Raw genomic sequence first — 256873 nt, 5'->3', positions numbered from 1 at the left:
CTCTACCACTGAGCTATGACCCTTCCCCATATAACAGAAATGCAACATACCTCCTTAACTGGACTAGGGAGTGAAACTGTTTCTGAGCATCTCACTCTACTCAATAAACCCACTCAGCTTGAAAGCATCTGGGATGGGATTGAAGGGGGAGGAAAGGCTTCCAATTACGGATCTCATTCATAACTTTTTAATTAAAGTCTGATACATTTTCCTGTATTAAACATGCAAATGATAATCAGGAAATGAATGGGTCCTTCAGTTCTGTGTTCTAGTGCAGGGAACCTGGTTTGTTTAGGCATTCATGCTCCATTCACAATTCATGGGGCATATGCATATGCTTCGCCATTGACAGTGGGGAAATGAGGCTGTTGTGTGATGTGCAGCAAAACCTGCATTCACCATAAAGCAGCTGCACCTAATCCCTGATCCTTGGAAATTGTACCTGTGCAATAGGTGTACTGGCCACATTCCCATGGTACACTTGCAGGTGTTCACTTGAACCGTTTTAGCCATAACCTCTGGGTTGCCTTGAAATCCCAATCCCCAGCAGCTTGATTTCACAAGGCAGACCCTTGATCCAAGTGTGCACATTCTTCTGTGGACAACTTTTGTATTCTGTGGTGCCGCAAAGATGGATTTCAAGATAACTATCATTATGAGCCAGAAATGGTCAGAAAGAATATCCTCCCAGCACATCCTTGGCCTCTTTCTTCCCCACCTCCATTCTCTGCTTCATTTTATTCAGATCCTCTGCAGGGACTTAACTGCCTATTAGAATGAATTTAGGTTATTTTCAGAATCTAATCTGAGAAAACAAATTAAAACAGCCAAGCCCTTCATTAGTTCTCAGAGAAATCATTTCTCAAGTCAAGAAGGAGGGCAACAACATGGCGGGTACAGGCCCAATGAGGGGCATTTATTAATTACCCCCTTGCATACATAGACATGGCAGAAAGCCCTCCCGGAGGTGCAAAATAATAGTCGCTCACAGCGGGCACACGTATTTACTCATTTTGATGTTTAACCCTCCTTATCGCCTTTAACGTATCTTGCAGTAGCTGCTCTGTGTGTGCATGTGTATGTTTAATCCACCAGTGGCTTCCTTAATGACTTCAGATAATTTGTCTGCATTAACACACTCTCTCTTGAGTCACCGTGTTCTCTCTCCTTATATTTGTCTATATAATATTTATTACATTTATTGGTAACAATTACAAAACAGAATGGATTCATGTGTACTGTTTAGGAGGATTCACAGGAAGATATTTGTTTACTTCATTTATGCCCCACTTTAAGCCCTTATTCAGGTGCCTAAGTCCAGGAATAATTGGAACCCCCTATATTATTTCAAGAAAGTAAAAGGGCATCCCTGAAGAACAATCTGGTATGTCTGGATTGTTCCTAGATGAGAATCAGTGAGATATACGGGAGATTTACTAAGACTCCCTTTAACAAGAGGGTATGTCCATGTGGAACTGGCCAGCCAGACGCCCTACATCACATTATCCTAGTTTGTCGTTTACATGAAGAACCCCATAAAAAAATTATGTTACTCTTAATTAGCAAACGGATGGCCCCTTATAGAACACCCACACTTGCTAATTCTTGCTGAGCGACATTACAACTGATGTTACAGTGAAGGTGGCAGATTTTTGGCAGAAGTTGTTAAGGTGAAGAGTCAAACTTAATTTTAATCTAGATATGTATTATCTGTTTATCTCTGACTTTATGATCATCAATGTTATGCCAATAAAGGTTATCTGATTCTGATTCAGTGAGATATACCCTCCTATGTTCACCTCAGCTCAGCCATAAGAATACAAGATGAGCCCTGCTGAATCAGACCCCAAGACCTCCTCGTCCAGCATCCTTTGCCCCACACAGGTCAACCAGATGACCCCAGAGGCCTGCTTGTTCCCTACCCCAAGTAACTAGAAGTTCAGAGGTATATGGTACAATCCTAAACAGTTACTCCAGTCTAAATCAATTGAAATCAATGGACTTAGCCTGGAGTAACTCTGCATAACGTTGCATGGATAGTATCTCTGTACATGTGGCTAATCACCATCAATGGAACTGCCCTTCACTAATGTACTGAATATTCTTTTGAAGCGTCCCAAGAACTTTCGAATTGCCATTGGAGGCCAATTATCATCAGATATCCTGTGGGATCCCACAGGGCGCAATCCTATCCCCCATGCTCTTCAATCTTTATGTAAAGCCCTTAGGCCAAATCATTTGTAGTTTTGGGGTTGGCTGTTATCAATATGCAGATGATACACAGCTATATATATCCTTATCCAAATCTAGTGATATGGTAGAGGTCCTAAATCACTGCCTGGCTGCTGTGGTTAAATGTCTCAGAGTGAACAAATTGAAACTAAATCTTGGAAAGGCAGAAGTAATGCTGGTTGGGAAGGCAGAGGTCTTGAAGGACTTTATGATCTCCATTTTTAATGGGGTTGATCTGACCAGTGCCAACACAGTTAAGAGCCTCAGGACTATACTGGACCCAACATTATTGCTGGAGAAACAAGTTAACGTTGTTACAAAAAAGGCTTTCTTCCAACTCAGCCTAATTTGAAAAATGGCCCTTTACTTTAATATAGCAAACCAAAATCAACACCTCTGCACTAATATCAAGGATAAGGAAAGTAGTGCAGGAATCTTAGGCTATAATTACTACAACACAAATGAGTGAAACATCAAAGTGTAATCAATGCATACAAACATTGGAATCTTCTTGGATCTATGTACCCTTATGGACTATCGAAAAAAACACATTTATACATACCTTTGTGGACTATTGAAATACCATTGTATATAGTTGTATGTTTGTCCCTTTCCACTATTGTATGCATTGATTACACTTTGATGTTTCACTCATTTGTGTTGTAGTAATTATAGCCTAAGATTCCTGCACTACTTTCCTTATCCTTTACCTTAATATGGCTGATCTGGCCTCCTGGATCCATGACATGGTGACATCAAGACTAGACTACCATAATGCACTATACATTGGTCTCCCCTCAAAATCAATTTAGAAACTCCAGCTGGTGCAGAATGCCACAGCTCGGCTATTATCGGGAGCTAAATGGAGCATGCATATTATTCCCATGCTGCAGTCACTATACTGGCTACCCATCAGTTACCGGGCACAATTTAAGGTATTGGCTATCACATACAAAGCCCTTCAAGGCCTTGGACCTTTACATCTGTGAGACCGCCTCTCCCCCTGTACACCACCACAACCGCTTTGCTCATCTTAACAGGGCCTTCTGTAGTACCAACCTGCAGATGGGCAAAGTCATCAACTGCTCGTACATATGCCTTCTCTGTTATGGCCCCCACCTAGTGGAACGGCCTGTCTGAAGAGGTCAGGAAGGCTGTCGGGCCCTGTCTTTTGCCTTAGCAAAGCCTTAGCCTGACTTCGCTCCTGCTGGCTTCTCCTTGACCAGGCCTGAGGTTGGCTGGGTGTCAGGCCCTGTTCACATGCCTCTGGTTCTCATACATTTGTACAGTCTGTATTTTGCCTTCCTGTCTACCACAGCTGCATAGCCTGTTATGGCTGGCTATCCTGAGAACGCTTATCATGATTTCTCCTGGCTTGTTTTGCTTTGCTACCCATCGTTACAGTCTGAAATGCTTTTTAACCCTGTATTCCAGCCCTGATTCCCCATTAGCAGCCTCTCATGCCTAGAGGCAGCCAGCTTCAGAATCTGTCCAATATTGCGCCTAATAAAGTCTACACCTGTCTCAGAACCTTGTCTGGACGGGTTTTGCTTGAGGGACGCTAAGGGCAAACCCTGAGCCTGACAAAGGCTCTCTCTCTCCTGGCTTTCCGCAAACTTGGATAAATTATTGGGGACTGTGGTGTAGTGGTTAAGAGCGATGGACTTTAATCTGGAGAACCGGGTTTGATTCCCCACTCCTCCTCATTAAGCCAGCTGGGTGACCTTGGGCTAGTCACAGTTCTCTCCGAACTCTCTCAGCCCCACCTACCTAGGTGTCTATTGTGGGGAGAGGAAGGGAATGTGATTGTAAGCTGCTTTGAGACTCCTTAAGGTAGAGAAAAGCGGGTATAAAAACCAACTCTTCTTCCACTACTACTACTACTATTACTACTGTGTATAGCTTGATGTGGATTGGATCCTATTGTGTAATTTTGCATCATTTAATGTGTCATGTTAACACTTATGCTTTGCTTCAGTTCTACAATGCAAATCCTATTTCATTGTGTTTTGCTTGTCCCATCCTGTTGATTTTATTGACTCACTGTATGTAATCTGCTTTGAGAAAGGCGAACTATACATAATGTAAACAAATAAATAATTGGTTGCTTCTGGATTTTAGTATGGGGGGGGGGGAGAAAGAAATTTCCCTACACTTTCTCCATACATCTACCATTGCCCCCACCTCAGATCATCTTTTTTTCTAACCTGAAAAGCACCTTGAACATTTGGGTTGCTGTTTATGGTACCCTTTCCAGAGATGTGCCATCCTTGTCTGAGACGGGCAGCCACATTGGGCCATGGGCTCTGAACCTCCCATCTGGACTACGAAAGTGATAATGCTGGCAAAATGCATTGAATGCTCCAGAAAACTGCACATAAATGCAAATCACCTTCTTATGATCATCAGATCCACCCTGGCCTTCATGTAAAGCCATTATTCAAAACCCCTGGTTACTCCCATTTACATGTCCTACTTGGCAGCATCAATACATGTAAAAACCTATTGGTTTGAATATCGGTGTATTCAAATGCTGAGATACTTCCATTGCAGCACAATAGAATCCTGTATGTCAGATGAGTCTTGGGGTGAAAAGACAACCCCAGTCAAACAAACAAACAAACAAACAAACAGCAGTCTATAATGTTAGAATGGAAACATGGTTGGGGTATTCAAAGGTTAAGGAATCAGAATAATTCCTCTGTAGTCACTTTTTGGGAAGTTTCTCCTAGGACTTGGGATTCTGATGGCGGTGAAGGACATGGGCAACATGCCAAAATCATTCAAATTCTAAGTTCCATCAATGGATTTTGGTTGAAAACCTGCCTGGCATTGTTTGATTCTGCTCATGCCATTTGTCCAGCCATTCTTGCAATAACTGGGCCAGTAGCTCTTCCTATGTTCATATGAAATTTATTTCACTCGTATCAGGCTCCAGATATGTATTGCACAGTCCAAATGGTTTCTGAAAAAAGAAGCCCTTGACGAGACACCACAAAGCCTGCAGGTCTTCCCTAAGCATGGAGATCGACAAGGAAAATGCCCCATGCGTCTCTTCTTCACATTTTGTGTGCCGGTTGGAAGTAACACAAGATGGTCAAATGAAGCATAGCACCTTACTCCGACCATACGACAACAGACTTTCTTCAATGCAATTTGTTCCCTTTCCAAAATAGGGTGTGTTTGGAACACAGCAGGTTGTGATTATGCAGCCTTTTCAACAGAGCAAGTTGGCACAATCTCTGCAGGGAGACACACAATGATGCAAGAGGCCAGACAGGCATCGTTATGCTTGGGATGGTATTCCATGGCTTGTTGAACGACAGATTTATCACTCTGCACAAGGCCATCTTCAAAACAAGGGAAAGCAGACTGGGTGTTCCGGTGGCCTCAGTGGTGAGTCTGCTCTCTTCTCCCAGCGGATCTCGCTGACTGAGAAAGCGGCAACAGGAGTCAAGAGACATAAACCTTGCATATTCTGGTTCTCTGGGATGCCCTGAAAGGGGGGGGGGGGAAGAGATAAACTCCTTACCGTGTTCCTCATGTAGGTGCAAACAATTAGAAGAAGAAGAGTTGGTTTTTATATGCCAATTTTCTCTACCTTTTAAGGAGAATCAAACCTATTTACAATCTCCTTCCCTTCCTCTCCCCACAACAGACACCTCGTGAGGTAGGTGAGGCTGAGTTCGAAATGAACTGTGACTAGCCCAAGGTCACCCAGCTGGCTTCATGTGGAGAAGTGGGGAATCAAAGCCAGTTCACCAGATTAGAGTCCGCCGCTCATGTGGAGAAGTGGGGAATCAAAGCCGGTTCTCCAGATTAGAGTCCACCGCTCTCAACCACTACACCACACTGTGGAATCCAAGCGCACAAGTACTTTTGGGCCCTTGCTGGGGTCAGATTCAACCAGGGTTCTCTCTGTTAAGGGGGAATCCAAGGCTCATTCTGTTCAAGGCTGGCCATATACTGCAGCCGATGTGTTCAACTTCGGTCTTGATTCTACCACTCTGGACTGCAGGTTCACAGCCCGTATGATGGAATGTCCCTCCCCAAGATTCATACATGCAGAAAACTAGCTTGTCAGAGGGCAGATAGGCTTGAACCCTCCTCCCCAGCTTGCTAGCTTTCTGTCTACAGAGGCTTTATTTTGACGTAGAGGAGCATTCACTCAGGAGAACCGCCACCTGAAGCAGAACAAGCCAGAAAACAGGTTCTCCACCTCCTGCTGCTGCTTGTGAGAATAAGGATTTCAGTGAAACCTGAAAGGAAGTCCTGGCTGGGATAGATCACCGCACAGAGCAGAATGCAAATTTACATCCCAGGAGGGGAGAGAGTCTTGGGGAAAGCTAGTCAGGTTTATTGCAGGGATGATGTAATGCCCAGGAGGCAGCGTTGCCTCTTACTGGAAGCTTTCCAGCCAATGGCCCCACCTGCCGTGCAGTGCAGATGATGTTCCCTTGATGTGGGGAACTATCCAACAGGGTAGGCTCAAGGCAGAGATGCTAATCTCAACCATGCGCTGCAAAGCCAGCACACCTGGAGATCTTACATGGAGAAGCAGGGTTTGAGATGTATCGTGCCCTTCAGTGCTGGGTGAAAAGAGTCACAATCTTCCAATGCAGAGGTGTAGGTGTGCTAGGTGTGCAGAGCTCGGGGCAAGATGGGAGCTGCCCCACTTACTTCAGAGCCAGAGGAAAAAGTGGACATGTTGGCATTAGCAATGTCAAGAAATTAGAAGACGACCCTGAAGGGAGCGGAAAGTGGCCAGCTAGGTAGGGATATAAGGTTAAGGACCCTCCATCCTTTACGTGTCACCTTTTGTCTATCCTTAGACTGATATTCTCAGGCAATTTCCTCCTTCTCGGAAGTCACTCCCCCCCCCTCTCCTTTTAGCTAGCAAGGTAGCTAGAGGCTATCCCTGTCTCTTAGCTTTCCTATCTATAATGTAGTTCCCTAATAAAGACATACCTTTATCTCTAATCAGTGAGTCTGCCGCTTCTCTGTGTAACTAGCGCTCTGCCAACGAGACAAGCAATCCACTGGGGGACTGGAACACACCTTAAATGTGTGAGGCAGTATCTGCTTGCCAAGAGCTTCATACTAGATACTGTCACCTGTCGCCCAACTGAATGACACTGTTGTCAGCTCCAATACTCCCAATAGTCTTGTAGATGGGGGGTGGGATTGCTCAGTGGCGCAGTATCTACTTAGTATACAGAAAGTCTCAGGTTCAATCCATGCCATCTTCAATTGAAAGGATCAGATAGTAGGGAATGTGAAAGGCCTCAACCTGAGACCTGGAGAACTGCCATCAGTCAGAACAGACGTTGATGGGCCAATATTCTGATTCAGGGTAAGGCCACTTCCTGTGTAAACTGGGTGGAGTTGGTGGTAACTATGGAGACAAAAACAACTCGTGTTTGCTTCCTCCTCCCTGGGAGTGCTGATCCAGCATTTGATTTGCATGTGTGAGCTTTAGGAGAGTGAGTTCTAGTGTGTACTGAATGTAGTGTTTCTCCTGTTTCTCCTCATTGGCATCCCCTTTTGCATAGCTCCACTCCAGAAATCTAGACCTGCTCCCAAATTGCCTAAAATCAAGGCCATTAGGCAAGAGTGCAATCAGGAAGCATTCATAGAACTGACCTTATCTGCATGTGCAAGGTTCTAAAGTAAACTTGCATAACTCCCCCCCTCCAGACACACCTTCCACACACAGGGTTTCTTGAATGACACAGCCATTGTGATAAGCAAAGGGGTTTTTTTTTTTAATCAGGCATGCAGAAGAGCTGTGCACCTGATCATGACGCAAAGCCACACAAGGCAGTGTTTGGGTCAAGGAGATTTGGCCCGTAACATGACTAGCAATCCAATTCTCCTCCAGCAGGGTTCTTAGTTAACACGGGGAGCCCATTTGCAAGCAGCGGCTAACCATTTGAATGCTCCTTCCCTAGTTCTCTAGTCACAGCAACCCCCGAGAACTGTTTTCCCACATTAAACTCCTCACGGGAAAACACTGAAGGCAAATGGAGAAGCTCAGTGCCCGTGCTGAGCGAGTGAGCACAGAATTGCTTATCCGTGTGCAGTTTTTGCATTTGCAGTGCTTGCAACATTGGAAGCAGCTGGGTTTTTAATGCATCTTCAGACAATTGCGAGTGGACAAGAATCGTAAGTGGTGGGGGAGAGGGAGGGGAAAAAAACACAGCAGAAACCTAGCACATGGATACAGGCTCCCTCTGATATTCAGTTGGGCATGCCTGCCACCTGCAGGCTGCTACCAGCAATTGCAAAGGACTCTTGTGTTCCCACTGTAGGAAAATCAGAGTAGGGAGGGAGGATGGTCCTCTCTTAGTTTGGCCAAAACTCCCGGTGAACCAGCCAGGCCTCCCTTTGGAAACTGTGTGTGTGTGTTAAGTGCCATCAAGTCGCTTCTGACTCACGGCGACCCTATGAATCAATGTCCTCCAAAATGTCCTATCTTTGACAGCCTTGCTCAGGTCTTGCAAACTGAGGGCTGTAGCTTCCTTTATTGAGTCAATCCATCTCTTGTTGGGTCTTCCTCTTTTTCTGCTGCCCTCAACTTTTCCTAGCATGACCATCTTTCCCAGTGACTCTTGTCTTCTCATAATGTGACCAAAGTACGATAGCCTCAGTTTAGTCATTTTAGCTCCTAGGGTCAGTTCAGTCTTGATTTGATCTATAATCCACTGATTTGGTGTTTTATGGCAGTCCATGGTATCCATAACACTCTTCTCCTACACCACATTTCAAAGGAATCTACTTTCTTCATTGTCCAACTTTCACACCCATGCATAGTAATAGGGAATACAATGGCATGAATTAACTTGATCTTGGTTGCCAGTGATACATCCTTACACTTAAGAATCTTTTCTAGCTCCTTAATGGCTGCCCTTCCCAGTCTCAATCTCCTGATTTCTTGGCTGAACTCTCCCTTTAAGTTGATGATGGAGCCAAGGAATAGAAAGTCTTCAACAATTTCAATTTCCTCATTGTCAACCTTAAAGTTGAGTAATTCTCCTGTAGTCATTACTTTGGAAACAAGATAGCCTTAAAATGTTCTAACGACAGAAATTTATGCCTTGGTTACTTTTGCAGGCCCGATTAGAAGATGGAAATGAATTCCTCCTCCCTGGTTTTGTTCATAGCATAGAGCAGGCTACTACTGAGGCTGCTGTTAGCGAACTCATGAACCAGTTCTAGGGCAGGTAGCCAAGTTAGTCTATTGCAGCCAAAGCAAAAAAGAGGCTTGTGGCACCAGCTGATTGTGGCATAAGTTTCCGTGCGTCAGCATCCCCTTTGTCTGATGAAACGGCCTCTGGCTCACAAAAGCTCATGCCACAGCACATGTGTTTGTCTTGAAGGCATTCTTAAACCAGAGGCTCTGGTAAGATCCCATCCTAGTATTTTCCAAACTGAGCAATGTTATGCAGAGTCTGGGGCTGCACACTGCTTTCTGAGCAAAAGCAATGCTTCTGGGGCCCCCTCAGGCCTGTCGGCTGTAACACAAGGTACATCAAGGAATCCCGGTGCAACGTTATATGCAAACTTGGGTTGATGTTACTCCCCACACACTGGCAGAGAGGACTGAGAAATCAATGCTGCACAAGATCTACACCACTCCGAATGGCCACAGAGTCATGGATGTGGTAATTTTGGAAAGCCCCTATTATAGCTTTTGGAATCCCTGTCCTAGCCCTTATTTGTGAGTGGAACAATAGAAGTTTAGAAGCCTAGTTCCCCCTAGTGACAACATGTGGACTCGACACTCATTTAGAGACTTGGTTTGATGCCTGGCTTCCCCTTTCAAAGCGGACTGACATCTTCAGTCCACACTTCACTGACTGATTGTTAAAAGCTGCTTATTGAAGTTTAAGTGTTCACCAAAAATATGTTATTCCTAGCGGGGCAACTGTGTAAAGTTTGTTGCAGCAAATATAAATACGAATGTTGTAGGGATTTCCTTGCTCTTTGTTTTTAACACAGTCTATTTATTTCTTTAGCTATCTATATCGCACTTTTCTTCCCAAGCCCCCCCCCCCAAAGTGACTTACACATCACCTCCTTCATTTTTCTTTACAACAACCTGGTGGAGTAGGTTAGACTGAGAGAGAATGGCTCAAGGTCTTCCAGCGAGTTTCCACAGCAGAGTGAGGATTCATTCCTGGGTTCCCCCAGATCCTAATTCAACATTCTAGCCAGTGCCCCAGATGTGGAATGGTATGGTTTAGCCCGATTTCATCAAATCTCAGAAGCTAAGCAGGGTTGGTACTTGGATGCGAGATCTTCAAAGAAAAACCTGTGGAGGAAGGCAATAGCAAACCACCTCTTCTTCCCGCTTGCCTTGAAAACTCCTTGCTGGGGTTGCCATTAGTCAGTTACAGCTTGCAAGCACTGACATAACCAGTATACCACACTGGCTCTGACATATAATCTCACACGTGTCTGCCCAATGAGAACCAACTACATGATAACAAAAAATAAATCAACGTTGCATCAAAACAGAATCTGGAAGGCCGATGTTTGCTGTGACACCTGGCAATGGATGGTATGAAATGGTTGGGAAATGAAGGGTGCTCTTTCCTCCAACTTCTGCTTGGCAGCTGCCACTCTCTCTGTTAGCCTGTGGAAAGGCAAACATTCCAGGACAGGCCAAAGCTCCCCATCAATATGACAGTTTCCCGACACAAAATGCAGGCAATGGCCCTTAATAGAAGAGAGGAGCTTTGTTACAAAAGCATCAGCTAAACAGAGCTCCTGTGTTCAAAGGCAGTATATCAGAGGATTAGATGATCGGGTCAACCAATAGCGATCTCCTCTCTCCATTGTGCTCTGCCTGTAAATGCTCCAGATACATCTGTCTGCCTGCTGCTGGAGACAGAAAGCAAACAGCAACGGAGGCAGCAGTTTTATAGGCAAAACAAGTCCAAGGAATTAAAGAGAATTTTCAGCACCCTCACTCAACCAAAGTTCCCAGGACCCTTTCAGGAAAGCCATGACAGTTAAACTGGCATAAAACTAACCTAAGCTGAAAGAAATAGGCACTTAGTACTACGTAGTAATTGGGAAAAAAATAGTATTAATCAATTGTTGATGCAAACACAATATTTAAGTGCAAGTGCAGTAAAGACAAGTGTACCATATAACAAACATAACAAGCAACAAACAAACAATACAGAATTATTTAAACACAGCTCCCGACAGGAGTCGTCATACGACTTCTTGAATGATGTTTTTTTAGGTCCCTCAGGACTTCTTGCGTAAATGTTCTTTGAATAAAGAAATTGACAAGAAAGACAGTGGAGAATGGTCGGGTCGAAACGCAGTCTGGATTGACTTAACGTTTTCGTCAATTTCTGTCTTCAGCTTCTGTCGGGAGCTGTGTTTAAATAATTCTGTATTGTTTGTTTGTTGCTTGTTATGTTTGTTATATGGTACACTTGTCTTTACTGCACTTGCACTTAAATATTGTGTTTGCATCAACAATTGATTAGTACTATTCCCCCCCCCCCAATAAAACTAACCTAAGCTTGTCATTTGAATCAGTTTGCTGATCCCCCCAGATGGCGACGTAATGTATCACTGGCAACAATACATTTACTTGATTTGGTTTTTTTCCTTGGTGGTGGGAAAGACCTTTTCAGAGATCTATTCTTTCCCTCCCTTGGGATCCCTTTAGCATTCATCCATTCCTACTTACTTTTTGGATCAATAATGCTGCACAGCTTTTTCAGTTCCTCCCACCCCCTCGGGATGGGGTGAAGAGACTGAATTACATGGAGGGGAAAAAAGCAGACAAGTTTGTTACTATTAAATAACATCAAAGAGCATTCAATGTATGGTGCACTTTATTAAACAGAGAAATAAATGAGGTATGGAGTTATGTTAAGAGAAATCAAGGAGCAGTTAATCTCCAGAAGTCCTGATTCACCAGTAAGTTGGCCACCAAGATGTAAGCTTTCGTAATCACAAAGCCTTACCTCAGAGGCGGGGGACCTTTTTCCCGCCAAGGGCCATTTGGATATTTATAACATCACTCACGGGCCATATAAAATTATCAACTTAACAATTAGCCGACCAAGCCCAAGCAGGCAGCTGCCATAGATACCCCCCCCAGCACAGGCAAGCAGGCAGGCATCGAACCAGTGGTGCACTTGCCCACCTGGTGGCACAGGATGGTCTGTTGCACCAGCCGGGTGTAGCTGTCCAGCTGCACGTCAGAGTTGCTCCTGCTCTGCATGGACAGGGCCGGATTCTACAGCCGGCTCCTGCTACCTCCGCCTGCAGGGATGAAATGAGGACACGCTGGCTAAGAACTCCCCCCCCCCCGCACGCATTCTGGCCCTGCCTCCTTTAACCCCTCTATTATTGCCATTTCCGCACCCAGCCCTCTTGTAGTAAAGAGGGAATACATTTCTCCATGACCTGGGTGGGAAAGGGTTAACAGTTTCTTGGATGGTCCTAGCAGCTCCATAGCTAAGGACTCTTCTGCAAGGGGGGAAAAAGATTCCTTTTCTCGGCAAAACAAACTCACATCTGCTGTGAATAGAGGCTATTCCTGTCCGCGGGAGGGGGGCGGATCGCCAGTCTTATATCCTTCTGAGCTAGAGATCTGCCAGGACCCATGAAGGGCCAGACCAAATGACTTTGCGGGCCTTAAACGGCCCTCGGGCCTGACGTTCCCCACCCCTGCCTTACCTGCTCCAAGATGGCATTCAAAGGCAGCATGAACAGCACCAGAAAGACCCTGAAGTTTGGCAGAGTGGCATCATACCTGGAGCTCCAAAGCTGAAGTTTTTGAAAACTGGCTTCATTGGGTTGAATCAATGAGCAGCTCAGACTCAAAGGCCTAAATGGACCGACTAGGTTCAAATTCCCTTTCAGTTCTGACACAGGGTTGCCAGCTTCCAGGTGGTGAAGGCAGCACGAGGCTCAATTGCAAAGAAATTTTTTTAATATATATGTATATGTATATAGCAATAATTATAAGAACAAAATTGTATACTTCAATCATCAACAAAGCAGAAAGTAAATTTACTCAGGAGTAGAAAGGAAATTTACTCAAGAGTAATATATTACAGCATACAAAAAGTTGCCCCACAGGGTGTAAATTTACTAAAGAGTAGAAAGAAAATTTGCTCAGGAGTAATGCCACGCAGGGCTTAATTCTCATCAACAAAACATCAACTTTGTATATATTACTCTTGAGTAAATTTCCTTTCTACTCCTGAGTAAATTTACTTTCTGCTTTGTTGATGAATGAAGTATACAATTTTGTTCTTATAATTATTGCTATATATATACATATATATTAAAAAAACATTTCTTTGCATTTGAGCCTCGTGCTGCCTTCTCTTTCAGTCTGTACTATTTCAGCACAGGCTACCTATTTTCCTGAGCTTCCAGGTGGTGCCTGGAGATCTCTAGGGCAACTGGTTGGCTGCTGGCATGATGAGGGACTAGATGGACCACGATTAGGGTTGCCAGCCTCCAAGTGGGGCCCGACAACCTCCCGAAATTACAATGGATCTCTAGACTTCAAAGATCCTTTCCCCTGGAGAAAACGGCCTGCTTTGGACGGTGGACACTGTACCCCACTGAGGTCCCTCTCCTCCCCAAACCCCGCTCTCCCCAAGCTCCACCTCCCAAATCTCCAGGAATTGACCCAACCCAAAGTTGTCAATGACAAAAATGACAAAAAAATGACAAAAAGAGAAGAAACGGAGTTGCTTTAATAGTGAGGCAAGATGTAGCAAAGGCAGTCAGGAGCTATAATGCAAAGTCTGACCGAATAATATCAATCAGACTTCAGGGAAAGCCTATCAACATAAGCATCCTTCAAGTTTATGCCCCAACTACAGATGCTGATGAGGAAGAAATTGAAAGTTTTTATGCCAGTGTTCAGGAAGAAATTGATCACACACCTAAACAAGATATGCTGATAATCATAGGTGATTGGAACGCAAAAGTAGGAAACAAAGCAGAATCAAATGTTGTTGGTAGATTTGGGCTAGGAGCACGGAATGAAGCAGGAGAACGCCTCGTAGAATTCTGTGAAGACAACTATCTGTTCATTGCAAACACATGTTTCAGGCAACCAAATAGACGATTGTATACATGGACATCACCAGACGGCCAGTATAGAAATCAAATAGATTATATAATTGGAAGCAGAAGATGGAGAAGCTCTATTCTCTCGGCCAAAACAAGACCAGGAGCCGACTGCGGTACAGATCATGAATTGGTAATATCGAAAATCAAGATAAAGCTTAAGAAAAACACCAAAACATTCATAGCACCAAAATACAATCTAAGCAATATTCCGGAAGAGTTTAAAGACCATGTAAGGAACAGATTTGCATTACTAAGTTCAAGTGAATGTAAACCTGAAGAACTATGGGTGGAAACTAGAGATATTATCAAGGAAGAATGTGCAAAGACTATTCCTGTAGCCAAAAGAAAAGAAAAACCTCGATGGATGTCTGAGGAAACTCTTAAAATTGCCAGAGATAGACGAGAAGCAAAAGTAGAAGGTGACAGAAATAGAATCAAAAGTCTAAGTGCAACGTTCCAGCGACTAGCACGTAGAGACAAAGAGACCTATTATAATAACCAGTGTAAAGAAATAGAAGAGAACAACAAAAAAGGAAGAACAAGAGATCTGTTCCACAAGATCCAAGAAATCAAAGGGAAATTTAAAGCATGGTTAGGCATGCTGAAAGCACGGTTAGGCATGCTGAAAGATCAGCATGGAAATACATTAACTGAACAGGACAAAATAAAGAAAAGGTGGGAACAATACACTGAAGAACTATACAGAAGAGATGAAAGGATAAAAGATTCTTTCCAAGAAGAATCTTTTGAAGAAGAACCTACAGTTTTAGAAAGTGAAGTGAAAGCTGCATTGAGAGCAATCGGGAGAAACAAATCACCAGGAGCAGATGGGATATCAATAGAGCTATTCCAAGCCACAGAAACGGAGTCCATCAAAATCTTGACAAGAATATGCCAACAGATATGGAAAACAAAACAATGGCCCACAGACTGGAAACAATCCATTTACATTCCAATTCCCAAGAAAGGAGACATCAAAGATTGCAACAACTATCGGACCATTGCATTAATTTCTCATGCAAGTAAAGTGATGCTCAAAATCTTACAGCAAAGGCTGTTACCATATATGGAACGAGAAATGCCTGATGTTCAAGCTGGTTTCAGAAAAGGAAGAGGCACTAGAGATCATATTGCAAATATACGCTGGTTACTGGAGCGTACGAGAGAATTTCAGAAGAAAATCAGCTTGTGTTTCATAGATTACAGCAAAGCTTTTTGACTGTGTGGATCATGAAAAGCTATGGCTGGTTTTAAAGGAAATGGGTGTGCCACTACATCTGATCGTTTTGATGCGCAACCTGTACTCTGGACAAGAGGCCTCAGTTAGAACAGAATATGGAGAAACGGAATGGTTTCCAATTGGCAAAGGTGTCAGACAAGGATGTATTTTATCTCCCTATCTCTTCAATCTATATGCAGAACATATAATTAGGAAAGCTGGATTAGATTTAGATGAAGGTGGAGTGAAAATTGGAGGGAGGAACATTAATAATTTGAGATATGCTGATGACACTACATTATTGGCAGAAAATAGTGAAGATTTGAAACAACTATTGCTGAAAGTTAAAAGAGAAAGTGCCAAAGCAGGACTAAAGCTGAACATCAAGAAAACAAAAGTAATGACTACAGGAGAATTACACAACTTTAAGGTTGACAATGAGGAAATTGAAATTGTTCAAGACTTTCTATTCCTTGGCTCCACCATCAACCAAAAGGGAGACTGCAGCCAAGAAATTAGAAGGAGATTGAGACTGGGAAGGGCAGCCATGAAGGAGCTAGAAAAGATTTTGAAGTGTAAGGATGTGACTCTGGCCACCAAGACTAGATTAATTCATGCCATCATATTCCCTATTACTATGTATGGGTGTGAAAGCTGGACAGTGAAGAAAGCTGATAGGAAGAAAATAGATTCCTTTGAAATGTGGTGTTGGAGGAGAGTGTTACGGATTCCGTGGACTGCCAAAAAAACAAATCAGTGGGTTATAGATCAAATCAAGCCTAAACTGACCCTAGAAGCTAAAATGACTAAACTGAGGCTGTCATATTTTGGTCACGTCATGAGACGACAAGAGTCACTGGAAAAGACCGTCATGATAGGAAAAGTTGAGGGCAGCAGGAAAAGAGGAAGACCCAACAAGAGATGGATTGACTCAATAAAGGAAGCCACAGCCTTCAATTTGCAAGATCTGAGCAAGGCTGTCAAAGATAGGACATTTTGGAGGACTTTCATTCATAGGGTCGCCATGAGTCGGAAGCGACTTGACGGCACTTAACACACACACACAAAGTTGTCAAACCTAGCTCTGAAGTTCAGGGGTTGGCCTTGGACCAGGCTTTTCTCGGTCCATGTGCAAATTTTCAAGGAAAGGTTTGCGAACACTCTAACTACTATGTGGTACTGTCATACCAAAGGCTAAAAACAGAAGAAAGGGTTGGGGTGGGTGGGAGACTCATTACAAAGGGAGGCCAGGCATTCTAAGACATAAATTACATTGTCTGAACATAGATGAAAACAACATGGAGTCAAACAATCTTGTAAAAAGTGGGGCCAGATCACTGGGGGTTTGCGTTTAGCCTAGTAATGCAACACATACCTTTCTCCTGGATTGCTGAGCCCATGAGAATCAAGCTTTGTAATGACTTCCCCCACCCCTCTCTTTGTACTCACATACCGGTATGTATTATTTACAAATCTCTACCGCAGAGGAAAATGCTTTGTCATGCATCCGACAAAGGACTCTGGCTCATGCAAACTGCCACAATAAATGTGTAGACTTTCTGATACCAGAAGGCACTCTGTTCTGTGATGACACAAACCAGTACAAAACACTGCCCTAACAAGACCCCTTGACAGTACAAAAAACTTCTGCCAAATGCTCTGTTAGGGCTGCATTTGGCAATACTGTCCCAGGTAGACCCAGGAGGACCGTTGTACCAGCTGGCAGGCTAGCCAAAGGCTGTTTCCCAGAAGAAAATCTTCTCACAAATGTTAATTGACGAATCACACTCTCAGTCTGGATTAATCAATGTCCTACTTCCACCCTTTACCACAATGGCATAATCTTGGTCTAGGGTTTAAAGGGAACTGCACACATTGTAGTTGAAGTAACCAGCCCAGCAAAGTCCTTAGAAAGTCAGACACCCCCCTCCCAGGGAAATGCTGCAGTTCTGGCTTCAATTAAAGGGAGAATGTGTGGATTCTGAATATATCCAGATGACGCAAACCTGGAGTTCAAAGGGTGAGAAAAGTTAGAGAAATAACCTGAAGTCCTTGGGGAGACTACAACATGAGGAAGAGAATTCTTCCCAACCAGTGTTTAAAGTGGGTAGGGTGCCATGGGCCCCCAAATCACCCTTATTTTCCAGTGGCTGAAAATCATCCCAGAATAAAGCAGGGTCATGCTAGGAGTGCCAGATACTAGGTAACATATTAATATTTTTAACTTCTTGGTAATAACTGACTGTAATGATCTCCAAATGTAAATATCTAATTCAAGCTTGTCAACAACTAGCTAACCCAGCTGTTCTACAATTAAAGATGCTAAATGGACCAGAAGCTAAATTGCATCTGGTCTACTTTGGGGGGGGGAAAAAACCCCACCCGGCTTCCTTGTTTTCCTCCCACTTTGAACACTGTTCCCAGTCCACTATAACTGAGATGATTGAACAGGAAGGCAGGATATAAGCCTAGCTGCTAAGCAACAGCAGTCAATTCTGGTCTGGTTGGGAAGGGATAGTATGAATTCATGACAGCACAGTGTGGTAATGACCACTGGTTTAGTTGCCATTAAATGTGGATTAGACAGGTTTCTGGAGTATGTGTCCATCGATGTCTAGTACCCACAATGAATGGAACCCCTATTAGTCCATGGGCCATACCATATATCAATTTTCAATACCTTTATTGGCAGTCGATCAAATAAAACCAACCCTTTAAACATCATTTAACCTCCGCCTCTTAACAATTTCATCAAAAAATTTAGCCACAGATTCAATAGTCTCAGAATCTTGGGAGGATAACAACAATAACAGCCCATATATCAACATCAGGTAAGGTGGCAAAACTTCTTTATCTTTTTCTGAAGGGTGTATGTCTATGTATTATGTTTTGATGCGATAACCCATTCTGATTGGGAGCTTAAGCTTTTTATGATGTTACCAAGATGGCCAAAGCCAATTTTTCCTCCCTTTTCTAATTCGAGCTATAACCCATGAACCAAATGACCAATTCCAATGTTTAAAGCACTTTCCAATGTCGGAAAGCTAATAAATTCTGCAACAAATAACTAATACCAATAATGCTTCTATCCATTAACGTTTTTGTGATAGAAGGCACAAATTAAAGGAAAAGGTCATATTTTTACCATATTTGTATACGTTTTGTGCTTTAACTGATCTGGATAGTCCCCTAAAGTATATTAGACAATTGTACCAGCATGGTGGTAAGAACAGTGGTTAGCAGCAGTGGACTCTAATCTGGAGAACCAGATTTGATTCTCAACTTCTCCACATGAGAAGCGGACACTAATCTGGTGAATTGGGTTGGTTGCCCCACTCCTACACGTGAAGCCAACTGGGTGACTGATGCAGCTCTCTTAGAGCTCTCTCAGCCCCACCAACCTCACAGGGTATCTGTTGTGGGGAGGGGAAGGGAAGGTGATTGTAAGCCAGTTTGATTCTTCCTTAGGTGGTAGAGAAAGTCGGCATAAAAAACCCAACTCTTCTTCTTCCGCCTTTCCAATGAGCCTACACGTGAAGCCAACTGGGTGACTGATGCAGCTCTCTTAGAGCTCTCTCAGCCCCACCTACCTCACAGGGTATCTGTTGTGGGGAGGGAAAGGGAAGGTGATTGTAAGCCAGTTTGATTCTTCTTTAAGTGGTAGAGAAAGTCGGCATATAAAACCCAACTCTTCTTCTTCCTCTTCTTCCGCCTTTCCAATGAGCCATAGCATGAAGAAATTAATTTTGATATGCCACAGTTAGGTAGAATAATAGAATCACAGGTACATGAGAATGGACCCACGTTTTATGTGATGTTTATCCAATGTAACTGGATAACAGGTAACTTTGTGTTACTACAAAGAAACATTCTTTAATTTAGTGAGTTCAGCAACCATTCAATATGCAAAAAAGTTACAAATTATACATTATAGTTTCCCAACTGCTAACACCTAGTTTTTTTTGCAAACCCTTTTTAATGTTCTTCATCACTTAAATCATCTTTGGAGTCCTCAAATTCAACTGCAAAGTCCACATTTTCTCCTGGTTTGCTACATGTCTGTAATTTACACATAGCAGTGCAAGTAAATATTTCACGCAAGGTGGATTTTCAGTGCAGTTAGGATCTAGCAACCCAATTGGTCGAATTCCTGTAGGCCAGGCAACCGAAGAAACAATGAACAAAGTTACTCAAACACCAGGAGGAACAAAGGGATGTGACTGTCAGTAAGTACTCTCTGATATCAAAATATAGGTGTATGTTTCTAAATAAGTTGAGAGGAGTGATTGGTCGATGCAGCAGTAAGATGACATATCTAGCTTTCCATCTGACTAGAAAAAAAAAAAGATGAGGCAAGCATCTGAGTTTTAGTTCACCTGACGATGAACACTTGGGTGAAAGTTTTGCTACCTTACCTGATACCAATATGTCAATTTTTGGCTCTTGACCCATGAACTATATGCTTAACCCTTTCAATACCAGTGTTGAGGTCAACAGCAGTGGGAACTTTGGCCTCTGTGCTTTGCTTGATGGTTACTGTGTGAAAAGGGATGCTGGAATAGAACACTTGGTCAGATCCAGGGTAGTTGATATCACGGCTTGGATCCTAAGCACGACAAAGAGAGTAGTGTTACAGAAAGATAAGTTCTCCCGCCTCCCAATGCAGCCCTCTTAAGACCACAAAATTGTGCTCTTGTGGGTCACTGGATTCCCAGGAAAGGTATGAGGGCGAAGTGTGGTGGTCCAATACGTAGGGGAATCATCAAAAATTGCCCTCCGCTCAACCAACGAAATTGCTTTGTCAGGCTCTCAATTCCAAAGGATGGAGCCCAGGGCTTCTAGGGTTCAGCACAGCAGGCCACAGACAACGCCTCATTCATTGGGGGAGAAAGGAAATTCTACCTCACCCTAGCCCCTCTGTCCCTTACTCCACTCTTCTCCTCTGAATTCCAGGTAGAGGGCTGGCCTATGCTCCTTGGCCACCCTGCCCCTGCCTTTTAAAGGATTTCGTGCAAACGGGACAGCCCTGTGTTCGTTTCAAGTCCCATAAAAGGGAACATGGTCCTGCTGGGCAACGGAGGTGGCTGGGTTCACAGTTCAGGCCTCCCCTTTCTTCCTTGGCCTGAGCTGACCTAAGAGGCATGGAACACTGATCCTCCATGGGATCGCTGGTGGGTGTGGCTTTGGAGCCCCACCTCCCCTCTGTGCTGTGTAGAGGGAACGGCCAGCATGGGGAGTGCCCCAGCAAAGCCTCCCTGCACTGCAGCCCACCTGCCCCTTCCTCGCCTGCCCTCGGATGGAGCTTCTACTGTGGGCTCGGCGTAGTTGCTCCAGCTGTCAGCAGAGCCTGTACTATTCACCTGGGAGCCACCAGCTCAGGTAACTTTGGGGGTGGGGCCTGTGACCCCAGGTATGCTGTTGTGCCTCTATGTTTAAGACACTGAAGTCAACCTGCTTCAAGGAACCCCTCCCAAGGCAATCCACTTTCTAGTGCCACAGGCATGCCCAAGCCTTGTATCCAACTATTTTTACTGGATTTTATTGCAGGTGACTTGAAATAAATTACCTTTGGATTTTTTGGGCAGTGTTAGCAGTTTAGATTTTTTTAAATTACTTTTTTAAAAATTAAGAGATTTGTGTGGCATGTTTTACAGCTGATGTTTTTAGAGTTTTCTCCTATATGTTATATCTTTAGCTTTGTAGCCTACCCTGGGTGCCACCTGGTAGGATGGCAGAAAGAAGAAGAAGAGTTGGTTTTTATATGCTGACTTTCTCTACCACTTAAGGGAGACTCAAATTGGCTTACAATCACCTTCCCTTCCCCTCCCCACAGCAGACACCCTGTGAGGTAGGTGGGGCTTAGAGAGCTCTAAGAGAGCTGTGACTAGCCCAAGGTCACCCAGCTGGCTTCATGTGGAGGAGTGGGGAAACCAACAGGGTTCACCAGATTAGCCTCCGCCATTCATGTGGAGTGGGGAATCAAACCTGGGTCTCCAGATCAGACTCCACTGCTCCAAACCACCGTTCTTAACCATTACACCACAAGGATTCAGAGGAATATAGGAATTGGCCTGGCAGTGTTCGCTGAGAACCCTGACCGATTTGAGCCTGTGTTCCACCATGCCACTCAGCAAAGGCTGAAGCTTTCCTCTAGTTTAAGTGACTCTTCTGCTAGACTGAGGAAAACCTAGGAACCTTAGGCTACAGCAAGGCTTCACATTTCGCTGAGCAGAGTGGTGGAATACAGGTCACTTCAGCATCTCTCTACTCCCCAGCAAGCTAGCCAAGAGGCTCCAGTAAATCTAACGGGGTCACACTAGGCCTACAATTTGTAATGCCATCTTTGTTTCCCTCCTCCCCAGTCTTACTTTCAACGACTGGGGTGGGGTTCATTGTTAAATGAACACCTTTCCATTAAAAAAAAGTTGCAGAACATTAACTTAGGGGAGGGGCTGTGGCTCAGTTTGCAGAGCATCTGTTTTGCATGCAGAAAGTCCCAGGTTCAATCCCCAGCATCTCCAGTTAAAGGGACTAGGCAAGGACGTAATGTGAAAGACCTCTACCTGAGAGCCTGGAGAGCCATTGCCGGTCTGAGTAGACAATACTGACTTTGATGGACCGAGGGTCTGATTCAGTAGAAGGCAGCTTCATGTGTTCATGTGGAATCTCTCCCACAGGAGTGCCTTCTCACGCTTTCATAATACAAACAGGCATTTAAATATTCTACCCACAATCAAAGACTGCAGTTAAAAGTTTATTTTATCAACGCTATTGTTAAATTACACAATCAAAGTCAGTGGAATCCCCCCTCCTTTTTCATTGTTATAAATCTACACAATTAAGATAGTGGTCTACAATGGAAACCCAAAGAGTTATGGCAACATTGTAGCCTTATGTGCATACATCCCCCTATATACAATGAACAGTATACACAAAGAAAATTAAACTTTTTTTTGTAAACCATGCACACCACAGCATAAAAATCAAATGGCATCTCTCCCATCCTGCAGGGCTCTTTGAACTGGCAGGGGGTGTATCCAGAGCAGGTAGGCACCTTCCAAATTCAAGAGCTGATTGTTTCTCCCTGTAGAAACCCAAATTCCACTGGAGATGCTATACTTGGCTTTAAAAAACAAACACAACTGTATGTAAAATTACTTCTTGTGCTGATAAAAACATTTGAGTTTCATTATTTTTCACCCCTTCCCCTAAATTTCAAGGTTAGCAAACCATCCAGGGGTACAAATTGACTGATGCATCCAGCTTTAGAAAATTTAAGTGGGGAGACATGGTGTGTGTGTTTCCTCCCCCACCAAACCCCCCCTCTCCATCCTTGATTAATATCACAGATGAAAGCCGTGGGTGCAAAAGCTGCCTCCCTCGAGAGTCAATATGGGTGATACAAGGAAATGCGGTTTTCAGATGCCTCAGCATGGATGGGGAGAGGATGTAAAAATACCCCAGTCACATACACAGCTGCCAAACACACAAAGGAAATTAACATCCACTGCCACGTTTGGAAATCTGCCAGGTAGGTAGATAGGCTTTTGAGCTTCCTTGATCACTGTAATCTTCACAAAATTTCTGCATAGAGATCCACACTACTCAAGTGCATTAATTCATCAGATTCTGGGCCAGATTGGGACATTAAAACAGCCCAGAAACAAAGCTGGCGGTTCAGACCCAAGGGCAGTGACAGGCAAGGCTATACCTATTGTCTGTATTCTTGTGCGAGTCTACAAACAATTCATTCATTCACCCATTGTTGTTTTTATGGTCTGAGCGTAGTGGCCCCTGTGAGGCTGCAGGCAATGTTCGCTCTTGGCTCTACTTGCTTTTACCTCTCTAGGATAGCTCTAGGAGCTAGCCCGTTGAGTTAAAGGGCCAATCAACCTGAACGGATCCCTTGCTGCCTGAACTGTTTCCTGATGTCAGCAGCAGGGCCTGTTTCCAAGAGTGATTTGCACCCTGCTTGAGTAAAGAATATGGATTCTTTCAAGTTAAGCAAAGCTATTCAACAGCATTAATTATGTGAAGTCTGCTGTCCAGTTGTCACATTCCCCCCCATGACATTAGCATACATTTTGGAAAAGGAGGGGAGACATATATGAGTGGCAGGGTGCATAATCAGAATCTCAGGGTCCATTCTTGACTTCTCAATTTAAATAAAAACCTTTCTAGGTAGTTGGGCTGAGAAAGTTCCTCTTCCTAAGACACCAGAAGAGCACTGTCAGAGTAGACAGCACCGGGATAGGCCTGGGCAGCTTTGTAGGTTCATCTTTGCTGACTGGCTGTTGTCGGGGCACAAGAAACCAGCACAAGCCTATTAAAAGTTAGGTATTTTAGGCACCCATGGTTGGCAATGACCATCCCTGAAGGCATCATGCAGCTTTTTTCCTTTGGCAACTGCCCTTCAGATGCAATGGGTTTGATCCTACGCAGCACCAGCAGATGGTGCTGATGGATCTCTCCCCCTTCCCTAAGCAGCCATCTACAAGTCTCAGAAAGATGAAGCTGAGAACTGGGGAGTCCGAACAGACAAACAAAACAAAACACACACACAATATAGATGGTCTCACAATGGCAATACATAGGACCCAACTCAATGTCTGCAATATTATCTTTCTTGGGTTATCAGATTCATCTTCTCATCCAACCTTCTCATCCAACCCAATACTTTTTTTCTTTCGGCAGATGAGAGGGTCACTTCCACACCTGTATTCATAAGTAAAGCATAATGTACCTGAAGCAGAAATAGTTGTGGACAACGTGAGCTATAACAAGGGCATACATATCTCCATCCCATTGCAAGATGATGGAAAAGGTGTCCCTCCTGTACATTTTGCATTACAGATGGGAATCCCATTAGAAGCCTTTCACCCACAAAGATAGCTGCACACTCAAATGTGTATGTGATTCTTAATCCAGCAGGGGAATTCCATGCAGAATCCTACCTCTTCACATGGACTTCCCTTGCTAGGTTGGAGGGGACAACATTAAGAGGTAAAATTACAGATCTCAGCTCCAGAAAGTATTGCAATTTTATTCTAGAGGGCACAGGCCTTTCTGCAGATGACAGCATGTGACCACTCTCCATTTCTGGGGGATCATGCAGGTCACAGAATGATTCTGACATGTGCAAATGCATACTGTATCAAATTTTGTCAGGGTTCTTAAAACTGGGGCCAATTCAAGGCTGTGTGTCAGCTTTACGTTATTTCCAAAACTGCTCAGCCTACTAAGGGACTAGACACACAAAGACAGGAAAAATCTGCATTTTGTGTCTCACAGAAAATTGGAGAAAGTAGGTTCAAGCACACCTCATCCAACTAATCCAATTTTTTTTCATAATAAATATTGCCCCATTGGAAAAGTTTTTATGGATGACAATGCACAAATAGTAGACATTTCCAACTTAACTGCTAGCCATCAAGTCCTGTGCATTTTGAATTACAGGTGAAGAAGAATGGGCAAAATTAGAATGCAGAGGCATAATTTGGCCATATTCCTCTCTTTAAAAACATACACACATAAAAAAATCCCCTACATCTCCAGAAGGTATTAAAATTCTATTGCCCTGAAGAAGCCTGCAATAGCTTTTTCTGGTATTGTATTAGGGTGAGATAAATGCTCTCCATATCACTGGGATAATACTTCCCCCCCTTCAACACAAAACAAAACAAGCTTGAAACCCATTTAACAGCAGTAGGCAGATTTTTAAAAAATATTTATAATTACTAGACAAGCTCTTTCTATTCTTTGTTAAAAGCTGATATATGCAAACATCAGTCAACATTTTCTTCTACAGGTATCCCATTTGCTGCCATTTATATTTGGTATGTGCCACAAGCAGATGGGAGTCATTGGAAAATATATGAATGAAATAAAACAAAATATCAAGGGGAGGGGGAGGGATATTCTGCTGAAAGAAATTATGTTGTGTTTACAGTAATAATGCTTCCCTACCAGAAACCATCTAGATTTCCCCTGTGGGGCTAAACCAAGAACTAATAATTTGTTCATGAGTTTCTTTATCTTCCAAATGACGGGGGATAAGAGCTGTAACTGTTCCCAACTTCCTTCTCTTTACAGAGGATCCACATACATTGCTGAATATGGGGATGCCATATGATGTGGGGTGGAGCTTGTTGCCCCAAGTGCACAATGTTAAACGGGACTCGCTATGGCCATACCCTCAACAGCCTCCAAGGGCTGCATAAAGTCTGTACCAGCTGTTTGTAGCCCTTATCAGCAATTCCGGTATTAAACTGAACTGGCCTCAGTTGAATGGCCAATATAAAACACATAAGGATTTAGAGCTTCATCACAGAGACGCATGTGCACCTCGTAAGACAACTTTCAGTTTAGTACAGGAAGTTCTGGCTGTTTGTTACTATTCTTTGATTCTCATCTCTAAAAATATGCTGGGGATTTCCCTGGAGGGCCACAGAAGACAGCCCATCACGGATATCTAAAGAGTTCTTTCCCTCAACATCCTAGGCCTCAACGCGTTTTTGTTTCCAAAAGCCCAAGAAACAGTTTCTGATAGCGATATTGGGTTTTATTTGCTCCACTTAATTATAGACCAATATTATTATTGTTATTTTAAAGGGACAGATCTGAGACACGCTGAGATTAAAGGCTAACCCACACACAGTACAACAACTGACTGCAAAAGCATTCGGCAAAGGCCACGGGAGAACCCTTTGCATTCTTCAACAGCTAAAGAAGCAGAGTTTGTCTCTTCTGCAGTCTGCAATTCTGTTCTGGCTTTCAAATCAGGATGCTGAAAAACAACGCAGCCTCTATTACCGCCACTGCTCCACATTCCCTATATAATCAGTAGTTGAATTTGTGTTGGTCTGTTCTTTGTTGTGAATGTGTTTGGCCTTTTTCCTTTGCTCCTGACGCTTCCTCCTGGCTTCCTGGTGTTCTTTCTGTCTCATGTACTGATACCTTTGCAGAAAGAGGTCTTTTGCATAATCGTACAGCTCCATGTCTAAAAAATTGAGGGCCTCGATGCGCTTCTGGGTCTCTTCATCAATGTCTACGCTGGAGGCCCTTGTGCTATTGTACTGTGTGAACGGCGAGATGAAGTTCATGTTAAATGTTTTCTCAAAGAGATACTGAGTCTTCCTTTGAAATTCTGTCAGGCCAAAGAAGGCCATGCATTTCAGGTTCTCCTTGGCACTGTCTAGGAGAACCTTGTTTCGCTGCTCTTCCGGCATGACGGACAAATTGTAACATCCCACCAGGCTGAGGTCGGCCAGCATGCGAACCTGGCGATTGTTGGCTAAATTGTACGGGCAATCCATGAACTCCTGCAGAGAACAGCCTGACCAGTCGTCTCCTGAGTAACAGCTGGGCAGCTCTTCAGAAGTTGGTGATCTCCCATCGCACACGTGCAACGAAGCCTTCCACGTCGCTCCTCTTTGGACATGCCGCCATTCACTCAAGTAACGGGACACAGGGTCCCGCAGGATTGTAATGTAGTAGAAATTCCTGAGAAAAGCAGAGAGGGAAAAGAACGAGATGTTTAAAAAATCACACCAAGCTGTATTTTTTTAAATTAACAGCTGGCTACCCATTTGGGAAGAACTGGCTAAATGCCTTGGGAAAAAAATATAGCAATGAGTTTCCTCCATTATTTAAATCTATTTTGGAGACCCTCTCTGAATCCAACCAGAGTACCATATTGAACTCAGCAGAGTAATGTCTTGGACAAGAAGACATGGATTCAAACCCCAGTACCGGCATGGTGACTTGTTGGGTAGCCAAGGGCAAGTCACTACACAACCCCCTGCCAAGCTACTGTGTAAAATAAAGGCTGAATTTTGTCCACTGCCCTAAGCCACAGGTAATTGGCATATATATATTCAACCATTCAGAGACTTTTTCCTTGGAGGTTTCCCATCCAAATACTAGCCAGGGCTGACCCTGCTTAGCGTCTGAGATCAGGGGCTATCCAGGCCAGGACTTTACAGAATAAGAATTTCATGTTTCCCTATCCTTCTTCAGCCTACTAAACCTTCCCATCCCAAATTTTGTGGCTGTGTTACAATGGACTATCTTGGGTCCTGAGATTCTAGGGAGAAAGGCGGGCACATAAATATTTTAAATAAACAAATAAATAAACCTCCTAGAAGACAAAGTGTGAAGGGAGAATAAGTAAAAGTCACTGCCTGTTCTTCCACAAACAGAAATGTTCCATCAGAAGAATTGCGTGGTTGGATATATGCCAATATTTCTGTGAAGCAATAGCAACACAACTCATATTTTGTATTTGTACAGGATGCCATTTCAGATTTTAATAGAGGTTGAGGGAGGGGTGGCTAGGCACATTTCCCAGAAAGATCTAAAAGCCTAGGTTTTGGATATTATTATACCTTATAATTACGAATGCTATCAGCTGCTCATCTTTCAGAAAACCCCCAAAGGGATTCATGCCTTTGGCATACATATTTAATATCTTGTCCTATATAAAAATGTTTGTAACAAGGGTCATTCGATACCTAAAGCCAGAGAATATCCCAGAGATGCTCCTGAGGTCCGAAAAAAATGGCAACTGCTCAGCCCACCCCAAAATATCCATAAGTGGTGCTTTCAATTAGCTCTGATGTAGTAATGGCAACTTCATAACTACCCAACTGTGATGGGGGGTGGGGGAGCTCAATACACATGGCTTCCACCCATATTGATGCAAATAAATCAAGTGGTAAAACACACTAGTTCAGACTGCGGCACACTGTCATCTTGATAAACTCGTATCAGTATGGCCAGAGGAAGCCTAGCAATGCATCACACTACTATTTCTATTTATTATTTATTAAAATGATTTGTATCCCCCCCTTTCCAATACAGTTCAAGGTTGCTCCCGGCAATCAATAAAATAACAAGATCAAAACTGTTTTTAAAAAACAAAATTAATAAAGAAATAGGAGGAGAAAAATAAAGCAGGAAAAAAAAATCAGAAAAACAGATTAGGTAAAATAATCTAAGAGCCAAAGCCAACCAATTTAACCAAACATCAACAAGAAACAGAAATATCTTTGTTGTTTAAATGACACCAAAGATGGGCCCCAATTAATCTCTTGGGGAGGCCACTCCTGAGAAGGTCCTGTTCCCAATTGCTACACCTCCTCTTGGGGGGAGAACCCTAAGTAGGGCCTTTACCGATAACTCTAGAATATGAGAACGAGCATAAGAGAGAAAATACCCTGAGCCATGCTTAGGTGGGGAATGAGTAGGGTTGAAACTGATTTTTTTTTATTCCTGTTTTTAGGTCAAAAGCAGCACAACATTTTGCTCTGCAAAGGATTCTGTGGATGCTGCTGACTTCTGTCATGAACAAGGTGACAGGAGCATTATACCACACACACACACACACACACACACACACACACACACACACACACACACACACACACACTTAAACAAGAAAAGTAGTAAGGGTACAAACAGAACTATTTTATGCTCAGCACAGCAACGTAAAGAAGTCCTAGAGGCGGACTTTGCATGATGCTTGATCCAAAGCATATAGTGGGAGTGGTGCAGTGGTCCCCTTGTTTGATCATGATGGATGGGCCCTGAAGCAAGCACCACATTAGTAGACTCTGACAGCTGCTCCAGGGCCCAGCTTGCTATGCAGGCTGTTAAACATACAACCCAAGTGTCAATGGCGACTACAGGAGAAGAGTTATTGGGACTTCCCTGGAGGTTTTAAAGAAGAGGTTAGATGGCCATCTGTCAGCAATGCTGATTCTGTGACCTCAGGCAGATGATGAGAGGGAGGGCATCTTGGCCATCTTCTGGTCACTAGGGGTCTGGAGGGAGGAGGTAGTTGTGAATTTCCTGCATTGTGCAGGGGGTTGGACTTGATGGCCCTGGTGGTCCCTTCCAACTCTATGATTCTATGACTTAGATCGGTGGCAGAGGCAATGAGTGGGACCTGGGTTCCACCAAACCTAGTGGCTATTGCCAGTCTCCCTTCTCATGACAGTGTTCAGGGTGCTTCCTTCAAGGGAGCTGCAGAGAGAGGCTTGAACTGTGGACACGCTAGACTCCACTGTGAGTTACTCTTTCCTTTCATTAAAAGAAAGAAGATGGCTCTTAAAGCTGGCTTTCTTGCTAATGTGAAAACTCACACCAAACCGTGTCACACTACAGAAGCTATACTGCCATGTGGCTAAGCATGACCAGGCCATCCCCAGTTCAAATCTCTTCTATGCCACTAACTCTGTAGAGAAACCACAAGACTCTCAGTCCCAATACACCTTCCATCCCACATAAGAAATATAGCAACACTACTGGTCTATTTTATAGGGTGTTTGTAAGATTGCCAAGATAATGTATATGAAAGCGTTTAGATATATTAATTTCCTGCTTATATCTCTACCACCTTATTCTGTGTTACAAACCCAAGGTGAGGTACTTATACATTCATGAAGTATTACTAAAACACAATTTTACACAACATGCTTATGATAGCATGGTACAGCGAGTGGAGCTTTGGATTAGAATTGGGTTCAAATCCTCTCTCAGCCATGAAGCTCAATGAGTGACCTTGGAAAAGTCACAACTCTAAACTACCCCACAGGGCTATTGTGAGGACAAAAGGAAGATAGGAAAACCATGCACACCACCATCAGCTTCTTGGACAGATGGATCAACAGCCCTCTGCTCCAAATTCCTTATGAAAAATCAGTATCTTGTTTTTATGCTCCTTCAGAAAATAGTCAAAGACCTTTTTAAAATGGTGGCCTGCATGAAGCACCCATGCTACGGCGGGAGAAGCTGGCTCCGCCACCGCTCAGCCCCTGTTGCGCTTCTGTCCATGGATGCACCTACGGCCTGCTGCTGGCTTCTTGCCTTTTTGGCTAAGACCAAGTGAGAGATCAGCCTAAGCAGATGTCTCAAGGGAGGAAGAGTTCCACAACTCAAAAGGCCCTGTCTGATACATCTGGTACTTAGAAATAAACAGGCATACTACAGGTAAACCTAAACCTTTGCTTCCTGTGCCACTAGATGTCACTGTTTCTCTGAAAACTGACAGCAAATGGATTTCCAGCGGAAGCCCGGAACTGGAAAATCTGATGAAGCTTTAAAACATATGTGATGTTTTTACTCTTATAATGTAAAATACAGCGAGAAACTAAAAAGAAAGAGTGGAATTACATTAAAAACATAAGAGAATATGTGGGGACACACCTCGCCAGGTCATCCAGCCAGCACACAAACTTTGAAGAGCAGGTGCCAAAGGTATCTTTTTCTCCCTGCTTTCTTTAACCTTTAGGTAAAGCCATATCGGGGCAGCAGCCGCACAGCTTTGCCTATTTGCCACTAACTGTATCTTGCCCTTAATCCAAGGAGCTCAGGTCAGCGGATGAGGTGGAATCCCCTCCTTTTATCCTCACAAAGCTGTGAGGCTGATACCAGAAAAAGCCACTTAGTTAAGCTACCAATGAACTCCAGGGCCCACTTAATTAGGGGAATGCATGGTTGCCACCGACCTGCACTTCCCTGAGAAAGGCATGATGTTTTGGTTTCCTCAGTCTCCCCATCTCACCTCGCCACAAGTAGTAGGAAAATGTGGGCACGTGCCAAATGCAATGACAGTCATGTTGTACCTTTGAACACACGTGAAGCTGCCTTCCGCTGAATCAGACCGCTGGTCCATCAAAGTCAGTACTGTCTACTCAGACTGCCAACAGCTTTACAAAGCCTCAGGCAGAGGTCTTTCCCACCACCTCCTCCTACCTGATCCTTTTAACTGGAGACGCCGGGGATTGAACCTGAAACCTTCCTGCAGGCTAAGCAGATGAACTACCACTGAGCCACAGCTCCTCCACAAGCAAAGGATCCCAAGTTTGATTTAACACATGCTTGGGGGGGCGGTCACATAACTTGACTTTACTACATGTTTCTGGGGAGACAGACATGGGATGATGAAAGTCAGGCATCTCCCCCCTGCCCGCAGGGGCATGACTCTGGCTCCCTCCCCAATATAAAACCCAACACCACAGCTACTAAAGCACCTTCCAGTCTCAAGAAATTCAGATTCTTGCCACAACACTACATGATACAAGATAAACACCAGAAGAGTCTGGAAGATAAACTCTCTCACAAGTCACTGTCATGAAAACCAAGATTTCCCCAGTGGCTGTTTTGGGGAGTCTTGTGGTTTGTTTCTAAACACAGAGAGGATTCAGGGCTGAAGCTTTTCTGAAGAGTTCTGATTCCTGTTCCTGGGCATGCAAGCACTGCTTAAGAGAATCTGGGTCCTTATATAGATATGTACAAAAAGTTTTTTTAAAAAAACTTTTCATTTTAGCCAAAAATTCATTGGCAGGGATGCAGAAAGCCTGTAGGATTCTGCTTCTTGACAATCTCTGTTCTCATGTTAAGTCAAGCCCCTAGCCCTCATAGTTGGGTGGGGCAATACACTTCAAAGTATGTGTGGTCAACGCCTGCTAAAATCAGATGCCAGAGAGCTAGCTTAATATATTTTCCAGCAATGAAGCAGAGGTTTGAATGTTCCCTAAAGCTGCTTGCGGGAGGGAAAGCAGCACGGGACAGACTGATCTTGTTAGATCTTGGAAGCTAAGCAGGGTCTCTATTGGGTGTGTGTGTGTGTGTGCGTGCCGTCAGGTCACAGCTAACTTATGGTGACCCCATAGGGTTTTCAAAGCAAGAGACATTCGGAGGTGGTTTGCCATTGCCTGCCTCCTTGTGGGCTGAGAGAGTTCTGAGAGAACTGTGACTGGCCCAAGGTCACCGAGCAGGCTTCATGTGGAGGAGTGGGGAATTGTTGGGGAGTCTACCGCTCTTAACCACTACGCTCCTTTTCCTCATTCAGTGGCTTTCTTTGCCCTAATTTTCCTGGCTGCTTGGCCATAAAGTGCCATTTTCTGGGAAACAAAAGGGTCAATATCAAAAAGCAAGGAAATTAGCTTATCAGCTTCAGATAGTAAGTGGAAAGGGTATTTGCCAGGAACTTATTCCGAGGCTCGATGTAGAGAGGGCAGGCCAGGATATAATGGAGTAGATCTTCCACTGAACTACCGCATATACAGATATGTTGAGCCAGTTCTTGTAATGGAGGGAAGTGAGTAGTGGGGTCCCACAAGGATAGGTATTGGGTCAGGTACTATTTAGTTTGTTCATAAATGATCTAGAATTGGGGGGGGGGGTGAGCCATGTAATGGCCAAGCTTGCAGATTAGACCAAAGGATTCAGGATAGTGAAAACAGCAGATTGTGAAGAGCTCCAAGAGGATCTTTCCAAATTGGGTGAGTTGGTAGCATACTGGAAAATGATGTTCAGTGTCAGGAAGGGCCTCAATGGAACAAAAATTCCTAATTTTAAATATACGTTGATGGAATTTAAACTGTCAGAGACTGAGAGGGAAAGTGATCTTGGGATTGTGGTGGACAGCTTGATGAAAATGTCAGTTCAATGACTGGCAGCAGGGAGAAAGGCAAATTCCATCCTAGGGATTATTAGGAAAGGGACTGAAAAGGAAACAGCTAATCTTGTAATGTCCTTGCGTAGAGAGATCTATGGTGCAGTCATGTTCAGAATACTCGGCACAGTTTTGGTTGCAGCATCTAAAAAAAATACTGCGGAATTGAGAAAAGTGCAGAGGAGGCCAAACCAAGAGATTGGTGCACTTCTTCTATGAGGAAAGGGTGAGGAGTTTGTGGCTTTACAGTTTAGAGAACAGACGACTAAACAAGGGACATCATAGAGTTTTATAATATTATGCATGGGGTGGAGAATGTTGATAAAGAGAACCATTTCTCCTTCTCCCATAACACTCGAACTCAAGGGCAGGGCACCCAACGAAGTTGATGGGCAACAGACACAGGAATGGGAAAAGAAGAAGTTATAACTTCACTCAACGAGCAACTAAATTATGGAATTCACTGCCAGTGGGCCGCTAATTTAGATGGCATTAAAAAAAGGAATAAGAATCACGGAGAAGAGGTCCATCAGTGGCTACCAGCCACTGGTGAATAAAGGGAACCTTCACATCCAGAGGAAGTAAATCTCTGAACAGCGGTGCTAGGATGCAATGCCAGAGGAAGGCCTGGGCCTCTATGTCCTGCTTGTTGGCCCTCCATGGCAACTTGCTGGCCAGTGTGTGAGACAGGATGCTGGCCTACATGGACCATTGATCTGATCCAGCAAGACACCACTACACTTTTGTTTTAATACCTTATGCAAACGAAGAGGAACCAAGCATGTTTGCATAATTTAAACAGGTCATGGAATTTAGCTTTTCTTGGCATGGCATTCAGATTTCCCTGGCACAACATTTCCCCCTTTTTCTTTGAACAGAGTGCTAAATAGGTACTAGAGAGGCATAAGTGTTTGGGGTAGGAGTGGGGAAGGGTGCCTGCAGAGAAGATCAAGGCTTTGTTTCAGGGAGGCAGCCAACAAAATCATAAAGACAAAGGTCTTTGCCCCAATCAATAAGACATTAATGTGGAAGGGAAACAACCCTTTTGCCAGAATCAATGCAGTGCGAGTCTCAGCAGAGCTCAGATTCTTTTAACCTATTTAGTTTTGTGCTCTCAGGTTGCAGGTGATGGAACAGGATGATTCTGGTGTTAGTTAAAAGAAAGGGGGGGGGGAGGAAAGAAGACATTGATGGATCTACAAAATGAACTGAGAGCACCAATTGTTTTGCAAAGCAAAGTCTCCCAAGAAAAATTGCTTCTCTCCCAGCTGAAGATTCCCATAGCAACAGCTCAGGAACCTCTCAAGTCCGTTGGAAACCCCTCTGTTAACACAGATGGATTTCCCAAGCTAACTAGTATTGATGCTCCAATTCTGGCAGACAACATAAAAAAACAACTAAGAAACGTTAATTTGGGGACAGGATCCACCTCTCTAAAAGGAACGACTGAATAAGGTGGAACCTTGAGCTCAGTTGTGTGATTTGAAGTCTTTTTGGTTGCGTGTGTCTTAGACACAAACACACACACAGGGGAAAAATCCAGTATCACCAGGGCTGGTCCCCACGCTGTACACCAGGGATCATTTCTGACCCTACTGAGGCTGCAACATCTCATCAGCCACAGATCTAGAAGCTTGCTTTTGTTTAAAAGAGATTATTTCTCAGAGCAGCAAGTTTTATTCCCAGGATCAGATTTGGTTCTTGAATGCAGAGCCAAGAGATAAACCAATTCTTGGTGTGAGCATATGGCTTACTCAGCCCAAAAGAAGATAAACAATGTCCCATGCTTGGTATACATGTTCTGCATTAAGGCCCCACATTTCTCAGCAACTCGGACTGTCACTCCGAGCTATTAACTCCCTCTCCTCCTCCCTTGCAGCTTCAGAGGAGGAGCTGTGTGGTGGCTCTAGTGAAAGGAGTTGGCTAGCCAATGGCAGAAGGAAAAGAAGAGTTTCTTTTCCTCCCTCATCCTTCCCAAACTCCTCAGACACCATTTTGGCCGTGTCTGAAGTGCATCCAGTACACTCTTGGAAATGTAGCATCCAGAGCGTCAGGCATTAATTATCAGAAACTTAGGAGGCCATATTTCGAAGGCTGCAAGAAGAACACCTTGGAGGTACTGGTGGAGGAAGGAGAGGGGAAAGATGCCTCTCTCATCAGTTTGTGGACTGATAGGCTGCCTCCACCACTTTCCTTCACAGTAGCTCCAAGCAAGCTGGCAGGAGAAGGGGATGGAGAAGAGGCTTTGAGAATCCCATTGTGCTTCTCTGGACATTCTTGACTCATCTGAGCCTAATTCTGAGGTAAGTCAGGGATTATACCTGGCTTTTAATTGGCTTTTGTGGTGTTACATTTGGTGGAGGCTCATCAGGTGCCAATGAGGAAAACTGTGCCAGTGCCTGTTAAGAAATCAGAGGTTTTAATATTCAGGAAAAGGTTTACTAAGTGGAATATCACCCCATTGCTAGGCCTTGGCCCAGGACTTTGGAGGGCTTCTGGTGGCCAGAGCTGCCGTTACAATGCTTACTCAGTGGCATGAATGGTCATTTCACCTTCCTCAGAAATGTGGTTCAACCAGCATCCAGAGGCTGATTTTGAGTCTACATGTTCCAATGTCTTTCCAGCAACGAAGAGCTGGCTGCAGGGGGGTATTGAGGCTTGTTGCCAATTTACAGGACAGCTGCTGGTGCTTTTATGGCTCGCTGAGGTAAAGTTAACAGACAAGAGATCATGCAGTGGCAGCTACCATACCATAAAAGCTTATCATCTCTTTCTTGACAGGAAGATGAGCTAAGGATTGGGAGACAAGTTTGGTGAAACTCTCCAAGGTCTTGGGCAGTTGCCATCCCCAGCTCTAACCTCTACCATCCTTTTATCAGGAAAAGCCAGGGATTGAACCTAAGCCCTTCTCCAGGAAAAACAATGGGCTCTGCTATTGAGCCATGCCATGACCTCTTCAATTGGATGACTATGGCAGCACTGGCACTCTAAAGACTGGAAGAGATCCTTCTGTCCATCTCGACACCCCTCTGAGATACTTTATTTAGAGATGTAACCTTCTGGATGCAGCTGTTGCCTCCTGAAGACTCTAAAGTGGCTAAGCTCCAAGAACAAATGGAGCCTGTGGGGACTAGAAACTTTTGAGTCGAACATGCATCTTCCTTCAGGGAATGGCAACGAAAAGGGAAAACAAGCAACAGGAAGGGAGTTTGCGCTGCCTTTCCCAACGAAGCTTTGTGAGAGACAGAGCGCAAAGCCCAAAGCAGGGATTCGAAGTTCCTGAGGCATGAGAATGGAATTAAATCTGCGCTTTGGGAGATCTGCTGCTAGGGAAAGGGGGAGAGTCAGGAGCCCTGGGAAAGCTGCGGCAGAGGAGAGGCAGAGTGTTGGCACGGCGACCCAAACAGAGAATGGTGCAGATCGGCCAAATTGCCCAGTCATCATCATCTGTCTTTTTATGACCATTTTAACAAAAACACAAGGGCATCTGAGACACAGAATGGTTATGCTTCAGTTACTATATTAATTTATCCTTTAAAAACAACTTTGGTTACATTGACCCGATGGGTTTCATCCGCTTAATCAACACTTAATGTGATTTCAGAAGGGGGTTTTTTTTTTTTTTGCAGGAGCATCTACAATGTGGAGAGAGCTAAACTTTTTTTTTCAAATAAAGGGAGGAGCCATATATCTGAATATTTTATTTGTGTTCCTTTAAAGCTGCTAAGCTGAGAATCTGGGGCTCCGGATATTAGCTGTGGCAACAAACGCCAATCCTCACTTTAGCAGTCTTAAAGGGAACTGGAGTACAAGGGAAAGCTGGGGGGGGGGGAGGCTTGAAGAGGCAAGTTGCCCTACCCCGAAGACCCACTGTTAGAAATGAGACTCTTCAGAGGTTCTAAGGTGAGATAATAATCTCCATAGCAAAAGAGCCCAATTCAGATGGGGTGGGAGGATGCCTGGGAAATATGGCCATCCAGAGAAAGAGCTATGTGGGGCTGTGGCTGAAGAACAGAAGCCACCTCAAAAAAATGCAACATTTTGTTGTGAGTCTCCACTATCACAACCATGAAATCAAGTCTGGAGAAGTTATTTCCAATCAGGACAGACATTACTGGGCTGGATGGACCAATGGCCTTAAGCCCCTAGAAGCAGCTAAATATATATAGACTTACAATAAAATTGTGCATTTAAGAACATTTTTCTAATTGAAGCCCATTTTCTGCTGTTCGTATTTCATACACTACAGAATAAAAAACACAACCTTGCCATACTCAGTGGAAATGTACAGGGCTAGAACAATCTTATGCAGGTTGATTGCAGTTTTCAAGGTCAAGCATAAGGACTATTCAAGAGAAAAGATGAGGAAGGAACAGCATGCTCTCTGGTGGGCAAGGCAGGAGGTGTATTCCAGTCTCCATTCCTGACGGCACAGGAGACTCATAAAAGTTCCAGTTTGGAGCCATGGCCCATTAAAGATAAAGACACCATTTTCCCCCAAGCTGTGAATGCATGTTTTCAGCGAGCATAAATGCAAAGTGCCTTTTAGGTACCGATCTTGTTTGCTCTCGTGAGCATCCAGTGAATTAAAGTATCGCGTTACGAACGAAACCTTGCAAACCGCTGTCCTCAAGATGAGCGGGGTGTGCAAGCTGCTCTGTGATTGAGTCTATGAATGTGCTACCGAGCACCTATGACTATGACTGGGGTCCAAAGAAATAAGCAGCAAGTTCCGCATGCTCAAGGGGCCTTTGGCCTGGAGTTTCTCAATCAGCACCCCCCTCCCACTGTCATATAGAAAATCATTTATGCCACTGAGAGGCTTAAAAAAAAACAGCTTGCAATGTAGCACAGGGATTAAAGCAAGGGAGGGGAGAATCAGACGCCACTGAGAATTCTCTCCATAAGTAACTCTTCGGACTCAGCCTGTATTTTACTGAACCACCATCACATCAGAGAAAGGTCATCTGCACCCAGCCATATGCCATTTGGGCATTATGAAAGCCACTGCACAGACTTTCTGGGTTGCTATGATAAAGCAAGAAGACATGGACCATGTTTGGCGGTATCATTTGTTGGTAAACTGGGTTACAATTGGTATGGCAAATAGCAGTGCAAAGGGATTTTTGCCTCCGACCATGGTCCTAAGCTTCTCACGTTACCTAAGAGGCAGAAGTGATGCTCCAGCTGCTACCGATGATCAAGCCAACAAAAGTACCCAGCAGAGCCTTGCTCTACTACATGCATCGAGTGGGGTAATTATCAGAGTGCCTGACCAGGACTGTTGAGATCCAGGTTCAAATCCCCACCCAGTCATGAAGCTCACTGGGTTCTCTCCCTCAACCTAACCTGCCCTCACAGGATTGTTGTCAGGATGAGGTGGAAGAGAGGAAAGCCCACGTATGCCACCCTGAGCTCCTTGGAGGAAAGGAAGAACAAAAATGTAATAGACATTGTTTGCAACTATGTTCACATTAGCTAGAAGCAATGGTAGGAATTGGTTTCAGGCTGTACACTGAGGTTCCCGTGTCACACAACCAGCAAGAAAGGCACCGGGCTAGCTTCCCATCAGCAACAGCTTACAGAGCTCAGAGGGTGGCAGTTTTTCATTTCCCAAAGTCCAGCCACCCTCCCCAGAATCTTAATGCCTCATTGATTAATAATACAGTACATAAAGATTTCATATTTTCCCCCTGCCCTGCACAGAGTGATATATTAGGGAAGCAAATCTATTTTGCTACTGAAAAGTTTGCTTTAGGAGAAAAATTTGGAGCTTTGACATTTGGGAAATTACAATCATCTGTAAAACACGATTGATATGCCATGGCTAACATTTGCATCACTTGTTACGTAGCCAGAATATTGAAGGTAGAGTCTATGTTACAGCTTTACAAAAGGCACATTTCTTTGGTGAAAAAAACATATTTGAAATAAAATCTCCATTGCCATTCTTGATGTAGAAGAGCATGGCTGCACAGCCTACACAAAATGCCGCCTCTGGCATCAGCTGTTGGTAAGATGGAACCCTTCTGATGCTGCCTTCTTTTGGCGTTAACAATAACAATGATTTAAATGTATATTAAACCCAGTCCTGATACATTCTGAGTTTGATATCTCGCTGTATCCAGTGTAGAGAGTCTGTGTGTGTAGTGGTTAACGTCAGATTAGGATTTGGGAGATCTGGGTTCTGGGCTCCGCTGCCATGGATGCTCACTGGATGACCTTGGGACAGCTACTCTCTCTCAGCTTAACCTACCTCACAGAGTTTTTCTGGGGAGGATAAAATAAGAGAAGCAAGTTGTTATCTGCTCTAGGTCTCCACTGAGGAGAAAAATGGGGTATAAATATCTAAATAAATAAACAGATCCATAGTTTGCGCACAGATGGCTGGTTATGTACTCAGTATGTTCCTTGCCTATAGCTTCTCCACCAACAGTACCAAATAACAAGCAAATAAGCATGAACGCTAATAAGCAAAATGCATGAACACTAAGCCTCCAATCCTTGCTTACCGAATTTTTTAAATGAATACGAAAGCCTTTATTGGCATTAAAATCATCGTTACCATGTCTGAACATATGAGTTTTGGAACTGAGAAGCTAGATAACAAAGAAGAGCAAGTGTGTGACATGTACATGCAAACATTATTCTGTTGTTGAATATTTTAAGAATTCTTTAGTAAGGTATGGCATTAGACCTCATGGATGCAACCAGGTAATGTTGGCTTAACTGTGTTTATTCCATCTATCTTTTGGGAAGTGACTAGAATATGTGCCCTGAATACTGAAGTCTCCCATTTAAAATCTCATCTTAAACCATGAATTCACTAGGCAGCATTAGGTACAACTCTGCCTATCACTCAACCCCTCATCTGCAATACGGAGATAATAACACTCATAATTTACATGATTCATACTGATACTCACACAGCACTATATAAATGCTTAATAAGAATGAGAAGTTAAAAATGGGTATATCTATTTCCAAGCATCAAATGTTGGAAAGTGTAGAACAAGGAAGAAAAAATTATCCGGTTAAGTGTAAATGGGCAGAAAATACTTGGCCATTGTAGCGCATACCCTGGTTACATCTAGATTAGACTACTGCAGTATTCTCCTCATGGGGCTGCCCTTGAGAAGGGTTCGGATATATCAATTGGTACAGAATGTGCCAGGATGCTGAATAGAGTGGATCAGAGGGACCATATCACTCTAGTCCTGGCCCATCTACACTGGCTCCCAATTTGTTTCCAGGCACAATTCAAGGTGTTGGTGCTGAACTTAAAAGTCCTATGCAGTTTGAGACCAACATAGCTGAAGGACAGCCTACTCCCTTATGAAGCTTCCTGACCACTGTGGTCATCTTTAGAGGGCCTCCTTTGGATGCCCCCCGACTTCTGAGATTAGGCAGGTGGCAACCCAGGAGAGGGCCTTCTCGATCATGGCACCAAAGTTCTGGAACTTTCTTCCCAGGGAATTTTATCTGTCCCCCTTCAGGTGCCATCTTTTGCCAGCAGATAAAGACTTTTTTGTTTAGTTTGGGATTCCCTTAATGATCCCTCCTTCCTAACTAATGTTTTAATTGCTGTTTTTATGGTTTGTGTATTTTAACTCTGTTTTTCAATTGTTTTAATGATGTGTGTTTTGGTGTGTGTGCACTGATTTTAATGGTTTTAAAATGCGATTTTCATGTATGCATTTTAAATTTTTAGCTGCCTTGGTGGCCCTTGTAGGAGCAGAAAGGTGGGATACAAATTCTAGAAAGAAAGAAAGCAACTTCCAAGATTAGCACAGGCATACAAATAGGTCTGAAAAGAGAAAGGCTATTGGTATACTGATGGCTGACGTCACAAAAGCACTGATAGCTCCTCAAACAGTGGTGCGCAAGGAAAATGGGCACTGGATGCCTCTCTCTTCCAGAAAGACGTCTGCAGTCTATTACTTTCCCTTCCTCCTCAGGTTTTCAGCAGTATCTCTTTTGCTGGCAAACAGGGATCCTCAAACACCTTCCAGTAGGGTTCACAGTCTGTTTCCAGCCATACCCAGCGAGCCATTTCTTTGGGGTTGATCAGTTTGGTAGTCCACAAAAAGTATGAGTCTATTTGTAAGGCTTTTTACATATCCAAACAATATGGTGTAACTGACAGTATTTCACCCATGGGCATTCTCACCCCACCTGCTACTTTCCCCCTCCCTCCCAGACCTGTTGTCCCAGCAATGCTGCTCAGAAGCCAATCATATAAATAAACTGTGAGGAAATCAGTCAACTGGAAGTTATAAATTAAAACTGTAATTGTAAAACAGACTGACTGCACTTTCACATATGCCAAATAATGCACTTTCAGTCTACTTCTAATGCACTTTGCTGCTGGATTTTACTGTGTAAAATGGCAAAATCCACTTGCAAACGATCGTTAAAGTGCATTGAAAGTGGATTGAAAGTGCATTATTTAGCATGTGTGAAAGCGCCCTTACTGTTTGGTGTTGGTTTAAGTCTGTGTTATCGATATTCTTTTGTGCAAGTGTATTTTCACACAGCCTCATGGGAGGCACATCATTTAATTAACCGACCTGACCATCTATGACCCTGGGGAGAATCATCTCACCTACTGAACAGATGCAGAAGACCTTGCAGGGCAAGGAAATGAAACTCCACTACCACAATGAAAGAAAACACACCAACAGAGCTGCTGCACAGCTGCAAAGCTCTTCAGCAGTCATGTGATGGTGGATAGATGGTGGATAGGCAAACAGATCGGAGGTTTGGCTCACAGGTGATTGCAGCTGTCAAAAATGGTATGTTCACCACAAAGTTCATGGCACCCCTACCTGCAAAGTGATTAAGATGGAGAAAGCAGACAGACTCACAGACACAAGGGACACTACTAGAGAAGATGCCCTGGCAAGCATAGTTAATGCACTAAATTCTAATATACTCTCAGCCCGGCAACAAATGATGGACAGAATGCCAGGCAAAATGTTTGCAGCACCAGCCTCCTATAATTTTAATTTAAGCTCCCATTGATTTCATTTAGTACAGGCAGGGTGTGCGCCAAGGGAGTTGGTATCAATTGAAAATACCAAGAGCAGCCCTAACCCACTAAGGCACTTTGGTATTACTGAGTAATGGAAGGGGATTCTCATTTAATTGAATTGGAAAGGCAACACATATTAGCTAAGGAAACTTAATCAGTGCAATAAAATTAAAATGGGGCAGTCAGACAACCCATCCTGATTAAGTCACTTGCAAACAGTTCGGCAATCATCATGGAGGCTTGCAGTGTTAATGATCTAAAGTCACTCAGGCCCCTGGGGGAGGAAGTTGGAATTTTATAGCAGACAATTAGAATATTTAAAACCCTGGTTTTCACAGACAAATCTCACTTCCAGGGCTGATGCAGAAGCTGGGACTCTTTCAATGGGAAAGCCAGACGTTTGCAAGTTTGCCTTTCATAGTACCTCTTGCAGAACGTTGAGAGACAGACTTGTCAGGAGTGTACGAGTGTGTGTGTGTGTGTGGGGGGGGGAAAGCAAGGAATTCATATGAAGTCAGAAAGATGTTCTGCCAGCCTGTGGGGTATGTGCAGAATAATTACCTTTGGCACCCCATGGAACTCTTCTCCGCTCTGATCCTACCTATCTGGTCCTCTCTTCTGTGGGCTGCCTGCAACTCCGGCAGCTGAGGCTGCCAACCTCGAGAGTTCAAAGTGTGTGCCTGTGCATGTAAGAGAGAAGATACCACAGAGTCGCAGCGTATGATCTACGGAGTTCTGGGGAGTGACGACGTTTTGAGATGAGGGCTCTACTGCTCTCATCTGTGGAGCTATGAAATTCTTGCCTAAGAGGTGTCCCTTAAAACATGGGATGTCAGCCAGCCCTACCTACCTTGTAGAAGAATTTCTGGGACTTACAGAATGATTCTAACAGGTACTCATTAACACCGGCCTTCTTATTACATAGCCTGGAAGCTGCAATGATTTCCCTTGCAATGGCTGAAGATCTCATATGGGGCAGAAGGAATCCCTATAAATTAGAGCTTCCCCGCAAAACCATAGAAAGGAATGAGTCATCTAAGTGAACACATGAACCTGCCGTATACTGAATCAGACCCTTGGTCCATCAAAGTCAGAATTGTCTACACAGACCGGCAGCGGCTCTCCAGGGTCTCAAGTAGAGTTATTTCACATGACCTACTTGCCTAGTCCCTTAAACTGGAGATGCGGGGATTGAACCTGGGTCCTTCTGAATCCAAGCAAATGCTCTACCACTGAGCCTCAGCCACACAGCCTGTTCACCTCCTGAGAATCAAAGCACCAGGAAAAAGTTAAAGGCCACCTGCCCACAAATAACGAAGAGCCTAATTATGGCTTGGCACCCCTGTGAGAATCTCTGGGGTTACTCTGTGGTGCTGTAGCCCCAGGAAATATATTCATGCCCAGGTGATGCAACGATAGTCATTAGTATAGATAGCTTTAAGAAGGGATTAGACATTCAGAAGCAGTAAACCTCTGTATACCAGTGCTCGAAGGCAACATAAAGGGAAGGCATTGGCCTCTATGCCCTTTGTTGCCCTTCCAGGACAACTGATTGGCCACTGTGTGAAACCGGATGCTGAACCAAATGGACCACTGGCCTGATTCAGCAGGGCTCCACTTAAAATCATGCCTGAGTGGAGGACTGTAGAATAGTCCACATGCCCTACTTGCTTAACTCTCTGGGAGAACCAATTAGAGAATCAGCGTGGTTGTGTCTTGGTATGGTTTGTAACAGAATCTCAGACAGGGGAGACTTATTCTGGAATCTTCATTCAGTCATGCTAGGATTGGATTCACCTTAAGCTTCCTGGAGAAATAGATGGGATGCACAAGAGAGGTATAATGAGACATTCCAAATGGCGTATGTCTAACAGGTTTCCCCTTCCTTTGAGCCACTTTGCAGGGGAAAGGCCTCCAGGGCACAAAAAGCAGACAACTTTCCTTATTTATTTACGATATTTGTGGCCCACCTTCCCACCTGAAAAACAGAGGCCCAAGGCAACTCACAATATACTCAAAACATACAAAACATATCTTTGTATGTTTTGAGTATATTGTGAACTGCCTTGAGCCTGTTTTGCAGGTGGGAAGGTGGGCCCTGCAAAATTTAAAAACCTCTGGCTACACAGTCTGTCAGCCAACCAACAGAGAAAACTGACAGCCATTCACCATAAAACTCAACATCTAGCCAAAGGCTCTTTGGAATAATGCTGCCTTGTAGCTTGTCCTGAAAAACAGGGGCGAGGGTGCTCTCCTGACTTCTTCTGACAGCTGATTCCATAAGATTGGAGCAACGATTGAAACCCATGGTTGTGTGGCAGATGAGAACACCATCTGACTAAGAGGGTACCACAATAAAAGGATGGAGGGAAGAACAAAGCTTCTCCTCATCTACAAACAAAGCTATAGTAAGGCTACGCTATTGTTACTACTACAAGTTGGGGACGAACAAGAAAGTGAAGGAGAAGGAAATATATCCCCTCTAAATCCCCAAACTCTCTAAACTCTCAGCCTGCAGCAGGCTGTAAGATGCTGCAGCCATTCAGGAATATTGTGAAGGCCATCTCAGGTAAACAGTGTTTGACTTTATGCCAAACTAACAGTGTGAAACAAAGAAAGGAGAGTAAGGACCACCAAACACCTTCAGAGCAGCTTGCCTAAATCCAGCCTGTTAGGGAGCCATAAGACAGGCCTGTCCCAGAATTCATCCAGCTAGTGGTACCCTGGAACTATAGCAACACATGGAGAGGACTTCTGAATATTACACAGCCAAGTTTTCCCTCAGACGTTTCCCTTTTAACTGACTCACAACTGCTACTCAAAATTTCATGTTCCTGAATCTCCCTAGGACAGCTCATTCTCTTAGCCACTAAGAGAATGGTCACTTGCTTCCTCCTTCGCAATGCTATCTTTAAACCGATGCATCTCTTGCCAGTGGCACAAAATCAAGGATGGTAGTAATTACACAGTATGAATGAACAGTGTGGAAAAAAAAACCCTTGGACTCATTTTGCTATCTGTAAAATAGGAACAGAGAGCTGCTTCACAATATATAACAGTTGATCACCCATGAAACAAGTTGCCAAGGAAGGTATGGGAATATTCTTTCCTTGGGGAATTTTCAGAGGAAGGCCTGGCAGGAATCAGGGATGACACTGGTATGAAGCTAGCTGGCTCAGCTTTCAGGCACAAGTTTGGATAAGCTGGCAGCACCTTTCGCTTTTAAATGCAGCTCCTAAAATGGCTCTTAGTATGCAAGGCCCTCTTTCCAAATTAACATTTCAAAAAGATGGCGCCATCCTTTGCATCAAGTTATTTGAGAAAACAAAAATGTTTCCCTGACATTTTAATTACCAAGTACAAATGTTACTGCAAGCAAGGAAAGGAACAGATGGTGCCCTGAATTCTCTGCAAGGGAACCATTGTCCCTCGACAAATTTTACTGCTTACTGATCATCAAGCACTACATCCTGACATGCATCACCCCCCCCAGAAAGAAGTCAAAAGAAACTTGGGGAAGCAGCTTTGAAATTGGGGGGGGGGGGAATCAAACAGGCTATTTGAGCGTATGTACCTGTTCCCTGGGAATAAAACGTTTGCATCTTTATACTCCACTATCAGCAACAGTGTTATTTGCATGCTCAGATCAGAAACACTCATACAAACAGTATTAAGGGACTTTGGGGGGGGGGGGTTACCCTAAGGGCCATTTCAGGTAGTACATGGGAACAGGCCTGGGTCTGCCACAAAGTAAACACTTGACATGAAGCTGCAGCCAAACTTGGCTCCCCAATGGATGGATGATACATGCCTGCAAAGCACATGCTGGTAAGAATTCACATTATATTTTTTAAGTGCACACTGAAATAATATTGTATGTCAGCTTAAAACAATAAGACTTGGCTTAGAGTGGCCAGAGCACAAGTCACCGCAGGAAGTAAAGACAGCAGTTTTTGCTTGGCAGGGCCTACTTCCCATACATCTGGATACTAAGTGTAATTCGTCTTGAGTCCAAATGAGAAAGGCTGACTACGAATAATGTAAGTAAAATAAATAAAAGTAAGTAAATAAATAAGTGCAATCACACGCAGAGATGGGTATTCTTGGTGACTGCTCTCTAGATCCAACAAAAAGTGTTATTTTTCTTTTTCTTTTTACAATAATACACAAGAACTAAAACAATCTTTTAAAAAGCATGTGGTATGCCGTTAAATCACAGTTCCACAGATTAAAACTGTTCCCCCACCTACCTATTAAACCTTGTGGCTCTGAGCAATAGTAGTATTTAGCATTTACACTGGACATTAAAAATGCTAGAGACTTTGCCTTGGTCCCCAGAACAGCTATGCAAGACCAAGATATGGAAGGCTGAGACAGAGGCCTACCTCAGGCATTATAGGTTAGATCCAGCCATCCTCCAAGTAGCCTCCAGCCTAAGGAACCTTCCCCCAACCTAAACGGCTCATCCTCCAGTGGAAGAGCCACTTAAGTTGTAGGAAGTCTCCTTAGGTTCAAAGAAGGCTTCAAAACTGAGCCAAAAGGAAAGGTGGGATATAAATATTTAAATATATAAATAAACATATAAACTTTGCTTAGTGGAGTAGTAGTAGGGAGAAGGATTCACTCCTCATATTACCAATTCCCCAGGTAATTGTTTGGGGGGTGAGGAACATGCTTTGCGCTTTTGTGTGCTCCATCTTTCTCTTCCTCTGCTCTGATCCTTTACCTTCTACAACTAAGCGAGCAACAGTCCAGTGTGATGTTAAAATGGGGCCTCCAAACCAGGGTCTGCAACACACTGGGGTATGTAGGGGGTGGGGGCAAGGAATATATGAACCTATCAGATTTGTGACCCTCCAAAGCATGGGAACATAGATGTCTGAACCAGGTCAGAAAGCGTGATGCGGTCAGAGTATCTACGGAAGAGGCATGCCCGGAACACAAGTCTCCTAAAACCAAGCCTTATTCTCTACCAGATCATGCTTAGCTAGCAATATTAATGTTACCCAACCACCTAACTAAAAGACAACCCAAACCTTCTGCCATAGATAATCATAAGCAAGCAAGAGTTCATTGCTGAGTTCTTCAGCAAAAAGCAGCAGAACATTCCCAGGGAGTAGGTAGCTCAGTTAGCAAACTTGTTTACTTCACTATGGCCCCTGAGGGAACCCCTCTGTTTACTGTGCTGGGACCCACAGGATTGGCGTGCCTCTCTTCACCTACACCTTTGTGCTTCTGCTTTGCCCCTTCTGCCCCAAGGCTTCACATTCTTCTATTCCAGTCGAAAAGATCTAAATGGGTGCCCCCTCTGAGACCTGTCAAGTACTGTTTCTGAACTCTCTCTGTGGCCCAATGCTGGGAGATGCAAACATGGTTCTCTGTCCTCCAAGGTGGCAACAATTTTGTTCCTATGCTGAAAATAGTTACATGCTGCAGCAGACAGCTGACCTTATTGTATTAGTATGTGCTGCTCTCCTTCACAGCATCAAGATAATTTAGAAGGCAAGAGAGACAATATAATTACAGCCACTTTCAGAGAACCACGGCAGAGGCATGCTGGAGGCAGAGAGAAAATGCTGAAAATCTGCTACTATCATTTCTTTTACGAAGAAGCACAAAACACAAAAACAGGGTTTTGTGAGAAAATGCTGGTTACGAAGAAGGGGGTAGAAAGAGGCATACAACATATTCCACAAAAGCATAATATGGGGCAAAATCTGGGACTCTCAGATGAAAGCGGTTCCTAAAACTGGGAGCAATTTGCTGGTATATGTACTGCTTCTGCTGATTCCAGCTGGTTTCAAAGCAGTACTGTACTTTTAACACAATGTAATTCTAAATGGGATACCTTTGCATAACTACATTTTCCTTTCAGTCACACTGCATTTTGGGCTTTGTTGTCTATAGTTACTAAGCAACTAGACTCCAGTACAGGGAACAAAGCCCCTTTCTGCTTTTAACCTTGCAGAAATTGATCAAGATTACTTTGTTTTGGAGAGCATTTGATGGTTTTATCTCCTGGTGTCTTTGTTTTTCACTTGTTGGATGGATTCTGTGAATCAGGCTTGATATACTTGCTGATTTTATGGTTTCTTTCAAAAACAGATTTTTCTATGAATTTTTGTAGTGGCTGTTGTCATTTTCTTATGAATTTTAATTATTAATAATTTTAGCTCCTGCTGATGTTTAATTTTTGCCTGTCTTTATTTTGTCATAATTTATTCTTATTTATTATTCAATTTATACCCCGCCCTCCCTGGCATCACCAGGCTCAGGGCGGCTTCCATCAATAAATACAAAATATACTTTCTGTGCTGTTTTAATAGCAGAAAGGGGGGATATACATTTTTTAAAAATAAAATAAATAAGTATATTTCTAACATGTTACACATACTACATATGCACAAGAATACTTGTGCATGTAGAAATGACAGATTAGAAATTCCACCATGTAATGCATGGAGTAATGCAGCTCCGGCAAACCCTATATGCACAAAAATGCTCAGGCTGCAATAATGTTAAATATAGGAAGTGAAAGGGCACAATGGACCAGCACAAAAAGAACCAGAACAGCTTTGCAGATTAAAAGACATACCTTGCAGTGAGTCATTCAGTATAAGATAGACCCTTCAAGGCACTGGGCAGAAGTGCTATTGCCAGGCAAGCAACATCATCATTTAAAATGACCCCAGACTTAATCAAGCATCCACTACCTTTAGCAGGGAAATCTTCCAAAATTATCTAATCGGCTTGGAGAATACAAAAACATACACCAAGAATGCAAACTGGCATAATGCCTGTGTACATTTCCACTTAATGAAGCCATTTCCCTTTCATGATATGCAATAACCATGGCCCAAATCGAACTAGCTCTCATTGAAATGGTCTACGGGAAAGAAAACTTAATCTTTGTAAGGCTCTCTGTCGAATGCCTTCATCTATCTTCACTGCCGTGAGTGCCAACCGAAAAGGAAGCCACTGTTTGGCTTGTGGTATCGTTGTAGCAATTACTCAGGAAACTTTCTGAGGGAAATCATGCATGGCTCCTCTTCTGTCTCTGAATATTATGAGGATGTCATATGAGCTTATCTTAACTTTGTGCCTGGCCTTCATTAAGAGCATCCTAAATGGACACTTTGCCCTCTCAGCAACCGGCATTCAAAGACAGATTGCTTTTGAACCTGAAGGTTTCATTTAGCTATGATGACTAAATCATCGACAGGCCTGTCTGACAGGAACCTTGCTGGGTTTCCTGAGGCCAGTTGCTCTCTTTCAGCCTCATCTACCTCCCAGGGTTGTTGTGAGTATAAAATGAAGGAGGAGACACCATGTACCCTGCCCTAAACTTTGCGGAGAAAGGAAAGGATAATTATATGATAGACACACAGATAGGAATCTGTCTTATCCAAGCAAATGTCCATAACTACATCCTGTAGCAGTGAATTCCACAGATTCATTATGTATTGTGTAAAGTAGAACTTTTTTCCGTCTGTCGTGAATCTACTGCCCACCAACTTCACTGTGTGCCCCTGAATTCTGAGAAAGGGCAAAAGCTCTCTCTCTCTCTGTTCACACTATGTATAATTTTATAAACCTCTATCACGCCAGATTTTATTTTCTAAACGGAACCATCTCCCCTACACAACTTTTTAGTTTTAGCTCCTTCGTCTTTTCAATTCCCCCCTTCTAGGCCTTCATTTTTCTGGGGTGATGTTATCCAAGAAAGAAATTAAGTGGTAGAGTCCTGACATAGGTAGAACAGAGAGAAATCCTATTTTTGATTTCCCCCCACACACTGGCAGTCTCACAGTTTAAAAGGCCCTACAAGCAGAAACCTAATGAAGCACAACACAGGCTGGGCTTAAGCGATTCTCCCTGACATGCTATTTTTCTACTGGCAGGGAGAAGTGTTTTTTTTTTTTAAACACACCCAGGATCACATTCAAAAAGGTTATCTCCCCTCTCACTGTAACCTGAAGTAGTGCAGCCTACTCTATCCCCCTAAGATTCTAATACCAGAACAGAACAGAAACATTTATTGCGACATTGCGCCAATAAAAATTAAGAACATAACAGCAATATTACAGCGGATACATGGATATTGTTTAAAAGTTGTGTCATGTTAATTTAAAAGAATATATATAAATTAAAATGTTTCACGATTTGGATAAGAAATAAACATTTTGACACAAATTCAAAAGAAGATTTTTAACTTTTTATTTCTTTGACTTTTATTTTACTAAACTTTGACGAAGTTTGTAGATTGCTGAGCAGAATTTGGCGACCTCTCTAATTTGTAAGTGAATTTCATCTGAGAGGAGCTTCCTAACCTGAGGTTTTTCAGAATAACCTGAGATTTTCTCAAGCATGGACCGGGACAGCTTAGAGCGGGCATCCTTATAGAATGAGCATCTGAAAAACACGTGTTCCATTGTTTCTATTTCTCCAGAATTGCATGGACAAAATCTCTCTGATCTTGAGATCTTGTTATACCTCCCTTGTAAAACCACAGAGGGTAGGGCTGAACACCTAGCTAAAGTGAATGCCCTTCTATGAGTGTGGATTTCCAAGGTGGAAAGGTAGGCAGCTGGGGCTGGGATGTATCTGGTTGTAGGGGCAGAAATAAATGCGGGTGCCCTCAGCAAGTCAGACTGCAGTTCAATATCGTTAACTCTCTGGATTATAATTTTCTTTGCTTGATCTCTACCCACCTTCAGCAAAGCCTGGGGGAAGAGACCCAAACTCTCCAACTTACTTCTCACAGCCTTCTGCCATTTGGATTCAAAGTTGTCAATTAAAGTCAGGGGAAGAAGACCATGGGGATTGAATTTTATTTTTAGCCATAGAAAAAAAGATGCTATGCTCAATCTTGCTTCTACTCTTAACATACCTGTTTCTAGACGTGCCAGGGAGTTTGATACACATCTAGGGACCTGGAGGACCAGTCTAAGAAACTTAGACTGGACTCGTTCTAGTGGTGCAAAGCAAGAAGAGGGGGATCCGAGAGGTGTTCCGTAAAGCATTTGTGCCAGTGTTTTGGCCTGATATAATTTTAGAGCTGCTGGGATGAAGTGCACCCCCTTTGTGCAAAGGAATTTGGTTATGTTATAAACTGATCTATCTTCCAGGCTGGCCACGTATTTACTATGGGCCAGCTTAGAGCCTGAGGCCTGTAGGACTACACCCAAGTACTTGAAGCTGTTCACCTGCTCCAGTCTATGCCCTTTTAAGTTCCAGATTCTGAGTTTTGGGCGTTTGCCAAAAGCCATTATCTTTGTTTTCTGAAAATTGATGGTTAGTTTTTCATTATTGCAATAAATGGCAAATCTAGCAAGGGCTCTTTTAAGTCCTATATTCTGGATAATATAACAGTGTCATCTGCATACAATAGAACCGAAATATGCCGATGTGCCAGTTTTGGGGGATGCAGATCAGCTTCTTAATTCTAATACCACATTCTGCTGCATGCATAGACAAGGCAAACAATCAAACGCACAACTGAAAAAGAAATGGGCAGTCAAGTACTGTACAGGCACATGTGAACCAGATACTGATGGCTGAATGTGACACATGACTCCATAACAATGCTGATGTAAACATGGGGATGCTGATGTTCTTTTGCATGCAGAGTCAGACATGCAACAGCCCATTTGTGCAAGCAAGTTACCACTTGAACACACGAACACATGGAGCTGCCTTATACTGAATCAGACCCTTGGTCCATCAAAGTCGGTATTGTCTACTCAGACTGGCAGTGGCTCTCCAGGATCTCAGGCAGGGGTTTTTCACATGACCTACCTGCCTAGTCCTTTTAACTGGAGATGCCGGGTATTGAACCTGGGACCTTCTGCATGCCAAGCAGATGCTCTACCACTGAGCCACAGCCCCTCCCCGGACTTAATACACACAGCACACAAAACTCTTCCAGTGATCCCTGTCACAAAGAAATAAGAGCACAACCAGTCATCATGCATCATATCAAGAAATTCTCAAGGACCTCACTGGGTGGAGAGGGGGCCCATTTACCAAGAAGCAAATGACAACCTCTTGCTGGTGGGTGAGGGCAGGAGACCCATTGAGGGACACTTCACATTAGAAATGCTAAATGTGTTTTTGGTGTGTCCCTGTGAGGATACCACTATGTCTGATCAGGCATACATTTCTGTGACCCCAGCAGATGCTTGCTGGGCAGCCATATCTCTGCTTTGGACATTATGATGGTCTTTTTGGTCTCTCTCTTTAAGGCTTGCCTAGGGGTGGTAAGAGGAGGTCATGGGAAGGGGGACAGGGAGCCAGCTTCTTGTAGTTGGGCAATTCCCATATACTACTCCAGATCAAGAGGGCCAGCGTGGTGTAGTGGTTAAAAAAAGCAGACTCTAATCTTGAGAACTGAGTTCAATTCCCCATTATTGCACATGAAGCCTGCTGGTTGATATTGGGCCAGTCACAGTTCTCTCAAAACTCTCTCAGCCCATGCAGAGGCAGGCAATGGCAAACCATCTCCGAACATCTCTTGCCTTGAAAACCCTATGGGGGTCGCCATAAGTCAGCTGTGACTTGACGACACACTCCAGATCATCCCTCTAATTATCTTCCTTAGTTTTATTTAGTATTAACAGCTATATAATTTCTTTAATTTGTCTTCGGCTTTGATTCCCATGAGCTGCTTTGGGTTCCAGCTTTTGGCTGAAAAGCATGGTAAAAATAACAAAAGATACAGAAGTATCATCTTGCAGGATCAGACCAATGTCTGCCTAGTCCAGCACTCTGATTGACCATTTTAATAATTGCTATCTTGCTTTCTGCCAGATGCTTAAAACCACATTTAAAATTAAAAATACTGAACCAGAAAGCCTGGGTAAACAAGGACATTCTTAGCTGGCACCAGAAAGTTAGCACACTTGGCTCTATAACCTTTGCGGGGAGGATATTCCGTAACTGAGTACCATCTCAGAGAAAACCCTAACTGGGCTAACAGTTCAATCTGAAGCAGAGCTACAACCCTTCTACAGCCACTGAAGTCAACAGACATAGAAGGGTAGAACTCTGTTTAGGACTGCGCTGCTACTTTCGGTTAACCAGTCAGATGCTTCTTACCAGTCCACAAGCAATGACTTTAATGTCAGGCCAGCAGCCCTTGCCCACAGCACTTGGTATTCAAAGGTATATTGCTGTTGCACATGGAAGCTCTATGTAGCCATCCTGGCCAATAGCCACTGTTGATTTATTATTCTATTACAACTTGGTGTTGCTTTCATAAGCCGCCTTGAATCGCCAGAGAAAGGCAGGGGAAACTGTAATGAATAAATAAATTGACCTGTCCTCTATGAATGTCTCTAATATCCACCCACCCCTTTTGAAGCCACCTAAACTAACAGCTGTTAAGCCATTACAGAGCCTGTGAACTATGAGAGAATACAGAGGCACCTTAGACTTCCATCTTTCATTCCTAGGAGTGAAAACAGAGGATGTATTCAAACAGTGGCATTCACAGTCTACATTTTGAATGCATAAAACATTAAGACCATTACAGTTTCACCTTAACACTGGGAGGCTTTGTTGTTGCCGTGACATAACTTATTGCCGGATTAGAGCCCTCGGCGCGGCAAAACCATTCCTCACCTCCTCCATCCCCACAAACGCAACTTGGAGAGGCAGGTCATGCTCTCTATCAGCGCTGTGCTTACCACACGGCAATTGCAACACGTCCTATTATGACTCTGCCTGCCGAGCCTGCATGCTCGGGCACGGCTGCCGGCAGCTCCTAATGGAATTACATAATTGGAGGCATGTCATCTAAATCTGAACAAATTGGATTCCCTTGTCATGTGCTATTGAATCAAAAATGGGAAGGAATATTCAAGGCTCTCATCTGTGGCAAGCCAAAGAAAGCAAAGGCAGCGACCCAAACGTTTCAATAAATGCAAGAGTCATAAAAGAGAATGCTTACGATAAATCGGATGAAGAAATGGGGAAAAACAAAGGTCCCTCCAAATCAATCACTTTATGACAAATTATATATATATATATATTAATGGCAAGTTGTGTACAGGAATTTCACCCACATTTTCAGAAGGAATTTCAACCACCAACGTTTGTACAACTTGGTCACTTTTTATTTGAAGGAGTCATAATTTGGTTCCGAAAAGCGATATGTTAAGATAAGTTGAGGTTGGGGTATGTTTCAATTGCTTCCCTTTACCTCTTCTTCCCCACTCACTGACCCTAAACAGAGCTGCTGACTCCAACCCTGGTGAAATATATCACTTCGAACCTCTCCTGAAAACCCCCACAAGAATTAAATGTGTCTGCCCCTTGTAAAGCTTTGAAAGCAATTTTTTCATACAAGTGAATCAAATGCTTGTTTAGATGTATATACTCATGCATAAAGCAAAAACTGCCTAAGCTGATCATTTGCCTTGCAGGTTTGAGCACGGACATTTCAAAGCAGAAGAAAATGCTGCCGGATATAGACCAAAACAGAAAGAGTGAGAAATCTGCTAAATAAGTATACTGCTTTAACACGGGATTATCTATACATCCGGGCCTTGACAAATTTTCTTCAGTTTTAGGAGCCACCCTGAAAATTTAGAAGCCAGACTTATTTGCCAGTCTTCATGATTTTGTTTTAATGACCACACCTTCTCATTATTTCTACCACAAAACCTAATCCTATGCTCTAAAGTTTACTATCCTTTTTAAAAGCTATAACAAAAGTGTTGCAGTGTATAAATAAATATGGGGTGACCCTAGTGGTCACCACAACCAAAAGCTAACCTCTATTCCTCACCTAAATAATCTTTGTACTTCTATTGAGAATCACCAAGAGACACTGACAATAAATGACTGATGAAAACACTAGACTGATGAAATTTCTAGGCACCATGGCCCCCGGGGTTTGTTGAGACCTGTATATGCCATTTCAAAATATGGTTTATTTTCATTTTATTTACTTAAAATATGTATATTCTGCCTCTCTATATCCCTATACCCGAAAACAGTTATAATATAAAAGAAAACGTAGCTCATTTTTAAAAAATAAGTTTATTTCCTGCCACCATGAAAGCTAGAGACACGCTTCTCTGGAAACCAGGCTCTTTATTGGTGTATTTGAAAGGACCTGCCCAAATGCCGAGGACACCACACCGAAAGCCAAATTCCACCGTACTCTGTGCCAACAAATATAATACTTGCCCTTGGATCAGCAACACTTAGGGAACGTTTTACCGTGAGGAGAAAATGAACGGACCCATTTCTGTCAAATTTTGTTTGGGTATTTGGACGGCAACCAATAGCAAAGAGGAGAGTGGGTTGAGCATTTTAAAAAAATACCCCCACCCTCAATGTCACCCTATAGGAAAATTATAAATCAAAAAAGGTGCGACAAACAATAAATACTCCGAGAAGCCGCACTGTCAGCCATGCGCAAACAAGCGATTCATCAAATAATAAGTGTAGACTCCTTTCAAAGAAAGGAAGCACAATTATTTTATAATTATGGTTTGCTCTCATCTTCAGAGGGCAGGAAAACTTCCTACCTTCATAGAATCCTAATCAGGGCTCATCAAAGATCTGTAAAAACAAATCAATACCTGCTCTTGGCAGGATGAGTTAATTAATACTGGAGTGTTCTTCTGCATCGCCTCCGCAGCTGTCAGTCTTGCCGCGTTAAGTGTCGTTCTTCTTCAGTGCTCAATAAAAACTACCTTTGCAGACCCAACTCCTGAGTTTCAGAGGCCCTTTGGAAAAACCAACCCTCAACTCTAGTCATCATTGAAATGTTAAAAAAAAAACCTGCATCTGCTTCCACTCTTTCAAGATGGCAAGAGGGAGCCTCCTATGATTAAATATTCCATCTTTTAAAAAAAGAAATCTCTGCAAATAGAAAGCTAGGGAGAAGACATTCTAGTTTTCTATTTGTAGGAGCTGTTTGAATAGAGGAGGAGAATTCAGTCATTTAAGTACTCACTTGCAGTCTGAAGTGGTACAAACAGAGGGTTATTACTTCAGTGGGTCCTCTCCTCCTAGAAGAGGTGGGGTGAACAAATAGACCTTTTCTTGGCTGCTGTGTGAAAATGGTGGCCCTGTTGGGATGGGGGTCCCTTTGTAGGGCCGAGCCCCTGAACTTACCAACCTCAGGAGCAATCCTTACTATCTAGCACCACTGCTGTGCCAAAATCATGCATGGAAAAAGTTGCATCATTATTACCAGGTATGTATTTTAGCATCTAGCTCAATACTATCTTCTCTGACTAGCTTGCCGGGTTCTTGTCCAGGTCCGCAACCAGAGTTCCATTTCGAATGGAGGCAACGGGAACTTCTGATCACTGAGCTTGTGTTCTATTGCGGGGCCACAGCTCAGTGGTCAACGACAGCCACTGCTGTTTTTATAAGCAACCAAAGCCCTAATCTTTTCTTTCCAAACAGGCTGGAATTCCTGGACCTCTCATCTTAGAAACTAAGCACCAGGAATAAAGAAGTCTACAGGGGGAGAGAAAACTCAACATCTCCTTCTCATGCCAGTGCAAGAGAGGCCCAGGAATGAAGATTAGGAGCCACTTTCAGGTATACACCTAAGGTGATCTAAGTGTGCACATGTGAATGTCATCAACATATATTTGAAAACAGATGTATCCTTACATCAGGGTGCCAAGAATGACTGCGGCTCTCCATTAAGCACACAGCCGATGCCAGATGTGGACCGGCTACCGTGTCATGTATGATCGGGGTGAGTACAGGGTGGAGTGAGTTAAAAAAGTATGCCTATCAAAGGAAATGCACGCTTATTGATGACATGTAAGTGCCTGAACTCAGGAAAAACCAAGAAGATTACCATTATGAGAATGGAATGAAATGCAGAGAGAAGGAAGATCCTGAAGAGCAGCGTGTGAGAGTGAGGAGGGACAGCCAGCCCCCACCCTCCCAGGTCCTCACTCCACCTGACCACATGGGGATCCAGCACCCCCAGGATTTTTAAGAAATTTAATGAAAAGGAAAATATATTCAGCTGCATCCAGTTTTTTTTAAAAAAACTGTTATTAGAGGCATTAAGAACCAACTGATAGATCAGTTTCTTGGTACTGAGCCATGGCTAAACCAAATTATGCCAAAGAAAGATCCTGTCATGATAGTACGATGTTACGAACATATAGAAATCCTCACAGTAAATTGAGAATTACTGTTCTTCAGGCAACGAGAATAGTCTTTTTATCTGACACTGAGATTACTTCATAAATATCCATTCATTCTACCACATCAACAGGTTGATAAGCTGTTAAATTTGTACTTAGCGGAGCGAATATAATGTGTCCTGGTCTGAGGTCTCCAGGAGCGAAACTTTTACCTTGCTGCTGCAGATATGACTGTGGCAATAATGGCCGATGGAAAGCAACATACGCTGCATGTTGGAGTCATGAAGATGTCAGCAGAAGACATTGATAAAGTCAACAAAGGAAGTGGCATTGAAAATATCCACTATTTAAATGATGGGCTTTGGCGTATGAAGACATACAAGTGAAGCGGCAGAACATGTGCAGCACCCGAGGAATGCACTTCCAGTAAACGTGGACTACTTCGTAATTTTTGTTTTTAATGTGTGACTGAATGTACAAATTTATTTTGTTCTGTGACTGTGCTAAATAAATCAAGTGAATACTGAGTTCCTGTTAAAAAGAGAGCGAGAGAGAATGAAATCCATGGATTCTGTGAAAAGGAATCCTGGGTTGAGTGCTTGTGTTTCGCTCATGCACAGCCCGGCTTCAGCGCTCTGCTTTATCCCTCTTCACTCCTGGATGGAGCTATTAGCTTTCCAAGGAGCTAAAGGGCATCGACTCAATGCTGTGGTAAGTGGTCTGGTGACCGCGCTCCTCAATTGATCCATTCGGGCTCCATTAAGAGGTTTTACTGTAAATGGGAAGCGCCAGAAGCAGTGAGAGAAACAGAGGCCATGGCAGAGAAAGCCGAAGCTGAGAAACTCCAGTTGCAAGGTTAGGGAAGGTCTCCGAGGCAGCTGCCTTGTGGCCTCTGCACTATTTCATAGGCTGGAGAGACCAAAATGGCAAGAGCAATTCAAAACTTGCCTTGCATCCAAACGCACCTGTGAGGATGATGTCAAAATTTAAATTTAGGGCCCAAAAGGGGACGTGCATAGACTCCCCCCCCCCCCAATTACACTCTCCTTACCATAAGTCACAATCTGGACACAAAGGGAAATGCTCTTTCTAAACCCTGCGGCCCTGAGACCAGGTCTTAAAATGGTTGCCTGCTGCAGGCTCCATCTGCCTAGGTTTTCAACCATGAGATGCGAACAGGTGCTAATCTGTTTGGAATAGAAAGCCTCATGCATGCGCCTCCGGCTCTCCTTGCCTGCCTTCATTCTGCACTGTCTCCTCCTGCACACCATTCAGAGAAACAGTTTTGAGCACAGCCTCCCACAAGTTCAACTGGGTTGGCAAAAATCCTCTTTGACAAATCTATGCCGAGCAGAGTTGGCAAGACCCATGAACTACCTTGGGTAGGCAGTATGTATTTCATGCCAGTCGCGGTTGGCTGCACTAATGGGAGTACGTTGCAGCTGTCTTTTGATATGCATTCTTGATAATGTGGGCTTTGTTGGGTGGGACGCTAGGAAGATGTGAGAGCCTCCAAACATCAACTGCCAAGTTTTACAGAAACAAACAACCCCTGCAATGCTGGAATCTACCAAACCCTGCCAATTTATCCCAGCTAGAATTAATGACGTCTAGCCCATATACCCAAGCATTGTGTGCCAGTCCTTTCCTCTCTTTAAATTGTGAAACTGCAGGCATAAAGTGTGCCACGCCTTAATTAAAATTTAATCGCGCAGCTGCAGGCCAGAAACCACTGCTCCGTGTGCCAGGCCTGGCCCACTGGCTGTCGGTTAGCCATCTCTGCCTGATCTAGGCAGAATGTAACCAGTTACTGCAGTTGGATATGCCTTCAAGATCTGATCACTTAAACATTATTTCAAACCCTTATCAGCTTATCAAAACCCTTCATGAACTGCCCACCCATACCCAACTGGGTCCCTGGATATACCTGTGAGTCTTTTCAGGGACCGGGTATCACAGATCACTCTCTCTCATCTCCATCAAATCATTATATAACCATTGGACACAAGCTGAGAGCTTATTAGGCATTTTACTACCATGTCCTGCAAATGAGACAGACCTTGGAGATATGGGTGCTTGTTAGGGAAGATGCAAAGTGTTACCTGGGATTCCCTTCTCAAATCTCTCCCAATTCACTTGTACAAATCCAAGTGAGCAACATAAGAACAGCCATGCTGGATCAGACCAAAGCCCATCAAGTCCAGCAGTTGGTTCACACAGTGGCCAACCAGGTGCCGCTAGGAAGCTCACAAACAAGACAACTCCAGCAGCATCCTGCTGGTGTTCCACAACACCTAATATAATAGGCATGCTCCTCTGATACTGTAGAGAATAGGTAGGCATCATGACTAGTAGCCACGGATAGCCCTATCCTTCATGAACATGTCCACTTCCCTCTTAAAGCCTTCCAAGTTGGCAGCCATCACCACATCCTGGGGCAGGGAATTCCACAAGTTCAAAGAGATAAGGCAATTTATATATAAAATAAATAATCACACACACTCACACACACACAACACTTCCCCACTTCCCAAATGATTCAGAGATTTCTTTGGACCTCCAACCAGGAACTTGGCCAACATGACCTTAGTTCCTTTTGTTCGCACAAATCGCTATTTGTCTACCTTCAATTTTAGCAATGCATAGCATGACTTGAGCTAGCTCTTCTTTCTTGACATACTAAATCCTAAAGTTGGAAGGAGTCTTACCTAGTCCGAACCCGTGCTCAGTGCAGGAATCTCAAAACTACATCCCAACAGATGGCTGCAAAGCCTCTGCCTGAAGTCCTCTAAACAAAGGAGATCCCGCTGTCCATTGTCAAACTGCTCTTATCCTTAGGAAGTTTATCCTAACCTTCAACTGAAATTTATTCTTCTGTAACTTAAACCCATCACATCTACTCTTGCTCTGTGGAGCTACAGAGAGGCTTCTTAGTGTAAAATGTGGGAAGTGCTAACAAAAATCATGTAGGACAATGGAGAAGGAGCAGATTCAGTCCAGTTTACAGTGATGCACCACATTCTCCAGCACTTCAAGCAGAAGCTTCCCTCAGCCCAGCTACAGAAGATCTTTTAACTGAAGATGCCAGGGATGGAACTTGCAGGCTCCTGTGCAAAAAGCATATGCTTCACCAACTTTTCCGCTTGGCCAGAGCAATTGAGAACTTCACTGGAGCTGTGTTCTCCAATTGTCTAACTTTGTCTGATGGCAATTTCTCTCTCTCCCACCTGTAATGCTTGCCAACATGCATCTCCAACTAGCGATGGAACTTCAAGCATTAAGACCCTGCCCATTAATCCTGGGGACCAGCAGCAGCTGAAACACATTTCAAACCAGCCCATGCAGAGAATACCTGTAGACTTAATAAAGACCATTGTGCTTGGTAACATTTTTATATCTGTCTACCTAGTACTGTTGCAAAAAGGAAGATGAGATTTTTCATTATAATTGCTTGATCCCTCAGAAGTTAAATGTTCCTGTCTCTCAGCTGCTTCATTTCCCTTGAACTCCCTGTCTTTCTGTTTCTCCCTCTGCTCTGAGATGCCAAAGACAGGCAGGCAGAAGGGGAAATGCCGCAGACATTCATCTTGCACAGGTCTCATCTTTCCCGAGGATTTGGCAATTACTGCAAACACCACAAGAGCCGAGCTCAAGAGCAGGTGAGTGAAAAATTAGACCTGACAGCACTAATTGAGCCTGAAGTCCCATTTACTGAAAATGATCTGGCTGAATTAAAAATTCACAACTGGAGGCTCGTTGTGGTGAACACTATACATTATGGGCTCTCTGAAATACTCCAGGAAACAAACCCTCTCCAAGCTCTCTAGGCAGACAGCCCAAACACTTCGCGCCGTTATCGATAAGGAAAACAAGCCGAGCGCTGGGGACAAGCCATAACCTCCAAAGGTCCTTAAAAAAACAACAACAATTAAAGACCTGCATGGATCCTTATGCTCTTAGGCAGTAAATCTGAACTGCAGCCAAAGCAAAACTGCAAATGGCTTAATAAAACACAGCAACTATCTGAGTTTCTATCCTGTATTCCTACTTACTATGACATACTATGGCCTGACTTGGATGGCCCAAGCTAGCCTGATCTCATCAACTCTCGGTAGCTAAGCAGGGTCAGCCCTGGTTATGAAATGCCTGTGTTATAATATTAATTTCGAATCAATATAACACAGTGGGAGATTGATAGTTCAAAGCAGTTGTTTATTGAGCCCAATATACATACCGGGTGAAGCTGCCCAAATGCGCAGGACAGTCTTTCACACAGAACAAAGGATTGCAACCCCAATTATAACTTCTGGTTAGGGATGTTCCAATTACGTTGACTCACTAGACATTGGTTGACTACCTTACTTTAATTAACACAGTATATAGAGATTGGTAAAAGCTGTCTCTAAGCAAGCACTTGGTCTTGTGATTCACATTCCTAACAGTGAAGGTAAGACACTGTTTTTCTCCACTGGGGAAAGCCTGTACCAGGCAATGTGTTCTGTTGGCCTCTTATAGTTATGGATGCCAATGTTCCCAAAGTTTCCATGTGTGGGCAGAATACATCTGCCTGATGCTATGCTCTATTCTTGAGCATAGCACCTCATGAACCTATGAATGTTTATACATATGAAAGAATATATGTTTTTCCATAAATGAAGTTTATAGGCACTTCAGTTAGAACTTGGATGGGAGACCACCAAGGAAGTCCAAGGTTGCTATGGAGAGGCAGGCAATGGCAAATCACATCTATTAGTCTCTTGCCTTGAAAACCCTACAAGGCAAGTTGGCTGTGACTGGACGACACTTTCCACCACCACCATGACTTAAACTCTTGCTGTGTTCTATTTATACCTTGGATGGGCCACAGAAGTGTTCAGGTCTCTCTCAAGCACAATTATAATTGAAAGTTGCAATCCTTTAGATCCATTTACAGAAGCAAGTTGGGTACAAAATGGAGTGGTGGAACCTGCTCCCTTCCCTTACACTGCTCATTACTCGAACAGCATGGCTGCTCATTCCTGCCATCTCTTTCCAGTTCTGGTATGAAGCAGAGAAATCACCAGGAGATGCAGATAATGTGCATCCTTCCCATATGTCTCAATTTGGTCCACAAGGCAACCTATCAGGTTGTTCTGCATGCTATCTAGAAGTTGATAAATAAATTAAAACAGGAAGTGAGAGATGCACGAACCCTCTATGCATGCTTCTGAAGTCTTGTGCAAAGGCAGAATTATACCTCCCTTGCTTGCACAGGCACAAATCACTGTTCTAAGCTCTCACATGCAACACTACAAAGAATACAACTGAAATACAACTTGGTAATTGAAACAGATTCCGTGGACTGCCAAAAAACCAAATCAATGGGTTATAGATCAAATCAAGCCTGAACTGACCCTAGAAGCTAAAATGACTAAACTGAGGCTATCGTATTTTGGTCACATCATGAGACAACAAGAGTCACTGGAAAAGACAGTCATGCTAGGAAAAGTGGAGGGCAGCAGGAAAAGAGGAAGACCCAACAAGAGATGGATTGACTCAATAAGGAAGCCACAGCCTTCAAATCGCAAGATCTGAGCAAGGCTGTCAAAGATAGGACATTTTGGAGGACTTTCATTCATAGGGTCGCCATGAGTTGGAAGCAACTTGACGGCACTTAACACACACACACACACACACACACACACACACACAATCGAAACCTTGGTCCAAGTCAAGTTATTTCAGAGGGGAACTTTGCTAGCATTTCCCTGTCTTCATGGTGCTGCTCCCATAGCTAGGAGACAGTTACCATGAATCAAATACTCTTACAAATATTTGCCAGCAATAAAGAAGGCCCAGGGTGGGGTGAAGGAGAGATGTTGTTAAGTGAAGGCTTGTTAACGGGAAAACAAAGTACAATTTGTTCAGTACGCAAACACATCAGTGCAAAATTGCAGGCCTTAGATAATTTATATCTGCACCTAACTTTCCATTTATAAGTGTTTTAATAACAGTACTCATCTTGCCAGAGAGACCGAACTGAGCAGAAGACCGAAGGCAATAATCTAATACTCCATCACTGTTCTTCACCTCTGACAGGTGGGATGCTGAAAGGAGGATAATTATTTCATGATTTGTAGTTCTGAAGGCCAATCAAGCTGCAAAGAAAAGTTCTTCCCCCTGTATCTTGAGTGTTACATCGATCTAAGTCTTAAAAGCCACAATATTAAAATAAAATAAAATGATGATGATGATGAAACAAGCTCCTAGGATAGCTGCCCTGACCCATACATCAGATAGAATTCCTGTAAAGCTACAAACCTTTAAAGAAGATGAGTGCATTAATCAAACAGCTGCAGACACCAGTTAAAAAGCTTCAATGTTAAACAATTGTACCAGAGAAAGGCTGGAAGGCCCCAATACCAGACCATTATGCAAGCTAAACTAATCATAGCTCTCATCTGAGTCCACTTAAGAACATTATGTATGCCCCTCAACGTTTATCATGTGTAAGAAAACATTTGAGCTTGAATTAGAAACCTCATAGCTGGGATCTTGCCTGGGGAACTACCTGGGACTGTGTGCACTCAGGCCAAAGAGCCCTCTTCAGGCACAAAAGGGGACAGGGAAGTGCAAAAGAGGAATGAAGCTAACAAAGCTGCCAGTCCTGGTATAAATATTAAGAGCAGGGCCTTTTGACCATGCATGGTCAACGCTGCAGGACCTACTACTTGCTGCACTTCAGGTTCTGGTGACCGGCTCTAGAAACTCTGTGTGAAAGAAAAAAACACTCATCTCTTGATATGGGAATGACTGGCCATGGCCCCACCACGGCCTTAGCACACTGTAAAAAACGGATATATGTTTTAAAAGCATGCCTGTCATATCCACACATCAGGCTGCATCTCTGCACAAAGCCTCAGCTCCAAGCCCAGTTCACATCACCCGTCCAATATGATCATGCTGAAGCCGCCACGCACTGCCAGCTTTTTCAGCTGTGCTGATGTGCACAAAGACAGGTTTATTGTCTACGTTTTTTGAAAAGAAGAATTTGTAGAATGGAGTCGAACCAGGTGATGACATGGTGACAAGACGTGATGTAAAAACAGTGGGAAAGGAGTGGACTTGCCATATTGTGACAGTATCAAAGCGGTGAAGAACATAGGAGTTGTCATGCTGGGCTGGCACCCACACATTATTGGATGTTACACCCTCGCTGCGCTACCGCACCCATTTGCAATTGGGACGGCCTTGACCACACTGGGAAATCTACTCACAAATGACTGTTGTAGTGCAATGATACCACAATATCCAGCAATGTGTGGATGCAGCCCAGGATTAGTCTATGACCCACCAAGCTCAGAGTCTTGTCTCCAACAATAAACAGCCAGATGCCCTGGGAAACTCATCAGCAGGGTAACAACTATCTCTGACTGTCTCTAACACCTGGGAATAAGGTATGTGGTAGTTCTGAGCTAGCTCCACTAATGACAGATCTACCCTTTGTAAACTCTTGTTGTTGTTGTTTTTTAAAAAATTCATCCAAGTTAGTGGCCATCACCACATTTTGTGGCAGTGAATTGCATAACTTAAATTACACCATTGTCGCGACCACTTCTTGAACCTACCATTAACCAGCTCCACTGCATGAGGCCAAATATAAATGGCATAAACAAGCCCTGGCTAGCATGATCACAACATGCTGGAATCCACAAAATCAGGAGCTGGAATGTACAAACAATGCCAATGCCATTTTGGAAGGTGGGGACTGGGACTTAGCCCCCACTCACACTCTGCTAAATTAGTTGCCAACCATAGTTTAAAGATGTGTCCTTTGCTTTAATGATGTGGCTGCAGTGTTGGGCTTCATTTGGGAAACCATCAATTTCCACCAGCACTCCTGAAATGGATTCTCTGTGCCTTGGTGCCCTTAAACAAATGGATATGTGGATTAGAGGTGGAAAGTATCAATTAATTGATGTGATTAATCTGTTAATTTGTTAATTGCCTGGTAAGAAATGAGTCAGGACAGCAGCCAGAAAAAGCTGTTCCATGCTGATGGCATTTTTGTAAGGCATCCTTCCACAGGTATTTACCGTCCAAATAAATGATCTGTATACATTATTTTGTCAAGAGAAGCAGAGACTGGAATGTGGGGAGGGAAGGGAAAACACCATGTCAGATTCCTAGGTAAGAGCCTCCAATCTTCAGGAGCACAGTATCAACTTTACATGTTGCCCAAAAAGCTCCTGGGTACTAGATTCTCTATTTACCAGATAAGTGCCCTCTCTTCCTGAACAGGGTGGCAAGATGGGGCATTTGCTGGATGGGAGAAGCTGGTCATGAAGCCATGAAGGAGCTAGAAAAGATTTGTAAGTGTAAGGATGTGTCACTGGCAGCCAAGATCAAGTTAATTAGTGCCACAGTGTTCCCTATTACTATGTATGGGTGTGAGAGTTGGGCAATGAAGAAAGCTGACAGGAAGAACGTAGATTCCTTTGAAATGTGGTGTTGGAAGAGAGTGTTACGGATACTGTGGGCCACCAAAAAAATAAGTGGGTTCTAGATCAAATCAAGCCTGAACTGTCCCTAGAAGCTAAAATGACTAAACTGAGGCTATCATAATTTGGTCACATTATGAGAAGACAAGAGTCACTGGAAAAGACAATAATGCTAGGAATAGTTGAAGGCAGCAGGAAAAGAGGAAAACCCAATATGAGATGGATTGACTTTATAAAGGAAGCCATGGCACTCATTTTGCAAGACCTGAGCAAGGCTGGTAATGATTGGATGTTTTGGAGAACACTGATTCATAGGGTCGCCATGAGTCAGAAGCGACCTGATGGTACTTAACACACACACACACACACACACACACACACAGAGAGAGAGAGAGAGAGAGAGAGAGAGAGAGATGGTCATTTGCAGAAGCCACAAACCTTGCAAAGAGCCCACTGACGCCTTACACAACACCATTCTTGATTTGCACGGAGCACCCAAAAACAGTCAGAGGCCATGAACAAGAAAGGGGAGAGTGCATCCTTAGATTGCATCCCTCACATCTTCAAGGTCAAGGGCACCCCACTGATGTTTCATTGTTTTCAGGCAGCACAGATGACGGAGCTGTCCTGGCTCCTTAAATGTCTAAGGAAGCCTGGATTCCTGCTCAAATGGCAGGATCTCCCACATTTTTCTCCTTGTGACTTTCCTGACAAAGATGTTTCTCTGTCAGCTCCAGAAACATCTTGCTTCAGACAAATCCATATTTATAGACACTGGATATATTTGGCCTCCTGGGCTTATTTATGGCAACAAAGACCAATAAAACAAGAAAATATATCATCAGAATGCACATGAGATGCAGTGACTGGAGTAGAATTTGCATAGCCTGCAGGCAGCATCTCTCCCTCTCCCCTCCCTCCACCCCCCCAGGAGCAACTGAGCCAGGTTTGAGTATCTCTCTCACACCAACTGGGGTGGTATCAAAGAATGCAGAGGTTAATGGCCACCTTGGTTCTTGCTTAATTACAAAGCCATGTTGCAAACAAAGGTTCAGCTAGCCACACACTCAGAGGAAATGTCTTTGAATCTAACCTCAGAGAGTTATTCTGCATCGTAAAAAATATGGGATTCTCCCAAGCTCCTACTTCTCTGGGCATTTTATGGCATGGCAACGGGAGTTCAGAGAGCCCTTTTCAACTACCAAATAATCAACTTCCTTTTTCATAAACACTAGAAAACTGCTCTAGCAGTTTTCTGGCAGGCAGCCCTGTCTGAAACAAACAGACAAAGCCTGATTTTTAAGGCCTCCTTCTAGCTTGGAGGAACAAGAGGAAGAACAATACCAGCACGACCCAATAAAAAACAAACAAACCCAGGGGCAGCCAAGTAACAGACCATCAGCGCAATCCTGAGTGGGGAGGTAGTTGGGACAGGTTTGGCGACGGCACTGCGGCGCTGCCTCTTGAGTGGCTTGCTGCCTCGGCGCAGTAAGCCAAAAATGTTATTCTAGTAAAACCCCATTAAACTGCTCCATGGGAATACCCCCTTTGGCACTGGCGCAAGCCTTTGCACCAGGGAAACGCTGCCAGTGAGGCTACACCCGCGCTCATGTCTCACAGTGCCTCGCTGCACCCTGGAGCTGGCATAAGTGGTCCTGCTCCAGCGTGTCAGTGTAGCCAGCGCAAGCCGGTGCATATTTTCAGTATTAGGTCAGCACTTCTTTGAAATATCAGATCCTGGTCCTAAAACTATACTTGGGTTTAATGGAATTAGATTAAAAACATCTCATTTTCAGACTTCACTGGGCATTGGAGCATACTGCACAGTCAGGTTTTAAATCTGTTACAGAAAGTGCCCTAATTTTATTACTCATGTCAGTGATTTGCATATATATATATATATATATATGTAGTGAATTTCCACCCTGCCCTTCTGCTAAAAAAATATTCAGAGCAGCTATAGACATACACATGCAACATATGAGGAGATATAAAAATTATAGATTTATAGGCAATAGTTGAAACTGGGAGGGTGGTTTGTGTCATGCAAATGTGCCTGTCAGCTAAGCTCACCAATGGAAGCCCCTTTAGGAAGTTCCTCAGTGGAACAGGCTTCCTCGGGAGGTGGTGGGCTCTCCTTCCCTGGAGGTTTTTAAGCAGAGGCTAGATGGCCATCTGTCAGCAATGCTAATTCTACGACCTTAGGCAGATCATGAGAGGGAGGGCAGGAAGGTTTGCATCAATGTTTGACTCTCGTGACCCTTTCATGCATCCCAGGATAGTGCTGATTGCCACTTTGGGGTCAGGAAGTAATTTTTCCTCCAAACCAGATTGGCCAGGGACCTTGGAGGGTTTTTTTTGCCATCTTCTGGGCATGGAGTAGGGGTCACTGGGTGTGTGTGTGGTGGGGAGGTTGTTGTGAATTTCCTGCACTGTACAGGGAGTTGAACTAGATGGCCCTGGTGGTCCCTTCCAGCTCAATGATTCTATGCCTTAAACATGATTTAATATAATGGTTAATATGATCATTAATATGCTTCATTAAACACGCATATGCTTTGATAATATGTTTTATTTATTATAATTTTATTCTGTCCATCCATCAAGGAGTTCAGGAGTCCTGCTTCATTTTATCCTCACAACAACCCTGTGAAGCAGGCTAGGCTGAGGGACAGTGATTAATGCCAGAGCAGGGATTTGTACCGAAATCTCTCTAGTCCTAGACTTGACACTCACCACAACAGCTCTCATATTATATATGAACAACCTCGAACGCCAAACCGTGGCAGGAAGACAGCAGGTTTTTGCTTTGTTTCAAAACAAAAGAAGTTGAATTCACACATTGTGGAGCTGCTTCTATAAAGCCCTCAGATACACCTGCATGATCTTTTGGGAGTGCTTGAGATTCCTTCCCAGCTGACGGAACATCAGCAAGTCCTGCCTTTCTGACCCCAATATAACATTTACAATGAAAGATGAAGTGACAGGGCAAAACCAGACGCTGCTTCAACATACAGGAGAGCAGTTACCTCTGGAAAAGGAGGGTGGACTAAACTGTATGTGTGAGGGGGCATCAATGAGCGCAGCTTTATCCCATGGCAGAGGAGCAGAGGAGAGGGCAAGTGAAATATGAAGGGAAAGAGAAAGAAGGGACAGAGGGGAGGTTAAAAAGCCATCCGATTCATGACACTGCCTGGATAGCCCTGAAGACAATTTTGGCAGGCAAGGCTCGAGAGATGTGATTCACTCAAGCAATAAACCAGAGAGCCACTGAAGGGGCCACCTGCTAAGATGTTTTAGTATACATGGGGGAACCCCCAGGTGTTCCGGGAAATACGAGCTTCCCCCACCCCCAAACAAGTTGCAAGTGTGCATACACACACACAGACGAAGGAAGAGGACTGCTCATTCATTGATTACTTCATGTAGCCAGGGAACCCATGAAGGAAGGGTGCAGGCAGAAGTCCTAATTCTGCCCTGTGGCCCTTAAAACGAGGGGAAGAAAGCCACGCAGAAGAATTTCCCTCATTGTGCGGGCATTTGTGGTATCTTCCACACATTCTGGAAATTTACATTTTGAATACTTGCCCAACCTTTTTAGAGATATACTAGAAACAAGATTCAGTCATACTGCTTTTTATGCGGCACTGTGGGTGGAGCTCTGCTCTCTCACTCAACACCACTAAACATGTGTGCCCATGTTCATCTGATCAATGGAACATGTGCTGTATGTATGATGGCAGTCACAATATGAACCCTTCCTCCCCCAACTCTCCAGGCCATTAAGCTTTGGCTCATGGCATTGGGTTCAGCAAGCAAGACTGGCATCCACAAAAGGAGGACCTTTTCAGTGGTGGCTTCTCATGATGAGGAATGCTCTTCCCCTGCTGAAACTTGTACTACTGACTCCCTTCTGATCTTTAAAAGGCAACTGAATACCTTACTGGTATTGTAAGACTTTGGAGAGTTATTTTTTGTCGTTTGATGTGTTATTTGGAGTTGTTGTTGTTTGTTATTTTTGTTTGGAATTTTTTAAAAAATTGCTATGAGCTGCTTTTTGGACCCAGAATTGGTAGAAAGGAGGAATAGAAGCATATTATATACTCATCAGTCTGCTGGAACAATGAAATAACAGACCCTTTGTGCCACAGCACAGTATTTTCTTTCTCACTGTGCTGAACAGCAAATGTGGTCCCCAAAGAGGAGCTCTGCAGAGAATCCTGGTTAGTTAGGCCTGAGCTTCAGTAAGACGCCACATCCTAATGATGGCTCATACTAGTCAATCTTTCGCGGTCAGCGGAGCCAAACAAAATTCACTCTTTGGGAGAATACTCTAAACAGAATTTGGCAAGAGCCCTGATTAAGTCGGATCTGAAGGCATTTGTTTCCATAGTAGTAAGGATAGCAAACCAAAAACACCTAGGTCCTTTGGAGAGGCCAAAGCCAAGGTAAATGTGGTGAGAACATGCACAAAGGAGGGGAGGGGGGAGAGAGAGACTGAATTTCTGCAATCAGAATGTATTATGGGTCATAAGCTATGCTTGCCAAAAACCTGCAAAGCTAAGCGTAATGTGAAAGGTTCTCTTTCTCTGAGTTATTTATGGCCTCAAAGGAAATAAAGCTACTCTTCCTACCATCTTGGAGACAATTGTTGCTCATCCTATGCGACTAGGTATTTAAAAGCCAACTGTAAACTGATCCATCATGGAAAAAAATTAATTTAGAAAAAGATTGCTACACTCTCCTCAGGGAGTTGCAGCCCACCCCAGTTTATTGAAAGATGTGCCTGTGCAATAAGGCATAGATTTAAAAACATTTTACATGTAAAAGGTATCAGTGCAACACATGAAAGAGCTCTCAGCTCCACATTCTCAAAATTATTTAAAATTTACTTAAGATATTTATATCTCACTTGTTTCCCGATCAATGGGACTCAAAATGACTTACATAAATCGTCAGCCCAAATACAATAAAGTCATAGGAGGATACCACAACCTTCTCCTTCTAATTTCTGGAATTCACACCTTCTCCTTCCCAGCTAGTGTTTTTCAATTAAGCTGAAAAGGCACACTCTAAAATTGCAACATGTAATTAGCATCTTCCAAATAACAGCTTCTTGCTGCCAATCAGTCCTTTGATAAGCATCTTGCAAGTACATTGTTAAGGTGCCTGCTGCAATGGTTAACAGGCATCAAGTCACCAAAGCATGAAATTATTATTTTAATGGTACAGGTGTTAATTTCAAAAAAAAAAAAAAAAAACATGAAGAAATGCAGGTGCATTTGTCTAATTGGCTAGAGATTTTTTTCCCAGAGCTCCATCCCTCTCGTTCCACATTTAGAAGGTTCATTTTTAGCTCAAGTACAATTTAATTCCATGTCCAAGAAAGATCCTTCGTATAACAAAGGATTTGTTTTTGCCATTTGCTTCTGAGTTCAAGGTGCTGGCTATGACCTTTAAAGCCCGTTACAGCCTAGGCCCAATGTATCTATAGGTCTGTCTCTTCCTATATATCCTTATACACCATTTGTGGTCTCTGCAGGCTGCCACCTGCTAGTTGATCCCACGCTTAGGGCACCCCACCCGGGATCAGCTACAGCCCATGCCTTTTCTATCATAGCTCCCACCCTTTGGAACATGCTCCTTGAGGTGGTGAGGAGGGGGCACCATCTCTAGAGGTGTTTAGGAGGCGCTGAAAGGCTACTCTACTAGGGTTTTCAATGGGGTTTATGCTGCATGCATCTTTCAAGGAGGGGATACAGACTATATGAGATTGTACTTTTTAAAACTGGATTTGTAAGCTGCCTTGAGCTATGGGAAAGGCAAGGTATGAACACTGTAAGATTCAAGAATTTACTTCCGTGAAGGTGAGAGAACCAGGGACATCCATACAGCAAAAGCCAGAACCGGCTCCTGCACTGCAGCTCTGTAGCCAGCCCCTTTGGAAACATAATGCAGGGCGTCAGAACAGGTTTGTGACGAGGTTTGCTGTTCAAAAATGCTGCTGGGTACAGAGCAAGCCATGAGGTATGGCTACAGTAGCATTTGATCATCAGATGCAGGTATTTCAGAAGCAGCCTTGCACCGTGGAGACCAAAAGCCCATACAGTTAAGAACTGCCAATGAAACCAGCAAGCAGGGCACAAGCCCTTGACATGGGAGCACTGCTGAGGGAAAAAACCTTGTGGCAGGATTACCATGGTGGCATGAAGCTCCACTCCAAGATCCAAGCTACTAACGAATCAGCAAATCAGATCCAAGCTACTAACGAAAATATTCCCCGAACATTTTTAACTGGCGGTGCTGGTATTGGACCAGAGGTCTCCATACTCACAAAGCACTTGTAGCCACTCAGCTACATTTCTTCATCTCCTTGCCTCCTTCCCTCATGGGCATTTTCTGGCCCTTCATCTGCCTCTGGCCATGAGTTAGCTTGCATGATCAGGATGGCAAGGCTTTAAGCTCACCTGCTGCTTCTAGTGCACATGAAGATAACAAAGGAACAGTGGGGTTTCCCCCCCACTTCTTCCCGTAATCTGTGGAGGGCCCCCTGCTGAGAGGAGACACTGGCTCATGGCACATAATGATCATACCGCAGCAGTGACCTTCAGCTTGCAGTAAAGGAAAGGAGGATTAACAGCTCACGTCAATGGCGTAATGAAACAACTCGGGGGAAGGCCAGCCTCCGCTGCAACTTTTATTCCATTAAAGAGCCAACAAAGCAACAACTGAGAGAGAGAGAGGCAGAAACAAAAGAACAAATGGAAAACCTCCTGCTTTTTTTAAAAAAATCCACGACTTCCATATTACTTCAGTCACGACAACACTGAAGCAGACGAACAGCTTGCAAAATATGAAGGCAAAGCCTTTTCAGAGTTGCTTTTTCTATTCCCTCCTTCTGCTACTGGAGAGTTTTAAAAAAAGAATATTAGGAAAAATTCCTCTCAAGGGCTATCCAGAGATGCCTGCAAAGCTGTACATTGATGCACAGCTGGAAGTTGTTTGAAGTTCTCCTTCGTCAGCGCTTAAGTGTTCCCACGCCAGGCTGGCTCAGAGCCTGTTTACATGATGAGCTAACCTAGGATGATAACCCCAGAACTCACTCCCACCTCTGCTTTAAATTGGGAGGTTGAAATGAACTGAAGGAAAGTTAACAAGCTCTACTGAGGCCCACAAGGGTCTCGAGTCATTCCTTTTTCTATATCTGACTACTCAGACTATCAGTGGGGTTGTTAACTCTCACAGGGTAGAGAATGGTCATGCAATCAGACAGCCACGCAGTCAGATGAGACAGGATGCCAGCAGGGTTCCAGACCATCCCAAATACGAACATGGCTGCATGGTTCATTGGGTTTGGCTGGGGCAACGCCAGGTTCAAACCCCCATACACCCACCGGCAAGGAACTGTTTCTCTTAGCCCAACAGATCTCACTGCACTGTCTGTGAACAAATGAAAGCACAGAAAATTCCATTCCATAAAAGCAGTATTACATTAATAACCAACTACCTACCTCACCTGCTTCCTTTAAAAAAAAATTCAAGTTCACCAACAGCTGGCAGAAAAACCCGTGGTGGGGATGAATACGTTACCCATAAAGCACTGTACTTCCCACATTTGCTCCAATCAGTACATTTGTCTTGATGCATTATCCTTGCTTTAGAAGGGTCCCCCAACCAGCTTCCCAAGCGCCTGCCCCCATGGGATAGGCGTGCATGGGTGAAGTCTCCAATGCACACATATAAAACCAAGAAAGATTATTCTTTTAAAGCTTTGCACCATCTATTTAGTACATTTTTATCTTGCCCTTCCCCTAAGAAGTGTGCCACTGTATATGTGGTTCTCCCTTCCTTATTTTATCCTCACAACAACCCTGGGAGGTAGTTAGGCTGAAAAAATGTAGTTGGCTCAAAGTCATCCAGAAAACTTTACGTCAGAGTTCTCCTAGATCCTACTCTGGCATTCTAACCACTATACTGCACTGACCCAAGCTTCAGGGCTAGTCGCCACATTGTATTTCTGAAGATGTGCACATCCTCAAAGCAGGCACTAGTGCAACTTCCCTTCCTCAGTGCATACCTGAGGCATGGGTGCACATGCTCTGCTTTAGAACAAGAGGAACCAAGCTCTTCATCATGCCTGAGAAAGTGCATCTTCCAGAGAGACAGTAAACACAAACAATTTCCTGAGGAGCTTCTCACAGGCTGTATCAGGCCTGAATTAATGCAGTATCGACCCAGACCTTATCCAAGATTACATAAGAAAACAACAAATATTTCAATCATTGGAAAATCACTTTGTTTAATATGGCTTTGCCAACAAAGTTAAGCCGCTGCTACAAGCTATTCCTTTAACGCTCGCTGCAGTGTAGCAGCCCAACAGTACATGCTGTGACTCAGGAAGTCCCCTGGGTTTCACCTCACCACTACTATGACAGCCAGTGTGGTATGGTATAATGGTTAGAATGTTGGAGCTCAAACTTGGGTGGTGACTTTGGATCCATCATTCTTCCTCAGGCTAATCCATCCTACTGGGTTGTTGTGAGGATTCTATTTTTCTAAAAAGGGAAAAACCACTGGCACTGCCCTGAGCTCCCTGGAGGGACATGTAATAGCTTACTAACACTGCCATCATAAGCAGAGTTACACCAGCGTGGTATAGTGGTTGGGAGCGGTGGACTCTGATCGGAAGACCCTGATCAATTCCCCACTCCTCCACATGAGCAGCTAACTCTAATTTAGTGAACTGGGTTGGTTTCCCTGCTCCTACACATGATGCCAGCTGGGTGACCTTGGGCTAGTCACAGTCCTCTCTGAACTCTCTCAGCCCCACCGACCTCACAAGGTGTCTGTTGTGGAGAGAGGAAAGGAAGGAGATGGTAAGCCAGTTTAATTTTCCTTAAAAGGGAGAGAAAGTAGACATATAAAAACCAACTCTTCTTTCTAAATCCATTGAAGTCAGTGGTCTAAGGAGGATGTAACTCTGCTTAGTGGACTAAGGTAAGCCACTTACCTTAGGCTCTATCCCTCCCTCCTATTTACAGTTACTGGATAACAATACTGACATAGCCCATGGGGTTATTGTTAAGGATGATAAGACAATGAACCATTGCAGTTCTGAGGCTGCAGACGGAACTCTCCCATCTGAAGAAGATTTGGTTTTTATATGCCGACTTTATCTACCACTTAAGGAAGAATCAAACTTGGTGAACAATCACTTTCCCTTCCCCTCCCCACAACAGACACCCTGTAAGGTAGGTGGGGCTGAGAGAGTGTGACTAGCCCAAGGTCACCCAGCTGGCTTCATGGGTAGGAGTGGGGAAACAATCCACCAGATTAGCCTCTGCCACTCATGTAGAGGAGTGGGGAATCAAACCTGGTTCCCCAGATCAGAGTCCACCGCTCCAAACCACCGCTCTTAACTACTACACCATGTTGGCTCTCACATTCAATTGCCAGTCATCAAGTATGAAGCAACTGCATGCAGAGAAAGGAGCAATGGACTTCCCAGCCCTTAAAATCAAACCTGACCTATCAGTATCAAACTCCTTTCAGAGCCACAGAAAACAGCAACAGTCCCTGGGGCCCATGCCTTCCAAGATGCATTCAGACAACCAGGACTCACCAAACATAGCCACTCTTACAATTGCTGCCTGTGATCACACACATGCAGGGGGTTCTTGTGGCCTCTAACCAGGTGGTTCAACCCAGAGTTACCCCCAGTTGTGGGACAGCTCACATCAACTTAAGGATCAAATGTTCTGACATGAATCTCCTTGCCACTTTCGAGTTCTGCAGGAGAAGCCCTGCTCTGGGCATCACCACCACAGGCAAGCTGTGTGGCCACTAGGGGCAGGACCTTCTCCAGGGTGGCACCATGGCTCTAGAATGCTCTCCTTAAAGTAGGTTGCCAGGTTCATCTAGGTTTCAAGACAAGGCAAACTTTTTTGGGGGAGGAGGGGGAGGTTGGTTTTCTCTTGGATTAATAATATTTAATTGGATGGTTGAGTTGCAGATCCTATTAATGTCTTGGATATTATTGTGTTTTTTTTAAATTGCTATTTTGGGTTATTCTAGGCTGCTGCTGCTGTTGTATTAGCTTGTCAGTGTGGTTTTATCTCATAAACAGCCTCAGGAGAAACTTGCTGAGAAGGAGCCTAAAAACCTTTTAGACAAATAAACAAAATCCAGTCAGCAGGGAAATCTGCCCTGCAGACTGAACCACGTATACAGATGTCCAAGCCAAAGACATCATGGAAGGGGCCAACATAGTTTAAAACCTCAGGTGCACTTGGAATGAGCAGTGTTAGTTTTCTAGGGACACGTTTAATTTCCAAAATAATATGCCAAGGAGAATCCATGGAGAAAGCAGATTCTCTCTGTCCATCAGATAAGGGTGCACGCAAGTCCTGTCGGGCTGTGTGATTTTTAATCATGCAAATTTCCTTCTGTTCCTGATGCAGATTGATTCTGTCTAACTCAAGTGTTAAATTACTTTCCTATAGATTGCCTTGATATTTACATAACTGGGGGAGTGGGTGTGTGCTTCTTTAAGAAAAAAATATATGATCAGTGAAATCAATTGAGAGCTATGGAAATAACACTTCATGGATTAAAAGTTCTAAATGCATGGATGTTTTAATTATTTCTAAGTAAATCTTATCTAGATTTATGATTTCCCAGGACTCTTATAATAACTTTTCCTTGGTTGTGTTGATTTAAACTTAGCCAAAAAGGAAATTGCTTAAGGAGACAGAATTTTTTTAGAAACTTGGGGGGGGGGGGGAGAGGGAAGGGTAGAAAAGGACATGATGTGAATGCATTACTCAGGTTCAATGAAGCTTGAGGGAGAGAAGCCACTCTTCTTAAAATAAGCATCCAACAAAACCTTTCCGCTAAAGAAAACCACCTTTCCATTCTACCTTACTGACAGCACATCTGCTTGAAAAATGTTCCTTAAGCTCTTCAAAATGTCTTTACTGGTGCCAATAATCTTCTGCCACTTGATAAGCAACAGTTCAGACCTCAGAGGAAACTGGGGGGCAACATATCTGGCGTGGAGTATCTCTCGCACATTATGCTTTATCAGTGTACAAGCTGGGGACCTGTGGGTGAGGGGAAATCCCATTCCATCACCATTCCCCTTCCCTGCCCAGTTCTGCTTCTCCCCTGAGCTGAGTCTCCTTTGCTGTTCTCATTCTGCCCCTTAGATTCTGGCTCCACTTTTTATTCCCCTCTCCACTGATTCCTCCCGCAAGCTCTGCTTTCCTCCCCTTCACCACCTCCTCTTCCTGGCAGTATTTTGGGTTCATACATCAACCCAAAACATTGCCCACACTCTGTTCCCTCCTCCCGCACTGCCCTGCACATGACGACATAATGTATGGAAGGTGATATGATAACTTGTCGTGAGCTATGAAAGCTGATAACTATATTACTATTATTGTTTCTCTACTGTTGTTATTTACTCACAATATTTATACTCTGCCTTTCTGCCCTCATCAGGGTCACCAAGGCAGCTCAAGTTGCTGAAGGTCATATCTTCCTGGTCTGATATAGGATTTTCATCATCTGTGTTATTAATTCTTGGGTTGAAAACTGAACTTCTGAACATTCAGAGGTCAGCAAGGGGTCTTGGGATATGTAGTTTCCAAGCTGCCTGGTATCCCTATTGAGTAACTCAGGCACACTGGAAAGCTACTAGTCCTGGGGTCCCTGAACCACTGCCATTTGGGTTCCATGGCGGTCTCACAGAAGGGCTTCCCAGTTACTCTTTCCACTATATAAGAAGGTGGGGGTTCAGCCATCCCCACAGGGCCCCTCCCAATGACCCAAACTCCTTTCCCTTGGAAGTGTCACAAAGTGAGAGCTTGGGAATTTCGGAGGCACAGAGCAAGACCTACGCAGACGCGTGATCATCTGTGTCACTGTTTGTTCATACGCCAACAGCGATTAAAAAGGTCTCTGCTTAACTACCCAACAGCACCCAAACGAGCTTTACCTTCCACAGTTCACCGCCAATGGAAACATATATAAAGGAGTGGATGGGGGTGAGAGACCTAAAACAGATGATGTGCCTCGTTTAGGCTGCGCAGCACTTGAGGCACCTACTAAAGTGCTATTTATGGCCTCGCACTCCACTTGTAATAAATGTGGATTAAAAAACCCTTAATAGTTCATATTTTATTAGTAGGGTGAAAGCCACGCTGAAAGACACTCGTAAAAAAATAAATTATACGTACGCGCCTGCACGAGTTCAGAAATTCAAATGAGATTCCACGCTCTCTCAATATTAAATCAACCTGCCTCTTAAATGAAGTGGTGTTGCATTATTTCAAGGGGTTTTTAAATCAGCCCTTTCCCTTTTGGTAGTTTTCCTGTATGTGTTTTGAGCTACAAGCAAGAGGATCCGTGTGCCTGATGCAGGGAGAGGAAGGACAAAGCAGGAGCGGCTGCCCAAGAAGGAAGCCTGGCCACAGTGTTCCCAGAATCATGACTGCTGTTAGCTTGTAAACAGCCAGTTGGCTGGTCTCCCTTTGACAAGTGAGAATCAGTCAATAGTTCATTCCCCTTCTTTTTTCCTTTCATACCAGGGATGATTAATGCAGGTAAGTTAAGGCAGGTAAGCAAATTACTTTTCTAAACATATTTGCAAGGCCACTTTCTGTGATACAGAGATCTCCCAGGTGTTCTCCCACACACAAAGAATTCCATACTCACCTGTCTAGAAGGGCAAATTTACAATGGCTCAGAGATGAGCATGTGGAGCTGACCCCTCTTATGATGTGAACTGAGAGGTCTATGTGAGCAAAAACTCCATGTGTGCACTGCAGCACACACTGCAGTTTGGAGCCAGTGTGTTTACATGACAATGGAGCTCTGTGGCTTTGCAAATGGGTCCCAGAGACCCATTATCCCTCCCTCAAGCCAGTAAATATATATATATATACCGTAGACCATCAAATGTTAAAAATAGGCTCCAATGACAGCCTTGGATGCAAATTTTAAAGCTGCGGCAGACCTCTGGAAGCTATCACAGGTAACACAGCACAAACACGACCAACTAATCTGCTTACAACCCAACTGCAGACCTGCCATTGCTGGCTATGGGTGATGAGACTAAGTACCCCAAGACAATCACTTGCAGAATTAATGTTTTCCCAGTCTATAGAAAGGCAAATGAGTTTCTGGTGCTGAACAATCAGTGTGGCTGTTAATTACGCGTGCAGGCTGGAAATAACACCAAGCTTCTGGGACTGCTTCCATTTTCATTGTTTGCTTCCTGCTCTGCGTAACAAAAATATATATCCCAGGCAGCTAAATAAATCCTTCATGGGCACTGATGGCACTTCTTGTTCGCGGTGAGCCGTTATGCAAATTGCTAATTACAAAGGCAGAGATAATCATAATTTTGTGCATTTTAAGGCAGCCACATGTACAACAACAGGGGTAAGCACAACAGCAGTTACCTCATTTAATTTTTTTTTAAAAAAATCATCATATTGCATTTTTAATAATCCCAACAATGCAGCCCATGAACAATGGAGGTGGGGGGAACAGAAACTTGCAGGAAGAGTTTTCAGCTTTCCAAATCATCATTAAATGCCTGCAAAGATGCTGAAAGGAGAATACCATGATAGCAACAGAAAAGAACAATTCTGAATCCCTCTTCTGGGGCTTGAATTACAGTAAAGACTGCTTCAGTCTGCCATCCCTTTGAAAGCAGCTACAGTTTTTCTCCCTCGTATTTCAAATAAACCTGCAACGAATTCTTCCCATTCCCAGGTGCCTTGCACTCTTTTGCATCTGCAACCAAAAAATAAAAAAGGAGGGAGGGAGGGAACAAAACTCACAAAAAATACTATACCAATAAGGCACAGTAGTTTAATATAAAATGTCCAATGCGGTCCGCAGCTCTTCCGCAGGGGAATTTTATTTAGCTATTCAACAGACCTCTGCAGCATCTCCTTCTGGCAAGGCAGAGGAGCTATGGCTCTGATCACGACCGAGAAGAAGCTGCAATGCGAGTCTGCTTAACTACTAAATAAATTTCCCCAAAGACGATCTATACAATGCGCTGAGAGTTTTCATTATACTATTATAAGCACCTTATTGGCTTCCCTCTTAGTCTCTTTTTTTACCCTTTTCCATCTGGTGCTTCCAGCCAGGATCTAAGAGAACTGGGCAACTAGCTGGGTATGCCCAGCAGGGTGCTGAATTTGTGTTTCTAAAACAGCAGCCATCCCAACCCATGATATGAGGCAAACAGCTTTGGAAATATTCAGCCAATCCCACAGTGTCCCTAGAGGGAAAGGCAGGTGTCCCTTCCTCCAGCCTGCCCAAATCTGCTATGCCTCCTTCTGACACTCCCTGCTCCACGCCAGGAAGCCACGTTGAAGACTCTTGATCAAATTTAACCTCTTCTGTTAAGGCAGGATGCTCTACAGCCCTGATGGGTGCTCAAACAATTCCTCCTGCCAGAGACAAAGAGCAGAGCCAGTTCAAATGAAATGCTCCTGACCACAGTTAAGGGTGCCGAAGCAGGCTGAGGGTCTGTGTACTTCCTCCCATAATTCCTACTCTTCTTGCAAAGATTCATGGTTTTGTCCTTAGGGATGTTAACCAGAGTGAACTCTAATTGGAGCTCTCTCTTAACCAAGACTTCATTTCTGGTTACAAAGAAACATGGGTTAACAGCAGTTGGTACCTATGTAACCCTTAAGTTATTGCTATATCTGGCAGATGATGTTGGGATTCCAGCGAGAAAGTGAATGGAGGCTTCTGCATGCGATCCCACTTGGTCCCTTAGCCATGGTTAAAACAGTGGAAATGTTACATGAGTGCTGGCTCTGGGTGATGCAAATCAGGTCAAAATTCCTATCTCTTTAAAAATCTGCAGCAATTTTCAAAACTGCTTGAAAGAAAAAAAAAAGGAGGGGCTGTCATTTGCCACCCAATGTTTAGTTCCTTTGTTCTGCAGTGATAATGCACACGTACATTGCTATTTCTGTCCGGTTTCCAAGATGCAGCTTGAAAGTTTAGTAAATCTACCATTGAATGATCTCTACTGTGGTTCCAAAGGATCTCTCCCAATTTGGCCTGGTAGCTAACCAAACCCAGCCCAACCCCTTACAGAAAACTATATAAATTGCATGCCAAACTCTTCCCCCTAAAGGGGGCGTGGGTGAGAGAGATGAAGGGTGAACAAAACTTGTTGGATTTGGGGTGGATGTGAGGGACTATTGATGGCAAGAGAGACCACAATTCACTTTCCTTGGGCATCAATGGTCATATATGAACTATTTAATGTATCAATCTCTCTGGATCTATATACTGGGTTGTCTTAAAGCAGTAATTTCTGAAACATACATTTCAGCAAACTGCTGAGCGGACTCAAAATCTACCCAACAGGGCCTTCTAAAGGTAAAAGAAACAGTTAACAATTTGCACTGACAGTGACATGTAGGAATTCTAGCAGACATTTCTTGTTATGAAGGATATAAAGAATGGACAGATTCTTTCACACCACCATAGAAAAACAAATGGAATAAACGATGGATTAGGGTGAATTCCCCTGTTCTTCTGAAAGGGCTCACAAGATGTTTCAAATGTTGCCGCGGGTACACAACAGCAGCATTCACACATTACAAAGAACCAGCCAGTAATCCTCAGGGCTAGAGCACTCCATCATCCCCTGTACAGCGCACAGAGATGGGAGGCATCCTGGACCAGAACTGTATTTAGTCATGACATCTGAATCTGGTAAAAGGCCAAACTGTGATTTGCTATTTTGCCAGTCCTGGTTTGCAAGAGAGTAAATCATGGGTTTTTTCACTTGATTCAGACATCATGGCAAACTATCATTTGTTCCAACCCTGGATGTCTGCGCATTGTGTGAATACAAGAGGCAGCAGGCAAGTTGAGAGGATTCTTCATGATATTTGAAGGCACTAACCACTATGAAGTGGCTTCATATATTTCCCCCCCTTATCTTGGAAACTCCCAACTGGGGAACTTCAGGCAAAGCACAGCACCCAACACAATGGTTCTACGTTGTACACATGGGATGTGTGTTTGTGGAAGACAACCAATGGCCAAATCCCGTTAGAGTGGGTAAGCGCTGCATTTTTAATGCCTACTCATTTCTATTGTAATGAATGAAGTGCAATTCTGCACAATCCAGAAAAGATCATCATAAGATGAACACCCCTTCATTCTTGCATGGTTGCTCATTCTTATAGGATGCTACCCCTCCAACACTGTGAAACAAATATACTACTAGAGGCATAGAGGTTTCTCAAAGGCTTATTATTTAGGCTTACCTGGAAATTGGTGGTCCCAAACGAAAAAGGATTAAGTGTGGTGTTGAGAGATCACACATTCCCAATCCAGTCAGAAATTTGGAGGCGATGGGTAGGAGGAACACAAGAAGGGGGGGAGGGGAGACAACAAATTAAGAAGAATATATACATTTGGAAATATTACTTTATTACTCTTAAAAAGGCCATATCTAATAGAGGCAAATGAAAACGGACCATTCAGAGATTTTCGCAAATGAAATCAGTCTAGCAGCTGGGAACCAAAATGAATTGAACAACAATATCTGACTGACTTTTAATCTTGGGTCATTATAGTAATCTTCAATTCTAATATGGCTTATTCAGGTGGCATGTACATTTTAGAAATTACTAACATTTAGCTACATGATTAAACCACTAACGTGTGGAAAACATATATGCCCTAGCAAGTTCTCCATAAGGCCAGGAAAGTGTTACCTTTCTTCTGTACCTAAGGTGGTCCGTGATTGCAGGACACCCTCTTACCAGATATTAAGATGACTCTGAACATGATAAGTTTCTGATGCCAGTTTAAAACATACTCGTTTATCCAGGCTTCCTATTGATTGCAGGTTTTTCATGTGATATGTGATTGCTTATATTATTTGTTATTTATCTGTAAATTACCTTGAGTGCCTTTGGTGGAGAGAATGAGATAGAAATCATTAAAACAAAACAAAGAATAAACCCTATTGTGCTTTTGAGTTGGGTGCCATTGTGTTCATCAGAACAACATCTATAAACTTTCTTAATTTCCATATAATCCCAAGGAACATTCCCCTTTTTAGAAGGGAACCTACCCTTATGATTTAGATTAGGGAACCTGCAGTTCTCCTATGGAGCCCTGGCTTCCTTTTAATGCCGCCCTCCACCCCGTGCCCAGGCCACTGCTAGAAGGTCTATTTTAAATGCATTCTTTTGCTTGTGGAAATCAAAACAAGACCATAAGAATTTCATTTCTTCCCTGGTGGTGTTTGCAGCATGTATAAACTTGGACGATCAAGCCTTGCATTGGTGTAGTAAAAGAAGACTCTGTAACACCCTGGTTTATAAACTCTTGCACTCACATTTAATACAGCAGAGGAGTTTCTCCTTCCCCACTTCCACTACAGCATTTCCAAGACATTTCCAGAGGCCTAGATGGGCTGGTGTGAAGAGTAAACTGCCCACATCTAAATGAGCATCTGCTCCACCACCAGCCCCAGCAGGGCACTTTTGTGAGTCATTCCAGATAATGGGTTTGGGCGTTTTTTCTCCTTTTCTAAAGCTGTGTATAGAATTTGGTGCACCTGTATGCATTTTTAAAACCTGTGTTTCTCTTAAAAAGGTTAAATGGACTGGAATGAATCAAACATTTAAAATCATAAATATTCAGGCAAGGACACACAAACTGATGCTTCAAGAAAAGGCCATTTTCTTGCTTCTCTCCCCCCCCCAATTGTGAGTGGGGGAGGGGAATTCATGCACGGGCAAAAACAGTTAATCACCTTCAAGAGACAGGGGGACTAAGCAACCCTCCTTGTCAGACATAAGTCAGCCCTTCCACTCTTGACCATGATAGTGAAACACTTTAACCAAGGCTGAGGTTACTGCTAGTACACAGAAAGGAGACCAATATTCAACCAAGAGCACCACCACCAGAGTTCCACTCCTGAGACTGAAACCAGGCATTATACACATGTTAAGCAGGGCCAGCATAACTTAATTTACTGTCCCACCTGAAAAGTAATTCTGCACCCCCTTCTGTCGCTGCAGACACTACAGACAACATTTCACACATTGAAATCAATGGGAGGGTACAGGGAGCTGACCCAACCATGCTGGCCACTCATAAGTTTGGACTGTACTAGGCACATGGGCTACCCTCCCAGGGATGGAACCTAGGCATGTATGCATTACAGAAATGTCAATATAGATTCCATGCTCACAACCCAGCACTCCCACATTAGGAGGGGGTGAGGTCAACCTACTCCCCCTCCACAAGTGTTGGCTTCAACATACACCATGTCATTTGCAGAGTGATTCTTGCACCTGGGGGAGAGAAGGTGGTTGCTGCATTCCCTCCTCAATGGTACTCTTAATCGCACCCACCCCCTTGCACCCTAAAGAGGGGAAAGGCCTGGAGTTGCAGGGAGTGGGACCAGAATGCCCCATGGTCAGTGTTGCTTATCACAAGGGCAATTTGGACATGTGTAGGAGGGTGCCACCCTGACCTAGATAACCCAGGATAGCCTGACCTCATCAGATCTCGGACGCTGAGTAGGGTTGGCCTTGGCCAATATTTGGGTGGGAGACCACCAAGGAATACCGGGGTCACAACGCAGAGGCAGGAAATGCCAAACCACTTCTGAATGTCTCTTGCCGTATGGGGTCTCTTGCCCTACAATGTTGCCATAAATCTGCTGTGATGTGATGGGGGAAACAAAAAAGGAGGGCACCACTGTCCCTTTATAGACCTGTATGCTGATACGTCTTGTGTGTGTGTGCGTGTAAAGTGCTGTCAAGTCGCAGCCGACTTATGGCGACCCCTTTTGGGGGTTTTCACGGCAAGAGACTAACAGAGGTGGTTTGCCAGTGCCTTCCTCTGCACAGCAACCCTGGTATTCCTTGGTGGTCTCCCATCCAGTTACGTCTTGTACATAGACCTTATCCCTCTTCCACATATTTACACAGTAGGTCTGGGGCAACCATCCCTTTGGCACATTGAATAAAGCAGCCCTAAAACAAGCGGCTTTAGACTGGGCTGGCCTCAGAGTTAAAAGCTTTTGCTATACCTGTCCAGGTCCACGGAGGAATACAGTGAACATTTCCAGTGTGCTTTACCCTTGGGCTGCCCTTGAAGTATTGCTGATGCTTCTGTTGGTGCAAAATGCGACAGCTTGCCTTTTGGGGGGGGGGGTGTCACGTCACAATCACATAAAGCTATTTTTAAACAGCATCACAGGCTACTGCTTTGTTCCCAAGCTCGATACACGGTGCTGGTTCTTACCTATAAAGCTCTTCATCCTCTAGGATGAAGAGCCAGTTTGGTATAGTGGATAAGAGCGGTGGTTTGGAGCAGCTCCTCCAGATGAGTGGCAGAGGCTAATCTGGTGAACTGGATTTGTTTCCCCACTCCCACACATGAAGCCAGCTGGGTGACCTTGGGCTAGTCACATTCTCTCAGCCCTCCCTACCTCACAGGGTGTCTGTTGTGGGGAGGGGAAGGTGATTGTAAGTTGGTTTGATTCTCTCTTAAGTGGCAGAGAAAGTCAGCATATAAAAACCAACTCTTCTTCTTCTAGGATGTCCACATGCCTTAACAAGGGTCTCTCTCTCTCTGTCTTCTTGCACATTCCCACTTGTGAACTGAAGTCAATTAAGAAAGGTTCTCTGACTTCCAACTGTTCACCAATTCCAACTGTTTTGTATGGAGGGCACGATCGCACACTGTGATGGCCCCACCCACTGGATCAGCCTTCTGCAAGAGGTCCAGAATATCCCTTCCCTGTCCCTTTTTCATCAAGCATGCCAAAACAAGTCATCAGTATGGTTTTGTCAAAGGTTGTCTATTTTGAATACCGCTTGATTAGAATCAGTTGTGAGGTAGTTCTTTAAAAAAATATTAAACATGTATTTTATTTCTCTCTGTTGTACTTCTATTGTTGGTTTATTCTTAGCCACTGGGAGAAGAGGGGAATGATTAGAAGAAGAGGTATTCAAAAATGTAAATAAATGTTAAAAAATAATGAAATTTAAAAGCTCAAAAAGAAGTTGAATTACAGTAAGGGTCCATTTTTATTAAACAGAAAGGAATATCTTCCTAGGTTCTGCAATTTGGCACCAGCAGAATTTCCTTCCACTGCATGTTGGACAAGTACCAAAATTTCTCCCACAGCACACGTCAAAACTGGTTGTAGGTATACCACACAATGGCTGATGTTCACAAATGGGGCTCCCCTTTTGGGTTTTGTTGTAGGGGAATTGCCTTTAGTAAAGAGGCCCTCGCTCCCCCTGCAATCTCTTTTACTGTGCCAGAACAAACTCCAGAAGGACTTTTCAATTCTGCAAATGCCTCTCAATGCCAATTATTTATTTATTTGTTTGTTTTATTTATGTTATTAATAGTCTTCCTTTCTCAGTCGGACTCAAGATTACACAGAGCGAGTAAATACAATCAACAGGATGGGACATTTAAAAAAAACACTATGCAATAGGATTAGGGTTGTAGAACCAACCAGAAATCTAAAAACAGAACTGAAGCAAAACCTAAGTATTAGCCCCAGAGGAGGCAAAGATGTACCAGTAGTCTCTGAAACATCACAAACAACATTATTGTGAATACTTTTTTTCAAATTAAGAATCAAGGCCAAGGAGAACGCAGCAGCTCAAAGACCTCACTAATAACAAATCACCTTCCCCGTTTTACCATTGCATATGTTAAACCTTGCATTTCTCAAACCTGACAGGTTTCTGATGAGCATCCCTGCTTTTACAATCCTCTGAGGGTCATTTTGGCTAGACAACTGGCGAGAGGTGCATGCGCCGAAGGGGGGGGGGAATCAATGACATATTCAAAGTATTTTTGTTTTAATGAGTATGAACCGAGAAAGTCAGGAGCAAAGCCACAGGATCAAAAAGAAAAAGGCTGCGAAAATTCGCTGTGATCACAGGAGAGCTGCAGGAGCCAAGAATGCTCCCCTCCTCCCCAAGGCCCAGGAACACGAGGCCTAGCGGGAAGGTTACTTTCATAAACAACTCAAAGGGAAGAGAACTGCAATTTTAAAAGGATCAAATAAGAACACTGTAAGGAAATGTAATAAGATTGACAGCATCAGGAGAGAAACAGAAGAAAGAAACAGACGAGTGCTAAAAATAACCCAAGGCTGGGTTAGAATGAATTAGGATCCCACTGGCTTGATTCAATCATTGTGAACAAACTAAAGGAAGCTCACCACGGACATGAAACTGGTTAACTGTCATGCCTGTGCATTCATGCCCTCCTCCCGTCCCTCATACGGCACAGCGTGCTGAAACTGAAGGTGTAAGCCTTCAACCCAACTCCAACTTGGAATGCAGTAGCCTAACAGAGCATTTCTAGGGAGAGTTACTCCAGTCTAAACCCATTCATTTTAAAGGGCTTAAACTGGAGTGACTCTCCTTAGGAATGCACTGTACGTAAAAGCAAGGTTAGCTTCTTTCCTAGTCACTGGGATTGCTAAACTCAGCTAAGAAAGGTTATGGGGAAGCGGACTAGTCTCAATCCATTAAGGTACCCACATCCAACATCAGGGCAAACTGATGCCAGCTGAAAACTTCAGCCTCAGAGATGAGGGGAGGAAGGAGAGTGTGTGCAAGTCCTACTATTAACTGGACATCACAGTTTGATGGATGAGCTCCTTTCTTATTTCATTCATATAGAGAACACGGCAAAGTCTTCTCACTGGTTTCTTTAAGCTCATAAGAAAGGCCATGCTGGATCAGACCAAGGCCCATCAAGTCCAGCAGTCTGTTCACACAGTGGCCAACCAGGTGCCTCTAGGAAGTCCACAAACAAGACAACTGCCGTTGCATTGTCCCACCTGTGTTCCAAAGCACCTAATGTAATTGCCATACTCATTTGATCCTGGAGAGAATAGGTTATGCCTCATGACTAGTATTCATTTTTAATAGTAGCCATGAATACCCCTCTCCTCTTTAGCATATTATTGCTGGCTAGGGAGATGTGTTTGGAGCAAAGATTATTGGTGAGTGCTGTAACCTTGATGAAGACACTGGGAAGGAACCACTGGACTGACTGCTACTACCTTAAAACCCTTCTCTGGAGGGATTTCCCCTTCCTTCATGTGGTTAAGTGATACAGATAAACACTAGCCATGATCAAACAGGTTCTCTGCCTAACCAGGACTCTTAGCACAAGTTTGCACTGCTTCCAATTCCTCCTGGAAAATGCAATGGTTCTTCACTGAACCAAGGCTCAAGTGTTGAACAATCACGGTATATACAAGCGTGTGGGGACAGACGTCACATCCCACACCCTTAACCACTGTACTGTTAATATTCTGTTCAAAGGCAGGTTTCAAACACAAAAGGCCATGAGTTCCAGAATTCCATTAACAGATTAAACCAGTTTTTCATCTTCACTTTGCTTACTAATAGCGCTTAAATTAGAATACATATCCGGCTGTATTCATTTTGCCCCTTCAAATGCTATTTCACTCTCTAATTTCAGAGATAAACATCAGAGGCTCTGTTGAATCTTCAATTTACTTCAAGAAAGGATATTTGCCCTGCAATGTATTCCACAAAAAGTATCAATCATCCCCCCTCCCCCCCGTTTTAAGCTAAGTGGATTTGATGATGAAAACCACTGAACAATCTCAGGCAAGTGTCAGCCCTTGGCCCACAGAACCAGAAATCACCACAAAGTCTTATAGAGTCCAAACAGATGGCTTTTACTGATCAAATAGGCATACAGTGCAAACGAATAAAATGACAGCTATGAAAGGCTCACTAGCTGGGAGATATTATAAGGCAGGAAAGGCGGGAGATTACACGCAGGAATACAGTTTCCCAGGAGCTGAGTTCCCAGGCTTAGGCATGCGACCTTGGGGGGCAGACAATACAGCACAGAGACAGAGGCAATAACGAAACCGAGATAGCAGCCTGACATTCTGCTCCCCTCAAGGCCCCCTCCCAGTTCGCAAGGGGGCTGGCCTGTCCGGGTAAGCAATGTGAAAGGCGTCGACGAGGTCGGGGGCGGAGACATCCCGTGCGCGCACCCATTCGTCATAGGCAGGGGGAAAATGTTTCCAACGAACTAGATATTGGAGAGTGCCATGGTGAATACGGGAGTCAAGGATCTTGGAGACTTCGAAGTGTTCTTCCCCCCCCACCATGATGGGCTGTGCAGGCGGTGGGTTCGGATGCCACCGTGGAGAAGCAACATGGGGTTTGAGGAGGCTTATGTGGAAAACAGGATGCACACGCCTCAAGGATTTGGGGAGAGCCAGTTCCACTGTGACAGGGTTTATGACCCGCGTAATGGGGAAAGGGCCAATGAATTTGGCGCTGAGTTTATGGCACGGTTGGGTGGAACGGAGGTTTTTGGTGGAAAGGTAAACCAAAGCACCCACTTGCAGATCACCCCCGGGGGAGCGATGTTTGTCAGCTTGCGCTTTGTATTTACGTTTGGCCCGGTCGAGGTTGCTAACGAGCCAGGGCCAAGTGGTACGGAGGGCGTGTGCCCAGGAAGCAATGTCGGGGTTCCCCTCCCCCTCTACATCATCTGTAGGAACGATGGGACTGAAATCTTGTCCATACACAGCAAAAAACGGGCTAAAACCTGTGGATTGATGCATGGCATTATTGTAGGCATATTCTGCTAAAGGTAACAGTTCCACCCAGTTATCCTGGTGGTAGTTAACATAACAACGCAAATAACATTCAAGTACAGCATTGACACGTTCAGTTTGACCATCAGTTTGAGGATGGTATGCACTAGATAATCCCTGTTCCACCCCCACCAACTTGAGGAAAGCTTTCCAAAACTTAGAAACGAAACCACTTCCGCGGTCACAAATTATTTTACGCGGAAACGAATGTAAACGAAATATATGCGTCACGAAGAGGCGGGCCAGTTTCTGAGCAGAGGGGATCCCTGCACATGGAATCAAATGTATTTGCTTAGAAAACAAATCAGTAACAACCCACAACACAGTTTTACCCCCACTGAGAGGGAGATCAGTCATGAAGTCCATAGCAATCACTTCCCAAGGTCTGCTGGGCGTTTCAAGAGGTTGTAGCAGTCCCGGGGGTTTGCCCTGCGATCGTTTCGCAGCGGCACAAACGGGACAGCTGCGGATGAAGGAGTCAATGTCGGAACGCATTCCCCCCCACCAGAACTGTCTGCGCAATAAGTGAAGGGTCTTCAGAAACCCAAAGTGCCCAGCGGTTTTGGCTCCATGAGCTAAATGTAAAACGTCCTTCCGGAGAGCTTTGGGTACATACAATTTTGAGTCTTTGTACCAGGACCCCCCCTGTTCCAAAACACCAGGAGGTAGGGTATGAGCGGAACGTTCTAAAAGGCACTGGTCCCGAAGGACAGTTAAAAAGGATTCGGAGATGGGGATTTTGGAGGGAGCCCCCCCGTCGGTCCTGGAGATCTGAGGAATAGTTATAGGGTTAGTGCTTACGTGCGGCGGCGCGCAGACTGCAGGCGGCTGAGCGGTCGGAGGGGTAGGAGGGGCGGGAACTCCGGTCTGTTGCGGTGGCGGCTGGGCAGCCGGTTGGGCTGGCGGAGCTTGCGAGTTAGGGAAGGTGTGTTGATGCTGGGATCGGGTTTGCACAGCCAGCATAGGTAGGGCCCCACGTTGCATAGGGGTGAACAGAGAGTTGGTAGGTCTTTCGAGTTTTACCGGATATTGTGGTAAACGGGAGAGGGCATCCGCGAGAACGTTCTGCTTCCCAGGGACGTGCTTCAGGGTGAAACGGAACTGAGCAAAGAACTCCGCCCACCGTTGTTGTTTCGCCGATAGCTTATGGGACCCCGTGAGGGCAGCTAGATTTTTGTGATCGGTCCAAACTTCAAAGGGTACTTTAGACCCTTCCAAGAATTGCCGCCATAAAGTCAGTGCATGATGAACTGCAGAGGCCTCTTTCTCCCAGATGGGCCAGTTTAATTGAGCGTGCGCAAATTTTTTTGAAAAGTAAGCGCAAGGGTGAAGAAGGCCGTCCGGTCCTTGCTGGAGGAGAGCCCCTCCCATGGCTACATCGGAAGCATCGACTTGCACAATGAACATTTGATTTGGGTCTGGGTGCCGTAGCACCGGCTCCGAAGTGAAGAGGCGTTTGAGGGCCAGAAAGGCGGCTTGGCATTGCTCAGTCCATAGGATTTTTGCGGAGGGCAAGGCAGCCGAGCTTACTTTTCCTTTAGTTTTCAGTAGGTCTGTAATGGGTAGAGCCACTTGGGCGAAGTTAGGGATGAATCCCCGATAGAAGTTTGCAAATCCCAGAAATTGCTGTACTTGCTTACGGTTGGTGGGGGGAGTCCAATCGAGGACGGCTTGGACTTTGGCGGGGTCCATGCGAAGACCTTGGTGGGAGATGATGTATCCCAAAAACGTGAGTTTGCTTTGGTGAAATTCACACTTAGCTAGTTTAGCGAACAGTTGATGGTTACGCAGGCGTTGTAGAACTTCCCTGACCAGAGTCACATGCTCGTCCATAGTTTTCGAATAAATGAGAATGTCATCTAAGTAGACCACCACCCCACGATATAGAAGGTCATGTAGGATTTCATTGATGAGTTGCATGAAGACCCCCGGGGCCCCTTTTAATCCGAACGGCATTACAAGGAATTCATACATTCCGAAACAGCTAGAGAAGGCAGTGAGGTGTTCATCTCCTTCGCGGATACGGACTCGGTAGTAGGCTTCCACCAAGTCTAATTTAGAGAACACACGGCCTTCCTGTAATTGTCCCAAAATATCCGATATTAATGGGATAGGATAGGCGTTGGTCTGGGTAACCGCATTGAGCTTTCTGAAGTCAATGCACAGGCGAAGGTCGCCCTCTTTCTTCCGGACGAAAAACGCGGGGGCCGAGTTTGGGGCATTCGAAGGGCGAATGAACCCTCTGGCGAGGTTTTTGTCCAAAACGTCCCGGAGGACAGTGCGCTCGGAAGCGCTCATAGGGTAAATCTTACTTTTGGTTAATGTGCAATCCTTTACTACTTCAATCGCACAGTCTGAGGCCCGGTGGGGGGGTAAGGCATCACATTCCCTAAGGTCGAAGACATCTTCAAAGTCCCGGTATACAGCGGGTAGAGCCGGTGGTACTGGGGCAGTAGAGGTTAACGCTGGAACGGGCGGAAATGGCAGAGCAAAGTTGTGCCGATGCTGGTCGCAGGTGGGACTAGCGAAAGAGATAGTGTTTGTTTCCCAATCAATATTGGGACTATGTCCTTTAATCCAGTTAATTCCCAAGACCACTTCAAATCGGATAGGGGCTATAGTGAAGTCTATTTGTTCCCAGTGGGAACCAATTCCCATTGCCACCCCTATGGTGCGATGATCAACTGGACCCCCCTGGAATTGGCTCCCGTCCATTTGAGCAAATTGGACGGGGGCGGGTAAAGCCTCTGAGTCGGCTCTGAGTGCAGCAAACGTGGCTTCGCTTATGAGAGTGCGACAGCAACCGGAGTCAATTAGTGCTTTGACGGGGATTTGTGGACCTCCGTTAAGTTGTTGTAAAACTGCATCTACGTAGACGGTGGAGTCCACTTCTTTGATTTTGGTAGGAGCATTCGGTTTGATAGGAAGATCCTGAGAGGTCTGTGGAGATGCTCCATTCACCACAGACCGGAGCCGTTTTTTGACAAGTCGAGGGGAGATTCCAGGTTTAAGGCTGGAGAAATCCAAGGGTTTTCCTCATCCGAAGAGGGAAAGCTGTCCCCCAATGGGGCACTTGTAATCCGAGACCCGGCGGGGTCGTTGGAAGCAGGCAGGGAGGCTGGGTCCCCGGCATGGAGTGCAGAGGGTGTGGGCCTTCCCGGAGCTGCGCTGCGGGTGGCCGCGGTGCCTCTGCGTGGTGGACGACCTCGGGCGCGGGTTGTCGTGCTGGGACGAAATAATTCCTGGCGGCGTGGGCAAACGGCTGCAAAGTGGCCCATTTCTCCGCATGTAAGACAGGCACCCCTCTGAAATCGGGCTTCACGTTCCTGGAGCGGACGTGGGGGATTTCGTGGGACGAGCAGTGGTGCCTTGGGTTGAGGCTTTTGGGTACCCTTCTCCTTGTGCTTTTGACGGACGAGAGAAATAAAGCGGCGGCGGCTTTCCACTTCCTCGGCTAATAGGATCCAGCCTTCGAGGGTATCGGGATCGCCCCGCATGTAAGACCAGTTCAGAATGTCAGGATGCAAGGCTTCCCTGAAATGATGGATTAGGGTGGTCTCGGGCCAACCTACAATTTTACTTGCTAGTCGCTGAAATTCATCGGCAAATTCCCGAACTGTAGCAGAGCCTTGTTTTAATTGTAAGAGTTCCGTTTTGGCTCTTTCTCCCAGGAAGGGGTCCTCAAACCTCCTTCTCAGGGCAGTCATGAAGTTGTTGAGGGAACGAATCGCACGAGAGCGGGTGTCAAACTGGAGGACCATCCAGTCAGCCGCTTTGCCTGTCAGGAGGGAAGCTACGTACCGCACCCGGCTATCTTCCGTGGGGAAAAGTTGACCTTGTTCTCGCATATAACTGTCCACTTGATGCAAGAAACAAGGCAAAGTCTCAAGAGATCCGTCATACGTAGTCCTCAATTTGAGTTGCTTCCAAGGACCGGGCGCGGGCTGACCCGGTTGCACGGGTGGTCCGGGCGGAGGAGCAACAGGAGCTCCGGGAGGCACGGGTGGAGCAGGTACATTAGCAGGTGGTTGTACGGGTACCCCCTGACCCGGTATCGGAACGGGCTGTCTCTGAGCTATCAGGGTTTGTTGTAATTGCCTGTTCTCGTGAAGCATAAGTTCCATTACTTCTTGGAGTTGATCAACACGGTCGGAGAGCTCCCGATTCTGGGCTCGTAAAAGATGAACCTCCTCACTTGGGCCACCAGTAAGATGAGGCTTACTGGTTCGGAAGCTCGTGGCCCATTGAGAGCTATCCCCATATAAATCCTCGTCTTCAGACTCATCTGAGTCTCGACGTCGGTCAGCCAAACGGCGTGCGCGTTGGGTCGCACGCGACGGGACAAACGCCGGGGAAAAAGTTAGACCTGATAGTCCCAGTACATAGTCCTTGGGGCGCGTGTCCACGTTCGCCTGATTCCTTGCTGCAGCCGCCCTGGCTGCTTCCGCCGCCTCTCTCTCTCTTGCGACCCTAGCCGCTTCGGCGGCTTGCTGATCCGCAAGGACTTTGGCGTTCTCAAGTCTTAGGGCAGCCTCTGCCGTAATGCGCGGCAAAAGTTCTGTCTCGAGGAGCAAGAGTATGGGGTCAGGTTCCCCGCCCAGCAGAGGTTGTACTCGAACCGCCAGTGCGGATGCCTCGGCTCCAAACGTCGGGGTCAAAACTTGAGCCAAGGTGGCTACCGGGGTGTCCTTTGTACATTCCACAAGGAGAAGAGCGGTGCTAATAGCGACTCGCTTGGCCTCAGCCTGGCAGCTGGCCGCATCCGGGATCAGGGAAAAACCCTCCGGCGGGGCTCCCGCCATGGTAGAAAGAGTTTGTCGAGAAATAAGATTATCCAAAAGTCCAGTTAATATTTGTAAATCCTCAGTCGCCAATCGGGCATCGTCCAGTAATTGATCCAAGTCCTGAAGATCTAAACGAGCATCAGTATCCTCCGATGTTAACATCCAGAGACGTCCTGTAAGAGATTGCCACTGCGCGTGTACCAGTCCCCTCAAGCGGCAAACCTCTCGGTTCGTCCGGAAAAGTTCAGCGATTAAGTCCTGTAACAGAGTAGGGTCCTCTGAGAAGGGCTCCAGGGTAGTAGATCACCTGGAGAGCTGCACAGCTCCCATCCAAGTGGCAGGCGAACCCCCCCTGGGCTCCAGCCTGGCTAGGAGAACGGTGAAGAGATAGCTGTCATAATGTCAGCCCTTGGCCCACAGAACCAGAAATCACCACAAAGTCTTATAGAGTCCAAACAGATGGCTTTTACTGATCAAATAGGCATACAGTGCAAACGAATAAAATGACAGCTATGAAAGGCTCACTAGCTGGGAGATATTATAAGGCAGGAAAGGCGGGAGATTACACGCAGGAATACAGTTTCCCAGGAGCTGAGTTCCCAGGCTTAGGCATGCGACCTTGGGGGGCAGACAATACAGCACAGAGACAGAGGCAATAACGAAACCGAGATAGCAGCCTGACAGCAAGTGGCATTTATTACCTGTGAGAATGTTAGCTTTGCTGTGCTGGTGGATATAACCATTCCTGTCATATTTATAGCTTTAGATTCCGCAGCCCTGATTGTGAATTACTACACTCCTGAAAATATGGTCATTTGGATATTTTGATGATGCCTCTTCCAGCACTTGCAGCTAAATTTCTACCCGTATTTGAAAACTTTCAACTCCTTAACACACACACACACACACTTTTCTTTCCTGCAGCAATACTAAGATTAGAACAAACACAGTTTAGCACTTTTTAGTACAGTGTTTATTGCAACTTGAATTTGCCGAGGGTATTCAGTATGTTGCTAATAATCTGAGGTCATCGGAGAGTCAAATCTGGCCAACACATCCCCCCCCACCTAAAACAGAGATGTTACTGTAGATATTAAGATTTCTTTCTGTTTAATTAGTAGACTAACACAGTGAACATGACAGTAGGTAGGACTTCCTGAAGTCTGTCACTTTACTTGTTCTGAACTTGGGTTCAGAAATCTGCAGTGCAATTCTAAACAGATTTACAGCCTTCTAAACCTATTGATTTCAGTTGACTTAGAAGAGTGTATCTCAGTTTAGGATTCCACTATTAGACAATGAAGAATTTCCCAATCCACATTTAAAGCTATCAAACCTGGTGGGCAATTGTTACAGTCAATGTTACTTGTTGATTGAACTTTCTTTTGTCTTTTCCTAGACACAGAGCACATTAACTTCATTCAGTTTCTGCGATTTCCCATATTATAGAACAGAGAAGAATACTCTCTGTATCCACATTATCACCATCCCACGTATAATTTTATAAACCTCTATCATGTTTGTCCATCAACCACCCTCACTGAATAACATGTTACAAAGTCCATGAGATAGATGTGTGGCTTCTATAAGAACTCTGGATCAGACAAATGTCTGTAGTGCCTTGCCTTTTTTGCAGAGTTATAAGAGGGGAAAGTTACTGCCTGCACATTTCTCCTTATAACTCCACAACCAAAAAGGACAGAAACTCACTTTTACAAAACTAGATGCTGGAAGCTAGTACACTATTGCAATAGTCTGTTATAACATTATAATGCTACAGCAATATAGCTATCATCAGTTTTTAAAAAACCTAAAAGCAACCCTCAGTTGGCAGGGAGAGGGGAAGATGGCCACACAGGGTGAGAAAAGTATTTGGAAAACTTCCAGATGGATTCTTTATTTCCACTGCAAATGCCCCTGCATTTGCAGCAGCAACAAGAGGGACACAGAAAATCATCTCTGTGTGGAAGCAGCCCATTTTAAGAAAGCTAGAAATTGTAGATGTTGGGTTTTACCATCTTACCGTGAAACACATTTCTCCCTCCCTGCTTATCATTTTTGGGGGAACATAAAAGCTTGTGCTCACTATTTTGTGGTATTATGGTTGGTGCTAATCAAAAAAGCATTACACCACTACTGATTCTGGAATTTTTCTCTGGATCAACATGTACTTTCCCCCCTCCCTCCAACTGATAATATTCAGTTAACAAGCCCTAATAATCAGTTCTTTGGCTGGGATGTGATCACAATTATTGGAAAAAAAAACCCACAAGGTATTTCAAATATTAAGGGGAGAGAAGAAGAAAAAAGAACTCCCCCAAAAACTTTTCACCCAGGAATGTTGAAAATTTCATGATCAAATAAACAGGGGCAAAGCACTCTGCCACTAAATCTGGTCTCCTCCCCCAGTAATCCAGGCAAGCCCAGCATGGGGAGTTATGAGCGAGGGTGGGGGCAGGGGGCACCAACATGCCGTGTTGCAAGTGAACATTCACAAACTGCATGTTTACCGCCCTTCTGCTTTGCAGAGACCGGAATGAAAAGAGACAGGCTGGAACGACTGTCAGCTTAATTATTGTCTGTACATGCCACACTGCTCTGCATACCAGAAGGGCGCACAGTTCAAAGAAGGAAAAAAGAGGTGGGGGCCAAGGCAGCTCTGAGACTTTTTCCTGTCCTAAGGCGGGGGGGGGGGGTTCCCTCCCCGAAAGGCCACCCAAGCCTTGAACATCCTTCGTCTGGAATGTGCCCAGAGCAAAAACAAAACCTGTAGGAGATGATATTCCCCCCTACACAGGTCATCATTGGCAAAACTATTTCTCAACCGGGCAATAATCTGGGCAGCACAGACTTCAAGCTAAACATAAATTCTGTACCCAGGCAATCTAGATTCAGTACCAAGAAAAACTGTATTCCATTGCCTGTAAAAGCTATGAAAATTAATGTAATTTTCCCTTTAAAAGGTAAAGGTAGTCCCCTGTGCAAGCACCGGGTTATTCCTGATCCATGGAGTGACGTTACATCCTGACGTTTATTAGGCAGACTATGTTTACGGGGTGGTTTGCCATTGCCTTCCCTGGTCATCTACACTTTACCCCCAGCAAGCTGGGAACTCATTTTACCGACCTCGGAAGGATGGAAGGCCGAGTCAACCTTGAGCCGGCTACCTGAAACCGACTTCCGTCGAGATTGCTCAGGTCGTGAGCAGAGCTTGGACTGAAGTACAGCAGCTTACCACTCTGTGTCACGGGGCTCTCTAATTTCCCCTTACGTGGCACAATATAGTCTAGTTTTGCTGGACGTGATGGAGGGAGACGCTAAGCCCTGCCCTCAACCTCTGAAATGACACTGCTGCGGACAAGTTTTATTTGCAAACCCAAATATTAATAATACCAGAAACATCTGCAAGGCATTCTCTGAGCAGCACCTCCTGCAACTCACGGTGTTCAGAAGAATCCAAAGACCTGGAGCCTGATTAAAATTAATTCCTCCTACAAGGAAGACATTCACTTTTAATCACGCTGTTTCAAGGTTACTAATCGTTTTCTAGCCCTTATACATAATTAAAGGGAGACTTTATCCCAAGCCAAATGTCAATTCGAATTTCAGGCCACAGAAAAGTAATTTATTTGCATGTTCAATGAACAAACCAATTTTCAGGGGTGAGTAGGAGTGGAGAAGCTTCAAAGCGCCAGACTCATGTATCATGGATAAAGGTAAGATATCAGCACTTAAAAGGTCGGAAAGTATGGGACTTCCTCGGAGAAAAAAGTCAAACTTGGATACTCAAGAGCTATTGAACACCTAACTCACAGCTAATAAACCTTAAGACTTAGGAAAAGCACAACATACATCCAAATTAATAATCTTTCTTCATTTTCCCATCAACATAACTATCAACCAGAATCACTACATGGAATATCCATATACAGAGGCAGTGTACCTCTGGGAAACAATATCATCATCATTCACTTCCAAGAGATTATATACAGTCTACTGCTGCATAGGGTCCATTGCCACAATAATCCATATGTAAAATTTTGTAAGGTAGATAAGCATTCTCTCTCTACATTACAGATAAAAACAGAGACAGTAACTTAACTAAAGCTGCTCAGTAAACTCATGGCTAAGCTGAGATCTGGCCTGTAACTCATAATTTTCACCACCACACTACAACAGCACAAACTTAAAGGTCAAGCATTTGAATCACTACATGCTACCAAACACATGTGCACACTCACAAACCGGAACCACGGCCCCAGGAATCTGGACTGGGACAGTGGCAACTCTTGCTAATCCATTGAGTCTGCCAGCATTGGTCCCCTGCTCTCCCAGGGTTCTGGTGCACTAATTTAGAACCTGAAGTTCTTGCAAGCCACGTGGCATGGAGAGGGGTATTCATGGCTGTTAGAATGGATACTAGTCATGCTCCCTAGTATCAGAGGAGCATGCCTATTATTTTGGGTGTGGTGGAACACAGGCAGGATGTTGCTGCTGCACTCGTCTTGTTAGTGGCTTCCTAGAGGCACCTGGTTGGCAACTGTGTGAACAGACTGATGGACTTGATAGGCCTTGGTCTGATCCAGCAGGGCCTTTCTTATGTAGATAAATGGACTCATGGAGAATCATTCAGTCAGACAAATCCTACAATTGGAAGGAACGCAATGCAAAGATTCTCCATTTCAGTGAACAGTAGGCCTTTGTAAAACAAGTTTCCTACAGCTGGCAAGACCCCAACTCTGTCCTCCTCTGTCACTAGGGGTTCAGCTGGCAGTCAGATGTGATAGCCATTCTTGGAGTGGCACTGATCCTTTGAAACTCCATTCCCCGTGACATATGTTTAGCCCCATGCCTTTTAAATTTTCCAAAACGGATGAAGTAAGTTTTCTTTCAGTGGGTTTTTGGTTTGAGCCAGCATGGTGTAGTGGCTAAGGTGTTGGACTAGGACCTGGGAAACCCAGGTTCAAATCCCCACTCATGCCATGGAAGCTTGCTGGGTGACACTGGGCCAGTCACATGCTCTCAGCCCCAACCCTGGGTAGTCTTTGGTTGGTATCTTCAAGGGATACCAGGATTGTGACACGGAGGCGACAACGGCAAACTACCTCCGAAGGTCTCTTGCCTTGAAAACCCTACGACGTTGCCATAAGTCAGCCATGACTTGATGGCAAAAACAAACAAACAAACAAACAAACAAAACGGTGATGGTTGGGAGGAATATTAGATGATTCGTTTTGGTTTTTGTGGATGCTGGATTTTTGCTTAGTAGGGCTCTCTGGTTTGTCCTGATTTTAACTACCAATTGTTCCAGTCATTCTGTCATTCAGAAGAATTGCTCTGATTGTTGTAAGCCACTTTGGAGACTGCACTGAAAAGCAATGTATACATTTTAAATAATGCTATGGGGATTACACTATAGCAAAAAGGGAAATGGGAGGTGGAGAGAAAAGGAAGCAGTTCTAGATGGCACCCACAGTTAATCCAGTCTCTTGCTTGGAAAAAAGAGGTGGGGGGGGGGAAGTGAATGCAATCAAATGCAGTTACTGCTGTGAAATTGGAGCTGGGGAGCATCAGGGTTTTGTAGAGCAAATAACGATCTCATACAGGCTGTTTTATGCCCTATTGAACAGCCAGCAGTTTATGAAAAACAAAGTTTCATAAATAGAGCACCAGGTTTCCTGGCAGAGGTTTCCAACAACTGTAGTGGGTATGAGAAAGAATGAATTACCCAAAGGCTTATAATGTCTGACAGAATTCTCCCCCGCCCCCTGGAAAATAGAGAACAAGCTACAGAAGGTGGGCCTGGCCAGAAACATTTGGGCATCCAAGGTCAAAAATCCTAGGCACCCACCATCAATAAGCCAATTGAACAACTGAGAGTTTGCTGACCTTTAACAGTAGCCAAAAAAGTACCCTGATATGGTGGGCCCCATGAGTCTCACAGTATGGCCAACACTGAATGAAAATCTGTTTACAAAATTTGGCTGTCCTGGGGTTCGGGGTGTGTGTGTGTGCTGTCAAGTCACAGCTGACTTATAGTGACCCTGTAGGGTTTTCAAGGCAAGTGACATCCGGAGGTGCTTTGCCATTGCCTGCCTCTGTGTGGGCTGAGAGAACTGTGACTGGCCCAAGGTCACCCAGTAGGCTTCATGTGGAGGAGAGGGGAATCGAACCTGCTTCTCTAGATTAGAGTCCACTGCTCTTAACCACTATACCAGCTGGCTCTCATGTCTTGGGGTTAAAGTCTCTCAATTCCCTTCAGCCTCAGATTGGAGAGGGGAGAAGAAATAACTGATGGACAAACCCATGGCCTCTGGCAAGGTCCAGACCTGCATCTCCTTAATTTTAGTCACCGGTGGGGGGGGGGAGCAGGGTTGTTCTCGGCAGTGGGTGGAGTTCATAGGAAGACATCTGCACATGAATCTGCCTTACACCATTTAGACCAGTGGTTCCCAAACTTTTTGGGCCACCCCCCCCCCAGTTCCACAAACTCAACTCCAGCGCCCCCTACCCTAAAAAAAGCGTTATTCAAAATAGGGATTTGCATGACTCACTAAAGTAGATAACAATAAAATTTCAAAACAGTAACAATTAATTGCACATCTATTCAAAATCAAATTAAAACTTTATAATTGAAATTTATTCAACGAAACTGATGAACTTGATCCTGTGGTACTAGCTTTTCAAAGCCTGGGAAAAAATTCTGATAGTTTCCACCAAATTTGCCAGCATGGTGCCATAGCTTGATCTATTGTAAATTCATGAACAACACAGTTGAAGAGGCCCACCTCTAGCGCCCCCCTGCTGCCCTCTTGCCTCTTAGTGCCCCCCTAGGTAATCCCACCGCCCCCCCAGGGAGTGGTACTGCCCACTTTGCGAACCACTGATTTAGACCATCAGTAGCCCTGCAATCTTTCCCACCCTGAAGTCATCTCGAATTGGAGATGCTGGGGGTTGAGCCTGGGACCCTCCAGGGCCCTTATGCTGTTTTTATGCCCCAGCTGGGTTTTTTTTTTTTTTTAAATACTGGGGCTTTAATTGTAACAATATTTATTGTCCTGCTTGTGTTTTACTTCTGAGCAGGTACTCTGGGGAGGCAGCACAGATGTTTTCTACATGAATATATCATACAAATAAATACCCCAATGTTTGTGAACCAATGTAGTCAGCTTATGTGGAGTCAGACCATTAGTCCTAGCCTCCCATGCTGATAGAGTATGCCCAGGGTCTTAGGCAGAGGAGGGTCCTTCCAAGTCCTGCGACATGAGACTTAACCATACGTACAAAGTACGTGCTCTACCACTGAGCTACAGCCATGGCCCCTTCCCAGTTATGTAGAAATATACAGCAGCTTTTTGAAGCACCTTGAAACTGGTTTCTGTTGAAAGGGACTGACATCTCAGGACAACGGCCCTGGAACTGTGTTGTAAGCTTAACCCAACCCAGAATCTGCAATAGATGAGCAAACATATCAAGACCAGCGCTGTGCGATTCTGCGGAATGCAAACAGCGATAATACCATACAGCGTTTAACCAGGTGTAAATGAATTTTATCAGAGGCTTTTGCTATCTCTGTCTCTGTTTTAAGGTAGGCATAAGCTGTGGCTACATTTTGATAGCTCCTTCCTTATGCTTATCCTTCACGTACAGAGACCAGTTTTCAGCTCACTCAATGCAAATGTAGCAGACACTTCTCAGCCAGAGCTGTGTAGGCAACAAAAGAAATTTAAGTTTCGCACTGAAGATTTTGCAAGGGGCAGGGAGAAGAACCATGTAACTTATACTAGTTACACTTATCTAGTGCATTTAATTCTGCTACAGCCAGAAACAGAGATGGGGGAGGACTTATATCAAGCACTGGAAAGAATACTGACCCCCCTCCCTCCAACTTCACAGATCTCACCAGGCATTGGCCATGCATTTTTTAACTTGACAGTCATAAGAGCTAGAAACTTATTTTTATTTTAGGGTGGTATGGTGGTTAAACTGTCATCCTGGAAATTAGAAAACCCAGGTTTAAGCCTCCTAGGTGGGTTTGTCCAATTACTCTCTCTCACACACAGGACTGTTGTGAAAATAAAATAGGGGGCACAACTTATGCTTTCCAGAGATCGTTATCTGTTACGTTTTTATCCCACCCTTCTTGCCAAAAGCTTAATGTTATGAACAGTCAGCCATGAAGCTCACTGGGTGACCTTGAGCCAATCACTTTCTCTCTCTCTCAGCCTAACCTTCCTCACAGGGTTGCTGTGAGGATAAACAGGGAAGGTGCATAACCATCTGCACTATCCTGAACACCTGGGAGGAAGGTTGGGACAAAGCTGTGATACACAGATAAAGAGCTGAGGGCAGCATATGTGGTTCCCCCATTGACTTTATTCCCTTCAATCTTATTCTCACAGCAACAACTCTGGGAGGCAGATTAGGGAGAACCTGACCCAAGGTCACCCAAGGCCACACTGAGCAGGAACTTAAACCCAGGCTCCCCCAGCGTCACACGTTAACACTTCACAGTGACTCTTGGAGAAAGGGTGGGGATTCTAGCAAACCAATTTAGCAAACAGCCAATCTCAAATTCTGAACTTGTGCAAGGGAAACACACAGCATTTGGTACACCGCCTGTGGGCACACACGCAAGCGTGGAATAGATATAGCACAGCCGTCTAAAAGAGAATCCCTGACATTTCCAACTAGCTTGGAAAAGTTCAGCTTGCCAGTTCAAGTCTGGATGGATTCTTTCATCTCAGCTGAAGCTTTAATGAGCAAAGGAAAAGCGGCAGCTCTTTGATGTGAAAGTGTCCGGTGCCCCCTCCTAGCCGCCAATCTATCGTTGGACCACCTCTCTCTCCATCGCTGGATAGCCTAAACTTAGCCAAGCTGCGCAGGTTTCTCCCTGCAATGTCCTTTGTGTTGATGCTTCACCCTGCCCGGAGAACAGAGCTGCTTGGGCTGCTTCCCCCCTTCTTTGAAGGTGGAGGGTTCCCTCCCCCTGCAGAACGAATGCTAATTTCCTTATCTTGTTTTGCAGGAATGAGATGGAAGAGAAGGGAAAGTTCCTAAACAAACAATATCAAGGCATAGCCAGCCACAGTTATCAGGAATCTGATCACGCTCTGCTCTCCTAACTGTGTATAGAGAATGCCCGCAAAATGAAAATTGCCGAGGTTCCATAGTAATGGCCCTTCCTTGTTAAATGCGCTTGTGCAATCAGGGACTTCAAATTTTGCTATTTCAAAATGGTAAACAGCTTTTTTTGTGGGGAAAATGAGAACCATTCATCCAGTAGCAGTAAAAGAAAGGGGGAGGGAATAGTTACTTACCTGCGTTAGCTTGGCATTAAAGGTATCATTAAGGCAACCCTCTTGGCTGGCTCCAGAAGGCAGAAAAATCAGGTATTAGTTGGGCCCCAACATGTACAGCAGTGGCCCTGACAAATCTCACTTTGCACACAGTGCTTGGGAAGGCTGCAGGCACCATCAGAATTTTCCTTTCACAGGGCTTGAGTGTTTTGGCCTAAGGAAGCCCACTGAGGGAGTCTGGTCTTTACCCCGCAGATTCTGGAGTTAAAGCCGTTATCATTGTGTGGGAGCTTTTCCTAATTCCTGGCTGGGATCTGAATGCCAAACCAGACGAGTTTGCTACCATAGCAAGAGGTATCACTCACAAGTCCTGGGTGCGTCTCACACTTTTGTCCCCAATAATAGATCAAGCCCCTGCAACCATTCTAGTGCATTGCCTGTTGCGCTTAAAGGGGTAAGTGGGTGAAAATGACCATGAGGTTGTTCAGTAGTTCCCATGGTCTTGGGTGGTCATGCAGTCACTTTAGAGTGCACTGAAAGGTGTGCATGTGGTAGTAGTTAAACCAAAAGTGTTCTGGCCATGGGTATGCACAACATAGGCATTTGGTTAGAACATAAGAAAGGCCCTGCTGGATCAGACCAAGGCCCATCAAGTACAGCAGTCTGTTCACACAGTGGCTAACCAGGAGCCTCTAGGAAGCCACAAACAAGGTTGTATAAACAGATGTGAGGCGCTTAAAATGAAGTGGGTGCACAGTTTCTGTCCCCCAGTACCACAAAGCCCATATTGCAGATAGTCCTTCTTGAATGCCTGCTCCTTTGTCTATTATGCCCCAACTCAAGAACCCGTCCCACCCTCACATTTGGTTGATAATTATACCCGATTATAGAGTGAATTACTGAGCAACAAGATATCATAGAGAGCAGAACCTTCCAAACCCCCCCGCTACTGTACCGCAATGCATTGCAGACGATATAAACTATAAGCATCATGACGATCTAGATGCTCTAAACTCAACACATTTAAAACACACACAGAGATGGATATTTCAGCATATAGTAACATGGCCGCCTATTTGAATCCCTGCTTTATAGTTGTTGAAATTAGGTGCCAGACTTTTTGACAGATTGGACATATTACCATTTGGAAGTCCATGGCTTAATTCTCTTTCACTGCTCTTTCATAAAAAAATCCAAAATGGCCAGTTGCTGTAGTAGCCTCTCTTTGTCATGGGTGCTCCAAACTAAGCAGTTCAAGAATGGCAACTGTATTTAAGGATGAGATTCTTACAGTGCATTCCTGAGCCTGGGGGCCGAATGGGCTTAGAAGGCACCCAGACCCCAATGCCAGCATCCAAGTCACTTGCGCTGTGCAAACTGGCATGGACGCTGGTGTTGTGCCACTTGAACAGGGCTCCCAGGAATGCCGTGGCAGTGTGGCCCTCGGGCGCCAGCTCGGCCTTCCACTGGCACCCTATCAGCACAGTTCCTTGCGCCGACGTGCCAGGAGGTATCCCCAGGGCGTTTTGCGGGGTGGAGCTGCTGGTAGGCAGACTCCTAAAGCTTTCAGGCTGGGAACACCCCCTTATGCTTCAGTGGTGTTGCGCCAGGTTTTTGCTGGTGCAGCACTGCTTTTCTCTATGGGGCTTCCCCCTTTTTAATTTTTAAGTTAAAAAATGCCCCCTTTCCCCCATGCAGCAGCCACGAAACCTCCTTGGAAGTGCTGCAGCCATGCTGTCCCCGGCCTACCTTATAGGGCCTGCTGTAGCAAAATAACATATGTCTTCTGTTTTAAATGCCAAAATGAATTGCACAAAATGTTAAACACTATTAAGCAGCACATTGCATTTCATGTACACAAACTGAAACACTGATTATGAGGTCAGAAGACAATGAAACAATAATAGTAGGGGTGGGGCGAGGGAAATTCAGCTGCTAAAAACTGTGATTCTTCTGTGGCCCATAAATCCAGTCTAAAGAGACTGAGAAAAGGTTTACTCCATTAAACAGTGGTTTACAAATGCCACAAATCCAGCAGTCCCATCAGTATAATTTGTTGTCCCTTCATTATTTCTCATTTCCGCTTTCAGTGAAAGGACCGAACTGCCGAGATCAAGAAGTCATAACAAGAAATTACAGCTCCGGCACATCTGTGTGTCCCGCCAACAACCGAAGGAGCCTGCAACAGAAAGCCGTTATCAAGGCTCTCATCAACTACGCTTTGGTGAGTCAATCCTTGTTGTGTATACTCTCTACGACAGTTTGTGACACCAAGAACGTCAGTCCTCATTCATTTAAAAAGAGAGGCAGAAGGAAGGTTTCAGAGGCAGGTTTATCCAGGTAACACAGTCAAAGGGAAGGTTCGTGCCTCTTCAGTGAGGTGCAACCATCCACATAACAAAACCTGAAGAGGAGAGCGCTAAGCAGAGGGAGTCACTCAAACTATTTGTTCAGGGATGAAGAATTATTATAAGGTTTTCATGCAGTGATATGTAATACTATGAAGGGGAGGTTACAAAAGATTTATCTGGAGTTCTCTATAGTCTTTCATTGACATGGAAATATTAAAGCAGAAACACTCCATATTTGGCAAGTCTCCAGATTCAGAAATACTAAAGTTTTTGGGTTTTTTAAAGGAGATAATTGGTGTAGCCATATCAATAGATACAGCAGTCGTTCTTCGTGGATACTTAAAGCAATTGGCCTTCATTCTGGTTTGTGCCCTTTGTCTGGATTACATCTGCCTTTGGGTCACCTTCTGATTCTAGACCAAGTGGGTCTTGCTGGCACTAAAGAGAGGGCCTTGTCTTTTGGCATGCCTCAGTTATAAGATTCCTTTCCCACAGTAGCTTAGCTTGTCCTGGGCTTGTAATGTATAACTGTTGAGAGTACTGACACTTTCTGTATTTTAAACATGCTCTAAAATGTATTTCAGGTATTCTTCAGAAGCCATGATATGGCATACATGAGGCGTAATAATATTTACTATGGCATAATAAAATAAAACCGCTGTCAAATTAAATTAAAAACCTACACAGTATGTTCAGGGAAGCCGTCAAGCAAAGAACACCGAATGGCAGGCATGTAGTAGTTCTCAGTATTCCAAACAAGTGGAGATGAGAGACACAGCACAAGTGCAAAACATCTTCGGATGACCCTGCACAACTAGAAGATGCTTGTGTTGCAAATCTGGAGACAGGAGAGGCATCTCCTCATTGGCTCGAGCTGGGGTAGGGGGAATGTTGCACAATTTCAGGTTCAGTCTTGTTTCAAATGCACAAGCCCCCTTCACATAGAGCTGGTGCAGGCAAAGAGGAGATATACTGGGGATAAAGACAAAAACCATCATTTTTCTGCCCCAGATTTCCTTATTGCTGGAAGAACAGCAACACTCTAAAGATGACATTTTAAACCCAAGAGCCTGATCCTTTTCTTTGCCAACTGGAAAGCACACAACTAGCTTGTGGCATGTAGATCAGTGCACTCTGCCTAGGCATGCATGCACAAGTGAGCCTATTTCAATTCTAATTGATTTTTCTTTTATGGAAGTCATTTTCCCTTACCCTGTGTAAGCCCTGGAAGATAGGGTGGGCTATAAATCTTAGGAAATGCAGTTAAAAATCCTAATGTTCTAGATGTCCTCCAATCCATTCAGGCAGGGCAGCGGTTAAAAGAGAGACAGAAGAGCAAGCAGAGAACACACACAGGTTGCAGTCAGGATTCCATCATTTCAGGGAACGTTTTTAAAAAGGAGAGGAGAGGGTGGGAATTAAACTAACCCTGAAGTGTCACTGCAAAGTGGAGGGGAAGTCATGCCAGAATTCTCCTGTGGTCCGTGATGATAGCTTGCTAGACAACTTAATGCCACCTGCGGGAAAAAAATGATGACTTGCCAAGTGCCCCTCCGGAAAGGCGATGCCTCTTTGTTAAGAAGAAAACTAACAAGTTTGTCGCTACTTCAACACAAACAGTGCCCTGAGCCCTTGCAGACGTCATATGGTACGTTACTTGGGGAGCCTGGGAAGGAAAGACGGTAAATCGAATCACAGGGCGGGCATAATGAGGGGGCCTGATTCAAGCTGACTGGTGCGCCGCTTCCTCTGCGGGACTGTCTCTCGTTAATAGGACAGAGAGGGAGCAGTCACGTCTTGGCCCGTCATTCTCTCCGGTGCATTTACTGCCTGCCCTTGAGAGATATGATTACCCAGAGACCCACTTTCTGCCAGCAAATCCCTTGTCTCTAGAAGGCAGAAAGCAATAAACTTGATTTGCTCAATCCTGCTCACAGTGAAAGATTCACAGTATTACCTGACCAGTTTGTTAGTCAAGCCTGCTCATTAGATCCAAGCCTGCTCTTAACATTTCAGCCCTATAAAAAACACTTAGCACAGTTAATTCTAAGACCGGATGACCAGACAAATTAAAGACTCCTGTGAACTCTGAGGAGGCTGCCCGCTGTTTTTTTGTATGCGCTGGCCTTCTGGTCTGCTTCTGCTTGTAATGTCTCCACACCTGTACAGGGGTTTGACTGGATCAGTCAATGACTCTCGAGGCAGAAATGCAGTAGAACTAGCTGCCCTCTGAAGCAGGGCACACAGAACAGCAACTCACATAACAGACGGGGCAGAGTCCTCTAGAGGCAGGTAGCTAAGCTGAGACTAAAACTTGACCCAAATTCCAGCTCAGTTCCCAAAAAAATGTATCAGAGATTCCCTGCAGACAGAACTGTGGCAGGTAATGCTTTTTAGCTATTAACCCTCTGTGGATTGGGTGGATGAGAGAGGGGTGGAGGGGGACATAAGATAGCTACTTGCCTTGGAGGAACATGCAAGAAAATTGTGTATTAACAAGTCAACAATTTGATTTTAGCCAGCCTAAGCAGGTGTGCTGCAAGAGTCAAGGCAGTGATACAGTTTTCAACCCAGGTTGCTTGCATAGTCATCAAATAATATCCAGGGCTTCCAGTTCATTAGTACTTATGCTAGTTTTGCTGTTTTGGAAACACTGTGTCTCAGTCGTCATTTTCTCCAGGGGAACTGATCTTTGTTAACTGGAGATCGGTTTTAATTCCGAGTTATCTCTAGCCCTCATCTGGAGGTTGGCAGCTCTAGTTCCCATGGAGGAAATGGCTGCTTTGGAGGGTGGAATCAGTGGCATTATACCCTTTTGAGGCCCCTTCCCTCCTTAAACTCTACTCTCCCCAGGCTTCCCCCCCCCAAAAAAAAACTTCAGATATTTCCTAACCTGGAGCTGGTAACCCTATCTCCTTCCCACCAAATAGCAAACCTACCTTTATCTACCCTCTGTCTTAAATTTTCGGGAGCAGGTATCCCATTTTTCCCACCTTTGCTTCCTCCCCACTCCCGCTACTTCTCTCAGTCTCTCATTCTTTTCCCCTCCTGCCACCCCTTTTCTTATTCTTTCTCTCTATGCCTGTCACTTTCTCTCTCTTTCTGCCCCCCCACCCCATCACTCTCTTTCTGTCCCCCAATCACCCTCCCAGCCTCCCACCTGCTTCTCCTCCCCCTCCCACAGAAGCAGCGGCGGCAGCAGAGCTCCCAGCCACCACCTGCTTCCACCCACACAGCAACAGTGGCGGCAGCCGTTCTCCCGGAATTACAACCGATCTCCCAACTACAGAGGTCAGTTCCCCCTAAGGGCTGCCAGCTCCAGTTGGGAAATTTCTGGAGATTTGGGATTGCAGCCTTGGGAAGGTGAGGTTTGGGGAGGGCCGCAACCTCAGCAAGGTAAAATGCCATACAGTCCACATTCCAAAGCAGCCATTTTCTCCAGGTAACTGATCTCTGTCATCTGGAGATCAGTTGTAATTCCGAGTGATCTCCAGCCCTCATCTCGCTCCCCTGGAGGAAATGGCTTCTTTTGAGGGTGGCACTATGGCATTAGATCTTTCTCAGGTAACAGAAGGGGTTAGGTGAGTCTCTCTGGGGAGAGAATTCCAGATGCCATGACTGAGAAGGCCCTCTCCCAGGTTGCCATCCACCTAATCTCAGGAGGCAGGAGCACCTAAAATAGGTCCTCAGTAGATGACTATAGTGGTTGGGAAGGGTCATAAGGGAGCAGATGGTCCTTCAGGTATGCTGGTCCCAACACCAGTAGCCCAGAAACAGATTGGGAGCCAGTGTAGATGGGCCAAGACTGGAGTGGTATAGTCCCTATGACAAACTCCAGTCAACATCCTGGCTGTAGCATTCTGCACCAACTTAAGCTTCTGAACGCTTTTCAAGGGCAGCCCCACATCAAGCACATTGCAATAATCTAATCTAGATGTAACCCAGGCATGCACCATAGTGGCTAGATCTTTTCTTCCCAAGAAAAGGGGCGGCCGGCTAACAAGTCCCAGCTGGTAAAAGGCACCCCTGGCCACAGCTGATGGGCTCCTCCCTCCCTCTTTCTACAGTGATTTCCTCTCAATTTTATCTTCCCAGAAGTACCTGCTATATTATACTACACATGCAATGGTTCAAGCCATGGTGAAGGCAAACCTATATAAACCAGGAACTGAAACCTTGGTTTTAAGTGGGTTTCCAAAGCATGGTTTCAAGGGAACCTGGTATGCACTAACCATGGCTTGCTCTGGTATACATGTAATGCAAAATCATGGTTCACACTGGGAAGATTAGGAAGTTAGCACAAAGAAGTGGAAGAAGGGCAAGGAATCTCAGGGTCTGTACAGTTAAGAGATCATTAGCATTTCATCTGCACTGGGCCACTGTGGTCTGGGTTATCTTTATGTAGCTGCTGTTGTGTGAATGTTCTTAAAGGAGTACTGTCTCAGAAACATCTGGCCCCCTGCAGATTCTACATGCAGAAGGTCTCCACTGTGAGAACCTATAACACTCTATGGGTGAAAAATCAAAGACTTACACAAGACAAAAAAAAAAGCTCATTGGCGACTGAAAGCAAACTTGGATTGCATCTCTAGAAATGAACCAATACACTGTGCATAAGGAAGATCAATGGACTTATTTTTAACCTAACTACAGGTTATGACCTCATATTTAATTTTTGCAGCTCCACAAAGGGCTTTTCTCCACTCCAACATACGGCTCATAAATATTTCAGATCTTTTTGACAACCCTGTTTTATAACTATTCTTCGATCTAGGTGAGAGAAGGAAAGCATTTAGACTTTTCAGCTATAAAGGTGCTTTCCAAAAGCAAGAAGGATGGGTCAGCTGCTACCTGACACCAACCAGTTGACCAGGACAGGCCCTTAACGTCTAGTGGAGAGATGACAAAAGAGTGAAAAACAGCCAAGGCATGAAATTGATTTAAAAATGATGAAGTGAAGATATAGGAAGGGGTGTGTTTTTTTTAAATTCTTTTTGTTCTCCCTTTCTTCGATGTATCGTGAAATACCAACAAAAGGGACTATTAACTCCTTTGAAATCTTATAGGCTTCATGGGGCTGTTTTTTATTTTAAATAAAGACATTTTGCTTCCTGCCCATTTGCTGTCAATAATGCCAGTATATCCTATTACCCCAGAGTTTGATGCAACTGACCAAAACAAAAGTCCTTCTTGACACACAAGGGATTGGGGAGGGGGGAATTACCATTATGGCTGCAAAATTAAAAAAAGAAGAGCCAAGCCTTTCATGGTGTCTGGGTTTTGGCAAGCTACCACTGGTTGTTCTGTTTCTCAGACTTCCTTAAACGGAGGAGGAGGAGGAGGAGAAGGAGGAGGAGAAGAAGAGTTGGTTTTTATATGCCGACTTTCTCTATCACCTTAAGGAAGAATCAAACTAGCTTACAATCACCTTCTTTTTTCCTCCCCACAACAGACACCCTGTGAGGTAGGGGAGGCTGAGAGAGCTCTAAGAGTTGGACTAATCCAAGGTCACCCAGCTGGCTTCATGTGGAGGGGTGGGGAAACCAGATTAGCCTCCGCTGCTCATGTGGAGGAGTGGGGAATCAAACCCAGTTCTCCAGATCAGAATCCACTACTCCAAACCACTGCTCTTAACCACCACACCGGCTCTCCATGTTTATACCTCCATATTTTAGTCAAAATTATTTTTGAGGTGGCTTACCAACAACTTGTATAAATTCCAAAAAATAACCACCACTTCCAAATTATTCAACAGCCCATAACTTCAGGGTGGTGGCAAAGGCCAAGCATCCTCCATCTCTAGAGCAACTGGCAGTCAAGCAGACCATTCTTTCACACAGGGAGGGAAGAAGTGAACCGCCTGTGGTTGCTCCATCTCTGCCTGATTGCTGGGGCCAGGCAGGTTTCCTCAGACTGAATTCTGAGGAAGCCATAAAGCAGCATCACTCAGATGTTAGATATCCCATTGACATCACACAAACTGGTACTTGGGGGCTGTTTGACAGCTTATGCAGTAATTAGACACACATTACCGAAGTAACCGTAAACCCACATTATTGCAGTCATATTGCAGATACGAGGCACTAGATTCGAGGCAATGTGACTTTCCAACGCTCACCTGGCGAGCTCAGGGCAGCAGTGAAATTTGAACCAGGGGCCTTCCAGCTCTTACCTGGTGTGATTATTACAACGAGCACATTTATCCCAGCCCTCAACCAAACTGATTCTTGGGTTGGCTTACAGAGAAATACATGTAGCGAAAGACTGGGCTGCCTCCACTCTCTTACAATGTGCACATGTTCAGTCTGGTTCATGACATTTTTATCCTCCCTTCACGTACTGGCTGATAACCAAGGGCATCATAAGTTTCAACCACAAAGAAAGCGCTATGTTCCTTGCTGAAATAAAGCAACCGTAGCATTCCTCAGTCTTGGCCTCTAGCACCAGTTCAACACATTAACAATTCAACGCAGAGTGGTATTTACTGCTAAGGGCGGAGGGAGGGGGGGCTGTTACACAAAATGGGACCAAGAAGCCAAGATACAAGATTTCTGGCATGCTGGGCTCTTTTTTGCTTGCAAAGGACACAGTACCCACTCAGGATGAGGGAAGTGGGAGACCCAGTGAACAACCTTCTTTGTCTGACAACGCACAAAAGGGTGGAATGGCTTCCCAGCCAAGGCCACCCAACCACAAATGCTCACACAGTGCCTGCAGAGAGAGAGAGAGAGAGAGAGAGAGAGAGAGAGAGAGAGAGAGAGAGAGAGAGAGAGAGAGAGAGAGAGATCAAGAAGCTTTTGTGGGCTGCTTAGATAAATCTGTTAATTTTTAAGATGCCACAAGAATCCACATTGTTTTGCCTGCGATAGACTAAAACAGTGACCCATATTGGAATGAGGGGCACATGTTGTTATGATTACATTGCAAATTCATGAAAAACGTCTTTCTTGTTGAAAGCAGAAGTTCTAAGCCCATCTTCAAGTGCAAATAAAAAATAACCTACAATCCAGTAAAGCCGTGCATCTTTGACAGCCTGGGCGTGTCATTATTGTCAGGAATGCACATCAACACTCCTTGGCGTTTGACTCTTTGCTTCTTGATGTTGTCATTTCCTTACATATCCATTTAATGTGGCTGTTCATTATAGCATACCTACACGTAGGGCTGACGCAAATCTCATCATCTGAGGCCTCCTATTAGACAATGGCCAACCATTTCAAGAACCCAAGAATGCCACTGGGCAGGTGGCCACTTGGTTCTTTAAAATGACATCATGACATACTTATAAAGGCACAAGAGTCCAGTAGCACCTTAAAGACTAACAAAATTTCTGGCAGGGTATGAGCTTTTGTGAGCCACAGCTCACTTCTTCAGATACAGCTAGCTTTATCTGAGGAAGTGAGCTATGGCTTCCAAAGGCTCATACCCTGCCAGATATTTTGTTAGTCTTTAAGGTGCTACTGGACTCTTACTCTTTTCTACTGCTAGTGACAGACTAACACAGCTACTCATCATGATTTATAAAGGCACAGACTGCTTTTAAACTATGACTTTTTAAAACAGTTGTGGACCTTTTGCTTAATTTCTCATTAATTGTAGGCTGACCCTAGTATTCCAGGATAAAAACCCAAGTCAAGAATTACTCAGTTACTTGATCATATTCATTGAAAACTACTTTGCTGGTGTTAGAGGTTAAAACAGTTTTTCAAGCCCATTTCATCGTTTCACAACCGTGGTTAACTAATGTGTTTTTGTAATTAGCATAAATATCAAATGTGCTGTTTAAAAATGTTGTTCTCACAATGTCAATGCTTTATTGTTATTAGACAAACATTTGACCGGTCAGTTAATTAAGGCTGCATTCAAGTGTCATGCCAAGCTGCAATTAAACTGTCACTGTTTGTTGCTGTACTCATCCATGCTCCTTGCTCCTCCCATCCCCGTTTGTGTTCTTCCTGTTTTGATCAAGCACTATGATATCAAAATGAGAGCGCTATGACATCAAAATTAGAACAATCTGAAGAACTGGTGCTTCTTTATTCCACAGAGAACAGGGTTCTAAACTTCCATTTAATCAAGTTTAGAATCTTAGCTCATATCAAGCAACCAAACTCCTATTATATTGGGTGCTTTGGAACACAGGCAGGATTCTGCTGCAGTCGTCTTTTGGGGGCTTCCTAGAGGCACCTGGTTGGCCACTTGTGTGGACAGACTGCTGGACTTGAGGGGCCTGGGTCTAATCCAGCATGGCCCGTTGACGCACTAGCAACTTACCTCGCAAATTACTCGCATCCAGTACACAAGAATCCAGACCGCTTTTAAATTCCTGTTCCCACTCGCCTCCTTTCCCCGCTGCACTTGAAAATCCCCAGACCGGCAAGCTTCCAGGCATGCCCAGTCGGCGCTCCAAGCAAGGGTTGCGATTGGTTCAGCTTTAGTAAGGGAGGCGGGGCGAGTGCAAGGATTGGGGCTGGCAGCAGGATTGAGGACGCATTGCATGTTCCCACTTCAAGGCACCGAGTGTGGAGGACGCTTTATTTTTTTAACTCGCCTTATCAGCGGATCCTCTTACTGCGGAGAAACTGTGCTCTGGAGACGTCCTGGGAATCCTTCGGGTGAGTTGCAGTGGGAACATGCAAGGAAAGCCCGCGGAAGCCGGCGCCGCAAATGGTAAGTGCGGACACGGCCCAGTCTTTCTTATGTTCTTGTTCTTATTCTGCATGGTGCCCATGGCCATCTATATCACAACAAATTGATGCTTGAGCAAACCAACAAGTTTTGCACCACGCTCTGCACAAGAAGGGAAGTGGGAGAAGCAAAGGGCATATATGAGCACAGCAACCAGCTTTGTGTGTGCAAAGGGTTTAATTGCAGCTTATCATTATGTGAAGCAACACAGCACCTGCTCTGCATGTAGAAGGAACTGAGCTTAATCCCCAGTATCTCCAAGTAAAAGGATCAGGTAATAGACAATGTGAAACACCTCAATCTGAGACCCTGGAGAATGGCTGTCAATCCCAGTAGATAATCTAACAAAGGGAGCTTTGACTTTCAAAAGCTTATACCCTGAACCTTTTGTTGGTCTCTGCAGTGCTACTGGACTCAAATCTGCTTTACTGTAGACCAGCATGGATACCCTCTGAAACTATCTTGATAAACCAAGGGTCTGACTCTGTCTAAGGCAGCTTTATGCTATTAGTGCAATGTGTGAATGCAACTCAACTCTTTTTGGACTGGTCAAACACCCAAGCCTACCTGCACATGGCAAAATTGGATACTTACTAAGACAGTGTGAAAAGTATTAATTTATAATAGCTTTCCCTCCTGTGGTAAAAGGACAGACCTCACCACATGAGGATGCATTAAAAAGAAAACATTAGTTGCCAGATGAAACAGCTATATTAAAATTTGATCATCATAGGGGAGCAGAAGAACATAATGTTTAAAAAAATTAAGCCTGAGAGGAGGAGGAGCGGAGGCAGCACAGCATGCACTCGCTTTGTCTGCAAGAATATTGCCAGAGATGGACTTGCTATATCATTTCCCCAGGTGCTCCCATCCAACACAGATATAAATCAATTTATATGCCCCTACTCATAATACACTGCCGCAAACATGTTTGTTACAAGCTACGTGCGCAACAGGCATAGTGGACAATCTTACGCTGTAATACTCACTGTAGCTGCCTCAATGATTGTACTTTATGTAGCAAGTTGCAAGACTTATGTTATTAGAAAAATGGTGCCATTTATAGACAACACAAAAACAATTATAGAAAACTCTATCGATATTAGCAAAGAGAGAAAGAGAAAGAGAAACCACAACCTATCCAATACTGCCACCATCAAGACAATTTTTTTTAAAAAAAACCTTGAGATGAGAAAACAGCATTGACAAAAAACACTCAATAGGATTTACCCACTGGAAGTCATTAGAACCACCAGAAGCCATTAAAAGCCCAGTAGAATATCTTCTCACCCATGTGCTAAGAGACATAAGTGAGGTAGTTATCAGGGCTTCCCAAAAGGAGGGAGTTGTGAGACACTTAGGCAACTTCTGAGACCTCTCTTGCTTGCAATAAACACCGTCCTGTCTGGATGGAGTGTGGGGCAGGCCTTCTATGGCAGAGCTCAGTTAATAGGAGGGTATATTTAGGGGGGGCAAGGGGGAAATAAAGCACATCTGTGGAGCACAATTCCTCCTGTACATGCTCTACTGAGATGGAGCTACACAAGAGTAGAGTAGGAACAATGTCGTGAAGGACTTGATTTTTCCAGGGCAGGCATCATTTTTACCGCACATACACACATTTGTACTTGTATGCTTCAAATCACACGTACATGCAAAATCAAACCATTACTGTGTCAAGCTATTTCAACTTGCTTGCAAGGTACCAAAGCAGAAGAGAACTGCAGGTATCCTCAGTAAACTCCAGTTAAAACGGGTTGCCTTGGGAGAGGGGTGGGTGAGGAGTAGCATTTGCTTCTGAATATTTCCCCCACTGAAAGAATTAGCCATGCAGAACTCAAAACTCTGGGACAATTGCTTGCACAAGCCCAGTCAAAATGAATGTGATTTGGGCAAGACCAATCACATTTGAGATCCCTTTGTTATGAGAAAACAGCTACTAAATACTCCATTCTGCACCCAGGTTAAAAACCCTGGTTAGGTGCATTCATGCTGATTTGTTTTGTTTTATCTGCAGTTTCTTCCAGTCAGTCAATGGGCACTCATCCCTGGCCGCCTCACGCAATAAATAAACAAATTAATAAAAAGCTTTCATTCCACTGAGCTCTATAGAGCCCAGGCATTCTCTAACAATTTGTATTTATGTTTTGTTCACCAAGTGCAGTCTTTAGAAAGCTAAACCAAAAAAATGCCAGATCTGTTGCAATTTGATCCTGGACCGTAAATGGATCTCCCCGCACCCTGTTCATGATAATGACTAGAAGCCGTGCAGTCTTCTGCTTTCATCATACAGCATTTACGAAAACATAATGTTTTACCAACCACAGAGCTGCATTCTTTGGGTCCAGCCATGAAGTTGCACCAGGCTAACGGCAGCTTATTTGGCACTGTTCCAAGAGTAAAGTGATTGGGGGACAAGCATCCTTAACAGAAAAGCTCCGAAATTTCTTTCTGAGATGGAGGCATGCAAAGACCAAGATCCACTGTGAGCAAATGAGGTTCCATAAAGCAACAATTCATATAGAATCTCTCACACACACACATGAATTGGAGTCCTGCTGCAAATAAGATTTCCAAAGCACTTGCTCGGAGCCACTTAAAAAAACGAGCTGCCATAACGGCATTTCACGGATGAGCTGATCCATAAAAGGTATCATCGTCAAACAGCAATTCTCCATGACATGGATGGGCACGGCTCTTGGGGTATATAGTAGCAGGATAAGGTTTCAGGCTGATGGGTCCCAAGAAAGAACAAAGGTGTTTTCTGTATTCTCTTTCGTCTTTTCAAGGCTTACATTACGACTTTCTCCTAATACATTTGAGCACTATTGCTTAAAAAAGGAGCAGACGACCATACGGGAGAAACCACCCAGAACCCAATACAGCAAGTTCTCCTGCATCCATCCCAATGAAAAAAAGGGGAGCTGGGCAAAATGTAAAGGGGAGCACTTCCCAGCAGATCAGCTCCCAAGATGTCAGAATGCTTTGAGGAAGCTGACACGTTGTCCTTAACACACTTACACAGGTGCACACATCGTTGTAATAAGTACAATTTACCTTATAGTAAAAGAGGTTTAAATTGGATCATTGACCCAGGAAGCTTAATGGTAGCATTTATGGAGTCTAATAATAATAATGAAAAAGAAATATCTTCATTTTTCACTGCTAGTTTCTTCCCCCATTTAAAACTTTTTCTGGGCTCACCAAAAATGTACTTATTGAGGCTAAGAGAATCACACTGTGTTCAAGATTAGGGATGCACAAACCTGCCTCTTCTCATTGCTATCCGTTTCTGTCCATTGCTGTTGAGTCTTTTCAGTTCATCACGTTTATACCCAATGGTTGCAAACATCAAAGTAAAAAATTAGGGGGAAACTTGGCGCAGGGTAACAGAAGTGGCACAAAACCAAGGATTCACAGGTTTGAGTTGCATAAAAAAGACATAGGTCAAAAACACATGGTTGCTTAGCCCTCTTTATTCCCTGTTTCAGCCAGGATCAAAGTAATCTGGGCTGGAGGAGAAACTGTTCACATTACCTGGAATGAGCAGGGACGAAACTGTGGCAAATGGATCCATGTAAACAGAAAAAGTGGTTCTGTGGAGTTCCTGCTGAGTAAGCCCTCCCCCACCAGCTCCTGGTGGTTGGTCTTTTTGAATTGACTAATGAAGGCTTTTCCCACTCCACTTGTAATTTTAAAAGCATTTTAAGAATAATTTTTTTTAAAAAGCGGAGCAATCTGAAAGAAGGGGGGGTTAGAAACCCAAGCCTCGTTTTAAAAAAGCCTTTCTTTTTCTCAGAAAGAGCTCCAAGGTAGCAAAAAGCAGGGAGCATTTGAATCCCTGCCTCTTCTCACACTGCTTCATGATTGGCTGTGAGAAAAGCCAATCATCTGTGCTTCCCCTGTTTGGCTGCCAGGAAAAGGCGGGTTTGTTCTGCTTCCAAACAGGGCTGAGCCAATAGTAAATAAGGTACCGTCCACGAAGATTTGATCCTGGGTGAAGCAGGGAAGAAACAGGCAAGAAACTGAGTTAAGGGACTATGCGTTTTCAGCCCTTGAAATAAAAGGGAGATTTTCAAGAGGAAACAGTGGGACTGAGGATTTCAGCAGCTCTGGCGTTGGATACAGATAGCAGGGGATAATGATGAAAAAAAGACGGTTCAAAAGAGATCTGGTCTGTATGTCTTGCCTGTTTGCATACAGTTGCTCTGTATACTTTTTCGAAGGGTACTGTCATTATCAACAAGAACCTTTTCAACAGAATTTTGGTAGGGTGCTTAACAGCAGTTTCCACAAAGAGTCTGTAAAAAAATTAAGGGATGAAAGGCCAATGTGTAGCAGCATTATGCCACCCCGGAATTTTTGTTTTGTTTGTTTGATGATAGGGAAAGGGGGAAAAAACCCCAAGAGAGACAAAGATGTATAACAACCCAGCTGATCAAAGGGCAAAATTCTCCCAAATGTTCAGGACTGTAGGGCAAACACAGAAAACACATTTGAAGTGCCAAGTGACATTGTAAATGGGTTGTATGTTCCCACTAAGGGGGGGAGTGTTCTTCAAAATGAAACGTCAAACGAAGAAAAACAGTGGCAGCTCTCATGCTCCTGGAATGATCAGAGGGAATCTTCCTACCTACATCCATTCCTCTTAAGGATGTAATTGCGCCTTGCAGAAAGGGGCGTTCCAGAAGTCTCTTTCAAGCACATTCGGCAGCAGTGTCACTTAAATGGACCTGATTCGTTTACGAGGGAGCAAGTGGGCCATCCATACTGTCAAGAGGATTAAGGTGGCTTGCCTCAGAAACAGATTGGAGGCATTTATTTATTTATTTCATTTATACTCCACTTTCCCCAACAGGGGACTCAAAGCGGCTTACAATATTCTTCCCTTCTCCATTTTATTCTCACAACAATCCCGTAAGGTAGGTTCAGCTGAAAATCTGTGACTGGCCCAGCAAGCTTATGTGGCAAAGTGGGGATTCAAAATTGGGTCTTCCAGATCCTCGTCTGACACTGTAACCACTGTACCACACTGGCTCACTATTAAAAGTGAGCATTGTTCAGAATATATGGGCACCTTTACTGCTCACGACCTGAGTTCGATCCCAACGGAAGTTAGTTTCAGGTAGCTGGCTGAAGGTTGACTCAGCCTTCCATCCTTCCGAGGTCGGTCAAATGAGGACCCAGCTTGCTGGGGGTAAAGGGAAGATGACTGGGGAAGGCACTGGCAAACCACCCCGTAAACACAGTCTGCCTAGTAAACGTTGGGATGTGATGTCACCCCATGGGTCAGGAATGACCTGGTGCTTGCACAGGGGACCTTTACCTTTTTACTGACCCAAGGGTTGTTACCAACATATCTTAAGCTCAGCTAGGCATCAAGACGACAATCCCCACTGAAAAGATGCCATAGTTCCATTGTACACGGCACTGGTCAGGCCACACCTGGAGTACTGTGTGAAGTTCTGGAGGCCTAACTTGAAAAAGGATGTGGACAGAATGGAGCGGATGCAGAGGAGAGCGATGAGAATGATCAGGGGCCTGGAAACAAAGCCCTGAGAGGAAAGGCTGAGGGAGTTGGGAATGTTCAGTCTGGAGAAGAGGAGGTTTAGGGGGGACACTGATTGCTCCCTTTAAGTATTTGATGGGCTGACACTTAGAGGAGGGCAGGGAGCTGTTGGCAGCAGAGGAAAGGACTTGCAATAATGGGTTTAAATTGCGGAAAGAAAGGTACTGGCTGGACATTAGGGGGAAATTATTTATTTCCATTTTTGCCCCGCCCTCCCCGGCCCAAAGGCCAGGTGGCTTACAATGTCCGACAATAAAATCACTAAAACCTAAGATATAATTTAAATACATTTAAAAATAACCCAAATTATTTCAATAAATAGGGGATTTTTACAGTAGGAATTGTTTGACAGTGGACTCAGCTACCTAGGGAGGTGGTGAGCTCCCCCTCACTGGCAGTCTTTAAGCAGAAGCTGGACAAGCATTTCTCAGGGATGCTCTAGGCTGATCCTGCATTAAGCAGGGGGTTAGGCTAGATGGCCTTTATGGCCCCTTCCAACTCTATGATTCTAGGGCTTTGGGTGGCACTGAGCAGTTGCACTTAGCTTAGTCGTGCTGTCTGGCTCCCCTCCCCACTTGGTAGGGCTGGTCCCACATACTAGATGGCCAAATCGAAGCCATTCACCTAATCCTTCACTCTGAGGGAGCCAAAAGGCAGCTGGATGTAGTTCTAGCACTTCTTATGATCAACAACCACACTTACCCTTGATAATGGCAGCAGGCTTGGGTAATGCAATCCCCTCTGACATGCTAAAGAGCATGACGGCTCAGTTCCTGGCAGAAATCATATCAGCACCCAAGCAGATGCCAAGAGACTTCCTCACACTGGCAGAACAGGGCAATGGAGGCAGGGGGAGAATCAGAAACGGAGGAGGAGGAGGAAGAAGAAGAGGAAGAGGAAGAAGAAGAGTTGGTTTTTATATGCCATCTTTCTCTACCACTTAAGGAAGAAACAAACCAGCTTACAATCACCTTCCCTTCCCCTCCCCACGACAACCTGTGAGGGAGGTGGGGCCGAGAGAGTGTGACTAGCCCAAGGTCACCCAGCTGGCTTCAAGTGTAGGAGTGGGGAAACAAATCCAGTTCACCAGATTAGCCTCCAACGCTCATGTGGAGGAGTGGGGAATCAAACCCGGATCTCCAGATCAGAGCCCACCGCTCCAAACCACTGCTCTTAACCACTACATCACGCTGGCTCTCAGCGCTGCATAAAGCACTGACAGAGACTCAGCTAAGGAGGACCCACTGTTGGACTTTTCCTTGAGCTTGCAGACATGGCTGAGAGGAAGAGGAGTAGGGCTTTATATAACTCCCTGTCCTCTGATATCTGAAGAGAGACCATCATGAGTTCCCGCCCTATCCCCACCACCATATGGTATGAACATGTGTGGATGTTTGGGGGGGGGGCAGCTCCTGCTCACCTCACGCTCTATGTGACCCAAGCCTATAAATAAGGGGTGGCTGGGAAAAGCAGCAATGGACACAGTCCCATTTTGCATCCACATACTTAGTCTGGAAGGTTTCTGACTGCATGAAGTGGGATTGTTACCTCACTGGAAGCCAGGGAAACTGATCTGGTTCCAATCATACCCGCCCAAAAGGACTGAAAACAAATATGGAGTCAAATCCAACACCACTGGAAATAGGGATTTTGGTCCTAAGATAACAGCTGGCCATGCAAACCCAGGGCAGAGCTAGGAATTCTTACTCCTCGTGAGTAAACCTAAGCCTGGTGCTAATAGGTTGTGAAGACTGATCAGCCTCCAGAAAAAAATAAGCAGATAAGTATTCAAAAGCAGGGCTAGGTCTAAAAACCTCAGGTTAAATACTACTTGGAGTTTGTAAGATACAAATTAGATTCTGTGGCTACGGGGGTTTTCCCCCACCAGCTTTTTTGTTTAAACACACCCTTAAAATAGTCCCAAATGAATATGAATAATAGATAAGGAGTATAGCAGAAAGCACCAAAGTTCAAAAAAAGATAACCTTGGATTTAGCATCCTGTACCAAGTAATGAAACTCCAGAGTATTAGAAATTCATGCTGCTATGGAAGAGGAGAAAATTAAATTGATCAGATACAGCAAGCCCGGTCCCTCTCTACAAATGAATATAAACAAGAAGCAGGAATGCAACAGTAGTGTGTATGGCGGGCCATAATTTCAAGTGATTAGAGACTAAAAGGATATGCAGAGCAGGATCCCAAGGTGTTAAATTAGTGGGAGGAAAAAACCATAAGCCATATTAAATGTGTGCATGTAAGAAAGTGGGAGGGAGAAATCTCAGATTTTTCAGTGAAGGACAAGGAAGAACATTAATTCTGTTACTTCAGTGAAATTGTTTTTCTTCAAAACCAGATACTAACAGCAAATTATGCCAGAAGAGAATGCTGATCTTTGCTCAACTTCTGCAAAGTGGGCCCATTAGCTCAAGCTGATACTTTTGATTTTCAGTAAGAACGCAAGAACACAAAACTGTTCTGCTGGATCACACCAAGGCCAGTGCTCTAATTCCTGACACCAAAAAGCTGGATTGCTGCTTTTCACCAACATCTGGCAATCAGGAGTATACTACCTCTATACATGCAGGTTCATTTTGAGTCAGTAGCCATTGATACTCATCTTCCTCGACATCAGACTCGTCAGCTTTTTTTTGCCCACAATTAAGAATATTGAATTGTGTTGGTGCTTGCCTAAGCAGTGTCATTGGCAAACAAGAAGTTGGACAACCTCACTGATTATCTTTAAGGTGAGCAAAGAATAATACAGGTAACCCCCAGAACACTAAGGGATAAGTTATTCACCTGCTCAAGTGCAAAGTGATGTTGATGCTGTGACTATCAAGCCAAATTAAAGGGAGTAGCATACTGTGCCACGGGTGATACTTTATGTAGATAAAAATGCAAAGCCACACCACGCCAAGGGAAGCCAACACTCACAGTTTGGTATCAGAGCATACTTATGCTTCTCATGCATATAAAAAGGTCTAAAGCACAGACTTCAAGAGAGTTTAGGCTGATGGCAGAGAGATAAATCCGAGCCTTGGATGAGAGGCCCAGATAAAGAGGGGTATTTGAAGGTTGAAAGAAACAGGGCAGTATCTCTTAAATCCAAAGGATTAGTCCTTGCGGCTGCTAAGGGTTTCTGACAAGTCTATTTTATCTTTCTTATTCTTTGCTCAATAGTGAATTTACATCCTGCTCACAATTTACAAGCAAAGGGAGATTAAAAAACAAAACAAAAAACTTTGCCTAGTACTACATTTCCCATTTTCATGAACAGATTGTATTTGTTTTCCTCATGCAACAAAGCTATTAATTAGTTGAGCATTTCTCCGTCAGAGGTGGAAAAAAAAGACAAATCTGTGGGTTCCAAGTAATGGTGAACAGATTTCAGTACCAAAACATGTAACCTTAAAATCTGCAACCAGAATAAATGACACAATTAAAAGCATTTGCGTAATTCGACAAACCTCCAAAGTACAGGGTTGTTGTTGTTTTAAAAAATGGATTCCCTTCCCTTGGAAGGCTCCTTAGGTAGGTACATTCAAGACCATGAATAAAGTCAGTTGAGGCTTCTTGGATGGATGTCATTAGCCATTCTGAGTTTCCTTCTGTGAAGGCAGATTTTGAAAGTCAAGCCCAGACTCAGAGAACAGCAAGCTCCCTTTGGCTGTTTTAAAAGAGAGTAGAAGAGTTTCAGGAGCCCTGTGGCGCGGAGTGTTAAGCTGCAGTAATGCAGTCAAAAGCTCTGCTCACAACCTGAGTTCGATCCCGACGGAAGTTGGTTTCAGGTAGCTGGATCAAGGTTGACTCAGCCTTCCAGCCTTCCGAGGTCGGTCAAATGAGTACCCAGCTTGCTGGGGGTAAAGGGAAGATGACTGGGGAAGGCACTGGCAAACCACCCCGCAAACAAAGCCTGCCTTGGAAACGTCAGGATGTGACGTTCACCCATGGGTCAGTAATGACCTGGTGCTTGCACAGGGGACTTTACCTTTAGAAGAGTTTCAGGTGCAGGGCCCTTTTAAAATTTAAGTGCCAATACATTAAAAAAAGTACTGCTGCAAGCGTTAATCAATAATTAGCAGATTTATCTTTTTCTGATCAATAATCAGGTTTATTTTGGAAATTCACCGGTAAATATGGGTATTCAGCTTATTTCCGGGTTTACTGAAAAAATTCAGGCCCATTATAATCTATGGAGATTTTTTTCGAAGCTCCTGTGGAGGCATTTTTGGAGGTAGAGTCACCAAATTTGCAGCCTGGCTGCAAGGGACTCTCCTTAGACGGTCACTGAAGTTTGGTGAACTTTGGGACAGGGGATCCAATTTTATGGGCCAGCAAAGGGGTGGCCCCCATCCTCCAGTCATTTGAGAGCTGAGCTGTCCATCGGTTTTCAGGTTCAGAAGTTCAGCGTTGCTGAGGACTGGCAGAAAGAGCTGATTGACAGACTGGCGCCTCAAGGTCTGGGGGCTCTGTTCGTATCTGAGGCGCATAGCATGATGTCCATGCAAATTAGCTTCCAAACTGAGGGAAAAGGCTTAAATGCAAGAAAAATAAGGCACAGAAAACATTTCTTTTGGTGGCAAATGACATCCTGTTAACAGTCCTTTGTTACAGTCCTCAAAAGTGTGATTTCAAGATATGGTCATGGTGCAGGGAAACAAAGCCTCTACTTGGGACGACCTTCAGTTTGACAGCAGGTTTTCAGGGGGAGGTGATATTGGAACCAGCTGAAATCTCTACCATGGGGGCTGTTCTGAAGGATACTGCTTATCCATGCAGGTGAGGAAGTCTCCTTCGGAAGCCTGGTGATCAGCAGCTGTAGAAGCTGGCATTTTTTAGTTGGAGGGTATATCCCTTCGGACGGGACTGGGTGAGTCCAGTCTTTTTAAATGACCTTTCCAGACTTGTTGGGTCTGACCAAGTTGGCTCCAATTACATGACCCCTACCGCAAAAGGACCCCAACTATGGAACTACCTCAAAAGGACCCCAACTAACAAAACCAGTCAAAGATAGAAAAATGGGAGGAAGCACAGAACCGTGCATCTGAGAAAAAAAGGCGAATAGACGAACCCGAAAAAGCCGAATGATTATTCGGCTTTTTCAGCAATCACCTGTTTGGCTTCGGGCAGGTTCCCAGGTTGTGGTATTTGGTCAACCTGAAACCCAAATATATATAACAAAGGAGAAATTGTGAAAAGATGGACTTTTCTTCTAACCATGAGGGAGTTGTTTGCCTATTAAATCTTAAATTATTCTCTAGTTCCTTCAGTATCACATAAAATTATTTATATCCCAGTTTTGGTGAAAAGCTCATCAATGTAAATGTAAACATTCTAGATAGTTAAAAGACAGACAACCATAAAACAAAGTTACCTTCCATTTACAGATTAATTCATTAAAAATTCTTACCAATTCATACCTGTAATCCAAACCCCAAAAAGTCTTCATACAAACAGCCCAACATATGATTGAGCATGCAAGTGGCAAGCAGCCATTCCCATTAACACAGTGGCTGAAAGAAAGTGTGCTGGTATTACAGAAATCATTACATGCCACTAATTGTTTGGTATTTTATGCTCATATTCAGATTATATTAGTCTTTGTAGTCGTCACTTCTCTGGCTTCCCCTTCACTTTTAGCTTCCTGTATCCAATTTCAAATGATTCTCTTGTCCTGCCCCTCACTGTCTCCTTCTCCCAAAAGCCCACTTTTACAGGTACCAATTTTCTAGTTAAACCTAAAATGAACCTCTCTGTTCCATACCTGTATCCACCAACTCTCTTCTTGCATGTCCTTAAAGTCACTCTGGCTTTCCTGATTAACCGCTATGATTTTCCTTGGCCCTAATGTGTCTTGCTTCCACCTTCAGATTGTAAACCTGCAGGCAGGGCTTGTTTTATTTTTAATTTTTGTACAGTAGCTAGCAATATTTGGAATTGAGAAAAGTAATAAAAACAATATTAATTGTTTTGTTCATATTTTGTTCAGCTTTTCTGGCCAAGGATTTGCTTAGTTTTCCTTGTAGGCAAAGGAATGTGATTGTGTGAACCACCTCAAAGTTCTAATGCCAGTTTAAGAAGACACACCAAATACCCATCAAAAGAGTGGGGGAAATCCACTTTCTTAGCACGCTGATAGCAGCTAGAAGTATGTTAAGGGGTAACTAATCTGCTTTAAACCAATTTAACATCCTAAAATTCTAAATTATCGTATTATTCATAATCTATGCTAATTTTTATCACTTTAAGAAGTGTGCCCAACTCATTTACTGTGGAGGATCAAGTAAACTTTGGAAAATTATTGTGTGTCATGCCTCTACAATTATTGATTTTCCATAATATTCTGGTGAGCACAATTCTATGTGATGCACAAGAGCAGAGCTCTTGTGGCCCAGTCAAATCCTGCAGATGCTATGCCATTCTACAAACACTTTCCTACTATAAGTCTAGCATACCCAAAGCAAGCAGAACTAGGGGGTTACAAGACAGTAACCATGAAGTCAGTGGAGAGCCAGTGGGCAGAGGTTAGAGGGTCAGACTAGGATCCAGGTTCATATCCCCACTGTGCCAAGGAAGCTTCAGTGACCCTGGACTGGTCACCCATTCTTTGCCTATCCTACCTCACAGGGTTGTTCTGAGGATAAAATGGAAAAGAACAATGTAAGTAACTCTGGGTTGCCAACGGAGAGAGCCGTGGGTATACATGAAGTAACTAACTAAATAAATAACTGACTGGGGAAGGGCCGTAGCTCAGTGGTAGAGCATCTACTTGGCATGCAGAAGGCCCCAAGTTCAATCCCCAGCATCTCCAGTTAAAGGGACTAGGCAAGTAGGTAATGTGAAAGACCTCTGCCTGAGACCCTGGAGAGTCGCTGCCAGTCTAAGTAGACAATACTGACTTCGATGGACCAAGGGTCTGATTCAGTTTAAGGCAGATTCATGAGTTCATGAGACTCACCCAAGACAAAGCAACCTCCAAATGAATGATGAAGAAAAGTCTGGGGATTTCAATCACCAACGTCAAGACCACACCCATTAGACAATCAATACATTAACTGAATTGCTATTCTGTTCTGTGTGCCCAACACCAGTTATAACCACTAAAATCCAGAGCTCTATTGGACTTGGGACCAGAGAGGAAGCTGGAATTTGCACAGACCATGATGGCTCCTCCACCCCCCACCAACCAACCAACCTTTGTTGGGGCTGTACTAAGAACTTGGGGGACATAATTGTCTTGACAAACCAGATCCCATCAGTGCAGGCCAGCTCTGCCCCATCATCCAGCATGGTTATTTTCCAGGGACTGATCAGGTGTTCAGTAACTGCATCCATAAATTCAACAGCAGACTGACACAATGAGCAGTGGATGTCAAATAATATAATGTTCAGAAGTCAGGTTTTCTGTTACCAACAAAAGCTTTTTCTTCTTAACTGGAAACACTACACAAAGAGCCACAGAGATTCTTCAGAGGGCCACAGAGATTCTTCAGACCACTACTGCTGGCTTGATCCCAAGAACATCAAAGCATTTAGAGGCCTTCAGAAAAAGCTTTGGTGCCCTCAAGACATTCGCAAAAAAATGAATGTAGGGTGGAAAAGACATTAATAAAACTATATTGGGTTTGTTTTCACAGGAAAAAAAGGAGCAACCGTTACAGAGTGTAATCAAGTTAATACCGGATTTGACAAATGTCCACTGTTAAAACAACAGAACCTATAGAGTTGCTGGCACAATGGCCTGCCTTTAGCTGTTTATAACTTTATGAAGTTTGGGTTCTGCTACTGCTAATTGTTTCTATTTCTGTAGTCTCACACATGACCAGTATGGGCTTTAAACTTTACTTCTGTTGTTAAATTTTTCATACACTATTTTGACCTTTATTAATATAAAAGGCCAAGGGTATGCACCAAACAAGCAAACAAACAAATGATGAGTGAGGTGTCCATGGTTAGAGAGTATCCACAAAAGGGGATGGTCCATAAAAGACTAGCTGAAATTCCCTGGTTCATCTCTCTTCTGCCACTTACTCTCCATATGCCAATGTGGTGTAGCGGTTAAGAGCGGCAGACTCTAATCTGGAGAACTGGGCCCGATTCCCCACTCCTCCACATGAAGCATGCTTGGGCTGGTCACAGTTCTCTCAGAACTCTCAGCCCAGGAGGCAGGCAATGGCAAACCACCTCTGAACGTCTCTTGCCTTGAATACCCTAAGGGGTCACCATAAGGTGGCTGCGACTTGACGGCATTTTCCACCACAAAGGCTGCAACGGGGGCATTGCCAGGGCTCCCATCATTGCAAAACAGCTATCATTACTTTCATAAATGAAATCTTGTGTGTGGTTGTGCCACTTCTGTGTGTTTTAAGGGACGGCACAGCAAATATTAAGGATAACTCTTACCTCTCCTCCTTCCACAGACTTTGCAGTGAGTCTTACTTGCTTCAGTGGAAAATGTATGCACAGCCACTCTAAGGAAGACACCGCTTCCGGGAAGAGTGCAGTCTCGCTATGATCTGGGTCTCTGCAGCAAAACCTATGGCTGATAGTGCCCAACTTTCCAAAACACTAATTGCCATTTTTGTTAAAGCAACACAAAGGTTCTTTAGGGATGAATCCTTCCTATCCACGTCGCATTTTATCTACATAGATGGACCAAATGTTCCTACAGGTGTTAGGTAAATGCAAGGCTCTACTCTTCCAGATAAAGATGAGACAAATCTACTCTCTCTAGCAAACCCAAAGCCTGATTAGGGCCTAGTTCAAATCTTTCTTTGCTAAAGAGGATTCTGACTGAAGAAGTGGATTTTTCTCCTCCTATGCCCACCCTCCCCCGGCTTCAGAAGAGATAAGATGCCTTATCGAACACAACCTGAAAGATGAATTTAAAAGACCAACGTTTTTCTACTCAGGCTTCAAAGCTTTACCAGGATTTTTTATTATTATTTCTCGATCTCTCTTACTGCAATGCAGGCTTATGAGGAGGGAAAATAGCCACGCTTATATTTTTGCTGCTCAGTTTTGTTTTATACCCATCTCTCACACTACCATATGTTGGACAACCACTGCAGAGGTAGGCCTTACAAGGTGACAGATTTGGGTGCTTGGTGAGGGGCAGCAGAGATGCAACTTATGGGACACCATCTGCGGCTAAGTTTTTCTGCACAAAATCTGTTTCAGTGGGGCTTGAGCAGAAAGATTTCCCAACAGACTGCCTCCTATGTTGTTTAGCATGAGGAGGAGTGTGTACACATATATGCACTCTAAACCAAACCCAAGCCTCTTTCTTTTGGCTCCCCTGCCTAAATGCATAAGGTTTGACTTAAAGGTAACATCATATCATGATGTTTACTAGACAGACTATGCTTACAGGGTGGTTTGCCATTGCCTTCCCCAGTCATCTGCACTTTACTCTTAGCAAGCTGGATACTCATTTTACCAACCTCGGAAGGATGGAATGTTGAGTCAACCTTGAGCAGCCTACCTGAAACCAACTGTTGGGATTGAATGCAGGTTGTGAGCAGAGCTTTGACTGCAGTACTGCAGCTTACTACTCTGTGCCACAGGGCTCCTAATGCATTAATATATGTTTAGCTAAGGTTTGACTTAGGTAGACATATATTAATGATGATGTTCACTTGGGCAGTTGCTAAATGCCAAGTCAGTCCATGAAAAAGTAGCTGTCATTCATGACTTGACCCGAGACGAAGGGGTCAAACTGTGCCCCTACCACCAAACCTGTGGTAGGTTAAGTGAGGTGTGGTGGGACCCACACTCAGTTATGTCTGCTGAGGTTCTTAGTTCATCATCAATGAGACTCAATGGTCAAGAAGGAGTCACTATGATCTACGCAAGTTCCAGCTCCCTCTCTGCGCTGGGGAACAGAAGGGGGACATATGTTTTTATTCCCCTTCTAATTCTGCAAGACCTTAATTTAACCTTGCATTCCCTAGTTTCTGTTGTTTCCTGCAGAAGCAAAGACAGGCATCTGCAGATGTGTAGACATCTGTATGATTGTGCATACTGCAAGAAAAGGAAGGAAATGCCTTTAACTGTATGATCACAAAAGAGTGTACACAATGAAGAGCCTACCTGGTACTACAAAAGGCAGCTGGGCCACCAAAGAAAAGGTATTCCCTACACATGTTACAGTTGGATGATAAACATTTAAGAGCAACAATGGTCCTAGCTGGATTGGCGCCTCTGGTCTGGAAAGCAAGACAAGGCAAGGTGATCCTGATCCACCAAGAGACACAAATATGTGCAAGAAGGGTCTCTGCTTTTCCATGACCCATAAGCCCCATGGAAATTGAGAATTTAGATTTCATCCAGCAGCCGTGGCTCTCATGAGTGTCTTGGCCAGGAGACAGACAGAACAAAACGCTGCCACCCAGACAACTTCATGGTGCATCTCTTTTTGCTCTTATGACTCTGGGGGAAGGAGTGACATAAGCACATCTGTAGCTCCTAAAAGTTCCCTACTGCAGGCATAAGGGGGAGGAAGAGAAAGATGGGGGGGAATACTCAGCAGGTGGTAGCTATGTCTCCAATCGAGTAACTGCTTTTCAGATTCCTCAGTCCTTGAAGATACAGAAAATGCTACCATGTTGAGAGCACACTCAAAGCATAAGAGATGCATTATTTATCAGTAGAAGCTGACGGGAAAATATCGCTCAGAAGCTCCTGCCTTCCCCTCTAAACCACCACCACCCAGCACTGATTCCTTTGTCTGCATCCATATTCTTCTTAAACAATTCAGACAACCACTTCACCAATTCTTAAATAAGCCTGCGTCTTGGATAGCCTTACCAAAGAGTCATGATGGCCTAACTGCTCTCTGTTTCATCCCATATACAGTGATGTCCAGCTTAACAAGTGCTGGTTGGGTAGCCTGATGTCTTGAAGGACAATGTGCTTCTCACTGTCAGTGGAGTTCATCAGACTATTGCAGACAAAGAGCTTAGGGGTTATATTGCACCCAACATTACTGTTGGATAAGCAAGTTAATGCAGGTGCAAAAAATGGTTTATTCCAACCGCATCTACCCTGGAAAATTGCCTTGACTCAGCCAATCTGGTCACTTGAATCCATGTCATGGTAACATTGAGACTAGACTACTGTAATGCACTTTACATGGGTCTGCCCTTGAAGTCAACTCAGAGACTCCAGATGGTAGAAAATGCCGCAGCTCGGTTATTATCAGGAACTAGACAGAGCATGCATATTAAGCATTCTGCAGTCCCTCCACTGGCTGCCTATCAGCTACAAGGTTCAATTCAAGGGGCTGGCTACTACATGCAAAGCTTTTCATGGCCTTGAATACTCATATCTACATGAATACCTTGTCTCCACAACAGCTTCGCTCATCTGAGCAGGGCCATCTGCAGGTGGCACCATGAGAATGAGCCATATCAACAACTATGTTTAACATTTCATGTCTCATACTTCGCTTCATATTTCTGTAATCCAAGTCCTATTACATTGCTTATTAGATGCGGATTCTATTGACTGCATTGACTCACACTGTGTAATCTATGCTGAGTCTTGGTGAGAAAGGCAGACCATCAATCAATCAATCACTACAGTAAATTGCCACCTGACTGTATTCACCCAATGTTATCCATCCTAAAGAGGGTGGTTTGAACACTGTTATACTTACCAAGGCCAGTGGCGTAGCGTGGGTTGTCAGCACCCGGGGCAAGGCAAGTAATTTGCGCCCCCTAACCCGTGGATTTTAGCACTCGAGTCTCTTCCACTAGATTAGTTAAAGAAACCCTTACCCCCTAAGCACATGTATTGTTTGTTATGAAAATACTGATGTAATTAAAGTAAAATGCATCTAAATACAAGTTTATTTTCAAACACTTCTCAGAAGAGCATCCTGGGGTCCGCAGCCTCCGCCAGGGCTGTAATGTGTTTCCAAGGAGAGGGCCTGTGGGGGGGGGGGGGCACTGGTCCCCTGCAGAGCATGTTGTGCTAACTGGGGCCTGGGAAGCCTGGGTTCAAATCTTGGCTTTGCTGGGGGGCGCAGAAGGGAGGGCAGCTTGATTTCTGGGGCTTGGGGAGGGGGTCTTGCTGCAGGTCATGCTCCAGGGGCTGGCTTGGAAGGAAAGGCTGGCGGCAGAAGCCGAAGGGCCAGCCTTGCGCCGAAAGGGTGCGTTCCCGCGGGAGCGGGGCTGCTGTGCCGCGCAGGGGCCGGGCCGGCTCCGCTCCCTGTGCCGCGCAGGTGCTTGGCGAGGGGGCCGGGTCTCGCCTCCCTGCGGCACGTCTGCTGGCCCCGCAGCAAGAGCAAGAGCCGCCTGGACGCCGCGCAGGTGAGCAGGCCGGGGGGCTGGGGGGGTGCGTGTGCCCCCGGGCTGGCGCGGAGGCGCGGGGCCGGCCTGCCTGCCTGCCTCCCTGCCAGCAAGCGGCCAGGCCGGCTGCGGCGCCAGGAAGGGTGGCTTGGCGGATGCTCGGCTCGGCGGGGCAGGGGTCGAATCCCGGCTGCGTCGTGCACGCGTGTTGGGTGGTCTCGGCCGAGCGCGTGCATTCTCCGCCTGGCCCACCTCACCTGGTGGGGGTGAGGATAACATGCCGCAGAGAGGAACGACGTGAGCCGTCTTGGGTCCCCACTGGAGAGGAAAGGGGTGGCGGGTCGGGTGAAGCGCCCTTTTGCCGGAGGGGAGGCTTCCCCTTGAGACCCTGGCAGGCGAGGCGAGGCTGGAGCGGACTCTGGAGAAGAGCGGCTGCTGGGGACCGGGGGGGGGGTCTGCCCCCCCTCCCCCAGCCATGGAGACCCGGCCCCTCGGGGCAGAGAGCTGCGAGTGCGAGCGCGCCCCCCCAGATGTTGCGCCCGGTGCGGCCGGCCCCCCCTGCACCCCCCACGCTACGCCACTGACCAAGGCAAATTTATCTCTTGCATGTTGCCAGGAAAGGAGCTGTGAGTTCAGTAGGACAGTATCTGCTTCACATGCGGAAGACCCCAGGTTCAATTTCCAGGATTGCCAGTGACAGGATCCAAGGTAGCAGTTGCTAGGAAAAAGCTCTTTCTACCTTAAATCTTGAAGAACCACTGAGGTATGAGACAGCTTCATGAATCATAAGTCTATATGCTTTGATTTGGCATAGTGCTAAAACATGGCACTATTATACATCCAAGTTCCCATGATGTGGAAGAATCATACTAGTGCTTCACATACTGATGTATAGATGCCTCATAAAATGAATGAAATGGACATGCGTTCCTGAGGCACAGTACATAACAGCAACATGGACATGCCTTCACACATGAAAAGCATAACGTGTAGATCAGCACATAAGAGAAACGGCACTTGTGATTTTGGGAGACAAACCTGTGTGACGGGTTAGGGTTAGGATTCAAACACTTTAAATATGTGGAAAAGGCAGGAACTGGGAGATGTTAAATTACATACTTCTGTATAACATTAAAAAGAAGATAACTGGCTAGCCACTAACAAACTCTTAACTCAATGTACTAATACTTTAACAAAATAACAAAACTGCTGCATTTACCGTACTCCTTACTGATGCTATTTTCTCATTCTCTTTCCCTTCCAGTTTCCAACTGTCTTTTTCCAAGTGTCTTGCCCAGCATCCGGCTCCGCCCTATTACAGTTCTCCTGTCACCTGCATATTTCATTCTGATATCATAACATCAGTGGGGATTACCCCACCACTCTCAGAAGAGCAAATAGCTGACCCCAGTAAAATCAGTCTTTCAATTTTCTTTTTTTGCAGATTGCACTTCACAAAGAGGCCTGTAACACAGTAAGTGATACCAAGCCAAGCCCTGCCAGCGCTTGGAAAGATTTATGCCTCACTACCAAGAGCCGTATTTCACCTGAGCCATCTCTTAATTATACATGGCCAGGTATTAAGGAGACTGCGAAGTCCATAAAGAGAAGTTCTGCTTTACAAGAGATATTTACCTATGAATCAGCAGTTGGGTTAATTCATTATTCAGCAGGCCTGTTATTTACAGCTTATTACAGCTTCGTAAATTATTTATACACGCCCGTCTCTTGTCTGTGTGCATTTCTCCCTCAAGGAAATAAGACCGTTTCTAAGCTCCCTCACGGGGAGGTTGTTCCAGTCAGAGGCATGATGTTGAAGTATCCGAGAGAGGCTGGCCTCCAGCGTTCTTCCTTATCTCTGCCTTGCTGCTTCTGTTTTTATTCCCTTTGTATACATTCAGTAGAAGAATCCAAAAGCTCATCTGCAAATCCCTGAAGTTCACCATTATAACATGTCAATTCATGGTGTGTGTGAGGAAGGAGGGAGGGTGATTCAACACTGACAAGGATTGTAAAGCGCCTGAGGATGCTTTAATAAAGCAGAAAATGGTTCCTTTCCCCCAAGCCAACAATGCATCATGCATAACCAACAGGTGGAAATTCTACTAAATGTTTATTGAGGCTACTAACTGCTGCAGACTTAAAGCTGGACTACATGTTATGGAGGCTATTGGGGTATCCATGGATAGAATCCCCCACCCCACTCTATGACACATTGTTTCTTCTTTTTTATGATGATGTTGTGATAGATATGTTTCCCAGCCCCAATTGCTAGCTGCCAGGGGGAATACATCATCATGATGTCGTGCGAGATGAGCTACACATTCTGCAGCAACACTAGCCCTTTTCATTTGTTATATTTGACAGTGTAAATGGAATAAAAGGGCTACACATGAACTTCCTGAATCATGCAACCACCATTTCTTCTGAAAGGATCAACATGCGATTTTCAGTCTCAGACTACATGTACCAGGCCCCAGCTTAATCTGGTGTCTGGTATGTGTGTTCCGAGGAGAAAAACCTGGGTGTATCCCGCACAATCAGAAGAACTGGAAACTGTGGGTATTAGAAAGATTGTGTGTTGTACGTTCTTTTCATATACACAGTCACAAAACCAGGAAAATAATGGCTGAAGGGAGCTAATGGGAAGAATGTTATTTTCTATGGCAATCTTACCTCTCTCCAGATGTGTAGTTTTGTTCTTATTTTAAAGGCTACCTACTGGTCAAATGCATGCCAAAAGCAATCTCTTTTCAAAAAAGCACACACCTTTGAATTAATAAATCACATTTCCTGGAATTATAGTATAGTTACAAAGTTATTTTGCTCTGTGTTGTACACAGTTGGCTGGATCCTACCCATAACTTACTACTCCACTGAGCAAAATCTGAAACGCTCCATCCTAAGGAGCCTCCTCCAACTTAAGTCACTCTTTTGGGAGAAGGTAGGGGTCAGAGAAAAAAATAACTGGAATGAAAATGCATTCTTCCAAGCCTGAAGACATCCTAAGGATCAGTCACATCAACAATGTACATGTACAAAGCAAGTCTATAGCACCCTGATCCAACCTAGAGAAACCCCCATTCTCAGAGGACTTCTCTGAGCTCTTCTATTGAAAGTTTTACCATTCTGGAGTTCTCCCAAAGGTGTTATTTTAGGATTAAGTAGCCTCTTTTAGCATTAATTAATGGCTTGAGATGGAAACTTCTGAAGGCTTTTTTCTGTAATTGATGCAGAAGTTTATGATGTAATAAATAGCATGAGATATCAATAATTATTATTGAACGATTTGTCAGCTCCAAGGGCGGCAGTGACAGTTATACTGGTGTAATGCATGAAGGAGCAGAGCAACATAGCAGCCTCTTGAGTCCTAGTCAATTTTTAGAGGTGATATACACATTCCACAAACCTCGACCCACTTTGGAGCAGTGGACTCTGATCTGGAGAACCGGGTTTGATTCCCCTCTCCTCCACATGAGCGGCAGAGGCTAATCTGGTGAACTGGATTTGTTTCCCCACTCCTCCACATGAAGCTAGCTGGGTGATCTTGGGCCAGTCACAGTTCTATTAAGAGCTCTCTCAGTCCCACCTACCTCACAGGGTGTCTGTTGTGGGGAGGGGAGGGGAAGGTGATTGTAAGCTGGTTTGAGTCTCCCGTCAGTGGTAGAGAAAGTCGGCATATAAAAACCAACTCTTCTTCTTCTTTGCAATACCATACATTCAACAAGGTATGCCAGCCTGAAATTCCAGTTAGTGGATGAATGGGGCTTGGAAACTGTACATCAAAGAAGTAGCCACAGCACTAAAATTACACCAAGCCCTTGATCAGAAAGAAGCAGCATACTCTAAGATGCTTTTAGACATCTACTACCCAAATCAAGCCAATCTGAGTCACAGCAAAACATGGAGGATGTGGGGGGCACCGGAAGAGAAGACAAACAACATAGATACTTAATCATTCATGTAATATGCCCCAAAATGGAATGTGTATTCCCTGTCCTGAAGGCTTCCTTGCCATTCAACATAGGAAGGAAGGGTACATCCCCAAAATCTAAATCAGGACCCCCCACCCATCAAAAGAAGAGGAGAATTTTAGCATTAGACTTATTCAAGACCAATACGACTTTGTGTCCAACAAGAAATTCTGCAAGGAGGCTCCAATGTGACTCAGTCCTTTGTGAGCTATAATTTAAAGATGCAAATAACTTGCACAGTCTTGGGAACTGTTTCTCTACCCATGCCCCATCTATAAAGGGTCAGGCTGTTCAACTCTTGCAAATTCTACATCAAATGCATAAACCCAATTAAAAAAATCTTGTAACATTCCATTAAAAGGAAATATAAGTCGTATCACTTGAAGCCATGCCAGGAATCACCAGTTTTCAGGCAACTGCTGTGTTTTCAGAGGCCTTGTGTCTACATGTTTTGGTGTTTGGGTTCCCTGTCCGTTCCAATTTAGCTCAGCCAACACTAAGTCGTTTGGTCGCCCCCTGAGCTAACTGGCACTCCTAGCTATGCTGTGTCAGATCAATATGAACAGCACAGAATTGCCTTCCTGCCAAGTGGGAGGAGGGGGGGACCACATTGACTCTTCCCTCCTACAATCTGTTTGCTATTACATTTTTTAAAAACTGCTTTGAGAAACACCTAGCACAAGCATACAAGAGGGGGTGGGGAGGACACGGTGCACTCACCAATGGCTTCTCTGCACTCCAAATTTTCAATTACTTCAATGTGGGCAATGCTAGGTTGCAAGCTGCCCCTCCATCATGTCTGACTGCTTATTGGTTTAACTGCTGCTAAATCATAAGCAAATCCTGCACTTATACAGAACTAGATTACCTTGTCTCCCTTCCCACACACATAAACAAAAGGCTCTTTCAAGGATAATCCCAACCTCAGCGATATTATACAAACTAGCCCTTTTGCTAGCTTGTGAAGATATGTCTAGAAAAATCTCAAAAAATATATATACGACACTGAATCCATCTTGTCAAGCGTCCCTATCATGCCAGCTTGTGGAATTACCTCAGGAACACCATCAACAATACTACTGCTTCTGTTTAACAGATACAATGAGTGTGTGGCATGGGCTACTGTTATAGGCTGAATGAGTTTACCAACCGGGCTGGCAACTGCAACAAGAGTTTTGCTAAGGTGCGGTGAACTTACACAATTCTGAATTCTACGATATCATATGGCACAGGGTGGGAGACCACAACTGTAAGCACATTCACATCACAACATCCAAAAGCGCAAGCAAGCTTTCTAGCAGATGGTTCACATAGCAGGTTTCTTTGCAGAAGCAAGAAATCTCGACCACTCTGAAACATCTGCACAAGGCAACCACAGAGAAATCAAGTGGGAATTACTATGAGCTCAGTGGCTTGGATAAGCAATTCCAGGAATTCTGTGAAAACTCTGGGATAAGCCTTATCACATGAGCATGCACCATAGGTTGATCTAGTTTTCTACCTGTGGGGCTTTTGTTTGTTTTTGCACAGGAAGAGAACTGAAATCATGTCGGCCCCACACCAAAGAGGTCCAATCCAGAATTGGGTTTACCATTTTCTCCTCTGCTTTTGAAAACAACATCTAAGAGAGAGCTTTCTGAAATCTGGAGATAAATGTGACAGTGTGTATGCGTGTGTTTCTCAACAGGCTGAAAACATTTAGCCACATACTTGTCACGAATGATTTTTACCAGACTCTGAAAACAAGGCTGATTTTGCTGCCTGGGAAAAGGGTGGGGGGGAGGGAGAGAGATTCTCAGCCTGGCTGCACAGAACAATCCATTTGTTCCACTCCGTGATAACTGGCATAGACAGTATGCTGGGCAGTTTGCCACACTCACCCCAATTGACTCGGCATCCATTTGCTTGCCCCCCCCCCCGCTTGCAAAAAACATTCTTAATGCGCTATTCAAAAGGATATATCTTGTATTATTTCCAAAAGAAGAGGGAGCATTCTTGAGGGGCATACCCATAGCAGGAGATGCACAGAAGCACAATGTCAGAATCTAAACACAGCTCTCTCCCACCTTCCTCTGGGGAAATTACAACCTCTCCCAGAGGGTTTCCCTGCACACATCGCATCGACAGACAGACAGCCTTTTTCCATGTATCCCAGTACATTCAGCAGCCAACAAGCATCTTTTATCCTTTTGTTTCGACCAACCTAAAATCTGCAACTTCCTCCTTTATTGTTCTAAAATGCAGTAGACTTGGCCAGACAGCCTCAGTCCCAGAAACACAAAGCAAGTTTTATCTTGTCTGAACACTGCTGACTGGAGAAGGAGTTGTGTTAAACTTTACACTTGTTTTCTTTCTGAATTTTAAAAGGGCCAGATGGCCAATTTTTGAGGGAAGTCTCATCTAATTTTTTTGTTCCTCAGGTCCACAACTGCAATTAGGAAAGAAGAACTTCGCAATGGCAACACTGCAAATACCTGTCTATTACTCTGACATCATCAAAGCCTGGCTGATCCAATCTTGGAAAGTGCAGCGAACAGTAGCACAGCACCTCTGGACTTGAGCTCCAGAATATGTAGTCTAGCACTCCTCATCTTCTAGAGCCTGCCAGAAATCTGAAAGTGAGAACCTGCCAGAAGATCTCTGAGCGCAAGGACCAAAGCATGAGTTAAAGTCCTTTAAGGGGACATTCATGCTGGAGAAAAAGAGATGACTGGGTCTACAGAACCTGCTGCTCTACAAAGGAGCTCAGTCTGGGTCCAACCTTTGATCGACCAAGTTGCTAGCCTTGGTGCTGCCAGAGGCCATGCAGCCAGCTCCCCACTCACAGCTGCCCTGCTCTAGTTGCCCATTCCTAGCTCCCTACTTCATAGATCCGTCTCAGCATCCTGGGCTATCCCTAACCACAAAGCCTCTCGTGTCATTATTCATTCTTCCCTGCAGCCTCCCAACCAAAACAGGAAAGCAAGCATACACATCCCTCTTTCAGAGAGATATTCTTAAGTCTTTCCATCTACAGATCACACTTTAAACCCACCATGCTTCCAAGGTGCTCAACATGGTGTACCACATTCTCCCTTCTCCATTTTATCCCCATGACAACTCTGTAAAGCAGATTAGGGCGTGAGTATGATTAGCCCAAGGTCACCCAGCAAACACCCAGCAAGGCAGTGTGGGGATTTGAACTAAAGTTTCCTAGAACCTATTCAGACACTCCTGCCTCAACACTACAATGAACACTAACATCAAAACTGCTTTGTCTGACAGCATAAGAGAAGTCCTGCTAGATCAGACCAATGGTCCATCTAGTTCAGCATCCTGTTTAACAAGGTGGCCAACAAGCATGTAGGACAAAGCTTCCTATTGTCAACCCTAGTACTTGTATTCTGAACATAGAAGGTTCCAGTTAGTGACCATGGCTAATAGTCACTGATGAACATACCCTTCAGGAATGTGCTTAATCCCCTATAAAGCCAACAAAGCTAGTGGCCATTAGTACATCCTATGGCAGGGAACTCCAAAAGTCTTTCAGCAAATAAGTCTGGTGTTGCAACAGGGGATGGCCAATACAGCCATCTTAATTTCTTCTCAGTCACACATATTTTATTTATTGGCTGCCTTCCAACCATTACTTGTTTCCCAACGTAGTCCACCGTACAATTTAAAAGCAAAACAACAAAATCAAGAACCTTAATGATTCACAGTATCTAAAAGTGAAGCCACAGCCACCCTTTTCAGCTTCACCTTGTTACTGGAAGCATCCGTACAGGTGTATGAAAATATGCCTTTGCTATGGCAGCAGCAGGGTGGAAGCAGGCAAGTACTAGGTCCATACACACCCATTCTCAATCCATGGGCTGCCACTTCCATCTCCACCCCCACTCCTCCATCTTTCCTCCACTATGCGCGAACAAAAAGAGTGTACAGAAAGAGTGACACAGTGACCGTACCGTTCGTACAGCCCAGAATTTGCTCTACCTGCAGCCATCTGAAATTGTAAATTTGAACCAAACCAAAGAGGGCTTATTTTTATCCGGTTTAAAGAGGAAAGCTTTGGGAAGCCCATGAGACATACTCACAGTGAGCACAACTTCATATGGATGTTCCATTCAAATTATTCCATTTGAATGAGGGGCCTCCTGCTTTCTATGCAGAGAACAATTCCCCTATGGAAGCATCCATGGTTACGAGTGTTGATGATTTCTTTTGTTCCTTTCATGCAGTTTACATGCCACCAATGGAAAAAACAGAACTGAAAATGTGCTCGTTTTAAATGGGAAAGATTTGTCATGGAAAAAGAAACTGATGCAAAAACAAAGGTTCGCAGTTTTGCTTCTCACAAGGAAAAAAGAAAATCAAAATGGGAATACACAAATCAGATAGCTTGCAAAATTCAGTCTTGTCCTTAGTTGAGCAACAACATCAAGGCACAGTTCCTTTGGATTTCCGTCAGCATCACGCAACCATTTTCATGGCATTCTCTCAAACAGAGTTAGTGCAACCAGTTGTCAGTTGCTGAGTTCTTCAATGTGCACTCCTTCAGACGCTTACCTAACACCATGAGTGGTGGAGGCTAATCTGGCGAACTGGATTTGTTTCCCCACTCCTATACATGAAGCCAGATGGGTGACCTTGGGCTGCTAGTCACACTCTCTCAGCCCCACCTAACTCACAGGGTATCTGTTGTGGGGAGAGGAAGGGAAGGTGATTGTAAGCCAATTTGATTCTTCCTTCAGTGGTAGAGAAAGTCGGCATATAAAAACTAACTCTCCTTCTCCTCCTCCTCCTGTTCTTGTATGTATCCCAGATACCTCCAGCCAATCAATCACTGGAAGAATGCTGAATTACACAGACCTTGAAATCTGATCCAGCAAGGCATTTTTTACGTTCTCACACAGAATGGGAGCCGTCTGCTAGCCTTAGAAGGCAGATTTGTCACAGAATATAGGATCTACTGATTCAAAGTAGCAGTGGTCCAAGATGGAGGAAAGGAGAAAAAAGTAAGGCACTTTGGGTCCCCCTTGGGGGCAGGGTACAATTGAAGTAAGTAAGATAAGCCTACAGCACAGCTTAGGCAACCAGACAATTAAACACAAAGAAATACACACCACCCCCTGTGCTGAACTACCCACACTTGGTGCACTATAGGTAAAAAAAGGAAGAATGTAAAATAAACTAAATTATGAGTTGGATAAGAAATGGCCTATTCTCCTCCTGGTTACTCCCTGTCATATCATATAATCAAGCACGCAGCAGTAATTATTACAATGAACGGCATCTCTGCAGAAAGAAACCGAGAAGTACAACTTCCCTCCTTTTTTTAACCTGACCTTAACATTTTCGCAAGTATAAACCCTTCCACTTAACGTTCTGATGCTGCTCTTCCAAGCTGTATCCTTGACAATCAGCAGCTAACCTTGTCAAGGAAGGGCAGTGGAAAGAAGTGGGGGGGAGAAGAGAGAGGATCAGCTAGGAAGTGACAAGTTTGACGGCTTGTCGGATGCTTGGTGCTCCGATCTGATCACTATCAGGGGCTTAACCGGTGTTCCTGCACACAGCAATGCAACCCAATATCTCCAAACCTCAGCCAGGAAAGATAGCTCTTGGAAGTGACTGCCAGAAACCTTGCTTTGGCTCTTCCAAGCATGTTCTAGATTTCTTTGCTTACGATCAAATTTCCAAAGCGGCGTTAGGCAGAAGGAAAGAGAAACTCCTATAGGAGATTCAAATGCATCGACACAGCGATATTTCTCTCCCCCCCTTCAAGGAAACGAAGGCCAAAGATGGGTCTGTCAGATACAGAAAAGAGAAAAAAAATGATGGGAGACTTTGCAGTGGATAGTTTAAGGGAGATTTCTTGGTGGATAGGTCAATGAGAATGTCAACCCAGTGTGCAGCAGCAGTAAAAACAGAGGAAAAATTCATGATTGGGGATGAAAATAAGACAGCAGGTATCATAACACCTCTGTGTAAATGTATAATGTACCCACATTTGTGGGGAAGGGGGAACAGTTTTATTTAACTTAACTTTAGCATCTCTTCAATACTGAAGATTTCAAAACCGTTTATAAACCTCTTGAAGCAGCACACTCAACAAAGGCAGCCACTAAAATCAAAATCAAATTCTACCATTAAAAGTCTGGTGAAAAAGGAAAGCCTCAACTCTTCCCTCCTTTAGGGCCAGTGAGGTAACTAAAGGATTCGCCATAGGAGAGTTGGGGCCACTACTGAAAAGGTCTTGCTCCTCGTAGACACCAATCTGGCATTGAACAGATACCACCTGTGGACAGTATCCTGATCAGGGTCTCATTGGCAGATCTTAATAAGCAGAAGGGTCTGTATAGGTCAGTGATGGCGAACCTTTTAGAGACCGAGTGCCCAAACTGCAACCCAAAACCCACTTATTTATCGCCGAGTGCCAATGCGGCAATTTAACCTGAATACTGAGGTTTTAGTTTAGAAAAAACAACTCCTGCACAATGCAGGAGATTCACAACTACCTCCCACACACACACACACAGTGACCCCCCTACTCCACGCCCACAAGATGGCCAAGGGGACCTCCCTCTCATCATCTGCTTACAGTCCTCATAAAAAGGCGCCCAGGGGCTGGCCGTCTTGGCCGCCCTCTTGGGCACTTTCCCCAGCTCTGCAACGTCCGTTCTGGGAAAGGCCAGGCGGGCCAATGACGGGTGTCCCTTGGCAGGGGCTGAGCCCCCCCCCCCCCGGGCTGCAGCTGCCAGCTGCAACGGAGCCCAGGCTGGGCCAGGAGCCTCTGGGAGGAGGAGGAAGAAGGCAGCGCTGCAAGGGCAAAGTGGGGCGCGGCTGCTTGGGCGCAAGTCCCGCCAGCTGCCACTGCAGCATGCCCCCCCCACCACACGGGCCGCTACCACTCCCCGGCGCCACTTTGCAGGCCGCTCAGCTGGGCTGCGCGCTGGACAGAACCGGGGCGGCGGCAGCTCCTCTTGGCTGAGCGGGAGAGGCGCCGCAGGTGACGGCCCGGCCTTTGGGGGCCTTTTGCAGTGGGCGGGCGGGCCTGGCCTCCCTTGCAAGAAGCCATGTCCCTGCAGCCCCCGGACTGCTACGGGTCGACGAGGCCGGGGTGGAGCCTCCTCTGCCGCCACACTGGTAAGTGGCTTGGGACGGGACCAAAAGTCCAGACGGGCGAGGCAACGACGAATGGAAGAGGTGGAGAGAGAGCAAGCCCGCTTCCCGAGGGACGGGGCGAGGAACTGGCAAGCCAGCAGCCAGGAGAAGACGGAGCGCAGAGACGCGGCGGCGCGCCACCGCACCCCAGCTGTAGCCCCGCCGCCCGGTCGCGCCTGCGCCAGTCAGAGGACTTGGCTGGGGGCGTGGGGAGGAGGGCAGGATGTTCCAGCCCTCCCTCTAGTCCCGCCCCCAAGACCTTATTAGGGCTGGAACATCCTGCCCTCCTCCCCACGCCCCCAGCCAAGTCCTCTGACTGGCGCAGGCGCGACCGGGCGGCGGGGCTACAGCTGGGGTGCGGCGGCGCGCCACCGCGTCTCTGCGCTCCGTCTTCTCCTGGCTTGCCGGTTCCTCGCCCCGTCCCTCGGGAAGCAGGCTTGCTCTCTCTCCACCTCTTCCATTTGTCGCTGCCTTGCCCGTCTGGACTTTCGGTCCCGTCCCGAGCCACTTACCCGCGTGCCGGCAGAAAGGGCTACGCGTGCCGGGTCGGGCACGCGTGCCATAGGTTCGCCAACACGGGTATAGGTGCTATAGACTCCCTTCTACCCCTCAGAAGACTGGCAGAGAATTATGGGTTGGAAATTTCAGACAGCCCCACAAAGAGTATGTTGCAATAGTCTAATTTGTAAGATGCCAAGGCACAGAGAACACTAGCTGTATGACTCTGATCCAATAGCATACATATTCAGTGAATCAGCAGAAGCTGACAAAGGTACCTTATAGTCACAAACATCATCTAAGATCCCCAAAAGTATGCCTAAACTCCCAACCCAGTTCTTAAACAAAAGTATAATCCTACCCAGAACCAGCATTTCACCAACTAACTGATCCAACAAGTCATCTGTGACCATCGGTCTTTCTTGTATGGATATTGTATATTCACCCGCATCCAATCCATCCATGGTCCCCATACACTGGAAGAAACTGCACAGAATAAAAGGGACGGGTCTCATTATCACTGCAATGATTTATTTGCACAACATTTTATTTTTTCATTGTGTGTGCACAAAATTCTGCACAAGAGATTGTGCCTCTAACAGAATTAGGATTCCTTTTTTAAAAAAGCTGCTTTTATAGGTTTCTGTTGGTTCAGGAGAAAGGATGAATGTATTTTGTGTGTGTATATATACATGAACTGTCTTGGGTGTCCATACTGGGCAGACAGATAAACAAGCTAAACTGAACTAAAGTTCCTTGAGAATTTGTCCATTCAAAAAAAGGAATCCAGTTTCTGGCGCTCATAGAACAGAGCAGATATACATATGAAACATGCATGTAGTACCTACCCTATGGCTACATGGTTTGAGGCTAAGTTCCTCAGTACTTCAAAGGCTCCTTGCTTGTTCTGTCAAACCATCTAACCCCGTGGTACTTACTCAGTGGCTCGCAGAGGGCCGTATGCGCAATTACCATCAACCAAAACAGCCAGCCTGGCATGAGGCCTGCAACTTAAGGAGGCTCACAGCTTACCTATTCCTTCTGTGGAGGCCATTCCAAGGTGGGAACCACCTGCCAACCACAAGCCCCACTAGGCAAGGACCTTGTCCTCTTTCCTGGTACATGAGGCAGGTGTCATATTAGGGGACAGTGCTCAGAAGAGCTAGAGATGGCATGTTAAAGCATGTTGCTTCCAAGCCACTGAGTGGTAACACTGATCTAATCAGTGACAGGGGACATTGAAACCATCGAACATGCACTGATATGTTGCCCATTCTACCGCAAAGTTAGATCACAGCTTATTTCTCCCTTGCTTGGTAAATTCCCTGAAGTCAGTTGAGCTTTTGGCAAATAAGCTCCTATTAGGAGAAGATCCTCAGCTTACGCTCCAAACTGCCAAGTTCTGCGCTGTTGCAATTAAAATATGCAGAACTTTATTAGAGAATGATTGTTAAAATACTTTACAATGGTTAAATTCTAAGGTGATAATTTTAATCAGGGGCTGTTTTTATTGATCTTACACCTTTATCTGTACGGGCAGTCTGTGATTCTGCGGTGCAAAACTATTGAGTCTGGACATTTTGATGTGTTGGGATGTGATTGGTCAGTTGACCGTATTAATAAATTTGATTTGATTTGAGCTAATCTTATGTACAACCATCATGATACTGCACCCACCTTTATTCATACTACTCTGCTACCTTGGATTCCTGGAAGTATCCAAATATCGAAGGGCCTTTACTCTTGCACGTTTCAATGCCTTACCTTCAGCTCTCCTGGAAGGCAGGTATCTCCGTACTCCCTTTCACCAACGACTATGCCAATGCAAAACAGAGAAAGTGGAAACAATAGAACATGTTCTGCTGCAATGTCCCTTCTACAACGACATAAGATCGCAATACATTCTCCCCATATTGTCATCCTTTCCTGGGAGAACGGAAGAAACTAAAGTTTCCCTTCTCTTAGAAGACTCCTCTCAGGAGATAACCATTCAAGTAGCCAAATTCTGGCTCCGGTCTAGTGGGATTCATAAACGGCTAACTGAAAACGTTTCCCAGTAGAAGATCTTTCCTCTTCTTCTTCAAATCATCCTTCCAGAATCATCAATTTTTATTGTTTTATTTTATCATTTTAACCTAACTTTGATTTTTACCTAGACCTGATATTGTATCGAAATAAAACTTGACTTGACTTGACTCATACTACTCTGGCAGCTGGACCATTCTGTGTAACCCCCCCGCCAAATATCAAATTCTTTTAACTAAAACACAGTGCACAGAATATTTCCTAAACATTTACACACATGTATTTAAAATATTATATCCCTCTTCTCCATATAGTTCAAGGGGGGTAACAAATAATCTGAAAACTACCGACAGCTTTTACAAATTAGCACACGGCATTTGCATTTTCATGATGAAAAAAAACCTTGATTTTCTACAACATCCACATACTTTGACACTTGTTACCATCAAGAAGTAATGTCTTCAGTTACTATTTTTAAAGTAAAGTCACATACATCAGGAGTATTTATTCCCACTTGTTACCCTCTAAACAGAGTTATTTTTAAACACCGTTTAAAAGGCAGGGGGATTTTCTCACCCGTTTTGCAAAATTGTGAGGAAAGATATCCCTTTTAGCATGCACCACGCTTGAAAAGGTTACTGTGGCCTTTTCCAAATACCACATGCTGAACGCCTCTCACAGCGCTAATGACTCCAAGGATGAACAGGTACTTTCTAATACATCTTAACCTTTGAAAAATGGGGCCCTCATTGTCTTACCTCCATAAGCAGTTTGCTCACCCTGTGTCATTTCTCTCTTGACAAAGGCCATCCTGGTTGAATATACATACAGGGGTGTAAAACCTGCTTGTCTTTTGTTAGCAGTTTAAGAGACGATAATTGTGCAGTAATTACAAGGTGCTAATTTCCTTACACATACACACACTGACACACTCTGGCTACTACCTACCAGGGAAGTATCTCTTTTAAGTAGCTCCTTAAAAGAAAGAGTTTAAAAATCCAGGACTTTTTTCTGCTGATAACCAAACCCCAATTCACCACAACCACCTCCCCTTTTCATTTTGAACTCTGCAATTCCAAAGTGCAAATTGCTAAAAGCATTCATAAATCATAACACAGTGTCAGAACACATGGTTTGCATGTAAATTGTCACAGGTTCAATCCCTGCCATCTCCCATTCAAAGGCCTTTCCATAAATTCTTGGGGGTGGGGTGGGGAGAAGACTGCTGCTATTCAGAGGACACAGCACTGAGCAACTATCTGTGGCTTACGATGTTCTGAACTGATTGTGTGAATTGTGTCCAGGGATGGAGGGAACCACACAATGGTTCCCTCCATCCCTGTTTCCATCCTTTTCATGCTTTATGGCTTGTGTTCCTTCTCGCTCTCTTTCAATCCCAAACAAGCCTCCCATGTCTAGGTTACAAAATTCTTCTTGCTCTGGATTGCTTTAAAATCCAGACCAATTGTCTTTAGCAGATATGCTTTCCATCCAACTCACCTTGGGGTAAACCTGATACAACACCAGAGGTACTACTCAAAAGGGCTGAGAATATTATAGAATGACTGCGAACTTCTTAATAACACAGGAGCAGTCAGATCCACTATTGTCGTCTGCATGTGTGACAGCTTCCTTCTGATTCATTTGTTATGTAATATATTACAATCCATATGTATATCTGCCATTTTCTAGTCTGTTTTATATGTTGCTCCGAAGTTCACAGAGCGAGCAAATACATCTGACAAGTTCTTAGGGAAGGGGAAGAGACAGAGAAAAATCAATAAGAAATCAACTATGATTAATGCTGTTTGACAATTTTTTGCATTAATCACATTTCCGTGCTCTGAAGCATGCAAAGCGGGCGGGAAAAAAATCTATGCTCATAAAAGTGTAATTGGGTACATTCTTTCTACTTACATGCAGGCCAGGGTGGGGAGGGAGGGGATTCTGCCCAGAATTACAAATCACTAAAATAATCCATATGATAAAAAGTGCTCTCTATTCAAAGTTGGGGGGGGGGGGAGAATTATAAAAGACACATCAAATCCTGCTTACCATTAGCTTAAACCACTCTCTCTGGAGATTAGAGTCCACTGCTCTTAACCACTACACCACGCTGGCTCTTAATACAAGAGATACACTAAAAACCCACCAGAAACCAGAGGTGGCAAATAATCTCCACCACCCACTCAAGAGCCAGCTCTCCATGAGATCTCAACAATTTAACAGAAACAAGAAATGCCTCAAAAATGCCTGTTACAGATGTTCCCACCTTGAGATATTGATTTATTTCAGGTTGTCTGGAACTAAACTTCACCGACAGGCACACTTTCTAGCATGACTAATCTAATGTAAACACACACACAAATCATGCCAACTTTATAGTTCCAGATGGTATTGCCAAGTCAATATTCTTCATGCTGGAATCCTCCTATAGGTGCATTTGTTATTGTTTCAAGTCTGTCAGGGCTGCCCTGGAGCAAGCACCTTTCAGCATGAAGAGGTAGAATCCATGTTCAACATGGGAGCCGATTAGTAGCTTCCCCATTATGCCCAGCAAGCAAACAAATCATCCAAGTGTGATGTATTGCATAAACAAATTCACACGCTTTTAATCCAGATAAATTACTCTGGAATTATTGATTCTGTACTCACACTAATCAATTGGCATTAAATCTCCACTCCATACACATGCTAGGTGAATACAGCTGATAACTTAACCAAATGGCAAAACGCACAACCAGCCTTGCCTGCAATTTTTTTGTGCCGTTGGCTAGTCATCCCAGTAATTTCAACACAAAGATATCAGCTGGACAGCGGAGGGGAGGGGACCATGGGAAATGGGGGCGGGAGACTTTGACAGCAACCCAACATGCCGACATCACTCCCCATGTGCCCGGAAGTGATATCAGTACTTCACTGGAGAAAGCCAGGGAAGCTCTGGCATTTGGGCAAAATTTTATGGTATAGCCATAGAGTTTTGCCCAAATGCTAGAGTGTCCCTGGCATCCCCCAGCAACACACTGCCTGGCAACCCTACTAGCAATATAGCTCTGCCTGGCAACTCCACTATACAGCAAAATGGTGGACTATCTCATCCTGTTCAGGACCTTCCCTCTGGATGACCTCACATCGATAACCAGGGGACCCTCAACTAGCGGAGCCTGTATCCATTGTCTCATGTGCACTACAACCCTTCCACTTCAAGACACAACTTACAGTGTCTTTATGCTTTCCTTGTTGCCGTGTTACACGCATTCACTGGGCCTGTTGCACAAAAGATTTACCGCTTAATTAATAACTTTACTGTGAGCAATTAAAGGTGTGTTGGAAAGGAGATAATACATTTTTTTCTGCATGAAAGCATCCGTTTTTCCTTCAGCGAACAGCTGAATGCATGCAGTAATTAAACAAATGTTCAGTTTGGTGCACAGCATTGCACTAGCAACTGTGTAGGTTTGCTTACAGCAGAATTTTAGTGCTCTTCATGCAAAAATAAAGAGAAAGAGAGGGAGGGAGGCATTCTTTCTCATAAATCCTTCACAATAGTTAGTTCTCCTTGAGAGCTAGAAGGGCTCCACTACGTGCAGCAGGAGCTGAGCAAGTGATCATTTGCTTCCCTCTCCCTGGCATCTATTCGTTTCTCCCCATTGCAAGGGACATGGATGGAGGAAAAGAGGCACACAAGGCCAAAGACCTGCTCCCAATCTCACTGCGTATAGAGGAGGGGTGTAGAGAGGGAATTAGGCCTAGCCAGGCCACAAGCTCTAGAAGAAAGCATGTCTAAGCACTCATGAAGAGCAGGCTCTTCACAGGCCCATCCGCCAGGTACCTCTGCCTTCTGAAATTAGGCAGGTGACAGCCAGGGTGATGGTCTTTCCATAGGCTGTGCTCCATTTATAGAGCAAAATCCACTTGACAGCTTTTCTGTTATCTTTTGGGCACCAGAAAGAAACTACTGTTCGCCCGGGCTTTTGAAATGTAACCTTTTTAGTATTTTGATTTCCCATCTTTCTTCTCTGCCACATGACAAAAATCAGCCCATGGGGCTCTTTTACAGGAGCCCACATTGTGGAATGCAAGATTTTAAAAAGGAGGTTTTAGATGGCTGCTGTTTTTTTCAAAAACCTACTGTGCCATTTTTAATGGAATGTTTTGATCTGCTTATTATGAGCCATTTATTGCTATATATCAACAGCTATATTTATTTTAAATGGTATCTTTTTCCCCTATAAGTTTTCATATTTTGTTATCTAGTTTTATTATAAGCTGCTTTGTCTGTTCTCTGAGAGCTGAAAGGCAGGGTACAGAGTGCCTAAATAAAGACATCTGGTGGTTTTGCTCCTTTTGGCCTGATCTTAACCTCCTCTTTCACTTTATACTTATGTTTTAAGGTTTTTTTTAATGGCATGGGAAGGTATAGTTATTTAGACATTTTGGTTTATCGGTGACTTAACAAGTCACTTTAGATTCCACAACCACAGAAAAACAATGTTGTTATTTAAATTATACATATTGTCCAGGGCTGGCAAAGCCTTCCCCATACTTGCCTCAAGGTCTAGGGGCTGGCAGGGAGGCGCAATATCAGGGCTGGAGAAGCCCCCACCATGCCTACCATTAGTACCAGGATGAGGTCAGATGGCTGTCTCCCCCTTCCAGGGTCACCTCCAAGCATGGAGCAGCCCTTGCTTTGTTTAGGGAGGCCCTGGTAGCTGCCACCAGCAATCTAACAGTCCTGGCCCCATGCAGGGTGAGCAAGCTATCTCTGTAAGCAAGCAAGTCAGCTGCCCCAGCCCCATGCAGGGCAACAAAGTGCTGGTAGCCCCTGGCCAGACTGGCGAACCACTGCCAGTGAGCCAGGGGCCCAGGCCTGAGCCGAGCAAGCCACCACCACCAGTGTCTAAAGAGAACAAAATCTTCCACCTTGGGGGAATTCAAGCACGCACCTAAAGACAACTCTTACAGTAGCAGATAAGACAACACAGAGGCCTTCCAGCTTGAGATACCATGTCCACAGGGCCTAAGTTAAGCACTGTCGGCAAGACAACCTAGAGACTCCACTGGCTTTAAATCTCTAAAGCTCTTAAACCCCTTTTTATGGTGTCCACATCCCACTGGAATGACTATGGGCTTAAAAGTCACAGCTGAATGACCCTCAGGCACATTTTTTAAAAATTCCGTTATATAATCCCACTGTGCCAAATTGATCCCCCCTCTCTCTTAATTCAACTGCAATATCAATTAGCCCTGCTAGCAGACTTTGGGACAACCCATTAATTTTGGCATTGTATGGCACAGAGTGTTAAGCTGCAGTACTGCAGTCAAAAGCTCTGCTCACGACCTGAGTTCGATCCCGACTGACGTTGGTTTCAGGTAGCCGGCTCAAGGTTGACTCAGCCTTCCATCCTTCCGAGGTCGGTAAAATGAGTACCCAGCTTGCTGGGGGTAAAGGGAAGATGACTGGGGAAGGTACTGGCAAACCACCCCGCAAAGTCTGCCTTGGAAATGTCGGGATGTGACATCACCCCATGGGTCAGGAATGACCTGGTGCTTGCACAGGGGACCTTTACCTTTACCTTTTATGGGAGACTGCAGATTTTGGGGGTGATGCCATTGGCCCTCAGGCCTACAGCTGCCACACTTGTCTACTGTTCTTTCAGCCACCAGGTTTGGAAACACTGGTGAACATGCATGTGAGGGTGTTGTTGTTTTTTAAACGGGCTCCAGCCTGGCTTCATTTATGTTTCTCTAATTTAAAAGAAAAACACAACAAAAGCAGCATCCCCACTCATCCACCCACCCCCATCTCTTTATGGCTTAACTTTTCTAAATGCAAAGAAAGCAAAACCCAGCATTAATAAAAAAGCAACATTGCAAGCTCAGAATTTTATTGTTCAAAACTATAATTAGTGCAAACTGTGCCTAGAGAGGGAAAATTACATCTGAATTGTATTTAGAAAGAGGTCAGAGGTACCCCTGCAAGGGAAAACCTCTGGCTCCTGTGTCTAAAATAACCCTGGAAAACTATTACCTTTTTTATTTCTCATCATGAGCTCTATAGATACCGAGTAGGTGCCAAGAGGTACATCCACTTTATGATCGAGGGTGCTGTAGGGAGGATACAGAGGACCCCATTAACATTCTGTTGCATTCAAAACGTGATAAAAAAATTCTACTTACCAGTAATTATGCAATTTGCTGCCACAAGATCCAACAATGGCCATTACCTTAGATTGCTTTTTTGAAAGGATTACAAAATATACATGGAGGACAGAAATATTAATAGTTTACGCTCGTGATAGCTAAATAGTTTTTGCACAGATACAGCATACCTAGGAATGCCAGATACTGGGGACAAGTAATATGGGTTGGCTGTAACCCTGTCTGCCAAGTTCCCCAGAGAACCAACCGTTTGGATCCAAACTACCTAAAGATCTGCCTGTACTATGAGATTTTTCTGAGGAGGCACTGCCACAGACACCAGGGCAACTCCTTTATGCCATTCCTCTGAGCCATTTAGTCGTGAATGAAGTACTGTTGTGATCTCAAGGGTATTTAATGTTGTGCTGGCATTTACCATCACCACTGGAAGGTGCGATCACCAGATGGGATCCTTGCAGCCTACAGTAGCTACTGTGTAGGGTTTAGGATTAGGGGCCCCCAAGTTGAAATCTGAGCTCGATCCTGAAGTTCACTGGGTGACCTTAGACCAGTAACAAACTCTCAGTTTAACTTACCTCACAGGGTTGTTACGAGGATATAATGGAGGGAAGGAGAACTATGTATGCCTGTCCTGAGAAACCTGGAGGAACAGTAGGATAAAAAAGTTACACCCAGAGACTTACACAGGGAAGTGGGGTTGCCAGCCTAATGGCTTGGTCAGCTAGTTCACTGCATTCAGTTCCCACATGCCCAGGAGGGAGAGTCGGATAAATAATTAAAATATTATCCTTGGTATTCGTCTTATTATTATTACTTGTGTGCTGAATTTCATTATTGAAAGTAATAATTCATTGGTTGATGTTTAGCCACAGTTACATTATGTTTTTAGGAGCCCCATGGTGCAGAGTGGTAAGCTGCAGTACTGCAGTCCAAGCTCTGCTCACGACCTTTCAATCCAGATGGAAGTTGAACTCAGATAGCCGGTTCAAGGTAGACTCAACTTCCAACCTTCCGAGGTTGGTAAAATGAGTACCCAGCTGGCTGGGGGTAAAGGGAAGATGATTTGGGAAGGCACTGGCAAGCCACCCCGTAAACAAAGTCTGCCTAGTAAACGTTGGGATGTGACATCACCCCATGGGTCAGGAATGACCTGGTGCTTGCACAGGGGACTACCTTTACCTTTTTACATTATGTTTTAAGTAAGCCACCGTGTGCACATGGAAGCAAGATCCAATAACCCACAGCAACTCTGGCAAGCACTGGCATATGACAGGAGGGACAAGAGAGAGATGAATTCTGCAGACCACAGTTAAGTTTATTAAACCAACCTTAGCTGCAGTTAGGGGGTGAACAGGAACAACTTGGTCAACCAAATGGGATGCGGAACCCATAAAGATATAAAGCTAATAACACATGTACACATGAACACATGGATCTGCCTTATACTGAATCAGACCCTTGGTCCATCAAAGTTAGTATTGCCTACTCAGGCCGGCAGCGGCTCTTCAGGGCCTCAGATAGAGGTCTTTCACATCTCCTACTTGCCTGGTCCCTTTAACTGGAGATGGCAGGGATTGAACTTGGGACCTTTTGCATGCCAAGCAGATGCTCTACCACTGAGACACAGCCCCTCCCCTAAAAGGGGATCCACCTATCCTAATTTTTTGACACGGCCCAAAGGATCAGCCATAAACTGGTACTTTTGCTCTTCATCCCCTGCTCAATTTGTCATGCATGGGCTTGTAAAGGCATCTTTCAGATTCCATTCATTGCAAAAAGGGGGTGACCAAGGCCTCCAACCAATGGGCATGCTTTACCACAGGTACAAACAAAGGCCGTGCAGAGTCCAGTAAACAAACATGGTACCGCTTGTGCCCTAATCATACTTTAACGAGGAGATGCGGTTGATTTACCCTTTACGCCAGACAATCCTTTTGTGAAAAGCTGGCGTGAGAAACCAGCAAATGTACAGAGGAGCTGAAGTGACAGGTATGCGTCCTTGCAATGCCTGTTGATTGTCAACCGCTCAGCAACAAGTTGTTGGGAGAATACTGGGAAGGAGATTCTGAGGTTGGGCATGCTAGTCCACTTCTACAGCAAACATTCAAAACAACCATCAAATTACAATCTTGCATGAGATCTGGTGCAGCGTAACAGCTAGAAGAATGATCTATGAATCAAGAAGCCTCGTTCAAATCTCATCTGTACCATGAACCCACTCAGTGGCCTTGGGCAAAACACTCAACACCCGCCCTTCTGTAATATAATTATAATTAAGCGCCATCAAGTTGCAACCAACTTATGACAACCCCTCAAGGGGTTTTCAAGGCAAGAGATGAGCAGAAATAATATTGCCTGAAGATTACAGCAAGATTACAGCGAGACAGGGTGTAAAGATGCTTTGAACCACTTCAAGTGGTATACAAATGCTGAACATTCTTTATCTTGAGTAAAGAGCAGCCAAAGCTATGAGACTAGCTGGTGGGTAAACTGAGGAAGATCTTGCTGGCAGCAAGCTACTAGCAGCTAAGTCCCATCTAGGCTAAGTGTGTTGCCTTCTCCTTGTAAAGTGTGGGTGAGGCCAGAGGCATGCCCATTGGGAGAAGGGGAGAAGAGTGAGGCTTGTCTTGCTTGCTTGCTTAAAGCCTGGGTGGAGCCAATCATAAGCCAGGACCAGCCTGGGATCTGCTTCTTTCTGTTGTTTAATTGTTTTACTTGGTAAATTGTATTTTGGTATTTTTCTGTGAGCAGCTTGGGGCCCCTGCTCTGGGAGAAAAGTGCTTGAAATGCTTGAAAGAACAGAAAGAAGGAAAAGAAAGACTAGGAAAGAGGGTTTAACAACAGCTCTGCCTGTCTGATTGCTGACTTTCTCACTCAACAGGACACGCTCATCCAGATAAGGTAAAGTAGCCCATGATACCAGAAGAACTGGGGGGGGGGAGCCAAAAGAGTCCTATTAGAAATATTTCATAACATATTTAAGAGGGAATTTAATGTGCAACATTAGTTTGAATACCCATCATGCCACTCACACAGATTTCCCGGATCTCTTGTTCCTCCTTGCCAACCCCCCTTCAGAACATCTTTGTTACCTAGTTGGATTGGAAGGGTCTTGTTTTTCTTTTCTTTTCTGTCTTTTTTTGCACACTTGCTTGAATTAGTTTTATGCTGCAGGATGTCAATGTAAATCAACCTTCCTGGCAACAAACATGAACTGAAGCAGCACAGCTTCATCAAGCAGAAAGATACAGAAATGGCTGGTATGGATTATAGAAGATACTTCGTTATCTTTGAGTTAAGAGGCAGAGCCCGTGCTAGTCAGCTGCAGTTCAAGTGTGTGCGGAACACAGACAATCGAAGACACACAGAATGACCTTGCTGTCTTCATAGGTTCCTACAGGTCCATTACAGGAGAGGACATGTTGCAGGGCAGAACACATCTCTTCAAGCACAGTGGTGAAGGGCACAACATCCAATAGGGCCCTTTGTATAAACCCATATTCAGTTAGTGCAAAGCAAGAATGGTAATAAATATCAATAACTTAAGTGGCATGTAAAATGGATATAGGACTAGTTTTCTGACAAATGGTAGATAAGATGGACAATCCTGTACTACTTTTTCTTATGTTCTTATCATACTCATGGAGAACAGGGCTATCCATGGCTACTAGCCAAAATGAATACTAATCCTGATGCATTTTCTACAATATCAGAGGAGCATACCCATTATATTAGGTGCTGTGGAACACAGGCAGGATAATGCTGCTGCAGTTGTCTTGTTTGTGGGCTTCCTAGAGGCACCTGGTTGGCCACTGTGTGAACAGACTGTTGGACTTGATGGGCCTTGGTCTGACCCAGCATGGCTTTTCTTACGTTCTTACTTCAGACTGCAGGCCCACATAACAGTGCTCCTGAATGCTACAAAACAGTTCCTTCAATACGGAAAACGAAAAGGCTAGGAGGGGACCACCCCTCCCTCAGGCCATCTAATTCTGCAAAGGAACACATAATTTCTGGTATAGACAAACCATTATCCTTGGCTCAGAGAGTTGTGAGTTAGCAGGGAGAAAATGTCCAGTACAAAGAGTTCAGCATGCTCAGAGACATTTTTATGGCCAAGAGAAGCAGTTATGATTGTGGTGCAATGCTCAAGCCCGCTGGCATAAAGAGGGCCACAGCCCTACCGTGATGTGCAGCTGCCTCCCCCAATCCTGCCTAGAATGTAAGCAAAGAGGGAGCCTGTCTACAAAACACAAAACTCTTGCAATGCCTGAAAAATTAACATTTATCACTGAATGGATTTTCATGGGCTGCAGTCTACAGCACTGGTGGGTTCATCATCTCATCCACAACAGCATCTGCCACAACAGATCTGTTAAGTCTTCCAAGTGCCACAAGCCTTCCTTTTAGTTTCTGCTGTAACAGACTAACTAACACAGCTATCCTTCTGGAATTTGTCATCAGCAGAAAACGGCTGTGCATTTCTCTCTCCACAGGATAAATGTCAGTTTTCTTGAACTGATACAAAAAAGTCCCTCAACAACCCACCATTCCTGGCACAGTTGAAGGTAATGAGGAAAGATTAGTAACTAGATAAGAGTAAAAAAAAAAAAACAACCAAATTGATTATGATATCTCAACTTTTCCTCCCACTTCATTAATGAAGGCTTGCAGATAAAATCTACCAAATCAGCAAGGAATAGTGCAGCAGGGGGGGAACTAGAGCAGAGAGGAGGGTTCTAATTTTTTTGTTGAAGTCTTTCTTTCATGTTTTCTCCGACTCCTGGTTTGCAGTATATTCCTTGCAGCAATTCTTGACTGCCAAAGTGATTTGGGTCTAGTGTCCCACCCCAACAGAGCAATCCTGTCCATTAATTGCACAGCTTTCACTTGAAATGCAAATGCCTTGGAAAGAAGAAAGTCGGAAGAATGTTAAAAGTATAAAATGTACAGCCAAAAAGGGGCAGAGATTAGAAAAAGTTTGTCTATGCTGTAAGCAGTTTCATAAAGCAAATATACAAAGCTGTCTTATTCTGGATCAGACTACTGGCCTATCTAGCCACACACTTTACTTTAAACAGCAGTTGCTCTCCAAGGTCTCAAGTGGCACTCTTTCCCAGCCCTGCTAGCCAAGATCCCTTTAGCTGGAGACACTGAGGACTGAACAAGGCAAACCCTCCATTCTGAGGCCATACTATTCCTGGTTGGTCATTGTGTGGACAGACTGATGGACGTGATGGGCCTTGGTCTGATCCAGCACGGCTTTTCTGATGTTCTTACATTCTTATTCAAGTTCAGAAACCCATGCTTACTATTGGCTGTATGCATTCCATGGGAGTCAGGGAGGGCTGGATGTGAATCAGACAAACTTAACCTGCACCCAACCAAGCTGTCACCTGCTACCAGGTGATGCTTCAATATATCACCCACAAGGCATTTCTCTGCCACCTAGGAAGACAATAAAGCATTGCCCGTCTTGGCCAACAACAAATTCTTCCAAGATTATAGCTTTCGGGAATTGCAACTTGGGCACAAACCTCAGCGAACAGTTCTCCCGCTTTCTCTAGAGTTACTGCCTTTTTCTCTCTGATCCACAGAAATCCTCAGGTTTCCTAAATCCCCTTACTCAACAGCATCTTGACAAGTTCAGAAGAATATTTAATTTACAAAAGACTAGTGTCAGGTATTTGATAACAGAGGAACCTGTGACTGGGCAGCCTAATGCTCTTTTGAAGTCAATGAGATACTGTTGGTTTTAGCAGCCTTTTCAACAAGGCATTTGCAAAATCCACACATCCCATTACCCCATCATGTTCAGCTCATTACCATTTTTTTAAACACACTCGAAATATCCACTTAATTACTCATGGTCCCATCAAAAGTGTAATATTAGCCTGTTAATGTAAATGAGAAAAACACTGGATGCTTCTTCATTATCATTGGCCTTATACATTCCAAAAACAGGCAAATTCCAGATGGCATTGAAGTCTAATTTTTTTAGATTTGGTATTGGGCTTGATGGTGAATAATTAAACCTGATATCCTGCAATGAGTCATCTATTTATTTAAATTTTTGGCATCAGATTTGTGCAAACTTTATTATGTCTGGATTACATTTTTACATTTCCACCCCCACTCTGCAATCCTGCAAAAGTCTTTTGCGGGGGAAGTTCTCACCCTGCAAAAACTATTTTGCTCCTTTCCCAGGATCTTTCACAAGTTTCTCTCCTCCTTCATTCAAATCAACAGGGTAAAATTATTGTTTTGACAGACCCCAACGCTGAGGAAGAGATTAGTAAATCATGAACTCAAGATGCATTCTCCTTCCTCCAACCCCACCCCACCCGTTGTGACAGCTGATCGGTGAATCATGTATTTCCCCCCTTCTGGCTCTCTTCCATTCCATTCTAAAGCTGCAGAAAGGCAGACTCCCCATTTCCTCCACATAATTAAATAAAAATGCCAACTTTAATTCTTCTGCACTTCTGTTTAAAAAAAACCCTGTTTTTTAATCTGCAGGAAATAAGCGAAGTCCCTCTAGCAAAAAGTTCCTCCAGTTTCAGCCAGCAGTTTTCACCATGCCACCCTACTGCAACATTCACATAGAGAATATTACCAAGAGCTGTGCAAGAGAACTAGGAGGTAAGCAAAACACACCACACAAGAAAAAACAACAACAACTCAGAATCAAAGCCATCTTTGAAGGGCTGGGAAGTTGGTACCACATGCTGGATACTGGGCATGACCTCCAAGTGGGTAGGTGGAGAACAACGTAGCCAGGGCCCCTAGAGTTAGCACAGAATACTAGAGGCAGCTGAACTGTCCCCCTCCAACAGTTAAAAGCATACAGCAAGGGCCTTGTCTGCCCAGATCATTTATTTAACAAGGGCTTTGAGAAGAGTGGCTGCTCGGGAGACCTTTAAAGGTGATCATGCGCCTACGGCACATTTCATGAAATACTTAGAAAACTGAAACAAATAAAAGCAATAGCTGAACTCAGCATGAGAGTCCTGGGTGTTTTCAGTAGGACACACACAGTCTACAACATTCACAGGTTTACCCTTTAGGCCTCTGGCAGAACTCCAGTCAACATTCAGGGGCAGTCACAGGACAGAACTGTGTATTAATGGAGTGTGGAGAGCCAAACCATGGTCAGAGCCAAATTAGTCAAATCTTTCAAGGATCCAGCCTATGAACCTATGAAGCCGCCTTCTATCAAGCCAGGCCATTGGTTATTCTGGCAGCAGGTCTCTATGATCTCACACAGAGAAAGGCTTTCCTCACCATCTGGTACATGAGATCTTTTCACTGTAGATGCTGGGGACTGAACCTGGGATCTTCAACAGGCCAACAGTGTGACTCATAGCCATGGCTCCATAGCCCCATACTCTACATCTGAAATTACCAAACACAAACATTGGTCCAGAACTGTCAATCCCAACCAGCAATCTTTCTCCAAAGTCTCAGGCAAATAGGTTCTCTTAATGGAGATGTCTACAATTGAACTCGAGACCAGATGCCCGCAAAGTATGTATTCTACCACAGAGTTATATGTCCCTCTATAAGTTATAGAATACCGGTCATCTATTTTGAGGTGTGGTACAAGATTCTTTAACTTTGGGAACTACATAGTCTCAGGATCCTTCCTCTCCTGTTTGTTTATTTTGTATTTATTTTAATAAATGTATACTTTGCTCCAATTCCAATTTATTACGGTCATTTGACCAGCATTATAAAAATACAGAAATGCATGTCATCAGCCTACTAACAAAGACAAGGCAGATTTACTAAAGCACTTTTAGATACACTTGCATTAGATTTCTGAATCAATCAAAAGGTGATATAAGAAGGCCGGTTTATAGTTCTGTCAGCCTCCCTACACTTGATGACCCACATGTGATTTTGGTCCCAGGCTTGCTTGTCCTTGGGCCTCCCCTGCCTTCTTGCATTCTGGACACAATCCTCTCAAGCTTTGCTTGCCTGAATCATGTAAGCAGCAGTGTTCCTTGTCAGTTCCCGCACCAGCCAACAAAAAGATTGCCACAAACATAGCTTAAGGTTAGCTTTTCCTTTTGAGTGTGTTACAACCCTTCACTCTCCCAGCTAATGGACAGCAAGAGTGTGAAAATGTACTGGATGCAATTATGCTACAGAGAAAACAACTGCACATTTAGCCATTAGAGCCACTCTAAGTCAGCAACCATCTTTTAAAAAAATGACATCAAGTTATCCAAGGCAGGACTTTAGAAAAGTCATTGGTCAGGGCCCTGAATACTAGAAATATTCCTTTTTAATAGAAAGAAGCGCTTCAGCCCTGAAAAGCAGAATCTATTTTAGACACCCTCGCTTCCCCACAAAGCTACATCAAGGATTCCTTTAGAGATTCCACAGCTGGCTCCTGTGCCGGAACAAAGCCAGAAAACCACTAACAATAACACTAAAAGCGAGAGCTGGAAAAGCCAATTTTAAAGATGAAGAATGTAATAAAAGTGCACTTATTTAATAAACCTTACCAAGGGCTGAGACGCAAGCCAACAGTTGCATGCTTTGCAGAGATATTGTTTCAACAGAAAGGGACAGAAAAGTTACTTTTAAAAAAAATTACTTTAAAAAAAATGTGCACACGATAACATGTGATCGTTAAGCTGGCATTCTCTGCAATTAGCACAGTAGTCTCTGACCTCTCCTCCCGGAATGTACCTTTCTTAAGTTTTGTGGTCCCAGGTATGACCACATGGGGAGAAGATGACAGCCAGATGAAAAAACGCTCCCGAAAATTCAAGCTGTTAATCATCCTATCTGGCCAAGAACAGAGACTACAATTAACAATAAACCTGTGCTCTAACAGTATCGACTATCAAAAATATGTTAGCACGTAGGCTCATTCAATAACATTAACCACTTACTGTATATTAAATTTTATATTTTTCTTAAACAGAATCAATCACAACAAATATTCCGATGCCTGACTATTTGACTAAACCTAAATGTATTGTGACATCAAAATTGATACAGCTCAAGATTGATACAAACGTTCTAAAGGATTGATGCAAACATTACAAAATAGTAGAAACGAGTTCTGCATGCAAATGCAGCAAAAATGAAAGTCCATTAAGAAATGAAACTAAGGACATTGTCCCATAAAGTAAACATCTCCCAAGCTGAAGAAAATTACTCAGTGTGAATCAGCAGTTGCCCATATGGTCCAAGATATGGGAAGGGAACCTCTGTTGGGAAGGTGCAAATCTACCCAAAATGCAATATTTATTTACTTCGATGAAAATTCCTATACTGTTCTTTACACAAAAACGCTTGCAATGTTTTTTTTTTAAATTAATAAAATTAGTAAGCATTATAAAACAAGGGACACCTCTAAAAGATAAAGATTTTATGTCCCATAAATCAACAGACAAGACAGGCCATTGCAATTGGACGGAAAACCCCCCAAAAGCATACAACTCAGATAAAGAAAATCTTAGTTACCAAAGGCCCACTGCAATAGGGCTGCCTTGGAAATTCCTGAACCGAGCAAGACAAGTACTCCACATACTTCTGAAGAGTGACCCCCCCCCGCCATTGCTTTTGTCAATCCCAGATGTACCTCCTAAAAGGAGGGAATCACCAGCAGCCAACATTAGGCAAGCCTAAATGGGCTCAGAGGTTTGTAATAAAGGAAATATCCTATCCCCCAGTATGCAGAAAATCCTTCAACTTAATAGGACAGAAGACCAAAACACACACACACACAAAAACAACGGTTTAAAATTCCCAGGTCACAAGATTTCAGAGGCTATTTCAAGTTGCTTAGGAAGCCACAAACATGGACAGTGCTATCTGCAGTTGCCTAGTCATCAAAAATGGCAACCAAGATCTCACAAGAATACCATGAGATTTCAGTTGCCATTTATTCCTTTGTAAAAACTGAAGGTGGTGAATTGATGGTGAAGAAGGAACAAGAGAAGACACAGAGACAGCAAGAGGAGAAGGAGAATGGGCTGACCAGGGTGGAAGTATACAAAATAAGGGGTGAAGGTTGATGGGGGAACAAGAGGAGCAAGGCTGGGTAAGAAAGCAGGAAAGACAAGAAGGAAAATGGGGGGAGTGAATGGGTAAGGGGGAGGAAGCAGAGCCAGAAAGGAGTGTCCTTTTCGGGATTTGCCCCTTCTGGCTCCTTTACATGAAAGTAACTGAATATATGAAAATAGGCTATGACAATAAATAGCCTGTCTTTCCAGACTCTCAGCATTGCAAAACTACTGCAGAGGTGTCATAAAGTACACTGTTGGGAAAAAAATACAGTAACAGGCACAACACCTCTTACCCTAGATAATCAGCCATCAATTCAGTTTGTCTTTGGTAAAAAAAAGACCTAGAAGCAATTTGTGGTCAATTTCGATTTCAAAGGCGCAACCGCACACACATAATTGCAAAATGTCTTCATTCCCACAATGATATAATCAATGCTTCCTTAGAAGTCCAGGCATAGCCTCTTTCATCCAGGGTTACTGTCTTTGAATATGAGACAGTACATTCATTAGGCAGGGTATGACTAGGAACTCTCTAACCCCAAAGAGTGAAGAGGCACCGCATTTAATGGACATCAGCCTCTTGCCACCATAGTGAACACGGACCAAGTCAGGAGTCGGCAGCTTACCAATACTCTGAAAGGCTTCATAGTGAGTCCGCTTCCACAGAACTACTTTATCCAGTTGTGAAGACAGGAAAAGCCATTCAGTGTTAGCTTTTGCTTAGCATCACTATTCGCCATTTTGAATGCCTAGAAACTGTTGTCTGTAACTGTAATTGTAGAGGCCTAGCAGAGACCATGGATAACAAGATGCACCTGCAGCCTGTTACCAGGCAGATAAGACCCGTTCAAGGCCGAGCCAGTATACCAGCCTAATTGGGAGCTAGTTTCATCTGTGGGAAGTTGGGAGGGGGGAATGATCTCACTCTTCACTCCTAGGACCCAGTCCGGCCTGAACCATCTAGACGTTTCTTTGAACCACCGTTTCTGATTGGGAGTCATGGGTCATCTGACTAGGGTTCAGATTGCCATAAATTTAGCCATGCTTATTCTGTGCTAACTATCATCATCATCTGAACTGCTTTAGCACGTTATTCTGCTCAGCTACAGCAATGCCGCAATGCAAGAAACTAAGGCCTGAACCAGCTTAGCTTAAGAATAAGGAACTTCAGCTATGCGGTAGAGTTGTAAGTATAATTAGCAAGACTTTGTTATTTTCTTTGCCAGTGTGCCTTTAAGATTACTGTACTCGCATTTTAATTACTTTGACTTTTTAAAATTTCTTAATAAACCTTTTCATTTAAAAGGTGGTTTGAGTTATTTGACCTGACTCGGTTACGTTACAACACGGCTGGGGCTCTGGAGAGGGCAGCCAGTCATACCAGTATTGGTGGAAGGGGTTTCCTAAGCTGACTTCAATTTGCAAGATGTGATCAAAGTTGAGTAACCCTAGAAAGGCCTGGAGATCTTGTCTGCATCTTGGGTGGGAGAATCACATGTCACCCTTATCTGGTCTGCCACTGGATAGGTATCACATGCATCAATTTGGTATCTCAGGAAATGAGACTGGAAGCTGCAAGCTGACATTTCTCTTCCTTGACTCTGATGCCCAATTGATCAAATCTATGCAGAACTTTTCCAAGTTGCCCTGTTATAGTTCCTCTTCTGATGGACCCATTATTAGTACATCTAAATATGGAATAACCTCTGAGTTTTCCCAGTCTTTCCATAAATTGCTGAAATATTCATAATGTTACAGAAATTGGAGGGTTTAACACAGAAAGCTTCATGATGTGATAGGTCAAATTTGTGGGGGGGAACCCTAGAGCAGACAATAACCGATAAACAGCAAACACTGGGCGCTAGTCCTGATTAAGTGCCTTATTTACTGTATGTCCATTGTCACAAAGGTGAAATTCTTAATTTGAGATAATGATGTTGTAACAGCTAGACAAAGGTATGTTTTTGCCTATGATGAACCCAAGTCAAAGTCCATTTTTCAATTCAGATAGTTGCAGTCATCTCAGAGATCTTATCAGTAGCATGGAGTCTCAAATATGAATGGTTTGGAAATGAGCACCTTTATCACCATCTCTTTGCTTCTTAGAATCAGCTCTTGAGTGCAGTAGGCTCTCTTTATGGCCCTTAGTCTTACAGGCACGACACTCAACAATTCTAAACGTATGCTGCCCACAATAACTTGAGCATATACCGTATATACCAGTGTATAAGCCGACCCGCGTATAAGCCGAGGTGCCTAATTTCTCCCCAAAAATGGGGGAAAATTAGGCACCCGCTTATAAGCCGAGGGTCGGCTTATAACCCCTCCCCCCCCAAGACTTACCTTCTGGGCTCCTGGCGGCGGGAAGCGGCGGATCCGGCGGGGGCGGCGGAGCACCCTCCCCGTGGCCGCAGAGGGCCTCTAGAGGCCTCTCCCGGCCGGGAGAAGGCGGCGGGGGCGGCGGAGCGCCCTCCCCGCGGCCGTAGAGGGCCTCTAGAGGCCTCTCCCGGCCGGGAGAAGGCGGCGGGGGCGGCGGAGCGCCCTCCCCGCGGCCGTAGAGGGCCTCTAGAGGCCTCTCCCGGCCGGGAGAAGGCGGCGGGGGCGGCGGAGCGCCCTCCCCGCGGCCGCAGAGGGCCTCTAGAGGCCTCTCCCGGCCGGGAGAAGGCGGCGGGGGCGGCGGAGCGCCCTCCCCGCGGCCGCAGAGGGCCTCTGGAAGCCTCTCCCGACCGGGAGAAGGCGGCGGGGGCGGCGGAGTGCCCTCCCCGCGGCCGCAGAGGGCCTCTAGAGGCCTCTCCCGGCCGGGAGAAGGCGGCGGGGGCGGCGGAGCGCGGCGGGGGCGGCGGAGGCCTCTCCCGGCCGGGAGAAGGCGGCGGGGGCGGCGGAGCGCCCTCCCCGCGGCCGCAGCGGGCCTCTAGAGGCCTCTCCCGGCCGGGAGAAGGCGGCGGGGGCGGCGGAGTGCCCTCCCCGCAGCCGCAGAGGGCCTCTAGAGGCCTCTCCCGGCCGGGAGAAGGCGGCGGGGGCGGCGGAGCGCCCTCCCTGTGGCCGCAGGGGGCTCTGGAGGCCGCTCCCGGCCTGGAAAAGATGGCGGTGGTAAGTTCCCCCCTCCCTCCTCCCTCCTCCTTCCCCCCTCTACCATATTGACCCGCGTATAAGCCGATGCCGGCTTTTTCAGCCGTTTTTTTTGGGCTGAAAAACTCGGCTTATACGCGAGTATATACGGTATGTGAATTCAATTTAAGTGGCAGCTGATGAGGATGCAATTGGTTGTATTTGAAATGATGATCTGATTCGCAGGACATGTGCTGCGAATTGTTGTTCTTAGTTTTCAAGATAGTCTGTTTCAAGACTGATTGGTTCTGTATTATGTCATGAATTTTCTTGGGCATAAATACATAGGAGGAGGAAGAAGACAAAGAAGAGTTGGTATTTATATGCCAGCTATCTCTACCACTTAAGGGGGACTCAAACTGGCTTACAATCACCTTCCCTTCCCCTCCCCACAACAGGCACCCTGTGAGGTAGGTGGGGCTGAGAGAGCTCTAAGAGAGCTGTGACTAGTCCAAGATCACCCAGTTGGCTTCATGTGTAGGAGTAGGGAAACCAACCTGGTTCACTAGATTAGCATCCGCTGTTCATGTGGAGGAGTGGGGAATCAAACCCAGTTCTCCAGATTAGAGTCCACTGCTCCAAACCACTGCTCTTAACCATTACACCAGGCTGGCATGTTCTAAATAAGTCAATAAAAACAGACATTGGCCTTCTGTGGCATGGCAGTAAGAGTTAAATTTGGCTCCGAGGAGGCGGAACCTCTGGACTGTTTCATCTCAAACTCCACAGAAAATCATCAAGGAGGTCACCACATCCATAACATTCAGCAAGGCAAGACAGCAGTGTTTCTTCAAAAACTTGTTCTCACAATTCTAGGCAGCACACAACCCCAATTTTGCTGACTAAAAATAGTATAAAACCAGCCTTGATCTGAATAGCTCAGGATACTCGGACTTCATCAGCTCTTGGAAGCTAAGCAGGGTCAGCCCTGGTTAGTACTCAAATGGGAGACCACCAAGGAAGTCCAGGGTCACTACACAGAGGCAGGCAATGGCGAACCACTGTCTCTTGCCTTGAAAACTACAGGATTGCCATAAGCTGGCTGAAACTTGATGCCAACAAAAATTAGAACAGAAGAGAAAACAGAAGACAACCCTGGGCTTCATTGGGAACTAATTATTTATAAAACTATCTAGGAAAACTTAGATTGTGAGAACAATTCACAAAGCACACTTACTTATTTCTATTTTGCCCTTTTCAGGCCAAACTCCTCCCATTGTCTTTTATATGAAAACATGATAACTGGCTACAACTGAAAGCAGCCCAACTTTTGGCAACTCATAACGCTGCAAAATTATCATAATGCTGTCATAAAAGACACCGCTGGAAAAAGCTGTAAGACATAAAGGTCCGGGGAACAAATTATTACTTTGTGTAAACCTGAGAGCTGGAAAGGAGTGTTTTTGTTCACACATCTCTTTGTGCTTTGATACCTGCTGGAATTTTTAATCTTGTTTGATGCTAAAAAAAAAAAAAGGCCCATCAGAGCACCTCAGCCAACATATAGAGAACACATGCAATTAGGCAGACTTCCTGTCAATTCAGTCTCCTTGGTGGCACTTGCTCCCTTGTTCTATGAGATTCAGCTCTACTCCCTTGGCCCCCGGAGCTTCTGTTATCCCTTGTTATCCCCATCCCCCATCAGCTGTCTGTCTGCCAGCCCTTTCAGTCACTAATCATTAGCTGAGCTTCTGTGATGTCACAGCAGTGAATGCATAGCAGCTAAAGGTTCCATAGTGAATATGTAATGTTTCATAAATATACCAACTAGGTGATTTCCTGCCTACTCCTTTCAGTTTGTTTCAAAGCAAATTTTGCTCATTTTGAGCAAACCTGCAAATGGCTCACCGTTGTTATTCAGAAAGTGGAATCTGCTGTCAAGGCCCTTGCGAGAACCTCACACAAACATGCAGAAAGACAGAAGCAGCACCAGAGGCCTTGACAGAATCATCAGATGTTGCCCTGCACATTCTAAACCCATCAGCACTAACAGCTGAAAAGGACTCTGAAGTATTCTGTCCACATATCTTCAAAAGTTTATACTACACCAAAACATAAGCTACCTTTCTAATCAAAATGATCCTTAGCATTTTCAAACAGCCACGCTGTATTCCAAAGTAGGGGCAAGGGGTGCCAGAACATGAAAAAGATTTTTTTCTAAAATGGAAGGGAATGCAAGGTTCAGAAAACCTGGAAATCCACCTCATGCAAGTAATGGTTTCCATGACTGGGCTGCTGGCTGAGAAACACACACACACAAAGCCTAGCCTGAATTGTGAAAAGAAATCCCAGAGATTTGGCAAGTCTCTCCTGTAAACTCCAGTATCAATTGGGGCAGGAACACTTTGAAGTGGGTACAACCAACCTAGAATTCCAATATGCCCTTCTGATCTCATTAATGAGAGGAGTCGACAGTCAGCTGCAAAAGGGGGAGGGGGAGAAACACTTCATAGAACAACTCCAGCAAATGCATCGTTCAAAAAGATTACACGTTTGAAACGTGTAGTGCATTACTTTCCCTAACACAGAAACTTCGCAATTCAACAAATCAATACAGTCTATAAGTAACACTAACAGTTGCAAAAAACAAAAAGATTCAGGGGAGCGGAAGCTAGCAGGAATCTCCCCCCACTAGGGCAGGGCAACCTGCCATTGACTTCCCAATGGCAGCTTGAGATACAAATCAAACAAATCCTTTCAGAAACACACAGTGGATTTAGTCAGGTCCCTAGACTGCCTAAGCCCACTATTCTCTGTTCTGACAGGCAGCCCCACTCTGGGCAGGGTCTCAAATGGGCCTAGCCACACGTTACTCAGCTTCTGAGTCCACCTGGGTCCCCTCAAACCAGACAAGCACTGGTTAGTTCTGTATTTAGAACTCTCAGCAATCTCTGAAACTTAATTCTCAGGGGTGTGGGGCCCCAATTTAGAAGAAGAAGAGTTGGTTTTTAGATGCTGACTTACTCTACCACTTAAGGAAGAATCAAACCGGCTTCCCTTCCCCTCCCCACAACAGGCACGCTGTGAGGTAGGTGGGGCTGAGAGAACTCTAAGAGATCTGTGACTAGCCCAACATCACCCAGCTGGCTTCATGCGTAGGAGTGGAGAAACCAACCAGGCCCACCAGATTAGCCTCCACTGCTCATGTGGAGGAGTGGGGAATCAAACCTGTTTCTCCAGATTAGTGTCCACCACCCCAAACCACTACTCTTAACCACTACACCACCCTGGCTGTAGATTGGAACCATGATAGATGAGGGCAGGGTTTATGACCCTGGGCTCTTTTTCCAACCCAAAACGGCCCCAGTGAACTCTTATTTGTCCCTTGGGAAAGTCCTGCACGTATTGATTCGCTACACATAAATTTCCCCAACATAAATTACACATAAATTAATGCCAATTGGGTACCCACACACCTGCAAATTAAGTTTCAAAAATTGGCAGGAGCTCCAAACACAGAACTCTCAGTGCACGTCTGTCATGAGTCAGCCTGCAGAGAGTCAGCCTGCAGAGACCTCCTCTGACGAAGAGAAAGTAGAGGCCAGAATAGAGGATCAGCCAAAGTCAGGAGATGACTCACCATGGCTGCAGCCTGCCAGCTCAAGGACTCCAGTTGGACCTGACACCTTGCAACATGCAGTGTCTTCAGAGGCCTCGCCAAGGCCACTGGAGCAGAAAAGAAAACAGGTTCGTCTGGCAATGCAGCAGAGACGGCAGAGTGCTAGACTGAAAGCTTTACACAGGAACCTCCCCAGTAGCAGTGATGAGGAAGAGCAGGGCTGAAGCACCACCTGTGAACTCAGCCTCATCAGCATCAGCTGGCTCTGCTACAGCAGCAGGGGAAGGGATTTAAGCCATCAGTTAAGCTTGGCTGTTGTGCAAGCAACTTGTCGCCAACCTCTTGATGTACCGGCCTTGTTTCCCTGCTATCCTTTGGATTCCTGGTATCCTGACTTCTTGGACTGACTCTGACTAACACCTTGGACTTCCCTTGCCTGTATTGATATCTCGGACTCTGCCTTCACTGTGAATGACCTTGGACTGTTCCCCAGACTACGCTTACAGCCCTCGCTCCTCGCCTGCAGCACGACAATGTCAGGTTTGAAAGGATCTACAAACAGCATAACAAGTGGTGTAAAGGTAAAGGTTTCCTGTGCAAGCACCGGGTCATTCCTGACCCACGGGGTGATGTCACATCTCGACGTATACTTTGTTTACGGGGTGGTTTGCCAGTGCCTTCCCCAGTCATCTCCCCTTTATCCCCAGCAAGCTGGGTTCTCATTTTACTGACCTCGAAAGGATGGAAGGCTGAGTCAACCTTGAGCCGGCTACCTGAAACCAACTTCCGTCAGGATCGAACTCAGGTCGTGAGCAGAGTTTGGACTGCAGTACTGCAGCTTACCACTCTGCGGCACGGGGCTCCTAACAAGTGGTTAGGCCCTCTTTTTCTGCCTGCTCTCCAGGTTCTATAAAAGGGAGATGGCACCGATGAAACGGAGGCCTTTGTGCATGTCAAACGTTTTGGGAGAGCTATCCACTGCATTCTTCTCTGGACCTTTATGCCCAGCAAACATTCCCTCAAGCTTCAAGTTGGCTACCCTGCTACTGTGCAAACCTTGGAAGGTTGCAAGCCCTCAATCTGCATTCACGGGACCATCATTTCTACTCTTTCACTTGGTGTAGTGGTTAAGAGCGGCAGTTTCTAATCTGGAGAACCGGGTTTCTCCCCCCCCCCACTCCTACACATGAAGTCTCGTGGGTGACCTTGCGCTATTCACAGTTCTCTCCAAACTCTCTCAGCCTGGCCTACCTCACAAGGTGTCTGTTGTGGGGAGAGGAAAGGAAGGTGATTGTAAAGCCAGTTTGGGACCCCTTAAAACAGGGGTGAGGAACCTTTTTCCTGCCAAGGGCCATTTGCGCATTTATAACATCATTTGGGGGCCATACCAGATGTAGATCTTCCGGTGGGGGGGAGAGGCTAGGGTTGCCAGGTCTCCAGCCACCACCTGGAGGTTGGCAACCCCAGGGCATGCCACCCAGAGAAGGCCTGGAGGGCGCCTCCGCTCCCCCCCTCCCAGGCAGGAGGGCAGCCAGCGGTGTGCCTGAGCAAACGAGGCCCCAGGGAGGGCTGCCCTGCACCGCGCCTCCGCGGCAGGGCCCCAGAGCTCCCGAGGGCCACAAAAATGTCCTCGGGGGCCGTATATGGCCCCCGGGCCTGAGGTTCCCCATCCCTGCCTTAAAAGGTAGAGAAAATCAGGGTATAAAAACCAACTCCTCTTCTACTTATTTAGATCTGCCTGAAAATTTTTTTATTTGCACAGACACACTCCTGCTGTCACTGACTGATATTTTATCTTTTAGGATATTGTACTGACTGCTATTTTCTGAAGTGTTTTACTTTACTGTTCATCATGTATTACCCTTTATTTGTTTTTTTATCTCATCACTGTAAGTCACTATATTAATAACTGACATTTTCTAAAATAAAATAAAAATGAATCATCTTCTGCCGTCCTGCCCAAACATAAGCAGCAAACAATTCCTTTAGTTGTGATGGCTCAGAAGGGCGCTTGGTAGCTTTTTTTCCAACTGGAGTCCAAGAAATCGCTCAAAGCTCTGACCTAACCATTGTCAGAGGAAAGCAGGAGAGGACACAGATGCTTCCCCGTCCCCAAGGCAACCACAGAACGGGCAGCAGAAAGCAGCAGGACATTTTCGGTATACCCCACCCCCTATGCTTCCATCCCAACCTTGTTTCCCTTTTCTAACCTGTCCCAGGTCCCTCTTTGCCACCAGCAGGAGGTTTTTGGGGTGGAGCCTGAGGAGGGCGGGGTTTGGGGAGGGACTTCAATGCCATAGAGTTCAATTGCCAAAGCAGCCATTTTCTCCAGGTGAATGGATCTGTATCGGCTGGAGATCAGTTGTAATAGCAGATCTCCAGCCAGTACCTGGAAGTTGGTAACCCTAGCTATCCCCCTTTTCCAGTCTTATCTCTTGTGAAAACGAAACACTATTTAAGGCAGGCTTTAAAATAATAAATTTTAACTCTGCTAGATGTTCCTTGTTTGCAGGCATTACTGTACCAGCAGAACTGGGGCTTCTTTTCAGTACAATCATAGGAACTGCAACTGAGTTTATTTAGCCTCCTTTTCTTAATTCTAAGAACTCCAGATCTCTGGATGGGTATATAGACAAAATGACAAGGCAGGAATGGGGAGGGGGGACTGAAGGGGAAAAAATCAATCTAAAAATATTGGATTACAGTACACTTAATATCCCTCCCATTTTTTAAACAAAAAAAAGTGTGCTGTACTTGACAAAGAAGTGTTACCAAATAAAGACATGTGGGAGAGATTCAAGCAAAAAAAAAATGAGGAACCTTTGAAGACATAAAGACATTACTAACCAGACTGACGCAAGACTACAAGAAATGTTAATTAAGCAAAATGCAAAGCAGAAATTACAAGAGACTCATGACCTCGTCCAGAAAAATGCAACCACAACTATGCTGAGAGCAAACAGAAGTCACTACTTAACAAAATAATTGCATGTGTGGATATAATCCAGCTACCCATTTCTGAAAAGCATTTCAAGAAAGAAGCAGCAGGACAGGCTTTCAGGATGAAGAGACATATCCTTTCTACCATGTAAGAAGCCAATGGCTTCACAAAGCAGCATCTTATAAAATGGATTACTGCAAAAATATCTGCTGTGGGGAAAGGAGTGTGCAAGCTTCAAGGCTATACAGAGCTTGTCACATATTTCCTTTCCTTTCATTTTCTTTTTTAAAAAGCAAGTTTCTAGCCCTCACAACTGGGAAGATAGTATAGTCAATGCCTGAAAACAACCTGCAAAATATTGCAATTTTTTAGAGTAGGAGAAAATATGTGAACAGATTCAATTTGGGTATTGTGTATTAACTCTTTGGTGCAGAGTTAAATTCTTTTCCCCCCTCTTTTTTTTAAGCAGGGAGTATGCACAGAAGACTGATCACAGCCTGGAAATCCACTGAAAGTCAATGCTTATGAAAAGCCAAAACAGAGATGCTGCAGGAGATTGAGGTCGATCAGGAGAACCACTAGCAAGTCTCCCAGGCATTATATACGTTCCCAGAATAAAACAAATGTGGAAAATAAAACAGGGTCAGCATCTATTTCTGCTACCATGTTTACAGCTGTCTGTCAGGAGGCATCCCACATGTGGAAATTTCCTGCATTGTTGTTATTAATGGGCATGTCTCCATTGCAAGAACAGCAAAAAAATAATAATTACCCCCAGTGGAAAAAATGCAAGAGACACTATAGACCCCTCTGAGCAAATCAGCAGCAGCTGTGTACACACGCGCGCGCGCACACACACACACACATGACCTGGATAGCTCAGGCTAGCCTGATCTCATCAGATCTCAGAAGCTAAGCAGGGTCGACCCTGGCAAGTATTTGATGGGAGACCTCCATGGAATACCATGGTCATGAAGTGGAGGCAGGCAATGGCAAACCACCTCTGAAAGTCTCTTGCCTTGAATACCCTACCAGGGATCGCCATAAGTCAGATGTGACTGTGACAGCAAAAAAAAAGAGAGAGGATATTTTAACTTGGTTTTACCTGTTTTAACGATGGGGTTTTCTTTGCTTTAATAGTCTTTAGGCATATTTTTATTACATATGTTTTTACTCTGTTAGCAACCTTGCTGGCCCTGTTGAGGGCAGAAAGGTGGGGTATACATTTTGTAAATGGATACATCATAAAGAGGCCCTACACTGCACACAGATTCAACCAAACAGCTGTTACGTAAAGAGAAAGAGGGGGTAAGAGTCGGGGAGGGCTGCTGGTTTAGATGCAACAGAATTCACAACATGTAACCACAGAAGAAATATTTAATTTAGGAGAAGGGTTGCTCTTTTGTCCTCATTTCCCACCACATCAAGTCTGCTTTTGATAGCACTTTGTTATGGCATTTTCTTCTGAAGGACAACTTCTCCCTTCAGTGTGCACGGCCACACACAGGCTTCTGCCTCTCAGGAGCAGCGGGAGTGGAAAAGAGGTCAGTAGTTTCAAAAACATCTTATGCCCAGGAAACCCTCTCCCTGCAGGATCTGCCTGGCTAAAATTTGACCAGAGAATGCCTGTGCAACGTTGTAGATTCTGGCATGACTTCTGGGTGCACTCAAAGTTCAACTAGAGTTCTTACCAAGTCCTCACATGGGCAGAGAGATTGTGTTAAAACACCTCCAACTGGGCACTGCAAGGGAAGATGGGTAATCCTGGCCAAATTAACTTTTATGGTGGCCCATCCTCCATTACTGACCTTTTCATTCAAGAGCTACAGATAAACCTTGTAAGAACCTCAAGATACTTTGGAACTTCCAGCCAGCATGGTGTAGTGGTTAAGAGCGGTGGACTCTAATCTGGAGAACCGGACTTGACTCCCCACTCCTCCACATGAGTGGCAGACTAATCTGGTGAACTGGGTTTGTCTCCCCACTCCTAATGCCTAGATTATTACACCCATGCCTACATTATTACAAACAGAGAGCCAGCATGGTGTAGTGGTTAAAAGCGGTGGTTTGGAGCGGTGGACTTTAATCTGGAGAACCAGGTTTGATTCCCCACTCCTTCATGTGAGCAGCAATGCTAATCTGGTGAACTGGGTTTGTTTCCCCATTCCTACACTTGAAGCCTGCTTAGTGACCTTGGGCTAGTCACAGTTCTTTCAGAACTCTCTCAGCCCCACCTACCTCACAAGGTATCTATTGTGGGGAAAGGAAGGGAAGGAGATTGTATGCTGCTTTGAGACTCCTTCAAGGTAGATAAAAAGTGGGGTATAAAAACCAAATCATCATCAGAATCTGGTCCAGAATTTATAGAAGCTTGTTGGATTACAAGAGCAGTAATACACATTTTTTACATGTGAGGAACAGCAAGGACAGGGACTAACCCAAGGCCAAATAATACATCCCTCTCAACATGCCCTGTCAATCCAAACCCAGTCTTCTAGCACCAGGAGCACACTGTCCATCCCCTCTCTGACAGCAAGGTTAGTCAATGCAGGAAAAGCATCAGAACACTGGTACACCTGTGACACCAATGGAAATTCATCTCAGAGCATGCACACAACCTCTGAAGGAGCAGAGACCGTTTATTTATCTGACAAGGATAGGAGCCATCTCTCTTTCACACACACTCACATACACAGACTTAAGGCTATTGAGATTGAAATGCCAAAGCCCCATCTGTTTGTCTCTGTTCTTCTGGCATCAGACCCAGCCATTCATGTGAACCGCCAGCACTTCTCAGTAATTGTGCACACTGGACATGCATATAAAAGAGAGGCTTTTCACTTTTGTAAAAAAAGAAGAAAAAGTTGATTTACTATCAATCACTCCTGAAGTATACAGCTCCAAGAAAAGTTCTCTCTTCTCTCACATTGTGGATAAGAAAAGCAGGCAAAGTTTATGGTTTCAGAAGGACAAGCCAGATGTGGTCCATCTTGTCTAGCACTCTCAAGACCACAAGATGAGGCTGAAGAAAAGAATGTGTTCAGAAACAGACATTAAGCAGAAACCAGGGGAGTGATGGCAGTTCCCAGCTTTTTTTTAAAAAAAAAAACTGTCTTAACAAAAGAAAAGGGGACCAGTGAGGAAAGAAACAGCAGTAAGGGTTGCAATATGGTAAACCTCAGAAATATAGTGAATCAGTAATTCTGAAGACTTTCAGGAGCCTGGAAAGAAGTGTCAGGAAAGTTTTGCTTGACTCAGATTGAAGAATTTTTATTTAAAAGAAGAAGAATTGGTTTTTACATGCCAACTTTCTCTACCTAGAGAGCCAGCGTGGTCCAGTGGTTAAGAGTGGTGGTTTGAAGTGGTGGACTCTAATCTGGAGAACCGGGTTTGATTCTCCACTCCTACACATGAAGCCAGCTGGGTGACCTTGGGCTAGTCACAGCCCTCTTAGAACTCTCTCAGCCCCACCTACCTCACAGGGTGTCTGTTGTGGGGAGGGGAAGGGAAGGTGATTGTAAGCCGGTTTGATTCTCCCTTAAGTGGTAGAGAAATTCGGCATATAAAAACCAACTACTCCCCCCTCCTCTTCTTCCTCCTTTTAAGGAGACTCAAATGGGCTTACAATCTCCTTCCCTTTTTCTTCCCACAACAGACACCTTTTGAGGTAGTGGGGCTGAGAGAGTTCAGAGAACTGTGACTAGCCCAAGGTTACCCAGCTGGCTTCATGTGGATGAGTGGGGAAACCAACCTGGTTCACCAGATTAGAGTCTTTCGTTATATTCCATCTTTCTCACGGAGACTACATGATACAAAACAGTGTGATCAAACAGTGTAAGACAACAAATGGTCAATGCAGTAGAACTAGGGTTACAGAATTAGAGGACAGTGCAAACAAAAACTATCTAAGGCAAAGTTTACTATAAACAAGTGGATCACAAGGTATAAAACAAAGCAGTAAAAGCAGGTGATACCTACAACAATTGTTGCCATGGACTACAATCCTATTCTATTAATCTATTAATTAAGGGTAGGGGCCGTAGCTCAGTGGTAGAGCCTCTGCTTGGCATGCAGAAGATCCCAGGTTCAATCCCTGGCATCTCCAGTTAAAGGGACTAGCCAAGTAGGTGATGTGAAAGACCCCTGTCTGAGACCCTGGAGAGCCGCTGCCAGTCTGAGTAGACAATACTGACTTTGATGGACCAAGGGTCTGATTCAGTATAAGGCAGCTTCATGTGTTTTCTTTATGTGTAATCTCTTTTTTAACATGCTCTTCTGAACATTTCTGTTTTGCACATTCTGCGGTATGATAGAAGTCTGGGGGCAGGCTCTTCCACCAGGTGAGAGACAGCACTGAAAATGCCTTCAAATGGGCAGTGGCCAATCTTACCCATTTGCAAAGTGTCACTTTTAAGGGCTTGCTCGCATGAGCATAGCTGTCACAGAAAAGCATAATGGGAGCAGCGATCCTGCCTCAGTTAATGACAGAAACAAGGACAGCATTTACGAGGACCCTCATTTTAACGGTTATTGGTAAATGTCAGAATCCGCTGGCATTTCCCACTGAAAATCTTAAGACTTACCAAAGGACTGTAAATAGTCACTTACATCCTGAAAGAACAATCTCTAGACAACCAGGCAATGTTTCTGAAATAGAACACGCTATTAACTCTGTATGAACAGGAGGACTAGGAAAAAATAACTGGCTAGTAACTTCTTATTTGCAAAAACTGAATTATGTCAACATTCACCCAATTTTCAACATGGTCTGCCATTTCACCCTTGCAACAAAATATGAATTGCCACAAAAGAAGAAAACTCCTTAGCTGATCACACATAAAAAGAGGAAGAAGGGGGGATGCACAGGCTTGTTCATGTAGCGGCAAACCATCATTTACTCTTACATACGAACCAGAATGAAGGAACTGTAACGATAGAGAGTGCTAGCGAACACGTACAGACTGCCTTTTCCTCACCATCAAGGCACACAAACATCCCTGAAGAGCCAAACCATGCAGAACTCAGTGCAAGCAACACTGTTTTCTTTCTCCTTTACCCTTGCACATCCAAGAAGCTGCAGATTGTTGGAGGAGTTTTAGTTCAAAACAATCTCCTACATCAGTGGTTCCCATGTAGGGGTACGAGAAAAAAAATGGAATAATGGTGGGAAAAGGCATTTCAAATAACAGCAACTATATTAATTACAAACATTTTGGTAATATGAGGGGTACAATTTATGGAAATCGGCTGCCAAGGGTTATGCAAGTGAAGAAAGGTTGGCAACCACTGTCCTACATGGTAGTTCAGAAGCTTAGACACACGGATAGCAATACAACCAAGATTTAGAATTACTGAATGCTACAGACATCTGGCAAAGAGCCCTGTGGCACAGAGTGGTAAGCTGCAGTACTGCAGTCCAAGCTCTGCTCACAACCTGAGTTCAATCCCAACATAAGTTGGTTTCAGATAGCCGGCTCAAGGTTGACTCAGCCTTCCATCCTTCCGAGGTCGGGATGTGACGTCACCCCATAGGTCAGGAATGACCCGGTGCTTGCACAGGGGACCTTTACCTTTTTTACAGACATCTGACCTCTGAGCCTCATGGACTAAGAACAGGAAGAGCAGATTACAGATTTTGCACCAAAGTGTGCAGACAGGACTGGACAGACAGCAGCACTGCCAACTAACAAGCTCTCACCGCCCCCATCTGCACAACATAACTGCAGCAAGATGTTCCTCCACATAGGCCTATTCCGCACGTGTTGTTTTTTTCGGTTTTGGCCCCGAAGTACTTTGCCTTTTTTCTTTTCCGCACGTGTTTTGCCCCCTAAATAAATAGCTTCCGTTTTTCCTCAGCGTTTCTCCAGCTTTTTTACGAGCACTTTTATCACGAGATTTTTTTCTCACGCCGAATCTGAGCCTGCTTCACTCAACGTGCAGAAATGCTCCAGGTTTGTTTTTTTTACCGCCCATCCACACCCACATCCAACCTCCCCAATTGATTCAACACTCCCTGCCACCTTCTCTCTCCTCTCCACCTAGGCTTCCTTGTCCCTTTAAAAAAATTTTTAAAACATGACAGATTAGTGATAGAATGCTGAGGAATCTGCCTGCATGCAGCAAGGCTCTTCTGGTCAGCCTTGCTGTTATGAAACTGACCAGAAAGCCTTGCAACCATGAAACTGACCAGAAATAAACAGCACAGGCTTTTCCCCAATATCTCCCCTGCAATCTGGTCAGGTTTTTTTAAAAATGGCAATGAAATATTGCTAGATCACTGGAGCATAAAAGCAACAGTCTCCGCAGGATTGCTGAATTCCCAGTCTTGAGTCCCCTCCCTGGGGACATATAAGGAAAAAGACATATATCCATGAGGGAAGAAGCTAGAGACTTGCTTTTTTCCTAAATTATTCTTTCTGCGTCAACTTTGGGGTCTAATTTTCAACTAATTTCTTCCTTAGCTTAGAAGTTAACATGATATCAAAGGCCACACTTAGCATGATCTTTGAATTAATGTCTGCCATTAAAAATCTAACTCAACCCTCAACTGTGTCTAAAACATCTGGGATATGCTGGGTTAATTTAAAATGAATGGAGTTGTAAAATGGGCAACTAAACAAAATATGTGGGAGATCCTCTATTGAACCTGAGGGGCAGGGACATAGCCTTAGGTTATGAGGAATTTTTTTATATCTACCATGGGTGAATGCTGAAGGCATCGTTTGGAATCGTGCCATAGTAAATGCTCTCCTTAACCCTGGGTCCGAAAGTTCCATTAAATAATTTGAAAAGAACTTATTCGATTTGAATAATGGATACCATGGGGAAAACTTGGACTTTTGTATTAGGCACATATCATTATCAGTTTCTTTGTCAGCAATCCATTTTTTTATACCTTTTGGTTCCCATGTGTTTAGCAAAGGCAAATTATGCAATTGTAGTATGGGTATAAGAAGCTTATCCCAATTGTTTTCCTTTGAATAGAACATATAGCTGTAATAAACCAATTTTGAGTTAGTCAATTTTCTCAGTTTTAGGTAGAAAAGTAAAATTCTTAAATGGGCTCTCATGGCAACTGACGGCAAGCCTGCCTCCACTCTAAGGAATGCTGCAGGCACCCCTTGGGGCAAACCCAAGATCTTCCTAATAAAACTATTTTGGATTTTCTCCAAATTGTGCAATATTTTTGGTTTTTGCCCCCAGATCTCAATTCCATATAACAACTGTGGTATTACTTTCACCACAAAAGCTTTAATTGCTGGGGCAACCATACAGCCTCCTCTGGAATAGTAGAATTTTAAAATGGCACCCATAGTTCGACGTGCTGACAGAATAGCAGATTTACATTGCATTTGCCATGACAATGTGGGTTGGAAAATTATGCCTAAGTATTTAAAAAGCTGGTCCTGTTCTACTTTTTGGTTTGCTATTGTCCAACTGTGACCAATCCTATGATTACAAAAAACATCTATTTTAGTTTTGTTGTAGTTAATCTTTAGGGATTCCCTGTTGTAGTATTCAACCAGTGTTTCCAGCCTTTCCTTTAGCCCAGTTTTCGTGAGGGCCAAAATAGCCATATCATCGGCATATAATAAGGTTGTTATTTTCCTTCCAGCCAAAATGGGGGAGAAATGTGTTAACGCATTCATCTTTTGTACTATATCATTAATATAAAAATTGAAGAGGAGAGGAGCTAGCAGGCAACCCTGTTTCACTCCTTTCGTTAGGGGAATCAGTTCCGTTAAACTTCCAGTTCCTTCCACTCTGACTCTAGCTGTGAGGTCTGTATGTAATTCCCTTATCAATCTAAAAAGCCTCTGGTCAATAGAGGTATCCGCCAACTTCTGCCAAAGCCTATTTCGGTCGATTGAATCGAAAGCTGAGGACAGGTCAACAAAGGCTACAAAACGTTGGCATTTTAATTTGACCGAGTATTTCTCAATCAGGGCTTTAAGAATTAGACAATGATCAATTGCTCTATGTTCCTTATGGAAACCGGGTTGTTCCTGGTTAAGGAGGTTTACCTGGTCTGCCCAATCTACCAACTTATTTAACAAGTGGCGAGTATATAGCTTAGAGGCAACATCTAAGAGGCCGATAGGTTGATAATTGGCAGGGTCTGAGTTTTCCCTCTTCTTAAAGATAGGGATGATGATGCTTTGTTTCCATCTGGCTGGTATCACGCATAGATTGTTAACTGTTGTAAATAGAGCTGATAACACTGAAGCCCACCAATGGATATTTGATTTAAATAATTCTGGAGGGATATAATCTTCTCCCGGGGCTGTTCCCCCAACTAGCCCCTTGATCAGCTGGACACATTTCTCTGGTGACACCGGGTCCCATGTGGGCAATGAATTTTGTTCTTTAAACATAACTTCCATGGGAGAAATATCCCTGGGGGTGCCATAAGAGGAGAAGAAATGATTATGCCACCTATCCTGTGTAATATTTGCCATCATATAGTTACTAGATCTTGTGCCACGAGCAATCAGCTTCCAAATTTTTTTATTATTTTTGTTAGCGATGGACATGGCTAGTTCTTCCCACTGTGCTCTATTATACTGTGATTTCTTTTGCTTCAAAAAGTTTTTATATTTATAGCGAAATTGTGCCAGCCTTTTAATGTAATAGGGGGATTTGTCCATTCTGACTCTACCTTGTAAGTATCTGAGGGATTTCCTCATTTCCCTACATTCGTGTTTTTTGTTATGCCTATCTTCACTGGTCTTTGGGTTCTTAGCCATGGTGTCAGCAGGTCAACAATGTCATTAAAAGTATCAATAGCATATGCGTCTCCTGTCGTTAGTTGGGATTTTAACAGCATTAGATCTTGAATGCAAATCAGATCAGATTTTAATTTCAGCAGTTTATGAAATATCCTCTTTCTTTTAATGGGGGAGTTTAATCCGTTTACGTTCATTGAAACAATGTCAATATTCTCCATTTTGTTAGTATGCACAGGCTTCGTCTGCTTTGGATTCTTCGTCCTGTTCTTCTGAGTCAAGTTCCTCTAGAGCTCAAAGCTTGTCTTGTCTTTCTTCTTCTTGTTCTATCTCCAAAAGAGATTCTGGAGATATGTAGGGTCTTGCCGCATCTACTATATCATAAACTTGTTGACGTTCTCTCAGCATGAAGAACATGAAAAATTTCTGAAGCATAAAAAACTGGGTACGGTAGTATCATCTTCATCGTCTAAAAAGAAAAAAAAGTGGCGATTTATGTCAAAGAGACTAAATTTTCTATCGAAAAATCCAAGGCCGATATGTTCTCATATTGCTCCAAGGGGCCAACGGATGGTAATTTACAATTGCCAATATTTATGCTCCAAATCACACCAAAGAAACGTTTTTTATGACCTTTTGTGAAGACTTGATTGATTTCCATCAAGGTGAAATATTGATAGTAGGTGATATGAATGGGGTCATGGACCCTAAGATGGACAAATCGACTAGAATGAAAGGGAATAAATTACCAAAGGTAGTGCATCAATATCTTCAGGATTGAAATTTGTCGGATGCATGGCGATTTAAACATTCTTATAAGAAAGATTACACTCACTTTTCCAATAGACACAATTCATATTCAAGAATTGATCTTGGATGGATTTCAAACTCCTTACTTAAAAATTTGGAGGAAGCTGAGATACTACCAGCGACATTTGTAGACCACAATCAACTACAAATCAAAATTCATGGCGATCAAAGAGGATTAAGAAGATGGCGAATGAATGATAATTTGTTTTTGAGATGAGATATTGTTACTCAGTGCCAAGAGGAAATAAAAATTTTTTTTTAAACAAATTGTACTCCAGGCATGGAATTGAGAACAATATGGGATGCCAGTAAGGCTTATATGAGAGGAAGATTGATAGCAATTGCTAACAAAGTGAAAAGGAAAGAGATTACAAAATCTTTATTCTCAACTAAGACTCATAGAAGAACATCAAAGATCTGGGAAAAAACAAGACTTGATGAAGATTTCAAGCCTTAAAAACAAGATTGAAAGCATGGAGATTGAAGAGATGCACCAAAAAAAAAAAGAGATTTGTAAAGCACAAACATTTTGAACAGGCAAACAAACCGGGAAGATATCTAGCAAACACCTTGAATAAAGAGTCAGCCAAAATAAGAATTACCGCTGTATACAAGAACGATCAATTGACATGTAAAGAGGAAGATATCCAAGAAATCTTTAAAGAATATTACGCACAGCTATATCAAAACAGTGGCACAGACAGACCTACAATCCTACGTACAATCAGCAAATCTTACAAAATTCGAGGAAGAAGACCAAAAAATATTAAATCAAAAAGTCACTGTACAAGAAATATCTGATGCCTTAAGAAAAATTAAATAAGGCACGAGGTCCTGATGGAATTACAGCGAGTTATTACAAGAAGATGGACAACATCCTAACTCCTCAACTACAAAAGGTCTTTAACGACTTACTACTCAAAGGCAAAGTTCCGGAAACATGGAAAGAAGCACACATTTCCTTAATTCCAAAGGACGAAAAGGAGAGCTACCTCCCAAAAGCATACAAACCAATTTCACTCTTAAACGTTGATTACAAAATTTTTGCTTCAATATTAACCCAAAGGTTGAAGAGATGTATCACGAAGATCATACATCCCGATCAAACTGGCTTTATCCCAAAGAGGCAACTAAAAGATAATGTCAGAGTGGTTCTGGCGGCAATCAACTACATCAAGAATAAAAAAGAAAAAGCAGCAATGATATATTTGGACGCTGAGAAAGCCTTTGATAATGTTTTATGGAACTTACAACAAATAGACTGTGGCACACAATTCCTGAAAGACCATATATACCAAGCAAAGTGCGAGATTATTGATCAAAGAGATTATTGATCAACGGGATGTTAACAGAACAATTGGAAATACAAAAGGGGACAAGACAAGGCTGTCCTTTGTCTCCTTTATTGTTCAATTTGTCAATGGAGATACTTGCAAACAAGATAAGAGCTGACCCTAAAATAGAAGGAATAAAATATGAAGACCAAGAATACAAAATAAGAAGTTACGCAGATGACGTGGTTTTAATATGCTGAAAACCAGTAGCTTCACTGACGGAAATAGAAAACAAATTGATCAATTTAGTTACTATTTTGGATACAAGCTCAATAAAACCACAACTAACATGATTCTCTACAATGTCACAGCTGAAGAAAGACTAGTTATACATAACAAATTCCAATGGTCAACGCCAAAGAAGAGTGTGAAATATCTGGGTGTCAGGATACCAGTGGGATTAGATACACTTTTTGACTTAAACTACAAAGTAGTCTGGGCGGAAATAGAAGAAGATCTTCAAAGATGGACCAGATTACAAATTTCATGGTTGGGTCGTATAGCAGTGCTGAAAATGAACATTATGCCAAGATTTAATTTTCTTTTCCAAACAATTCCAATTTATATAAACTCAATGACATTGTCTAAATGGCAGAGAAGATTGAACAATTTAATATGGAATGGCAAGAAACCTAGAGTAAGATTTGCAGTCTTACAAGATGGGAAAAAGTAGAGGAGGATTGAATCTATCTAATCTTAAACTATACCATCCAGTCCACTGACACTGGATTATACGTTCAGAAGATCGAATGATAAGATTAGAAAAAGCGGATCTTGGACATGGTTTTCACCAATGGCTTTGGACAAAAAGGCCACCACAAGATTTAAGAATGTAAATACAGAGAATCTACCAATGCAGATGATAAAAGTATGGAATTCATTAAAGAGATTTTTTAGTCCATCGCCACCTAGATTGATGTCTCCAATAGAAGCATACGCAGATTATGTAAGTAGGAGTAAAAACGACCTATTTACTTACAATGATTTAATTAAGAAAGACAAACAAGTGAAAACATTACAGGAACTTCAAGGAGAGAACATTACGATTTCCTGGTTTGTATATCATCAAATAATACATGCTTTAAGAAGAGACTATGTACAAGAAGGCAAAGGAAACTGACAGAATTTGAAACTCTGATTACCAAAACACAAGATCATCTTTTGTCAAAAATTTACAAATTATTGTTGACCATAGAAACTACATCTGAGCAAGTTAAAATATGTATGGTGAAGTGAATGCATAACTTTGGGGAGATGATCCCGATGCAAACCTGGGAGAAACTGTGGAAAACATACATTAAGTTTACCAGATCACAAGCGGCAAAAGAAAACTGGTTTAAGATGATCTACAGATGGCATTATGCACCGAAAGATCTGCAGAAGATGTACAAAGCAAATCAGGCAAACTGTTGGAAATGTTCTGATACAGAAGGAACATATTTCCACCAATGGTGGACATGCAAGAAAGTACAAACCTTTTGGAAAATGATACATAAAGTAATACAAGAGCTAACGAAAATCAGCTTTCAGCCAGAAGCCAAATACTTCTTATTGGGTATTATTCCAACTCAAATCTCACCCAATCAAAGAGAGCTGTACCAATACGCAACAACAGCGGCGAGATTGATATTGGCGCAAAAATGGAAAGATAAGGAGATACCAGACGTAAAGATGTGGATTACAAAAATGATGTCAAAACTCTCCACCCTTGCTACATCATGAGATGATTGAAGAGCACAAGCAGAAATGGTAATCTTTTTATGATAAATATGATAGTTCATAAGTATATACTTTAGTTAGTGTTGTCATGAAATTTGTGATTGTTCTTTGCAATAGATTAAAGGGTAACATTAAAAATATCAAAAATGATATTAGAGAAATGATGTACAAATGATATAATAGTAATAATAGAAGAAAAAAGTAAGATTATGATAGAGATAATGATGAAGAAAGCCCGTAAGCCGGTGTAATAGACATGAAAATGAATGTAGTCAGATTATCCCTTTCCTTGTTTCCCTTTTCCCATGTCTTGTAATAAAAACAATAAAAACTTTATATAAAAAATTAACAGCATTACATTGTCTGAAAATAGGCAATGTTTAACATTGAGATCTACTTGTTCACTCCATTTGATCCTTTTCATAATTAGTTTTGGGGTATTATCTTTAGAGAGTGAAGAGCACCCATTTCCAGCCAAGGGAAATATAACATTCAATTCAGTAATCAATATGTATATATGTGGCTGTCTGTAACATTTTTAAATTTTTATTCATGTAACTCTGGGTGTTGTGGGTTATACATTTTGTATGGTTTTAATCCGAACATTGTTCAGGTCTGTAACTGAAACATTGATAAAAATTGAATTGAATTGACTTGCTTTTTTAAAAAAATGAAAGCTGGGAATTCAGAGAACCCACTAAGACTACTGCATTGATGCTCCAGTGATCTAATGATATGTTATTGCCTTTTTTTAAAAAAGGGAAATAAATTACTCCTCTTCGGGGAGGAAGACGCTAATTCGTCACATACTAAGCTGTGCATGCGGAATAGCCCATAGCTCCTGCAGCAAAAAGAATTCTAGTGCACCTTAAAAGACTCATTGTCAACAGGGAGCCAATCTTTAGAATGTTAATAATTCCCATCCAGGAACTTCTGCTAGCACATCTAGAAACCCCCCTGGTACAAGATGGCACTCAAGAGAATTAAAGCTTTCAAGAGAAGCACATGCATTAAAGAGGCAAGGAGGGGTAATTATTCCAGAGATGCTTACTTTTAATTACTTAGCTGGGTAAGAGCTTATTTCAGATTTCTGAAGCATGTGTTTGAAGCCGCTTCTGCTTGCAGACAACACCATTGTTTCTATTAATCTGGGCAGTTCTCAGAAAGACAGAACTGTGGGATTGAAAAGCAACAGGAAAGCCACTAAGCATATTCCTGTGCTCTAACGGGACGTTCTGACCAGCAATTTTTTCCTATGCCCCCATCTACCAACTAGAGGTAACACAGCTTACAAAGAGTTCACAAAAGCTGATGCCACAATAAAATTGGCATCCTTCAAGATCCCACTGAATTTTCTCTTTATTGTTTCCATTCCAATGTGCTTTTTCTTTTACAATGAGCATCTCAAGGGCCCCCTAGGTCACAGACACGATATAAACACAATGCATGAATGAATGAATGAGGAGAAAACAGGGCAAAGCTGTTTCCATCATATTTTGCATGTTATCCTGCAATCCCAAGATCATCTACCTTGTCACAACTGCAGACAGGATACTGGATCTAGTGACCACACCAAAGTGGTAGGTCATCCCACTGTTTATATACGTCTACTGAAAATCAGCCACATTCCAAGTGTATACTCAGTCCCTTTTTGGATTGCAGGAGGCAATAAATCCACAATTACTTTAATACTATTGCCTTCTGGGATTCCCGCAGACTTGGGACCTGCCTCTCTCCCCCTCCCTGATGGTCCCGACCTAAACTCAGAAATAGCTCATGCTTTCTCAGGAGCAGCTAACTCATGTTTGGATGATAATAACCGTCCTCCAATCAAGAATTCAAGAGAAGTGTCAAATCGTGTATTCAAGAGAAGTGTACGTCCACTTACACTGCAGCTGTAACAATGAAAGGGAGTATGTAATGCCCTTCAGTGAAGAAGCAGCAACCACCCCAGCCAACTCTGAAGCTAAAAACAAAAAAAAAAGAGAACCAACAAAGCACTCCAGCAGACTCCAATGCTCACGCCTGACCCTCTTTTTCTGCTCTGCTGGGAACAGTAGAGGGAGCACCACGTCAGAGTGTGCGTGCATGTACCTGAAGAGTTTCAGGTGTGCCAAAATGTGTCCCTGAATCCTTTCAAACCCCTTTGTGATGACATGTCCTTGGCCCGGCAGCTGCCCTTGCTGCCAATCCTGAAGGCATGAGAACGGCTGCTTCAGATCCTGATGAATTCCTTATGGATGCTGGCCAGGAGACAGGCCCATATGCTAGCTCTGCAGTCATCCATCATCGGGACAGATCACCGTTCCCAAAGAAAGCAGCCTTTTCCCTCAGCCGGCATTCAGACTTAAATCTTCTAAGACGCACTGGCATCCATCCTACATAAAACTTGCAAACAGTACAGAGCTGGGAAAATATTTCAAAATCCCGGGGGCCCCACATCCGTTTTTGAAAAGATGGCATCAAATTTTTAGTTCCCTGCCCTCCAAGAGGCAGAGTAAATACTTCAGATGCTTCAGCACCAGCATCAAATTTCTCGTCACCTCAGAGACCAGCTGCCAGAGCCTATTTATATTCATCATCTGTGTGTATAAACACCCTTAAATGCATCAAGGTAGCTTTGTCAGTACAAAGGGGACCCCTACCAGCCTTTTCCAAGAAAAAGACTAACAGCTGGGGCCATTAATTCAGTCACACTTTAACAATTTCAAAAAGTGGGGGGGGAAGGCAGCCTCTGTCATTATAGAATGGTGTAATTTACTAATTTATGTAAAATGCTTGTTGTTGCCTTTGGAAATTTTACCCACAATTACTTTTCAGCTGCACAGTCTCAAGTCTCTCACATGCACACACACACACACACACACACAAGTTGTCCTGCCAACTGTACTCTCCAAGAGGTTTCTTTTAAGCTTTTGACAACAAATCACACAGCTCTGGAGCAAGAGAAACGAAGCAAAAGCTGTGTGTGAATAGGAAGAAGTTTTTCTATTGATCTGTGTATTCAACACTCTGTATTTGAGTGTCCCAGCCAGCAAACCAGTTTAACAAGAGGGCCAGGTTATGGGGAACAACAGGCGATGTCTTAGCCTCAGTCTCCCCAAAGAGTGCCACCACTACCAAAGATTCCACTCCCTCCTAACACATCTCTTGCCTGTGGATTGCGGGGTGTGGGGGTGTGGGGGGAGAGTTGAGGATGGTATTTAGGCTGAGGGTCTCCAGCTGCCAATCTTCCCTCCCCCATTGCATAAGGGCACTTCCTTGAGAATGGGAGAAGGCTCTACTTTTTTTTTTAACCCTACAGGTTTTGTGAACAAAGCAGTGGTTTGTAATCCCATAAATACCCCCCAAGTAAGGCAATCAAATTTAAGTTTTTTTTAAAAAGATATTTAAACTCAGTTTGTGTACCAGTATACACACAGTCCCCTAGGGCCCATGAAGAGTAAGCACTCAGCACCAACTCCAAGATAAATCGCATCACCCCAGTTCTGAAATTGTTGTTTACTTCTTTCAACATTGCTAGGGATAGGTGGGGATGTGGAATGCTATAGTGTAGCCCAATCTCATCAGATATCAGAGGCTAAGCAGGGTCGGTACTTGGATGGGAGACCACCAGGGAAGATTCTGCAGAGGAAGGCAATGGCAAACTATCTCTGCTTAATCACTTGCCTTGAAAACCCTATGAGGTCACCATAAGTGGGCTGTGATTTGATGGCACTTTACACACACACACAGAGGGAGAGAGGGATAGGTGAGAACTGGAATCGGCTTTGGTTACACTGAAAGTAAAAGCCAGATAGGAGTCAGAGGAATTGCTGCTCCTGCCACAAGTTACCCTCTGCCCTCCCCTTTTACCTAAATGTTAAAAAAAAGAGAGAGATAATGCTCGCACACGTTCCCACAAAATGTTATTAAGTCCTAAAGAAACAAACCTAAAAAACACACCAACAAGTGTCAGCACTCTAACATCACCACTGGTTCAACTTTAGAGATCGTTTTCTTCTCACTTAAAACTCCTATCCGTTATTACACCTCTGCCATCGTGATGTAATGACTTTTTACCCTAGGTATCCATGGAAGTTTTCTTTTTTAAACTTTGCTTTGTGAATGTTGGGTTTATACTCTGTGAATGTTCAGGAGTTAAGTTCAAACTGCCCTGACAGGTAGTCTGGTCAAAAGAGACTCGTTCCCAAGCTGAAGAAGTGGACAATAAAGCAATCTATACAGTAATGAAGGCAACCTGAAAAGACAAAGGGAAGAGGACGGTGTGTAAGCAATGGTGCCCAAATGGTTACGCTTTCCTTTTCCTGCCTTGGTGAATTTCGACAAAGAGGTTGGTGGGTAGAAGAGAGGCAGCCGTTCTTAGACAGAAGATTCACTATAATACATGAAGATCTGAAGAGAGGTGGCCCGCCACACAGAGAAAGAGGTAATCTGGCATGAACAACCAACCTGAAACTATTAAAACATTTCTGCCTATCACCTGCTTAAATGTCACAGAGATAAATTTTAGTCCTTATTGGACTTCTTCCTTTGCTCAGATGTTCTAGTCTTTTGTTGTTCAACTGTATAATTGTTGTATCCATAGATTGATTATGTACTCATGAACTTTCCCCCCCTGAAATCAGATTTTTTTGGTCTCTGCAACCACAGGGTGGGGTGGGGGGAGTCTCCTGCTTTGGGATCATGCTTATACAGGAGATGCCGGAAAATCCTGCCTGGTTGAGGTTTCTGGTTTTTTTCCCTTACAGAGTCTGATAGCCAGACTGCAATTCTGTTAATCGTTGGCTAGTGGATCTGCTCATCTTTTGCCTTGAAAATCCCCATGGGTCCTGGGGTCGGCAAGAGTTGGTTGCGACTTGACTGCACAACATTATTAATTATTATTCATGGCAGCGTACAGTAAATGATACTTGGTGAGAAGAAATGGGTGAATAAGCTGGGAGAGGTCATGGTGGTCTAGCAGCTTACGACTAGGTCCAGCTGAATAAACCTCTCATTCCCCAAGGAAAAAACAAGAACCTGAAGGGTTGTTTTATTGCAGGCGTTACTCCAAATAACAAGAGAACCTTTGTAAACACTCAAAAAATCCCATAATGATCCTTGAGAACCACCTGCAAACATTTATGAAACCGATCCCAAAGCACTGGTCAGCAATTTTTTCGACAGGGGTCATTGTTTGAATCTGGAAAAATCTTGGAAAGGGGAGTGACACTAGTTACAGACACTGACTCACTTCCACAAGAGCTCAGACACGCTGAAAAGGGTTCTTTCTACTGAGGAATGGGCTAAAACAGCCACAGGAAGCTTCAGCACAGCCTTCTCCCCAACAAGCCTCACCTGAGTTCGGGGCCATTTGACTGCCTCTTGGCTTCAAGTTATTTGCTTACTTCATTTACAACTAGGGTTGCCAACTTCTGGGTACTAGCTGGAGATCTCCTGCTATTACAACTGATCTCCAGCAGACAGAGATCAATTCACCTGGAGAAAATGGCCGCTTTGACAGTTGGACTCTATGGCATTGAAGTTCCTCCCCTCCCCAAACCCCGCCTTCTTCAGGCTCTGCCCCAAAAACCTCCCACCGGTGGCAAAGAGGGACCTGGCAACCCTATTTAAAACCCTCTCTTTCTCCCTAATGGGGAATCAAAGTAGCTTACATTGTTATCCTCTCCTCCATTTTACCCTTTAATGGTGACATGAATTAAAGGAGAACTCCCCTTAGCACTCATGAGTCTTGTATGTTTCTTGGCTTGTGTGGGAGAAAGCTGCTGGACTGGGGAAGAAATCCTTCGGGTTGGAGAACAGAGGCAGAACACTGTCCTTAGGACGTCCCCAAAAGCCAAGCATAGCTCTTTGGCTCCTAGTTGCTTATTTCAATTCTCCAGCCAAGACCACGCAGGATAAAAGTTTGTTTTTAGTTAAATAGTATACCCTGGTAGGAACCATGGCTCAGAGGCAGAGCATCTGCTTGGCATGCAGAAGGTCCCCGGTTCAATCCCTGGCATCTCCAGTTAAAGGAACTAGGCAAGTTGGTGATGTGAAAGACCTCTGCCTGAGGCCCTGGAGAGCTGCTGCCGGTCTGAGTAGACAATACTGACTTTGATGGACCAAAGATCTGATTCAGTATAAGGCAGCTTCATGTGTGATTCTTCAATTTCCATGTTTTATTTCCACTACCCAATCCCATTGGCACAAAGTCTGCAAAAAAAACAAAACACCTTCTACTTCAAAAAGTTTCATTCAAAGAAGGAGACCTCTCCACAGCACATTAACTTGGCCATTTTCATGTAAAGCTGCAGTAATCTACATGACTTAATTTGTGCAGATGCCATGCCAAAGGACTGTCTTTATTATTACAGTTGCTGGAGAAACTAGGATTAATGCAAAGGATGGCACACCAAGGCCTAATCCATTTGATGTAAATCAATGCCTCACGCATTTAAATTGCTCTGCTTTCTTTCAGGAAAAGTACATTGAAGTGATTCATTAGGCGCTGTGCTGTTCCGCGCAAGAAACTGAGCAATTCTCTTCGGCATGCTGGAGCATCTCTGGTAGTCAAATTTAAAAAGCAATCAAGTCTACTAATACCTCCTCCTCCTTGCAGACATTTACAATGGTGGGGAAAAAACACAATTTGTCTATTCTGATTTAAATAAATGAGAGAAAATTTAACCTCTGTTAATACGTGGCAGGAGTGAAACCTGGATGATGAAACCAACTGTCACCTATCTGTTAAATTTATATATTTCTCCCCATTATTCTCCCAAGTTTGGAGGATATTTGATACTTTAATACAAACACACTGCCAAGTTCAGAACAGATTGCAAGTTATAAATATGACTCTCCCCTGCAGCTTAGATGTATTTCAATATCATTGCAAGCAATCGTTTATAGCACCATTTTAAAATTTATAATATCCCAAAAAGGCAAAAAGAATGCTACTTGATGTACAGAAAAACTGCTTTAAATGAGCACTGGAAAGCATTGCTTATGCGTAGAAAACCATCGACTCCTAAATAAGGAATGGCACGAATGACAGATTGGATGAAATGGCACATAATGAATAATTCGTGCTATCTGGGTGCAGCTGGCAAATTCCAGTGATATATTTCCCCACAAAGCAATGCTGTACCTCTATGTGGATATCAAACCGTTCACAGCTTTCACCACCACTATACAGCTGCTTTTGTATGCATCACTAAATAATTAATTCTGCAATCAGAATCTGGACAAGGAGAAAATGTGGCCACGATCCAGCATCTGCTTCATGCGCACAAGTACCTGTGAGACTTACTCACACTGCTGCAAGTTTGAATGCATGCTATTTTAAGTCTGTGCGTGCATATCCTTTTTAAAATTACTTTTTAAAAGGTTATTAAGACCAAATGTCTTAACCCATTTTGTGTGTGTGTGTGTGTGTGTGTGTGTGAAGTACTGTCAAGCAGTAGCCAATTTACATCGACCCTGTAGGGTTTTCAAGGCAAGAGACTAACAGAGGTAGTTTGCCATTGCCTTCTTCAGCATACCGACCCTGGAACTGCTTGCTGGTCTCCCTTCCAAATACTAACCAGGGCCGACCCTGCTTAGCTTCTGAGATCTGACGAGATGGGTCTAGCCTGGCCTATCCCATTATCAGACCCAGATTAAAGTACAGATGGCTGCTGGGGGGGGGGCAGAGTATTTCCCCAGGGCACAATTACTTCCTGCCCCTGGTGCCTCTTTCTTCCCACATGATTTTTTTCTAATTATAGCCTCTTCCACACCACTCTATTATCTTGTGTAGTAAGGGGCAGCAAATAGGAAAACTGTCCAGGAACAGGATTCCCGTCCCCTGCAGATATAATCACATATATACACCTAAACAGGGGGACAGTTTTTGCCTGTGGCAGCAAAACAGCTTGACCTGGCCCCGGCTATTGTGAAGCCCCACTTTCATTTCCATATATTTAATCAGCATATTCAGAAGAAGAATCCAAAAGCTCTGAGAGCCCAACAAGAACAGCAGAGATACCACATGTTCACCAAATTCAGATGAAGACACTTAAGACAAGCAGCCAACCCAGAAGATACCAAGTAAAGCTGACCTCTTGACGCTGCCCCAGGTTACCTCTCTCTTCAGGACATACAACAACAGCATCCCACACCAGTACCAAAAGCAGCCACGGTTGACTGGCTCTACCTATTTTTGGAACTCTTAAAGGGATGTGTGACCAAGCACAAGTGGGAAGAGAAAGCCAAATTAAGACACTTATCCTTATCCCTCAAAAAAGACTTACAAGTATCTTGCGCTTTCAAAATCTATGGCCCAATATTCACACCCAATTTCTGGATCAGACCCTTTGTGTTCGGCACCCCAAGAGAAGTGCTAGTATCTTTTATGATACTGGAAGATATCCAGAACCACATTACTGAGGTCTTGATCCCCAGTGCAGTACCCACTGATATTTATTTGATTCCTTACACTCACTTGCTACCTGGCTTCCCGAACCCTTCCACACTCCTTCCTTATCCATTTTCAAGTTCCCTTCTTTTTTGTCCTCCTTTGTCCCATTCACACTCCCTCCTTTTCTAATCATTCTTTCACATTTCTTCCTTCCCCTGCCTCTGTTTCTCTCTTGAATCTGTCCTTAATCCCTACCCCACACTACTTCTCCATAACACACTGAGATGTGCTAAAGGCAACAAGGTAACAGAGATGTTCCACCTTTGAAGAGTCTCAAACCAGCTTACAATCACCTTCCCTTCTCTTCCCCACAAAAGATACCTTGTGAGGTAGGTGGGGCTGAGAGAGCTCTAAGAGAGCTGTGACTAGGGTTGCCAGGTCCCTCTTCGCCACCAGCAGGAGGCTTTTGGGGTTGAGCCTGAGGAGGGCAGGGTTTGGGGATGGGAGGGACTTCAATGCCATTTGCCAAAGCGACCATTTTCTCCAGGTGAACTTATTGGCAAGATCACCCAGCTGACTTCATGTGTAGGAGTGGGGAAACCAGCCCAGTTCAGTAGATTAGCATCCGCCACTCATGTGGAGGAGTGGGGAATCAAACCCGGTTCTCCAGATTTGACTCCACCACGCCAAAGCACTGCTCCTAACCACTACCCACACTGGCTCTACTACTTTTTCACAACCAAAGAGCCACCAGCAACAGAAAGGAAGACAGGCAATAACCCTCAGTACAAGAAGTGAAAGTAAATGAGAAAAGCCAGATAAGCAGAGGATGCAGGAAGAGGATTTATGCTCCTAAAGACTCAGCCAGGGAAACCCACCCCACCTTCTTAGCACCCGCCACATCCAGAATAACTGCACATACTAAATATAACCCATGTATACAGACATATGGACACCCAGTAGTGATTTCTGCCACAATCCCACAAAAAATTCTAAATGGTAACTAAGGCTACCTGCCATAGTTTATTTCAATCAAATAAACATTAGTACACTGAGGCAGCTACACTACTGACACTGGGGGTGGGGGCGGGGAGCAGCATGGCAACCATTTTGTGGTACCACCAACTAGCCATGGCAGTTCAGGGTCCCCAAGCCAGCCATGCTGTGGTGACACTTACTACATTTCCTCAAAATGCCAGATGTGCCCACAGGCAACATGGGGGACCCCTGAAATACACTGCTTCACTAGTGCTCCTAATACAGGACACTGTTTGGATTGCCTGGGTGGTCAGGCCAGCCTAGTGTTCGGGCAGCATCTGCAAAATATTTTAAAAGTGACAGCTTGTGATACGTCCCTGCAAAAGGGTCTTTCCTGGCCACAGCTCGTTCGCCTTCTCTATTGTTGTCTCCAATCTTCTGTCTCTTCCACCGCCACCATCCAGCCCCCTGAATCATACGCACACACTTCCACAGGGCTCATGCGTGTTATCGATGAAAGAGGTCTATTAAAATGAAATCTACCGCAGGAATGAGAAAACGCCTGTGACAACTGAAGTAGCTTTTAAAAGCTATTATGCTTCCACATCCCTTCGCTACTGTCAGAGAAAAAGAGTTCAAGAGATCATGAGTGACTGGAATATACTGCAAATGCACCCTTAATTCTACAGGCAGATGAGTTACCACAGCAATGGCACAAAGGGTGCCAAGAGATACAAGCCAAGGCTGACGCTTAAACTTTCAAAACTAACATCCTATTTGGGAACAGCAGTCAAGCACCTGGCTCCCGTGGCAGAAACTCCCAGGGAAACTGCAAGCAGACCCTTGAAAGCTGAATTTTGGAGCTGGGAAAACTAGGATTCATGCTCGCTCATGTGGTCTAAACTACATATTTGTACCAATTTTATTCCAAAACAGTCGTTGCAGCTTTCCCCCAAAGAATCCTGGAAACTGCAGTTGGGCAGGATGCTGAGAACACTCTGGAGGAGTATCCAGAGTTCCAAACATTCCTCTGGAGTGCAAATGGACATCAAATCAGTTTAAAGCTGTAGTGTAGACACAAGAACTCAGGTCCACATTCTACCAGAATCAGAAGCCAGACTGATGCATTGGATGGTGCTATTTACGGGGCGACAGTCAACCAAGCACAGCAGGTCCCCAAACACTTCACCATGTAAGGACTGATTTCAACGATGCATTACTCATATGGACACATTCCTATTGGTCCATCATGCACATTAACAGTGACCTCAGTTGACCTGCTTTATTAATCAAAAACAAAAAAACTCTTCACTTAAGCCGTTGAGATAGGAAACATTGCAAGAGTATATAGTTTCTGGGTAATTTCTGACTTATTATCATAAGGCACTTTGAACCACGAGGAATGGCAGGAGATAAACGTTTTAATAAATAAATACAGAAATACAGCTTGAACCAAACTGCTACTGCGTTTGGTATATGTGTGTAAGTGTGCATTTTTACAACATGGGCACTGAATTTATCACTGTAAGCAAGTTAAGTAGGTACTTTACACAACAACTAACCATGGCTGGCAAGCTCTCAGTTCCTTGATACTCTCTCACCTAGTTTTATTTCAGACATTATTTTCTGCTCTTCCAGCCAGAAGCTTCAAAGCTTCTACAATCAATCAAGTGATCCAAGAAAGTCACATTTTCTCTTTAATCCAGTCTGCCATAATAAACTCCCTTGTTACATTCTTAACATATCCAAGTAAAGGACCATACCACAAAATACCCAAATACCCAAGTTTGCACTGCTGAAAATTTGGCTACAATGCCTTATTTTCCAACTACCTTCCACCTTTGAGGAACTGGGTAATAGATACTAGCCAAACAGGTTTTGAACAAAAAGACTACTAATTTCCTAAAGAAATTGTTAAAGAGAAAAAGATGTGGCAAAGAAGTTAACCACTCCACTATTGGCTAGCCAGCCAGCCATCTTAGAAAAATCTGTTTCCATGGGATTCCTTGAACACAACTCATAACACGTCTTTCATCAATTCTCCTCTCAAAATACAAGTATATAATTTACCAGAAGTGGTGAGGGCACACCTGGAAAGTGAAAAAGGACTGGAAGAGCCACAAGAAAGGCACACATGGGTCTATGTACTCTACAAGCTTCTGAATTTCAAACCTATTTAACTCTAAGGGCTTTCAGCCAAGAAATTCTGGGAGTTGTAGCTCAACAAAGGGACAAAGGTCTCTACTGAGAAACTCTCCATATACAACCGCAGTTCAAATGGTTCTTCCTAGGGAGTCAAAATAGACCTATTTCAACCTGATTTAAATTTATTAAGAAGCCCTATATTTTCTTTCAAATGAAATAGCCCAGGATCCTGCCCATGTTCCAAACACCTCAGGTAAGTAAGGTGTGAAATATCCTCTATCCTTGACCAAAACTGCTTGTTTTTGCAAGCATCCCGGCCAAACACTTGAAAACATTTCACAGACTTGCAAGGTTCAGTTGGATGCTCACAAAATATCAGTGCATTCTCATGCATACTTCCCTACTCCTCACCAGTCCCCCTCCCAAAATAATCTGACGTTTCCAAAGGGAGGAGGGGACAACCTGCCAGAGCAGTGGCTCCTTAAACAGACTATATCCTCCCACTGGGCATATGTATCTTGAAAAATTAATTTTCCCCAGCTGGACTCCCTGTAGCTTTCACAGCCTCCCAAACTTAATCCCAAGAAACTAACTCCAGCAACCCAGTAAATTCTGACCGTGCAGCAACAGTAGCTACTGGTCAGCAGCCTGTGTAGTGACTGCCAACTGCATAGGTGCAGATACACTCGAAATATTGCTCGTTTTATATTGCAAACAAGTCATCAGAATGAGAAAATGGGAGCCAGGGAGCAAAACTCAAGAGAAAACAGGCATTGCAAGTTGGGTATGTTTGATTTTCAAGCTTGTGACGCAGCATTATTAGCTCGGAGTGTTTAGCAGCACCTCAACCTCACAAGGCAGACAATCCTGAAAAGCAATGAGTGATTCTCCCATGGCCACTCAGTGATTTTCAGAGCCAAGCAGGAAATGAGCCGAGTTTCCTGACATCCAGGCACAACACTGGCCAATGGAACTCTCTTTCCCCTCACACACACACATACACACTACGATTCTATAGGAAACACATCAGAAATCCTATCACCATTGTAAGCAGCTTCTTTTCTGGATATCAAAGATTCTCTTCAAAATATTAATGCACTACACACTCTAGGTTGGCATTTAAAAGAAACATGGAAGGGGTTGCACCAAAATAAAGGAAAGGCTCCAAAACTAAAGGAGAAGCAGTCTTCTTAGACTAAGAATTTCCCAAGAATTACAGCAAAAAGAGCTTTTTCAACATATGGCCAGGATGGAGAGGATGTACCTACACATTTATAGCAAAGAACTGTAACTCCATTTAAGCATATTTTGATACCTTATGGAAGAAGCTTTTGAGACAGTTTACACTATAACATACAAATACTAACCTGATTTTTAAGGGTATCATTTAAGCTTTTGTCAAAAGAATTCAAACAAAAGATAACAACAACCCACCAGCAAAGATTTGTCAAAACTTTATGCAACACAGTCATTAAATGCCCAGTGGTTAAAAAAAGAAGATAGGTTTCCCTTTCATTGGGCAAAGAAAGAGGAGGACAAATTAACATCTCAAAGGAAACAGTTCCATAGTATAGGGGAGACCACTAAAAAGGCCCTGATCATGACGAACATCAATCACGCATCCACCAAGGATGGCATCTTGAACAGGGCATCACTAGCACATCTCAAAACAGCAAGAGGATTCATACAGGAAAGGTTCTGCCATTCCAATCTATTGGCCCATAGAGCCCAGTAGTATGGCTAGGGGCAGCTTTTCACAGTCTAAGGCAGAAAACCTCCCACGATTATTATTATTTATTTTACTTTATTTATACCCTGCCTTTCTCCCCAGGGGCGACCCAAAAGCTGCTTATGTCATTATCCTCTCCTCCATTTTATCTTCACAGCAACCCTGTGGTAGGTTAGGCTGAGAGTGTGTCCAGGGTTACCCAGGCAGCTTCCATGACAGAATGAGGATTTGAACCTGTGTCTCCCAGATCCAAGTCTGACACTCTAATCACTACACCACTCTGGCTCTCAGTGGGACTCTCCTACTGAAAAAGGACCAACAGTGGGGCTGGCAATAATCTGTCTGTGTCAGCCCACCGCAAAACTAAGGGAGCAGCAGGAGAACATAAGTCACCCACAGGCCCAGCTGGGCAGTAGGCATGAGGCTCTAGGGAGTATCCACACACAATAAGCTTGCATTGGGACCAGGCAGAGATGCAAAAGGACTTTAGCTAATCCCTTCACTAGCTAGTGATTGTAATATTGACAGCACAAAGAAAAGCAACACAAGTTCATCCAACAGGTGTCAGGAGGAGTGGAAAGAACCATTGCTCACACCCCATCTTTCCTTTTTTAGCACTTGCAAGCTGCAATCTCAATAATTGCTAGTCAAGGCGTGTTTCGGGAATTCTCATCATAGCTATTAGGCATGTGCAATTATTTTATTTTAAAAAGTGCATAAGTAGTAAAACTTGTTGTTTTAAATAGACTTAAAAGGGGGCAGAAGCTTCCTGCCAAGTTCAGCAGACTAGTCCTTGGAACCGGCTTCCACTTGAGCCCCTTGGCTACAACAGACAAACTGAACCAAACAAGCCCTCAACAGTGACTGGCTGACAAATCATTTGGTAGCCCGCCTATAAACATATATCCCAAAGTTACTAACTTGTGGCATGCTGACTGCTAACAAGAATCCACTTAACTTTTAGCCTGCAAAAAAAAAAATGTTCTCTCCCTCACCCGGAGTGAGTTACTCCCCACAAGCTGTATTCCAGCCTCTGTGAAGCAGATGTACTCTGTAGCATAGCCTAGTGGTTGAGGACACAAGCTGTGAGCTGAATGTCCTTGGTACCCCATGTTGTTGGCTATCCTTGTGAACATGTATTTCATTATATTCATATTCTGCATTCCTTTCTTTGTGAAGTTCAAGGCAATACACATGGGGGGTGTCTCATGAGGTTTCCCACCCAGGTATTCAGCAGATGCATTTAATTTCCGAAGTATCATGTACGTTAAAGGCCACACCCTCTGGCAGGATACATGTTAGCTACAATTCTCCCCTTAATTCACAACACACAAATCCTTATTCCTGTGTTTTCTTACCATCACAAAGACTTGACAAAGAGGGGGGAAACAGCCCATATTTGAGTCAAAGTTTTGCCCATCACGCTGTCTCTTTGGTTTACCTGCTTTTCAGACTGGGGGAGAGGAGCAGTTCATAAATACTATTCAATAAACTGGAGGCTACTTCACCATATAGTTGCTGCCTGTGCATTCCAGCGGGGCAAAAGACTGAGATGCCTAAACCAGCTCTGTTATGTTCTTGTTTCTTAAGGGTTTGCAATTGAAAGAAGCCTCTAAGGAAAGAAAGAAATTAAAAAGAGCACATGGGAGGACAAACAAGAAGAAAACACCATCAGGCCATGCTCTTCTTTTGGAAGGCAGAAGATAATGATGCCAAGCCTTTTCCGTAGATGGCAGTGTGGTGTTTACTGAGGGGAAAAGAAATTCTAGAAAGGCACTACAGCATTTGGTTTCAAGTAAATCTGTGCTTAGCCTTCGTGGTTCAGATAATGCAGAAATTAATAAATACTTGGCTATAGATTTTGTAATTGCGCCGCAGAATTTCAGGTTGGCTTATTATGGCACAGAAACCCGCACAGTTCCAGTCAGTTCCCACCTTTCTTATAACAGCCATATATTGCACTTTTTGTGCCCCAAATATAGAACTTATGGACAAATGTGAATCACCTATTTTTTCTAAGGCACTCAAGTCACTGCAGGGAACAGGCACCATTCTCTCCATCTTTTCACCACCGTTATTTTATTTTTTTAACGACAGCACAATCGCTCATATCCTGCAAACTAAACACCAGAAAATGACAGTTTATGCTGAAATCCAACTCTGAAAGGAGAACTTGCAACAAGAGATCACAGAGGAAAGGTTTTGTGCAGGCCAAATCTGTGGCATGTCGTAAAAAAACCATGCACCAAAATTAAACACAGTTTGTAAGTGTGCCTGCCCGGTTTTATCTATTGGCAAATGCTGCAACTTTACCTGATCATCAATCTTAACAATTTGCACAGGAAACAGTGGAAAGAAATCACCATGGGACAGATTTCCACCCTCCAAGTCAGCCACTAAAGCAGGACTCACAAAAATGATTAAGGCCCGTTAGTATGGGAGAAAATAATCAAGAGGCACTCTTCAAGAAGCCACTTGGCCCAATAATTGCTCTTGGATTTACCCGCAAACTACAAGGATTCTGTAACCGGCACAATCAAAACTGTCGGCAAGATGTACGACTTGGGCAAGCCGCCGGCTTTGTTCCAACATCCACTGCTCAAGATGAACCAAACTGCTCGCGAGGTCCTTTGTTCCAAATACCTACTTAAAGATGGGCGTCTGCTTCATCTCTAGCACTGTTACCCTCTCCCTCTCTCCCCCAAGAAAAGAAGCTCCATGTATAGATTGCATAAATTCACACATATCTCATTCTTTGAGCATTCGGGGACCAGGCGCTTTCCTGGTTCACAGGTGATCCGCGCATGCTGCTCTTATTAGCTCGATACATTTAACACATTGGAGTGATCCAAAAGGCAGCCCAGAAATATCGCCTGGTGCATTATGTCACTGTTGCCAAAATGGGTTGCCAGCTATCAACGGAAGATCTTTCATATCAGTGACTAAGCTCTGTAAAGCAGGAGGATACAGGCTCCATCTCCAAGGGCCTTCCAGGACAAAGAAAAAACAAAAGCTAAATGACTGGGGGAGATCCCGGCGGAGGGAAATGACTTGAAAAGATGAGGAGGGAAGAGTGATCCCGACTCTCAGGAATACTGATACCATCAGTCTGTAAAATTGGACAGCTGGGCAGTAACTGTATTTAGCTGTTGAAAAATTGCTCTTTTGTATGCTATGTAGAAGTTGTGTTTTTGCAGTACCATACCAGAGCAAAAACACTGTTACAAATGCTGAGACACAAGAAGGCTGGAAGTATTTCAAATAGCAAGCCCAAACCCACCATGCTCTCCCAGCTGAGTATTTGCAAATGGGCCACCTTAGCAAAAGAAAGAAGACGATGGGGGTGAGGGCAAGTCAAGGCAAAATGGGGAAATCGGTAAGGAAAGAGTCGCGAACACTCTCCACCTCTCTCAGAAATTAAGTTTGCTCCTCGCACATTGGCTTCTCCGCTCTTTCCGGTTCTAAGAATGGGAGCCTCTACACATGCTGTTTCCACATATGTAAACTTCATAGGGAAGGAAAATAATGCAGTTCCAGGAGCACAAAGGAGGAACTTCCAAACCAATGCAGGAGCCTGCCGGGATCATCAGAGTTCGCTCTCCTCAGTTAAGAGCCAGCATCAACAGGGCAGAAGGAAAACAGGCCTTCCAGGAGGAAGAGCGGCTCTAAAAGTTAAACAATTGGCTTGGCCCTGAAGCAGGAGTCTGCTTGGACACACAAATGAGCCTTCCTGATGTCGGACAGCATCAACGATCAAGAGATGGCCAAAGCTTTCTGTCTTCAGGCAAGATTTTAGATTTTTTTTCTCACCGAGCCCAAGTTTGCACTTCGGCAGTTGTCTGCAACAGGATCAAACATTCTGAAGGCTCGTTGAAATTAGGGGGAATCAGGGAGAAATCAGAAGCAGGGAGGGGATGCTTAAAACACAAACCATTTTAAGAATCTCCAAGCTGCCCTGGACTTTGAGTCCTCTGCCTACTTGAAGAACAGGAAGACTCTGTGCATAGAGGGAACAGGCAGAAGCTGACCAGGGTTCTGGGATCTCCATTCCTACTTGTATCTAACAAAGGGAGCATTGACTCTCAAAAGCTTATACTCTTGTTGGTCTTTAAGGTGTGACTGGACTCAAATCTTATGTTTATTTGGTTTTTCATTTTTAGCCCAATCTCAGTGCCAGGCAATGGGCAACTTAATTTTGCACTGGGTGGGGGGGGGGTGTTACCTATGCAATGTAATGCACAAAAATTAATGATTAATCCATGTTCCTATATTAGTCAGGATAACAACTGCCCATCGCTGCGGTTGGAAAAAAAAGGGGGGGAAGGGGGACTTTTAACCATCTCAAGTCTTGACTGGCTGGATTTAGCATGCTGAAAAGCTATGAAATATTTCTTGAGTAGGAGTAGAAAAGCATTGCCAGAGCAAAATTTCCAGAAGGAACGGAGCTTTTGAACTGCAGTGTGTCCAGAAATGGTCTCCCATTATGTTCTTTAGAACAGTGAAGTGGAACCAGCAGGGGAGCGGAATACGCTCACCCACACAGGCGCTTTGGCTTAAGGGAAGATTGTGTGTGTGTAAAGTGCCATCAAGTCGCAGTCGACTTATGGCGACCCCTTTTTGGGGGGTTTTCATGGCAAGAGACTACCAGAGGTGGCTTGCCAGTGCCTTCCTCTGCACAGCAGCCCTGGTCTTCCTTGGTGGTCTCCCATCCAAATACTAACCAGGGCCGACCCTGCTTAGCTTCTGAGATCTGACCAGATCAGGCTAGCCTGGGCCATCCAGGTCAGGGCCAAGGGAGGATTAGCCACCCTTTTAATGAAACTGACTTTTCAGGATTTTCAGGACGTTAAGACAGCAGAACGGTTGGATGTTAGCAGGTTCGGCCAGAACTCCGAATTCTGCTTATGCACCAACCCTAACCCCGCTTACTCCGAAGTAAATCTGACTTGCTGGAAGGGGCTTTCCAAGGAAACGCGGTGCAGGAGAGCAGCCTTTCCTTGAGAGCAGCGGCTTCCTAAGCAGCCGGGGAGGGGGGCTCGCGCGGTCCCCTCGCCCCCTACCCGACGGCCGGGTTTCCCCGCAGAGGCCTGCCGCGCCGAGTCCCCGGGCCGCCCCTTCTGGCGCCTCACCTGGTGGGCCGCAGCCGGGCGTCCTTCTTGCTGTCCACCACGGCGGGCACGCAGTTGGTGAGCTCGGTCCAGTCGGCGTGCAAGCCGCAGCTCCAGCCGGTGGAGAAGCGCGAGAAGAGCCAGGTCTCCTGCTTGCCGGGCCGGCGGCAGGTGCACTTCTTCTGGCCGGCGCGGCACTCGCACGGCTGCTCCAGCTGGATGTTGCGCACCAGGTGGCGGCCGAAGGTGGTGCCGCCCGTCTTCTGGATGTGCAGGAAGACGATCAGGTCGTCGCCCTTGATGTTGAAGTCCACGCGGCGCAGCAGCTCCCCCGCCGAGAAGTTCAGGCGCGGCACGAAGCGCGGCGGGCTCTCGTCCTCGGCCCCGTACGGGTCGGCCTGCCGGCGGGCCGCCGGCCACGCGCCGCCCAGCGCCCGCGCCGCCTGCAGGCGCTGCCGCAGCTGGCACTCGCGGCCCGGGCACACGTACTGCAGCACCAGCCCGCCGAAGAGCAGCAGCATCACCAGCGCCGCCAGCGCCTTGTGCCAGCGCTCCTCCATGGCCGGGGCCGCCGAGGGCGCATGCCGGCCCCCGCCGCCCGCCGCTCACCGCCCGCCCCCGCCTGCCGCCCCCCCCCGGGCCCGGGCCCGGCCCCGCCGCCCCCCGCCCGGCCCCCCGCCGATCCGCCGGGGCGCACGGCCGCAGCGCAGCGCGCAGCCAGCGCGTCCGCAGGCGAGCGCTTCCTCCGGCCCGCCTGGCGCTCGCCGCCGCCCGCCCGCCCAGCCAGCCACCAACCCACCCACCCACCCCACCGTTGCGGCTCCGGCGACCGCCCCCCGGCCCGCCCCTCGACGGCCCCGCCTCTCCCGCGCCAGCCTTTGTCCTTGGCCAGGCGCCTCCTCCGCGCTCCCCGCGCGCCTCTTGCCCGAGCGCCTCGGGAGACTCGGGGCTGCCCTTCTCGGGAAGGCCTTTGCCGGACACCCGGCAGCCCTCCTCGGCGCCAACCTCCAGGGGGCGGCTGGAGACCTCCCGCTATTGACCACGGATCCCCAGCCGGTAGGGCTCAGCTCGCCAGGAGAAAGCGGCCGCTTGGGCGATTGCACTCCGTGGCGTTGAAGTCCCTCCCTTCTCCACCCCACCCGCCCTCCTCAGGATCCGCCCGCCGGGGGGGAAAAAGGGACCTGGCAACCCGCGCGCCTTGCCTTGCCTTTCCCTTTCCTTTTATCCTAGAAACTCTTTGATCCATTGATCTTGAGCAGCATCTATCTAGTGTTGGAGGGATATAAGGACTGAAACGAATCTTGCCACTGACAGTGTAGCCTTGGGGTCCCTGTCGCTTAGTAAAAAAGGCATTGTGTCAGTCACAGAGGCATTGGATTTGTATATTAAAAGGGGGGAAATATAGTGCGGTCGAAGTTCCTCGTAAAAGCGGCATTCCAAAAGGGCATGGGCTAATGAGTCAATAGAGCCAGAAGAGCAAGGGCAGATCCTGTCTGAGTATGGTATATTCAGAATTCTGCCCTGCGCACACCTTTCTACCAGCTCTGTGTGTCCCTATTGCCTCCCCCCTCAATTTTAGAAACTCCCTCCACCCAGCCCATTCTTTTCTCCATGTCCGGTCTTTATGACCCCCCCTTTCAATCCCTACCCCTGTCTCAGTACAGAGACAGGAGCTTCTTTTCCCACGCCCTGAAACCTCAGCTCAGTCTTGGGGGGGGGGCTTCCCTATAGAGTTGCCAACCTCCAGATAATAGCTGGAGATCTCCTGCTATTACAGCTGATCTCCATCCGATATAGATCAGTTCACTGGGAGAAAATGGCCACTTTGGCAATTGGACTCTATGGCACTGGAGTCCCTCCCCAAGCCCCACCCTCCTGAGGTGAAGAGGGACCTAGCAACCCTACTTCCCTACCTGGTCATGGCAACCGGCTTCTTGACCCTGCTGCCCTTGTTCAGGTCGGCAGGGGTTAATTGCACCTGCAATTTTGGAATAGATTTTGGCCCTGCACCTGCAGTTTTGGAATCGGCTTTTGGAACCGATTTTGGCCCTTGCTTTTCCGCATTACACGAAGTCTTTAGATAGCCTTGTTGGTCGTTACAAACCTTCCAAAAAACCCATATGGTATGGATTTTCTTTTTAATTAATATCCATCACAAAGATCCCCCAGAACTGCTCATCAGGTGATATTCGGGGAGGGGGGGAGCTGTTTCAGGGCATGATGGAGAAGTCCCTACTTTGCTGTTTGAATTGCTTTAAAATGGAATAGAAGATCTGTTGTCTACTTACTGGATTAGGTGTTGCTGTGGACAGAAACGGCTTCAAGAGGCCAAAAAGACAGAAGCAAAAGGGGATGCTACTCATCCATTGATAATATAAATGTCAATCAAATGCCCCCCTTCTATAGTAACGTAATTAGCCAACAATAGGTAAAAAGTGATGCATGTTTTATGCACCTCCAGGCTAGCCTATTTCAGTTTAAGACTGAAATAATAAAAATGTTGGGGGTTCACTTTTCTTGCTTTCCTGTATTTCTTTTGACCTCCACTAACATTCTGAAATTGTACTGTGAAACCGAGAGGCAGTCAAGGCGCGGGAAACACTGAGTTAATTTGCTCCCCCTTTTGGTTTTTTCTCTCCCAAATGAACATTGTGCCATGGAACGGAAGTGCCATGTTGCGAAATGTTCAAATCACAAAAGATGGTTTCATTTATCACTCAAGTCATTCGATGAGGGGGAAGTATATTTGCTTTTCGCCTTCCATTTATTTTGCTTTATGAAATAACTGTGATATATATACCGAGAGAGAAGGGGGAGGGAGACATCCGTGACTGCGAAAGCTAATTTGTGAGAATTAAAACGAAGCTGTATTCATTGGCCCCACGTAGCAAGATTAATATATCCCATAAAAGCCATAATGCACACAGGGGACGGTGTCCCAGAAGAGCCATTAGAAGGAACAAGCAAAACAAACAATGATCTCCCTTTTACAGATGAAGGATCATCTCCCATGCATTCTGCACAGATTTGCATCAAGACAGTCCTTACCAAGCTACAAAATGAGTGAATGTGAAAACCAGACTATAATGTGCCCATCAAAGATGGTGGAGGGGCAAGAGTCAAAGGAAGCCCACGTGGCTGTAGCAGGCCAATTCACCCTGGCATTTTGGATGCATCCACTGTTCTATACCCCTCAGAACTGGGAGGTCCCATGATTCCTCCCACCTTTTCTGCCAACATATGGGCAGTGAGATCATCTTGGGCAAGGAGTAAGGATACACTGGGATTTCATGATGTCCCTTTTGTGTTAATGGGCAACAAAGTAATCTGTTGCCCAAAATGCATCATCCTGTCCCAAAGCAACTGGGTTCACCCAGCTGCATGGAGGAGGCCTTTTTGTTCTAGGAACCCAACACAAGCATTCTGTATGAGTCTCGATGTAGGAGGAAAGGTCTCTGGCTCAGTGGTAATCATCTGCTTGGCATGCAGAAGGTCCCAGGTTCGATCCCCAGCATCTACAGTTAAAGGGACTAGGCAAGTAGGTGATGTGAAAGACCTCTGCCTGAGACCCTGGAGAGCTGCTGCTGGTCTGCATAGACAATACTGACTTTGATAGACCAAGGGTCTGATTCAGTAGAAGGCAGCTTCATGCGTTCATGCGTACCCCTGTCAAACAAAAGAAAGTGCCCTAGTTATGCCAAGTTTAAAAAATATCCACTCAACGGTGATGGTGATTTGGCTTAGATGAGGTGGCCCAAAACACCAACTGCAACATTGGCCCTGCAGGTTCTTTCAGCCAGAGCAACAAGGAGTTATTAGAAAGTAAAGACATCAGAACCCAGTGACCTTCCCCCACCCCGGGGACTCATCAGCAGTGCAACAACATGAGCGGAGATGACTAATAATCCCTCGTGATGCGTAGATCTACAGCTGAATGGCTAAGTCAGGCATACTGCAAAAAGAAAAAAAAAACAACGGCGTCAAAAAGAAGGTTTGATTCACTCCAACAATATCTGTTTTATAGGCATGACATGCAAAGGCTGCTGCCAGCTTGTACGCAAAGGACAGCCTGAGCTACCTCCGTTATCTGTCAAGGACAAGCGCAACCCTCCCGGTATAATGAGGTCGCACACTGTGCTAAAAGGTTCGCTTTCTCTCGCTTCTGTTCCTTCTCTCTGCCAGGGCTGTTTCCTCAAACCCATCATCTCTTTCCTTTGTCTCGGAGACACTTGCAGGTTCCATCCATAATTTTCTGCCCAGGCTGCGGGAGTCCCTGAACCTTGGTGCCTTGAATTCTGCACCCCGATTTTTGTGACTGAATTAAATTATGCATAAAAGCTCTGCTGTTGTTATTATACGACATAATTGTATTCTTTTATAGAGTCGTATGAACTGCAGGACGCCACTTTGGATTTCCATAAGAGGAGCAGGACAGAGAGGTTTCTTTTAATCAGTGGGGGTGGACAAGATTCACAGCAAGGGTAAAAAAGAGCACTCTTGGATATATTCCAGATTAAGCTGCCAAAAAAAAAAAAAACATGTATTTGAAAAGCCTTTTTTGTGGTTATTTGTTTTTTAAACCTCTTAATAGCAACATTGGGAACACAGATGGAAGAGTCATCCTTTTTATTTTAACCACAGGGATTTCTGCTTCTGCCATGCATAGCCAGTACACAGAGCCATTATACAAGAATATTCATTCAGGGTCTGGGGCCTGTGAGCTGGCCCAAAATAGGGGTGTTCCTGAAGCATAATCACATTGGCACTCTACCACCCTGCTAAATGGCACCCTAATTTCAGTTGCAGGATTTATTTTGACAGTTTCCTTTCCCCCAGCCCTTGAATTCTGATGGCTACAGATTCCATATTTGAGTTCAATGGCAACCCAAATTCCTAGGCTCTGCAGGTTAAACAAAACTCTAATTTACAGCATGCCCAGACCTGGAATGGCCCAGGTTAGCCTGCTCGCATGATGTCTCAGAAGCTAAGCAGTCTGTCCTGGTTAGTACTTGGATGGGAGACCACCAAGGAATACCAGGGTCCTTATGAAGAGGAACACAATGGCAAACCACCTCTGTTAGTCTCTTGATGCCACTTTACACACACAATTTACAGCAACGGATGTTATGGGCCAAGGAAAACACTGTCCTGGCATTTGTCATAAGAAGAAGAGTTGGTTTTTATATGCCGACTTTCTCTACCACTTAAGGTGGAAATGGCCACATACTAGACAGAGGCCTCAGGCAGAAGCGGTGGTGGTGGTGGTAGTAGTAGTAGAAGAAGTTTGTTTTTATATGCCAGCTTTCTCTACCACTTAAGGAAGAATCAAACCGGCTTACAATCACCTTCCCTTCCCCTCCCCACAACAGACACCCTGTGAGGTAGATGGGGCTGAGAGAGCTCTAAGAGAGCTGTGACTAGCCCGAGGTCACCCAGCTGGCTTCATGTGTAGGAGTGGGGAAACCAACCCAGTTCACCCGATTAGCATTCACTGCTCATGTGGAGGAGTGCCTGACCATTAAAATCAGCTACGGAAACCAAGCAGCACACTCCCCCACATTGTGTGTACCTGCAGGTACACACAAGGTGCAAGGTCTTCTATGCTGTGGCTCCCAGTTTATGAAATTCCGTCCCCAAATGGGTTTGCCTGGTGCTAGGCTGCCTCAGTTTTATTTAATTATTTATTCACTTTTCTTCAGGTAGCACCCAAAGCAGCTGATATCAGCCTCTATTTTACCCTCCCAAGTGTATGACTGGCCAAAGGTCACCCAGCAAGCTTCCTTGGCAGAGCGGGAATTTAAATCTGGATCTCCCTGATCCCAGTCTCCCTGATCTTACTCTAAGCACTATACCACATTGGCCCAAGACTTTTCTCCCAAACCTTCTGTTGAGATGCTCTTTTTGTTGAGTTGCTTCCCTCCCATATTATTTCATTACTGGTTCTTACTGAATTTTTATAATTTTAAAAATTTTTACTAAGACATTTTAGATTTTACAGCCAGTTTACTGGCCCTTTAAATAATTAATTGTTTTATTGCTGCTGCCCTTTTAATTGTTGTCAGAAGCCACCCTGCAAACACCATCCGGACAAGTGGCGATATAATTTTTTTGTAAGTTCCGCTTTGAACATAGATTTTTGCTTTCAGAGAAAGCAAACCGGTAAGGGCCTGATGCGGGGAGGGCATCTGAATGCATACCAAGCACCTGGGGCCCAGTCAAAGTCTGAATAACTGAAACCATCTCATCAGTGGCAATTCTTACGGCGGCATGAAATTGGCTGGCAAAGGGCTGAGACAGCATCTTCTCCTTTCAGATGAGGACAGCCTGGGACAGCTCCAGGAAACAAGATGCAAGGGGGATGAGAGGTGGTTGTTTTTGCCCAGAGAAGGCGTTCATCTGGTGGGGGAGACAGGGTTAAAAACTAGCACTTGTTTGCACTGGTGTTTGCACTGAAAAAAGCCCATGGGGGGATATATCAAGATTAGGTTTCTCAAAGGCCAGAGAGTAACTAGGACTTGTAAAAAAAGGTCATTAGGCCCATCAGAGATGCTTGGAAGCAGTTTAGCAGAGACAGGAATGTCACAAGGCAGGAGCTGGTGGCAAAGAAGGGACCTGGCCAGATGGTATGAAGTGTGGGGTCTTTGACAGCATCAAAGGGAGCTTGCATGCAGCCAAGCGAGGCAGTAGGATCCTGAGCTGGGGGTGGAAGAACTATAATTTTTGTACATTTGCATTAAAAAAAATCCCTCCTTGCAAATAAAAAGCTAACATATCAAGGCTAAAAGTTCCAGCCCCGCCTAGTCTCCCTTGCCATGCTAGTTTCTGCCCACAGGGAACTGCAGCTTTGTTTTGTTTGGTTTTTTTACACTTGGGGGATCATTTAAAAATGTGCTTCCTTTCCTGCAGTCTGAAATGGCAAAGTCCATTAATCCCAGGATTCAACCACCATATTGCCTCTTTATTCTGCTGCATGTATAGACTGGAGTTGATGGGATTAACAATGCTGAACATGCTACAGAGGATCCGAGCCATGTTTTGGGACCCTTTTATAGTGTAATTATGGCCATGATAAATTAGCCTGACCCATTCTCTAAAGCAGTACTTTTAATCATTCCCTGCAACATACTTGCATGTGTGTTTGCACAGATTTGCTGCGCAAGTAAAGAATCTGCTTGGTATGTAGCAAATCCCAGCTGTCTTTTTATTTTTTTTAAAAAAAAACATGTTCTAGTCCTCATAGTTGTAGAGAAAAAGCAATTAGAAATATCTCAGCATCCTCTGTTTCCTTCTGTTAACTCCCTGCCAAAACATTTCCAAAACCTTTCTAAATTCATTCATAACCTGAGTCACCACAGCAAAAGAACACATTCAAAACTAAACAAATATGATCAGCCACAGAGAAATATGCACACAGTTTATTCTGACTTCATAATGTGGCTTCCTTGATTGCAGGGAGGGGAGCAGAAATATACTAGACAGAGGCCTCAGGCAGAAGCAGTGGTAGTGGTAGTAGCACTAGTAGTAGTAGTAGTAGAAGAAGAGTTGGTTTTTATATGCCGACTTTCTCTACCACTTAAGGAAGAATCAAACCAGCTTACAATCACCTCCCCTTCCCCACAACAGACACCCTGTGAGGTAGGTGAGGCTGAGAGAGCTCTAAGAGATCTATGACTAGCCCAAGGTCACCCAGCTGGCTTCAAGTGGAGGAGTGGGGAAACCAACCTGGTTCACCAGATTAGCATCCGCCGCTCATGTGGAGGAGTGGGGGAATCAAACCAGGTTCTCCAGATTAGAGTCTATCTCTCCAAACCACTGCTCTTAACCACTACACCTTGCTGGCTCACCAGTAATAAAAGAGTAGAACATACAGTTACATTGAACAGCTGGGAGGGGAGAGCACAGGACTTCATGTAAGCGGTCATCCTTGCTCTCTCCTAAAATGGTATGGTTATCACTGTCCAATTTATGTAGTCCCCGTAATGTATAAGGCCCATAGATGCTGATCAATAAACCTTTGCCTTAACTTTATTAGGTACTTCCTTCCTATTATTCTTTTTAATGGCCTAATTCTTAAAAATAAATTTGCATTATGCTTAAATCCTGCTCTCAGATGTGGCTGTCAATGGCCTCCCGCTTATGGGGCTGATCGGCCCACACTGTCTTTGCCTCAGCAAGGCTGCGGCATGAGGGGCTCCCAGACCAGTGGGCCTCTGAATGGCCTGTCTTTTTTTTTTTTTTAAGAGCCCATGTCCAATAAGCCCCAGGTGTTCTCAAGGCAACTTTTAATAACAACCCTGCGCTGCCTGACCTACTTTGATATAAAAATGCCGTATTAGCAAAGTTGCTGCAGATAAGAGCCCACCTCGCATAACGGAGGGCTGCATTCAGCAGCAATTTCATCACATCAGAGAAAACAAGCTATTAAAATGCTCATAAAATATGAGTTGACTCCATTTAAAGAGCATTCCACCAGCACCGCAGGGAAAACTTTGCTACGGGGGCCAAAATTAAGTAACAAGGAGACTGTGCATTATTCAGACCTGTCCGGAAGAAAACTAGTATGGTGCCTGGACCACTCAGGCTCTTGTTTCGTGCCTGCCCTACGTGCCGAGGAAGGTTAGAGTAAAGAAGGCACAGTGGTATATTGCTGGTGTACTGAAAACCCAATAAAAATGATCTCTCAGGATCAGATGAGTATGCCTATTATATTAGGTGCTTTGGAACTATAAAACTATACATCATTCACATCAGAGATCCCCAACCTTTTTGAGCCTTAGAATTTTGACACAGGGTAGTGGACGCAGTCACAAAACGGCTGCTGCAGTAGGTGGAGCCAGCCACAATATGGCTGCCATAGGTAGGGTTGCCAGGTCCCTCTTCACCACCGGTTGGAGGTTTTAGGGGTGGGGCTTGAGGAGGGCGGGGTTTGGGGAGGGGAGGGACTTCAATGCCATAGACTTCAATTGCCAAAGTGGCCATTTTCTCCAGAAAAACTGATTTCTATCGTCTGGAGATCAGATGTAATAGCAGGAGATCTCCAGCCACTACCTGGAGGTTGTGAATCCCTAAGGAGATAATCTCAGTACACAGCCATTAATCGTTTCAAAATGTGCAATTTTTAGTTGAAAATGGCCTCTTTGGCAATTGGACTCTATGGCATTGAAGTCCCTCCCCAAACCCCACCCTCCTCAGGCTCCGCCCCAAAACCCTCCCACCAGTGGCAAAGAGAAACCTGGCAACCCTATCCAAAATGGTGACCTTAATGTGGTGCCGATCCTGGGTCCTAGAAAGCCATCCCTTTTGTTCATTGGTTTCCTTGGTTAGTGTTTATTGCAGCACAAGCAAGCAGAGCATGCTCAGAACTCCCCCCCCCTTTAGGAGTTCTCCTTCTGCACAAAAGCTGGATCTGATTGCTATGATTCCCCTAACCTCTGTGTCTTTAAAAAAAAATGCCAGGCCAAGAGTTGTTTCCTCAGCCTTGTTACCAGATTAAAATAGTAGCAGTTGGATTTTTTTTTCTTTTCTTTTCAGGCTCAGGAAGCAAATGGAGTGGCTCAAAAAGAGTCAAAGATCCTGTGTTACTTTGAAGATGCAAATAGATACTGGGTACAGAAAGATCAGCCCTGTTAAAATGCTGCCCCAGGGCATCTGACCTGACCTTTTCAAATTTAGGATCAGAGGAAGCCAGCACATCTCCCCTCTGCGTTCTTTCAGCTGCTGCTCTGAGTTTTAACAATAACATGGTCTTTAAATGCTCCCTGGACAAAAGAAAATTCTGCTGGCCTATGCAGAGTCTTTTCCCCCTCACTTCTAATGTGCTTTATCATTTCCCACCCTCAATGGGATAAAAGTCCAGATTTTTTGTTATTGACGAAATCTGTATTTATAGCACATCACCCCCATGGGTGAGAATGCAATTCAAATGTTCTGCAGATTTATTAAATCCATTTGTAGATTCTGTAACGGATTCAGTTTTCCCAATTCAGAGCAACAGACTTCCTGAAAAACACATCTCCTGTACAGATATTTGGCCCAGTTCCACCAGATATTCCCTTCTTCATTGCATTCTTGACTGCTAACTCTAAATCAGGTTCTGGATGTTTTTCTTTGTGGTCAGAGCACGCTCATAGGTCTGGGAGATCCTCTGCCCTTCTCCAGGCTTGGGGGAGGCAAAAATATAAATTAAAAAATGTAAAAAAATATAGGCAAAAATATAGGCAAAAACTGTAAAAAGTATGTTTATGTGCTGAGAACCCTATGCACAGTCCTTGGTTGGGAGACCTCCCAACGTAGTACCCAAGGGCGCTATGGTTCCCACTGACTCCTTTCCTGACACCCTCCAAGTGTTTTTAGAAAGAGGGTGGGGCTTTCGCTCAGCAGGGCTTCTAATTGACCATTGGCTGTGCCACCAAAACCTCCCGCCGGTGGCGAAGAGGGACCTGGCAACCCTATCTCCAGCTAGTACCTGAAGGTTGGCAACCCTAAGTTTGGAGGTGTCTGAGAATTTGTGATACTGAATGGTTGCTTGCGGATGCAGCTCTCTGGGCAAAATACTTCATGCCCTCAACGTCTGAAAGGAAAATTGGTGCATAGAAAGGGGATGGGAGCAGAAAGAACTGAGAGCTGCAGTCTCAAGCCCTGGATTCAAACATCCAATAATATAATTTTGTACAGCTCCACCCCCAGCACAGGTGACATTCCAGAATGGTGAGGGAGTGGGGGAAATTGCACATTGACTGTTCCCAACACACCAAAAATTCTGGGCTGGTGAAAAGTCAGCATGTTGAAGAAAGAGCTCAGCTGGAAACTTTCTTCCTAGTGTGCTTTCTTTCCACACGCTTTAGATAAAGAGTGATGCCCAGTCAGCATTTGTGTATCGCTTTAGTATCTTTCAGAGTCACATACAGGGACATGGAAAAATCTAAGGGCTGCCAGGGAAATAGCTGATTTCTAACATCCAGCACTAGAAGTCACAAGCGGAGGACCCGCAAGAACCTGCAGGGGGCATCTCATTTAACCCTCCCCCATAATTTTTTCTTTCCCTTCCCTGGAAGCCTCTGTAGCCTCTCTCCTTTTCCTGCTTCTTTCTCTCCTTCCCACCAATCAGCCAACCGACCTTTATCTGCCCCTGTGGCTTTAGCTTTCCCGCCTTCCCTCCCCCTGCAGCCTCTACTTAGAAAAACTATGGCCCAGCTGCACAGTGACTGCAGCTGGACCCAGTTGTGCAGTGGGAAACCCACAAGGGTTTGCATGAGTCCGTTCACTTTTCCTTGCATCCCCCTCTTTGCACTATTTGCTCTTTCTCTCCTCCTGGCAACCCCCATATTCTCACCTTTCCCTGCTTCTTTTTCTCCTTCCCAACCAGCAACCAATGTGTGTTTCATCCCCTTCCCCCATCTTGGTTAGATTAATATTTATTTACTTAAGTGATACCCTAGCCCTGACCTGGATGGCCCAGGCTAGCCTGATCTCGTCAGATCTCAGAAGCTAAGCAGGGCCAGCCTGTCGCGCACAGCTTGTCTGGACTTCAGGAGTTTACCTGGTAGCAACTTCACACCACGCAATTCTGCTATGTACAGTTTATTTACAATATCTACACAGAGTCCTTTGGCTGTTAACATTCACAGCTCTGAGCAACAGCATGCTCCGCCAGCATATATATTTCAGGCAAGAGGTAACTTACATTCACTATACAGACTTATATACACATTCATGACCAATCACAGTTCACCTGAGATGAGTCATTCTGGAAATCCCCATTCCTGGCTGTACAAACTGGATCAGACCAGCATCATCACATGACTTAGCTGTCACTCTGATCAGTATGAGCTGTTTAGCAAACTGCAGACTAGGCATAACTTTGACATATGTTGACCTGGTTAGTATTTGGATGGGAGACCACCAGGGAATGCCAGGGTTGCTGTAAAGAGGAAGGGACTGGCAAATCACCTGTTAGTCTCTTGCCGTGAAAACCCCCCAAAAGGAGTCGCCATAAGTCGGCTGCGACTTGACGGCACTTTACACACACACAAGTGATACCCTGCCTTTCTCCACAATGGGGACCCAAGGCAATGTACATTGTTCTCCTCTTCTTCATTTTATCTTCACAAAAACACTGTGAAGTAGGTTAGGTTGAGAATGTGTGATTGGTACAAAGTCATCCAGTGAGCTTCCATGGCAGAATAAGGATTCAAACCTGGTCCCACAGACCCTGTTCTGAAATTCTGATCACTATAGCATGCTTGCTTTCATGGGGTAGCTTTCCCTCAAAGGCCAAAATAGGCTTGGAAAGGGCCCTGCCTCCTCTCCCAGCCTTTTACTGATAGAAACCAAAGCTTGAAGGCTGGCAGTATTCCTGTGATTGCCTGGCAATGGCCATAGTATGCACTAAGCTACAGGTTCTGCTTCTGTCATTTGGGGAGGAGGTGCATTTTTTAAAAAAAATTCAGATTTTTTCTGTGAACCTGAGCCTTTTTTCAGGTTCGTAGAATGATCTGTCTTGTTTGTTCATGGCTCCAGTCTCTGAAGTATCCCCAGCTTTAGCCACGCTGAGAGTTAGATTTCATAGATTGTGGTTGCTGCTTTTCCTCCATGAAGTTTGATCACATATTATGCAAGGAATTTTCTCCTTCGTGCGAGACTCTGGATGCACACACAAGTCATTTGTGTATATTCTAGTGCTTTTACCATACACTGCACGAACACTCATGCTGGCCAAAGACATTAATTATTCCTGCTGCATTATTAGGAAGGGTTAGATGGCAGTTTCGCTGGGTCAACAGCACCCTTTGGGTTGCCCTTTAAATTAGCATAGAGCACAAATGTTTTGCTAGGTCTTGGAACAGGATAATACCAATTGTTCCACAGCAATCTCATCTTCCTTCTGGGCCTCACTGCATCGCTGCTTGTTCCTATACTGATAGTTTTATCTGGTGGAGCAGATACATTAAGTTGGCAGCTAGCATGCCCTGTGCTCAAGGGCTGTCCCAGGTCCCTTCCCCTGCAGTAAAGCTACTAAATGGTTTAAATGCCTGTGGGCATCTTGGGAGGTGGGACAAGAAAAAGCTTCAATCCCACCTTCCGATTGGCAGATCATGCCACCTTCCCCGTGTGTTGTTGGCTCGTAATTAATTACTCCCGGAATGTTATTAGGCCTCGAAGACTCTGCTGCGAGGGAGGCTGATATTACGCTGGCATACATTTGAAAGAGATTACTGTTAATTAATTTAACTCATCTGCAAACAGAGGAGTCGGCTAAACCTTCCATTGTGCCATCTGGCGCACTCTCAAAAAACACCCGGCTTTCAAAACACTGTATAAACAAAAAACAGATGAAAGCAATCTGCTAAAAAAGAAGACTGTTTTTACAAAAGGAGGTATATAATAAAACTTGAGATCCAGACCACCAGACCTGGGGTCCACAGCACATAAGCAGGGTCTTCCATTCACACACACACACACACACACACACACGCACCCATGTACAACAATAGGTGTAGGCTGTGGTTAATGTTTTCATCCAGGATAGCTGTTGTATAAATGTAATAACTTGACAGTGTTCAGGAAGAGTAAAGTCTGGTTAGGTTACGGTATAAGTACTAGCGTGTTGTTATGGTTTTATGGTTTGCTTTCTTCTTGAGGTTAAAATAATCTCTTCAGTGTTTTAACGAAAGACTGGTCACATTGTCACTGTTAGAGGAGAATGTTTGGTTTAGCCTTTGTAATATCATTTTCCTTTATGCTTACTCTTGGATTGGGCCACATCTGGTAGCCACAAAAGAACACATTGGACCACACTGGAGTCTAGACTGGAGGCAAAATTATTAACTTCTGCTTTATCTTTCCCCTTCTAGAACATTGCATTTAGGGGCTCCCCCATACACACACACACCGTGGTAAACACTATAGAAAACTGCATGTATTTTTGGTCCTGTGGCATTAGCCCAGACAGTGGCCTGAAAACACATGATACTGTCTGATGATGCTGAGTGGGGTCTGGTCCTCTAACAGCACATTCCTAAGGAGAGTTACTCCAGTCTAAGCCTAACTCTCCTTAGGAATGCACTGTAAGACTCCAGGTTGGAGAATGTGCTTCCCAAATCACTGGTGGTTGAACTTTGCAATCAAGAATTGTGGGAAACACACAGCCTTGCCCACTGCAAACTTTACCTGAGAACCATACAACTATTTTGATCTTAAAGCTATTCCCAGATGTGGAATACATGTGGAAGAAAGCAATCTGGATGGTACTCACACCAAAAAATTACAAATTGCTGTAGGTGCAGGCAACTAAGTGTGCCTACATGGCTGGATCTAACTCAACAACCTCATTCAGCAGCCACTTCTGACCCTATGGTTGCAGGATCCATGGGAAGTAATAGCCATACTAGTTGGGAGATTACAGTAGGCAGGGGTAAACTTGCTCTCTGTGGTGGTAGAAAGTGCCATCAAGTTGCAGCCAGCTTACAAAGACCCCATAGGGTTTTCAAGACAAGAGACAAATGGTGGTGATGTGCCATTGCCTGCCTCTGTGTAGCAACCCTGGAATTCCTTGGTGGTCTCCCATCCAAGTGCTAATCAGGACTGACCTTGTTGATCTTCCAAGATCTGACAAGATTGGGCTAACCCCTCCTGTTTAATCAGTGGGTCTATGCTCGCTGAAGCCTTCCCTCTACCCACTGCAGCCTACCAAGTGTGCATATATAGGGTTGCCAGGTCTCTCTTCACCACCGGTCCTTCACCTCATTACACAGCTCCAGGGAGATTGGGACTGATTGTTCCTTTCCATCTCAAGGAGTTCTGGACTTGGACTTTAATTCTCTTCAGTTTTGTATTGAGAATGCAACAGTTCTGTTCATATAATGGTGTAAGAACTGCCCATTATATTATATGATTGTATTTGAATAGTATTCAATTTTTGAATAGTATTCAGTTGACAACAAAGCTACACTGTTCACATTGTAGTTTTCTGCATTTTTCATAGCCAATACTGCTGTTACTTGGGTTGACTTCTCTTTACAGCAGGCTTGTTTGTTGTGTGCAAGTACCTGGAGGTTGGCAACCCTACGCATGTAGCTATTACTCAATAAATTTCCCTGGAGTCAGGAATGGCTCCTGGGAGGAGGGAGCACAGCGAAGAGCAGCAACTATCAGATGGATCACAGTACCCAATAACTAGCTTGTTTTAATATTTTCGGTCCCACTCTCTTTGCCAAAGGGGAATAACATGGTTCAAACCACATCAAAATAATACAGAAGTTAAAATTCCAGCATTAAATATAGTCACATTAAAAAAAAAAGTAAACAGATGCTAAAATTAGCAGCAATAACTATAAATTTCTTAATGGTATTAGTTCCCCCCATATGCTTTCAAAAAGGATTTAAAATAAGACAGCAAAAAAGTAGCAATAAACATCCAAAGTAGCCAGCACTAAAATAATCAGCGGAGAAAATTAGTTAGAGAAATAGAGACTAAATATTAAAAGGCAGAGCAATGCATTTACAGAATATTGTCGAAGGCTTTCACCATCAGAGTTCATTGGTTCTTGTAGGTTATCCGGGCTGTGTAACCGTGGTCTTGGTATTTTCTTTCCTGACGTTTCGCCAGCAGCTGTGGCAGGCATCTTCAGAGGAGTAACACTGAAGGACAGTGTCTCTCATCCTCTGAAGATGCCTGCCACAGCTGCTGGCGAAACTTCAGGAAAGAAAATACCAAGACCACGGTTACACAGCCAGGATAACCTACAAGAACCAATTTACAGAATATTTAAAATGTGGCTAGCTGCCACAGAGGAGCAACTGCCCACATCATACAGAATCATAGAATTGGAAAACTAGAGAATTCTCAACAGATGGCTTCTGCACCTTCTGTATGAAGACCTCCAGATGCATACAGCCAGTTTACTAAGGGGGAAATTCATAAGTTCAGATGAGCTTTCTTATTGGTGAGATGTAATGCCCTAGACTCAGCCGAGACACAAGGGCGGTACAACAAAATAACTGCAGAAGAACAAAAATGCACATTTTGTCTGGATCAAATAGACTCCCTCCCTAGCCCACATTGTCTTAGCATGTCCACAAAATAATATTGCACGAAATAAATATAGCACTCCCTGGGTAAAACAGCTAACGACACTTTCTGAGAAGCGGATACTGTGTTATCTGCTGTCAAACAGATCAGTCAATTGCGTGAGAGATGTGGCAACTTTTCTCTTTATAGTGTCAAGGAAAAAATTAAACTTCATTTCCCCTTTTTAAAGTGTGAAGTGGTTGATGGATAGCCAGTGGTTGTTAAATCTAGGGAAAGGGAATTAAAGCCCTGAATCAACCCCTGAAATTCTTGAGTTCGCAACCCCCCTGAAATTCTTGGGCGCACCCATCACTCTCATTAGATGCAGCTCCCCTTTTATCCCCCATTCTGAATTTCCCAGGATTTACATTTTCCCTTCTCCAGCCCTCCACGGCCAAGGAATACCATCTTGGAAACAAGCATCACCAAAGCCTCTCTCCCTTTCTTACAACTCTCAGAAAATTGTCTTCCTAAGGATTGTCTTCCTACAGCTGCACATCAAGAAAACAAAAGTAATTACTCCTCTAGTAATGACTACAGGAAAATTACACAACATTAAGGTTGACAATGAGGAAATTTAAATTGTTCAGGGCTTTCTATTCCTTGGCTCCACCATCAACCAAAAGGGAGACTGCAGCCAAAAAATCAGAAGGAGATTGAGACTGGGAAGGGCAGCCATGAAGGAGCTAGAAAAGATTTTGAAGTGTAAGGATATGTCACTGGCCATCAAGACTAGATTAATTCATGCCATCGTATTCCCTATTACTATATATGGGTGTGAAAGCTGGACAGTGAAGAAAGCTGATAGGAAGAAAATAGATTCCTTTGAAATGTGGTGTTGGAGGTGTTATGGATTCCGTGGACTGCCAAAAAAACAAATCAGTGGGTTACAGATGAAATCAAGCCTGAACTGACCCTAGAAGCTAAAATGACTAAACTGAGGCTATCGTATTTTGGTCACGTCATGAGACGACAAGAGTCACTGGAAAAGTCATGCTAGGAAAAGTTGAGGGCAGCAGGAAAAGAGGAAGACCCAACAAGAGATGGATTGACTCAATAAAGGAAGCCACAGCCTTCAATTTGCAAGATCTGAGCACGGCTGTCAAAGATAGGACATTTTGGAGGACTTTCATTCATAGGGTCATGATGAGTCAGAAGCAACTTGATGGCACTTAACACACACACAAGGATGTTGGTTGAAGTGAGAGAGAGAACTGATGCCTGGGGACAATTTGATGCCTGAAAGACTCGCCCTATTCTCCTTGCACCTGGGCTGTCCCCATCTGGAATAAAAATAAATATTATAGGGAAGGGAGAGTTTGGGTTTGCAGAAGAGAACGGGCCATTTCCCATCACTGTTACAGATGGAAGAAGCCCACTTAACTAGAGCAGGTTTTGTGAGAGATGCTTCATTTTTAGACAGCCAGGAGCTGTTCTAAGGGCAAACCCCTCGAATCCCCCACTTGGCTTAATACGCACATTCATTTACTCAGTCTTCAGTCCTGCTGTGCCACCTTTAGAATGCTGGAGCTTTCCAGGCTGGCGGCCAAGTGAGAGCTTAACCAGGCATTTGTGCAAACAGAAATTTAAATCTGGTTCTCCTTACCTCCTGCGTGGCAGGACTGGGAAGAAGCTTTGTGCTGTGTGTCTAGGCAAAGACCCCATGTGCCCACCAGCTATCCCTTTAGATTGCTGCATAAGAAGAGCCGTGCTGGATCAGACCAGTGGTCCACCTAGTCCAGCACCATACAGCAGCCAACCAGTTGCTCTGCAAGGCCAACCAACTGAACACCAAGGACGAAGTCTTCCCTTAATGTTGCTTCCTAGCACTGGTGCTCAACGGTTTGCTGCCTCTGACTCTGGAGGTTCCCTTTAGTCGCCATGGCCATTGATGGACCTTTCCTCCACGAATGATGCCCTCACTGGCATATAACATATTTGTGCCCATAGCATATTTGTATCCAATTCAAATTATTTAGCTAGAAGGCCTTTGGGTGCTAGTAAGGGCCAGTTGCTACCACTGAATGATCCCAATGAGCAGAAATGGGGAGGCTTGATTTGGGTCACACAGGGCACAGTCTGCACAGAGGCTCTAGATATTCCCAGGTACCTCTTACAATCTTTTCTTTAAACCCCCCAAAGAAATCTAACTGTTTAGATCTACTTCTGAAATGGCCCTTTCCAGTCACTCACAGCTCAGCCCTGCTAAGATGGCTGCTTCCACCACCCTGCTCACCCTAGTGCAAGCGAAGTATGACATCTCTCCCCTCTCAGCCACAACTCATTGGTGCAATTGCATTTTCCAAAGAACAGCAAATGCAGGTTCAGTGACTGGCATGCCCACAGAGTCCTTTGCACTTGAACAATACCCGTAGCCAATGGTGCGTCAAATGCACCAGTTGCCATGCTACCATGCCATAACTGCACAGCTGCTCACACTTAGCCCAATTCTTTTATATCAACATGCCATAAACAAAGAGTTTGTACAGTGTACACAGGAGCAGAATGGCTCCAGAAGAGTCAAAGAAACCAAGCCACAGCTGGATAGGCAAACCCCCTGCAGAGGAGGAGTCACTATCCACTCCAACCTGGTGGAAATTCCTTTCTGACCCCAAATCAGCCAGCTGCTGAGCATGACCCTGACCTATTCTCTGTATCCTTTTCCCTCCTCCAAGTGTCATTTGTGTACATTTGCACTTACCCAATCATAATAAGCAGAGATAAAAAGGGGAAGACAATAGATTCTGGTTGAGTGTCAATTTAGCCCAGCCATGTTCTTCTCCGAAACCCGCAGCTGACAAAGAAACAAAAGCTGCCATATTATCTATGGCTCAGTAGAGGCCCTCTTTTCGGATGCATCCAGCAATTTTATTTAAGCGTTTGCAGAACTAGCGCTTGTTTTGGGTGCATTCTCCCATTGCCTGACTCTGAAATGAACCAATGCCTTTGAATGAATGTCATCCAAACAGTCCTTCTATTGGACAAGAAGCCTCAACCCGGCAGCCCTCAGCAATCACTTAGATTGATATTAAACTCTCTGACACAAAGAACAAAGAAAGATGAATAGACGTAGATAATGCCAGTCTTGTTCACTCTATTTTTCTTCAAAAAAAATAAAAACAGACTCTTTATTTCCTTCCTTCTTAAAACGGCTCTTTGGCCTAACACTGCCCAAATCAACCTCAGCCAAAAGAGAATGGAAAGTAACCATTTTGTCATGAATAGACAAGTTCTGGTAGGGGCTCACCCACGCATTCTCAGAATGAGCCGTTTCCCCTCCATTATCTCCGTGGATACACTAAAAGCCAGTGATTTATGAAGGGAGGGGAAACTGTATGCCATTATGATTGATTAACCTAGAATACTGGTGGCCTACTTTATAGGTGCCCAGACATGATTATAATTTAATATTCTGCAAGAATTTGCTAGGACCGTTTGCTAAACAAACAATCCACCCTGAGAGAGGGCATATGCTGGGTGCTCGGCTCAGTTAGAAGAAGCCACTGTTAAGAAGGCTGAGGTGAAATCGAATGCAAATTCCCATTCTGATAAAATCTCGGAGTTGGAGTAATGTTTTGAACTTTTCAAATATCAGCTGAACACATGAAGCTGACTTACCCCGAGTCAGATCAACAGTCTATCTAGCTCATTATTATCTACTTCATAGATTCTCCAAGATCTCAGGTACATGTCTTGCTCAGGTCTGCTATTTGAGTTACTTCAGGGTTGACTCAACTTGTGAACTGGGACTTAGCCATATGTTACTTCCATGTTCTGCTTCCTCCCTGCATGTGCTGTTCCTATTCTGGATAAGGACCATGGTGCTGTGCAGAAAATGCTCAGTGTTGAAACTTAGATTGTCAGGCATGCAGGGCCAATGTGAATTGGGACCCTGGCACAAAGGGAAGAGTACATGTACCAATGGATTACATGTAAGTTTCCCCAGCGAGGCGAAAACCAGCTCCTGGGGCCATTTCAGATTGGGAAGCTGACATGGGACAGAAGACCTTAAGTCCCCTTGTTACCCCCAAGCCCCAGTCCCAAACTGATTTGCCCCCATTACCTGTAGATTTAAGCATCAACCAGGCATCACTTGTCTGCATGACAGACCTGGGGAGAGTTGGGGACAACCCCAGAAACCATGTATGATGTACTTAGGCCCTTACAGTACTGGCTGGGTTGGGCTGGAATATTTCTATCACATTCAACTTACTATTTGATTTAATGTGTCATGTGACATCGGACATTGCTGTCATCTTGCCTAAACCTTGGGAAGTCCCACATAGTGGACCTGAAGCAAGAAGCCATAATTTATCACATCCATGTATGTGGAAAGGATAAAGAAATCAAATTCTGACCTATGATTCACTCAAACCCACTTCTTCCGGCTGGGATGCATGTATGGGAAATTATCTGGGAGGGCGGGAAAAAAGAAAGAAAATTGGATATAGTTTCCTGAGAACCACTGCTTGAAAAAAATGCAATTTCTAGTCCAGGGGTCCCCAATCTTTTTGCACCTACAGGCACCTTTGGAATTCTGACACAGTGTGGCAGGCACAGCCACAAATGAGTTGCCACAAAAGGGCTGCAACTTACCTGCAGGCACACAGTGAAGGGCCTTGTGCTGTGGTGGCAGCTGCTCCCAAAGCAATATATTAAAAAATCTGCACAGCCAATCAAATCTCCAATGGCCAATCAGAAGCCTTGCTGTGCAAAAGCTCCACCTGGCTCCACCTACTTTCTAAAAAACACTTGGCAGGCACCAGGGAAGGTGTTGAGGGGTACCATGGTGCCCATGGGCATAATGTTGGGGACCCCTGCTCTATTCCTTATAGCTATGCTTGAAAATGTATGTGAAAACTCTGGAGCCAGAGAGATGACTCAGTAAGGTTTTCTACAGTTGGCAGGTAGATAATGTGGAAGAAGAGTTGGTTTTTATATGCTGACTATCTCTACCACTTAAGGGAGAATCAAACCGGCTTACAATCACCTTCCCTTCCCCTCCCCACAACAGACACCCTGTGAGGTAGGTGGGGCTGAGAGAGCTCTGAGAGAACTGTGACTAGCCCAAGGTCATGTGTAGGAGTGGGGAAACCAACCCAATTCACTAGATTAGCATCGCCGCTCATGTGGAGGAGTGGGGAATCAAACCTGGTTCTCCAGATTAAAGTCCACTGCTCCAAACCACCGCTCTTAACCACTACACCACACTGTCTCTCTATTATCTGTAATAATCTAGGCATGGCTAGTAAATTAAGAATAAACAGTGCACAATCAGACAAATTATGCACATTTTAATATATTCATGTTGCAGAATTAGTTCTTGGTGCAGAACTTGGATGCCCCCAGTAAAAAAGGTGTTTTTTTTAACCCAGTGCATTCACACAGTCCTGTCTCCTGCTGTCTGCCCACCTTCTCCTGAAGCCAGAGCATGGACTGGATTTGCTGTGCCCATCCCCCTTTGTGACAATGCCTGAGCCCCACAATCAATCTAAGCCCCCTCAGATGAACCACAGCACCACATTCAGTTCTACATCTCGCCGCAGAGTATCCATCTCACAGCTGTACTTGATACTTCTTCCTTCCCTGCAGAGCAGCAAACAAACAGCAGGCCCTGGCCAGTGTATTATTTCTGTTCATCATGTCAACGCAAGCTATTTGGTCCACAACAGCTTAAGGAAAATTATGAGCAATCATTTGAACAGCCTTAAAAGAATCATTCCAAGCCACCCACCCCCATCCTTCCACACCTCTAATGATGCTGAGAAGCATCCCCAGAACAATAGGCTTTTCTCCACTACCAATCTCAACTGCTGGGTGGAGGGGGGGACGACTAAAAAGCAATCAGGTTGTGAAGTGATCCAGAGCAAATATTCTATCTCAGGACATTCCACATTTTTTAAAAAAAAAACAGCCTTCACACAATGCTGATGTATACAATGCAATATAAAAGCCAGCAGGAAAACTGGGAAAACTTTTCTACCTGAGAATCACCTAGCAAAGGTTTGTTGCACGTCACAGTGCCAGCTGCCAAGCAAGACACTGGAGGCCTGCTGTGGAAGGCGGAGCCCCAGGCAGCCTCCCAAAGTTTTGCACAGCGATTGCATTCCACTCCGCCTGAAGCACAAAAAATGGTGCCCTGTCAGACGGGCTGAACGAAAGAGGCGCAGCAAACTGCACGTGAACCGATCCCTGGCCGTTCGAATGTCAGCCTGATACGAAAAACTGCACACACATAAGAAAGGCAACATATTCCCCGTGCTTTTGAAATGCTCTAATAAACATAAGGAAATCTTCTGAATTCGCATGACATTTTCTGAGAAAACTCAGGGATGGAGAGAGGGTTAAGTGGGGCAGAGTGTCTTCAGAGCCCCAGCCTAATCCTACAAATGACGATCACGTGAACTGGCACACAGGATTGGCAGCGCAGGGGCCAACTAGTACCCTTGTGTCAGACCTGGGAGGCAGACTCAGACCCAGGACAGCCTCTGTTTTAAACCACGGGCATGGCTCTTTCCTCCACCTGACTTCACGAACTGGAACTTTACAAAGGAAAAGCTGACTCGAAGGGCATCGGTGCCACCTTCCAGCATTTCTCTCTCTACCAATCCTGCTTGAGGGGAAAAAAAAAAAACCTTTGTAGCATGTTTATCTCCTGTGCTTCTAATTATTAATCTTTACAAATTACCCCAAAAGCATCCCCTTCATGAAAAAATAATGCTAGTCGGAGACTCGTTCCCTGGAGCAATTATTCTCCAGCACTATATGCCAAGGTCCTAATTTACATTTATTTTCCATTCTGCGTTCAAGTCCTCTTATGTCATTGAGATAAGCGGTCATAAGATATGTGTTTTCTGAAGTGACACCTCCCCATTCATCATTTCTTCCTCACTGCGCAGCTTGATTGCATTTAATTCGAGAAGAAAAGCGCCTCAGCCGGGCCTGCCGAGCATCTAAGGTTAAGAAAGCCATGCAAATGGAGCGTCTGCTTCCTGGAGAAATGAGCTGCTGGTGTGTTGTGCAAAAATAACAGCCTTCCTTATCAGCATCGGGGAGCTGTGTACTTTCTTCCTAATTTCCAAAGGAAACTCGGAGAGACTCACCAGCCATTCATCATGATCAGCAGGTACAATTCCACTCCAGGCACATGGCGGCCCTAAGCAACCCATCCTCTTATTTAATGGGAAGAAAGCTTGGGGCATTAATCTCATCTGATATTGCCACAAAGCTTAATTAGGGAGAGAGGTAAGGGAAGCTGGGGTGGTTTATCATGCCCTCCCCAGCAATCAGGGTCAGATTAAAAAAGGATCAGGCCGCCAGCTATGTACAGTTATCTGTGCATCTTTTTCTCTTGCTGCTCAGCATTCCCATGCTCGCTCATGATAGATGCCAAAGCCTGTGGGTTTTCCCAAAATGTATTATCCCGACATGCATCTAGGCACACATGGAGGAAGGCGGAGTTATGGCATGGAGAGGTTTTCTGATAACACACTTAGGAGAAACTCACATAATTGGAAATAGAGCCACATACTTGCTTTTCATCGGTGTGGTTATCTACAGATATGTGACCAGAAATGGATAAAAATGACCTTAGATTGCTGGAATTCTGCCATCAACATCCTGGTCTTCTCTACCCCTTCAGTGCTTTTAAAACTCATCCCTCTCTTCTCTCTCCTACAGTTACGGCACCAACTAACTCACTGTCTCTATTTTGTTCCCCTTAGCTTGCTGGGGGTAAAGGGAAGATGACTGGGGAAGGCACTGGCAAACCACCCCACAAACAAAGTCTCCCTTGGAAACGTCGGGATGCGACGTTACCCCATGGTTCAGGAATGACCCGGTGCTTGCACAGGGGACCTTTACCTTTACCTTGCTGCCATTAAGGTATGCCTCATTACGTTTTTTTTTTGTTTTTTTTTGTATAAGTTGCTGGACTAAAATTTTGGATTTACCATTTAGGGACTATGTCACCAGAAGGTCTTCATGAATCAGTGAACTGGATATGATGTTTTTAAATATGCTAATGGATTTATTGCATTGTGTGGTTCTTCTTACAGTTTGATTTTGCTATGTAATTCTTCTTCTCTACTCCCTCCTCCCTCTGTGTATTCTCCTACATGAGGCCATAAGGGGGAGTGATTGCATCATCCTCTCTTGAAATATATTGGCTAGACACACTAACCATTTTGCCATTTGACCTAACACACTGTTTGATGTATACACATCCTTAGAAGCCCGGCATGAAATACAAGGTTAGTTTTAAAATCAGTAACTAGTTAAAGCTATAAGGGTGGAAGGTATAAGAAAATGATACAATCATGGAAATTACAACTAAATATTTTTAGAATAACCTATTCCAATATAGATAGATAGATAGATAGATAGATAGATAGATAGATAGATAGATAGATAGATAGATAGATAGATAGATAGATAGATAGATATTCATACAGGTGGGACATTTTACAAAATTTTCAAGTAATTTTTCTTTTAAAAAAATTAACCTCAAGTTCATGGAGAATATACTAATGATTTTTCCTCCCTGCTTTTCTTTCTCTTCCCAAAGGGCTTTTATGTATTTTCTACCGTGCATTATGATATATTGTTATGATGTGTACTGGACTACAATTCTATGTCTGACCACTGAGGAAGGCGTTTTTGAGGCCAAAAAGCGTTTGGTCTTTATTTGGTCCTTCTTTGGTCACTGTACGATTTTACATCAAATGTGTATCAGTTTCATGTATTTATTGACTGTGAATGACTCGCCTGTGATATAAGCCTTATGTTTTTAACTTTACTGTGCACCATATTAAAATTTATATATTTGTAATTTTAGTATTTTTTAGCTCAACCTTTTCAGTTTGGATTCAACATTTTGGTTGAGTTTAATTTGTCCCCCCCTTTTTTTGTTGTTGTTTTAAATGAATGCAGAAACATGGTTACTACATGTGGTGTTGGGGTGAAGAAAAGCACCTTACTTAGTTACTCTCCCAAAAGAGACCCAAAGCAGCTTAATCAATACAACAGAAAAAGCATACTATTAAAGCACAACAAACCACTATAACTTAGGCCAGTCTTGAATCCAATGGCTGAGCTCATTCAAGGGCTTTGGGCTAAGTACAAAGGGCCGAGAGCCCTTGGCTTTTGCCCTTTGGCTCATACGCAAGGGCTCATGCCTCTGACCATGCCAAAGTTTATAAACAGAGATAGGAAGTGTTTAAAAAAACACACAGATTAGGTGTTGCTGCTGGGCCAGTGATCCTTGGTTTAAAAAACAACTGTGACCTTCCAAATGTGTTTTCTTGGTTGGAGTATTCCCAGATTAAGATGATTTTGCTAATCATCACCACCATGCCCCCCTCTTTTTCCTTGTGTCTAGCAGTTGTCATGTACAGGGAGCCTTGTTTAACGTGTATGTGTATAAAATATTAATTTGTTTAAGTTGGGTTACGCACAGCCACATCCAACCTTAGACCCTGCAGGGCCATGTCAGCACTGCGCATTTGCAGCTCCAATTTCCGCGGGCTTTCTTGCATGTTCCCACTTCATCTCACCCGAAGGATTCCGAGGACGTCTCCAGAGCACAATTTCTCTGCGTTAAGCACATCCGCTTATACGGCGAATTAATAAAATAAAACGTCTTCCACACCCGGTGCCTTCCAGTGGGAACATGCAATGTGTGTTCGATCCACTTCCTGCTGCCAGCCCACTTCCTGCTGCCAGCCAACCCCCGCACTCCCCCTGCCTCCCTTACTAATGCTGGACCAATCGCCGTCCTTGCTTGGAGCGCTGACTGGGCATCCGTGGGAGCGTGCCGGGCTTATCAAATGCAGCGGAGAAAGGCGGCGTGGTGGGAACAGAAATTTAAAATCGTTTTGGGTACTTGTGTACTGGCCGCAAGTAAATTGCGAGGGAAGTTGCTGGTGCGTTCACGGGCCTGGTGCGTTCTACAACAAAGGGCCTTTCCTCATTCTCCTGTTCCAATGGCCAAAGTGGCCATTTTCTCCAAGAGGAACTGATCTCTGTCGCCTGGAGATCAGTTATAACAGCAGGAGATCTCCAGCCACCACCTGGAGGTTGGCAACCATATCACTGAGTGTGATGTTACAGTTAGGGTTTCCAGGTCCCTCTTTGCCACCGGCAGGAGGTTTTTGGGATGGAGCCTGAGGAGGGCGGGGTTTGGGGAGGGGAGAGACTTCAATGCCATGGAGTCCAATTGCCCAAAACGGCCATTTTATCCAGGGGAACTGATCTCTATTGGCTGGAGATCAGTTGTAATAGCAGGAGATCTCCAGCCAGTACCTGGAGGTTGGCAACTCTAGTTACCAATGTTACGGCATCTTGCATTTCCAATAAGATAAGACAGCTTTATAGCTGTTTTGCAGCACTCTGATTCTGTGAAAAATTGCTGCTTTTTCAGTCAGTAGCCAGTTTCTGTTTCATTTCAACGACTCTGGCATGAATTAGGCATAGAGACAAAATAAATGCTCCCCTCCTGCATGTTATAAGTAAACAATAAATAAATAAATAAATAAATAAATAAATAAATAATTTTTTGCAGATCCACCCCAGGTCCACTCCAGGTCTTGTTGAGCCAGATATGTGGGGGGAGTCATGAAAATACATCAGATTAGGAGCAGGATTCTGGATGAGTTCTCCTGTAAGCATATTGTATCAGAAACAACCGTATCATTCCTGAGACCAACAAAAATTTTGTGACATGGACTTTTAAAGACAAGAGTGTTCCTTCCGATATATGGCATTGGCATGGGCTGGTTAGGCCATGCATCAGTTGCAGTGCCAATTACAATGTCAGGAAAAAAATGACAATTACAGGAACATTGAAGCATAGTCTCAAGCCTATATGCTACTGCAATTGTATCTGTGTTGGAGAGACATTCTGGTTTTTATATTTTCCAGTGGAGGGCAGCTGTTGTTTCATTGTCCCACTAGCCCTTGGTACAACTTTTTTTTTTACAGCTAGCATGGCCTACCCTAATTAAGGCAGCATTGCACCCCTTCTACATCATTTTAGGACTGTGATAATTAGGGTTAGCAGGTCCCCCCAGTCACCAGCAGGGGATGGGGTGCAGGGTTGCCAGATCCAGGTTGGGAAACTCCTGGAGATTTGGATATGGAGCCTAGGGAGGACAGGGATTTCAGTGGGGTACAATGCCATAGAGTTCACCCTCTGAAGTATCCAGTTTCTCCAGGGGAACTGATCTCTGTAGTCCAGAGATGAGCTGTAATTCCAGGGGATCCCCAGGTCCCACCTGGAGGCTGGCATCCCTGGTTACATTCTGCAGACTCTGGCTTTTCCATATTTGTCCCCCCCACACACACACTTTTTGTGCTTAATACCAAGACTGGAGTTCTTGGAAATCTGAACGTATACACACTACTGCAATGTTCTAGTTGCTCTCAACAAAGGCTTACCATAAGAAGTGTTTAGAAGTTGGTTTCTTACTTAATTTTTTCCAGTGAGATTCAACCAGTTTAACTGAAAGCTCACTGGTTTAAGAGGCTTGCAGACTGCATGGAAGTGCCTAAAAGGCTGCAATGCAACGGAATGTAAAATTAAAAACCCCAAACGATCTTGTGATCTATTTTAGGCTGAAAACTGAACTGAAAAATACAGAATTATAATTACCCAAACTGGAACCTTGCCAGGACATTAGGTCTAATGGCTTCGCTCCATTTCGTACCAAGCGCCATGGGATTTTTAATGATCACCGGTGGTCAAGACCTTGGTTTTACATCTCATTTGGAAGATAATAACGTTGCCCCCCATTTATTCTTCAGTCCTAAGGGAAACAGAGACAAATTGTACATGTCAGAGGATGCAACCATTTCAAAACGTAGATTTTTTGGATAGGGGGCTATAAACACAGCATTCACATGAAAACGATAACCCATGAGGAAACACACCCAGTGTTATACAAGTTCTATTAGCACATCAGTGTTTCCCCAGGTCTGTGCTGTCTTTAAGTGACATTGCTGAAAGGAAGGTGAACCTTTTCTCAAATGAGTTATCCCTGCTGTTAAAATATACTTGGATGAAACGAGTTTATAAAGCTATCTAGGCAATAATTGGCAAGGGTACTCCATTCTCCTGTGAAGGTTATACAGAGTGGGTTACAACAGGGGTCTCCATTTTAAATTGGAATGATGAGAACTTAATAGATCTTGCAGTATCAGTCCTAAGGCAGAAGATCATGATAAACGGGAAAGAGTGTACATTCGGTTCTTTTTAAGCTACCGATAAGGGGTGGGATAAGGATGACATCTTTCAGCCTCTTGGGACATACCAGAACTGCAAAGTAGAACAAAACTGCAATGATAATCATGAAGGTTTAGATTTCATACATCTGACGGGGGGGGGGGGGGAGGGAGAGGCTCAATGAAAAAGTTTTGTTTGGCGTGTGGAGTTGATAGACAATTGATTCAGGACAAAGTACTACTTCTTCATATAATGCATAAGTAATTTATGAGCTCTGCTGCCACAAGATGTCATGATGGACACTGGCTTAGATGCTTTAGGATTAGATACATTCACAGAGAACGGTCTAGCAATGGATGGATATTGGCTATGAATACTGGCTGCTTGAGCACAAATAGTGATGCATGACTATTGCTTCTAGGTTGCATCCTAGTCTAGAGACGTCCTAGGATGCTAGACCAGATAGTGTCGTAATCAGCAGGGATCTAGACACTGAACAGACAGAGATCCCGGCTGAGTTGGTAACAGAGGCAGAGGCGGGCCCCTCTGTCTCCTCTGAAGTTAGCAGTTTGACTCTGTCGGAGTCTGAAGTTCCCGCTCCTCCCATGATTAACAATGAGGAGAGTCAGCTGACAAGTACAGAAGATTCACCCCCACGGATAGATAGGCTTAGGGAAAGCTTATGCAAAGACTTAGGTACCCATCACAAGAATGCACGGGAGTATAGACGTCACAAAGCCCTGAATACTGACAGGAGCCAGGCTAGGTAATTAATGGGGCTAATGAGCGCACCACCAGAGGGCCATATAATCCCAGGCTGTTGATAGGTTTCTCTGTGGAAGCAACGATTCAGTTTCCGGGCTGTTTCGCATCCACCTTGGCTCCTGACCCTGACTCTGATTGACTTGACTCCCTCGTACTCTGACCCTCGGCTTGATCAACGACTCTTCTTCTGATAGCGTTTGAACTCCTGTTTTGACTGGCACCGTATAGACACTGGACTGCCCGACTACCCAGCCTTCCTACACTTGACAATAGACCTCTGGCTCGCTCCCTCATGTATCCTTTTATGCTTCCACATTCCAGACCAACCAATTGGCACATTTGATGCCAGAAAATAATATTTCCACCAGATTCAATTGGCCAGTTGAGCTTAGGTCATTCTCCTTCCTCAGTGGGCCGTGATGCCTGTTTGCACTTGGCCTACTCAAACTGTTCCTTTCCCAGAAGGAGACTTCTGCTAGGCATACTTGCTAGCATAGTACAATTCAGATAGAAAAGGGAGATAACACGTTCTCCTCATCCCTCCCCACTTGCTGGAGAGCCCAGCCTTGCTTGTATGTGTATAGTGCTGTCCAGTCACTTCCAACTATGATGATCCTAAGAATCAATGTCCTCCAGAATGTCCTATTGTTAACAGCCTTGCTCAGTTCTTGTTAACTGAGGGTCATGGCTTCCTTTATAGAGTCAATCTATCTCATATTGGGTCTTCGTCACTTTTTTTTTTTTTAGCAGTCCACAGCATCTGTAACACTGTCTTCCAACACCAAATTTCAAAGGAATCTACTTTCTTCCTGTCAGCTTTCTTCATTGTCCAGCTTTCAAGCCCATACATAGTAATAAGGCATACTATGGCATGAACTGATTTGATCTTGGTTGCCAGTGACACATCCTTACACTTAAGAATCTTTTCTAGCTTCTTTAAGTCTGCCTTTCCCAGTCTCAATCGCCTTCTGATTTCTTGGTTGCAGTCTCCTTTTTGGTTGATGATGGAGCAAAGGAATAGAAAGTCTTGAACAATTTCAATGTCTTCATTGTCCACCTTAAAGTTGTCACTACTTTTGTCTTCTTGATGTTCAGTGGTAGTCCTGTGTTGGCACTTTCTCCTTTAACTTTCAGCAGTAGTCATTTTGTGTCTTCACTATTTTCTGCCAGTAATGTAATACCTTTCTTATCCAGCCTTTCTTGTCCAGGACCAGATGCTAGGTTACACTACACTCCTCTAATCACATCATAGTATTTCACTGGGCTGCCCACTGAACATCCTCTGAAATAACCTATTTCTGGCTAGGCCTAAAGAAATCTGGAGTGATGCACCTGCCCTGCTGTAAGACTCCATAAGGTCAGTAGGAAATTGCCAGTTTCTGACCTTGCCAAGACTGTGTCTTTCAAATCATTTACTAATATCTTTCCCCCACTGTCATACCTTTGTTTCTAGACATCCAGGAAAACAAAGGTACAGTTGTAGCCCTGGAGAAGGGACTGGTGCACTAGAGGACTTGGCAGGGCTTTCTAATGCCCTCTGAGGTCATTAAGTGTCTGGAGAAAGCTGCTACTCTGGATAAAGAAATATCTCGGACATTGATGGGAAAAAGTAGTTTAAGTAAGAGCTCTCTGGGTTGCAAAGTGCCAACTGCAGTACCAATCAATATTGGAATCTGTTTAATTAATTTGTGTGATCGATAACTCAGGAGATTGAAAAGGCTTGGAAAAAAGGATTCAGATTGCAACTTGCACAGAAGGAAGCAGGAAGGTTATTAAGCAGCTTGTTTCTCTAGCCTCCTGAGTGGCTAAGCACAAGTAAAAAAAGAGTTTGCACTTCAGTTCTACTCAGATCTAATGTATTGTAGATACCTTTGTGTGTGTGTGTGTGTTAAGTGCCGTCAAGTCGCTTCCGACTCATGGCGACCCTATGAATGAAAGTCTTCCAAAATGTCCTATCTTTGACAGCCTTGCTCAGGTCTTGCAAATTGAGGGCTGTGGCTTCTTTTATTGAGTCAGTACATCTCTTGTTGGGTCTTCCTCTTTTCCTGCTACCCTCAACTTTTCCTAGCATGACTGTCTTTTCCAGTGACTCTTGTCGTCTCATGACGTGACCGAAATACGATAGCCTCAGTTTAGTCATTTTAGCTTCTAGGGTCAGTTCAGGCTTGATTTGATCTAAAACCCACTGATGTGTTGTTTTGGCAGTCCACGGTATCCGTAACACTCTCCTCCAACACCACATTTCAAAGGAATCTATTTTCTTCCTATCAGCTTTCTTCACTGTCCAGCTTTCACACCCATACGTAGTAATAGGAAATACGATGGCATGAATTAATCTAGTCTTGGTGGCCAGTGACACATCCTTATACTTCAAAATATTTTCTAGCTCCTTCATGGCTGCTCTTCCCAGTCTCAATCTCCTTGTGATTTCTTGGCTGCAGTCTTCCTTTTGGTTGATGGTGGAGCCAAGGAATAGAAAGTCTTGAACAATTTCAATTTCCTAATTGTCAACCTTAAAGTTGTGTAATACTCCTGTAGTCATTACTTTTGTTTTCTTTAATGGCACCATAATCTACCCTTGACCGGTCGCTATCTTGGGAGAAGGCTGAACCTTGGTTGAGTGCACCGCTAAGACCCAAGAAGCCTTAAACAATTTGGGTTCAAATTCTGATGTGGTCATAGGCCTTTTATGCAGGGATGTTTCCCCGCGGTCACCCCCACCGACTGCTTCAGGACTTTTTTTTTGATTATGCATGCCTTTCCCATCAGAGGTTGCCTCGCTCTCCCCGCGCGTTTTGCCTGCATTTTCCAGATCCTGGCTAAAACAGCATCTGAAAAACATGAGCAAAGTGCACAGGGAGAGCGGGGCGACCTCTGACAGCCGGGAAAGGCATGCATAATCAAAAGGAAGCCCCAAAGCAGTCAGGTGACTGCAGGGAAGCATCCCTGCATAAAAAGGCCCTAGGCTCTTGCTCACCAGTCAGGTGAGATAATAAGGCAGATAAGGTTCAGTCTCCAGTTAAAGGATCTTAGGTCTCAGGTGTTTGGAAAAGCATGTATTGCCCAAAGAGCTGCAGCTAGTCAGAACAGAAAATACTGAGCAAAGTGGGCCAGTGGCCTGATTTAATGTTCATATAGCTACAGGGAAAGTACGGTAGAGCAGATGCTCTGCCTGTAAAAGCGTCACTGTCCTGGGCTCAATCCCTTGCATCGCCAGCAAGGTAGTAGGTGATGGGCAAGACCTTTCTCTGCCCGACATCTGGGAAAGAGGGGACCAAAGATGTGATTCAGCAGTTTCGTAGGTTCAATTCCCCTGTCCTGTAGACTTGCCTCGATAAAAGAGGAATCATTTCTGCTTGCCTCACAAAGTTGTTGCCAGTTCTGCAGCTCCCAGGAGGTCTGAGGCCCACAGACCCTATTCAGATGGAGAGGATTTCTCCGGTCTTTTGTTTTGCAAAGGAAAGCCCCCCTGGGCAGATGCAAGCTATGCAAGCTAATGATCAACCTGGCAAAGAAACCTGCTTGTTCATCCAGGAGAAGAGAGTTATCCCTAGCGCAGAATCGAAGTGTTTCCATGTTACAGTTAAACTAGCAATTAATTTTCCTGATGAGCTTAAACTAACCTTTGTAGTAAAAGAGCAGGATAATTTCCCACACAAAATATCTAACCTGACATTTACTAAGTACAAGGGGAGGATAACCATTTGAGAAGTAATAAAAAGAAAGCTCGGTAGACAAACCAGCTCCGCTCTGTCATGCCTTCATTTTGGCAAGTGTGAGAATTGCCACCAAGGCTTTTTGCGAGGTTGTATCCAAATGGGTGAGTCTAACCTCCCCCAGGAGACCTGGCATTTGCCAGAGGAGAAAGACCCCTCACAGTCAGGAGGGACTAAGAAACCAAATGATTTTATTCTACCAGTGTTGGTGTTCTGACTGGGTCTGGGAGGAGTTCCCCTTGTATTTTACCCCTTCTGTTGGTTGGCAGCTACAGAATTAACTGGGTCTGTTTCCACACAGCAGTGCAAAAAAGCCTTCCCTCATACTTAAGCAGCAGCAAGTGTGGGGGGTAGGTGTTGAGGGCATCTGCATGTCCCATTCCTGTACTGCTTACAATTGATCCTTCCCCCTTTCACTCCTTCGTGTCAGCTATTACAACTGATCGCCAGTTCAGTTCTTCTTCAGTTCACCTGGAGAAAATGGCTGCTTTGGCAATGGAGCTCTATGGCATTGAAGTCCCTCCCCTCCCCAAACCCCGCCCTCCTCAGGCTCCACCCCAAAAACCTCGTGCCAGTGGTAAAGGGGGACCTGACAACTAGGGTTGCCAACTGCCAGGTAGTAGCAGGAGATCTCCTGCTAATTCAACTGATCTCTAGCCGATAGAGATCAGATCACCGGGAGAAAAATGGCCGCTTTGGCAATTGAACTCTATGGCATTGAAGTCCCTCCCCAAACCCCGCCCTCCTCAGGCTCCACCCCAAAAATCTCCCACCGGTGGCGAAGAGGGACCTGGCAACCCTACTGACAACCCTAACAGAAGCACCAACATGACAGCAATTATGCAAGGTCCACCATAACCAACAATCCCCCTTTCCCCCCTTCCCAACTGAGCCACGGCACAGAGCTGCACCTTGGCTCAACCAGGTGCACCTTGGCTCAACCAGGAAAGCTAAAAATCCCATTAAAGGGCTAAAAAGGGAGGGCAAGAAATGTATAGTTTAGCTCTGTCATTTTGAAGGTGGAGCTAATCTCAGCTTGTGGCTACATGGAAGCTCCGTCTGCAGCCACCCTGCAGTTCTTGTTTAAATCCGGTCCAAGGAGGTTTTCCAGGTTCCAGGTTAAACAGGGGAGCCCTGGGGTCCCCTGGAAGCCCCTCCAGTCATGCTCAGAAGGAGCATGATATTGCATGGAAACTCCCCAAAAATATGGAGGCATGCCGCTCTCCATTTGGGATAAAACTTCATATGGAAGCAGCCTGGGATAAGATTTATTGAATTAAATTAATTCTGTATACTTTTCAGAAAAGGAAGAGGCACTAGAGATCATATTGCAAATATACGCTGGTTACTGGAGCATACGAGAGAATTTTAGAAGAAAATCAGCTTGTGCTTCATAGATTACAGGAAAGCTTTTGACTGTGGATCATGAAAAGCTATGGCTGGTTTTAAAGGAAATGGGTGTGCCTCTACATCTGCTCGTTTTGATGCGCAACCTGTACTCTGGACAAGAGGCCACAGAACAGAATATGGAGGAACAGAATGGTTTCCAATTGGCAAAGGTGTCAGACAAGGATGTATTTTATCTCCCTATCTCTTCAATCTATATGCAGAACATATAATTAGGAAAGCTGGATTAGATTTAGATGAAGGTGGAGTGAAAATTGGAGGGAGGAACATTAATAATTTGAGATATGCCAATGACACTACATTATTGGCAGAAAATAGTGAAGATTTGAAACGACTACTGCTGAAAGTTAAAAGAGAAAGTGCCAAAGCAGGACTACAGCTGAACATCAAGAAAACAAAAGTAATGACTGCATGAGAATTACACAACGTTAAGGTTGACAATTAGGAAATTGAAATTGTTCAAGACTTTCTATTCCTTGGCTCCACCATCAACCAAAAGGAAGACTGCAGCCAAGAAATTAGAAGGAGATTGAGACTGGGAAGGGCAGCCATGAAGGAGCTAGAAAATATTTTGAAGTATAAGGATGTGTCACTGGCCACCAAGACTAGATTAATTCATGCCATTGTATTCCCTATTACTATGTATGGGTGTGAAAGCTGGACAGTGAAGAAAGCTGATAGGAAGAAAATAGATTACTTTGAAATGTGGTGTTGGAGGAGGGTGTTATGGATTCCGTGGACTGCCAAAAAAAACAAATCAGTGGGTTACAGATGAAATCAAGCCTGAACTGACCCTAGAAGCTAAAATGACTAAACTGAGGCTATCGTATTTCGGTCACGTCATGAGACGACAAGAGTCACTGGAAAAGACAGTCATGCTAGGAAATGTTGAGGGCAGCAGGAAAAGAGGAAGACCCAACAAGAGATGTGATAGCATACGGGCCTGCCTAAATCTCCAGGACTGGACCTGGCAACCCGGTATGCAAGCGCACAGACTGCTTTCTAGCCGCACGCCTGCCTCAAACGCTACTGGGCAGTCGCGGCGCGACTCATTTGAAACTGACACAGCTGCTCTTGCCAGCCCGGGCAACCAGCTACTAGGAACCAGATGCAAAGGGCTGTCTCTTGTGAACCTGAGAGGAGCCATGTTCCTGTACATCTCTGTTTTAGAAGCAGCCATTTCGCAGAGAGCTGACAGCCACGTACCCAATGCGAGCTGCTCCCCCTCCCAACTTCCTCCGTTGCTCAATGAGTCGTTAGCAGTAATCCTGATATCCAGATGAGTCATCCCTCCTGTCCAGCTGCAGAGACCCCAGGACATTTGCACAGATCGCACCTATTGTTCCGGAATGTAAATCCCATCAGCAGAAAGATTCTTGACCATCTCGGGTTGTGAAAGCCATTGGAATTATAATAGATTTCCAAATTCTCACTACCCTGCCCCCTGCCCCGGTAGACACAGCTTAATCCTTTTGTCCACCTTTTTGCCACCTGGGAACCTGGGAGGGGTCAAACCCCCTCTTCCCGCCCCCAGAAAACAGTATAATTAGGATACCCCTGGCCCATTCATAGCACCTTAGGTCTTTCCTGGCACCTTTGCCGTTACTCTGTTGGTTTGGTCTGCGCAGCCTTACCACGCTCCCTCCCGCCTTGCTGGTCAAGTCCACGGGAACCCCCACCCCCATCTCGGTCTTCCTTTTCAATCTGTTTATAGTCTGCGTGAGTTGGACAACACCTCATCTAGATAAGGTAAATATATTGGGTCTACGATATCCTGCCAAATTGGCAAATTTCCCTGTACTACTGCCTTTAATTTACTAGCTTCTTGTATGCTTGTGATGCACCATTTGAATGCCTGAATACATAAACACTGTTTAATTTGGAACTCCTAGTCTCTGTCTTTATTCAAACGTCTCATTAAACGGATTCTGGTATAGTTGAGTGCGAGATCGCTATAAAAATACATAGTTACCGATTGCTCAGCTAATTTCCCCATATAAAGGAGCAATTCGGCTAACAGATTACTGGTGGAGAATGCGGGCACTCCTGCACGTCTGAATGCATGCGAGTCGGCACGTGTGTATTTAGCGTGTTGACGTAGGAAAAAGTTTTTGAGACGCTTTGAATTTCGACCAGTTTTTCACAAAAAATCAATTGTCACGTAAAACGACAGTGTGTGTGTGTCTGAGTGTGTGGCTCTAGTGAGCGCTATCTTGTGGGTTGGCTTCTCCCCCCCTTCATTCTTTCAGCCCTAAGTCTAGCCGCCAGCTGAGCTATCTTCTCAGCAAAGCAAGGAGACTGAACGGCTTTGCCCTGGGAACCACCTCTCTTCGGAGACTCCCCATTTGAACGGCTGTCTGGGTTGGGTGTTGCAGAGTAGGGTTGCACGTAGACATCTGCACCTACACGTAGGCCAATATAATATTCCCCCCCCTCCTTGAGAAATCCCCCGAGAGGAAACGATCTCTCCTCTCCTCTCCCACATCACCATTACCAGGCTTTGCCTGCTGAATCTTATTTCACTCACCCCGGACGCGGAGTGAGGTTATTGGGCGAGTAGAAGCGCCCCAGCATAGGGTTAAAATCACCCAGAAAGACCTAGGACGGAGGAGTGGCCACTCCCGCTAGGCTGGGATACGCAGTTTTCCCTTAGGAGTTCTGCCAGGAGTATCCCCAAGTGGAACGCGCACCAGTCCCTTAGGAGCGTGCCAGGAGCGTTGCCACTAATACAGGGTCCCCAAGTGGAACGTGCATCCGTCCCTTAGGAGTTTGCCAAGAGCGTTCCCACGACAGAAGGGTTCCCGAGTGGAGCGTGCACCCGTCCCTTAGGAGAGTGCCAGGAGCGCTACCGCGACTGAAGGACATTCCTCTGATAAAGGTTGTCCCCATGTGCTGAGACGAGCCCGTCTCCCTTAGGAGCGAGCCTGAACCGTCTCCCGCAAGCACCAATCAAATGTGCTGAGAGGAGCCCGTTTCCCTTGGGAAGCGAGCCGGAACCTTCTCCCGTAAGCACAGAAACGCGCTCTCCTTCCTTAGAGGGACAGCCAGGAGCGTTTCCCAGTTTTGAAACCAGCAGTTTCCCTTAGGATATCTGCCAGAAAGTTAGTGCAAGGTCTACCATGACCACATTGGAAAAAGAAAAAAAGCAGGTTCTCCTTAGAGGATCTGCAAGGTAACATCTCCCCTATTAAGGCAGGCTCACCCTCCTTAAAAGGGAATATTAGAGCCAAGTCCCAGCAAAATCACCCCCAGCGTAAGGAGAAAAGGCAGTGGCAGCGCCTGCTCTCTCTCTAAGTTAAAGTGTAGCTCAGTTTGAATCCTTGAACCCTCCTTCCGTGCTGAGCTGCTAACCCACAGCCAGCGATTTAGAAAATCCAAGGAGCCCTGATTGACTCAAACCCACTTCCTTTGCGGTGAAAATAAAAAGGGCAACTTGTTGCCAAATCCCCCGCCATCCTGCAAAACCCACAGGGGGCATTTTAATCCAAAGAGATCAATTCAGGCTCAAACCCCCCCTCCTTTTCTCCACTGAGAAGCATTGTTTTTGCCTTACACGGATCAGCCAGAGTGATCCTGCCCTTCCCTGAGCTATAGTTTACCATGGCAGAGAAATTGAACAGTGACCCCAGCCACAACAAATTAAAGAAATGGCTGCCAAAATTGGGTGGGTCCCGTGGTGGTCTTTCGGGGTGCAGTATCGGCAACAGCAACCCAGTTAGATCCCGGGCAACTGGTGCTTTTAGTAAGCGCTGTGAAACCTCTCAACCTAAGTACCAGGAAATGTGTGAGAAATCAGGAACCAGCACACAAGAAAATGAAAAACTAAAATCAGTAGAAAATGAACTAGAAAAAGAGAGGAATGAGTTATCTCATGCTCTCCTCGAAACACAAAAAGAATTAAATCAGGTAAAAGGAGTGCTGATTGCTGCTCTAAGCAGGATCACCTCGCTGCAACAGGAACTAGACCATTCAGGAGCCAAAATTCAGTCTCTCCAGCAGAAGCTTCTGACCCAAGACAAAATTATTAAAACCTTACTGTCTGCCCCCCAAAAAAATGACCAGACAGCAGAGGATCACCATTCCCTCAATTGACAAAGGGAACCAGCAGCCTCTTCCCCAACTGAGAAGAGCTCGCTGCAAAGTTACTAACTGACCTACAGCCCCAGGAACACCAGAATGCAAGGCTGAGCTCAAGTAGCTTTGAAAGTACGATCAGACACCATTGAATTTCATGCTAAAGGAAAATGCTGTTCCAAGCAGCCGCTGGAACTAACTTGGGATATTCCAAGCTTCTTGAGTATCCCTCCTTTTCTCCCCCTTGTGTGAGTGAATGCATGTGTGAATGTTTCCCCCCCCCTATATTTTGAGTAAGAATTAAGAAGTCCAGACCATGTTCAAAGAAAATGCTGCCTCCCCATCCTAAGGGAATGGTAAAGTAAATCATTTTTGCTCCCTCTGTAGGGAATAGAAGGGCACCAGCACCAGCCCAAGTTTAACCCTTTCTCCGCAGGTTAATAAAGGAAAGCAAGCCTCCTCAGGGAGGACTCTTTATCTCCTGGTCTTTCTAATGTAATGCTGAATATGTGTAAAAAGTAGCCATGATGTGCAGTTGTAATAAAGCCTCCCTGGGTCAGAGAAGTCTATCTGGCACAGGAAAAGGATAATGATATAACATGTTTTTCTCCTACAGGAAATAGAGTTGTGTGTGTGATAAATATGATGAATCGATATTCAGGGTACATGCTTTTGTGAAGATCCGGCCAATCTCACAGAAACATCTGCCTAGGTTCCCCAAAAGTACAATGCGGTTTGCGCAAAATTGGCATGGGGCACCAAATGGAAATATGCAAGGGAGTGCGCTCCCCCAAGTGCCTGTATGTTTGCAAGTGAAACTAGTATGTGTGTATGTCAATGCCCCTTCCCACGGTACCTGGGAAAAGGCAAGGAAACCATTTCAGTGTACACATAGGATAAGTTATAAAAATAAGGTTAATTTTACTGCGCAGTAAAAATCTCCTGTTTAGTAAATGGTAGTATATTTGTAAACCTAGATTCTGCCTTTTGTAAATATGTGAAAAGTGAATAATGAAGGGGAGAGGCCCGCGTGCTCTGCCCCTCCCCCCAAAGCTCCCGGCCCCTCTTCATTCAGTTTTATAGCTATTATTACTGTGTTGGAGAAACATGAAGGTGAAAGTATGTTGACATGGTGTGAGGAGAAAAAAAAAGAAAAAAGAAAAAAAGGTGTTTAGCATATAAAAGATAAAAGGATGGTATGGCTAATGCTTTGGGACTGCAGCCCATAAGCAGCGGCCAAAAAGGATTGTATTGTTATAAAAAGGTCAGTGAAAAGTTTTGAAGTGTACATGAATAAGATGGTCTCGAGAGTGGTGACTAAAAATAAGTTGGGGCTGCAACCCTAAGTGATGCAGCAGCTGAATGAATTCATCCAACATGGTAATAATCTGTAATCCAAGCAATAGGATCCCCCCCCCCATTTTTATCTTTTTGTTCCTCCAAAATGTTAGGGTTGTTTCAGGAAAACAGCAACCTGGGCTCTCTAGCCCCCTGAAGCAACCCCCAAGCTCTCATTCTAGTTGCACATTTTGGTTCTTGCCTGTCATGGCAGATCCCATTAAATGCAGCTCAATGTACATAGTGCACTCTGCACGTGCATAGAGAAACAGTCCCTTTTGGTAACCCTTTAGTTCTCACCCTTGCTCCTTCCTTAGGAGGAAGCTCTCATGCTTGCTTGCAACTTAAGCTCTGTAAGAACCTTGTGATTTGCTCAGTTTTAGCAAACTCACACCAGGACCTCACTAAACGTAAAACCCAGGTGCTCTATTTTAAAAAGATGGATTTTTTGCTTTAATTTGGTAAACAGTTTTGAATTTGATTTTTGTGTGGATAACCCCTGAGTATCAAGACTCACCAAAATCTCATTAGGAACAGGGGAAGCCCCATTGCTCTCCCTCCCCTCGCTCTTTAGACAAACTGGAACCCACCCCGGCTTCCAAAGTGCACTCTGCATATGCCCAGTGGTGCCACACAGCCTTCTGGCACGGGGTACACCTCACGGAAACAATCCTTTCCTCCTCATGCATTCAGAGGAAAGGAGGGGGGGAGAAGATATCCAATCTACTTTTATCTTTGAAGCACTGTTATTTTTGAATTTGGAACTCTTTAAAGGAAAGAAATATAATCAATTTTTTTTAATGTTGAAGTCGAGTGAAGTTTTTACTCGATTTGAAGTTGATTTGAAGTTTTGAATTTGGACCTTTTTTTGAAGAGAGAAATATCAGATTTTAAGCTGGGTTCATTTTCTTTTGAATTTATTTTTGAAAATCTTGAAAAAGTCCTGATTTTTGTTTGTTTCAACCTAGCTCCTTCATTCCCTGGCATGCTAACAAGGCTATCTGGGTTATGAAGGGGGGTGGAGAAGCAAACCGCCACTGGAAGGGTCTCTTCCTTCCCCTCTTGTGATCTTGTGATACACATTGCATGGTATTCATTAACAGTCTTGTATTCTGACCCATGCCAACCAACCAGGAGAACCAGGAAGAAGAGTAACGTCCCCCAACCAATTTTGTTCTGTTTACAGTGTTCAACTTTCTCTCCTTTAAGAAACCTCAATGCTTTATGCATACTACAATGTGTACTGTCTTTGATTATTAATGGCAACCTGCATAAGGCTGCTCCCTGATCTAACTTGCTCAAATGCCACTTGTCTCTATCATATGAATACCTGCCTGCTTTGTAAGAAACAACCAGGTACTCCCTCCCCTTGGGAAACAAGGGGAAGAGGAACAAAAAGTCTTAATGCTCTATTTTAGCCTTGCAACTCTGCTCTCAGCAATCAATGCTAGTTATATACATGCCTGCTAGCCTTTTTTTGCTAGATTTCTCCCTGCAAGGACCCTTCTACCAGAAGAGCTGACTGCATTCAGCTCTCTCCGCCTCAATGGTTTTGTTTGATTGTTTGCCTTGCCTTAAGGTGCAATGCAAATGCAAAGCACCCCCCCCCCCAAGCCATTAATGTGCCTAAGTAATATTGTTAAGTATGCAAGCCTCTACTCCTGGGCACCCGCAACTACTGCTGGAACTCCCTGCTGTATGCTCCTTTGTTCCTCTATGCCACCTCCAGGCAGGAGACTCCTGGTCAGCAACAATCCTGCTGCAAGCCAGCCTGCTGGCAAGGTGCCCCAAAGGTTGCCAAAGGAAGGAGGGTAGTCAACAATGGGCTTGCGAGAATGCACAGGGAAGGGAACAACTAAGAAATCTTTCCTTGCTGACAGGGCATAATTAGAAACTGGATTTCTGCTTTAAAAATAAGTGCATCACCCTCCAGTATAGCCAGGGTTGCATTCAAGTCTGTGCAACCCTAGTATCTATGCACTAAGGTAACTGGTTCAAGTGGGACCCCGCACTGATATTTATATCCAGGGCTCCCCTTTGCCAACCTCCTGGTCAGACCCGAACATCCCCAAAGAAGATATCTGACAACTGATCCAGCCGCTGCTGCTTCAGGGGCTCTTGCCAAAGAAGGAGAGGGGTGATTTTCATATGTGTATTCTTCAATATGTACAATACAGGCTGCAAGGGCCAGCCCCTTGGAGCCATGATGTCCTGTAACTCCCCCATATGTTTTATACTATTGTGATCTAACCATCAGAACAAAGTAGTTCCTCCAGCCTAAACCACTGAAAGGTGCAGCCAATTAAGCAACAGATCCTGGTAACACAAGCCTGTTTAACTGTGCTGATTATTTTTCTTGGGTGCTGGGTAAAACGGCAGCTCAGCAAGCTGGAGGTCGTAAATCGCACCACCCCACTATCATATAAGCCGCTCTAAAAGGAAGGAAGGAGGGGAGGAGATGGAACTCTCCACTTCTCCACTCCCCCCCTCCTGTGTGTCTGTGTCTGTGTCTGTGTCTGTCTCTCTCTCTCTCTCTCTCTCTGTCGTCTAGCAATTTTATCATTATTATTGTGGCAAGTAAAAGTGTGTAACACAGATATGCCACTCAAATGGAAAAGGTGATGAATTAAGTTTTAAAGGTTTTAATTGTGCAAAGGCATAAATATGAATGATTGTAATGCCTAGTGCTAAGTGCAGAGGCCTCCCCACCTCCGGAGGTCTGCCAAGATCAAAGCATGCTGTGCGCGCACACCTAGATGAATGTCATATTGTTGTTTGCATCATGTGAATGTTATGAATTTTAGTCCTCACCAGGGAAGGTGAGACAGCCCCCCCCCAAAGAAAGAACCCCCAGCATCGCAAAGCCCCCATAAGTGAAAAGGACGGAACACTCCCCCTTCCATCAATTCAAGATCTATTCTTTAACATTTAGAGTGGGGTTGTTATTGGCCAAACCCCGGGCACAAAAATTGAAAAGGTTTTTCTCTAAAGTTGGCTCCGCTAGTGGCGTGTCATCACACCCACCGTAAAGGCGGGAACCTCCGTGCAACTACCGATTTCAGGCTGTTGAAGGAGAGACACACCAATTGCTGGAGCAGAAGAAAAACCCTGGGGAAAACCAATAAAACCTTACAACGGTGGGGTGTGCAAACACTCGGGCCATCCTGGTTTTGGACGGCCCACCCACCAATGCAGGAAGGCCTCCACTGCCACCGCATGGTCTCCTAAAGACACCCGCCTTAAAATCACAGGGGCCCCCTCCCACCGAAAAACAAACATTCCCCTGGAAAGCCAGCACCCTTCTCTGTGTCAAAAATCTGCCGCTGTCTCTTTAACGGACAGCACCTAGGCTGAATACCTGTCTGAACACCAGGAGCAGTCAGTTACCCATCAAGCCCCTGGACTCAAAAATTTGCATAAGCCGGACCCTTTGGTGCAGACCGAGTCTGCGCAGTTTTAGCATGAAGTCCCCTCGCCCCCTCCCCTTGGAGCATACCAAGTCAAGTATGGAAATGTTGTTGTATATGCTGCTTTGTTTAGTTGGAATTCTATCTTTTACCAGTATAGGAGAGGTCTCCCCCCGAGAAGGCGATTCCGGCTCCTGTAGAATCGCCCTGTTAGGAAGAGACCTCAAGGTCCTGGTTACATAGTTAGCCCGCTCAGTGGGCTGACTATCCAAAACCAGAATGATCCGCGTGCAATCCAGAAGGCCCACCTGGGCCTAGTGGTAAAGGACCGCATTTACTGGTGGGTGTGGGGACATGCCACCAGGGAAAATTAGCTTAGAGCTAATGAATTGCGCCTCGGTCTAACTTGGTCCCCTAGCCCCGGTTACCTTCTGCAAACTGTGTCCAGCTAAACCTCTCACCTAGTATTTTTCTCATATGTATAAGAATAGGAAACCAGGAAAGGCCTTACAGACACCTGGATATAGAAATGTTATTGCAAAGGTTTTATTAGGAAATGTGTAAATGTATTATGTACCATAATACCCTGCGCCTTATGCAAAATGCCTCTCCTCCCCCAAAATCGCCTCCAACGTGATATCAGTAAAGCGAAGGTCCGCAGCTCGAAAGGCCGCGAGACTAGGAATGATTGACACCTTTCCCTTACGGAGAAATCCGAGAAAGGCCGGCCTTTGCCGATAGGACCGCATCCGGGCTCTTTCCCCCATCTGTTACGTCTGTTCTTTGACCTTCATAGGCGGGGCTACCCCTTTTCGGCTTGCCCCTTTGGAAAAATTGGCTGGGAACAGTCAGGAATTTGATGGCAGTTTCACTATGGAACTCGCGGGAATGGAACTGTCTGATCTGGCCTATGCCTTGGAAGCCAATGCCAGTTATTGTCGGGCCGGTTTTGGACCACCAGCCCACGGCCAGCACTAGGCCGGCTCGGTAAAGAGTAGAGGCTAGAAAGTCCTCCGGGTCCACGACAGCTGTAGACGCGCCCAACATGGCGACTGACTCAAAATTGCAAAAAGCCCATACTAGGAAGTACAAAGACAGACCTAATCCCCCGCACGTGCCCCTACAGGTCTCCAAACGGAGCACCTGATGTGTAGTCGCGCTAGGAGCCCCCACAGGTGCCCCTACCCAACATGCCAGTATGCCCGCCATTTGCATACGACCGCCCCTCCAACCCTAAGGCTCTAGTTATGCATATATGTTTTAATGCGTGTGTTGTGTGTATATTTTGTCTGATCTGTCTTTTACCAAGAGTATTGAGGCCCTTCCCGAGGAAGCGATTCCAGCCTGACCAAATGGAATCGCTTCATTAGTCAGAGCCTCGACGGTTCGCCCGGATTAACCCGCACGGCGGGATCATCCGGTCCGAAACCAGAATGGCGCGAGTGTAAGCCAGCAAGGTCACCTTTGGTGACCCGCCAGATAGGCGCCACCCCCGAGAGGTACCATAGTGAAGACCGCGCAAGCGCGAGTCTTCATGATTGATGGATGGCTATGGAAGGCGAGGGCATCCACTACAATAGATCAACCCTAAAAGGATATAGTGGGCACAAAACCAGTGCGCAGGAAGGATCCCAGACCACTTGACCCCTTGATGACAGGCAGAGGTGCCAGAGTGAAATGGTATAGTAATCTTATTGTGCCCCTAGCATGGCCCTAGATCTAACCAGAATGCCTTGCAAGGCTGTATGTAAATCACCCCACGCCCCCTTAGTCAGGCCATCCCATACCAACCCCCGAGACAGGCGAGGCCCCGAAGAGTGCTACCGAAGAAGCACGAAGATAGCCGAGCCCAGCCGATTGCCAACGGAAGAGGCAAAGAAGATTTTTTTTTAATTAGCTCCCCCCCCCTCTCTCTACCATGGGGAGGAGCGAACTGGAAACCATTGTGTTTATGTGTACCTTCACCCTTCTACTAGGAGGGGAACGAGATTTTCCAGATCCTAAAACGAATGCTTGTAAACCAGCGGTATGTCTTTCTATTTTTGTCTATCTGTAACTTTAAAAAGGGTACAAAGTTTTTCCTTTTTACATCCGGCAGTGTTGCCTAAGGTTTTTTCTTTGTATCCCATGTATGCTGTTATGACTCAATGTATATGTTTTCAGTTTGTTAGTTTAGCAATGTAAGCTTGAGTTTAGAAAACAATGTTTTATTTTGTACTGTAAGATGAACCGGATGCTTTGATACATGCAATGCATCCGCCCTGAAATATGCTTGCAAATTTAACAATGCACACTTCTTGAGAGGTTGTCCAACTTCACTAGGCGGCCCCGTTTTTAATCTAAGGTTTTAGTATAGGACAAATGGTTCCCAAACCTCCATTGGCCAATGCAACCCGACCCCGGTGTCTCCAATCAAGACTTCAATCAACACGTGTTAGGTGTGCCGCCATTTCAGACATTGTCTTCAGGCGGCAAGGAGGGGAATTGATAGCATACGGGCCTGCCTAAATCTCCAGGACTGGACCTGGCAACCCGGTATGCAAGCGCACAGACTGCTTTCTAGCCGCACGCCTGCCTCAAACGCTACTGGGCAGTCGCGGCGCGACTCATTTGAAACTGACACAGCTGCTCTTGCCAGCCCGGGCAACCAGCTACTAGGAACCAGATGCAAAGGGCTGTCTCTTGTGAACCTGAGAGGAGCCATGTTCCTGTACATCTCTGTTTTAGAAGCAGCCATTTCGCAGAGAGCTGACAGCCACGTACCCAATGCGAGCTGCTCCCCCTCCCAACTTCCTCCGTTGCTCAATGAGTCGTTAGCAGTAATCCTGATATCCAGATGAGTCATCCCTCCTGTCCAGCTGCAGAGACCCCAGGACATTTGCACAGATCGCACCTATTGTTCCGGAATGTAAATCCCATCAGCAGAAAGATTCTTGACCATCTCGGGTTGTGAAAGCCATTGGAATTATAATAGATTTCCAAATTCTCACTACCCTGCCCCCTGCCCCGGTAGACACAGCTTAATCCTTTTGTCCACCTTTTTGCCACCTGGGAACCTGGGAGGGGTCAAACCCCCTCTTCCCGCCCCCAGAAAACAGTATAATTAGGATACCCCTGGCCCATTCATAGCACCTTAGGTCTTTCCTGGCACCTTTGCCGTTACTCTGTTGGTTTGGTCTGCGCAGCCTTACCACGCTCCCTCCCGCCTTGCTGGTCAAGTCCACGGGAACCCCCACCCCCATCTCGGTCTTCCTTTTCAATCTGTTTATAGTCTGCGTGAGTTGGACAACACCTCATCTAGATAAGGTAAATATATTGGGTCTACGATATCCTGCCAAATTGGCAAATTTCCCTGTACTACTGCCTTTAATTTACTAGCTTCTTGTATGCTTGTGATGCACCATTTGAATGCCTGAATACATAAACACTGTTTAATTTGGAACTCCTAGTCTCTGTCTTTATTCAAACGTCTCATTAAACGGATTCTGGTATAGTTGAGTGCGAGATCGCTATAAAAATACATAGTTACCGATTGCTCAGCTAATTTCCCCATATAAAGGAGCAATTCGGCTAACAGATGGATTGACTCAATAAAGGAAGCCACTGCCTTCAATTTGCAAGATCTGAGCAAGGCTGTCAAAGATAGAACATTTTGGAGGACTTTCATTCATAGGGTCGCCATGAGTTGGAAGAGACTTGACAGCACTTATCACACACACACTTTTCAGTCCAAACTTTGGCCTGGTTTTTGAACAGAAATTCCTTTGGCTGCCTTTGTAGATAGCCTTTGGGTAAGGTTGCCAGCTCCGGGTAGCAAAATACCTGGAGATTTTGGAGGGGAGCCTGAGGAGGGGAGGCTTTGGAGAGGGGAGGGACTTCAATGCCATAGTCCAATGACCAAAGCGGCCATTTTCTCCAGGTGAACTGATCTCTATCAGCTGGAGATCCGTTATAATAGCAGGAAATCTCCCGCCACCAACTACAGGCAGACAGATTTGGATGTGTGAACCACAAAATGGTGGTCGGATGTAGAAATTATTAATCTGATGAAGCAATCACCAGCGAAACAAAGCTTAAACCGGTGGCTTGTCATATTGTTGACATAATTTCTGGCTGTGATTTTTACCACGGTGCTTGCTGCACACGGACAACAATACAGCCTTGAGAAAGAGAGAAAGAGACATTATTGGTCAGCCACCATCAGCTGACTACGGAGGAGCCCAGTGCTTATACAACACAGAGGATCGCAGCAAGTGAATGTGTTGCTGTAGAGACTTGTGTGACTCTGATGAACAGTAATTTGATCCTGTCTCTTTATAGTTATTTGATAAGCTTGTGTTAGTTGTAATATTACAAGGTTTCTTTGTTTATAATGATGATTCTGTGAACTGGAAGTACTTGTCTATGTGAGCATAAGAAAAATATTTATAAAAATAACAAAAGGAATTTTTGTGGCTGCGTGTTGAAATACTGTGTGATAACGGGAGATTTAGCCACCAACTACAGGTTGGCAACCCGACCTTTGGGTGGGAGCTGGAGTGGAGAGCATATCCTTATGGTTCTTCTCGATTGCTCAGCAGCTTTAGATACAGAGTTGCCAACCTCCAGGTGGTGGCTGGAGATCTCCCGCTATTACAACTGATCTCCAGGTGACAGAGATGAATTCACCTGGAGAAAATGGCCGCTTTGGAAGGTGGACTCTATGGCATTGTACCCCACTGAAGTCCCTCCCCTCCCCAAATCCCACCCTCCTCAAACTCCACCCAAAAATCTCCAGGTATTCTCAAGGGGGAGCTGGTAACCCTGTTTGGATGCCATAAATCATGTCCTTCTGGACTGGAAGGCTCTGATCCTTTAACTGTCCCTTTAACTGGAGATGCCAGGGATTGAACCTTCTGTATGCCAAGCAGATGCTTTACCACTGAGCCACAGCCCCTTCAGGGGAACTGATCTCTGTCACCTGGAGATCAGTTGTAATAGCGGGAGATATCCAGCCACCACCTGGAGGTTGTCAATCCTAGCTGATACTATTCATTGTAGCTGCTGATGGGTGTGAGCTAAATGGCTCAAAGTGGCTGGCCTAGCGACTAGGGTTTGGCTCTCCTTGCTCCTGGCCTCCAGCAGCCATCTAGGGCAGGAGCCCACCAGAAGTTTCTCCTGAAAGTTAAATGGCCACTCTAGGGAGCCCAACATCCAGATGGTGCCTGGTGTCCTCCTGGAATTACAACTGATCCCCAGATTACAGAGCCCAGTTCCCTTGGAGGAAATGGCAGCTTCAGAGGGTAGACTCTATGGCATCACATTTCCACTGAGCTTCCTCCTCTCCCTAAACTCTGCCCTTCTCAGGCACTGCCAGGAATTTCTCATCTTGGACTTGGCAACCCTATGCCAGCTGCCCCTGCTCTGAAAGAATAAAGAACAACCTGCAGCCATTCAGCAGTACAGTTTGAGTTCTAGGGTTACTTACCCCAAAGGCCCCCCCGTCTGGAACAAAGCTGTCTTAACTAACCTTCACTCCCAGTAAAGTGTGTAATGTACTCAGAGAGTGACGTCAACACAACTAGTTTACTATACATTCTTTGTAACACTAGCCCAAGGGTTTAAACTGACCATATTTTTATGTCAGCAGTTACACCTGTACACTTTTTCCCACTGAACCGCCCCCAGTCCACACACAGACATCTTTCCAATATGTATGTAGACATCTTCTTGGTTCCTTTTGAGCCACTTGTAGCCGTTCTAATGAAAATCCTTCACAAATTCCAATGGTGAAAATGACCTTGTAGCTTCTCTATACTAGGAAAATGCCACAGTTGTGTGTGTGTGTGTGTGTGTGTGTGTGTGTTTTAAAGGAGTATCTAATTCCTCCTACTAGCTCTGTCAAAATATAATTAGATTACTCTGTGTGGTTGTTGTTATGGGCAAACTTTGTGAGCCCTGAATGTCAAAGCTATCCCGGAAACAGTGGTCCTTGAAGTAACCATGAGTGTGTGTGAATGCAGACTCATTTTAAAGCTGGCACTGACTTATTAGTTAAATACCCTCCAACATGTCTCTGTCTCTGTCTGTCTGTCTGTCTGTCTCTCTCTCTCTCTCACTGTCTCAGCCTCAGTTTCCCATCTGCAATAAAGGGACGATAATACAAACTTACCTTACAGGGTTATTGTAAGGATTACATAATGGTTAATGTATGAGAAGGAGCCCTGTGGCATAGAGTGGTAAGCTGCAGTCCTGCAGTCCAAGCTCTGTTCACGACCTGAGTTCGATCCCGACGGAAGTTGGTTTCAGGTAGCCGGCTCAAGGTTGACTCAGCCTTCCATCCTTCTGAGGTCGGTCAAATGAGTACCCAGCTTGCTGGGGGTAAAGGGAAGATGACTGGGGAAGGCAATGGCAAACCACCCCGCAAACAAAGTCTGCCTAGTAATTGTCGGGATGTGACATCACCCCATGGGTCAGGAATGACCCGGTGCTTGCACAGGGGACCTTTTTCTTTGCATGGTGAGGCATTCCAGCCAATCACTGAGCAATTTTACCTCACAATTCCACCATGCACTCATGTATAACATTTGGCAAAAACCTCGCTTAGGAGTGTATCTGTCCAAGTCCTTTATTCTCTGCAGTTATTAAAGGGACAGTTGCGCTACTCTGCTCCTTTACCACTGGGTCGCCAGAGAAAAATCGCCACGTCCCTGTTATCTGCTTGTGCTGTGGACACTCTGCCCAGCGAAGGGGAAAGGAGAGTGTCTTCTATCACCAGCACTAAATTTTAATTGATTTTATTGATTTTACATCCCTCTCTCCTATTCCAGGGAATTCTCGCACACAAAACAGTCTTGTGGCACCGTCAAGGCAGACTTATTGTGGTGTAAGCTTTCATGGGCTAAAGCTCACATCATCAGCTGCTTGAAATGAAACCCCAGTCAGCTTGTTACATATTATATACACAGTATATAATAGACACAGTATACACGCACAAACCCAGAGCGGGAAACATTGTGAATGGTTTGGTTAAGAGACCATGAAGTGGAAGAGGTCCAAACTGTGCCGTTTTATACTGTAACCATTCACAAGGTCTGTAGCTGCGGAATACAGTATCTCTAGCTGCGTTTCAGCAACTTCACGACTGTAGTAAAGCAACTTACAGCAACTAAATGAACACTAACACTAGTATTACATGACTCAGCGCTAGTGAGGTGCCAGATCCAGGGCCCTCAACGTGGGCACCGCAACACCCACCGACACGGTTCCTGTCTCCCGCCAAGTATTTTGAGAAAGTAGGCAGGACCGGATGGTGCTTTTGCACTGCCAGGCTTCTGATCGGCCATTAGAGATTTGACTGCCTCTGCAGATTTTTTTTTTTTAAGGCTGCTTTGGCAGCAGCTGTTACCACAGTATAAGGAGCTTCAATGTGTGACTGAAGGTAAGCAGAGGCAGTCATTTTATGGCTGGCTCTGCCTCCTGAGGCAGCTTTGTGGCAGCTGTTTGCCGGCACCCACCCACCCACCACGCTGCGTCAGAATTCCAAAGGTGCCCTCAGCCTCAAAAAGGTTGGAGACCCCTGGGCGAGATGAAGAGAACTTCCCCCCTACAAACTGGCTCAGTTCTCCTCATTAAAAAGAAAAACACACACACACCGTGGTGTAGTGGTTAAGAGAAGTGGAGTCTTCGGAAGTCCAGAGGTGGTGGGAACACTGTTTGGGGGTGGTGGTGGGTAATGGAGCACTGTATTTTGCAAATTTACATTATATAATTGTAATTATGATGGTTTTATAAGTGCTCTTTTTTGTATTTTTATATTTTATATGTTTTCTTTTTTATGTTTTGATTTAAGTATGTTATAATTTTTCTCTTTCGTTTTTTTTCTTTGAAAAAAACAACAATAAAAACTTATTAAAAAAAGAGAGGAGTGGAATCTGATCTGGAGAACCAGGTTTGATTCCCCACACTTCCACATACGGTTGCCAACCTCCAGGTAATAGCTGGAGATCTCCTGCTGTTACAACTGATCTCCAGCTGATAGAGATCAGTTCACCTGGAGAAAATGGCCGCTTTGGCCATTGGACTCTGTGGCATTGAAGTCCCTCCCCTCCCAAACCCCGCCCTCCCCAGGCTCCGCCCCAAAAATCTCCCACCGATAGCGAAGAGGGACCTGGCAACCCTACCTCCACATGAGCGGCCGAGGCTGATCTGGTGAACTGGATTTGTTTCCCTACTCCTCCACATGAAGCCAGGTGGGTGACCTTGGGCTAGTCACAGCTCTCTCAGCCCCACCCACCTCACAGGTTGTCTGTTGTGGGGGGGGGAAGGGAAGGTGATTGTAAGCCGGTTTGATTCTTCCTTAAGTGGCAGAGAAAGTCGGCATATAAAAACCAACTCTTCTTCTTCCAAGTCAGTGAAGTCCACTTAAATGGCTGCATTCCACCAACTGGGAAGAAAAGAGTGATAGTATCCTCTCTCAACCAATCAGAACACAAATTTGATATGGAGGAGGAGTTCACATATCTCCCTGACTGTTCAGGCCCTATCTCACATAAGTTGAAAAGGATGGCATTGCTAGAGCACAGAATAAAAATGGCCATGGCAAACCACCTCTGACCATCACTTGCACTGAAAACCCTATGGGGTTGCCATATTACAAGCAGTGGAAGCCAAATATTTTCTTCTGAGATAACACAATGTAATTGTCCCTAATGCTGCCTAATCTAGAGACCTTTGTTTCAAATTCATCAGTCCCTCTGTGATTCAGAGTGGATTTTGGGACTGCTCCTTTCTATAAACACTGCCCTCTGCTGCTCTCTTGAAGACATGAAATCAGTAGCAAGAACCCGATTTTGCTCCTTTTTCCCAAGCATCTTCTGTCTCTCCCTCTCCCACTCTCCCCAAACTGAGGGAGATTCATGGTCATTTGGAAGCAAAGCGCAGCATTCTTAACCTAGCAGCTGCTCTGAGAAATCCAAATGTTGGGAAGAAAGTAAAATTAATTAGCAAAACATTTTTCTACATAGTTCCTCAAAAGCTTGAACCCTGAGCTGAAAGGACAAAGCTTGGACCAACAAGCTGTCAACCATCTTCTCCTAATAGCACTGGATCCGTTCCCACAGTAAGGAAATTGCCAAGCCTCTCCTATCCTTTTTGGTTTTGCCATTTTTGTTTGGAACATTTACAAATAACTGAGAAGGGCTTCAAAGCTGCAGGAGCATTTTTAAAACATCTGCGGGGGACTGCTTTTCTCTTTCCAAACTTTTTTAAAGAACATTTTAAGCTGTCTTATGCTGAGTTGGCTCAGTGGCCTATCTAGCAAACTACTATTTATTTTGAAGGGTCACGGTGTTCTAAAGTCTGAGTTGGAGAAAGATCTCTCCCAGCAACTATTAGCTGACAGGATCTAACTACACATTCCTGTGTTTCCATGTCTGCCCTAGGTCCTGTCAAACCAAATGCACACTGAAAATTCTGGTTGAAGTTTAAATGTTCAGCTGCATGGATGCCTGATTTGGATTGGAGCCTGGCATGTGGGAGAGGGGCTTCAGCCTTTCCATCCACATACTTTTTTCTGAAACTGCCTGGGGGTTGTATTTGCCCCATTGGGGAAGTTTACATGTAGCCCATTGGTAAATGTATAGACCATGAGCACATGCATGGTTTTCCAGTGGGGCAAACAGTGGCTCTCTAGGGCTATTTCATGTCAGAAAAACAGTGCGGGGTGGCGGGGGGAGGCTTAAGCCACTCTTCCCACACACCACAGTCCTAATCTGAATTGGGCCACATGCACTGGAAAATTAAGCTTAAAAATTGTTGGAAATTCTGTAGCAGGTCCAGAAACAGTGTAACACGTAGTCTGGACCTCAGATCCTTTCAGTGGGGATTCAGGGGATTGAATCTGGGCCTTTCTTTTAAGGGGGGGCATGTATTTGGCCACAGTTCCTCCTTACATTCTTAATGTGCATATAAGAAAACACCTAGGAAATGATCAACAAGGATCTCTATAAAGTGGAAATAATCAGATGCAAGCTGACAGATATTTCCTCCTGTGAGCTGAAAAATTAGCTTCATTAGCTTCAAGTCTTGCTCAGGAGCACATTCTCACATTGCAAAGAAGCCACACTGCCCAGTAGTATGGGACCACAGCCCCAAATGATGCAGCTTTGGAGAGGGGGGAACAACAGAGCAACAGTAAGACACTTGAAGTACCTTTATTGAGAGTGTTAAGCTGCAGTACTGCAGTCAAAAGCTCTGCTCACGACCTGAGTTCGATACCAATGGAAGTCGGTTTCAGGTAGCCGGCTCAAGGTTGACTCAGCCTTCCATCCTCCGGAGGTAGGTGAAATGAGTACCCAGCTTGCTGGGGGTAAAGGGAAGATGACTGGGGAAGGCACTGGCAAACCACCTCGTAAACAAAGTCTGCCTTGGAAATGTTGGGATGTGACATCACTCCATGGGTCAGGAATGACCCTGGGCTTGCACAGGGGACCTTTACCTTTTAAGACCTGGCCATATGGTTGTCAAACAAAGAAAGCAGCATTCCGACTTGAATGCTGCTCCTAGGAGATGCATAGGCACATCACCACAAGCCTCTGTGGTTTTGCTTATTAAACACTGGCTTATATCAATTTGACTTTAAACAGGATGTATTTATATGTTGACTGTAATAGTAATAAGTTGCTCTATCCTTTACCAACAAAGCTTATTTGGCCCTGGAGGTCCCAATTTAAATTCTTATCCTCCTTGTGGCTTTTGGGTGCTTTCCATCATCACGTTAATGACTTCAACATAAGCAAATGTGTGGGTTTTTATATTGTTATTCTAAATACCATTAAGTCCCCATTTGCGGCTCTATGGTTACTGTTCCTTTCTTGGTTCAGAGGCAAAATCTTCTTGCAAGATGTTTTAGCACTTCTCATTGTCCAAAACTTGGAAAGCTTTTCTTCCTCATTTCTCCATGCTTCCCCTCCCCCCTTCACATTTCCTTACAGCTTGCTGATCAAGCAAGAGTCACAGGGCCGTACTTGCAATTTCGGAGAGTTCTTCCATTCTAGAAAAACTATGGCTGTTTATGCATGGTTGGTTTATCTCACGATTCTCCTGTGATTGTCTCGGTTCTCCGCGGGAATTATGACGTTCCCCTCCCT

General features: G+C 44.6%; 1 protein-coding gene across 1 annotated transcript; it reads right to left on the bottom strand.

The window, feature by feature from the left end:
- Positions 1 to 26252: 26252 nt before the first annotated feature.
- Positions 26253 to 203361, bottom strand: HS6ST2 (heparan sulfate 6-O-sulfotransferase 2). The gene is made up of 2 exons (XM_056859414.1): positions 202770 to 203361; positions 26253 to 27082 (listed from the first exon to the last, which is right to left on the bottom strand). Exons 1-2 carry the CDS (start codon positions 203306 to 203308, stop codon positions 26389 to 26391), a joined length of 1233 nt encoding a protein of 410 aa, XP_056715392.1. The 5' UTR covers positions 203309 to 203361; the 3' UTR covers positions 26253 to 26388.
- Positions 203362 to 256873: the final 53512 nt, after the last annotated feature.

This window comes from Euleptes europaea, chromosome 13, assembly GCF_029931775.1.
Source record: "Euleptes europaea isolate rEulEur1 chromosome 13, rEulEur1.hap1, whole genome shotgun sequence".
NCBI classification, from domain to species: Eukaryota; Metazoa; Chordata; class Lepidosauria; order Squamata; family Sphaerodactylidae; genus Euleptes; species Euleptes europaea.
The sequence above is the reverse complement of the archived record's forward strand: the minus strand, read 5'-3'. Positions and strand labels throughout refer to the sequence as shown.

Bases quoted from the DNA above. Each gene is read 5' to 3' on its own strand.
- HS6ST2 (XM_056859414.1), bottom strand. From the start codon at position 203,308: ATGGAGGAGCGCTGGCACAAGGCGCTGGCGGCGCTGGTGATGCTGCTG. The intron at 27,083-202,769 runs GTGAGGCGCCAG...TGCTTTTCTCAG, and splicing joins GCCCGGCTGCGGCCCACCAG to GAATTTCTACTACATTACAA.